Below are 232,590 nucleotides of genomic sequence, written 5' to 3'. Positions count from 1 at the left end.
GAATTCAAAGATAACTGCTCTGTCAAACTCACAGATTCAGATTTATGAACTGCTTGGAAGGAGAAAGGGAAGGTGGCCAGATGCAGGAGATGCTGCCACAACCAAACAAAAATGTAAGATGTGCAGGGAAAGTACACTTTCACATGGCCCTAATGGGGATGAGTGTGTTCACTGCTTTATTAGCTACTGCAGTGTAGCAGGATCTAAGCTCCCAAGTCAGAAGCTACCAGTACTGTCAGTGAATCAGAGGACAATACCTCCAGTTTTCAGATCCCTGAATCCAAGGTTTCTGGCTAGTGGGGCTGACAATTAGATTCAATTGTATATTCACTGTGCTTGATAGAAATAGGAAGGGAAACAGATATGCCTTAAAGAAAAGAAAGAAAAAAAACCCCAAACACGGTATCAAATCCAATGCCACATGTGTGCATATACATACACTTAAAATGATATCAAATCCTTTGATGCATGCATGCATATACATTTAAAAAGACAAATTCAGTTTTATTTAAGCAATGGAATTACCTTCCCTAATCTTAAATAAGTACTGTCTCACTGCTTCCCATAAAAGGTAAGCCATTCCTTTAAAATGCAACGACAGGACATTCTGCAACAGCTACTGAAGTCAGTGATGGCCACAGCTTGATGCAGCTGATTCACCCTTACAACGTGAGTGAATAAATATGTTCCAGGGCCAAAGACCATTTCCAACCACGTGTGAAGACAAAAAGCTCCCTAAAGTCCGCAGCCACTGACAATGACCTACTTTGCTGCAAAGTAAATAAAAACTAATAAGAAAGGTAAAAGAAGAAGGTGGAATTACCATCGTGAAGGGCCCCATGAGCCACAAGCATGGCTGACTGGCACAGGACTGAAGTCCTAAGCCAAGGTTTCCAAACGGACTTATTTCTACATGAGCTCATGAAAGGGTTAAGGGAGTCATTTCCCAGGTACATACACAGTCCGGGTCTACTGCACTCAAGGCTTCTGCCATTAGGTGAAGAATGGGGTTGAATTCCAGTTCGTCGTCCTAATTCGCCGTGAGAAGGAAGTGTGTAGTAACTGCTCATGTTTGCCTTTTTATGATGCTAACTGCTTTGCAGCGATTACATGAATCTTGATGGTCAGAATAGCTGCTAGCCATGTGTGCAACACATGGCATCATAACAAATCTTAAATGATTGTGAATGTCATGGCAGCAGCATTAGCAACTGGAACTGAAAGAGTTTTTAAAATCTTGTTTGACTAACAAAGTCTACTTTTTGTGTTTGTGGTGGAGGTGGGGGAAGGGATCAGAGATGGTAGGAATTGAGGATGGCTTCAAACTTCAAAGATTAGGTAGACCTGAATCACCTCTTCTTACTTTTTGCTTAACCCTTGAAAAATAATTCCTATTACCAAAACATGTGGAATTGAGCTCTTATGACAATGTATGGGTGTCTTTTACATTTAATTACAATGTTTCTTCTTCCTACTTCCCTCTCCAAGAAAAACAGTAGTGGGAGTCAGTGGTTAAATTTCATTGTAAGCTCAGTGAGGCAAAGGAGAAAGTAGATAAATAATGTCTCCCTCCTTCCCTAGCAGGTTTCATTCATTTACAGAGCAGTAAGCCCCAATTTTAAATGTATAAATGCTGTCTGCTTTTATTCCAGATCTTCATTCTGAACCTAATCAACATATAACAATGTGACTTTTTGGGAGGAATTGCCAAAGATCTCCATTACGGATAGATTTTTTTTCGTTTAGCTCTGGACATCTGAATATCTAAGAGTTAGATGTCAGAGAGGGATATACAGTTTTGATGTTGAATTCAGTCTTAGCCTGTTTTAATTCTTTATTCTGAGAAACAAAATACACTAGCACTTCTTCAGTTCACTATCTTCATTCTATTGCCCGAAAGTCCTCTATACGTGGCTGAAATTCTAGTGGCACAGCCCTTATAGGACGCAGGGAAATGTGATCCTGCTTCTTCGTGGGCAGAATCCTTTCTGCACTTTTCTACATTTGGAAAAAAATAAAAATAAAAATAAAAAAACATCATTGTGGCATTTTGAATTTCCAAATGGCCAAAATATACCCAAAAGAGAAAAAGTCAGGTCATCCAAAACAGCACTAATAGTTCTGCATTGGTTAGTTTTTACTTTCTCTCTGTTTTTTCCCTGTGTGTTAAGAATGCTGCAACCAGTGACTAAGTCAATTGCAAAACTTCCAGTGACGCCAAAGGGTAGTACAATGGCTGTAAGATTTATGAGCCTTGAAGTTGTGCTACTGCAATTGAACTAAGAAACTTATTTTTATTGCTGCATACAATATTTGTCAATTAAAAAGTAGTCATAGCTGATTTAAGCAAGTTCTCAGAAAGTCATTCTTATAACAGATAAGTATCATTATCATATTTTATGCATAGTCGGTGGATTACTGGTTAAATTCCCCAACAACCCTATGACTCAGCTGCCGTGGGGGTTATATGCATACATGGGAACATGTGTGTGCAGAATTAAAAATAGAAGTTTGCCCTGGAATTCCTGCTCAACCCAGCTTCTGATCCCTTAGAGCTTCTTCCCTCTGCCCACATTTTCCCAGCTTTGTTGAAGCTTTTGTGATGGCTGTCAGTCTGGAGTTATGAGTTATCGAAGAACTTGTTTTCAAGTGTTTATATGAGTGCAAGTTATCCAACATGCAGGCAATGTGTAAAAATAAGATATAAAAATAAGATATATTTTTTTCAATTTAGAACACACGAATTCTTTTCTGCTCTAGTAGTTGAGGCTATTTTCTAATTCCTGTGGCTTACTAACACTGCCTATTTCCCACCATTTTTATGTTCTCAGCAGCAACACATGACCCCTCACAATGACAGGAATTGTCCACCAACTTGAAGATAAGTCCTTCGCAGACTGCCCCTAAAATATCAGCTGCTTGTTAAAAATACTTTGCATCTATGTTGTCTGTCTAGAGGTTCTCAGACTGGAGTTTTTACAAAACTGGAAAGTATTTCCAATTGACAGATAGGTGAAGACAGGTTGAGGGCCAGATCCACGAAAGGCTTAATTGCCCACAGTGGGACTTGTGTATAATGCAAATACCAAAGGCCAAGTGAGTGATCCGCAAATCCTGTCCCCCCTTCTCTGACTCCTTTGGCAGTTAAAGTCCATACACAACTATGCTTTTTTGTCAGTAAGTTCCTCAGGCACCTAAACTTCTACCTCTGTGCATGCCCAGGACTGGTTGAAACTCAGTGAACCTGCATAGCTCAACACCTATCTCAGTCCTAAACCCAGCCTGAATCCACAACTTGGCAATCCCTTGCCTATATTGCCTGCAGGAACCAACCTGGTAAGGACCCACTTCACACATCCCTGCAGGACCAGGCATTGCACAAACCACCACAGCAGAAGCAGACAGTTTAAATAAAAAAAAAATGTGTCTGGAAGAGCTGTGGCAAAAGAATCAAAGATCTAACAGGGCCAGAGAAGGGGATCAAGAATGAACATGAATTTGTTATCTAGCGGTTAGTATGGCAGAGTGAACATGAGGAAGGACAGGGCAACACCTGGGTTCTAGCACGTCCTCCAAGGACTGTAGCTAGCCAGACACTGGAGGGGGAAAAAAAAAAATACAAAAGTAGTAGAGTAGGGACAAAAGAACCCAAACACCCTCCCCTCCTCCTCCACATTACATGGCTTGTTTTTGCTCCCTGCCTTTATTTAATTGCCTTCTGAATTGCTGAACAGCCTCAGCAGGGACAGCACAGGCAGTCTGCCCCTCCAAACAGGCACCTGCGTGAGCTCAGGCGCTCCACGGAAGCGTAGGAGATACAAGTTCAAACTCCTCCAGAGAGAGGCAGGCATGGAAGTGGCTATGCCTCCAGCAAGTAGGCGGTTGTAAAGCAAGGGAATGGATGGCACTCTCCATTGCTACTCTACCCTCATTTTAAAGGAGAGGAGTGACCCTTGCTACATTTTGCTCTCAGAGCAGCCTAGTTGGTTAACTTCAGGAAAAGGGCCCAGGTTTTGAATCCTGAATTGAAGAGCAGTGTCTCCTTCAACCCAAAGTTAGACACCCACGCTCCTGAGACAGAAGTGACTCAAACCAGCCATTTCTGGTGTTTCCAGTTAGCTAGCTAAAGTAGCTACTTGCTCTGCAAACTAGAAGTCACTGTTGCAAATTGTGCGTGGCAACTCTCAGCTCAGTCTAAGGTGAGTCTGTGGCTTCCAGGCTGGGATCCAGCCCTGCAGAAGGGAGGTCAGCACCATAGCACCCAGCTCCTTTGGGTTTCTGTAAGAAACTTGTCCAAGGCTAGCCCTGTGAGCGAGGAGGCAGGAGCCACAATTTTTTTCTTTCTGATGCCTGAAACAATATCAGGCTTCTTTCACTTATTTCTAAAGTATTATTTTTGCAGGAAAGTGAGATATGTTTAGCTGCTACCCAAATAACTGTAAGAACAAAAACTGGGAATTAGCAAGAGTCCTTTTAGTTGACTATGCATTCTTTATTCTACTTACTTTAAAAGTATCCTTTTGATCATTTTGCATCTGTTGAAAAGGAAGCATTTAAAAACCGACTTCCTTATTCACTATTAGCACTTCAGTGACAAATTTGATCTTGCAAACATTCTCACGTAAGGGCTTATTGGCCAAGGGCTCCAGTGATGCTAAGGAGCTGTGTTCATGATGTTAGCAAGACAACTCCTTATAGCAAGAGACATGCCTTGTTATAAGCATTCACAACATAGAGGCTAAGACTTAAACTTTCCCCCACCGCAGCTGGAAAAATGCCTTGCAAGGTGATTTGAGGGGTCATTCTCCCTAGTAAAATATTCAGAGCCACATACTGAGGAGGTTTTCAAGCTTTTACAGAAGCTGGTGGTAGTGTTCTCAAAGCAAGAGGGATCTGGATCCTAGATAAAACAAGCATTTTGATCAGACATGTTAAAACATGAAAGTATTTTGTCTTTCAAAATACTTCTCTGAATTAGCAACAAAGTCATAGCACTTTGCTGTGATGATTTTTCACTATCAATGAAGAAGTATTTCTTACTCTTGATTGTAGTAGTCATCACCTCCGTAATTTGCAAGAGCCTTCTGAACAAATTGTTCCATCTCCACTGGATAAAAATGTGCTTTCTACCTCCAGATAGCCTATGCCCTCGCCCTGGATTTGTCTCACTAATTACATAAAGGTAAAAACAATTGTACCTTGTCTCTGGTAGGATTTTACATCAAGATAGCCATCTTCACGTAAGCACAGCTTACAGAAAAGGCTTAGCCAAAAGAAGTCAAACTCTGAACCCAAGAATTTATGATATTTAAAAGAAGGATTTCTTCTCTGCCTTACAACACAGGAAAATATTCCTGTTCGCTTCTGTTTTCTCTTTGGTTAGATCAGAAGAACAAGAAATAGGTATGAGAGGGTTTTTTTGTGTGCATTGTTTCTTTTTTAAATGTGTCTGATGGCTTTTGGTGATGCCAGCTCCCAAGGATTCCTTCCTCTAGATGTTTTATTATATTTGTCAATGGAAAAATATGTATTTTTTACTATGAATTCATAAGTTCATTTTGAAACCATGTCAAGAAATAATAATACCTCCTTCACAGAGTCTAGTTCCATCTGGTTCAGAACCAAAAAACCCTGCCACAGTCTGATCTGAAGTGTGATTGATTTGGTCACTTGCAATTTAGCTTCTTAACTTACGTCTTTAGTACATTAAGACTTCCTGGGGAGGGTGAGAAAAGTGTTTATACTCTTAGACTTTTAAAAGTGCATCCAAAAGCTCAAAGTATTTGGTGCCTGATTCATTATAAACACCTAGAGGATAGCTCCTGACCTATTTACAGAATCTCTCTTAACACCACATGATTTTATGCTTTTCCAGGCACTTTGAATTGCATGTTACTCATTTAAAAAAACCCAAAAAACTGCAAATGAAAGCAGTTGATAAAGAATTAATAGGCAGTGTGGTTAATTGCAGAAAGTAAGATCTTTCAGATCTTTACAGCTCTTCCATGACTCTGAACAGCTCTACAAAAAGGGAAAAACAATGTCTGTTGTAGTTATATTTGGGGAATAACATACAAGAACTTGAAAATGCTAATTAGAATTCAAGATACTGTAAGAAAGGGAAAGATCAATGAATAAATATCCTACTGCCCTTGGCCAAACAGGCTAAACAGGATACTTTTGACAAGGAAACAGAAGAAGCAAACCAGAACAGTTGGAAATATCAAGACAAGAGATTTGGCCCTAGGCTTGCTTGTGTAGTTTCCCAGAAGTAATTTTTTTTTTGGCAATTTTTGAAAGAGGAAATTTTTGGTAACCATACAGATAAAAAGTAGACTTTTATTTTTGTATTTTATTATTATTATATTACACTTTTAATTCTGTAGCTTTGTAAGGTTTAGAATCCTAATATGCACATCAACTAGAGGACCCTTTAACAGGGAAAGACATACATAAAAATTGGTTTGGGGTCTTCTAGAAAGGCTCGCCTGACTCGGGACTCTCAGATTTTTGTGTGCACTTCATTTCATACACTCCGAATAGTCCCACTGAAAATAAAGTCAAGCATCTGGCAAGTCCCTGCAGGGCTGGGGTCCGAAACTAGAGTTTAGCAAAGAAGTTCAGAATGCACAGAAGTCCACCTTTCTTACCAAGGCACTTAGCTGTATGTTTGCATTTATATGTATAGTTAAAATGCTATTCAGATCAACAAAGACTGCTGAACTGGAACCTTATCTTTAACAATTGTTTTAGATAATCACAACTGGTTAAAACACTTCTTTGTCTGCCTTTAGATGTTTTTTTGTCCATAACAGTGAAAACTTGGCTTATTCACTGGAAATACGATTTTTTTATAGCAGAGAATTATGAAGTTAAAAGGCCTTCTTCCCTATTAAAAGCTTTTAGACATTTAAAAATGGATGCATTCAGACTCCTACGCAGACACAAAAACAAAGGTGAAAGTTAAAAAAAAAAAAATCTTGCCAGATTATTTTAAATTCTACCTCCTGTTGCTAACTGCTTATTTCACTGGAAGTTTGGTACCTAACCAGCTTTAAGGATTTAAGCCAAAATGATTCTGGCTCCTTTGAAAACTCTGTTCCCTATTGCAGTTTTATAGGTGGGGAAATGGAGTCATGAGAAAATTAGTTCAAGTTAAAAAAGGAAAAAGGGACGGGGGGTTATTTGTGCCTCCTGCACAGGTCTTGTCCTCAGCAGAGAAAGATCTAAACAAAAAAATGGGAATGAGCAAGAGTTCTGTTTCTTTCTATCTACCTTTTCAGGAACTGTTGCATTAGTATTAACTTAGAGAAGTGGAGAGTGGACACTAAAGGAGCACAATTGTTTAAGAGCTCTTTCCTTCCCATAATACAGTAGCCATTTTTGCTACACTGGATTTCAAATATAAAATGCAGAACTTCTACATATTCTACATAAGGTTTCATCTCAGCCAAAAAAGAGGTTCAGCTCCTTCATTCCTGCAAATTTTTTTTTTTTTTTTTTAAATCTGGTATTCCATTTTTACCTAGATATTGCCAGGAAAAACAGAAAGAACAGATAAGATTTGAATTTTAAAGAGGGCAATGGAAAAAAACCCCCGAACCCTGAACCAACACAAAAGCCTTTCCAACCTTCTTACATACTTAGATAGTGCTCCTTCCTTTATTACGCCTTTATTCTTTTGCTACAAGCAGCAAGTGGCAAAGTCAGGAAAAAGGCCCAAGTCTCTTGAATTCCATCTGCCTACCTGAATCAGGACGCTAACATCGCACACACTGTGGGTGCTGCACAAAAGCTCCCAAACTGCCATGCAGAGCCCCTTCTCTTTTACATTGCTGAGAAACGGTAACATCCCAAGTTACAGGTGGTTCCCAACAACAAATTGCTTTTCATTATAGCAAGAAAAGAGTGAAGAGCCTATTTTGATGGAACTGTATATATCTATACATATCTTAATAGTGTTATGTAATCTGTCTAAAATGTTACTGTCTGCATGTGGGATGTAGTAAGAAGAGGGAAAGGAGTCTTTCTGTTTTGCAGCATAACTGGAAACTGTATTTCATAGCTGTCATATCACTGGAGTGAAAAATATGTCAAGCTCCTTCGATGACTCCTTTCATAACACCCAGCTATGACTTTAGACTGTAAGGGCTTCTTACACCCACACAAACTCAGTTTGCTTAGCTGAGTCACTTCTTGTATCATGTTTCTCCAGAACTATCCTGAAAGCAAAGCATGTCAGCAAACACCTCCTTTCCTTACAGCTACAGATTCGTAAGACAGCCTTTCCACAGAAGAAAAAGAAAAGCAAATGCATGTGGGCAGAGGAATTTTTCATGGGTATTTTATGGCTCTCATTTTCTTGTTATATTATTCTATAGCCATCAAATACATAAGATGCATCAAAAATACTGTGAAAAGTATTATAAAAGATTCGGTTGACAAATGATACTTCCTCATTTAGCATGAAAGATCATATTTTTCCAGCTGTCAAACTTCACCCTAATAAAACAAGGTTTTTTTTAATCACTTCTAAAAAATAGTCACATATGGATTGTATTATATATGTAGGCGTTTGGGGGCCAGAGACTATATTTTGTTCTATTTCTGCAGCACGTAGTACAGGGGAATTCTGGTGTGTGACCATGGCTCCTAGGTGCAGAGATCATCACAAGCCCACAACCTGAAGCTACATGCATTATATTCTAAACAAGAAAGCTTTTCAAACATACCAGGAGGCCATATTTTTCAGAGTAGGATCCTAGACTTTTAAAGTATTTAGATGCTTAAAGTTAGTGATTTTATCTTGAAACCTATTTTTCTTTTGATTGCCACTGTTTTATTTCTGAACATTTGCAAATAAAATGTATGTGTATTTCTAGATGAAATGACATTTTGAAATCGGGGGAAAAAAGGAAAAAAAAATCAAGATAGTTCATTTCCAAAGAAACCCAAAATAAGCATTTTCCCTTGTTTGATTTTCTCTCATTCAGCTGATGGAAATCTATACATTAAAAGGATGTTCTGTCAACCTGAATCTAAAATACTGTTTTTCAGTAAGTACGATATTCATCCAATGCTTTCATCTCAGTCTGTGGGATGAAGCCCCAGACACATGGATGTTAATTCCAAAATTCAAATAAGAGAAAGATTTCAATTCCTTAATGAAACTGAATTTTGCTAGAGTGAAGCACAAAGTGAAGCACAGACCACTCAATGCATCCTAAATATGATTTTCCTTATTCTCTAATTCATGGATTACATATTCCTCTCACCCCTCTGGAAAGCCAGGAAAATCAGATGTGCATACCACCAGCAGGCTGACAGTCCCCACAACAAGGAGATCCTCGTCTCTGAGAGTGTGTGTTGCAACATGCACTTCTCAAACAAGACCTCTGTGAAGCGCACGCATCTTTCATCACATCAGACCAACGACTGCACCGAACCACGTCAGACCAACCTGCCCCGCCACCGTGCACCTTCACATCCCTCCGCGGATGGCAGATGGCAAGCAGCGGGCAACAGGAATAGTCAAAACTTGCTTGTAACATGGTCACCAGCTCAAAGAGAAGAGTTAAGGTGGTGCTGGGGAGAAAGCTCGTTCCTTAACATTTTGCTCCCTGATTTTCAGAAGTTCTTCCACCACTGTAATCTCAAAAGGCAAAAAGCACAGCAAAGCATCACTGCCTCTGTATTAACAAGAAGTTGAGGCACATTGGCAGGTAGGTATATAGATGCATATATTCATCTATTCTGATTTTCTGCTTCAATACACATGAAGAGAGTGGTTTGACATTACTCTTTTTGAACATTACCAAAAGAAAGGAGTATCTGAAGTTGCTGCCTTATATAAAGCACTGAAACCACTGGTGATTTTGTGACCAATGGCTGAATGCACTCTTTTAGGGTTTTTTTCTGTAAATTAGTGCCAGATTCACAGCCCTGTCAACCAAGCTCCTTTCTCTTCTTCACAGAACAGTTCAAAATACCAAGTAAAGCAGTTCAGATGTGCCCAGTCTCCCCCAGACAGCTTGCCTTACATCTGACCTAGAGGAACATGTCTAGGAGTGAGAGACTTTTGATTTCCAGGTATATTAGGGCCATATTCTCAGCTGGCATAAATCAGTTACATCTCCCTGAAGTTATTATTAGCTATTGCAATTTACTCAAGAAAAGGATCTGGCCCCTATCAGCCTTTGGCTCCTCTGCAAAGGCTTTTAATAAGGCGCCAACTGTCCTGGCAGTGAGGATATATTGAGCAGTGCTCAAAGTTAGCAGTAGCAGACAGGAGCTCAGCCCAAAAACATTTTTTTCTCTGAGAGAATTAAGTACAGAACTTCTTTTAAGATTAAAACAATTCTTACTGTTCCACTAAAACAAAGAGCAACTCATACAGTGAATACCAGCGAGAAATGGGAGAGGAAATTTAAAAAACAAAAACAAAACAAAAACAAAAACAACACCCCCCCCCCCAAAACAATAGCGAGTGGGTAGTTGAATCCAGTCAGGTTCACAGTACATGCTGTTATGACCCTGTGACATCCAAACTCCTCAGCTCAAACCTATGCCACAAAAAAAGGCATGTTCCCCATAGGTTTCTGTTCATACTAAATAATCACACAAAATATCCCCGCAAGTATTCCAGCTCCAGTTAGCAGCACTGGTTAGAGCATCAACGAAGTTTCAAATGTGGATAAGGTTGGGGTGAGAGGAAGGGGAAGGTAATTTTCTTTTAAGCAGTGGGCCTGTTAAGCCAGGAAACAACAGAACCTTGTCTTTGGATGAGGTCTCACCCGTGCAGCTGGATCTTTGGAGTAAATTCTGGGAATGTTTCGTTAAAGAGTCCCGCAGTAAAAGGAATACAAACTTCCAAGCTGGAAATGATCTGGATACCTGATGTTAACAGAACAACGAGGAAAAAAGTCTTTCCCCCCACCTCCCCTCGACCACAAAGAAATAAAAATAGACATAAGTGTTTCTTCTTTTTTTGCAAAGTCTTTTTTTTTTTCAATTCTACCTTCATTCTGCCCAAGCAAGCAAACACAACTAGAATGATACACTTTTTTTGGTTTCCAGTTGGCTTATTTTTACGAATGAGCAAGCAAAATCTTGCAGGAATACTTTTACTTTGCAATGATCAGAAAATCCTGAAGATTTGTCTTTCTGGACCCAAGATGCTAGACTTGAAACACTGTGGATTAAACAGAGAGAAAGAAAACAGACGGGAAAATACGGTGGGGAGCATTGGATTGCATTCATCAACATTCATCAGCAAGAAATCAGGAAAGGTCTTGAGGAGGGAATACAGCTTCCACACCAGGAAATGCATCCTAAAGGATTTCTTGGTTTGCTTTAAGTTAAGCCGAGACCTACTCCAGATCCACCTTTCCAGCCAGACACTTGAGAGCAGTGAGGCACTGAGAAGCGGAGATAACTGCCCTCCAACAGATGCCCACAAGTACCATCATCTAGTAAGGCGAATGCCACAGCTGCATGTGAACTATATCCCAGAAAAATACAGCAAAGAGGCGGCTTGTCTGCAGACCAGGAGCAACGCATGGAAGTACATGCAGCACCAGTGCCAACATCGGGCACAGGTAGGAGCAGCAGCTCAGGGCAGTAGCAGAAAGAGCTTCCTCCCACACCAAACAGCTGCATTATGGCCCTGGGAAAGGGGCAGCTGGAGCAGCTCCCAGAGCCCCCCGGCCCTGCTTAAGGGCAGTTAATCAGAAAAAGAGAAAGACCAAGAGGGGAAGAGGGGAATAGTCCCTTTACCTATGCATGCAAGTACAACTACTGGCTTACCAAGAGAAAAAGAAAACAAGCATAAAGTCTGCTGACATACCAAGGGGTGAGACTTGTGACTTTCTGTCTGGATTCACAAAGGAAGGACCCTAGCTAATTAAAAACATCTATGAAGGCTAATAGAACTTTTTTTTGAGTAAAATAAAGAAAAATCCTGAAAATTCCCTAGGCCTCTCTTTTCATCCATCTCAATGTCACTTACTGTGATTCTTTGCCAGTAATCCTTCCCTCCTGACTGTAACCGAAGGTCAGTGGCCCCTGCACAACACATTTTCTCTCTCATGCTGCCACCTACCATTACACTGCAGTCGCTTGCCCTTTTGCTTCTGCAGCATTTGCGCACACTGTTGGCCAAGCAACTGAGGTGATTTTTTTTCCAAGTTATTACTAAGCACATATGCCTTTGTTTTCTGATTTAAGGCAATGGGCCTAATTTGCTAACATGCTGAGCACTCATCTCTGCAGCTGGTGCCATGCTCTGCCCTTAAAGAGCAAGCTGTTGCTAAATACTCTGAAAATTCAGAAGCTGGGCATCTTGCCTAAACACAGCATCCCGAAAGTAGCAGGTCCGCTGATTTTAGTTTGTCCTCCACATCTGCATAAACAAGGCCAATAAAAATCCCCCTATGCCAGGAGAGATCTGTAGCGTTCATAAGAGGCCCAAGGCATGCGATGACTACGAACTATGACGGCGAGGTCAGAGAGGTGCAGGGCTGTTGCGGTTCGCAGGCAGCAATTCGCAGCGCGTAGGGAGGAGGAAACAAAACGCTGCTGGCGATGCCACCTGCGCCGCCCGGCTCCGGCGGCCCGGCCCGGCCCGTCGGGGGGCGCTTGTGGCCCGCGGCCGGCGGCGCCCCGGGGTGCCCTCCGGGAGCGGCTTCTCCGTGCGGTTAGAGGGCCGAAAGGTCCCCCGGCATCTCGGGGCCGCTCCTGCTCCTAGTGCCTCCCCCCCTCCGCGGCGTTGCGACCCTCCGCGTTTCAAAGTCGCGGGGAGGCGAGAGTCGGTGCGGAGGCCCCCCGCCGCCCGCCCTCTCCTGCGAGGGCTCGGGCTCGGCCTCGGCCTCGGCCTCGGCCTCCTGGGGCCCCGGCGCACCGCGGGCTGCAGGCTCGGTGAACGCGGGCAGCCGCGCAGCGGCGCGGGGCTCCGCTCCCTTTTCCGCGGGCGGAAGGCTCAGTCCGCCAGCGCCCGCGGCCCCCGCCGGCTGCTGCCTCGCTCCGAACCGCCCCTCGGATCCCGTTGGGGCTGGCCCGCGCTCGGCGGCCGCGGAGCGGCGCGGAGGGCTGCCCCGCGGCATCGCGCCCGCAACCGCGCGGGCAGGCTGCACGCGCAGCTCTGCCGCCTCCGCTGGCCGTCGCGGGGCATGTGAGGGGCCTGCAGCCTGCGCGGAGACGCTGTGACGGGAGGGAAAGAACCAGCCGAGGTGGCCCGCCTCTTGCGGAGCTAAAAAAAATCTTTCATTGATAAAGAGCTATGAGCACGGACGCAGATCGGCAGCCACATGCTTTAATCCCCTCCCTCCCCTCCCCAGTTTTATTGACAAAACTGCCTAAGTGCGGGCATATCTGCAGAAAGCAAACCCCAGAAACTGCAAGTTACACCAGCGAGGCCCAGAAAGCTCGCTGCCTCCCTGCTGGCCAAAGCAAACCGGCTAAGGGGCTACCAGCGACTGCTCCGCTTGGGAAAGCTCTCGCCCGATGTGTGCTTGGGGCAGCGAAGCGCCTCTGCGCCCGGACGGCTTTCTGCGCAGCGAGCGGCCCAGTGCAGCATGAAGGGAAGGGGAACGGTGAGGGGGGGGAAAGGGAGAGGGAAAGATATTTAACTCTTCTTAAATGTCATACTTTAATGGGGATGGAAAATGTGAATTTTCTGTGCATTCCAGGAACAATTCCTGGGGGGAGGGGGGGTGACCTTTAGCACCGACTCTCTTAAGAGAGGAAAGTAGCCGAGTGTTTATCTGGATGACTGAAAGCTTTCCCTGGTGGAAGTTTATGGAAGTGTTAAAGGGGGCGGATAACATGGGCTTTGGAGGCGCTTGTCCAATGATCTGGAGGGGCTTGGAGTGCAGATCTCAGCTGGCAGACATTTAAATGGGAGACAGCTCGGCGCTGCTGCAATTTGTAGGCAGGATCCGAGACTCCCTCTCCATGGACTCCCGAGCAGCTGCGGGCTCCCACGCCACCCGCGCCGCCGAGTGACCCGCCGGGCAGAGCCCCGGGCCGCGCCGAGCAGCCGCCGCCGCCGCCGCCGCGCCGGGCCCCGCCGGGGAGCCGCCGCCGAGCAGGTGAGCCGGGCCGGGCCGGGCCGGGCCGGGCGCCGCGGGGCGGTGCGGTGCGGTGCGGTGCGGACCGCCGCAGCGGGCAGTCGCGGCGCGGGCGCGACCAGGGCCAGCAGCGACCGAGTTCGGCCAGTGTCTGTGGGAGGAAAAATGTTTAATCCCTTTCTCCCACCTTCGGGGAGGGGGGATGGGAGGAGTCTTTCATCGGAGCCGAGCGAAACTCGCGGGCGCCTCGGCGTAGCGGAGCATGACACCCGTCCCGCCTGTCAGATGGAGCGGGGCAGACACCACGGTATTTCCGCCGCGGTACTGGGGATTATGGCGCTATTACATCCCGCTCCCTGCACAAACACAGGGATTGCAAAAGCCCAGTTAGCGCTGCCTCATCTCCGCCTACAGCATCATTCCCGACAAACTGGATTCGGCGCCCACCCGACACACGCCAAAATCCCAGCTCGGCCTCTGCGCGCAGCGGGGCGCGGGCAGGTCCCCAGGTGCCAGCCGCGCCGCTGCCCGCCCCGGCCCGGCCCGGCCGAGCCCGCCTCGACGAGCCCGCTCAGGCCCGCCCCGCCTTTGCCGCTGCTGCTTCGCGGAGGGCACCGGCGGGCGGCCGAGCACCTGAGGGCCCCCGCGGGCGGGAGCCGCAGCGCACGGGAGAGTCGGGTGGCGCCGGCGGGGACGCGCGGAGCGGCGGGCCGGCCCCGGGTGCGCGCCCGCGGGCAGCGCCGCCGCCGCTGCCGCCGCGCGGCTCAGGCGCCGTCGGGGGAGGCGCGGCGGCTCTGTCGCCGCGCTCAGCTCCTCTCTGCCTCTCCCTCCGCCGCCTCCCCCTGTTCTGCCCTCCAACCTGACTGGGAGCCCTCAGGGGTTTTGCTGCCCCGACGGCTCCCTGCCGCTGCTCCCGTAGCGCGTCCTTTCCCCTGCTAAGGGGCCCCGGGAAGCAGCGCGCAGCGTGGGCGCTGCGGCGGCGCCCGGCCCGGCCGGGGCGGGAGCCCGCTGCGGACATGCCACGGCCAGCCGGGCCCAGCCGCGGGGCTCCGCGGAGCCCGTCCCGCAGCGTGCCCGTCCGCGGGCGCGGAGCCCCGCCGGCCCGGGCTCGCCTGCGCGGCGGGACGGGGCGGCCGCGGGGGAAGCCCGGCCCGGCAGCGCTGCTCTCGGCGGCGCGGCCCAGCGCTGGACTGTTCCCTCCGGGGAGGTTTGCTCCCTCGCCCCGGCCCTGGAGCGAGTCCCGGGGGCTCGGAAGTCACCTCCACGGAGCTGCCCTCCGTCGGGGAGCCCGCCGGCAGCAGCCCCCGGGGAGGGCACCCCGGCCGCTGTGGCCGGCCCGCCGCCAGGAGTGTCCGGGTCCGCGCCCGCGGGGGAGCCGGGACGAGCCGAGCTGGCGGCCTCGCTGCCCCGACGGCCCCGGTGATCCCCGCAGCGCTGCTGTGCACAGCGTACCGGGGCTGCGTTCAGTGACAGCCCCGTCTTACTGCGGCGGGGCCCTTCCGTCCCGACCCGTGCGACCCGACCTGTGTTTTGCCTCTTTGGCCGGTGTTTGAGGCCACCAAGTACATCTATTTTATTAGGTCTTCTGCAGATAATTTTTCATGTTTTCTGTGAAGCCCATGAGTCCATGGCTTATCATAATATTTTCCTAATAAATATGGTTTACAGATGAAATTTTAGGCCTACTGAAGTCTGTGAGAATTTTACTAAATATTCAACAGAACGAGGATTCCATCCAGCATTTTTAAACAAGTTGCTCTGTGCTAAAAATTTCAGTAATAATTTTATGACTCTGCCTTGGAACTCATAGGGAAATGCTGTTAATAAACTGACATTTGAAGATTCTTAATTTAGAGGAGAAAACATCTAAACTAAAAATTTACAACTTAATTGTATTAAGTAATAAAACAGAAAGGGATTATACTTCTATATGAACTGATGCTAGTATTAATACACAAAATTCCTCATCTGCCTTAGATGATTAGATCTCAGGCTCTAGATAATTGGTTATATAAATGTTGGGGCCCAATTCTGCTTCTGTTTGAAGTCAACAGTAAAATTGATGATGATGAAAAGTAGAACTCTAAACCCAGCAGTGAAGTTTAGAAAGAACAGATTTTTGAAATACTTTGTTACTCTTTAAAAAAAATAAATGTTAATGATACTGGATCTCTCAGTGGATTTGCAGGAAAATAAGTAGGAATTGAACTTGGCATTTTGTTTGTAGTCATCAGTCTGTTCAAAGGATGCTCGGATCAGCATTCTGATTTTGCCAATGCTTCTGCAACAGCCAGTATCATCCAATTTGCTCTTGAAAATTTTGCAGAAATTTTGAATATAATATTTTACAGCCTGATTCTGCACAGCTCCTACCCAAGCTCCCGTGTTATTACTTGTTCAGAGTTACGGGTGTGAAAAGGAGAACATTTACTTAAGGAGGGATTTCTTTTCGATAAAACTTTGGGTATGATAACACTGATTTTGTTACTTTATCTTGTACTGTTCCGTGTTCTAATTTTTTACAGTAATAAAAAATATGTTAAGGAACCCTTTCTCAGACACTAATTCATAGAAGGATGAATCATTTTGGTCCATAATGTAGCCAAACAGAGGTGTAGTCCTCTCTCATAAGCAAATACCCTGCTTTGGGACCTAGATGGTGCAGAATCTAGGCATAGCATTTTGGCTGCTTTCCCTACTGAGGCATACCACCTCCTTTTTCTTTGCAATTTGGCTTTTTAAAAAATAATATTAATTTTTTAATAAGTGTTTAATAAATTACTATCAAAGAAGGTTTCTACTTGAGCTCCTATTGGGGTCAGGAAGCTCACACAGTCTCTTATGTTGGTCTATGTTTAAACTATAATTTAGCCCCAAATGATTGGATTACTTTTATTCTTAGACATGCTTTTTGGAAGTGACCATAATAAACATTTTTGCTGAATTGCTAATTTTCATTTGAATCACAATCTCTTTTCTATGCATACAATATAGTCTCCACCTTTAAGGTTGTAAACCAACTCAGTGAAAAATTTTCTTTCCTCCCCCCATTTAGGATTATATTGAAACACATGCTTACATTTTCTTAAGGTTAAACACATGCTTAATAAAGATGCATGAATCTGGGAGACAGATCTTACAATGCTAAACATTACCATAAATTCCCATCCCAAAGTACACTTCATTTTCAGATGACTAGACCTTAAATGACTGTGTAACCATCTGCGCATTTATGAAACAAAAGGGTAGAGCAGCATAACCCGTTCTAGAAATAAAAGTGGTTCAGGAATATGTGCAAAACATCAACTGAATTATGGGACACTAAAAGTACCTGAAGTTTCCCAGCACTGCTTAGAAACTAGCATTTTATTTTCTGTTGCATGCAGTGACTTTTCTTTCTTAAGGCTCTGGCGCCATGTTGAGTAAATTAATATTGATATTAAAATACTGTCGAAATACAGTGTGGGTATACAGTCACCGGAGAAATGGGAACAGCTCTGGAAGGAGTCATTCTCATCTCTGCAGGAAATAAGCACTGTTTTATAACTGTTCTTTAAAAATATTTTTAAAGACAAAACATGGAAACATGTTTAAATAAAATTGAGATTGTAACAGAAACAGAAAAAAGACAGCAAATGTGAAGTCTGAACTCACACTTGAAATTATGCTGCATTGGTCTTCAATTAGAATTCTCAACATTTTTTTTCTTTCTATGTCAGAGCTGTAAGGTTATTAAAATTGCATGTTCTGTACAACATTTCATTTAGATATTAAAAGCAGTCCTTCCGCGCTGTCTGTTGGAGCCAGTAATAGTGTCATTCTTACACCCCTCTCTTCACGCCTGAAGCTTCTTCCAAACGTAGCACACACTGGTACATAAACCTAAATGAATAAAACTAATGCATATACTTATCATGCATATTATAAATTCTAGGTACACTAATGATCCATAGACAAACACTTAAAATACTATATCCACAAGCAAGTCCCTAAATATGATGGAGAGTTCCTGTAACACTTTTCCACCCTTATAGCTCCTTTCCCAGCCCCTTCAGTGAGAAGGGCTTTTTGAGCAGCATAAATACAACTTTTGTTTTGATTTGGTGACTGGAAAGACCCTAGTACCTGAGAGATTAGCATATGTCTTTTGCAGTAGTAATAGTCATCCCAGGCCTCTCCTGAGTCTCTACATTGCCCCTGCTGCATTGGCATTGGACTGCTTTTCTGCCCAGTTAGTGTTGCCTTAGGCAGAGCAGGTAAAATAGTACAGGAAAGTGCCCTTGGTTTCATATATGTTTGCTGTATAGTAACATAAGCAGGACTCATCAGTTCAGAAACAATTTTGCCCTTTAGTGGCAGAACTAGTCAAATAAGGGATACAACTACAGCACTCTAAGCAGGTAGAAGAGACCAACTTCCCCTTTTTTCTTCCCACTTCTTCTTTTTTTAATGTATATTCATCTTTGCTTGCAAAAAAACATAAAAGAGTAGAACTGCAAAGAGCCCTTTCCAGTCACTTCTTCCAAGCCCCCCCCCCCAAGGGGGATCCTAAGGGCCCCCCCCCCCCCAAGCCATCTTGCTGGCTGCCACATCCCTCGCTTTCTGAAACACCATGGAGAGTGTGGTGCTTCTGAAGGGTGTGACGAGTGATGACTTTCTTCCCAGTTTGTTGGTGTCTTGAGCTGACTGAACAGCCAAAAGATGTCAGAGCTTTGGGAACTACCAGAAATGGTGGAAAATAACTGGGCCACCAAGAACAAGGAAGGAGAAAAAGGCTGTTCCTACACCAGTAATTAGGTCTGGAGCAGGAGTGCAGTTTTGAAGAACCCGATTGTCTCCACTTACTGCACTTGAAGTGGTTTTGTGTGCACAAACTACGTTCTGGTATGATACAACCCTTCATGGCTTAATGTCATGTGTGAAACTCTGCTGTCCTCATATGGCCTCTCAATAATATGCTGTATATAATGACTAAAACTCAGAGATCTCAAAGTGTCTTAACACTGTTTGACTGCATCTGTGTAACTATCAAGGATTCAGAGTAATGGGTGAAAAGTTGTAATTTGAAATTAAAGACTCATCTCTTCTAGCTTATATCCAATATATGCTTTTATGTTAGTTGCCTGTCTTGTTACACATCTCTTACTTACCGTAGGCTTCATTACACTTAGACTCAGTGGATCAATACAGTGCAGTAAGAGAGAGCTTGGGATGCTGTAATTCAGACAACAGGTGGATACAGTATGCACATCATATGTTGTATGTATATTATGCAAGAAGCTGTACAAAACTTCTGAGTCTGACTTAGGAACACATAGCTGGAACAGATCTCCTGAGTCAAAGGGTTTAGTCTTCTGGTACTGCAGATAATCATTTCATAGAAATCCTTATATAAAATCTGTTCTTCCACCAGTGTAAATCAGGAGCAACATCCATAATGTCAGTAAGATATAAGAAGGGAATGGGATCTCTTAAACAGGGTAATATACATGGAGAAAAGAGCTGGAAATAGATGCATGCTACACAGAACTGAATTCTGTTTGGACTTGCTTTAACCTCTGACTTTGAATCACCATATATGAAAGTTTTAACTACCTGGTAATTCTGAAATAGCTTTCCAGCTGGTAAAGGTTGAATACTTACCTTGTATATGTGTATACACACATACACACACATTTCTTTTATAGAACTGAAGATTTACTACATACTTGACTTCTGATGATGTCTGAAATCCACAACTGTGCTTTATTTCCTCAACCTCCTCTATATAGGATGGTCCGCACACTGTATGCTGTTGGCGCTGTGTTTCTTCTGGTGGGATTTCTGTTACCGACCACAGAAGGGAGAAAGAGGAATCGTGGATCTCAAGGTGCTATCCCTCCTCCTGACAAAGATCAGCCCAATGATTCAGAGCAAACACAGGCACAGCAGCAGCCGGGCTCCAGGCATCGAGAGCGAGGGAAAGGCACTTCAATGCCTGCTGAAGAGGTGCTGGAGTCTAGTCAGGAGGCACTGCACATCACCGAGCGCAAATACCTAAAACGGGATTGGTGTAAAACTCAACCCCTCAAACAAACTATCCATGAAGAAGGCTGCAACAGTCGTACCATTATCAACAGGTTCTGCTATGGTCAATGCAATTCTTTCTACATCCCAAGGCACGTCCGTAAAGAAGAAGGCTCATTCCAATCTTGTTCCTTCTGCAAGCCCAAGAAATTTACCACCATGACTGTTACACTTAACTGCCCCGAGCTTCAGCCCCCTAGAAAGAAGAAAAGAATCACCCGGGTTAAGGAATGCCGATGTATATCTATTGACTTGGACTAATCTGAGGAAAATACTATACTCATTGCACTCTGACTGTATGCAATCATTGCCAGTGTGAGAGTGAGTGGCATAAAATAGCATACCTTCGGGGCTGGACACAACTGAGAAGAATCCAGTGAATTATCTGAAAAAAAAACCAAAGAAAAAACTAGACATAAAGGAAGGACATGCATGTGTGTGTTTGTGTGCAAGAAAGAGAAGGGATGTGTATAAGCAAATAGATGAATGTTCACTATGGTAAAATTCTTTTTAACAGGGGAATGAAATATTAAAATCTATTTACCCACAGGCTCAACATCACAATAATTAGGTTTCCTAGTGCACATCCACATTTTTGCCACTTACTGGGAAAGTGGACCTGTGGCTTTTGCTAATGTTCAACTGCCATGCTATTTGCTTTTACTGCATTAAGAGAAACATCACAGTGAGCGGACAATAAGTTTGAAAGCATGAATCTACTCTTAAATATAAAGTAGGCTAAAAGCTGTTAAGCCATAGCAAAACATCACAGAAAATAACAGCTGTGTCAGGAGTTTCTAACATGCTTCTTCAAAAAGTAACTGTACTCCAAAAGCCATGTTGGCAGAACAATGCGGGGAAGCAGGAGTGTGAAAAAATCAGTATAGATGGATAGAAAACAGAATTACAGCAAGTTACAAAGAAAAAGGTCAGAGTAAGTAGATGGGGGAATACAAATGGGAAGAAAAAGAAAGATACATAAATAGCAAGACACAGAAAGAGATATTGTCTTCTGTTTACATTTGGCTTTAATTTATAGACCTATTCATATATTACATAAATTAAAGAGAAACTATATACAAGACTATAAATATATTTCTGAATTCTAATGGCTAAGTTGATCAAAACCCATTCTTGTGCCACTAGATCCATTTGATGTCTTGTGTTTCAGCTATCAGTTATTCTTCATATTTACATATATATGCATATGCAGTATCTTTTATTCATTGGTATCTATACATACATACAGTGAGTATGCATACTCCATTGCGCATATCTGAACTCTCTCCTTCTCTTTTTCACACACATACACAAAAACATACATACCACAGCGCAGAAATCTTGCTAACCATCAAGCACAAAATGGCAGTAATTTAGCACATAGAGAGCAAAGCAAAAATTAAAACAAGCATCATGTGACTGCAAATGCAATAACCACACAAGAGACAAAAGGCACGACATTCATGACTAGTAAACAGCGCATTGTTATTGTTATTTTAGCTCTGCCACAGGCATGCAGTTTGTTGAAAAAGACATGCAGAGCTTTGCCAGCAATAATCCTCTTTTTATATCTTTTACCACAGACTTGCATTTAAACAGGATTTGGACTAAGTAAAGAGAATTTCCTGAAAATTAAGGGCTAACTGCCCCTCTCATTTGGGGGGGGGGGGCATGAAAGGGGACACACGACTTCCAACAGCTCCATGTGTCTCACCTGTGAGATTATCCTGCATTTTCTGTCCTTCAGGATTAGGTGTTGAAGCTAGAGCAGCGTGTGGCTTTCGACAAGAGCACAGAAGGGCCTGCAAAAAAAGTCGTTTTATCTAGGTGGCCCAGGGCCACCTTCGCCGGTGCTGCCGGCCGCCCTTCCCTTTCCCCTTCCCCTTCCCCTTCCCCTTCCCCTTCCCCTTCCCTTTCCCCTTCCCCTTCCCCTTCCCCTTCCCGGGGTTCAGCGGGAGCCAGCTGTTGCCTCGCTGGCTGTGTCTCGTGGGGTGCAAACCGCTCGTGCTCTCCGAGGCGCCGGCTTTCGAAGAAGCCGCCCGCGTCCCTGCCGAGACCCATGCCGAGGGGACGCTGAGAGGAAATTCTGTTCCGGCTTCGCCCGAGAAAAATGCATGTTCCTGTGGCGACTGCCCGGCTAGAGCTGGTACTGGGCCTTAGGGCAAGCCCTGCCGATGTGAGTGCAAGGAGAGCCAGGTCCACGTTAACTGTGCGATGGGGTTTCTGTGGTCCAGGCCCCAGGTTACCATTCAGCCACGATACTCCTTTGTATCTACTCTCAGTGCCGCTGCTCTTTCTCACACCAGGCGCCTCTCTCGGCCACAGACCGGTTATCTGGAAGGTATTTCTGTCCACCGAGCTGTGAGGAAGACATTTCTGCTCTTATTAACATGTCCAATGGCAAAAATACACAGTGGCATGTCACAGATGCATAAAATGTGCAGTCATTATATTAAAGCCGCAGCTGTTACACAATGTATTGTGCAATTATTAGCCGTATCCTACATCTCTGCAATTAATATATTTTTACTGTAAAATACACTGCTATGAGGTCTGCATCCGTAAGATTAAGAGATTGCAACTCATTGTTTCATGTTATTAAAATGCATTGCCTCTGGTATACTCTCATTCAGCAGGTTCGACACATTCATTCATGGATTTTAAAATCCAGTTTTAAAATCTGGAATTACAGGAGGTAGATTTCCACTGTGTGGAATGTGAATAGTTAAACAGAAAGATACGAATATTTAATGTTATTATTAATACAAATCCTTTTCAATGATAATTTACAGGGGTTGTTTTCCTTTAAATTACTTTTTTGAGTTGGTTTGGAGGTACAAGGGCTGATCTCAATTTTTGCTGAAAGCTGTATGCTAGCTAATGTTTCTGCAATAAATGGACAAACCTTAAGAATGAAATTTTATCTTCATTTGAAGCTGATAGCAAAACTCCTATTGTCTTTAACAGTGTTAGGATTTCATCCTAGGCTGCTCTGTCTCTAAACCCTTAGACATTAAGCAAAGCTTTAGATGTTACTATCATCTCCTTCATTTAACATTGGGTTAGCATTCTGAAGGAAAATTGATAAAAATTTTGCAAATCTTTATGTTCCAAAACAGCCAATGCATCAATCACAAAGGAACTCCCCGTGAGGCAGATCCCCCCCCAAAATATGTAAATTTTATACAAAGAACTTTTATGAATTGCTAGTTATTGCCTGAGAGTAAGAAAGTTCTGCTAACTTACAATTATACAAGATATTTAATATCAACCACAATATGTATTTAAATGTCTGTTTTATTCTGAAAACAATGGACTATATAACCTAAGGCTGCAGTATTTTCATGCTCAGTCTCACAAAGCAAAACTTGTTTTAAAATGAAGTTTTAATTATTTTGTAACTGAATAGAATTGGAGTTTTTTTTCTTCCCAGCATTTTGTACGTCATTTTAACTACTAGTAACAAAAAAATAAAAAATCTTCTCCAGCCCATGCCTATTGTTTTTTTTTTTTTATTTCTTCCTTAAGTTTCCAGATCTTTCTGGATCTGTTGTACTTTACTTGGACTTCTGTAGTTTCTTCTAATTATAAGAGGGCTTATGTTATGACAAAGAGACACAGAGACAAGCAGTGGCACCATCATTCACCACGGTTACTTCAATAAGGTTTTTAAATGAGATCTGTCACTTTCCCCTCACCCTTCCACAATTTATAGAAGAAAAATCTCAATCTTTACTTGCACTTTTCGCCTTGTAAACCATATAGTGACAGTTCAAAATATAAATCAAACTTGAATTGTTGTAGAGTTAAAGTTGGATTTAGTGAGCCTGCTTTACACCTTACCTCAGTTTTCTGTCCATTTATCAGTTTCATTCCCACTTTTAAAAAAGTGTAGGGAACACTTTTGCAACACAACACTTTTGAAGCTGTAAATAGGGAAAGAGAAGATGAAAAATAAAGAGTACATAAAAGTTTGTCATTACCTTTTAATTTCCCTGTCCCTGCTGACAGCACTTAAAGGTGGCTGGCATTGAGGAAAAACTGCAACCACAAAGGATGGATTACTTTGAACTTTCCACTCAGCAGATAGGAGGTGGGCAATAGCAGTATAAGTTATATCATTCCAATCTGCCACTCTGTCAGACGTGTGAGGGAGTCAAGCAATCAGTCCAGACCCCTGTGCTAACCTACTGTCTTCAGAAACGGTGCCCCTCTCTGCCCTTGCGAGGAAAGCTTCTCTGATAGGGACCACCATCACACTAACCTGGCTGAGAACAGTCTTTCATTTCACATAGGCCTCTGCGCAGAAATAAAATGCTAATGGTTTTCAGAGATATACCTTTCAGTTCAAAGGAATGACAATGGCATAGTTAGATACACAATCTTATGAGTGACCAACAAGGTAGCGTCTTCCTTTAGCACACACAGATAACCAAAGGAAAGATTCAGATGTCCAATTTCCAGCTCTGAAAAGCAGGGTGGTGACAAGATCCTGTGCATTTTTCTTCATACTAAGCCCATGTGAAACATGGAGCTGACCAGGCTATGTAGTACCATTTGTTTGTGGCTTTTTAGGTCTAGCTTTTTCTAAAGGCTGTTGTTTAAATCTCATTCACTTCTAGCTTTTCTGTGCTTCTAAAATTTTCTGAATCATTATTTCTAAAAGGCAACTGATTTGTTCTGATCTGAGACATGGGTACAATTGGACACAACACATGTCCATGAAAAGATCACAGAATCACAGAATGGTTGAGGTTGGAAGGGACCTCTGGAGATCATCTAGTCCAAACCCCCTGCTCAAGCAGGGTCACCTAGAGCACGTTGCACAGGATTGCATCCAGGCAGGTTTTGAATATCTCCAGAGAAGGAGACTCCACAACCTCTCTGGGCAACCTGTTCCAGTGCTCTGTCACCCTCACAGTGAAAAAGTATTTCCTCCTGTTCAGATGGAACTGTCTGTGTTTCAGTTTGTGCCCGTTGCCTCGCGTCCTGTTGCTGGGCACCACTAAAAAGAGTCTGGTCCCATCCTCTCGACACCCTCCCTTCAGATACTTGTACACATTGATAAGATCTCCTCTCAGCCTTCTCTTCTCCAGGCTAAACAGGCCCAGCTCTCTCAGCCTTTCCTCATAAGAGAGATACTCCAGTCCCCTAATCATCTTTGTAGCCCTTCGCTGGACTTGCTCCAGTAGTGCCACATCCCTCTTGTACTGGGGAGCCCAGAACTGGACGCAGTACTCCAGATGTGGCCTCAGCAGGGCTGAGTAGAGGAGGAGAATCACCTCCCTCGACCTGCTGGCAACACTCTTCCTGATGCACCCCAGGATGCCATTGGCCTTCTTGGCCACAAGGGCACATTGCTGCCTCATGCTTGACTTGGTGTCCACCAGCACTCCCAGGTCCTTTTCGGCAGAGCTGCTTTCCAGCAGGTCAACCGCCAACCTGTACTGGTGCAGGGGGTTATTCCTCCCCAGGTGCAGGACCCTGCACTTGCCTTTGTTGAACTTCATGAGGTTCCTCTCCACCCACCTCTCCAGCCTGTCCAGGTCTCTCTGAATGGCAGCACAGCCCTCCAGTGTATCCGCCACTCCTCCCAGTTTTGTATCATCAGCAAACTTGGAGGCTGAGGGTGCACTCTGTCCCTTCATCCAGGTCATTGATGAATATGTTGAACAGGGCTGGACCCAGGACTGACCCCTGGGGGACACCGCTAGCTACAGGCCTCCAACTAGACTCTGCGCCGCTGATCACAACCCTCTGAGCTCTGCCATTCAGCCAGTTCTCAATCCACCTCACTGTCCACTCATCTAACCCACACTTCCTGAGCTTGTCTATGAGGATGTTATGGGAGACAGTGTCAAAAGCCTTGCTGAAGTCAAGGGAGACAACATCCACTGCTCTCCCCTCATCTACCCAGCCAGTCATTCCATCACAGAAGGCTATCAGGTTGGTTAAGCATGATTTCCCCTTGGAGAAGCCATGCTGACTACTCCTGATCACTTTCTTGTCCTCCACATGCTTGGAGATGGCCTCCAGGATGAGCTGCTCCATCACCTTTCCAGGGATGCAGGTGAGGCTGACTGGCCTGTAGTTCCCTGGGTCCTCCTTCTTGCCCTTTTTGAAGACTGGGGTGACATTGGCTTTCTTCCAGTCCTCAGGCACCTCTCCTGTTCTCCATGACCTTTCAAAGATGATGGGGAGTGGCTTAGCAATGACATCCGCCAGCTCCCTCAGCACTCGTGGGTGCATCCCATCGGGGCCCATGGATTTGTGGGTGTCAAGTTTGCTTAAATGATCTCTAACCCGATTCTCCTCGACCAAGGGAAAGTCTTCCTTTCTCCAGACTTTCTCTCTTGCCTCCAGGGTCTGGGGTTCCTGAGGGCTGGCCTCAGCAGTAAAGACTGAAGCAAGGGCGGCATTCAGTAACTCTGCCTTGTCTGCATCCTTCGTCACCAGGGCACCCACCCCATTCAGCAAAGGGCCCACATTTTCCCTAGTCTTCCTCTTGCTACTGAGGTATTTGAAGAAGCCCTTCTTGTTGTCCTTGACATCTCTAGCCAGATTTAATTCCAAAAGGGCCTTAGCTTTCCTCGTCACATCCCTGCATACTCTGACAGCGTTCCTATATTCCTCCCAAGTGGTCTGTCCCCCTTTCCACTTTCTGTATGCTTCCTTCTTCTGGTTGAGTTTTGCCAGGAGCTCCTTGCTCATCCATGCAGGTCTCCTACCTCCTTTGCTTGACTTCCTACTCATAGGGATGCACCGCTCTTGAGCCTGGAGGAAGTGATGTTTGAATATTAACCAGCTCTCTTGAACGGCCCTTCCTTCTAGGGCCCTAACCCATGGGATTCCTCCAAGTAGGTCCCTGAAGAGGCCAAAGTTTGCTCTCCTATAGTCCAGATGTGCATATATATCTTTATTTGAAGATTTGAAACAAAGAGAAAAACAGAGAAAGACCTCTTGGACTTACCTTTCTAGTACCTTCTGGTACTATGGTGTTATTTATATGCTAATAAATTAAGACAGCCATTGTAATTTACTTTTGGCCTACATAGCAACTTTGAATTGAAAATGAATCCACTGTGAAGTCCCACATGCTTTGTAGATGGTGACACTAAACAGAAGAAGATGAGAGAGAGAGACAATCCACATGTCTTAAGTTTTCAGGGAAATAGAAATAAGACTATTTTTTTCCTTCCTCCTGTAAGGGAAGCTAGATTTCTGCTTGGGATTTCTATGAGTGTGTGCTCTGATATCCATGTGCTGTGCAGTTGATTTGCACACACTTAATAAGACTAAGGCTTCAAGAGCATGTCAGATTTGCTGAGCATGTGCAAGACAGCTGAGCAACACATGCACACAGCAGGTATGGCGTGTTCTGGATGGGTCAGTGGAACAGGCAGCATCGTGGCTCCACTCCAGCTGCCTGTCAGCAGCATTGCCTGTGTAGGCAAAAGGACATTGCATTTGCAAAAATGATGCAGTAATTTAACCTTGTAATTTACCTTCTCCTGTGCAGAAAAGGAAGCACTGGAGAGCAGTACCCTTGGGGACTGATGTTTCTTTGTGCTGTCCTGTATACAAGCTTTAACCTAGAGCTATTAGTTCCAAAAGATTTCCTGAAAAAGAACCATCAAGTCATTGCTAGAAGGATGAGTCTAGCATGTACGTTTGCTTAGTCAGTGTTCCACTTACACACAGTTTCTTCTCTTTTTAAAGACCATAGCTCTTATTCTGTCCAAATGATTCAAATGTGCTTCAGAAACCACTTCTTTAATTACTGAAATAGAACAGTCACTTAATAGCAGCAATACAATGTCCAAAATTATTTCTGAGTAATTCTGCTTACCTGAATAGTTGCGCTAATCAAAGGATTTTAAAGGGAAATGCAGGGAGTGTAAAAATTAACGTCTATTAGGATTTAGTCAAAACACTGGAGATATCACTGCTACAGATTTTTAATAACCATCAGATCTTGGCCTTAAGGTATCAAAAAGATTAACCATAACAAGATTCAGACACCTTGTTTTATTTTTTATTTATCAGCTGAGACGTAAACCAGAAATACACAGCAATATACACATATCACAACCAATCCCAGTAGTGCAGATTTTTGATGCTACCTTGTAATGCGGTTTCATAAAAACATTTGAAGCCTGTCTGCACTGGCTGCCTGGGAATGTAGCTGATGACTTGAAGGTGCCGCTTGACAATGTGTGGCTTCTGGCTGCCTGAATTCCTCCCTGAGCTTTTATGGGTGCAGGGGGAGGAGTATAGAAATTGTAACTGTCACTTGCTCATTCTCCTATTATTTTCTAAAAATACTGGAAATAAAATTCATAATCTGCTGCTTTTAAGTGGCTGCAGAGCAAGATGTGAGGATCAAATTATATATTGACATAAAAGAAGAGTTCTTGGGATCACATTAAAAAAATAAGCTTCTAAGTTGCAATAAGCAGTAACTTCTCCTTGCTGTGATACAGATGTAAGAAGACACACAGCTTGGGGATTAACCAAGTAGAGAAGTTTCACTGACTCCCAATAAAAGTTCTGCAAATAAAATTTGAAATGGCCATGTTTGTATTTCTTTTTTAAAGAATGCCTTATGGAAACAGCTATATTCCAATTCATATTACAAGAGATAAAAAGAACAAAGGTTAAACTAATATCTCCATCTCTAGAACAATTGAGATCTATATCTAATCCTTCTGCCTAGTAATATCAATATGGATTCCAGCAAGAAAGTAATTGGAAAGAATTGTTACAGCTCATCTGGGACACCAACACTAAAATTCATTAATCATAATTTTATAGTTATTGCATGGCATCACTACAGAGCACTGCTAAGATCGTTTGATTTCCTTAATGATGAATTTGCAAACTTTATTTTTTTATTTATTTTAAGTTAAACCTTACTGAACCCCTATGCTTTGTAATTAATTTGTTGAGGTACGAAGGCACAGTCTTTTTTATATTTAAATTACTGATATGTATTCTGAAGCTTAGCTTTGCTTAGTGTTTTCTTCCATCCAGGGAATAAGAAATTGTGTTATATAGATATAAAATACTTCTGATATTTATCTCTCTAAACAAAGGTATCAAAACCAACGAATGCATTAGGTATATTTTAGAAGCCTGAAAAATGTACATTTGCAAAGTTTTTACACAAAAGTATAGACCAGTGTGCCAAGTGTTTTAACAAAGCACTTTTATGAGTGATTATTATAACATAAAGTCAGCAATGAAAACAATCACAACACTTGGCATAAAGAATTTATTTTTCAAGGAGGAACACAACCTTGTGTGCATTCAGTAAAGTTTATTTCTAGACAATTACACTTAATGCCAAAGAGGAAGGCTAGCTGAACCTCTCTCCTCGGGATCTGAAGGACCTTGACTGTCCCTCAGGAAACAGACATTCATGAGGAATGTATATTTCCATTTTTGTTGCTAATTTGTTTCAACTCCAAATAGATGAAGATGTTAGCTTTTGGATGTTAGGTCTAGCAAATAAAAAGGGGAAAGAAAACTGTGTGTACAATCGAACGAACTTACTGAATGGATCTAAATCCTACGGTAGGTAATTTGATCTAATTTTTGCAGAAAGGCAAATGCCAGATGTTTGCTCCACTTTGATCTTAATAACACTTTAGGCTGCAGACAATAAGATTGGTTTAAAATTTATTGTCTCTTTGATTTCTCCATTCTAATGCTTTTTAAATTCTTTACACAAGACAGATCTATATATAGGCAACTGGGGTGGCATCAGAAGCGTTGTATACTTAAGACATTCATGAAAAACTCAGTGTGGAACACTGCCTTTTTATGCATCAAAACAAAGCCAGATTTTATGCAAGCAACATTCAATTTTCTTTTTATTATAATGTTTCTTTTTATTTTGCATATGAAATTCTGACTGTCGCATCTGTGGCACAGCTCCTTATACAGCTTTTATCTCTCAATAACCTTATTAAAAGTCAAGACTATATTAAATCAACATTAAGCAGCAGGAGTTGAAAGAAAAGTTAATCCATGTCCTTGCATTGGGAGTGTAATCTACATAGGTCTTTAATTTCACCATCAAGTTGCTTCTAGGATTCTTTGTGTAGTGAATATGTTTTAAAAGGAAAGCTGCCCCTGAAAGGACATCAGTAGAGGCCTCTGAGAAACTGTAACATCCAAGAGGTCTTGCCTTCAATTTGGACCTTCAGGTTCAAGGAGGCCATTGCTCTGTGAATGTGGGTTGAACTCAGCTTAAGGCTTATTATTAAGTGATCTCAGGTTTCTAGCATATATATCTCATATATTCACTATTACTGAGAAACGATGAAAGGCAAGTGAGACTGAGAACAAACGGAAGGGAAAGAACAGTGATTAAAAAAAAGCAAATAGAAAAAAATCCTGGTATGTAGCCTGAATGTCTTATCATAATTCCCTGGCACAGTTCAGAGCCATCTGTCCCTTAGATCCGTGTATGATGTCTCTAAACAATTGTTTTCACTTTGCTCAGCCCATTAGTCTGAAAGTTCAAAGAGTCAGAGTCCATTTTCCTCTGAAGGAAATTCTGAACTTTGCCAATGAAACTCTCATGGTTTAGCCAACCGATAGAATAGCTATCCTGGCAATATTTTTTAAACAGATGAGAGTGTGGAAGGGCTATCAGAAGACACCAACCTCCTTACTCCTCTACCACCAGGTTTACTTCCTGCAATAATGTTCTTTATAAAACAAAAGAAAACTTCTAGCATTCAGAACCAAATATTTCAGTTCCATTATCAAGAACAAAACATAATGCACAGGTACACAGCGATAAATATTCTTCTCTTCTTATCACATTACTGGGCAAATTGAGAAGACTTCTTGTTACCTCACCTCAAGAAAGAGGCTGGGTAAAGCAAAAATCTTTCCCAGTGAGAACTGCCTTAGGTCCAAATGCATCTTCACACCTCATCTTCATTTGCCACACCTCCAGACCTAGAACATCTAGTCAAATATCTTTATTTATTATAAATACATTGAAGTACTGTTTGCATAATTTCAAGGCATCTTTTGTCAATCTTCTCTTAGACACAAATATACTACCTGTACCATTAGAGAAGGGGTTATCTGAATAGACTGGACAACTAAGTCACAAAACATGGAGTTTTAAATTGCATATGATTTCAATTAAGAAGAGTGCAGAAGCACTGGTTTCCTAAAACTGACCTGATGTTATGAGACTCGGAAAATCTATTGCAACACTAGCTTTTGTACCTCATAATTGAAAGGTGTGCAAACGTTCCCCAATGAAATTTAATGGGAGCCATATAGGGAAAGATTTTAGTCTCAACATTTATCTTTACCAACACATGGAACCACCTTGATCTGTTTTACTCTTGGTGGAAAAAAAAAGGTAGTGTCTATTTCACAGGATAGGATAGGAAATAAGAGTCAGTGTGATGGATGGTGGGAAGAAATAGAGGGCAAGAGGGAAGAAATACGAGAGTTAGGTACTGATCTCAAAGACAAAGTCTAGTCTACTGTCAGAATGTGTATAAATAGCTTATTAAAAACAGGAGTGATGTATTGGCATTAGTGTGAAAGTAGAAGTACTCAGTTTGAGAAAACGTTATATTATGTTGCCAGAAACAAGCCATCCGTGTAGGGTACAGTTTAAATTTGTTAGACATGAACAGTCCACACCTATCTTCAAGTACAAATCAATTCCCGTGAAAATATTCGTTTGCCTTAAGATGTTTACCCAGGAGATCTTACTGCAGTAACCTCTGCCATCTCTAGCAAATCTGCCACATTCACTCACTGGGGGCATGTCTGTACTTCAGAGTGGCATATAAATCCCAAATAAGCTTTAATCTAGCACTAATTTAATTGTAAAAGCTTGAAATTAATTCTTTAACTAACCTCATTCAGTGAGTGAGATAAACCCTGCTTTCTGTCTCAGCATGGGGAAAAGAAGGGTTACAAGGCAAATTTTTTTCTTTAATGTTCTATGAAACACCATGGTCACATCATTGTTGAAACTACCAGCATTTAGGAATAACATTCTATTCTCCCCTCCGTTCTCTTCCCACTTAATCTGTCTGCCCCATCAGGCAGCTCAGCTTCCATCTTGGACTGATGATCATATTGGAAAATCAAAATCATTTGGTGAGGTGATTCTGAGGAGGGAATTTTCTTTTTCTCTTTTTTTTTTTATTCTGGGAAGAACACTCTACAAAGTCATTGCCTTGGTGCTCCTTCCATCTTGTCCTTGCTGACAAGAGAATGAGTTCAGGGAAGAGTGCAACATCAGAAATTTATCTGCAGTACATCCTGGAAATAAATTCAACATCTTGCTGCTGAAATCTGTCACTGTCAGTGCCAGTACAACCAACATTTCTTGGGAAACAATCTGGTTTATTATTCCACTTGCAGATTTCTTTGTGATGTTTAGGAGCTGCTTCATTCAATGTTGTAATGATTTAGGAACCTAAGTCTCTTCTCTGCTTACTTTCAGTAAAAGAAGGAATTCTTTAATCTGTTATTTCTTTTCCAAGTAAAGTTAGTATTGAGCACTATGTATTGGTTTTGGGCTTTTCAGATTTCTAACGTTAGTATTAATTCAATTTGCTACTCAACAACATATTGCATGACAGCTATGGAAATAGCTTCTCTACCCTGTGGATTGTGCCTCTGAGAATAAACAAAGCAGAGAACAGATTCAAGTGAAATGTTGTAAAGGAGCAATGGACTGTAGTCTTTCCTCAGGGCTCACTGTTTGTACAATGATGTGTGGTATCAGCAGTATATATGTGGTTTTCATGCAGGTCAAAATAGTCTGGAAAGTGGGGTGGCAGATATAATTTTTCTAGCTTCAGCCTTAGTCTGTTTGGCCTTGCATAAAAAGCTAACCTTATAGCACAGTCTTGGACAGGACTTGTTTTATGCATAAGGCGGAAGCTGCCAAGGCTTATATATAGGGCTGTGTTTGGAGAAGGACTTCCATAATGTAAGGCCTGGAGTGCTTATTACCCTCTGAGTTGAAATCGGATGTTAGTCCCTGAGGCACAGGTCAGCACGTCCGTCACGCATAGGCGAGACTGTCTGCTCCTCTCAGTTGGAGAGGGATGTTATTTTCTTAAGGAGCAGGATGTTATTCCTAGAGGTCTGCCCCTTGGTAGGGTCAAGAGTAATATTTTATGGTTAATGTTTATGATTAATTTTGGCTGTGGCCTTTCCTTTCAGAATTTCTATGGTGTCAGTTCAAGTTGGTAAGGGGGAAGCTTGACAAGGTTAAGGCGTGAACCATATACTCACTTTTCCTTCCAAAATAAATACTACAACAACAATCCACATGGGAACCAAGCAGCACATTCCTAAATCAAACCAGAAGATGCACACAGGGAAAACTAAAACAGTAGGATCCAAGAGGGTCTTTTTTTGCCTTTTTTTTTTTAAATCCAAAGGATACATTTTCAGAAGAATGCCTTGGGAATTAGCTCAATGCAATCCCAGGAGCAAAAAGGGCAGTTTGGCATCAGATTTCTTGTGCTCACATTGCTTAAAAATTAATATTGCCTTTGCCCTTTTTCTTTCAAAAAATGTCTGCTAAAGTAAGGTGAATGATTCTCAGCTGTTCAGTGCTGCTTAAAGGAAAAGACAAACTAGAATCGCTGTGTGATGCAAGTTTATTTTGAACCCACTTTAATCTTGCTTTTGGAAAAAATCCAAATTTTCTGTCTAGCTTTGAATAGGATCTTTAGATTCATATACAAGTTGTTCTGTTTTTAAGAATCTTAACTCTTCTCTCACTTTCTGAAGACTCTAATTTCCCTTCAGATTTTTCTTAATGTAATTGTTTCACAATAGACTCACAGATGGATTTGGTCTGATATTTTAGAAGATACTTAGGACCAGAAGAAATGGGAAATTTCTTTTAAAAGCTTAAGGTGAATTTTCTGCTGTCAGGACACAGTGTATGGTCCCAGAGCTTGCTTTCTGTGGCAGTATCATCAAATGGAGAGCAATGAGTAGAAAGAAGATGTATTCTTGTGATATTGTTATAGTTTCCAACAATATATTATTGTAAAAGCAATAAAGATGACAATTTCAGAAGCATGTGTATGAAGAAGTTTCAGAAACCCTTCCTGGATCTGCATCATCATTTTGGAGTTATGGAATGTATCATAAAGCAAACAAACAAAAAGACCATTATATGAGAGATTCTGATGATGACCTTAAATCAGGAAACAAGTGTTCACATGGCTGAACACATCCTTTCTCTCTCTCTCCCTCTCTCTAACTCTTGTCTCTTATTTTTCCACTAGGAACTAATTTCTGTAGTCAGAGAATACACCTCTCATTGTGCTTTCCTTTAAGATTCTAAGATCCTTATTAAATCTTTCAAATCAAAATTACTCAACTCCAGATCCTAAGAGGATTAATGCATTGGGAATTCATCCACCTCAAACATTTGGGGGACTGGGATAAATGTGCATGAAAGTAGCAAAGGTTTCTAAAACGGGGAGGTAAACAGAGGAAGACAGAAAAAATTACAAACAGGAAACAACGCAAAAAAAGAAAAGGAGAGAAAAGTCTCATAACACACTGAGATTGAAAAAATTATTCCCCCCTTACCCCTCACACTCTTTTGAAGAAGCTGCACAGGGTTTCCATGGTGGCCCAGCATGACTAAAGAAGTTTCACTCAGAAACAGTAAGTTGTAAAACTTAAATCGCCACTCACTCCTTTTGAACCTGCGATCTGTAGGCTGCAGAGCTTTAGTTTCTCTTGTCAGAGATGCACAGTAAGAACAAACTTGAAAATCCTAACTTTTCTTGAGTGTGTGGGAATTGTCTATATAAAAACAACTGACAGCACTACTTCCAGCAGTAGCCAATATCTAACACAACCTAAATGGAAACAAGAAACTTCTCAAGTCCATACACCTCTTCATCCACTGTCTTACAGAAAAGATGTGAACATTTATGAAAGTATCACAGATCATTTGCAAGATGCAAAAAGCTAGAGCAAATAAACAAAACCAAATGAAACAATCGTGGAGAAAGCAAAACCAAGACTTGCAAAATAGTTTGAACATTTTTTCACCCTCCTCAAAAATACAGCACGAAGTGAAAGGCAAGTATCCTATTCAGCTGTCTTTGTGGCTTGCACTTTTTGCATCTGGAATTCCTTGGTCTGTTGGCTCTCAGTATTGGCACTCTGGCGACCAGCACTTGCTTTGTTTGACCTAGTGTATTCATCAATATTTGCATTGTTAATTTCATTATTTTGCAAAGTACCTTGGGATGTGTCTCGGGAAAAAAAATGCACATAGAGCTCAGCAGTCTGCTTTGATGAAAGTTTTCTCAGAAGTAAACCTCAAATGCCACTGTCATTGGTTCACTTCCTTTTAAATTATTTTAATAACAACTACAATATTCCAGCTATTAATATAATATTTATTTTGTTCTAACTATCCTTTCTTGAAATAATGGGTGTATGGAATTTTTACTGTATATTCTAGATCCATGTGGGTTAATTTCTTTTGTCATATAAATAGTATAGCTTGTATTAGAGATGTGTATATATATATATATATACACACACACACACACATATTTATTTATTTATAACTATATACACATGCATATGTATAAACAAAATAAGTTACAAACAGTTGCATGGTTTTATCTACAGTTTTAACCCCCGTGGATAAATGGCTGTAATATTTACAAATCTGTAAACAATTGAATTGTATAAATCTCATCTGTCTATTAACTAGAAGCAGACAATTTGTATTACAGTATTTAACAGTAGTGGAACAGAAATTCAATCTGTATTTAAGAAATATTACTTTTCTGTAACTCTAGAGCTGAAATATACAAACAATTAAATAATGAAGATTTCTAGAGCATATAAAACAAGGTTTATATCAGATGTGAGCTTTGAACATTTGAAACAGTAGCCTTTATTTTAGAATTTCAGGGACAGCCCCTCTGTTTTGGACTTCTGTTCAACCTTGGTGCTATTATGTAGGTTTATTCTTGCAAATTCACTTTGTCTGATGTATTTGCTTCCCTGCGTACAGTGTATCACCTTCAGGATAACCGGCACAGCGCTATGGCAAATACTGCTCTTTGGCTAGACCCTGTGATGTGCCGAAAAAATCCTCGATTCCATGAGGCATAAGGACAGTTCAAGAATTTTAGGACTCCTGCATTACTTTTAGGCCGGAAGGCCAAATTTAGGTTCTGGATGAACATTAGATCAGTGTTCTGAACTACTGTTCATGTACATACACAGTCCTATTATTACTTGATTTCTTGGCAAAGCACTTATTAATATCAGTAGGATTCCAAGCAAAAAAAGCTTATCGCATCCATCTGCATAGTAGCACACCACTTCATTGTGTGAGAAAAACTAGGCAATAAATAGTTAGAGAATGAAAAAGAGAGCAAGTATCTCTCCAAATTGGATTACTCTGGCTTAGGTCATTTTAATTACATATGCAGTTAACAGTTCAGTGTCCATCTAGGCATTTCAAACATTCTCATTGTTGTGGAATTTAAGTATACATCATGTCTTCCCAATAGCTATCTATACCTTTCTCTTCTACAGAGAAGTGATTGTAAACAGTTCTTCACTTCTAGTTAATGTCTAAATCTCGGCTATTATTTCTATTTATCTTCTCCTATCCATTTACATAGCTGAAATCCTTGTTCAGGCTCTGGCAGCTCCAGTCTTGATTACTGCAGTATTCTCTCTGTAATGAGAAAGGCAGTTTTGCCCTGCTTAGAATGCTGCTGTAAAGATAATTTCCCCAGGCATTGTTTTGATCATGTCACTGTAGATTTGTTGAGTATCTCCACTGACACCCTCTTTTGAGTAGTTTGTCATGATTTTCAAGGTTCTACATAGCATCTCTTTGCCCTGCTAATCATTTCTTCTTCTCTATTGAAATGATCGTTCCAACCTCTGATCGGCTAAGGATAACAATTTTCAAACAAGCACCTAAATGCTGTTCTCAGAAACATCTACAAAAGAAACACATTCTTTCTATTTTAAATTTATGTGATGTCAACAAAAAACTTGATGCTATTCAGAATATAGCAGTCTTCAGACAGTTGCCTAGCATGCTGACCCAGACGCTTCCAGCTTCTGTACTCCAACGGTCAGCTGCTAGATGAAATTACTCTATTATTTTATACTAAACATGTAAATATTTTCTGTTCTGACTGTATAGAAACTGGCACAAAGATCCCTAATGGTCCACAGTAATGTTTCCCAGTCTCTCAGTCTAGGGTAATACAACTAACAGTAAAATATAGAAAAAATCATAATGTGATGTACAGATTTTTTTCTTTAGAAAATGAAGCTGAAATATTAGACAGGAAAGCTACATACTTTTGAGACACTGTTTTACCTATTCATTTCATATTATTTCATGGGTTATTAAAAGTCATTTAAGAGCTTTTCAATATCACATATTTGGAAATGGGATAGGTTGCCAAAAGTAGCATCAGAACTAAAGGAAATCTACATCCACAGTAGTGTGTGCAAACTGTTTCAGACACAAACAAAATCAACATTTATTAAAATACCTTTAACAAATTTACATCTGTAAGCCATATATTTTAATTTTTTGCCGGTCCCCAAAATAGAGTCTATTTCTTTAAGAAGCACACTGGAACTGGAATATTAGCTGTATCAGTAAAGCAGAGTAAGTAAAACACGTTACATAGATAGAATTATTTAAACAGAGAAACCTACAGAATCTAAACAATGTATTTTACATACAAAAATAAAATTGGTAAGATGAACAAAAATACCGAGGAGGAAAATATGGTCTTTTATTTACCAAGAATGGTTCCTTAAGAATTTAGTTTAAAAATAAATACTCCATTCCATTACAATATCTTTTTACAAAGTTAATCATATGCACATCTTGTTTTTTGAGAATATTAAACTTTCAGACACATAGTAGAAACATATATATATATATGTATTATTGTTACGATGTGAAGGGGAAAAAAACACCTGAATCTACTTAGCTTATTCTTTTTAGACATTTATAATGTATTTAGTCAAGAACTACCCAAAGGAGTTTGATTCCTGAAAATAAAATACTAAATCATACTAATATTCCATTATTTATGCCGTACATTTTGTGGTACGAAGAGTGCAAACTTGAGCCCCAATTCAAATGACAGCGTATATATTACTGATGAGTGTATGTGGTAACATTTAGGCAAAACTTTGATTTTATTAAAGCAAATCTGATACAGACAGGAGAGACCAAGCCCTGTTATGTCTGTGAAACTTGCTAGGTACACGCAGAATATTAATAGCACTTCTAGAGAATTTGCCATTTTGCTACATCTTCAAAGAGAAGTCAAACGGCCAAAGAGGCCCATATTTGATGTTTTTGAGTCATCAGACTCAAAAGGAGAGAAGAGAGGAAAGAGTACCAACAACAATAATGTTCAACAGTGCAACTATTCAGCTCAAATTGATTGGAAAGGAAAACAAAAAACATTTTCAAAATACCTAAATAAAAGTTGAAAATCATACTATAATCCTACTAAAAACATTTTCTAGTGGCCAACTCAGTCCTCCCAAAATAATCTTTCACGATTTTTCTTTCCTGTAACATTTGAACATGGCTAAGCTTTTTAGCTTTATACTTCAGAGGGTAATAGCTGAGTGTTATTGTATACAAAATGACAGGGTACGTTTTCAAAATCAAAATGTAGAAGTCTAAATCACCTTTTGAAAGCAAGCTGGGCATTTTGAAGCCTAAGTCCTACTGAAGAGTTCCAATGTGCCTAAATTACTTTTGAAAATTGGATGTAGCCTTCCTGTGTTGCCCCATATGATATTAAAATTTTACTAATTCTGCTCCCACATATATATATAGCTCTCTTGTAATTATTTTGGACGGAGCAGCTTTTGTTCTTGAAGATGATATACCTGAAAAATGGGGTGTCATTGTAATTAATATATATTTACAAAAGGCTATAAAAATAATTCTGTTTCTCGTGGGCAACTTACTGCCAGTCATTGTGAGAATTATTCTTTTTTTTCTGAATGCCTCATTGCCTCTATGCCAGATGGTACATTGGATAGTGAAAGTATAACAAATAAGAATTAGAAAAAAAGATATTTCATACTCTACCTGTTCTTTCAGTTGTCACTGTTGAGACCTGCACAACATCAGACCCCAAAACCTCCTGTCCCGTCCATCTCCTCCCCCCCAAAAAGCTGGAACCATTTTATTGCCAATGAAATAATATAAAGCTCATTGTTTAGCAATTCTTGGTGGAATCAACTGCTTCAAGGATTTCTTTTTCTTTTGAATTATGACTCTTTTTGGTGTTGAAAAATATGCCCAGCTGTTAGCCGGACAAATATATTCAACCTAGCAACAAAGAAATTTAATTTAAGTATTTATTCTTCAGGAATGTTTGGTATTCACACTTGAAAGAGGCATTTTATGGGGTACCAATTGGGCTGGGCAGTCACAGCTTTGCTGAGGGCTCCTACAATGAAACAGTATTTTTAGCAAGTCTCCATATATAGTCCTTATCCAACTCCATCTCACAGTTCCTGAGCGCTCTCTTCCTTTGCAACAGAAATCAGTGACATTTCAAAACCAGTGCAATACGACAAGAATTCATTTCGTTCCACATGTCTTCTCTGAACTTGACACCTGAAAAACTGTTAAATCTGCCTCTTGAGTCTCTCTCTTTTTCAAGCTACATGCAGATAAATCTTTGTTGTTCAGGCTACAGCAGCTAGCAGCAGGACCTGTTGTACCTGCACAGAGTTTGATTCTTTTACCTAACAGTCAAGCCTTTGTAGATGCTTGTCCAAGATAAGCTGGCTTGATTATCTGATATACTCTAATTGCTTATTTAAAACAAACAAAAAATCCTTCAACCCTTCAACAGGAAGTGAGGACTTCCTAAAATGAAAATCCACCAGAAGGAAATAGTGACCTTTATATCACTTTAAAGGCATTTTTTCCCAACTTTTTAGCTTTCAGGTATGTTACAGAGTCTCTTGGCCCCTGGATAAGTCATGGAAAACATGTATAAAACATAATGTCAAAAGACTTAGATACGAATCTCATATCACACATAGTTCTGATCTCAAAGAGAGCAAAAAAACCTAAATGCACAAGTTCTGTCTCTTAGAGAGATAGACTTTATGTCAAATTCTAAGGAACAGAAATGCATGGTAACGTATTGATTGTCTAATTCTTTGACACTGAGAGTTGTGGTCAGCTTAGGTGAATTAGTGAAGTTCAACTCAGGCTCAGTAAAGTCTGAGTAAGTCTTCATTGTGGCTTGGAAGCTAAATGATCTCTCCTCACCCAGTAATTGAGCTTTTTTTTGACCTTTAGCAACCAGTTCGTATTTGTCAAATATGTGAATGAGAGTGGAGAACTCTATGAATTGCCGAGAAAAAAAGGATGATAGGGGAGGAGCTCCCCATGCCAGTTTGTTGAATTTGCACATTATGGGGAATCTTTAAGGAAGGAGATTCATACCTGAACCCTCTAATTTCTTCACAAGCCATTCTAAAACAGACTGGACTGTAACATAAAGTGAATGACTGGAATGAAGGAAGGAATCAGAAAAAGTATTTTTTTCACAAGGAATGAAAAAAAAAGTTTTATTCCTTCAGCCTCCTGTCAGATATAAAAGAAATATAGAACTGTGATCCTGTTACATTTTGATTCATCATCAAATGGCATCTCTTCCCCTAAAATCTAGAAGGTAACCAGGTCCCAAAAACATATACTAATAAAGAAAAAAAAAAGTACAGGAAATGTAAGAGGAGGACTATGGCTTTTACCCAGTTTTTAGTGAATAACATCAATGCATTCATTAAATGACTTTACAACTGACTAAAAAATAAGCAGCATGTGCTATAAAATATATGCATTTATTTCCTGACTGTGGATGTTCCAGACAGTGCGAGATGACACTATCTTCTCCGATCTCTACACAGTTACTGCAGTTTCTACAACATGCTATCTGTGGATAGTTACTTATGATGAGTATTTGTCCAGGTACAATGGAATATATTTACAGCATGCCAAAGGAGAAGGTAAAAAACAGTACTACATGGTTGTTCTGTCTGGGAGAAGTCAGGGAGAAAATGTATCATTTGAATTTTTCTAATGAGTAATTCCCATTTCACAAAAAAGACTGACAAAAATCATCTTGTTGCAGATTCCAAAAAAGGTTTAAGTAACACTATCAACTGGTGAACAGACACTACAGTTCCTCTTTCTTGAACAAATCTTTTAAAGTCACTTGAGCTTAACCTGTAAGGATGCTGTATGTCAGAGTCAATATACTGCATGAATCTCAAACCGTGTCAGTACTCTTCAGGACTCTTTGTTTATCAAGTACATTAGAGTTTAATGGGTATCAGAACACTCCACTCTCCGTCTTCAGGATTATATTCTGCCCATCTAACTTGTAACTGCAGTGAAGACCCTAGCTATCAGTGATGACAGAATTTGGCCCCATCGTTTGGCCCTAAACTACAGCTACTAGTTTATGATTAGAGAAGGCTCAGAACTCAGATGATGTAGCAGCTAAATTACTTCTTACCTCAATGAAAATACTAGGGTTACTGGCAGAACACCACTGGGAAACTTGAAAAGCAACGGCCTGTCTGCATCTTGTTAATGAATCTTTCTTTTAACAGTTTTCATTGTAGTCAGCCTTTCAGTGATCACAGTACAGTAAAACAGTATGAAAATATAAAGGCTCTTGTTAAGATTAAATTATCATATAAACAATAAAAACAAAAAACACAGCCACAGAATGAAGTTGATATAATAATGTAGAATTTTTGAAATATATAAAGTCTAATTAAAAGGTACAGACAATTATTATACAAATTTCTGCTATTTTGAAAGATACTTTGTACTTTAATCTGGAGATATAACTATGAACTCTTCTCTTCCCCCTTTGACAACGTACAGTCCTGACTGTATTTTCCAAAGTCTCCATTCCAGGTGTCCCTGGAGCAATCGTTTCTCAGGGAATCCAAGAGCAGTGTGACACCACAGAAGCCGTGCTTTAAGGAATCGATGGCTAATGGCAAAGATTCCACACAAACAGCCTCCTCTTCCAGCCTCCAAAAACTCCCAGAGCTCCAATATCTATCTCACAGGGTGAAATTCATCCACCTTGAACAAAGCTTGCATAACTGGACTTTGCGCAGGGCACCAAGCAGAGCTTAGCAGTAGAAATAATTCCTTCTCAAAAATCACAAGAAGAGAGGGATGTTGCAAGGCAACCTATATCTAGACCTAAGGTGAGAATAGTAGTACTGACCTTTTGGAGTACAAAAGAAACCTGTTCCTTTCCCTATGCTGGCTTGTTTTCACATGGCGGGTAGTTTTTTAATACATTCCAAGAACACACACACTTTTGCAAGCAGGTCTAGGTAAACCTATGTGGTAAGAGTAAAAAGGACAGTATACAGGACCCCTGGAGCAGACAAGCATTTTTAAAACTAGTTAAAAATGTGTGAGACTATTTTTTATGAAAAACTAGTTTTAAAATGGTTCATTAGACACTCTAGCCACATCTTTTTATACCAAAAACATACAATTTTCTCCAGTGCTGTTTTTCCCCTCAAATATACTGAAAATGTTGTAGAGTGTATGTGTACCACATTTTCAATAAGTGAAAAAAACTAATAATCATTTTAGTAATGTTTCCAAGAAGCAGATTTTTGGAAAGTTAAAAAATTGCAAAAAAAAAAAAAAAAAGAGAGAGAGAGAAAAGAAATACTGGCCTTTCAAGCATTTTGAACAAAAAATTGCAAAAATAATTACATTTGAACAGCTCTATCAATTTTGCTTGCATGTTTTGAACTTCAGATCTCTGACATAATTGCATAAAATAGTTACAGTTCAAACCCTGCGTGTGGTGCAAAAGTCTGGTTATGACGTTTACAGGCCCTATCTAACAATCCACCAATAGGACAAACTGTTAGATAAATTTTGCCTTGCATTAGCCATAGCCACGGTAAATGCCCTGGCATATGCTCAAAATCTTCAACCAACGCTAGGAAACCAGAGTTTCTGTGTGGAATCACATTGTGCAATCTGACATGTTTTCTCAGAGCTAGCTTGGGGATCTCCAAAACAGTGTTGCAATCCTCAGCATATAAATTCACCATATTGTAGCACAAGATGCAATAGACAGATATTAATCAATTAATAATTTGAAATACAAATACTTTTTAACATTTCAGAATAATTTATTGCATTATGTTCTACACCACACTATTTGTGACACTTTAAATTTAGAATCACAACAAAGAGCTCATCTAGCCTGGATAAGAATTTTTCACTAAAGATGGGAAAGAAATTATTATTTTATCAAGGTTTTTTTTAGAGTTTTATAAAAACTGATCTAAAATGACATACTTTTAGAATTTTGTGTCTAGAGCGATCACATGAACTGGTAAGTCAGAGGATATAGAATGCCACTTAAGTACATCTGAACCGAGTCCCATAAGCTGTATTAGACCCAGAAAGCTGTTCCCTCCTGATTTGAAAGCATCAGAACTGGGGAATCCACAACTACCTTTGCTAATGTCTTCCAGTGGTTAACCAGCATCATTACTAATAGTTTGGAATTTATTTCTATTTTTAATTTGTCTGGTTTTAATTTTCAGACTTTTTTGTGTGGTATTTTTCCTTGCTGGCTCAAGGAGCCATTTAGTTCCTAATATTTTCTTTCTTGGAAGCAACTTATTCACTATGATCAAGTTACTTTTTGTCTTTCCTTTTTATTTTCTTTACATTTATATGCAAATAGGTAGGCTTATCTTCAAAAGAAGAATGCCAAAGAGAACTCTCCAGACTGCAAATCCTGAAATCCACTAACAGGGACTAATGAATTCCAAAGAACCAAAAAAAAAGGAACAAAAAAGTGAGATCCATAACAAAATTGAACAAGATCCAGACAAGGCCAAGAATGAATAAAAACTAGGGTGGATATGATTTTCTAAAATTATAAGCTTACACTGGTGCTTAAACACAAATTATGGAGTTGGACTTTCAAAAACATAGCAATGATGTAATGAGATGAATATTTCTAACTTGTTTGGGTATTTCTGCAATTCCTCACCCACACAAGATTAAGGCATTCATTTTTAAGATATTGACCTAAAGCAATGAAGAAATGGCATTACTAAGTAAGTAAATACACAGTCTTCCACTGTTCTCAGTAGTCTTCCACTAGGAAAGATGTTTAGAGGTAAGAAAAAAACTGCTATTGATTTACTGGCAAACAGAACAATAAGTATGCTGTGCATCAGACAACAAACCATTTTTTTCACGTTTCATGTAGGAATTGGCTAGACTGATCAGAGATATCCTGGCTGTTTAAACTTGGTTGGAAGAAATATCCTCAACAATTCAGAAAGGTTGAAATCCTATGTAAACTTTATCCTTCACAGAACTGCTTAAAATACTCCGTTATTTTTCTCTCTGCTTTCTGAACATTCCAGCCATTATACTTTAATTTTCCATATGTACAGAATCTGAAGATCATACAGTTTCTGTTTTGGTGCAAAAAGATTCTAATTTAAATAAATAAATACAATGTTATTCAACTGATAAATTTATAACTCTATAATAAATCACACAGTATAAAATGGTTCCATGGGTTAGTCAAAGCAAATCACCTGGATAGCTTTCATAGATTAATAAAAACATCATGAAAATATAATTCATACTGTTAAATATCGCCAAGGTGCTAAAAGATGCTTCATTTTAAAATCAGTAAGTGACAATATTGTAAATACATTAAAGAGTGCTTCACAGATTATTGAGACTTAGGTATCTATATTGATTTTTTCCTAATAATCCAATTCATAAATAAGCAATGTATAGCATTTTCTTGGGTAGTAAGTACTTCCTGCGTAATATACTTTTTTAACAATGCTTTGCTTTACAGACTCTGAAAAGCTTGACAATAATGACAGAGTTAAAAAAAAAAAAAAAAAGCTACATCTATTGTGTACTCACAGAAGTAACTTTTGTGTAGTGTGAAGGTAAATTAAATGAACTAGCCTGGAAAATGGTAACCAACCAGCTACGGTTGCTTGGCTTAATTTAGTCTACTGTTTACATTTATTTCCTTGACAGCAATGTAGACATGTGCCAAAGACTTGTCTTCCCTTTCACTTTGTTCTTTCTTTTCCCCTTCTCTCTCCCTTTTCCCTCCTCCCCAGATTAGAAACCTCAGGGTAAAGTCAGGCCCTATACCAAATCCAAGCTTAAAACAAATCTTAGTGGTACTGTATCCCAATATGAGTGCTTCCTTATGCCCACATGCTATATCTGGTGTCTAAATATTTCATAATTAAACAGCTGACATAATATCTGTTAATATCACTTCTCTAATAAGATAGTTTAATTAAGGTCAGCAGGTCTACCATTATTAACAGCCTCAGGACACTTGTGGGTACCACTAGGGGTATAAGTGTGATATTTAGCTGATTCAGTAGTCTTAAAGTCCTGAGTAAGAGCATGAATCAAACACCCTAGATGATTTTTTTTTTCTATTTCACTTAAAAATAGTACAGCTTATAGTGGAGGATTTAAGCCACGGGTGAAACTAATCAGAATCTCACTCTTGAGAAGAAAATCAGTTGAATTGGAGGTGAGGGAGAAACAATGTCTCTGGGCTACCTGAGTTTCTGAGACTGCTGAAAAATACACTAAGTTCTCAAAACTGAAAATTGATATTCTGGAGAAGAATTATAAGTCTGATCAATCCATGCTTTACATCAATAATTTTAATTTTAATCCCTTTTTGTGTACATTATTCAACATTTCTAAATGAAAAGTCAGTTGGAACTGAAAAATGAAACTTCATATTAAGAAAATTTGAAACAGGATATATCAAAATTTTAAAGCCTTTTTTACATAATATACTTTTAATGAGAATTTTCAAGACCAATCCTTTCTCACAAACAGTACTAGTCTTGTTGATTGATTTTTCAAGTAAGAACAGTTCACTGAAAAATTCCCAATCAACTCAAATGGCAATATACACTATCTTCATAGTAGGTAGAAAACCATATGAAAGCTCTGCTTAAAGACTCATCAGAACTGTCTTGCTTGCTGTTATTCTTTGGCTTGTATAAGCATTATTGCTCCTGTTGTTTATCACTAATAATATTGGAAATAAACGTACTTTACACATTTGGTGGAAGACAGAAAACTCAGATCTTTGGCATTTACTTTTCTTCAATGGGAATACCTAGCAAACTTTTTCCCCCACAAATGTCCTCACTAATCATGAAAAACAAAACTCAAACCATTAGTTTATCTTTGCTGGTCTACTATTGACTGCTTTCATATGAATTATACTTACAAATCTCAGGTGTTTCTGTAGCAGCTAGAAACTCCAAAACGTACAACAAACCATTAGTTTATCTTTGCTGGTCTACTATTGACTGCTTTCATATGAATTATACTTACAAATCTCAGGTGTTTCTGTAGCAGCTAGAAACTCCAAAATGTACAGGGCAAACTTGATTCCCTTATTTTTATTTATGCAGGAATGACAGACATAGTTATTTAAGAAACCTGCAGCATATAGAATCTTCACGTTACATTCATGAATGGGGTCTCCTAACTATGGTTTTCTTTAATAAGCATATGTTTCTAGTGCCAACTTTACCCTACATTTCATCACAGATTCTCTAATTTGCTATGTGGATAACCCATAATGTTTCTTTCATGTATATTCTTTTCATTTACTACAGCAAAGGATTAATGCCTTCTCCCTGTTATATTTTTGTACTTTTTTGCTTCACCTAACTTCTCTATTGTTCACAAAATTCCGACACCCTTATCATAAGAAAGGAAATTTCTTCCTTTTGAACAGGAATCAGAAGCATGTTTTCTCCAGTTTGTTTCTCCTATTTATAGGCCATTACTGTATTTGTATTTGAGTCACTTTTCTGTTTTACCTTAAACTAATTCCTGCTCTAAGACATCTCCTTGCATCTGAATCCTTAAAATGCAGTAAAAGTTTTCAAGTAACAGTGGATATTCTCTAGGTTTTTTCAGAATCTAAATGTTACTTTCCATGCAATGGTTATAATGTTCCAAGATGACAGCAAGATTATCTTATTTCTTCCTTGACACTTAATTCATACAAAACCAGGGAGACAAGAGTGGGCTGCAAAATATGTTCTAGAGTGAGATATTCATTGTTTAAAGAAATCTGCCAATAGAATTGAAAGCCCGAGATGTAATGGTGAATGTATGACTTTAGGGACATACATTATTGTATTTTAGTGCAGTGAAAAATGACTAATAAATATGTTATGGAGCTGATAGTTTCAATACACACTGAAATAAAAATATATATTTTTATCATTTTTCCTTTGGAGTTCAGAATGTAGGAAATGTTAGGTCAAAACCATAAAAATAATGAATCAGTTATGCCTTCAATCATACAACTATAGAATTTGAAGCTATTTCTTTCATGTGCAAAATATTGTTTCCATTTCAATGTATGACATAAGCTGAGGCTTCTATAAAAATACTTATAGTAAAATACAGAATAAATCTATTATTACATTTAATCAGTTTTATAAAGATGCATCCAATACTTAGACACTATAAAATTATTTAGCATCAATCTATTTTACCTCAGTTACTACTGAAGTAACAAAAAAAATATGGCGTAATAGTCTCTTGTGAGCTGAATGGCATATTTTCTATAATCTACACAAAGCCTCTGTAAAAAACCTACAGGTTGTTAGTCATTGCTTAACTCAGCATCCAAAATTCTGATATTAGCTCTTCCACATTAATGCATTATGCATATATTACTTCAAATAACCATTAAAAATAGATACTTTTTAAGCAATGTAAGGAAGAGTTACAGAAAATCATTCTAGAATTCGCATGTAAACAACTTCTAAGAGAACTCTCTCTACTGAATGTACAAACCCCTTTGAAGGAACTTAAAAATCATTAGTGGATTGTCTTGGAACAGATCAGCAAAGTAGAATTCAACATCTAACATAAGGTGCTCCCTCGGGAATGGGCATAGTAAAGCATCATGCAAGGTATTAAGTCACACTCTCATTATTTTCATGTATCTTCTTTCAGTTGGTGGTCACACTGGCTTCCTTCTGACGTAGTCTTTCTTTCTGTTGTTTAAGAAAAAAAGAGTTTTATTATCATTATTTTCTCTAATTTTCCATCTGCTCTCAAGTTGCCATAAGCATGTGGTCTAGAATACTGAGAAGTACAAAACTAGTCATACAGATTAGATTTTTCTTTAATTCAAGAAAATTAACTCCTGAAGCACTCAAGGAGGGCTCAGAACCAGTTTATTACTTATTACAGAGAAATGGAGTTTGCTTTAGTTACAGACTTACTTAATACTGTGCCTTTAAAAACACCCAGATGAATAACAAGCTCTGTGAAGACCAGCTAGATAAACCTGGATACATTTCAAATTCATGTGAAACTAGTACCCTCTCTTGTCCAGAGTGGCTATGTCCAGGTGACATAGAGGCTCTAACTTAGTATTGGCTAATTATGCTGTCTAATGCCCTCTTCTCAAGCAAGTGCTGTCATTTATATCTCTGTCACCTGTCCTGCAATTGATGTGCTCTTCTGGGAATGGAAATAATACACGGATTCCTTCATGTACATTTCCTTCCCTTAGTATCTTGTTCCTACAGTCTGAGATGCTGCTCTAACTTATGTATCTTGCCCACAGACAAAAAAAGGTTTTGATCTCCACCCAAAGGGAATGCAGTGTAAATTATTACTCCTCTTTTTGTGTCCTATTAAAAAAACCTGGGGAAGAGCAAGGAACAAAGGGGAATTTAATCCCTTCTGCCATTACTCAACAGAGCAAACAATTTTTGTTAGAGTACAAGAGTACAAATGTACAAGAGACTTGGACATTGGACAAATTTACAATGAGCCCCAATGGACTAAATAGCATGAAGGAAAATACAGGAGACTTTCATGGCGGAGGGGAAGAAACCAGAACGGCAGCTCTTGTCATATATTGTTATCTAAACTAGCAGAGCCATGCCTTCCCACAACCAAACTAAGTGTTGAACTTAATTGTTGAATTACTGTAGGCATAAGTTTAAAGATTTTTGCTTGGGAAGAATATTAATCTGCTACATTCAAACTGATGAAGCATACTGCACCACACTTCAACAAGAAAGAAAACACACCATAATTCTGAATGACCAGAATACTGTAACAAATAACATTCTGAATGTCATGCTGAGAAATACATCATACCAGGCTAGCTGTAGGATTGATTTTCTTTGTTTCAACTTTCTTTTCTGCAGTTAACTTGCTTACTGATTGCTGAGCCACTTTAATTCTGAAACAAAATACACACAGAAGACATTATCAGATTCAAAGAAATTAAAATTGTTCTACCTCTGATTAGTATACTCTTATACCTGCAAGAACCATTTCCACTGCCTTCTTCAGGCACCTTAGCTCAAGAAACTGCTAATTACTATTCAAAGGCACTTAATAATGTATTAAAAGTAGGTCAGAATATTTTTTTAACTAAGGTGAAAATCAAAAGCAAAAGGACAGTCTGTCTGTACTGCTCACTCAAAATCTCACCAGGCAAAAGATTTCTCTCATATTGTTCTCCTTGCAGGATCTGCATTTTATAGAATTTCTTTGAAATGAAATGAAAACAGCCGCAGTGTGAAAGCAAGAGGATACTCCTCTTAAAAATCAAAATCTTCCTGGCTAGATCTTTTCTATATACAGAATAGACTATTTTAGTATATTTTAAGTTGATTTGATTACACCATACTATCTTTCAGTATGTCTAATTAGTATTTTTCTGAACATTATATTAACCATGTGCCAGGCTACACATTACATATCCTCTGAAAACCTTGAAATGCCAGTTTTTCTTTAATGTTTTCTCCATTCCTTTAGATGGAATTGATTGACCAACCTAAGTGATACGGGGATTGGAGGAAAGGCAAAGTAGAAGAGGTTCTTGCCTAGGGACAGTTAAAATAGTCTTGCAAGCAGCTACAGACCATTCTACTAAAAGTACTATTGAGATAAGGGGAAAGAAGAAAATTGATCCGATTCCTCTATTCTTGCCTTTTACTCTTAGGGTCTTGCAGGCAGAACCCTTGTTTCATTTGGGATTTAACATGGAGAACCCAATCAGAAGTTCAATCAGAAGGAAAAGGAGAATAGAGTTTAACAGAAAGGGACTATCTTCTCTTACACACAGAAGAGAGGGCAGGAGAAATTATGTCCCAAACATACTGATAAAAAGGAAGGAAAATTCTTGGCACTCCTAAGATAGGATTTGTCCAGCTATCAGTGCCTTTAAAAGGTTGATGCTAAGGACACCTAGTTTATACTCCCATATGTGAAATGCAGAGGGAAAGAAGTTGCAAGTGAATTTCTATTTGCAAACAAGCAAAGAAAACTCAGCAATCCAATTTTCACTAATGCACACCAAATCAGTCTCTTCCTATAAACAATGCATTTCTTGGCACTTTTCAACTGACAAATTCTACTTTCTTCTCTAATTTAATTTTTTCCACTAGTAGAAATAATTGTGCTGTGGCTAGTCAAAAGGTATTTAAAATACCATGTGCAGTTCAAACCACTTTTGACACACTCAATTTTTGAGGAATTTTGGAAGAAAAGCAAAAAGGAATGTGGATTATAGCTGCAATTACTGATGTGTGCTTCCTTCCTTACTGTAACACCAGCAGCAAAACAGATTCTGGCCATCTTTTTAAAAATATAAAACAGTTTCATAGATTCATTATTGTGCTTATCAATGTTCAGCACTGGAACTTAACATTCCTTGTCCAATCTATGCATTTTTGAAGCTTCTATTAGTAGGTAGTTATTGGTGTTTGTGATTTCTTGCTTTTCAGTGCTTAAGAACAGAAGGAAATAGTAACATTACTTTTAAGAAATCTTATTTTCACCACTGTTTAGCTACAACATTGGTTCAAGCTATAAGTACACCCTCAAATACACAAATATGAAATTATTCTTCTGTACAGTTTTAAAAATATCTGTAGTCTATTTAATACTTAGTTAGTTTTCCCCATATCTACAGATTTTCTTCCCTATTTTGATCACAATTTCTTTTCAATCACATTCTCTTTAGCCCTAGGACTGTTTTCCAAATAGTTTTCAAACATTCAGAGTCCACATTTTCATCTGAAGGGAGTATTCTAGGGATTATAAACTTTTACACTTAAAAAGAACATTATGCACTTTACTGATTGAGGCCTAGCTTTGATCTGTGTATTTTATTCCATAGTTGCACAATTTCCAGGAAACCTATTAGCATTTTTAAATAAAATGCATAGTTTGTAATATAAAAAAACATGATTTGAATCATGTGATATTTGGCTCATAAAAATGACAGACTAATTATATATTGAGCTTTGGTCTCCTAGGGAAAAAAATCACTTTGCTAACATGTGACTGATAAGATTAGCAGGCATTCTCAGAAACATAAGCACATAATTGAAGATGAACGTAACTCTTTGGGATTTTTTAAAGTCAGCTGGCTCTAGTTTTAAGAAAGTGGTTAGCTCAGTAATTACATCAGTGAAGTATCCTCACTGTAAAGGTACCTTATAAATAAAAATAGCTCCTTGTTAAACACGGAAAAGATCCTAGAACTGGCTATTGTGTTTTGAAGCATCATTCTTAAAACGAGAAAAATGAAATAATATGAAACTACCCAAATTGCAAATCATAAAACATTTTGGCTAAGGACAACAGAAGTCTAATCTTCATATTACTTTCCATTATTTCACTTTCATGAAAAACCCTCTAGATATGAAAATGTAATTTTAATTGTCCATGAAAAGTTATGATAGCCTTCCACCAAAACTTACAAACACACACAGTATTCTTTACCCTCATCTAAAACAGAATATGCACCCATTTGATAGAGTCTGTTACGGAAACAGACAAGCAAAATCAGCCAAGTCACACACTTTATGAATAAAAGAACAACTAACCAGTGACTAGACAAACTTAGTTAATTCAACTAAGGTATGCCTCTTTTCTGTTCATTGTCTTTTTTCTACCTCTTTTCCTGAGTACAAATAGAAGTGATGTTGCCATTTGGGCAAATCAAATACTATCATAACTTTGTCTGAAAAACTTTTCAGTAAAATACTAAAAATTAGAAGCAAGGCCTAGAGATGAATATAGTATAGAAAGAACAAGACTACAAAAAAAGCACATTTGAAATGACAGAACTAAACTCCGTATTATCTTCTGCCATTCTCTTAGACCCATGCATTGTTATTAACCAACCTGCAGATATAACACACAACATACTATTATTTTTAATTAACTTCAAATAAACTATTAAATGTGTTATAAAGGTCTTTAAGGTGTAGCTTATGAGAATTTATATAGACTTAAACTGTTGAACTTCTTCCTACAAAAGCATAAACCTCCTTGGCTATTGTTAATTGTTCAGCAATTACTTGTTCAAAGTCTATTTATAGCAAAACAAAAGCTAAGTGACAGAATGTCAAAATGTAAATTAAACAAATGTATCATTCTTTTAAATTCCCCTTCTTCCTTGAGAGTAACTGCAGTTATATTAGACACTAATGAAGGTGGCCAATTTTAATATTGTATAATTTATAGAAACCAGGTGAAAAGGAAAAGAATTTGTGAGAATATGGGAAATGCACTAAAGTCTTGTGTTGAGTATAATGGCCAACCAAATAGCTTAAGAAGAATTCAAAAGCACTACTAAAACATTTACCTTACTAGACTAACTAGTGTTTATATAGGTGTTGAGTTTTGCAAAATAAGGGCTTAAAATGCCTACTCCATCTTGCTTGAGCTCATTTGTTAGATGAATATTAAATGAGACACCAACTGTAAGTTGGGAGAGGATGCAGAGTCTTACCTAGTAAAAGGGCTCCTTAGGGAGGCAGAGAAATCATTAAGATAGTACAATAACCAGCTGGTAAAATAACAGGGACTGATTAGGTCTTAGATTTAGAGAAATTCAATTAATATTCACATTTAGTGTGACAGAAGTATCCTCTTCAAGAGCCTGATCCTGGAATGAACAGTAGCAGAATCCAGCCCTGAGTTTCACAACTTGCAAGGCATTGGCTGAACAATATCAACCAAGCATCCACCAACCACACTATACCCATTTCTTCTGAGTTTTTGCTGTGGGAGCTAATTTGTACGGGAGTAGTTCACATGAACTGTTCATTTACAGTGGCATGACCACGAAGGGGAGTTTGGAGATACGCAAAGGAACCGACTCAAGGAAAAGATGGTTTTTTCTTCTTCTATCAGTGTACAATAGCATGGATGGACACACTAGCCTAGCCAACTTTTAGAGAATTCAGGGAAGAGAAATTGGGACTGAAGCTAATAGATGAGAAATCAAAGAGAAAGAAAGGGGAATAGAAAAGTCAACAGAAAGAGATGTAAAAGAGAAAGGCAAAAAGGGATAGAAATGAGCAATAAAACACAGAAAAGAAAAAAGTGGCAAGGAAATTAACAGAGCAGTAGAGAGGACAAAAAAGACCAATAAGGACAGTAGAACAGCTGATCACGACACAGAAGGAAAAGGTATGAAGGTGCCGATTTAGAAAACAATGACATGAGGCATTCTTCCCTCTTTCTCCAGCATTAGAAATATTTACAAAAGTTCAAGTAGTCTTTGTTCAGTATATCTTAATTATAACAAGACTATGGATCCTTCTTAGGCTGATAGGATACATCAATAATAAAGATAAAAATTTTATCTTCCATAAATAGCTTGGAGACTGTGTAAGTCAAGGGACAGAACAGTCTAAGCATGAATAATTACAACATTGAAAAAAAAAAAAACTTTCTTCACAGAGAAAACAGGAATGGCTAGACTTTACAGAAAACAGCTGAAGATTTACTTCTGTTGGGGTCATCTCAGTGGAGGCCTCTGCCATGCTTTTTTAAATGCATGGTTTAAAATCTTTTCAGTAGAGGAGGCAATGAAATCATAGATACTTCTCACACGCTGTGTTTTGGGCAGCATTAATCAGTGAATGACACAGCTCGTGTCTACTTTCCATTCCAAGACACTAAGGATTAATATTTTTTGGTACTTCAGTGTGTTTACGAGTTAAAAAAAGCGAAGTTAAGGAATGCAGGTTGGTTAAGCCATGAAATCTAACCAGCTGCAACATGGACGTGTTCAAAAGAAACATTACTCTCATTCAGCAGTGAGCAGAAGAGGTCAATATACCCTAACGAATATAGGAGATGTGGCGCCAACTGTAACACCAAGTATTATTGTACATTGACACACAATATGGAAAACAAAATTGAATGAAGTGATCAAAACAATGAATTTTTAAACAGGAGAATCATTACTTCAATACTATACATGGATCTCTACTGTAATCAGTGGGATTATCATTTGCTTTTGCTTGCCTCTCAGGGGCAGGTGTTGACTTCCTCTGTAAATCAGATACAAGTCAGGCCTCTAACATCAGATCATAGTAATGAAAATATAGTCAATTATTTTTATTTTGTAACTGAGGAAACAGAAACTAAACCTACATATAAGCTTGTACTTTTTAAAAAGTTTCCTTAACAAGCTCAGGAAAATACTTTTCCCCCTTACAGGAAAAGATATTGTCAAACCAGGAACTAAACTGAGAAACTTTTGATCATTTTCACTCATGCTTCCCCTTCAAGTCAGACAGAAGAAGGTGTGAGCTGGCGCAGTCTGCGCTCTAAAGCCCTCAGCCAGGATACAGAGAATCCCTTCTAGACAAGTCAAGTGCTACTCATGGATGTTCTGGCTCTACTGATGTGCAGAGACGTGTGCACAGAGACAAAATTATCTGGTTTTCTCTCAACTCTTGATATTCTGGAATACTCTCTTTGATTCTATAGCTCCTTCAATGTAGCTCGTGGGCTATGTGGATAGCAAATAGCTTGGGATGGCCTTTCTGTGGCACTTGAGCTTTCCACGGCTCAGACAAAGTTCAAACCTTTTCCCATGAAACTGTGCTGGCATAGGAATAATGGTGCAATCCAAATCTTCACATGTGGGTGGAAATGATCAAGTCAACATCAACTGTTGAACCTAGAGCCAAGCTGCATACCCATCTTGGACCCATAACACAGTAGAACACTGTCTCCCTTTGAGAGATTAAAAAATGTCCCCATAGCTCAAATTCCTTTGATGTGTTTCATGCCTGACAGCTCTCAGTCACATGATAATTTCTGTATGCAGCCCATAAACTAATCCTGAACTTTCTGAAAGCATTGTGAGCCTGTAAAATGGCTCCCAGTAATAGACGGCTAGACCCCAATCTCAAAATTTTAGAAGAAATGCCTATATATTAACTGGTATGACACTGACCACATACATTTTACTGTATTTGTCACTGAATAAACCAGTTCAAATACAGTAAAATGCATGTGGTCAGTGCAATTTGTTTCCAAATCTCAAGTTGCTAATAGACTTGTTTTTATTTTTTCAAGATCTACTGACAGTGTGCTGATTATCTGAACAAAATAGATGACAAATTTTAGCTCTGTAGATAGGAGAATAAAATCTAATTTTATGCCTTTATGAAAGCTGGCTCATAAGAACAACCAACAGAAAGAAAAAAGGCTAAACCAGATAATATGAAAAATATACTACAGCTCATCTGAGGCTGGCCAGTAGCAAACATCTAGGAAGCATATAGTGATAGACCCCAGAATACTTTCTCAGCCAGAAATTCTCTTCATATTTAACAGCACTTCATGGATTTTTCTTACACAAATTTGTACTGTCTCCTTTTTGAAGCAATGTAAACTTTTAGCGTCTATGACATCTTGCAGCAAAGTATTCAACAGATTAAGTACACCTATTGTAAAGCAGCACCATCATATTTGTACCAGCAGCTGCTAGTTTCATTTGATGCTCTTCAATTATTGCATTAGATGTGTATTAGATGTACATTAGATATGTAATGACTATTTCTGATTCACCATTCATGCTTGTACAGATCTCTATGCTTTACCTTTATGCATTCAAGCTTGTACAGACCCTTTTCAGTAGGCTCTTCTCCAGGCTGAAGAATTCCATTTTATTTAAACTGTTCCCTAAGCAGAAACTGTTCTGAACCTTATTATTCTTCTTATCTCTTCTAGATCTACTATGTCCTTCCGGAGAGGAAGAGAACAGAACTATATACGGATTCACTGCAGTTTCATATAATGATTCAGTGATGTTTTTTGTTTTGTTCTCTAGTCCTTTCTTAATAACACCTAACGAGATGCACATTTTTTCTTCCAAGAGCAAGAGCTTTCACACAGCAGCTTGACAGATCTATTGTATGCTCTTTGGAAACTAGCCAACTCTCTTTTGCCACACAGTCTTGTAATTTGTAATTGCCTCAGTTTGCCCTATACCTAGAATGTTACCTCAAAAACATGTAAAGATTCTGCCTTTTTTTCTCTGCCAGCATTACTAAACAATCTGGTAAAACTCTTCACTAATTCATGTATCAGCTACTTCAACACTACTTTTCTGGTATAGACAAAGGCTACATTGGCCACCCAAAATCTACTCAAAATGCCACTGGAGGAATGCAGAACTCATCCTTTCAATCATATCACCACCTTCTTTTCTCCTTCTCTTCCCTCACCCTATCACAATTTACCTAAATTCAGCCCAAAAGCTTTTAAAAATCAGTGAACTATTGGCCTCCAGCCTGGTAATGATGCCAGCCTTTAGGGCTCATTTATCAAATGTTCTCACAAATGTATTGCCTTTTTCCCATGCTGCAACTATGCAAGGAACTCCCAGCACAAATCTGTGGTCACCTAATGGTCGTATTTCAAATCTTTCCTTAAAACTTCACTTACGGTATGATGTTAATTTGCCAGTTGTTAGACCAATAGTTTATTATCACATTAATTAAACAGTATTTGTCAAAATTCATCTTTTTTGATTTATATCATTTATGTGGATTGTATGATAACTGGATGACACCCTTTTTTGGAGTGTTTGACTAATGCTCAGTACAATGCCTTCTACCATAATATAAATAGATCAAAATGGCTGCAAATCTGGACTTTCACCCTGTTTTTTGTTCATTGTCTTAGATAACACATACATGATACACAGTAGATGCAAATTTAGAGGCCAGAGGGAAGAAAACCTGGCAAAAGAGAAGAAAAGCTGAGAAAGGATATGGCTACCCTCATACTGAGAGGAGACTGCTTAGCATTTTTCCCTTTGAAAGGAAAATATAGAGAGGTGGTGCCATGGATTCCCACACTGCTTAACGATATTTAGTTTAACCATCACTTCAAAGTGAGAAGGCCAGATTCCAAAACTATTGTGAAATACATGTGGCAGGAATGATATCATACTACAATGGTCACATAATGCATTAGATTAATCAAATGTCTACTATCTAAGCAGCACCAACAAAAATTATGAATGAATTATTTGTATGGTTTAAAGGCTCCAGAGAAGATTTTAACCATCTGTGGGATACTATAGGAGGTTACACTGAAACCACAGTGTAACCATATATGTCACACATATTACCAAAACCAATAAATTTAATTGCTTTCCCATCAAAAGCACATTAATATATGCATAATATGCAGACCTGTAAGTATAACCATTAGTACCAACCTCACTTTTGGTCATACTGCCACACAGTTTATTGCCAGCATTTTTAATCAGATTCTAGCTGCTGTCTTCAGATATGTGGTAAAACTTAATTGCTTGGTGTTCACTCTGGTGCCTTAGGACTTTTGGTATTTTTCTATTTTTTTATTTCTTTTTCTAAAGAATAACAGAATAGTTCAATTTTTTAGGTCTTGCACAAATTCCAAATTGAGTAATTAACTTCTATTCAAAAAGTTACTGAAGTTTCACCTGGATTAAGTATTTTCTTATTCCAAATACCTGTATACTATATCTGCACGCTTTTCAGTAACTTCCCCATTCCATTTCATGAAGTTATGTGGGTGTGGAGAGAACCACAACAGGTACCATGGTTAGATAGAAAGGATATGAGTTTAAAATGTTGTAAGTGTTCTTGGCACTACAAAACTGAAACCACCACTTTATGTTTCACCATTTCTGCAAAATACAGTTGAAGACATTTAATTTTGAAATCAAACTATAAAATAAATCTGGTTTTATAAAACTGATATATCTTCTTGAACCAAAGATTACTTCTCTACCCTGCTTACTGTAATATTGAAAATGAAAATATAATTTATTACTTCCTCTCTGGTAAGTGTTTCTGTCAGTTTTCATTCATTTATTATGTGCAAGAGAGCATTGCATATTAGTTTAATTGTATTTTATTTAAAAAATCCAACTTTAAAATCTGAAATATTGTATTTATCAGCACTGCTAAGAGGTTTTGCTATTTACAGGGTATTTCTTATGATATGTGGTATTACAAACAAGACCTCCTCAAACTTACTCTCTTCACTTGCACAAATAGAGAGCAACCAATACAACTTATTCTGTATTTAGTAAATTAACACCAAAAACGGAAGAGTTAAGTACAAAGCTAAAGCCAACACCAACTTACTCTTAAAAACAAAAACTAACTGGGGACTTCTCTGTGCCTTTTTTATTTTTAGGATAATTTTAGGATATTTAGGATATCTTCCTGTTTGCCACTAGCTACTTACACTGCTACATTCAGAGTTTCTGCTTTCAAAGCTTTTCTTGCCTTTGTGGCAAAGAAGCCAGCATAAAGTTTTTTTTGCAACAAGATTAAGATGAGACCATCAACATATTTTTTTTTGCCAGAGACGGAATTCAAGAACAAAAAAGGCATTAAAAAAAAGAACATGCATTGTCCTATGCTGAGTATGAAGTGTATAATTCTGTTGATTAAATAATGATTATGTCTTCTCCAACCGTTGAGACAAACAGGTTCTCTTTTTCTCTTCTGATTTCTGTTTCTTAGCTATAAAATTTTTATCTATGTTCAACCTAAAAGAGATGGCTTAATCCAGTACATTGACTATTGTAGCAATCTTATCTTTGCAGTGTAAGCAAAGTGGGAGAAATTAACAGAAATGCTTCCTTTCATATGTAATTATTTCAAAATTAAAGGGTAAGCCTCTTAGCATGTAAAGATAATCTTTGTCAGATTGCTTTTGTGACACATACAATCACAGTTTGTGATGAAAATACTCACTGCAAACTATTGGTATTTTTCCAACATTTATACTTTTTTCCTATATTCAGACTTTGCTAGGGTAACCTTTATAATTACACTTTAACATATTTGAATATATGCTTTAATAGACATATAGATAACCATTCATATATATTTAATACATATAATTTTTTGTTAATATACATTTAAATTGATTCTGAAATCATAGGCATACCCACTCAAAAAAGTAATAGCCCCCAAAAAGGAAATGAGAGTGGAATTATATGCAATATACCAGGGGATATGTGCCTTGTTACCAGAAAAATCTATCTTTGTTTTAGTCTTCAATTCGGTTCGCATCTCAAAATTTTATAAACAGAAGAAAGCAAAAAAACCAGTTGATGCACCTGGACACACAGATGTACAAATTAAAAAGCTGCCAAAACCAAAAATGGATCTTTAGGCAGAACAAAATCTCACATGCCTCCAACATGTGTTGAGTATTATGGTGCATTTACACAGAACTTGGGAGAAATGAAGAGGTGATCTTCAAAGCAAATTTTATGGTATTGTAGTTACATTCTGATACGGAAGGAAATACTGCATCTGAAGGAAAACTATCATCATATTTCTATCAGGAATATGGTTTTGAAAATTGTCTTCATTTTACCTCTATTTAGATATAAATTTATTTATCTCTATTTTATATCTATTTTATATCTATTTTATTTATATCTATTTTATATCTATTTATTATATCTATCTAGGTTTGTTATCTGCCTGTAACTCTGTCTTGCATTCCTAAATGATGCGCAAATTTTGTCCAGGAAAGAGACAATGATTCTACTATATTTTGCAGGCAGCTAATTTATTTTCATGGTAGGTTAAGTATAGGGCAGCCCAATTAAAGTGTTTCCTTTACTTTAAGAAAAAGTCTCATAGAAATCTAATTAGATTTCTACAGTTTTGTTACATTTAGAAGCCAAGTAGTTTTTAGACAAAACAAGCTCTTGCAGCTGAGGTTGTCATTTAGTTAGAGGTGGTACTGGCCTCCTTCTTCCTGAAATTCAGAGATTTTATGCCATCCAAAGTAGTTTTTTGTATAACATTTTAATTTCAGAATCTTAGATCTTTTTTGGCTAGTCTTGCCACTACTGATTTTAAGCTAATATATTTTTAATGATACATTTGGCCTGGCACATCAATGGTAAATCTGTATATTATAATTACATATTGAACTTTCTGAGCCATTTTCGATGAGAGACAAAATATAATCCAGTATTAACACTTTCATGTAAACCTAAACAATAAAATCCATATTTAGATATGTGCATGACTAGCCTAATTGAGAGACATTTTGTGCTAAGTTCCTGCAGCCCCTCCTGAACTTTGAAGGGCAGACCGATTTGGACGCCAAGTTTGAAAATATTGGCCCACACTGCCAATTCTTCCTCTTTAAAAGTTCCTTCAAAACAAAAGAAACGGTTGATGATAAACATAATTTTTTTTAATTACAGTCTCTAAAAATGCAAAACAAATAGTGCATCCAATTAATTAGCTTTACCCAGCTATGGAAGACAGCTGTCCATTCCTGTCATACTAAGGTTTTTAGTTACCAACGAGCACAATGACTCTCAGCTTTCTTTCAAGCTTTCTTGGACAGCAGTTAGTCAACTGCTAGTCTCAGACTTTGTAAAACAGAACCCTTAAAGAGTCATGACTTTACAAGACGTTTTCAGATGATGAAAATAGCTTTTCCATCATTTTAATTTAGTTGTTTCATGAAGTTCGTCTTTTCAGCAGCACATTTTAGAACATTTTAGGATGATGAAAACAGTTCTTCTGTCATTCTAATTTAGTTATTACACAAGGCTCCTCATTTCAGCAGCTCATTGTCTTGATGAATCACCCAGATTTCAAATGTAAAGGACAATGAATTGTCCTTTCAAGATTAATGACACTGAAAATAATTTGAAGTGAACTTTGAAAAACAGTCTATATAATCCAGAAAATGTCAGCATCTTGAAGAAACATAATAACTGGTGTTCTGCATTCTACTGGTATTGCTTGACATTTATGAATATAGGATTAAATAAAGGAACTGATCAAATATTTGCACTATATTTTTATTTTTATATTCTAGCTATAGATTTATTAAACCATGAGAAATTCTCACCTCACTCTTCTGTGCAGCAAAGCACAGAAAACAGCAGTTTTTTTCAAGATTTCTTGAATTTATTAACAAAACTTCTCAAAGTTTCTTGATATGAGTCTCAATGCAGTGCTAAAACCTTTACATGGCAGTTAAAATCAGTTTCTTTGAAGGGTCATTGTATGCCATCAGCAAGGCAGTAATTACATAAATTAAAAAGGAATGGATATATGGTCCTGCTTTTCGATTGAATATTAATTTGTAGTCCTCATAACTGTATGGAATGAAAATGGTAAATTATGAATCAGCAAAAAATATTTTCCTGAGCTGATTCTTGAGCATGATTATATCAGTCTGCTCAGTGACTATTTATTTTACAGTTTTTAATCCATAGTATGTTGAACAATGCAGTAGGAAAATAAAAGATTCTCTGTAAATGTTCACAGTTGTCAGCTTCTAAAATCAACCCAATCATAATATACATGACACAAAAAGCTATGACTATTAACTGTTTAAAACCTGTAATATCCATAAAACAATGTTCATAAGGCTGACAGTTTCAAAATTTATACTTTCTACATCTTGTCCTCTAAAAGTATGCTTTTACACCAATCTAAAATTCCTTTTGAGAGCGAAAAGGAGAATGTAAGTGTGAGTGAGTTTACTACTTCTGCTGATACCTTTCAAGAAGTTTTTTGCTAAACCCGTGTCAATTTGGAATATGCACCTGGATTTATATTTCACACTGAAAGTGATTAATCCATTTTTTTCCACAGCATGACTACATTACCACCCATTTTGTCTTTTCAAATGGAGTGAGATATGGTAAGCATGCTGTGCTTGTAATGGAATTGTTTTCTCTTTGTAAAAGATTTTTAGCTTCTTTAAAAAAAAAATCAAGCAAATAATTGAAGGTTTTATATTTTATTTTTTGCTCAAACTAATAAAATCACGGGAGTGTGGTGAGATCTAGCGGCATGTAGTTTGATGTCCTCAGCAGGATATCAAAAGTCAGAAGCAGTGCTGTAAATTCAATGTGGGGCTTCGACACTGTGCTAAGTGTGGCCTGAATCTCTGGGGCTTCCCTTTGATGCAAGTGCAGTATATTAACTGGAAAAGCATTCACTTTTATTTGTCTGTACTGTCTGCGACAGCAATATCGCCTCATTTAGGCTAGTTCAACATGAAAATGCACAGAGAAGCAATCTGTTACAAATTAGCACAGCTCTCCTTTCATTTTACTAGCTAGTAATTGGAAGGGGTTACAAAAGTGTAATTTATCAGATAATATGTGTTTATCTTTTTGTGGGGACAGCATGCCTTTGGTGAATTTTCCTACGCACCCTGAGGGAATAATCTTTCCTTGATGTCCATTAGATCTGAAAGAAAACAATGACACCTGTGAAATATAGGAGTATAATTTGTTGGGTTTGAGAAGGAACAGTTTCCCAGACATCTAAAATGGTATTAATGACTTTATTAGAACCTTACCTTTCCTTGGAAATGCTTTTGCTCTCTCGTTTCCAAATGGTCTTGAAGTCACTGCAGAACTCGTACCACACCATGAAAACATAGTTTGGTGTGATCTGCTTCTCACCAGGCTTTGGCTTTATCCCAAAGTATCCCACTGTTTCTTCAAAGCTACGGGAGGGAAAAAAACTGTCAAGACATAAGCCCACTGGGGAAACAGTTCCCCTGCGGGCTGGTTCCTGACTCAGTAGTCAAGACTGGTAGTTACCATAACTTCCCCTTAGCCTTGAAAATCATAGCAGCAATTTATGCTGAGTGTAACTAACCTTCCAACACCTAGCTCATTCCCAGGAGGAAAACTGTTGGTTATAGATGCATGAGACATCATAGGCATATGTCACACAGGCAAACTGTGGGCATTCAATTTTAATGAGAAAAACTTAATTTATTGCATTTCAAGAAACACTATATTATATCTATTTCTTTAATTTTATTCTGCAACACACTGTAAAGATCTTATTTTGCCGCTTATCTTTATTGAAGGACTACAGAAGAATCATATGCTAAGTCAGGAAAAAACCACCAGGCTTGGTTAAAGACACCTTTTAGGTAGTTAGAAAGAATTCTGTGTAACAGTGAAAAAACCACAGGCAGTGCCCAGTGCCCATAGCCAGTTTGTGAAGTTTTTACTTAAAATAAATCATGTCCTCCCAGGTGTGTCAATAAGCAGAAAATAGTAATTAATCTTATGAAAATACCTTGCCAGTTTGTAAAGCTTTCATTCTATACTGTAGCTACAGAATGGTTATACAGCTGAATATTTTCAAAATAGTCTTTTATTATAGAAGATACTTTTGATAGCATTTTTACTGATTGTGCACTTTTAACCTTTATGATATTGCTTTGTAGAGATAAACTGGAATGATTCACATGACCACAGGTATGTGAAAACTGATCTAAAAAATAAAAAGTTCACTTTCATAAAGGCTGAATCACTTTTCTCTGCAAAGTAGATGCATTGATTTTGTAAGATTTGGTGATACTTATTAAAAATAATCCAATAACTTAAAAGGAAAGGTAACAGCATACTTCAAAATAATTTTTTTTCTTGAAATATCCACTTTATCTAGGAAAAAAGAAAATTACATTCTTCTTTATAGCTGTCAATAGGTCCTAAATCAGAACACAGGAAGCATAAGTCTTGAAAATAAAATAAAAGGTGTTTTAAAGAACTGTACGCAGTCTCCAAATTATGCAACAGATATTGCCTGAGCAACAGATTCAGCTTGAGCAAGTACTTTTTTCTTTACTGGTATATGCATTTGCATAGTACACATTTTTTGTTTTCATAAGGAAATGCCTAGGCTGGGGAGAAGGATTTTTGCCCTAAACTGAGATTCAAGGTTTTTGTTAGGCTTGAAGAATATAAAGTAGCCAACCAAAACCAAGGGATTTATCCTGGCAAGATAACAGCATATATACAAAGTAAAGCAACTCGTGGTTTAGCTGGACTAGCCAGTATGCTCCATTTTTTTTGTGATACTTTAAAGTTGGATAGAGCTTCTAGGACATCCTGGAGAACATCACGTATTGCTGACATTTAAAATAATTTAAGGTAACCTATTAATACAATAAAGTTATTAAAATCTTCATATATCATAATCTTTTACATTTATTGCATATTGTTTGCATAAGACTTTTTTAATTAAAAAAATCAAGAAAACTGTTCCAGATGCTTCGAGGTAGTTATTGTTGGAAGCATGTAACTATATTTCAGGTTAATTGGTGATTCATGGTAAAGGAACAAGTAAATAGGCACAAGTAAATAGGAATAAGCCCATAACATTCAGAGCTGAAGGGTTTTAACTCTGTCCTGTAGTGACACCACAAGGAGAAAATAAATAAATAAATAAAAAGCTAATGCGACTTTAAATATCAGTATAATGCATTCTGGGATTTCAAACACTTAAAATATTAGAATGTCTAAAATTACTGAAACACCATTGTATGGTTAAAACAGTTTATCACTACTGGGCAGAGTTAAGGTGACTTTCAGTCCCACTACATTCATATGGGCCAAATTTCCCTCAGCTGTTCATACCCTTGACTAGGATAGCTGAGCCGGAAATATTAGGACGAGAAATTCTCTTCTCAGGTTTGCTTCATAAAGCAGCAGCCCTGCTAAAGTCATGCACTCTTCTTCCTTTCTCAGCCCTTCTCCACCCCAAATCTCAGAAAGCATAGCTGAGACAGTTGTCTCAGCATGACTTTCAAAAGCAACAGATCTTTTTAGCAGTAATTTAAAATACTGAACATTTAGTTAGCAACTGAAAAACCCAAAGACTGTATCAGATAACTAATTCCTTAAGTCAACTGCAAATCATGTTCAGTGTGCCTGCATACCCTGGTGAGTCTACTCTGCTTCAGAAAGGCTGCAAAGCAGGCAGAACGTGAAAGTGAATGTGCCAGAGAAAGTAGGTTTGTAGGTAGTTAGGTAGAAAGCCAGCCAGTCAGCCAATCTGGACAGATGAAATTAAGACGGAAGGCCCCAACTGACCTGTTAGTCAGTAGTTCAGCCAATTTAGGCACCAGCTGCAGCAGACGGAAACAGTCCACCTGAGACTTGGACTGCATTTGGGAAGTTCCTATCTTTTTTTGACCACGGAAGAAGGCATAGGTGTCTCAGTTAGGTGTATTGACTCTGGGCCAAATCTCACAAGTCAGATAAAAATCTAAATTACTACAGATAAGCCTTTAGTGACAGTGAAGAAAAAATATTAATAAGCTTTTAAAAAGAATTTAATCTACGACCATATACACTATGATGCATTAATCACAATTCCACATTTATTGCATGGCATCACAACAGAGTTGAGATAAACAGAAAACTACTTTTCCTAATTTTGAGATGACAAAACAATGTTATCTATTATTCTTTTTATAGGTGCTGTTCAAAAAATGCAAGAAAAGTTCTGTTTTGCAAACTTTTAAAAAAAACTTTTAAAATATGCTACATTTCATATAAATAGAGCAAAAATCCTTGAAAGAACAAGAAAATATAAATGAAAGAAAATACTGTAGTTTTTATTTTTCACACACAAACAAAACTTTTGTCATAGCTTTACAATAAAGCAACTAAAAGCTGTGACAATTAAAATTACCTCAACCAAATTATAGCAGTTCCATAGCCAACATAAGTAAGGTTAAAGGCAGATCCTTTAACCTCACAAAAATATAACTTGGTGAACAATATTTATTAGAAATAGTAACTTACGTCATTTATAGTCTGTCTAGAAACCATCAGTTTATCTCACTTCTTCCCCTAGTGTGCCTTCTCTGGCATAAGTAAGGCATAGATGTTCAGACAATTACAGATTAGAATTTCACTGGTTTCTTAGTGAACATTCAATAGCCTAAATAGTGAAAAGGTGCAGTGACAGTGGAATATATTTTTACTACACTAAGTAGTTAATCAGTTATTGCAATATTCTTTAAGACTAGTATCCAATTCAATGTTGACAGTAATTAAACCTCAAACACAGCAGATCATCTAAAAATTCCATTAAACTTTTTCCTGGAAGACTACATAAGAAATTTTCAGGAAGCGTGATATTTCTCCTTTGAAGTACAGATGCTTTTTCCTGTTTAATGTAATTCCTAACATCAATAACATCTTTTACCAAAATAAACTGTTAGAAAACACTAGCAAAAAGCTTACCATTTTTGTGCATTTTCCAAACTGCTCTCTTCTTTTTTATGTTCTTCTTTAGCTGCCAATGAAAAACATTCCCAAGATATGAATTATTGCCTTAATGTTTTAGACATCATGTAGATTACACATTTATTGCATTCAAAATTTGATAGGTTGTGTACTAAATATAATAAAGTGGTAAACATTTCATTATTTTCAATTATTCTTTAATTCCTGTATATAGTACCTAAATGAATGTAGTGTACCAATGAAGTGTAGCAGATTTGAAAAGTCATTTTAAACCCATTACTACAATATGCAGTAGAAGACATTAATCAGAATAAAAAGCAAATAATCAAACTTGAATTTCTGATTTAAAAACAGAACACTAACTTGTGTATGTTTCTTTATTGTTGCAGACCAAAACTTACAAATTTAAACCTGTTTTTGCAATGCAAATAATTGGAAATTGCTGAACAGGTATCAAATATAGTTAACACCATATAGCCATAGCATTTTGTTCAGGAAGTTGGAAAGTGAAAACACATGTACCAAGTTTTAAATGTATGGTATGTACAAGATTTTTTGAAAAAGAAGCCAAGTGTTTGAAATATGGTCAGTGAATCTGAGCACCTCTGTTATTGAATACTCACATGAACTATTTAAAAGGATTTGATTTTCAAAGGATGGGTATTCTGCACTTCTGAAAATGTTTCCTGAGTTGGATACTCAAGCACTATAGCTTTCAAAAGCATTAGTCACTTCTCAAAATGTTGACCAATTCGTCTTAATTCCAAATAAAAATTCCATTAAAAAACTGCAGCAGAATACCACATATGTAAAAAAAAAAAACACACAAAAAAACCCCCCTAAAGTGGAAAAGTTATTCCTATTCCACAATGGAACAGTTTTGTGAGTGCAAATATTAATATAGACAGAATTCAGAATCTGTGATGATACAAAGATAAGGAACTGTATCTTTATGCTGCCCAGTCTACAGGAGTGCTTACACTGGTTGAAATACAGTTATAGTTATAAACTTGAGTTCACAGACAAGGCCACTGAGAAATCAATACCTGCACAGAGGTTTGTACTAAGGTAGTTAAAATCACTTAAAAACTGGCTTACTTCAGAACATTGTTGTATGCTAACAAAACATAAATTACTTTCAACTCATACTTTTACTTATATTGGGCAAATGCGTTGGAGACGCTTGCTCAGATTATTTCCGTATGGAAAAGCAAGGAGCAATGTTGTGAGCCCTGGGCAAGGAAAACAATGAATTCTATACCATTGAATTCTCAACATCAAATCTTGGTGGCAAGACAGCTACAGCTGAAGTAGGGCAGGTTTGATTTATTGTTTTTGTTTCAGGCTCCTGAGAAATTCAGCTGGCTAAAATTAATCTGTTGTACTTAATTCACACTATGGTAATGATTTCCACAGCTCTTACATGTTTATATCATTAGAAGTTGAAAATGTCACTCAGAATTCTGATAGTTCATCATGATACAGAATTAACTACATATGGAAAAGCAAAGAGGGTTAAAAGCTGAACTAGATATAAAATTTTACAGTTTATGATTACATTAATAATCACTTTCTAGTTTTTAAGGAGATCAAAAACTGTTACAACAGAAATAGAAGTCCTTGATATAACTGCACCTAAACAAGAACAAGTAACTAATATAGTCAACATAGTTAAAGCTTTATAGTCAGGTGATAAGACCTGACTTACTGTTTTTTAATCTTGTAAGAACAGAATAAGGGAAGGCAGAGGAAAGGAATTTTAATTTGTTTTAGAAAGTGGAAAAAAACGTACAACTGTTAGGAAGGAACATGCAAAGTTTACATTAATAGAACAGTGTGTATGTGAATAGAACAACTCCATGCAACAAATTCTAGCTAAATAGGAGTTACAAATACTACATAACACATGTAACAAGAAACCAGAGCAATTTGCTAATATTCTATATAATTTCTAAGTAATCTTCTACTGAGTATTAATAATATTTCACTTATTTGTAATATCCTGCTCTTCCTTCCCCGCTCCACCCCCTGCAATAACTAACACTATCAATACTATCAGTAAAGGTTTCCATGAAACACTTTTTACTCCATAATATTTTTTCTGTAACACATTTATACTGTTTCTTCAAATGTTCTGTGATTTTAAAGACTTATTTACTAGAAATGGTTGGAAAGAGTGGCAGTTTATCAATTTTCAACTAAATCTGTCGCTTAGAATATAAAGGAGAAAAAGATTGTATTTTCCTCAACAGATTCCTCAATGAAGCCCCACATTCAACATATCAAGCCTCATCTTAATTGAGGAAATTACTGAGGGCAATTAAAATGAATTGCATAAATCAAGTAATATCTTTCTTTTTATTTCTCTGCCAACACCCCATTTGGTCTCATAGGATTCCTTTTTTGTTAAGGTGGGATCCTAAAATTCTCTCCTCCTTAGACCACATACTTGACTGCAGTTTCCTCAGTTTCCTTAACTTAAGAATGTGGTAACAGTCATATCAGATCTGTGCAGGGATCCACCTAGCCCAATATCCTGCCTATGGCAAAGGCTAAAGCAGGTGCTCAAGAAGAATAAAAGAACAGGGCAAGCATATTATCATTTCCCTCAATGTTCTCTCTGTCTCCATGGTTTTGCAGTTCAGAGACTTCCTGCACTGGACACCGGATGCCATTTCCATGTAATTCTCAATGGATTCTCTTCCATGAACTTGTCCAGTTTCTGCTCAAACTTTTATAAATCTTTTAGCTTCCATAAATTGCCCTGGCAAGTGTTCTAGAGCTTAACTACATGTAGCATGAAGAACAATCTCATTTTGTTTGTTTTGTAATAATCTCCTGATACTTTCATTCACTATTTCTTGTACTGAAAAAAAGAATGATTGAAGTGAATAAGGAAATACAGTGACTCTTGACATTAGTTTTTTGATTGTTGTAGTAGTAGGATAGTTTTGAAGTGAATTCCCTCACAGAATCACAGAATCGCTGAGGTTGGAAGGGACCTCTGGAGATCATCTAGTCCAACCCCCCTGCTCAAGCAGGGTCACCTAGAGCACACTGTTGCCATTTATTGAGCTTTGGTTTAGCTTGGTTTGCAAAGAAGTTTTGGTGCTTGCAAACTAATTTCCATTGAGAGGAAACTAAACAGGAAGCTCCAGACCAAGCCCTCTACAATCCTTAATAGGGACAAAAGGGTCAAAACAACGCTTGATCCTTCAGACAGCTTTGAACCACACATGAGGTGGAGACATTCACTTCAGAAGACAAGACTAGAGTAAATCTAACCTAAAGTAAAATCCCTAAACCACATACATTAAATATAGCGGTGTCAGCCTCTGCTGCTTCAATCTCCTGATCCACTTCTAGTGCACCAAATTATTCTATAATGTAGTCATAGATGGTCTACATTACATGGATACAGATTATGTAGAGGTCCTTCAAAATGACTTCCCATAAGGCTGCATTTTGTAAGGAGACATCCTTCTGTCTCTGAATCACTAGGCTTGACTACCACTGAAAATGACAGGGAATTGTCAAATGCAAAACTTACTGTCTGGTTTCATGTCCAAATGCAGTTTCTTAATATGCTCTACTGTTTGGATTTGATTAAGTCCATATCCTGAATAGAGTCTCAGATCCAGTCCTATGACAGGCAGACAATGTTAACCAATATATCTTCTTTGAATATAGGAATGAAAGCCAGGATCAGTCAAGAACTTCTGTGTCTATTTAGAGACAGAAGTTTTGAAAGGAAAACAAATATCTACAAAATACAAAGTTCCAACCCAGTGTAAGAATGGTCTTTTATAATACGAACCGTTACAGACAGATAGATCTTGAAGGCCAATCACTGGGAAATATGACACATCCTGGTTCCTGAATCTAGCTCAAAGAATAAAAGAGTAAATGGAGTATTATCCTATGAATTTACCTTATGATCATGAAATAGTTCTGGGGCTGTCCTTTCACTAAAATGTGAAAGTAGGCATTTGAAGAGCCATGATCCTGCAAGAGTTCTAAGAGTGAAAAGTACTAGAATGAAATGGTAAAAACCTTTATTACTTTACAAAATGTATTTTACTAGCAGAGGATGAAACAGGATACAAAACACTATCCTGAGAAAATACCAGAAAATATACATATTTGCAATGGGTCTTATGTACATATAGCAGCTCCCAATTACAACAGAGCCAAGATCTCTTCATGCAACAGGCTACTATGAAATGTTTCCCCAAAGAATGAAGGAAAAAAAAGACTGAATCTTGGTAGAGACTGCAAGTTGGAGAAGGCCAGAAATCGACAGAGGCAAGCAGAACGATGAGATAACTTGATCTAAGAGGACAAGGAAAGAAAAATGGGGACATGCAACTGCACAAAAATCTTACATCTACCTCTCAAATAAAAAATTTTAACATTTACTAATGTCAATTCTCTCTGACATTAAACATATGAATTCATTTAAGAAGGATGGTTCACATAAGTCTAATGATCTAGTTGTGCCCACTACAGCTTTCACATTTTTCAGAATCTCATTATTTTCAACATTGAAAGATCTGATTTAAAACTTTGCTTTATAAACATTCTGGAGGAATGAGCATCTTCACATTTATGAGAATTCTCAGAGAACTAGCTGTTAAGGTGAGAAATTAGAACTATTAATTTTACATTTCAAGGCTGAGTTCATGTGGTTCAAAAAAGGTATACTTTATGAACATTTAGGGACTGGAAAACTATAGGTTTTTCTGAAGGGCGAAAAAAAAACCCAAACAAGGTATTTGCATTTTTTGCCCCAAGGAAGGAGATAGGTCTTTTCTGACTGACACCTTCCAACCAACTGCTGTTAAGATTAAAACAGAATCTCAGATAAGGCATTGGCAAAAAGCAAAACATATGCAAAAATGAAAACAACAAAAAAACCCTACTGAAATTCCTCTCTGAACTTTAGATTCTGGACAGAGGCTTTTAAGACAGTGGGAAGAGAATATTATGACATTTCCTAGACTCACAAGAACACACCTTCCTTATTAGTCAAGACTAAAACCTCTTTAGCAGACATGCCAAAAGAGTGTCAAAAGAAGAAGCCTACCTATGACCTGGAAAGCTAGAATGGTACTAGTCTCTTAATCAAGGGTTGAGAAAGAAGCGTATAACCCCAGAAATGTCCAGTTTGGTCAACTTTTTTCCTTTCCAAGTGCCAAATGTCACATTCTATGACATTACAGAATAAGGAGAATATACAGCAATGGCCTTTATTCTTCTTGGTCCTTCTAAAAGTATGAAGATCTATCAGCATTTGATAACTGAGATCCAAATTTTCTGAAATCCAAACTGCAATCCAAATTTTCCATTTCTGATATTCTTGGGTATCAGAAGCTGAAGTCAGAAGACCCTATGGTAAAAGTACATCGTATATATCTCCACCCCTGAATACAATAGTCATACAAAGGAAACTGTTCTTAATGACTCTGTTCAATCAGGAACTTAGCAAGGTGGAAGAAAAAGCTCAAAGAAGGCTTTCTAGGTGGGTAAACAGATTAGAGAGATCATCAAAACCAGTATAGACGTTGTTTCCTGTACAGATTTCTGCACATGCTTATACTCCTAGACACTACAGTAATACAAAGAATTCGGCCTCCCTTGATTTTGGCTTCAATAGGTCTGCTACCATATAAACCTTCTGAATAGACCTCATTTTTAAGAAATCTTTTGCTTAAGACATCCATTAGAAGTCTGGGGAAAAGGACACATTTTGCTCTCCTTTAAAAAGCACTGCCAGAAATCACAGTTTGTAGGTGTCACAAAGCACCCATTTAACCAACTATTCAGTATTCAGAGGAAGGCATCAAGTCAAGACATTTTCCTTCTTTATTCTCTGCGCATGGGAATATAAAGAAAATTACTGGACTACAAGTAATAGCATGTAAAAACAAAATTTACACAACAGAGCACTTGCTGGCATAGCGCACTTCTATGAGATGAAAAGAACTATCATGAACAATCTAATGAAAATGTGCACTCCTAAGTAATGCTATTTTAGAGCACATATCCACATAGAAAAATTATTGCAGATGATACGTATCTTAAGCTTTAGTTCAATCAGATCATTTGGATGGTTTTATTATTTTTATGCATAAATATCAAGTCTACAGTTATTTTTTGACTATAGCCAAGGTGTCCAGCCACTGGATTCATCATCAAAATGTTAAACAATCTCTAGTTTTCAATGTAGAATGAGATATTATTGGTTAGCTGATAATAGCAAAGTCAACTGCATGCGGCTATCATCTCAAGCAAAGTGTTCTTAAGTATCACCAATATTCATTTAATCTTTTTATTATTAGTGTTATCTTACCGTCTAGAAAAAAAAGGCCCTGCATACAAAAGCATTGAGAAAATACACTGCAAGTGTTATAAATGACCAATTTGGATGCTACTACAAACTAAAATATATTTCAGTATCTGGCACTTGCAAGAATCTACTTTCTTGAAACAGGAATTTTAAAGGAATGAAAATCAAATGAACAGAATGTTTTAAACAAATTAACAAATGTCACATGCAAATAAACAAGTGTTCATGAAAATACACATATGAATGCAAGAGTATAAAATCAGAGGAAGGAAATTTATCATCTCTATTTTCTTTTTTTTTAATTTTCAAAGTGGAAAATACTGTATTTTGAAAACACGGCTTGACAAGAATAAATAAGATACTGAGTATGAAAATTGAGTTTTTGAATTGTTAAAGACATGGAAATTCAGTTTCAAATGTGGTATCATAGACTATGAGGATAATGGAAAGTTTTACAGTTCATACAGATGGAATACAATTTCAGGGCTGTTCATTTTACTTCTGGAAAACACACCACATAATAAAGCATAAAACAACAGAAGGAACAAAAGTTCTCAGAAATGAGCTACTCACAGAAGAAAGGAATTTTGTAATTTCAGACATTTATACTGCAAAGTTTGAAAAGGCTTTCCAAATAACTTTAAGGGTTTTTAGCAAATTATGAAGTGTCAAAAATTTTGGAGCAGGTGCTGAAAATACTGTGTGTCCTGTTCTAGGAAGAAATATACTCAAGAAAAATCTGTATATCTTGAGCTGTATCTGTATATCTCTATATCATAAAGACTAATTTTTCTGCAATTTCCACATTATTCTATCATTTTTGAGTTAGTTCTACACAAAAGAAATCTCATTACTTAAGAATTAACTTCATATATAAACATAGCAAACGAGAGAATATAGTGTGATACATTTTCCTTTTTATTTTTGATGGTTTTCAATTTCAAATTTGAAAACTTTGTACTCAGTACGACTACAGATTATTTAACACGGCTATAGTCCATCACTCTTACATAGGAGCTTTTTGTCTGATAACAATGTTATATTTCAAAAATAATAAAAACAGACTCCTAGCAGCTAGCTTTTCTAATATGCATTATTTGATTAACTTTCTTTAGCTAGTCACTAACCATTTATTCGTAGGCTTTATGAACTCATGAAATTCAACAGACAACCTGGAAACTGCATGTAAATATTTCATTGTATGTTAACAGAGTTTTCTATTCTATCATACTAGAATGCAAAACCTCAAAACAAACACTCCTATCCCCATCCACCAGCAGATCTTCAATTGTGTGAGTTACACAAGTAGTTCCAGGAGCAATGGAGCCAATGAAACTTAGTCTACTATGGATCTGTATGATAGAGTTAGTTCGCACGTGGATTCATTAATAAGGGTTGAGTTCATGATACAGCCTTTCTGTCCTTGGAAGGCTAATAGGGTCACACTTCTCCATTTAGTCACATATTTTTATTGCAATTTTAGGAGCTTAATATCTTAGGACCTCTAACTCCACCACATTTAGTCAAAATTGGCCAGTGCATTAAAAAATTACTGGCAGGGGAACAAACAACAAGCAGTATGATCCCATAAGCTTTGTTTCCTTTACCTCTTCTCTAAATTAGAAAATGTCACATTTGTAACATAGGATTTGGCTATGCAATTTTTTTAGATGGTTTAAATACTAGTATAGACATCTTAAATCCTTTCAAAACAATCTTCAGAACACTTGCTTCCATGAGGTCTTAATCATGCTTCCCTGAACCAGTCCTTACAAGTTTATTTTCCTTTGCAGTGGTACAAAAATTGTTTTAAAACTAAGAAACCCACATCCAATGATGAAAATGTACAAATGTTTCCATCATACAAAGGGTCTCTGTGCAGTCTTGGAAAGTTAGCTTCAACCAAGTTTTCCAATAAGTAATCATGACTATTACTTACCAACCTGTACCTTAGGTACTGGGCAAGGACTAATTCACATTAAGCATGAAGAAAATTTTCAGCATTTTAAAATGTTTAGTATTTTTTATGTTACCAAGGCATAACGAAGTACAGACCTTTGTGTACATACACACACACACAAACACACACACACACTACATCAGAACACATTCAAGCAAGACAGTGTTTATTATCATAGGTAATAAAAACCTAGGAAATTATGTTTCTTTTAAAACTGATAATGTTGTCTATAAATTTGCCAGAAAAAGTGTTGAAGGTCAGTTTACCAGAACATTAGAACTAACTACGAAAAAGGAACTTTTTATACTATTTTCTCAACTCTCTCAACATGTGCCTGTTTCTTAATATGATGCTTTTACTGTATTCTGTAAGAGCAGATTTTTAAATTAAAATTATTTTTTCAGTTATCTTGTACAAAAAAAGTAATTGTTTCATTAAAATTAGAACTAACACTAGTCTTATTTTCCAGTATTCTGCATTTATTCATTATAATGCAAGAATCAGCAGTACATTTTTCAAATTATTCCAATTAAATTATTATAAATTGCATTCTATTAAGATGCAATTTAGCCAGAATTAATCTCTCATCCTCTCATACTTGTGGCTCCAGAGAATAAATCATTTTTAAAGCCTGTTAGTGCTTAAACACTATAGAAACATATTATAGTTCTAATTTCTTCTTAATAAACTCCTATAGTTTTGTGGTCTAATTCCAAATGTGTTTTTGCAGATTAATCTCTTTGAGATGACTAAATGTATCTAAACAGTTTACAGAACTGGAAAATTAGTTCTAATCCTTTCAAACAGAACAAGGTTAAATCCAATCTGCTCTGTATTTGGGAAAATTAACTATCCAGATTTACTATAACTACGATCTTCTGTTGTAAGCAGAAGTAAAAACATTAAGGATCAGCATATTTTTAAATCAAGGACAATACATTTGAATACATGATGAATGATTGTTATTACCAATGGGAAGAAGGTCTTCTCAAAAACACGAGATAGATGTAGATACCAAAACAATATGTTAATTGGATGGTAAGCCAACAGCAAATCTGGTGGGTAAAGCATAAGTTATTATACAAATAGAATGAAACTAATTTCAGAAAAGCTTGTGAAACTGGTGGCCTGAAAAGTTTTAGGAGAGAAAAGCCATAGCACTGCCTCCTCCTGTGGGATGATAACAATGATTTATGAAGCTGAAGTCATTTCTGCTGATTGAGCTCAGGAAAGGCTGGGTTCACACGATCAGCTAAAGTACGGCAAGGCGTGGTGCGCGGTGGCCCCACAGGTCTAAGCGCACTAGGACATGCTCTCCTAGGGATCCAGAGGAGGGGGGTGGGGGGCTTAAAAGCTGCTGCTTTGTTTTCCCTACCTTTTCGCCTCATTAGGACATGCTCCTTCTGCAAAGTAAGCCACTTCTGGTGGTCGGGAGCAAAGTCTCATTGTAAACGCACAGCAGGATAGTAGCAAAGCTGAGATTAATTCTCCATAGATTTATATAGACCTTTCTCTCTGTTGATTGCTTGTATGGTTTCAAAGGTGCGCATGTTGCCTTTTTTTATTGCAGGTTACCGACTTTATTCCAGCATATGGTGGTTGGCGCCATGACACAAAGTGAACATTTTATACCAGAATTAAAGTGGATATTTGACAGTTTCTGTCAGAAAGTTCAGAGCAAAGAATTTGTGAGACAAGATTTATTGCATATTTTATATGGGACACATCTGTTTCTTTGCTACATTTTTGTTTAAATAAAAGAAGCAATGAAGGTTCTTTAAGAAACAAAGACTGTCAATAAAAAGCATGAAGAGAAAACCTACATTATTGAGAAAAAGTTTAATCATTCTGACCTTCTAAAAACATGCTGCTTGGAAGTATGACAGTCACCTTCCCCCTTTTTGTTCTGCCAGATGGACACGGTGGAGGAGGGGAATCTCAAGCCCAAACTGATTATCAAATACATGGCTACCCACATTTAAAGGTAAAGCAAATCAAAATGAAAACAAAGTCAAAACTAATGGCTGGTATTAGACATTTACATTTAAAAGTAAGTGCAGGGAAATATTATGATAGGTTTTGGCTGTTATTCATTTTTATAACTGCTGTAACTGCACTTCAGTGAAGTGTGCCAAATGAACACTCCTCGTTTTGAAAATTTCTTATAGAACTACAGATCAGGTATACAGTAAACTTCTCCACATCGCTCTACTAGCATCTCTGATCCTGATACAGAAGGCTGGCCTCTACAGTTCAGCGTTTTAGTCTTCATCATGTCTGAAAAAAAACATCTAGCTACCTAAGATTTCATCAAGTAATTAACTTTGATTTGAAAAATAATACAATCATTAGTAATACAAAAATGTGTTTGCATTCATATCCACTATAGATGTGAGTATAGTTCAAATATATCGAAAAGTATGAAGGGGAAATCTATAGAATAAAATGTAAAATTCTGAAATATAGCTGAAATCTTTTTCTTCTCCACCCTATTAATAAGCTTATTGATATTACACAGATTTTTTTTTTTCTTTAATGAATACTGTATTCCTAGAAGGATCCTTTTTAAGAAAAAAGAATGGTGTGCCTTATACAAGAGAGAGAAATTATTCAAATGGTTTCAGTCAAACCTGGGTCAGGCCCTTTGTGCAAAATTAAAGGTACAGAAACACATTAAAAATGCTTACTGATTAACTGCACTGGTAACATTATAGATAATCAAAACAAATCGATTTTATAAAGCAGTTTTTCCTTTTAGCATGTATAAACTTTAATTTTTACGTGCTTCTGTTTGGCCAGTGAAGCTACCCTACTGTGTCTAGTCAGATTTGCTGGCCAGCTCTGCAGCAGAACTCTCAGTTGTCACATTCCATTCCAGAGATGGCCACGCTTGGAGGCCGGCATCTTCGGATTCTACCCAGCCTTTTCAATATGAAAGATTTTAAACACATGCTTTGTACAATTACTTATATCCCAAATTATGCTCTACAGTAGCTGCAAAGAAGTTCTTCTATTTATTTTTAGATTCTTTCAAATAGTTGATTTTGGACAAAGCTTAGATAGCTAAAAAATCCTGACCCTAATACAATGTTTAGGTTGATTTATATGCTCTGATAGAAATACAGTTTCAATTCCATTCATACATCTAAGAGAAAAAAAACTACTGACTTCTCCTCTGGTACACCGACCCACAGAAGCACTGTAAATGCTCAGGAAAAAACGTTCCTATAAGAATGGAAATCACACAAAACAAAGGTATTTAGCAGGATCCCAAAATCAGATAAATTACTTTTAAGTTTTAGTACCAGGCTGAAAACTCCTGGAATTAGGATACTCTTAGAATTTAAAGCCTCACAACAAAGCTATTTGTGGTGTTGAACATCAAGCATGAAAGGTCATGCCAGACGTGACTCAGAAGAAGCCTAGTCTCTGTGAAGGAAAAAATACAGAAATGCAAGAAAGTCCAGGGGAATGATATGATCATAATTTGATAAGCAGCAAGCCTTCAAGCCTGAGCAAAGTTGCCAGGACAAAGTCACTGAAATTGCATTTCAGTGCAATGTATTTTAAATATCTTGCCCTGGCATCTGAAGTATTTAGGCACAAAGATATCACAGCAGAGGATGCAGAGGTTGCAGGAGAAGCTAAAGTGACCTTCGGAAATCAGAGATGCTTCTTGGATTTAGAAGTCATCTGTCTTTTATGGCAACTGTAATCTTACCACACTGCATCTTCCACATCTTTTTACTCTGTCATTCTCCAATTGTGAGAGTTTAGTAGCAACCTGGTACTTTGTCTTTTAACTAGCTTCAAATGTCTTAGAATTACCCTAAGAACATTGTGATGGTTGTTTTTGTTCTCAGAATAAATGGTTCTACTAGACCCTACTCAACAAGTTTGGGTGTCAAATTTATTTGTCTTTTTGTCTTCGAAAGAAATTTCTTTTTGATGGCTACTTCATGTCTGGTGTACAGACTTTACCTATTATTATTGCTTAACAAAGAAAACCATAGCTTACACCATTATAGATCCTAATCCAGAGACCTGCATTTTCTTGCTCAAATTTTCAGCAACACATATTTGTATCAATTCCTTGTGAAAAACTTTAAAACAGGATATTCATTTGTCTACACAGGTAACAAACATGGTTGAGAAAAATTATCAACAAACCAAGTGGGAAACGCTACTGTGAAAGATATTTCCAAAGTTGATCCACAGCGTATGGTCTGAAATTACAGAGGTCGGGGACAAACATAACGAGAGAGTGACCAGTATGATAGGTGGTATGAAAGTCTTCTGAGAACAAGTGTGTTTAGGCCTTTCATTATTTAAATAGGCACATTAATCTCCTCTATCCTGTCCCTTATAATTCGTGACTCTGCTCTTTCCTTGCAGTAGTTTCTTCCATCCATGTAAGCAACTTGCTCATAGGAAATATAATCTAAAATAATTAATCAGCAAGTATCCTGATTTCTTGCCAAGGAAAGCTTTCAGAGGGATTTAAATTCTATTAGCACAATGACTTTCAATATTAACATAAATAGGGTATTATAAGCCCAGGATGTGCCATGGAAGAGATAGTAGAGCAAACCCAGATAAACTGCATGCTAACATGGAGTTGCAAGTCAGTGCAGAGAATAGTGAGACCCAGGAAGATAGTAAATAGATAAATTGGAGATTGTGCAAGAAATTCAATACAATACAGTAAAGAAGAAGAAAGCAGCTGGACTAGAAGAAGAAAGCAGCTGGACTAGAAGAAGAACCTAATAGGATACCTTTGGAAATGCAACACATGACCTAGGATTCCATTTGCTTATAGGCTTATGATATGAGTACTGGAAGAAATCCACAGTAATTGAATAGAAAATAAGGGTGTTGATAAGAATTTAAGAAGAAAATGTTAGATTCCAGACAAGCTAACAGTGGTCATAATAAACGTATCAGTAATTCTAGGTATACATTTTATAACTATCACATATGTCATCATTCTTGGTATTAAATCAAGGATAGTAATACTAACATTCATTTTATCGCTCAGTTGCCATTAATAGGAAATCCTCCTCTGTTATGTCATGCCAACGCTTTTACGTCAGCCACCATAATTCAGACAATCCAACTGAAAAAAAGCTGGAAGGAACTGTGGTCTCAGAAATTCTTTCCCTGTCTTCTAACAGAGGATGACTTATTGCACATTTAATTACAAGTGCTTCTAAATTACATTCGTATTCCACATTCTAATGGAATTTAACCCTCCAATTTTTATAGCAATTCATGATTATAGTGGAACTGATTAAAGCAATCAGATGCATGCCTGTCTCAAAAATAATCAATTGAAAAATTTCTGAAAAGTCATATTTTTAACTAACATCAATTTTCAGAACTTTGATGCTAGTAATTCTTCTGCTAGTATAGGAAGAAACATGTTCATTTCAGAGCAAACTCTTGTTCCTTGAATCAGCTCCCTGTGTCAATATTGCATTAGTTAGAGGCATATGGATGCAATCACATTCCAGGACACCTTATTTGGTGTCTTATGGACTGAGGCTATTGTCTAACTGTAAAATCTCAGAGTACCACAGCAATAAGGATCTGTGCTTTGCAGGCTCATGCCAATTTATGTAAATCACTCTTTCATCCGTTTAAATACACGGATCTTTGAATGATGAAAACAGTTATGACTGTCACAAACAGTTTGAAAGATTAAAGTAATTCTGCTGCTGGCATATAACACAGCGTTCCACATATAAACACAAACTTTGCAAGGTCTGTAATGTCATTGCTGGGAAGGATAAAATGTTTTAAGCAAACATTATCATTGCAAGGAAGTATGACATATTTTTCATGTTTGACACTGGACATAAATATCCTCCCACACTGTTTAATGTGAGAACTGCATATGTGTGGCAGAGATAATAAAACACCTCAATGAAAACAAATGAAGGGGAAAAAAGAGTTATGATATGTAGAACAGAAAATAAAGCTTTGAAGTTAAAAGTCTTCATATTTGCACAGTTTATTCACAAAATGGAGAATCAGTATTTGATATGCAGACTGAACAGTCACAGAGTCAGTAATAGCATCTGATATCTTGTAGAACTGGTTGCCTTCACAGAGAAATGTTTTCTGGTTGACAGAAGCAGCTTCATAATTGTAGGCAACACGGGAAAGCTTGTAAATAATGTTGCTCTTCTGCTGTTTTTTTTACGTACCACATTTAAAAAGGCAAATACGATTGAAATTCAGTGCTTTTTAAAAATTATTCTTGATTTTCTTGCTTTGCTTATTCAGTGGAACATAAGTACCATGATCCAATATACAGATTAAAGTAGACAAATACAATACTAGTTTAAAGATAACTATGTGAGTTAGTGTCATATGCAGTTTTAGAATATTTTTTCTAAGACTTCATGATATCTTTCTGTTAATATTAATTCTTCATTGGTAGAAGGGCTATATTTTTATTGGAAGAAGCAAGAATTTGAAATATTTTGCAGGGTTTTCTGATATTTTAGGTAAGTAAAGTACGGGCAAGCTATACTAAACTGCTATGAATAAGGACTTATAACATAATTCCTATATCTGTTTTTAAAACAATGGTATAGTGTCAGACTGTTAAAGAAAGTTAGTAGTGTAAATTTCTTCCTAATTTTTGACTGTATTAAAATTTATAAGGATACCTCCTATTAGTAGTAAGAGAGAAGCACAAAATTTTGTTATATTTTAAAAGTGGTACTGATAATGGTGTCTTTGAGTATTCTTGACTCTTGGCTTACTAATGAGTGATGTTAGCATCCTGCTTTATACTTCATATATTGTTTTGATTGCTGAAGCACTAGAGTTTTGAGTGAAAATACTTTTGCTTGCTTTAAAGTAAGAAATTCCTACACTCCTACACTCAAATCAAATAGATAAGTGGACTATAAACTAAGAAAGGAAGGATGCTTCCCCTAGGTCAATGCAAAGAGTATTATCAGATAAACAGAATAAATAACCACGTATGAGCATCTACAGCAAAAGAACCACATTCAAGACAAGGAATATTTATATACCCAAGAACAAGTAGAAAATAACCAACAAGAAACAGCTGAAATATACCACAGTAGAGTTAACAAAAAAGTTAGTGGGGTAAATTCCTTATATGAATGCTACTATGAAATGGCATATTCTGTATCGGTAAGCAAGTAAATGGAGGAAGTGAAGTTGGGTGAAAACAAATGCAAGCTGGTAACGAGTAACGTGATAATACAATTATCTGAGTAAGGATATTAGGAAAGAAAAACAAAAATAATCAACATATCTTCCTGGATACTTGCCTGAAATCAAGGTCTAAATGATTTTGGCTTTCAGTGATTTGTTTTGAAAAAAGTCAAATATACATCAACAGGTTTCAAGTTACTTAGAAGGAACTCTATGATCTAAAAAACAGAGATTCCAAATAAGGAATCATTATTTTGTCTTTTTACCACTGAACAAATGAGTAAGAAAATATAGAATCACAGTATCCAATGAGCATTTGTTACTTAAATTTAAATAGAAATTATTTTTCTGGAAGTAAAATTATCAAGGTGGAACTGATACAGAGGCATGAAGGCACAGAAACATGAATGAGAAAGGAAGTAACAGTTCTATATGAGGTTGTAGTGACCCAGATCAAACAATTCATGTGGAATTGCTTCACACATCTGAAAAGGCCAGAAGGTATCGATCTGCCTTTTGGGGCACCCAAGTATCCCACAGGATCAGACAACTCTTCCTGTTTTTCATGTCAGAGGATGTAGGACTTTGATCAGTACACTTGTGTATTGTTTTCCCATGATATTTCTTAATTTCTTGGCATATTCCCCCAAGAAGAACATAAAACAGAAAGTAGTTAACAAACAGGTGAAGGGGACTAACCTTAATAGTCCACAGGGAAAGAAAGACAATAAGAAATCAATTCTATCTCAACAATCCTCCACAGTGCATTCAAACAGGCAAATGAGGAAGCATGGAACAAAGCTCCTGTCCTGCACCGGAAGTACACTGAAAGGCGCAATAGATTGGATGTGTGCCCAGCCATTTACTGCAACCTGGCTAAAATTATAAAGAAGAAATCACTTAGCAGTAAAACCCAGACTTATTGACATTTCCCATGTGGTTGCTAACCTTGTCTGAGAAACAGACAGAGTGCTGCCGCCTAGTCTGGTCTGCTGTCCTGTTTTTCTAGTACAGCCTCATGACGACAGACTACGTGACTAGCAGAATACTGATCTCTTACGTAACCTAAGAGATACAGGAACTTGTAGCAAAGCAAAGAACTTAACCAAAGTTTCCCAAGTTCCAGGCTAGCATTCTAACTACAAGACAATTTCTTCCGTTATGGGATTAACCTCAGCAAATCTGCACTGTTTGATAAATCCCTCCCCATCCATCTTGCCCCTGTTACCTTGGGCACTTCAATGAATCATGTGCCTTTCCCAAATAGCTTTCCTTTCTACTAATAATGATTTTCAAAAACTGTTTTGTCCTGACATCAGACTACTTGCTTCCCAGACCCTGCTGTAAACTAAATTAATTCCTTTAATCGCAAAGTCTCATCAAGATGTTTTATTCATAGAGAATTGAAAAGAGGCAGTTATGCTCTTCCTCTGCTAACTGCAAAGAAGCCTAAAGACTTTTTGATTTACACATACCAGTATATCAGAGAAGAAATGGAGCCCAGAGTAGAGTTCTTGAATACTTTCTGACCTGGAACCAACAAAGGGGATTTTGGGACCAGTTTTTGCAAGATCCTGGATTTATCTGCATTATATATTCCCACATTTATGACAAAGGACAGAAAATACGAGATAATCAAGTGGGGAAATAAGAAATAAGTTCTATTAAGGCTAGTCGCCCTCTCCTGTCTGCCATCTACTTTCTTATTTCTATTATTCTTGGGAGAAGGCACCAAGACGCTAAAAAGGGTCACGAAAAACTAACACCAGTGGCTACCAGCCAGCATCCCTTGTAGTAAGCTTCACAGCTGCAGCAACAAAACACTCTCCTCCTTTTCAAAGTACAGTATTTTGCTACTAAATGTTTCTCATATTAGTCTAAATATTCTATTTTTTTTGTGATGGCCTTGTATCCAAAGAGTAGTTTTTTTCCAAGCAATTCTGAGCAAGAGTTTTATAAATTAAAGAGCATTCCAAACCAATCATTAATTTCATGATTTCAAAGTTCATTTTGCTTATCAAGACAATTTAAAAGGAAAACATAGTGAAAATATTTTTGAAAAAAAAAAACACCCACAGTAATTCCACTGGAAATACATTAAGTGTATGGTAATTCTTAGATCTCCATATTCTAGTAAAATTAGTATAATTTGTTGCATGTAATAAAATTAAATTTATTAATGATTATTTTTACTTTGTAATAATCCAAGCCCATTTCAAAAAACATGTCCATATGATATAGAGAAATGAAGCATTAACACAGTTTCCACATGAAGACTTTCATCGAGAAATCACAAAACACTTTACAAAGATTATCCTCCACTACAAAAAATAGCAAGGATCATTATTTAACATTCTATGTACCGGAAAACTGAAGCCTAAAGAGATTAACCAACTATTCTAGCATCAGATGTCAAGTAGCTAAACTGGGAATAGAAGCTAAGTGTTCTGGCACATAATTCCCTCTTCAAGGCACTAGGCTACATTACATCTAGTTATACAAAACAGTACTGACATCAGCAGAAGTACAGTTTATCCCCTCTAGCATTTTAGAATGTCAGTCTCCATAACACTCTCAGTGTTTTTTGTTACAACACAGCAAGTATTACATTTAATTGACATTAATTGTAATTAGGGAAATGTAAACAGTTCAGTTAAAGCAAATCAATGTTTTTTTTCCTTACATTTTCCACTTAGCATTGACTAGAAATGATGGGAAGTCGTATGTGTGAGAAAAACTTGAATATCTATGAGTTCCAGTCCTATTTTCAAGCCAGAAGTTCCAAAAAAGCATCTGAGCTTTGGATACTTGCTGTGAGCTGGCAGAAAATTTCTTCATACATTTGCTTAAACCAGCCACAACTCTTTTTTAAACAAACAAAACTAAAAGCAGATGCTTAATGGATGCTCAGCATTATCAGTTAACTCCTGATTTCAGAAAAGCAGCTGAGTTTCCAGACACTTATCTAAACTGAACCTCTGAACTTTTTGAAATTTGTCCAATACTTATTCTAATACCATAAATCAAGACCGTTTTCTGCATTATTTTGCACTTTGGTGCAGAATTTTATAGGACTTCCATTCTAATGCCACACAAAGTACTACCCACCAATTATAAAAACTCAAATCAGTTATGTAAGTGACTGGAGAAGAAACAGGCTCAATAATTATAGGGTCTGCAGGGCACCATACTTGCATAACCCAATGAAAACAAGAACAAACTGAGAGCAAAGGCAATAAAGATATCAATGGAAAACCTGGAAAGGCAGCATAGTGCAATTCTCCATTCTTACTGTTGTAGTCTGAAACTTTTGCGATTGATCTTTTGTCTTTTGTTGCCATTTGCCTACTTTTATCAATGTTTTCTTGTGTTACCTTGTACAGTTTCTTCCCTAAGAAAAGTACTCCACCACCCCAGCGAATCACAAGAACTAAGAGACTGATAGAGACTGGTGTATAGAAAAATATTGAAATATGTTTTTTAAATATATTTTAATTAACTTGAATAAAGGATGTTCTTTTAAATTAGGCGCACATGAAAAAAAATCATGTTCAAAATGAATCCCTACAACTTGGAAAAGGGTTACAATGAACAAGGGTTCCTGGTGTTGCCATTTCTTGCCCCCTCAGTGGCCTAACAGGATATTGACAGGCAGTTTGGAATCTTAACACTATACAGAAAAATTAATAAGGAACTTCAAAACAATTATCTTTGAGTCAGTCCTTAAAAATTCAAAAGAACAAGCCCTAGTATAAATATATGATATCAAACATGCATATAATAAAAAAAAGAGCAGCTCAAATCCTGTCCCTTTGTATCCTCTCTCAAATAGGTGGAGAGATAAAAGATAGAGAATCCCACACACCTGAGGGAACTGTATGTGACTGCTTGGGTTCTTCATGAAGCTTTTATAGACTACTATATATTTTGGAGAAAATAGGGTGTTTAAATCCAGGAATCCCAGATCAGTACCTTCAGGTCCAGACTACTGGGCTAGTTAATTAGTCCCATGTTCTCTCCTACCTTGCACAGTTATTTATGATACTATTTGAACTTCTGTTCCACGCTATTAGAGAATAGAAATATTTTGACATGTCTCAGAAAAAAATACTTTCCACCTAGCTCTAATGTTTGCATCCCAGCTATTTCTCTTTTAGCATTAAATACTGCATTGTTTTGATCTGCAAGTCACTACATTTTTTCAAAAAGATGCAGACCTGTTTTCATTTAGTTTGTTTTTGTTGTAAGTAATTCACAGACATACACAGATGATGAAAGACTTTTTTTTTTCTGGAGACAAACAGAAAAGTACCCACCCAGTCATAGTAGCACAGCAGTGAAAAGAAAGGAGGAAGCTAAACAGGAGGCAGAAATAGCAATAATGACAAAGGACAGTAGGAATTCAGCACTAGCTCCAGTAGGTTTCTCTGTCCAGGATTACAGATCTATAAAAAGCTACACTAGAAAAAATGAATTTCATTTCCAATCTTTGATGAAAAAACATCAACTGGGAAAGAGAATGGCTTAGTATTTGGTAACTAGATATGAGATCTTTTGCCTCATCACTGTTCAAATTAGACTGAATAGACTGATACATCACAGCAGTAATAAGAGGTTGTTTAATAAGAGGTCATTATTATTTCATGATTATTTATGTGTCTGCATGTTTAACATCATCACACATACACATCCAGATGGAGACTGCCCATCGATTCTCAAAGAAGTGGAAAGACATTGATTTGTACTACTGATCACAACTTGAATGAAATGGGCAGATAGAAATTACCAAAAAATCACAGGCATAGGCTAGAATAGCTGCGCAGAGGACAGTCCGGAGTTCTCACCCTATCTTAATGTAAAGGTAAAACTCATTAGATTCTAAGTAGAAGTGACCTAAGTTAAATTCTAATAAAACCTCATTTAGTCTATTAAAAATTGTTATTTGCTATAAAAAGTACCTGTAGAAAGAGTACAGTTTTCACCAATGGAAATACTAAGGACAATGCTTATCTATAGCAGGTACTGTTGCCTTTACTGTCACGTACTCAGAGCACATCTGAATGATATTATGGTTGAATGATATTATGGTTGAACATTTACTACCAGTCAGCTGTATTGACAAACACCATTGCTGCTAACAGTTGAGTATGTTGCCAGTAATACTGATAGACAAGAAAAGAAAGCAAAAGAAAAATCCACAGAAGCCCAGTCAAAGACAGAGATGATGGAACAATTAAAATCATTAATTTGCTATAGATCACCAGGCCCATGAGAGGAAGAAAAAAATCATCCAATATTAAAAAATGGGCAAACAAAGAATCAGAAAACTGCAGGAGTAGAGTATATAAAGTCAATAAATGCTTTTTTAAAGTACTAAAGCTGATTCTAAAAAAAATTAATTTTAAAGATCAGTTAATTTAAAACATAACTTAAAGAAATTAATAGCCAATTATTTAATGAATCAAGAGTAAACACCATATAGTTCAAAATAACTATCTATTACAACAATACATCAACGTGGAAAAATGCAAGACAAGCAGCCACATAAATACAGCAATGACAATGACATTGAGATACTCATTTGCTATCAGTTAGTTCTCTGCATACCCTTCACGAAACCACTTATATATGCCTTTGTTTCCTCAGGCGCTAGCTCAGCCTGTGGAATCATTTTTTGTAGGAACTAAGTACCATCAAGAACTTTATCACTTTATATTAGAAGTGCAGGCTGCATTCCTTTGACAACAAAAAAGTTCCTCAAATTCCAGCAAACTCCTTTCCATGGCATACATTTTTTTCACATGAAAATCTTAAGAAAGCCAAGAAATGACAGATATTATGGAATGACTTGACATCATGGTTCACTCTGATAAGTTCTCAGTTAGCTGTAAGGAATCTAGAGAAGTTCTAGATGCCAATATTGGCAGATCAATGAAAATGTGTCCAACAAATTATTTTAAAAAGCAGGATGACTGTGATGAAAACACAATGCCTCATTTATTGCTTTAAATACTACGGGTACCTATTGACAACTTAGCTCAGAAAAAGGTAGATGAAACAGAAATGTCATAAGATGAGAAGTCAAATTAGGAAAAATTAAAGTAAGTATGACCAGCTAGCTTAAAACATGAAATTAAAAAGCAAAGGAAAACACATGAAAAATATGAAAAAATGGACAAGGAAGTCATACATATGTTTTTACTCTTTTCAGAATACAAAAGACCTGAAACATTAGGAAGTGTCCAACAAATTTAGTAATTATGCAAAGAACTCACTGTCCCAGGACACCATGTGGGAATGTACCTTATCTTTTTAAAAATAAATATACCATTCACAGATATAAGGATAAAATTTTCTGTTACGTGGATAAAGATAAATTTAGTATCTCAGTTTCCACATGTATAGGTATAAACAGGTCAGCTGTAGCAAGGAATATAGTTTTCTACATGAAATGATGTTGCACAACTAATTGCAATCAAGGTCTTTCCTCTAATGCAGACCTCAATCTTTACTGAGATCAACTGGGCAATTTTATCAGGTTCCACTCATCAGAAAGTAGGGCACCTCAGCTTAGTGAGAGAAACCAGGTTGTGCTGGGCTGCCCTTACTGCTTGGAACTAAAATGATAAGCATTTGCTATTCCTCAAGAGATCCAGGGCATAATAAGAATTACAGAATCCGCGATATGAATGTGGAAGTCAACATTTGCTTAGGGTTTTGACAAGACTTGGTCAAAATTTAGTCGCGGTCCAGATCCGTAACTATCATTTCAGCAGCACATCTTTGATGCGTTTCTGGCCATTAGTGAGAAAGGAATACAAACTATTCAGTTCTGAGCTGTTCTAACAGGGTAATTCCTATAGTATTATGAATCAAATAATCTATACAAAATATAATTACATTGATCTGCTACAATACTGTGGCAAGCAAGATCAAGCAGCATGCTGGAGACCCTAAAAGTACTGCAGAAATATATATTGTAATATCTCAATCTTGCACTGTTGTTAAACTGTAAGTAAAAAATTCTGGTTAAGTTGGAAAGACTAATACAACTGTCTTGCTGCAACACAAAGATTCCCACTGCAATTTTTTGGTTTTACAAGTTCTGTGGTAAGAAATTTGCAGCTTTAATACTGTCCAAATAAATTTTCAATTAAAAGAAAAAATATATCAAACAAATATATCCTTTAATGTCCATGGCCTGGAGAAGGGTGAGAAAGAATATTGGCTTATTTAACTGTACAGTTTAACAAGGACTGCTATTTTTAAAACATCCTCTTTTAATTTAGTAAATTTTTTAAATACTATAACCTCATGAAATAAAGTTATTAAAAAGCCATTAGAGGGATCTTTATAAAAAGGATTAAGCTAAATCATAAACCATTACAACAATCTGAATGATCATTAATAGTAAGTACACATTCTCCCTTGATTCATATGTTCAGATAATTCATTTGACTTCTGAAACATCAAATTGTGAAACCATTTAAGATTCTGTGACAAATACTTGCTGTTTGGTAATATTTACTTCTTAATATAGTCATCATAAATACAGCACTAGCTCTGCCAACCAAATAGCCAGTACTCCTCCAATCTGTCAAAAAAAAGGCTCAGTTCTTTGTCTGTCTTGCACAGCCCCAGACACACTATTGCTGGTACAAGCAGGTGAGGTTTGGGAACACAGTCTGGGAAAACAGGGTATCAGGACCACACATTTCAGCAGCAGCGACTTGCATTTACATTGTCTTGAACTGATCATCAAATTGCACCCTCAAATCTGACCCCATAACTCCTGACTCTATCCTGGTAAATCATTTCCTTAAGCCTTTTTCTGCCTCAGACAGACAAAAATCTTTAAATCTGAGTTACTCAGCACATTAGTTATGAGTCAATGAGCACATTAGTGATACAATACGCCACTACTTTATGTATGGACTTTCTCTAGAAAGCTATTTTTCATTCTAGTCTTTTATAAGCTTGAAGATTTATATTCCATCTGATAAATTTGCTCTATGATGAAAACCTTCTTTATTTTACCTACAAATAATAATAAAAAAACAAAGCAGAAAATAATCAATAAGAAATGGGTGAGATCAAGGAAACAATTATCTATGACAAGTGACGTCTAAAATCTCTGTAACTGTTCTTAATGTATATTAAGTATATTAGGAACATAATCCATAACAGATAGTAGAAATTTTCAGAGGCAACAGGCATCTAAAGCAGCTTACATTATATATGGCACACCTTGTAAAAAACTACAGTACCAATAATTTCAAAAAAATATGGTTACCTTTCTGGAAGAATTCTTCTAATTTCTTCTTGAAGGGCTGGAGATGCTCTTCTGAAGACTCTCTGCAAACTAATTTCATCTGCTTTTCAGAGACTACAAAAAAAAAGTTGAGAGACATTTGTGGCAGAATTCATCTACCAGAAATAGATGTCAACACTGGAGAAGCCTACATTTAAATTACTCATCAAGACTTACTTTAGAGGCAATGGAAAGAAATATGCACTGAGGAATCCAGTAATTACACTAAAATAAAAATACCAGTACTAGTCTAGTATACCATATATAAATTTCTCTGTGTGGTATTTGGCTTAGACTTGTTTGTCTTGTCTTGATATTCCAGCTCAGAGCTGAGTCTTGCTTCTAACCCAGCCTGCCAAACACAAAAATCCCAGGTCAATTTAGATGGTATTTAGAGCTTAAAACTTTGGTTCTGTAGCGAGTGGAGGTTGCCTTGGTTTTAGAATGCTTTTTATCAGTGCCAAGCATCAGGTAGTCAACCATTTTTCCCAACACAGATGTGGGAATTTAGCTTGGTTTCAGTATTCAAATTATAGGGCATGAATGATATAAAATAGTAGAAGCCTGTAAGAAAGCTAATTTATAGCTAAATGTAATTTGTATTGTATCTGCCTCACATAGGCAAAATCTTTAAATCTGAGTAACTCAGTTAATATGAGCACATTATTGATACAAGATGCCATTACTTCATGTGTGGACTTTCTCTAGAAGGCTATCTTTCATTCTAGCATTTTTCATTCTGTACTTACATCTAACTGCAATTTGTTTACCATTTTATCACTCAGCTATTTGAAGACCTGATGCCATGCCAATTTCAAAAAACTCCAAATTATTCACCAAAGAATTTTAACATTCTCTAGAACTTCTCTAAGAAGAGTTACAGTTTGGCTGCATAAAACATATCTACACAACACTGAACTGCCACCATTTTATAATTCAACATTTTGGGCACAAATTAACACAACACTGTGAAAAGAGAAGTTGAGAATTTGTAATTAACCTGTTGTGTTAATGTAAGTTTGCAGTGCAGGGAGGTTGAAAACAGATGCATGCGTTTTATTTTATACCTACTATTAGTGTCTGTAATACTTTTGGATCGCCAGGACTAATTAAACAATGACAGCTTTCCAATTAATTGAGAATTTAATAAAGATCCAACATTGTCAGAAATACATTTTGACAGTTGTTACTACATAAAAATACTGAGAAGATACCTGTTCCCATCTAAGGGCATATTTTCAATTTAGCATCCTTCCACAGCTCGTATAGATAGACTATGATATTACTGAAGAGCTCAAGAGCTTAGGTAAAATGTCCTGGGCTACAGTCTAAGTTAAGCTCTGGTCTTGCAACTTGTAGTATAAAACAGACCTTTGGACCTGTGCAGAATGAAGTTAATGGGGATTTGTTTGGATGCCAGGTAGTAGTCAGACTTCAACTTAAAGACCTTAACTTAAAGTTCAGAAAGTCAGTCTCTCAGCTGCTCAGCTATATGTCTTTAAGAAAGAAATTAAGCAAAACGAATCAGAATTCAGGAAAGTTCATACGACTCTGTAAGATTATTTTCTTATGACATATACCTCTTACCATTAAAAACAAACTTTATGTGACTATTATCATACACTGAATGAAACCTATGTACACACAGCATTTAAATTCACAGAATTAGATGGAGATTTCTTCAGTTATTCAAGCAAATTGTAATACTTGGGAAGAAGACAGGGACATTACAGTTGTGTGAGAAAGAATCTAGCAAAATAACTGAAATAATATTTTTAAGTTTTCAACTGAAGATTTGAAAAAAGTAGTAGCTACAAGTTTGTGGCTAATTTTCTGTATGTTTCAAAAATATGCAGAAAATGCTACATAAAGTAATATTTAGAAATTATTTCAGATAAACATGAAATGAAAAAAGTGTGAAAGTATTAGTAAATGTATTTTGTTGAGCCATTTGATATATGATGACTATACAATGTACATGACTGTTACAAACACTGACTGTAAGGTGGTGATTATCTTATAATAATCTTATATAAGTAGTCCCATATATAATAATAATAATAACAATAATCTTAAAACAACAGTTATATCTGGACATATTCTAACATACTTCAAAAAGGTGTTAGAGTAGATCTTCCCAAACATACAGTGTTACTATTAGATTGTTTTGAGCATTTAGAGCATATTAGATGCTTTCTACAAGCATTAATAACACAAGATTATTAGAGAGGTTGCTCAGATATGTCACATAAAAATATTTAAATGATCAAGACTGGGATCTATTGTTTCTGAATTATAAAGAAAGCACATACAAAACCCCTTCAATAAAAAAATGTTTTCGAATGGAGAGGACTAATGTTAATTATAATCAGATGACAGAAATTAAGGGAAAACACTGGCAAGTAAAAGTACCAGTGTACAGAGAAAAAGTTGATTTGAGGAATGAATTCTGAAGAAGAGTCCTATCAACCTTAGCAAGAAGGTCAACATTTGGAGTGAAGGGAGTGGAAGAGGAAAGACACAGCAGAGAAGAGCAAATGAGCTAGATAACACACAAGTCATCATGGGTGCTGATTAAAACTCTAATGTTGAGATGAGATGAAAACTTTTTACTGATGTTAGTAAAGGTCATCTTGAAGCAACAAAACTGAAAGAGGTGAAAGAAGTCAAGTAAATCCTGGCAGACTCTACGGAATTACATCATTGGAAATCCATAAAAAGACCTCTCTCAAAGATACCTTTGGATGATACTCTCTCTAGTTGACTAGTTCATATGTAATTGGATACATGTAAGTACCTATCTATCTGAAACTAAAATCTATCACCCTCCTCTCTGAAGTTTTTGAGATAACTCAAATCAGACTGGAGTAGGGCCTGAGAAAATTCTATCTTTGAGCTAAGGGAATCAAGGACAATTGTGATGAGGTGTGAATCTACAAATCATGAGAGCATGAGCAGAAAAAGATAAAGCATAGTAATTTCATCAGGTGATGATCTGAATCCCATTTAATCTTAATTTAAAATTAAGAAAGAAATAAGTTTTGTAAGGGCATGCCAGTTTACATTAGAGTGTCAGAGGTGTTTTGAAAGTGAAGCCATTGATTGTTTAAAATATTTGCACTGTACTGCTTAATCCTTCTCTTGCCCTTTAATCAGTTATTTAATTGATTCTGAATTTAGGTTATACATCACTCAACAACTGTACCTTTGGTCTACCAAAACAAAGTATTCTTCTGGGCAAATGAAGGCCTATTAATGCTGGTTAAAGCCAACTGCATTGAAATAGCTAAATAAAGGGGTTGTGTTTTCTTCCTAAAGCTAGAAATAAGATGCATTACATAGGTATGAAGCCTCTTCTGACTGAAGCAGTCATGAACTTCAGCTGAAACTGTAGTCTCAGAAACTTTGTATTACTGCTGAAATCCCTCCATTCTCCTCACAGTCTTCCTTTCAGTAATGAACCATTCTGCGCAGAACAATGATTCCTTGTCCAATATCTATAATAAAATAATGGCTAGAAGCATCAATGAGATGTATCTTTTAGTCTGAGAAACCTTGGAACATTATCAAATTTGCCTAGGGATAGATAGAGCAAAGAATCGTGAAAATATGTTCAAAGGGATCATATGAATACAAATGAAAACACACTTGGAAGAAGAAGGAGGTTTTCATGATAGGGCTAAATCCAGGATTTTGATTAAAATGGCAGTGGTATTCTAATTATTAAAGTCAGCTGGTCTTTGCCATGCTGGGATTTGTAATATTAGTGAAAGTGCTACCATGTAACTCCATGAACTGCCTCAATTCTGCAGAACATGATGTAAAGGTTTCAGAGACACCAGCCTGTGCTCACAATGGGCGGAAGAGACTTACTGCCAACAATACTCCCATATGAGGGAATGATTCATCAGCTCCTTGCTGTTTTAATAAGGACAGCATCATCAGTAATAAAATGGTAAGTCAAATCCTCACACAAGTCTGTTTTCTCCTGCTCGAGATTGTAGCACCTTACTTTTTTGTAAGGGCAAGATTAGCTCCTCTCTTTCAGTAACTGTGTAGTGTTGTTATTTCTTTCTTATTTTTAAATTAAGACTAAATGGGAGTCAGATCATCACCTGATGAAATTATTATGCCTTATCTTTTTCTACTCATGCTCTCGTGATTTGTAGATCAAAAAACACCGCAGCTGGGCTCACAGAGAAATCCAGATATCCCAACTGCTCAAATTCAGAAGTGTCTGATAATAGAACCTTGACTGGTCACAAGCCCCAGCAGCAACATATCTTGAAGTGCCATTACCATCCTTACTTCTTCCAATTTCTTCTGTGCTTTCCAGTGCCAATAACAGTATATCCCAGGCTCCTCAAACTCACCAGTACATTGATTGGAATGTACTGTAAGCTACAGGGAGTTTAAATGCTAAGATAGGTAATTAACTTACTGACTTAATGATGATTTAAGAGCTCAACTATCCTAGTGCTACTTACAACAGAATTTTAATCTCAGAGACACCAGCTAAGGTATAGCAGTGACAGAATCATATAGTCAGAAGTCTTTGGCATGTATCTTTTCTGCCCATATATGACAATCAGTCAAATATCAGCTGAGATAAACATCCACCCTTCAGATCTTTGGTAGCTCTCTTAACTATCAAGAGAGACAGGATGAGATCTGCCTGAAGAAAACTACCCAATATTTCCCACCTCTGAGACTTCCCAAATTTTCTTCTGAGACATTGCATACTGACCACATAATACCAATTAGATCAGCATGTGTCTGATTCACTGTGACAATTTCTGTATTCCCTCATTTTTCATTTGTAATTTGATATTAGATACACACCTCTTTTCACTTCTTCTGTGTTTATCTTCCTAAAGCTTCTCTTCCTCTCCTTCATTCACTTATGGCTCTTCACCACCATGTATTTTGAAAGCATTTTTTCTCCTATAATGACCTAAGCCAGATATTTGTACTTCTTTGCCTTTGAATACAATCTTTTCCATGAATTAAACACTAATTAAAGAACTTGATTTTATATCACAGAATCACAGAATGGCTGAGATTGGAAGGGACCTCTGGAGATCATCTAGTCCAACCCCCCTGCTCAAGCAGGGTCACCTAGAGCACGTTGCACAGGATTGCATCCAGGTGGGTTTTGAATATCTCCAGAGAAGGAGACTCCACCACCTCTCTGGGCAACCTGTTCCAGTGCTCTGTCACCCTCACAGTGAAGAAGTTTTTCCTCATGTTCAGATGGAATTGTCTGTGTTTCAGTTTGTGCCCGTTGCCTCGCGTCCTGTTGCTGGGCACCACTGAAAAGAGTCTGGTCCCATCCTCTCGACACCCTCCCTTCAGATACTTGTACACATTGATAAGATCTCCTCTCAGCCTTCTCTTCTCCAGGCTAAACAGGCCCAGCTCTCTCAGCCTTTCCTCATAAGAGAGATGCTCCAGTCCCCTAATCATCTTCGTAGCCCTTCGCTGGACTTGCTCCAGTAGTGCCACATCCCTCTTGTACTGGGGAGCCCAGAACTGGACGCAGTACTCCAGATGTGGCCTCACCAGGGCTGAGTTCTGTGTCTAATATACAACCTTTTAGGTCTCATTTTATGTTAAATATTTAAGAAGCTTTGTATCTACTGAGGACTGGAAAAGATACACTGACTTAAGAACTTTAAGAGTCACTTTGATCTCTGATGGCTAATCTTCATTGAATTTCCTGTTATATAAGTCCCATAATAAATTTGTCTATGTTTACTCACTAGTGTACTTGAAATATATTAATACTTCAAATAGATTAATACTTAAAAAAGCAAATTGCCAAGTCAGGCCAAAAATTGTACAAAGCAATTAAAAATGAACTGTTCCATTAGTTGCTCTGATTTTCTACACTAAAGTGCTATAATGCCTGTATGGGAGAATTACATTCACTTTTTATGTATTGTTCTCTTTTTATATTGATTACAATAGAAATTGGTTTCTTTTTAGAAGAAAACTATTTTAGCAGATGTCTTTATTATAATGATTCTGAGGTAAGGATCATATTGTGTATTCCTTCTTTGAAATAAATTCTGAAAAGATGACTACGGGATCTTTCCGAAATTCTGAGGAATATGAAGGGAACAGATAGCAAAACATACCAAATGTACATTTCCACTCTCACTATCTCATTCCAAAATGATCTTTTAGAAGATAAACAACCTGTTTCTGCATGACTTAGTACAAACAGATGCAAGTTCTCCACTACTGTAATAAACTTTCAGTTCATTTTCTTGGTATGCATTGTATGTTCGTCACATTAATTGTAATATGCTACTTTGAAAATTGTTTATTCCTAAATGAACTATTGCAAAAAAAAAAAAAAAAAGAAAGAAAGAAAGTATGAGTGTGGAATAGTATTTGAAAGCCCTTAGAAATTGCTGGACGTACATCATGCTTCACACACTGCAAATCTTGGCCACAGAAATGGAAACCATTAGCAAAACATTAGAACAAAGCTGGAAACTACTGATTATCAGTTTGCCACTGTGTTCAGATTTAATGCAGTATTTGGCTGAAAACGTTCTTTAAAAATCCCCAATATAAGTGAAAATATTTACAAAACAGAATGTCTCTCACTTAACGCCTATTGGGCAATAGTCTTTTAAAACTCCACAGACACTTGCAAATCTATCAAAAGAATCACTGCCCATAAACAAACTTTCACGTAAAGAGCATTTCAGTGTCAATCAGACATGAGCTGGAATTTTTTAAGCATCATTTTAAAATAAACGCAAAACCAGAAATAGCTTAATGGTGGTAACAGTGAATTACTAACCATTTGCTCACTAGGACCCACCAGTAGCATTTACAGGAATCATCCTGACAATGAAACCAAGTATCAACATCATGAATTCCTATAAACCTGTCACTGCCACTATCCCTCATGAGTTACACAACAGTGAAAGCTGCTAACAACCACCACTCCTCCTCTCCATTCAGACCCTGGCAGGTTATACTGCCAGTCTTGCTATTTTATTTTTCTTGTTATAATGCAGGCTTATCTTTTGCAGGAGAGTTACCATTTTATTTATTTTTTTATTCCAAAAGGGATTTGAAACTATACCTCAAATGAGTTTAATGTAGCACTAAAAAACCCCTAAATTTCTATATGAGAGGAGCCACAACTGTTTACAGTGCGGAAGTCAGTTACACTATTGGGGGCTATATACAAAAATAAGGATCTAAGAAACTTCAGCAAAAGATGCGTAAACTTAAATTAACAAGTGCTACATAACTTCCTCATGATTTGTTTTGTTCTGCTTTCTTACTTTTTCTTACTGTGCCTTTTCTTACTTGCAAATAACTTTCCAAATATGCTAAAAAGAAAATTACAGGAGACGCATGTCAAAAGACATGCTTATCCATTGGACATTGTTGTAGCATTTGGTTATATTCTCCTGTTATTATGTATGACTTACATATGTATTTACAATGCACTATTACTGCAGGTATGCACATAAGAACATTAAACCTTGCTACAATGTGTTATAACTATGCTATTCACAACTCCTTTGCTTATTCATAATTCTGTAAATAAACTTCTTTTTAGGTTGAATATCAAATAAATGTGGAGAAGGAGGGAAGAGATGCATCCCTTCTGAGTAAAATCCAAGAATTTTGACAACTTCTAGCTTGAAGTAGTTATGCTGCTACTGTCCCAGGATAATTTCAGAGACAGCTTTTTTATTTGTTGTTTTTGCACTCACCCTGATAAGCAGTACACATAGCAATGATGGCAACATACAAAGACTTGAGAACTAACACCCCAGCTTGAACAGGGTGGTGTTAACCGCCTTAGCCACTACTGAAAATGGGAGTATTTTGTTTTTCCTAGCAACCTTAACTAATAGAGAAGCCCTTGCACCAAATACAGATGGGGGAATGCCATAAAGTGGGGGGAGATTTTTGAGAGAAAAGGATCTGAGAGAAATGTAGAAGAGGAACAAGTTGTGCTGGTTCTCTGTACTTCTCAAGGTTAAGTTTTAGAGTCTTAAATAAAGGTCAACAATTTACAGTGAAAAAAATGTTGACACATATAAAACTAAATTCACTATTCCAAACTATTAATGGTTTGCATAGCTATAGTTCCATGCAAAGTTATTTTCAGTTAATTTAGTAGAAGAAATGTGCTTCTACAAGTAATTATTTTCTTCACTCATAAGTAACTCTGTTTTCTTATAAAGCCGTTTCACAGGATAGGAGCCAATAAGGAAACGTGAAACAGACTGATCCTTGTCTGCTTGAATATGCCTCCTTCTTGTGACACACAGAAACAAATATCTTTTTAGGTGCTCAAGGCAATAATTCTCAGATATAAATGAGATGGAAATAGTTTTCAGTGGTAAATCCTAAGCTGTGCAAAGTGCAATAATTGAATTAGTAACATACAAAACACATTGTAAAGTTCACCTGTTCTAATGGAGTTTTAACAGAAGACCAGAGTAGGAGATCTTGACAGGTCTTCCAAGTTTTATTAGCTATTCTGACTTTGCTTTTCAGATTTGAGATCTGTGAGTTTTCTCTTGTTGCTGTTGTTGTTGTTTAACAACATTTCAGACTTTTACAGTGTGCGATGATATGCAGAGGAACTGTCAGGCCTATGTTAACTCCAAATAAACTAAAAACAAAAGGGGTTTTTTTGCTCCCCATTTTGACAACGCATATCAACATTTTATATGAACCATTTAAAATCCTTTCTGTTAAGATTGTTGCCTAAGAATTAATTTAACAAAACGAAAAAAGATTGCTAGTAAAACTAAATATTTTTCATGCCATAGCAACATATCTAAGACTCTGCTTAATGTATTCACTCTGAAATGGTAGTTTACATTTAGCTCACAATTCAGCACAAAAACAAAACAAAGGAAGAACCAGCACATATAAATGAATATAACAAATAACTCCCCATAATTTTCCAGTCACGTCTTTATAAGATTCCTTAAGTGATTCCAGCACACGTTATTAGGAGCAAGTTTAGTTCTGTCATCAAGAGCCAAACGTACAGAACTCCGCACATCATTAGGATTTGTTAGGAGTGTAGAAATGTGGGCTAGCAGAACCTGGTGAGAAAATTATACTTCTCTCTGACCAGTATAGAAAATGTGTATTCTGAAACTGAAGTGTATTTCTTGGCTTATTTACAGCAAGATGGGATTTTTAAGAAGCAATAATAATATTTTTAATCCAGATGAGCTAAGCTTTTTCCAGTGATAGAAAAAAATAAATATAAAGACCTCTCAGGCCCACAAACACATTATTGCTTAGAGGACCTAACACTGATCAGATAGAAGAGAATTACCAAGCAATGTCTGAAACAGTATGTTTATGAGCTAAAACTGTAGAGGCAGAAGTGATCTCAAGTTTCTCTCTGCAGTGCTGGATCTCTGATTTTCTGTGCAAGACAGATCATAAAGTTCTACTTAATTAATTCTTCTACTAAGCTTATAGCTTTGGTTCAGCTAGACCGTTCTTCTTGTTTTTAAAATGACGTAAATTTATAAACTATCTACAATATTCACAGGAACACTGTTCTAAGAGTTAATTGCAAATTTGCATCCTATTGTCTGAATTTACAGAAATTGAAAGTAGTTACATAAGTACTTTTGATTTTTTACCATTGACAGTATACATATAATCCACAGCCTCAATTCTGGCAGAGATCTGCCTTTTCTTTTACTGCATACTCCCTCAGAGAGGAAAAGCTGATAGACCAATAAATATGAAGTAACTGGTCCTCCCAGCTCTAGTATTATATACTGTCCAAACTACATAATCCATTATCCATCATAAATATTAATACAAATAATATTCCTCCTGCTCCCAGACGTACACTGCATAGTTACGCAGTTTAGTTATATGTATAGTTAGTTATATGTAGTAGAGTTAAGTAATTAATGCTTAACATATATACAAAAGGACAGACTGAAAGTTGCACGGAAAATCTTAAATATGGTATTTCCAAGATTCACTTTAGAATCTTAACATTTGCATAATGATTTTAATATGAATTTTCCAATTGAAAAATATAAAGTAAAAAATTAACAGCATGCTACTGGTTAACCGATAGAAAGCTTTCTCCCTGGCCTGTGTGCACACACGCAGACATCTGCTTCCATGGGATAAACTCCTTTAAAACATAATTTCTTTACTTTTCCACTATCTTTCCAAATCTTATTAAAAGCATCCTATACTATTCTGTATTATCACAAACAAGAAAATTCAATGGAATTTTTAGAAATGATCAGTTTAGGAGAATTTCCAGTTAATGTATTCACATATGAACATTACCAATGGAATAGTGTCAAAATGTTAGTTTTATTATACAACAGATTCTAGTGCACATACACAAAATGTGCTTTCTAATGCCTGTGTTGTATCTTTGCCAAATAAAAAACAAACTGAAATGCATCTCATCCTGTTGAGGCATGTGATTATTCAAAAAGAGGTCAGAAAGCTCTGAGGAGAAAAAGAAAGTCATTTTATTAACTATTGAAAACAAAATAATTGTTTCTGCACGAGGCTTGCTCCTCTGCTTTCTCCTCCACCTCTCTGCACTGCCTCAAAATAAAACATAAATGTTGGGGAGCAAAAAAATACAGTAATACTCACCAGGTACACATAACAGTGTACTCCATTTATGCTCATGTCTATAGAAATAACACATACAACTATTTGGCTCCTCATGTTCTACTACCAGGTTTAATTCCCATTTGCCCACACTTTCAAATTCTTAAGGTTAATTTTAAAATTCAAAACTATAATTGATATGAAGAAGATTAATGTGACTAATACCTGGAAACATGCAACTTATCTGTTCACACTCTGAAAATTTTTCCAGAACATGCAAGTGATTCAGAGGTCTAAATCACACTTTTAAAGTGGCTTAAATTATTTCAAATAAGCTAGAGTAAGGCTTCAATTTGTTGAAAATATTTTTGAAAAGTGCCTTTGATACTTTTTAAAATGTTGCCTCCTGAAGTGAATAAACAGTCGCCTTTTACTGAAACTACTGATCCAACAAATTGTTTAGAAAGAAAACGAACACTCAAAGTGATTTAATGTTTAGAATATTCACAATGTAATTTGGTAACCTTACTATCTCTAAAACAAACCAAACAACAGGCGAAACTTCCCAATATTGTAATGCTTGTCCTATTAATAATTATTTTATTATGATTATAACACTGTTCTTATAACTTTATTCTACAAAACAGAATTTATCTAAGGTCTACAATATTCTGTATGAACTAAATGTATATATATAATTCCATCTGAATGACTAGTAACATATTCAATTAATTTCTTCATTTCTGCTTACACAGAAGTCCATCAAAAGCTGGAAATTTCTTGATTCATTAATTGAAAATATTGATTAATTTCTACAACGAAGTTTGTTTACAGATCATTAGTGGACATTTTGTTGCAAAAATGTATAACAGTCTGAAGTCATGACTGGAATATATGCATATAAATGTTTAAATTCTTTTTTTGTGAATAATACTCATTAAACTTTTCTGTCTCTGTAGATTTTCCTATTGATGAATATATTCCCTTATAATTTTTGATAAAAACAAATATTGTGCAGAGTTTAAATCAAAAAATCAGGGGGTTTTAGTCAATGAATGAGCATGAACTGATTATTTTTTCTTTCTGAAATTTTCTCCTTGGCTCTATTTAGAGTAGTAGTGTCTGTAAGAATCAAGGATGAATGATCCTTTTCAACTTCTACCTTCCTTCTCTCATTTCTAAATTCTGTTCCATGTCCTAGTTTTGTAACACAAATACACTCTGCAATAAAATGTGTTACAGACCTCCCTAAGGAGGCACTGAATGAAAGTGATGTAGCTGCAACAGTATAGTACTATCTCCGGTCTAGTCAGTTCTGCTAAGAGCCAGCATTAATTAGCTATGACGCCTGCATGCATCTGGCAAAACCATGCTGGTCACATCCAGTGAACTGAATCTGCTTCTCTGAAATGATGCTGCAGAGGTTGTAAAGACACAGAACTGGTCTTCAGTCAAAAGACATATATTTTAAAAGTCTGATTCAGCTATAATGTAACACATAGAGGTAAAAAAGTGACTAATTCTATTATTAAAAAATTATTGTAAACATTTTCAAGGACAACTTTACTGCTAAAACAAATAGGGACAGAAAGTTGAAACATAGCATGAGACTAGTCTACAGAAAATGTCTGGTTATTTTGTTAAAGACAAATTTAAATTTGACCATCTTCTGAACAACTGAACTTCTAAAACAGTTTTGCAAAAATGGATTATTAACTGAGTGCTGAAATACTTCAAGATTTCTTCATTACCACCCTATCTGTCAGTCTCCCCAAGTTCAGAAAGGAATAGAGCAATCTCTTTCTGGTTCTTCCTTCTCTGTCTGTACAAGTAATAAACTCAGTAATAAATGTCGGCTGTAGGAACAGACAGGGATAGTGAAACTTAATACGAGAAAGCAAGTACAAAACTATGAGTTCTGGTATAGAACATGGCAGGCGGACAATTGAGAAGCAAATTCTGTCAGAAGAATCCTGTGCATCTTCTCACATAAAGTTTCGAAAACAAATGGCTGAGGAAGGCCATGTTGTCCTTGCATACTTGGCTATGAACTGATATTTAGTGACTCTAGACTGTATCTGATATTAGGATTAAAATATTGCGTATTGTCATGCTATTGGAGAATCAAAATAAAATGCAGTACTTTAAGAAGAGGCAGAGGAAGCTGTGCATATTCAGCCTGGAGAAAAGAAGTCTAAGGGTGGATTTAATCTATGCTTTCAACTACCTAATGAATAGCTATAGAGCAGATGGAGTCAGACTCTTTTTGGAAGTGGACAGCTAAAGGACAAGGAGCAATAGTCAGAAGTTGCAGCACAGGAAACTCTGATTAGGCATAAGGAAAAAACATTCATGGCAGTGATTCAGCACAGAAACAGGTGCCAGAAGAGGTTTTGGAATCTCCATCCTGAGATTCAAAACACAGCTAGACAAGGCCCTACACAACCTGATCTAGTTAGCCCTGCTCAAAGGCTTTGGACCAGATGACCTCTAGAGATGACCTCTAGAGGTACCTTCCAACCTACATTACTCTATGATTTTAAGATACTTGTAATGCTTCTGTATGAAAAACAATGTGAAACATTGTCATTTCCCCCTTTTTAGTGCATAATTTTACCTACTTACCTTTTAATCTTTTCTTTAAAGGATTATACAATGTTGCAACCTTGGGTTGTCATAAACTGATGTTTTGCACAGGTGAATTACTTAAAGGTGGGAAACTTATGGGTAAAATAATAACACTTCTGCAAGAGACAGATCTGTCAACAATTAGATTAAGAAAGCCCTGATCCCAAACCATGTATCTTGGAGTTACTGAAATCCAACTGATTATTAAAGGTAACTGATCTAAAAGATGCATTCTGTATTAAACATATTTTTAAAATTAAGATCCACTCTATCTTATCCTTAAGCTAGAAAAGTGAATAATAAGTCTCACTGACAGCTCTAAAATCTAATTTAAAATCCTGGTTATTTTAATGCACACAGGCTATTCTTTCACAACAGAACTATATCTGTATTGGATCAAGGATACTTTTGGGGGAGAATGGGGAGAATATTCACTGGACTATCCAGTCTCCTAAAAAATTTTTCACAGCACAGAATTTTGTAAGGATAACTCTATTCTCTATCATAGAAAGAGCTTTAATACTTTCTATTGTAAAACTTTAGCACATCATAATGCCATCAGAACTCTTTCTGCACCTCTGCATACCATGAAGAACCCTAATTAAGAGAAGGACAAAATATGCCACCCACATAACAGTCTATTACAGTATTCATTTTCTGTACCATCAGCTTTCTCCTGTACTCTTCACCATTTTGACTATGTGTACTGCAAGATCTTGGGAACAGAGATTTTCTATTACTTTATATTTGTGTATTGGATGGGGACAAAGGGTCCCTAGTCCATCCCCAGCCATTGTCATAATAAACATAAAAAAGGATTGTGTAGTTATGGAACGGTTGAATGGTGTTAAACTTTATGCAGTATTAAAATATAACATTTTAATATGACATATTTTTAAGGAAATAAGTGAAAATGTGGAAGTTTAATGACACAATATTATACAGCTAATATATCTTTAGGATATTACTGCTTTGTCTCTGTGTAGTAGAGTTCAGTCTTGGGTATTCTGAGACATACACACATATACTATGGACTGGATCATTCTGGAGCCCTGTTTATATCCATGAAGTCTTGTTTCTATTTTAGAGGAAATTATTTCTTTTCAATCATGAACATGTGTGCGTATACACATACATCCACATATGTACTCATACACACTCAATTAAGTTCATTGAGGTTTAAAACATATACACCTCACTGAAAAATTGTTAGTATGAAAATTGCAGTTAATATCTCTACTGCCAGCTGTGAAAGAAGGTGAAAGTAAAAATTATGTGGATTTTCAACAGGATCAGAATGTCAAAAGCTCGTAGGAAATTTAATTAATTATGAGTAACAAAGTTTGGGCTCTTGAAAGAATTCAGAATGGACCTAGCTTGGTTTCCATTTTCCATCATTCAATAAATATCTTTGCTTTTTCAGCTGTTATAGTCAAGAATACTAAAAAAGTTATAATGATTAGGAACATCACAGTAAATGATACAAGGAATAGACTACTGCTTTCTCTTGACTACTGTTCATGGAGTAACAACCTAACATTTTATGAACTGTATTGCAGGGAAAAGCAATGAGTATGACATAGAGGGAAACAATCTCCAGTGCAGCTAATTTTAAATAATTAAATTGTTCACCTTTAGCAGGAGATGAATAAGAAGTTCAGGGTAAAACATACACAAGTCTATCATGCTTTGGTAATGCAGCTTTCTTTTTAAAAATCTTCATATGATTACACATTTCAAATGTTACCTGCTTATTCTCTGAGAATACCAATCTAGAAGCACTGTTCAGAATAGATAGAAGAAAAATCTTATTTGGTCCTGGAGAAAGGAAAAAGTGGAAATCATTGCCTTAGAGAAGAAATAAGGAATGTGATGATCTTAAAATACTGATGCAAAGCAAAAACTTCCTGTTCTCAAAAAAAATGAAGATTAACTGGAAAGCTAATGCCTGTCAAATGAATAAATATATTTGCTTATGCTACCATGTAATAGTTGAAAATCTTGAAAACAAATGACTATACGGACCTGGAGTGAAATGTTGGGCTTCCAGAAAACATTTTTTTCCTATGACTTTAAAGTGGAAGCAGATTTTACCCTTCATAATTGCCATTTCACTACTTAATATTGTATCCTTTCATACTTCTGCCCCCTTAAAAGCCTACAGTAAATGCATATTTTTGTTTATCATCATTTTTAACCTAAAAACACTCATGACTGCAAAGAGTGTGTTGGAATGTGTGTTAAAAACCTGTTGGATTAAAGTTCCAAAAGTTTGTTTTAATTTTTGAGCCAAACTTCAGTTGACACTGCTCCTTTAAAGTCCAATCGGAAAGACCTTCAAATAGTAAACTGCATGGAACTCAATCTGTTTATCTGAAAAGGATGAAAGGGTTTGTGCTCCATCTAGATTTGAACTCTTGCTTCCACAGTGTCTAGGTATTTCAAACCAGAGGTTTACACCATTAAGACATGCCTCTCTGGAATGGTATCTCAATCTTTCCTATTTTAATATCTATGATAGAAAGATAAATGAATGCCTTGATAAACTAGTGAAAAAATATTTTAAAATACTAAATAACTACTCTTATGAAATGTTTGTATCAGAATTGCCATTTTAGGTGGAATCGGTCACATTTATCTTTTTTTTTTTTTTAATCATTCTGTACAATTCTCAGAAAAAAGATTTGGTAAAATAAGTCACTAACAGGAACATCAGTTTGTTCCCTAGCAGCACATAAGAAACCCCCTCCTTCATTTATTACCTATGTCTCATTCCACTTGAAGAGTAATCTGCTTACGACTACCTTAGCCAACCAAACTGTAAAATAAATCCAATGTACCCTATAACACAGGCAGCTCCAGTTAATATTGTTCAAATTATTTACATCTGAAGGGCCGCGCCTGTCTGGATAGTTGGGCCCGACGCTTCTCTGGACTTGGTTTCTGCTAGTCACATCTGTTTCAGCTTTAGACTTTCACTGGTATTCTGCCAGCAGCCACAACTTTTTAATGGCTGCAATAAACTACAGAGACTCATCAAATCTTTGTTGTACGTGTTAAAATTATATCCTCTTCAATTAAGATTTTTTTTTAAAAATAAACTACAGCATTATCTAAAGAGAAAAATTTGAAAGGCAATATTTGAAAGAGATACAACATCTTTATATGATTGTGTCATTGTTTAAATAGAAGAGTAATTACAGGAATGCTTGTTAGAATTCTGCTGTATATTTCTGAGTGATAAAATATCAACATCTGAAAACATTTCCACAACCTTTTTTGTTTCAAATCTTTGTTGTCATTAACTTTATATGTTAATTGGTTTTGCTGGGTTTCAAATACATCTGTATGAAGAAGTATTACAAAAACAGGCTCAACATAACATTTTTTCTACATTTTCTGTAAATATGTAAGAAAATATCATGTTGAAACTGAAATTAGTGATTACAAGACAGTTGCAGTTATTATTTACAGAGTTAGTTAAAGTGCATTAGCTTTTCCTACTTTCTCTCTCTCTCTCTCTCTTTGCAATGTAGAACAAAAATGATTCTAATGTCAAAGCCTCAATAGAGATCCTGCAAGACTAAGATGTATAACAGCAGGACTACACACTGAAAAAGTACAAGATCAAACACAGATCATGTTTCTGCACAAACTAGACTAAGAGAGGGCAGGCCAAGGGTTTTATAGGGCCAAGCGATGAGAGGAGATAGAGCCCTCACTTATGCCCGGGTCGAACAAACAACTGATACTTTCCTACCACTGTTAACCTTCGAAACATCCTAAAGATGGCACTGACCTAATTCAGCCATTTCTAACTGTAAGGATAAATTATTCTTTAACGCTTTTCATTGTCTTGCATCAAAAAATTAAAAACAATCTTCTTGTTCAACTCTGATTCTAAAAATACTCTTCCATGTTGATGCAGAGCTATATTATCTAAATGCAAATAGAGAAGTTTTTAATAGGCTTTTATGCAGATTCTCTCCCTGAACTCCGTTTTTTACATAACACTGCTTCAGTGTTACTCTTCCTTAACAAAAGTGACAAGCTTAAAATATTCAGTCAGCATTTGCTGAGTTTATTTTAAAAAGTCATATGAAGCACAAAATAAAAACGAAACTGGCTGGAACACTTAGACAGCAACCCTTCCTACTTTATTTCCACTCACTACCTTGATTGATAGATGAGTTGGGTTTCTGAGCCCCTCTTTATAATAAACATTTTAAAATGTTTATTTTATGTCCCAGGGTGAAAATATTTTGAACTGGAGCTTTCCATTTCCCTTTGCTGTGCCTTGGCAAGCTGTGTTTTATTTCTACATTAATAATATTCAAGCTCTCTTGTAACTGTTAAATTGTTGTTATACAAGCACTGAAGAAAGTATTTACGTTATGGAACTAACAGATACCTACAGGCAGATGCAGCGTTCTGGAGAAGCCAGAGGAAAATTCACACATAACTGACGAAAATTTCAGAGAGATTTATTTAGGGGCTGTTTGATTTTAAAAGTGAATTATAGAAAATTACTTTTCGGTATCTTTACTTTCATTTCTTATGTCTTGAGTTTAGGATCATTTCTTCTACTTTATGTGGGTAATTTGTGCCACAGTGTAAAAGCTCTAAATGAATCAGCACTATAAACCTAATTAGCAATAAGCAAACCTCATAAAGGTCACATTTTAAATAGCACTTAGTTGTTAGCAGAACAAATGTGAAAATTTCCAGTTACCTTCTAGATCTCTCTTCAGTTTCCTTAAGTCTTTTATTAGGTCTTCAAACTTAACTTGGGAGGCCTGGAAAAAATCCTGTGGTTCTGGTAAAGGAAAAATACTCTTGTCTGTTCCTGCTTCCTAAACAAACAAACAAACAAACAAATGGGCCACTATGAAAATTAAATACATTTGCAGTGAAATAAATTACTGTTTCTGAAACTTAACTATAAAATAGTATTATAAAACTGCAAAAACAATACATTTAAAACAGTTCTTGCTAAGACAGCATTATATATTATTTCAGATGAAATCCTGACCTTACTGAATCAATGAGAATGTTACTACTGACTGGAAAAGGACCAGGATTTCAACCTTCATTTTCAACCCTCCCACATCTGCAGGACAAAGATTATAGAGCCACATTCTCATTTTCTACAGAAAAATACAAATTACTTAACTCACAGATTTTTAATGTCAGATGGATTATGTGGCATCAACCTCCTTGTGCTCTATGCCTAAACTGCTTTGCAGCTCAGAACTGTGGTTGAAATAGAACGTGTCTTAGGGAAAAATATCCATTCTTAACGTTGAAAGTTCCTTGTAGAGCTTGTAATGCAAACCGTGCTTAATTTAAACTATGAAACTATACTGAGCACATAAAATTTCAGTTCATTTTATATCAACAGAGGTTTAGATAAGGGATTAAAAGTTTTTTAAAATCAGAAAACATGAATGACTATTTTAACAAGTGATTTGATGCCAAAAGTTTGTGGTTTCACTCTTTCCCAATTCATTAAATATACACAAACTTTATAAGTCTAAATTGAAAACAATATTTATATATTGCCTAGAGTGTATTATACAGATAAAAATATACAGTTGAGGGTTTATGAGGCTAAATAAATCACATGATTTAATGTCTATATGGAACTCCTAAGCATATACCTTATATTTAGAGCAATAATAAAAAAATTCAGAATTTAAAAAAAAATGAAAGCTTTGTCTCAAGAGAAATTCTAAAAATTCTAGCGCATAAATGGTATTAAAATGACATTGCACTTTACAAGTATATACTGGTGAGTTTAAGTACTATCTGTTTTTAGATTTCAGTCTTAAATAAAGGACAATTCATAGTTTGGAGAGCTAATTGTTTTGTGAACAGTGAAAGAAAAAATTACATTATTATAAAGACATAAACATTCAGGAAAAAAGTTAGTTAAGCAGATGAAATTGCCTCCATTTCCTCCCAAGAGAAGATAAACTGTTTTGTTCTACAAAATTCCCATAGTAAAATTACAGTCTAGCCGAAACTTGACAAAATATGAAATAATTAAATTGTTAGCTTCAACATCATTGAAAAAGAGGTAATAATACACACATGAATACCCTGAGAATTGAGAAACACACAGGGTACACAAAATTGCTTTTGTAAGCATCTTTTTACAAGAAAGTTATTTAGGGTAGAGTAATGATACCTTGTTTTCTTGCTACAGAAAACCACCAAAAAAACCTTTCTAGAGTACAGATCTACATAACTGGTAGTTTTCTATCTCTACAGCTCAGCCTGGGGAGCTGTTCCACAAGCTCCTGACATACAGACCCTCCAATGTTGGAGATGCCTTCAGTTACTTCAGTCTTACTTCTGGAAAAATATTTGTGACTACTAACTCTTCAATTCAACATCCATAAATAAGAATGAGCAAAATTAACAAATGAAAATTAATGAAAAAGATGTTTATATTCAACTAGAGATAGGACCATGAAAAATAATTCTGGTCTTAGAATTCAAAGGTTAGGTACAGGCATATTTTTAGTTCAAAAAAAAACCCCTTAAGATCAGTCAATAGCAACATTTTAATTTAAAATAAAAGAATTCAAATATTGCACTCCAAAGCTCTGGGCACTGCTCCATAAATGTAAATAATTCAAAGCAGCAGAACCTCTTACTGAATTTCCAATCTCTAACTTCACCACCATCAACTGACTCACCTATCTTAAAATACTAACCTGCCATTGTATTCTGTTATGAGAGAGAAATCACGCTTCTGACTTCGATTATTATCACATCAAAGTAAGAGTTACAAGGTTACAGTTATCTGAGTGTAGGGAGACAGGACTGGAATGAACCTCTCCAGCCCACAACAGTCACAGGCAATTGTCTGCAATGTTCAAAAGAATCCCAGAAGTTCCACAGTTAATGTAAGATTTTCCAAAACTCTATTATAAAACCTGTACCAAATTTCATACCTATGAAGGCCTGCAACTATTAAAAGCAGAAGAGATGGATATTATTTTCCTGTTACAGCTACTGTACTCAGATTTAAAAAAAAAGTAAATACAAACCCTTTTACAGTCTGTTAAAGAAATATACTTTTAAAGAGACTGATACAGCAAATGGATCTTTTACCTTATCACAATGGCGCAGGTAATATATGACAACATAATCCACAAGATTGATACCATTATCCTAGGAAAAAAAATAGATACATTACTGAAAAAGTTAAACTGGATACATAAAACTGTTAAAGTTGTGTGAAGTACATTGTTTCAAGTGAAAATTTACTGTATTAAAAGAAATATACTATTAATTTATATTGCTGAGAGAAACAGGACTCACAATATCTTTAGCCCTAACATTATTTACCCCAAAAATCCATCTTTTATAACAATCACAGGCTTGACTGCATCATCACAGACCTAGAGCTTCTTTTGGTACAGAAAACATGCAGTGAGAGAAGCTGCCATTCTTGCTTTTCTTTTTTAATAATACAAGGCATTTCTAAAAGATATTAACATTATAGTGAATTCAGAACTATTAAGGTGAACAGAACTTCTTGATTCCTCTAATCTCAATTCATCTGTAATGCAGATCTGAAAGGGGCATAGGTATTTCTCATATATTACCCCAAATACAAAACCAGACAGCATATAGCTAACAAGTGCATTTCATGCACTGTGACTTTAAGAATACAAATTTTAACATTCACTCTGTGGAATCACCATTTCCTCGGTCCTGCTTCCCCTACTATTACTGTATATAACAACATTTTATTTTCTTGTATGTCATTGGGTCAGCATAGGTCAGATGAACTAAAGGAAAAGGTAGAACTGTGACTTATACATTACAGGACATTATTCAACAGCATAAAAGAAACATAATATAGGGACTTATATCTGGAATGTCTTTGATTTTTTTGTATGTGTTTTTATATTGTATATTGACAGGTATCAGGATAAACATTTGTATGTGCACAATGTCTGATTTCCTATACAGAGCTGTCTCGCTTATATTTGAGCCTGCAGCATATTACATTTTATTAATATCATACAGGAGCAAAATTCTTAACTAAGCAAGTCATTGCTCTTATGCAGACAAAACCACTCTGCTTTCACAACAGTTTTCTTCCGAATACATTGTTGGCAGGTTGCATGACAGACAACCAACTGAGGTCACTTGACAATATTTGATTGCCCTTGTAAAGTAAAATATGCCTATTGTTCTATTTTATGTAAGTCAGACTATCAAACCTATCACTTCGGTTTAAATAGTATTTGCAGAAGACAAAATACAGAGATTTTGAAGTGAGCTACAATTTTTTTAAATGTCTATACCAAGTAATTTTCTGGGCCTCATGTGGCAACAAATGGCTTTTATGTGAAATAAAAGATATTCACAGCATTGACTCTTTACTTTTACCCCTTACCTGGAAATCATATTGCTTGCTGGCAATTCCCAGAAAGAGAATAACAGTACACAGGAAAGGTACCTTAGTGTTCAAAGATACAAGACCTTCTGTTCTTCCTGGCAAATACGGTCTAACAATTATCTCTGGGGTCTCCTGTCTGCCTATAGTAGCTGGCCCCTTAGAGCTTTTTATGCACGTTGGAGACTGGTGACGGGCTACTGTATTTACAGGGAAACTGTAAATACTGTAAATTTTTAGCTTGTTTTGTTTGAAAAAATCTTATGCAATTATACTGTGCTTTTTGTCAGCCCTTTCCTTAATTCATAACTTTGGAACCTGCTAGCTAAATTCAGCCAAATTGGAAAGTCCCAGAGATAATTAAATTCTTACAAGTTTATGTTGGAGAGAAGAGGGAGACTAAAATTAGTACTTCTACTGAGAAAAGTCAGGCGAAGCTCAGCTGTTTTACATTTTTCTTCATAGCAGGCAGCACTGGCTGACCAATGAGCACCTGACTACTGGGAAACACTGCCTGGTTCTAGGTTAGCTGCAGCAGGTACTGCACGTTGTCCAAGGAGTAGGGATGGAAGAAAGCGGTCATAGGGGGACACCTGAATTATTGCAGTGAAGAGGAAAGGAGTTTGGAGACAAAGGACACAAATGCAGTGGAAAAGCTTTCATACGTTCAATTGCTTGTGGAACAGTTTATTATATCTTCTTTTTACTCTGTGTTATCCTACATGAGGGTATTCACAAGAAAGACAAAAACCTCCCTAGACATACAGCTTATCTCACATTGCCTGCCTCCCAGACCGAGAGCATTCCCGTGTATATAACTGACAACAAAAGCTTACACTCTATTATATACAGCATTTCATATAGGAAAAGGGTAAGAGTGTGAGAGAACAATTTTTCTTTTCTCCCTTCAAATCTGTACTAGCACCAGCAGAAAACACCTCCTGCTATTTGCTACTTCCCATATCCATGTAGTGTCCTAGGTACGCTTTGGCAGACAAGGACACAGAGCAGTGTTTGAACCAACTGCATGATCTAGCATCTCCTTTTCCGCCTTGTTGAAATAAGGAACAGGGTAACCTCATCTCAAAAGGTGTTCAGTTTGTTTAAGTCTGATTTTAATCTTAGCACAATAATCAAAAACAAGCTAGAGGTTCTCAATTTTTGACAAAATAATTTACTGCCATCTGTGAGGACTTTCTTGTTTTGCAGTTCAGAATTCATGCTCTCTACCTACCTATCTGCCAATTCAAAAAAAAAAAAAAAAAGACTGGCAATACTTTGTTGGGTTTGACACATCTTTCTGATGAGAATTAAAATTCTTTATATTATGTATTTATATTCTTTGTGTATACTACTTTACTGTATAACCTACACTGAAGCTTTCCTTTTTCAATATTTTGTTTTTTAAACTTGACCTTTAAAGCATTTTCCCTTGCAACTACCTTATGTTAAGAGCAGTAAAAAAGAATGAGGACAACTGGAGAAGTCTTCAGCTGTCTGTGCTCTTGCTTCTCTCTACCTGTTGTAATTAAGTCCCCACTAGTAAAAGAAACACAGAAGTTTTCATGTAAGATAATTATCCAAGTGGCACTGGGCAGGAGATACAGGAGATTTACAGAAAGGTGGGTATGTTTAGAGGAGGTGAAAAGTGGGGAGAAAAAAAGCAACAAAATGGTATAAAGTGCCTTACTGTTTGAAGCAGGGAACTGTAAGAAATGAGAAAAGACTTTATTTTTGTCAGATGATGGAACAAAAAGAGATCGCTTGAGAAAAGTGATCTATAAGTAAAAATTAGTACTTACTCTGCTTTTGACATCCTTTAGTTTGGGGAGTATTTCCAAACCAAATCCATCAGCTTGACCTCGGGTCCTGTTTCCACCATTCATATAATTTCCAAAAGCCAGAATCAAACCTAAAATTTCTTTTACACTTGTCATGTTCAGCAAAGCCTGGAAAATGGATATGAGCTTATAACTTCAGATGGTACAAAAATATTCCTATTTTTCTTCACCATAATGAGAATGATAAAAACAGATTTCCCTAGTTTCCCTAAAGCTTTCTCTCATTTCTATTGTCCTTTTTACCCCTGCAATTTAGATCTGAAGCCTAGAGGCTGCAAAAATGGCAGGGTACAGTTTCTCATTTATCTCTTACTACTTCTACACCTTCTGTTCTAAGCTTAAAAGTAACAGAGATGTTTTGATTATTGCCTAGGGAAACTAATATTGGACTATGAGACTGAAGCCTCATTCCTTCTTTCAATAATAAACACTCTGTAGTCAAATGATTTCATCTATGGTGCCTGTAATCTATTCATTTCTCAATGCATACTGGAGAAGGGATTTGATCAAATATTATCCCATGCAATTAACTGCTTTTCAGCTTGTTTTTCCTTGTCTCACAAAACCATCAATGATAAATAAACTTTACTCACAAGCTTACAGTGGGGAATTACAAAAAATTCAATTTAGCTGTGAAAATCTGGAATGATGGAATCAGTATGGAATCAACAGTTTGTAAACACAGAATACCAAAATAGCAGTTTTAGAGCCTTTTTAAGACATTTAAGACGTTTTTAAGAATAATCAAGCTTACACCAAGATAGTAGTTGTGTTAGTTCTCATAGTTTAAAACCTTGTTTTCAAACTATCTAATCATTCTCTTTATGTTCAAAATGTCACATCTATCCTTTACAATGTCTTTCTTAAGTAGCCTTTGAAAAGCACATCAGTTGTGCAAGAATAGGTCTGTGCATCAGTTTGAAAGAGAGGTGGGAAATCAAATTTGGAGATTCTTATGATTTTAATTTTAGAGCAATTTTAGGCTTTAATAAAGTGTTTCATGCTTTAACTGGTGCAGGACTGGTACAGGATCAGACGCTTAAGAGAAAAATTTATTAGTTTGTATCTGCCTAAGATGCTATCTTTCACTCAATCTATACAAAGCAAATTGTATAGCATCATGTACTATGTAGATGACAAAAAGATTAATGCAGGAAGTTTTCCTAAAGGAGATTACTTAACATTCATAGTAACCTTTAAAATCTTAATGAAGAGGTGGTTTAACATGAGTTTGCATAATGTACAGTCAAAGGGATGATGAGCTATTTTTGCTGCCCCTGGGCCAGATTCAGAGAGTCATATTCAAACTGCTTCTCATTGTTGCTGGGGCTCTGGAAAATAACATTTCTCGGTCCATACCTGGTGCAGATATACCAGGGTTAAGAACTAAATTATTGTGCATCAAAAGACAACAGAAGAAATCTAGAAACTCAATGGAAAATTAATGAATTATTTAAATTCCATATGAAGGCATCTATCTTGTCAATCCCAGATTCTGAGGCTGTAGGCCTAATTCTCAATTGTAGTTAAAGCAACTTAACATTACACTGAAAATGAAGATGAATTTTGAAGTTAATATCAAGTGATTTTAGGACTGCTTATCATTTTCACAATACTAGCTTTTATTTATTGGAAGAATCAATCATCATGTGAGCTCCTCACAAATAAACTGAAAGTAATACCTCTTTCCCTATCTCACAGAAATTGATTCATTATTAATGTCTCCTTTGGAAAGTAAGAACTAAGTAACTATTCTTACTGTAAGAATATGGAAAGAAAATCAAAAGGGTAGAACATGGGTAGCATGTGGCAGCAAAGCAGTTCAAAACAGATTTTTTACATGGCAAAGCAAACATTTTAAAATGCTGTCCTGTCCAGGATGTTATAACTTCTAGTGACTATTTAATTTTTCTTTTATTTCTTACCTCATTTTACTTTTCATATTTTATTTGTTATAATTTCAAAATCTTGTCTTCAGTCATTCATAGTACAGAAATCTTAGATAAAGCTTTGTAAGTGGTATATCATCTGCTATATTGGGGTCATAGAAATGTATAGATACCAGAGGATAGTAAGGTAATGCATGTGATAAGCAGCTATTGCTGATGGCACCAATAGTGATATGCAAATAAAATAAGTTTGGAAGGCCTCATACTAAGCTAGTTCAATATTTAAGCCTATTTTATGGAGAATATCTATTAGTGCACTTAATGTGCAAATTAACCAAAATCGGCCATTCAAGTAAAAATTAATGTTCCTATGTAGAAGGTAGGGCATCCTACATTACTAATCTCCCCCCTTTCCTCTTCTTCCTGTTCTTATAAGCAATTAAGAAATTAATCTATTTTTATTTTCCTGCAAAGCCAATAATCAGGCTTAAAGTTCATCACTTACAGTAAAAAAAAAAGAAGCATAAAGAATCTAAAATATCTTTAATTTGTTATTTAGCTTCCATTAGGACTTACCTTGGAAACTCGAGTTATGATATCAACTTTCCGGTGCACTGATGTTATCCCTTCAGAGAAAACTGACTGGAAGATAATGCACTGGGCTCGTTCTGTGAAGTTGGGGATCTGAGATAACTCATATAAAAATCTGTGAAAAAAAGAGCATGAACGGGTCCTTATTTTTCGTATCTGTGGGGTACATAATGAATCAAAGCGGTAGTAGTAAAAATATACATAATGAAATCTTTCCTGTTTTGAATCAAAATTTAAATCAGCAAGACATTAATCCTATTAGTATCAGAGCTGCCTAGTAATAGAAAGGAATCATAAACCTAGATCATAGCCCTTCACACCATTAAGCTGGCTTGTGTGTGAGAATCTGGATGAATAAGATTTGTATATCAAGTAGATTAACTGGCCTGTTAAGGAATAAGCAGTGTCAAAGGATAATATTGTAAATACCTTTTACCCTAATGTTTCTCCAAATGCTGGACAAGCTTTATCTAGGTAAGTCACAGGCTAGCCTCCATGGCAGCAGCAAGGATAGAAGACTATTCAACAGCACAGGAAATAGTTACCAACAAGTCACAAAATGATTGATCTCTTAGATGTGTTTATTTTCCTGATTCACAACTTTGAAAGTCTGTGAAAAGATTTTTGACGTATCTACTTGGTACTGCAATCATGAATTTATAAAAATATTTTTAGCTTTAAGAATCTTTGCTGGAAATCACAAAAATTGAAAAAAAATTCCAGCTGGAAATTCAGGCTCAGAAGTGATCCTAGAAAGGGTTTCTCCCTTTATAGGAAAGGGCTGGAGAAACAGTATCTATTTACTTTTTTCATTAATGCTTTTTTGCTTCATTTTAAAATGTGCCCAGCAACGTGGCACTCAACGTATTTCTGCAAAGTTATTTTATAACATAAAAAGTCTGCCAAAAAAATTCTTCTGATGCTCAGCCTCAATTTTCTTTTACTAATTTGCACCACACTTTCAATTATAGAGCAGCATGTTTTACAGTAATGCACCTATCTACCTATTTAGCTTTAAGATATTTGCAGATTCAGTCACTAGTCAGCAAAGTTACTAACTCATTTTCTTAATCTGTCCTCACATGTCCATGTTCCTCATGAGTCCATTCCAGCTTTCTTCCTTGAACCATTCGGTAAAAAAAATAAATAGAAGTATATTCAACAACTCCAATTTGAATAGTGCAAAATGAAAGCAACCCAAAGGAATGAACTATTCCTCCCTTTTCTCCTTTTTTTCAATCTAAAATAAAAAAACTGCACTTAAAAATACAAGAAACTTTAAAATTTCTTATAATAGCAGGATTTGCATAACTTGCTTTCTGGGTTTTGAGTCTAAGATTTCAGTGGTACATGTTTTCATGACATCCAAAAACAGTCTTTTGTTCCAATATCACTTTAGAAACATTCTTTGAATTTGCTGTCTAGAGGTATCCTTAGATCCCATTAATGTGATGGCTTAAAGATCCTTCTATCTCTCTGAATTCTGGGAAATTTTCTGAGCCAGTTATTCCACTAGCTTGAATTTTTACTAATTTTTTTAATTATTTCAGCCAATAAATCTGATTTATCTGAATTATTTCTTCTTCACAGTAAATAACATCAGTACCTTTAAAACTCCTTTATATATTTCTCATGCTTGCAATGCTTTGCTGTACACACAGTTAGTCTCTAAAAGATGCGACAAAATCCACCTGTGGTTGGCATGAAATACTACATTCTAACTGGACTCTCATTTTTCCCTTCTTCTTCTGCCTTGCCTGGTGAGAAAATCTATTGTGAGAGAAGGACTGATGAGGCTAGGCTTGGCTTTTGTACTTAAGCAGTGGGAAAAAGAGAAATGCGAAGCTGTTATTAATAAAAATGCTTCCTTTTGAGAACATATGGTATTGCCAGGAAACAAGAGGATACTTTGCACTTTGTGTGAGTGAAAAAAAAGAAAGAAAAAAAACCAAACTGCCTCACAATAGCTCTAATGTACATGCATTTTAAAAGTTTAACTTTAAAAATCCAAATGATACATTTTCTTGCCTTCCCTTGAAAAGTGAACTATCATGTACACTTCTGGTCATCAGAATACAAGATAATTGTGCTGAGAGTTAAAAGAAATTCAGCAAAAAAGGAAAATATCTCCAGATTTTGGAGTTCAAAGTATCCAATGTAAATATTCAGAGAGAACATTTGTAACTGAAACCTGTCACAAAAAGCAATCTTAGTGACTACAAATGCAGTTTTTAAGCAGAAAGTCACAGCATCAATCTGTGGTTATCAAAGATAGACACATTCCAGTAAGAGGGTCGTAGAAAAAGTTTTTGGAGGGAAAAGAATATTTTGAGTTCAGGCATTTTTGCAGTCATTTACTGAGGAAAGTACAATTTTGACATAAAGTAATAATGAGAAGAATTTGACATAACATAACTTTTGGATGGGTTTCTCATTGCTACACTTTTCATGGCCTAAAGTAAACAGAGAATTTGCTGTTCATCTGTGTGAGGTCCCTTTTACTCCTCTCCTGCAGAAATTGTAAATAAAAAGTACATTTACTTGAGAACTCTTTTATCCTACCAGAATCTTGTAATAAAGGACTTCAGAGTATTTTCAAATCCAGCATATGTCCATGGTGTTTGCATAACAGTGAGAACATATTCAGGAGATAGGCAAAGAAGGCTGATTCTAAGAAGGTAAACAATTTACCAGTTCATGTTTATCCACATTCTATTCAAATTTAGAAAGCAAATGACATTACTTGGACAGAAAGTCATATTTTATTTGCAAATATCAATAGCTCTGCTTCCTGAATTCCAACTACATACAGAACAGAAAAGCGCAGTACCGTATTTTGCTACCATTTTCCTGACTGTATTTCTTTCATAGCAGCAAGAACTTCACAGACGTTATATTACAGCTAAAAGGCAATTCTTGGAAACTAGCTTAAGCATCCGCATTCTACTAGCAATGCCCCAAGTTGTGGCCAATTTTGCATATAAAGCTTTATCGTGTTAAAAAATATTAGTATGTTAACAACTATTATCATGAAGCATAATCAAAGGGGATATTGTCATGTTGCTGAGATGTATTTTCAGCTTATGCTAACAATAGCAAATATAATATGCCAGCCAAACAAATCAAAATCACTTGTGCAGGAGAGCCTTAACGATACCAGCAAAGCTTTCTTTTTGCTTGGAAATCCAAAACATTTAAAAACTGGTAAAGGTTTCCTTTAGACTTCAGTGAATTCAAGCTAACGGTTTTGTTATTATGAATGCCTATCATTAATACCACTTAACCACTTTACAAATGGTTTTATTTGTGCTTTTGTTCTGATTCGTATTAATGAAAATATACCAGGCTTATCCCCCAGAGCAATTAACTTTAATCACACATACAAATTTAACACTCTTCTGTTTTTAATCTTTTTTGGGTTAACAGGAATACTACAGTTTCAACAAATCTCCAGTACTGCATTTATTGAGGCTGACTCAGACAACACTACCAGCAGCACCTGACCTACTGAGTTTTCAGAAAGGACATGATTTTGAAGAACCAATGAAAATTATATAAGTGCATCATCTGTAAATTGTTTCACTTTGAAGCAACATCTTACAAAGCTGGTTTTCTTAATTAATGTATTTTAATAACAGGATAAACAAGGGATAATTAAGACTTACACAGAGAACATCTGATAAAGAGTATTTTTCTTTAATACTGCTATTTCACTCTGAATGACCAGGCATAATTGCTATATTTACAAGTTCTTCAATTTTAATTGCCGAACAATGATAGGACAAATCTGACTTTGTGTTTAATGAAGATCAACTTCTCTCCACTGTAATTTACAAAACTGGGACAACCTTTTATAACTCTACATGAGCTCTACACAATTCGCATTTTCCAGAATATAAAATATATTTACATTTATTTCACTCAGACACTCAGACATACAGCAAACAAGTTGCCAAAGATTCAAACTCTGGAAAACATCAACTAGTCACACAATGTATTCTTGTGCTCCAAGCCAAAGCAGTGAAAACATGGACATGGGATGCATGAACAAGCCAGTATGTACACTTTAGGGATATTCATGTTCTTAAGTCTTGCTCTTGGAGTGATAGCCTCATCTCCCAGCATTAACCTGTCCCCCAGTGTACCGCATGCAGCTGTCAGCAACAAGTATTTGGCTGCCTTGTGGGAAGAGAAAGAGAAAATAAAATTCTGCTCCTCACCACCAGCCTACAAATGGGGGAAAAAAAGGTATGAAAACATACTACTTCTAACATCAGGCAATCACATTCTACCTCTGCTGCTTCAATGCTTCCTCTTCCTATGCTTTCTTATGCTGATGATAGCAGAAGTGATAAACACAGATAACAACAAAAAAAAGCAAGGTGGCAGAGAGGCCTCAGGGCAGGAAATCACACTGCAATTAGGAGAGGATGGAAGTACAAAGGGAAAAGTAGCAAAGCAGAAGATAGATGCCGTGGGTAGGCGTAAGTAGAGAATCAAGCATATATATTACAATAAAATACAGTTTACCATTCTTTTCAGGGATTCTTGTGACCTTCATGTTGGTCTAAGGCTTATTACAACAGTAGGAGCAATACCTAAAAACATTTTTATCTTAACATGCATCACTGTCTACAACAGTCAAAGGAGAGAAATTCTGGAATGAGCCTGTAGGTCTCCAGGCAGCACTGCTAGAGTATATCACGTCTTGGTTACAGACTCACTAAAACCCTCTGTTTGTGTAGTTCTTCCATGTAACCAAAAATCAGTCTGGCCCTGGTTTATGACATACTAATTTAGCCTTCAGGCTCAAATGCAAGAATAAGGAAATGGGAACTGAAATTTTTTACTGATTCAAGGATATATATTTAATCAGTTCTGGTGGTCCAAGCTCATGTAGTATTATCTATAATGTATCAAAAATGCTATGTGATAAAGACAAGCTTTACATTACGCCTTGAAATACAGAAAAGAAGTTAAAAGTTAGCTAGCAAAAATTATGTATCACGATCCCTTTTAACCTATCAGCAAAGGAACAGACTACATAATGATAAAATATTACCAAAAAAACCCCCCAAAACTTACTGTTCTGGTTTATCCAGGAACTTCAGTTCCTCCTCTTTCGAAGTCTGATAATGTTGCTTGATTTTTTCCAGTTCATCCTTTTGTGCTCTCTGAGTGAATTAATATAAAGTAATAAATGACTAATCTATAACAAATTAATAAATCACTAATTTACCTGTTTGTCAGCAAATCACAACTATATTTTTATTTGGGGCACATTTAGACCACGCAAAGAAGCGTGGCATAAAGATCCATGAGCTAGCGTTCACCTAAGTTGGTAAATTCCTGCAGTGCATTGCAGTACCATTCAGATTTACTAGCCCTGGCCCCCAAATGAACCATCCTTGGAGAGCACAGCACCAAAGAAACATAGCTATAGGATGCTTTAGGACTCAGCTTAGGTCAGAGAGGCAGCTGAGATGTTTCTACAGCTAAGTGTTAATGTATCCTTAATGCTTTGCATGCAAGCAGATTCACACAGACTCACTTCATGAATTCTATATACAGGTGTACAACTGAAATGTTCTCACTCTACACAGCAATTTGGGTAGGGACTGCAGTGCACAATGCCTGAAGTAACTGCTTTAGCCACCTATATCTTGAATGAGAAAAATTCAGCTTGTTAGCCCACAATAGGCCTTAGAAAATTAGAAATAATGAATATCTGAAAAGAACACATGCTCATGACACAAATTAAGCGAAACTAAATTCTGCCTAAGCATTATAGGATATTTACAAAGGAATAAGAACCTCAGTAAGGTCAGTATTTTTCAGGCAGTTCAGGAGAGAACACTACTATATGTTACATCTTTTCCTACATTTTAACCTGATTCCAAATGCACTCTACCATTTTAAATTTCTGACTTTAAGAACTGAGACATAAGAGAAATATGCATCTCAATGGATATCTTTGGATGATACCCATTTTATTATTGTTAAGTTCCTTAAAGATTTTTTCTATAAAATGTCTCCAGTCTACAATAAAAACATAAAATAAAATTTTATTCATTGTTTGTCTGTAATTCCAAATTCTGTGCTGATTAACCACAGCTTTATCTCAACATACTTACATTTTCATATAGTGCTTCCAGTGTTTCCAGATCTACCACCGAGTCATCAACACACAGTATAGCTGTATAGGATACAATCATAAATTAGATGCCAGAAAACACATTTTGAGTTCAACTCTGTTTTCTATGAAACATATCAAAGAGATCTGAGATAGATGAAAGAAACAGTTATATCCAATTAACACTTTAACATTTTCAACATTTTATTTTTGTCCTGACTTGAAATTATAGCATTCACTTACTATACTTACTATATGTCAGGAGAATGCAGTTCTTTTACTCTCCAGTGTATTGGGCAGTCAAGGATATGACCTGCCAGGTGCTCAGCAGCCTGTGTAGCAGGCCAGCCAGAAGAACATGACAGCATTGGATATCAGATAGTGAATAGTCCAGATTTCAAGGCAGCTTAGAAGACTAGACACAGCAAAGAATTGAGAATTAGGCCATTTAGATTAGCCTATGTGCATGGGAGATGAGGTAGATAAGAAAACTGGAAGATCAGGTCATCTTGGGGCTGGCAATCTTGGGAAGTAGACAAGCAGACAAATTTGCAAGGAAAGTCAGATTATGTTACAGATTTTTAAAGGTATCTTCACAAAGCAGTTCAGGTTTGAATTAGCTTTATCCACTAGAAAACTACCCACGTGAAAATTTCCAGATAAAGACCTTTAAACCTCACATAGAGATACCTAAACTATACTATTCAATGATTATTCATGCCTCTTTACCACAAATGAAAAGTCTCAAAATGTTTCCTTCCTTAATTCCAAATTATATGGCACTGGGGATTATATGACACTATGTGTTTCCAACATTTGCAAATCCCACTACAATTTAGGAAATGTATTGAGACTGTTTTTGAAAACTAAATAGAATTGGTTCATGGTGCTCTCTAATGCTCTCTCACAGTTCTCCTAATGCTCTGAAATGCTAAATTCCAGTAAGATAAGAGGTGCATCGTGGCATAGATAACTTAGGATCTTTAATTTTTCTGAAATCAACATTTCATCATGATTCTTAACACTACTGGGCAGAATTTCCAAACTACCGACTTACATTTAAATGTTACCAGGAACATTAATGCCAGAAGGATCAAGATTAAAGCCTTTAGCAATTTTCCACTTAACCAGTAAATCACCTTTAGCTAGTACCTGATATCTTTTAATTTCAACTGTATTAGATTTCTTCACCTTTATGCATGGAGGCTTGACTACATGTGAATTTAGAAGATTTTAAAAGCTCTTGCTGTATTTGTAATCCATGTTTGAAAGGGGCAAGGCACACACATCTTTAAATAATTATTTAAAAGTAATAAGCTTTCACCCACTCTCCCACCTACCCCATGATTTTACATTGTGAAATTAACCAGCAGACTAGTAAATTTTCCCTGTGGCAGGCTAATTAATTTTATTAAAAGGTCCAGTGACATTTAGAATGCTTTAAAATTTTGCCTGTCAATTATGATTCCATCTGTCAACATTACACCTTGGTGAGAAGAAAAGGACTATATGGAGAGAGGCTGTATCAGTGGAAAAAAGCAATATCTGCATCTATTTTTGTCCCATTTTGAAGATTCAAAAAACCCCAAGACCTTAACCAAGTATAAAAACTGAACAACTGAGCTACTCACAATTCTCTGCTTAAAGAAAAATCATTAGGGACTGAATCTATTAGATCATCTGTTTGCCCTTGCAAGACTGTTGCATAAATTCCATTTTCTGCTGTACTACCCAATCAAATTTCAAAAGAACCTGAGAGACTGGAAAATCTCTTGGAAAAATGTTTTCACAGCCTAATAAATTTAATTACTAGGACTTTAAAATACATATATTTAGTTCAGTTTCAGTTCCATCCTGTTTTGGGATACTGTGAAATCTACTTGCAAAGAGAACTATCTGTCATTTTATTACTGTCATTTTATATTTCACAGCTGTACCTTACCACTTACTTCTACAACATGCACTTTTTTTAGTACAACTTGGTAGACTGACTTGCAAGGAATCAAACCAGAGTTATCTAGAAAGGCAACTTATACAAGATAACTTTAACTCATATGAGAAAGGCAAAAACATGTAACACGTAATAGTAGATCTTTTAAGTACAGAACTGTTATAATGATAGCTACTAGTTTAAAAAAGAGAACATACTAATATGAAAACCAATATATGTATGTCTGATATTTTCAGCCAGACAAAAGAAAGCCCCCAAAAACACAAAATGTTTCTTTTATGCTGAACTTTCTGATCAACTTTTCTGTACTTAACAACAGTTATAACAAGTTAACATGGAAGTGACATGATAAACTATTCACTAAAGCAAAAATGTTTGAGATTGAAATAATAAAATACAATTCAATATGTTAACATGTTTTTAACAGATTTAATGATAATCAGTGTTAAGAGACATTAATATGAATTATTTTATTTTTTGGGACAACTAAGTATTTTTAGAAAAGTACCAAGGAAATATTTTCTGACCTATTTGCTATAGGACCAGTCCAGCTATTATTGGCAATGCCCATGCAGACTGGCTGCCAGCTAAAAATCTACTCATATGACTCAATTCAATGACAATTTGACCTATTAGGATGTTAATATAGAAAGAGACAGACTTCCAAAAAGTCTGAGTACTGCCAAAATCCACAGCAGACTCCTGTGTTCCATCTCTATGTATTTTATTATCTTTATCTTTGCCCTTATATCTTTTTTCATTCAAACTGATCAAATTTAGCACCATAAATATTGCAGCATGACACAAATATGAAAAAGTGTAAAACTATGGGGGGGGAAAAAAAAAAGCTTTGATTTTGGAAAGTTGGAAGCTATCCCCAAACTCACAGGTGTCTTAGCATTCTTCATATTCTTCTTAAAATACAGCAGGTACAATACTTCCACAGTATGTTGTATAAATTAACTTGAGTTTGGGCAGCTGAAAAAAAGTCCATTATACTAGATGAAGGAAACTTTAGTTATTTTACTTTTTCTTTAGAACTACAAGGAACAAAGCCTTAATTTTTCTCTGAAAAGCAAAACTGATTTTCAAACATGTATTCTTAACACTACTAAAAATAATAACAAAAAACTTGATATATTTTTCAAAATGCTCTTCCTGATCCAGTGAATATAACTATGGTTCTTTACTGCATTAAATCCCATTATACCAAGACTCACATAAGTGTTAGCAGTATAGGTGAAGTATCATAAATCTACAAAAGAGGCTCTAAAACAATTCATAGCTATTGCAATATCAATCATCATTGGTGGTTTTTACTTTTATCTTGCTTTCTTGTTAGCTGTCTTCCTTACACTGTCAGCTCAGTTAGAATACTTCACCTACACCTCACAATATGCCGAAAGGAAGTAGACTCATGCTGTGAAAAGCTGGTAATTTTATTGGGTTCCTCTACCTTTAAAAAATCTGTTACTTGGCCAAGTCTGGTTTCTGAGATCCTTTTTTGCAGGGAAATTGAGGCAAACATTTTTATGTGGTCTATGGTGTCTGCTCACAACAAGAAGAATTTATATACACAAGGATCATTAGTGCAGGGTTGCACCCATTAGGATATAATAACCGTCAGTGAGGACAAAAAACAGATCAGCATCATGCGTTCAAACTAGCAGGCACACATAAAAATACTTGCCAACTGCATTTCACATACTAAGGGTATTGCCTCAAATATAAACTTTTACCAAAGGTTTTTAACAGACTTACTTTTTTAAAATGAATCTAACTGTAAAAAACAGATTCCCTACTGAACCGACTTTTTCACAAACTCTATTTCATCATTTCAGAAACATAAACCAAAGAAAAGCTGAGCATTTAAAGCATACTGTGTGCATTCTACATACAACTGTAGATCTTAAAGGTTTAATAGGGAAAAGATATTTCTTTCCTCCTAACTACCTTAAATACCAACAGTCTTAAGGCTGACTCTGATATACAGCCTCATTCACACTAAGCACATTTTGGTTAAATCAGGATTTAAGTCCTGCTGACAAAACCTACATATACTCAGCAGTTTCAAACCAGTTAATGTGACAATTAAGCTATGTAATATGAAGAAATTATTTTAACTGCTCCCTTATGATAAAACAGAAATATGTTATTTAAATAAAAAAGAGTTTTCCAAAGTTACATTTATTTGGCCTGGAAGTACTTGATGGTTTCACCTAGTATATTCTGCTGAGTAAGGTTTGATTTTCATGGGAAAACGAAGCCTCTCTTTGGGAAATTTAAATGAAATTGTAACTGATCTAGTCAACCACAAAGTTACTATGATTGTTAAAGACAAATCTGTGCTTGGCAAAACTGCCTAATATATCCAATCTGCTCTATTTTGCTTCACACAAATTGATCTGATGTTCTAAACTCATTTAAAGTTTTTTTTTTCCCAGCATTTAACTACCATGCAATTCAAAAACATTAAAATGTACAATGCAAAGAAGCACCATGGGCAGAATGTGGGTTTAGAAGACTAGGAGAGCTCAACTGCTGCAAGAAGGCATGAGCAAAAGATTCTGGCACTAATGTTAACCTACCCACATCAGACTAGATGCCCTAGGCAGATTCACAAAAACATATGTTGTAAATTATCCAGAACAAAGAAAATAACTTTTAACGGAAATTGTTTCCCAATTTCTGAGATGGGTATGTAGCTATCTCTGTACTTCATGCATAAGAATGTACACACATAATATTCTGTGTAGACAAAAAAGTCACACAACTTCAGAACAAATCTTCTTTTAATTCTTTATAATTTATACTGTCCTCCTGATAATATTTTGGCTGAAACCCCATAAAACTCATTTTATATAGTGCAAGCAAGAAATATTACAAAGCATTTTTCTTAATCTTGAAGTATTTCCAAAGTACAATAGAGAAAAGAACTGTGAAATTATTTGTGCTGCATAGCATAGTTAAAACACAGGTTGGGATTCAAACATTTTGGGCATGCTACAGTCTGCAGATTAGAGTTGCTCTGGAATAGTTTGTACTGTACATATAAAACGTAGTCCTTCAGCTCCTAAGAAATGTGCCGAGTTAACAATGATATTGTTCACTAAGGTTTAGATGTGATTTCAGGCATTTTGTGTGATTTCACACAGAATGCAGTTAACCCCCAAAATTTAAGGGGGTAGGGTACATATTCTGTATTATTTACCTTGGTCAGTGTCTTGATTGCCTTTTCCTACCAATTATAATATGAGAAAATGTAGAGAACACTAAAACACAAATAGCTAGCAGGATTAACTATCACCATCAGACTCTAGCTTTCAAAATATCCAGTTATATCCACCTTAATCCCAGTATTTTATTTTCCAATATACTTTAAAATACACAAAAATCAAAGTGGATGAGTAGGAACATAATGCATAATCAGAATGACTGATCATCTGTCCACGTGATTAAACTATCAGTGAGTTAATTTTAAAAGATGTTAATTTGCTGTTTGCATTCTTCCAATTATTTACTCTAGGATGTCAATAACTGAGGGTAAATCACAAATAAAGTTGTAGATAAGCAATCCATCACTGCTCAACTGGTTGACTGACACTGTACACACTGTATAATAATATTATAATTGTGTTCTTTCTAGTTGGTGCCCTCCTACAATACCATGCAAAAAGATATGATGTAGAGTGGCATGGTAGTTATTTGCACTGCCCATCGTAAGAATATCCTTATTGTGACACTAAAAAATAAGTTCCATATTTGAGGAGTGAGAAAAAAAACAATAATGAAGGCAAATCAGCAAAAGTAGTAGGTTTTGCAGCAAAATCCACTCTAATCCATCCCACCTAGATGTGATCAAATACATTTCTCTAACATTTTTGAAGCTCTGATAGCTTTGAACATTTCGAAGCCTAGATAGTTTACATTGTTCATGAACACAAGAGTACTTGAAATGCACAATAAATATAACATACATGCTATTACAGGTTAGCCACTGCTATTCTGATTTAGTAAGTGGGGTTTTAGATGTTATATTTAATTGCTTAAATCCAGGAAAGAAAGAGTTCTTTTAATACTAAAATAGCATTAGAACTAGTCTTAAGGGCAAGTGTCTGTGGTTACTTTGCCATATAGGATAAGTTCTGTTAGCTTTACAGTGCTACAGTATTAAACATTTGCCTTAGTAAATGTTCTAGCAGAGTCTACAGCTGTTTTTCAAGGAGTAATATGCAATAAAGTGTGCAATATGCTATAAAGCATGCATATGGTGTGATCTACCACATCTCATATATTTCATCACAAAGAACATATACTAATATGTGAGAACATCTAGTTAATGTATCCCAATGAAAATCAGGGGCATTAGTGAGCTATTTCCACGACTGTAAAGAAGCAGAACTTCTGGTGCCCCTCAATTTCAGTTGCAAAATGAAGGCACCATGGAGCTAGGTAGACATTTCGGACAATCATTCTTTTGGATGTAGGCATCTACATTATATCTACATCTCATTTACTGAAACTAAAACTTTTTTTGATCTGGGCTACTCCCCATTTTTGCCAGTTTACTCTTGAACAGAGAACCCAGTAGCTCATGGGAAGCTAGCAGATATGACCTAAGCTGCAGAAAAAAACACTCTTATTTGCTTTATAGTATACTGCTACTACTAGTTATTTATACTGGGACTGGCTTGATTGACTGGAATGTGGGCCTATAATAAGTTGGGACCAGTGCCCACAGAGGGTCTTTACATACATTTATAACCAGCATATCCAATTAGCAACAGAACTGAACCTCCTCACCATGGACTAAGCTGTAATATTTTAACAGCAAAGCCACACAAGTAGTCTTGAGTCACCAGTTTGCTTCTCAAGCTGTAATGCTTTAGCTGAACTACCATAGGAAAAGTAATACAGAAGCGTGCTGATATGAAAAGGAGGTTACCTCTGTAACTGTACAGAGCTAAAAGCATATTCCTTACCTAAAAGCTGATTTACACCATTCTTCATCTCTTTTGTATAAAGTTTTTTAAAAACCACAGAAAAGAAGCCTTGAAAATAATCTCAAATTTGTGCACAATTTTATTAGCACTATTTGATTTTTAAATATAAATACGGATTCTATGTGGCCCAGATAGACAGTTTCCCATCTGCTTCTTCTGCTTAGGAAATTAATATTATTATTAGTTGTCTAAGTAGAAACTATATTGCCCTATTCAGTAGCAGATTCCCCAATAAAATTTGTTAGTGTTCTTAGAAGAACATTACAGCACCTAGTTCTGCTACTCCCCTTGCACCTCCCAAATAACTGGGTATTAGGACAGGTGCAGCACAACAATTTTAATGTCCATCTGCATCACATAAGCACCAATGCTATCCAAAATTAATTATTCAAGTTTAGGCTGTTTTCTCCCTAGGTTGTACTCAGATACAGCAAGAATGCAAATTTATCTGCAAAGGCTGTCCTTTCTCTCAAAGAAACATCTGTGGGAGATTCCCTTCTCCAAGTGTGGCAGCTGGCTCATTATCAAATGCAAACTGAAACATCTGGGTGCCAGATATGGTCCCTTACATGTGTTGCCACTGCTGAGCTATCTAAAGAATACGCTGTTAAGCCAGTTACTTAAAATAATTTGAGAGGGCAATCCTACAGATGCAGAAATCTCACAGTATTTAAAGAAGTACGTAAGTTTTCATGTAATTACTCTTCTTTTATCTTCCCTGCAATTTTGCATGCATCAATATGCATAAAGCAGTTCTTCACAGAAGAAATTTGAGGATAGTTTTTTCTGTTTTTCTATAACTACCGCTTAAGGTAGAACAACCAACACATTATAAATAGATAGTAAATTCATTTGAATGTGTCTTTTCAACAAATATGGTCAGAACGACTTGAAATAAAATTAGATTTCTTTTTTTTTCATTTAGATTTTCTTTTGTTTCAAGCTTCTTCACTGTCAGTTGCAAAAGACAATTGACTTCTCTTCCCTGTATTTGATGCACTGAATTATGCAATGGAAGCTGGCATGAAAAAGGTATGGAATGTTTAATTTTCATGTTTCTTAGAGATATCTCTTTGTATCTCTGCTTCATAAAAAAAACTTTTGTATTCATCACCAAATGATCACATTCTTTCTTGGTGAGGTGTTGGCATGAGGTATCTAGCTTATTGTAATGATCTTTTTTCATCCAGTACATTTAATATAGCAGCTATTTTAGAATTTATCTCTTGATCAGCAGGAGTTAGAATTTAAATTGATTTAAATCAGTTAATTAAATAAAAAACTAGGGGATAAATAGTAACAACATAGACTAGAAGAGAGACAAGCATAACCATACTGCTATCTTCATTACAGCATGCATTTCTAAAGGCCACCTTCACAGTATAGACATTTTCCCTGAGTCTGGTGAACTGTGGTGTTTTTTTCCCCAGAGAGACTCTACAGATAGATCTTGATTAGAATCACTCATATTGCTTGGAAATTAAAAACTAAAAATAAAAAAATCGTTCCACTAACAGTATTCTCAAATCCCTTTTGTATCTCCTAGCTGTTTCCATAAGCAAGTGGCAGCATATCCTATTGCTGCCTTGAGCAAGACATGTGGTGACAGGCCAGTTATTTGCTAGCTCTCACAACAGAAAAGGCGATGAGGCGATAAACTTTCCTTCAGTGATGGCACTTATTTTGGTGTGTCTCTTCAACTAGCCTTTTAATTATTCTTAAACTTGTAGGACCAAATTAGTTATGTCTACAATTGCAATAGTCAAGTCCAGTAGAAATGGATTCATAGAGAGAAACAGCTGGTGCTGAGGTCCAGTGTATTTACTTTTAACTAGATCTATTCTGATCCTGTGGACTTTAAAGTCCAGTATAGGCTGGAGACTGCTGGTGTGCTCCTAGAGCACATCTGATTTAGTCTCATCCTGAAGGATGTTTGTGCACTCTGAGACTGCTCTGCAATGAAAACTAAAACATAGCAGAGGGACAACTGGTAGATTTGCTTCAGAAGTGCACTGCAGATCCAAACTAAAATGCTAGTATACACACACCCAAACATTTTTGAGACTTCTTCTTTTCCCTTAAAAACTTCTTTGAGACTTCTTCTCTTCTTTTTTGTGTTAATTGACCAGGGGGTTTCAAAAGCTATAGAAGTACAGCAAACAACTGACAGATGCAAAGAGATATAGTGCAGTCACATATGCTTTATTTTACTAGAAACAAGGCTATGAAGCCACAATAGTACTTTGCACCATGAATGTCCTATCTATAGGACATCATGGCATGAAAATAAGAAGTTATGAAAATGTCTCTGAAGGTATTTAAGAATACTACCCAGTTTTTATATTGTAGCTGCTACCCCTTTTCTGCCAGCAAATTTTTCAAACATTTAATAATGGCAGGTTTTTTCCATCTCATTCCGATACCTTTCACACAGTACTGGCAGGCACAAAATTATTCCTTCTTCTTCTTGTTTCCCTCCACCCCAAGAGCCATCTGTAAGCCCTTGTGCTTTTAAAGTCCTAGATGCTCAAAGACTCTTCTAAAATTAATAATCAATGCCAGCAGCATCTCAACACCCTATCCAGTATTTGCATGTGATGGAAGGAAAACAATAGCAAAAAGCAGACATCGACTTGAATTCTTCCAGCAGTTGTTTTAACTGCTGAATATTTTTCTTTTTAAATGTGAAAAAGAAATAAACAATATCCTTAAACAATATCTTTTTAAATCCAGAACATAAGCAGAATCTGAATTACCCAAGTGTTCTGAAAAGTCTGCATTTCTCTACTGTCATATTGGCAAACCCAGATAATTTCTACCAGTAATGGAATTTATACACTGAGTAGCCCGACGCTTTGAAAAATGCCATTATCTTTCTGATTGCCACATGGTAGCTGCATTCTCAGTTTTGGATGTGCTTTTTATACTGTTAATGAAGCAAAATTTAAACATTCAACAAATACAGACTGCATATTTGAAACCTAATAGATATAAGACCTCCATTGAATTTTTTTTCAGTGGGGGACTTGCTTAAGAAAAAGGAGGGAACCATAGCGGAGAAATATGAAACTGCTTTGAGAAAACCCTGGATTAGAAGTGACATGTGAAATAAAAGGTACAGAAAGAGGTGGACCTAAATTCACTTTAGCTTATTTAGGTGAAATGTCTATACTTACTTTATTGGAAGAGTAATTCTTCTGTCATCATAAAGAGAACCACACACAAAAGCCCATACTGTAGTTTAAGAAATTCTCTGATGGGTGCTATGAAAAAATATCCATGTTAATATGATACATTAAAAGTTCTGAAAGACTTACCTTGCTGAATATCCTTCATTTCCAGGTGCAAACTCGATATTAGAATTCCTACAGTTTGGGATCGTTTTCCATCCAACAATTTGATAATCTAGAAAGATAATGCAAAATGATCTGAGATCAAATAACCACTCCAGAGAGGTTTCACTAGTACAAAAGAAAAAAGCTAACTTGTGAGTTGAATTCAATGTCCCTCCAACCCTCAAATCTTGCTATTAATTAAATGTGATAGTAGGATCTCCATCTTCTCTTCCTCTTCTGCACCTTAACAAATGACTGATAAATAAAAGCTTGAATTCTCATCAGGTCTATTAAAGAAGATCACCTCTTATTTGTAGAGTGTTATTGACAAGTGAAAAAAGCTGCATCAAATCTTTATTCTGGAATGTATTTTTTTCCCCTCTCCTTTAGGAGATCAGAGTAAAACTATTTAAGGCATTCTGAGGATGTCATAAGTTCCTCAGTCTATCTGATAATTTATTTTTCAATGTGAACATATTTAAGTCCATCTTTTTGACAAAGAATCACTTCTCGACCAAGGAAAACTGGAGAAATGTCTTTTTATGCCCTGTCAACACTACTTCTGGAACACTAGTGGTTACTGAAAGGATTCCTTTCACTCTTGTCTAAATGTGCTCCCTCCACACCCCAGACATTTTACATGGATTTGAGGATGTCGTTCATGTTAGTATATCATCCTGATGCTTAGATTGCGATTTTTTTTGAGGGGGGAAGGGAAGGGAGAGGGAAGGGAGAGGGAAGGGAGAGGGAAGGGAGAGGGAAGGGAGAGGGAAGGGAGAGGGAAGGGAGAGGGAAGGGAGAGGGAAGGGAGAGGGAAGGGAGAGGGAAGGGAGAGGGAAGGGAGAGGGAAGGGAGAGGGAAGGGAGAGGGAAGGGAGAGGGAAGGGAGAGCTTGAGAAAGTTATTTTGGAGAAGTTATATAAAAAAAAAAGTTATATATGAAAAGAAGTTATACAAAAAGAATTCTTATTACCTATGTGGATCAGTCCATAAATAATGAAAGGTAAACCTTCAAGGTTTTGGAAATGTAAGTCAGATGTCAGAAGAGACAATCTGATATGTGAAGTTTGGATTCAAAACTGAACTTCCTACAATGCTTGGATTGTTTTTATTTGTGATTTTGATTTGTATCATAAGGAAGATATGACAGCAAAAAGTCACAAAATTCAACACAGATGTGAAGTTCTTCAAAATAAAAATGTTCACATCCAAGCAGCTGGCTTGCTAGTGTTGATGAACAAATACTACTGATAGTTCTAACTCAAATGTAAAATTAAAACTAATATCTAAGCTTTTACTGAATGTATATTCCCTAGTATCTGTATACTATTTTTTATATATACATATATACACACACGTATACATTTTTGTGTGTGTACACGCACACACACAAATTTAATTTTAATATTTGGGTAATACTAATATTTGGATATTTAATAATATCCAAAACTATAAAGAGTTGTTATCCCTGTAATATTCTTATAAATGCTTATATTAGAGATAGTTAACTGATAAAACTTATACTAATTCATACAAACATTTCTTACTGTACTACTGTATTTTATGGGGTTTAGGAACATTTAACAGTGCAAGTAATTAGTCATTCACCTATGTAAAAGTGGAGTTGTAGTTGAAAAATACAGGAAAAAGAGAAATGACAGTGACACTTTAACATGAAAAATGCAGAATTAATTATTGTTTATAAAGTGCTGAAATTGTACTGGACAATACACAAACAAATAAGAAAGTATGCTGCCTTCAACAAAAATCTTATAGATTCTTTATGACCCTGCTGTACAGACTCAAAATATAATGAACATATGTAAAGTAGATTTTGCATATTTTCTGCCAATATTGCAAATAAAATACATCATGAAAGTTTTTCCAGCCTATATCTATGGTATTTATATTGGATATTAGAAAAGGAATATAACATAATTTATTGAAGACATATTCTTTAGATGAGAAAGGATTCAGATTCTTAATTTCCTGAGTACACAAACACACAAGATGATTTGATAAAAGAATACTCTGTAAGCATCACATCACATTAACTGTGATTTTTCAGAGCAAATGCAAGTAACTGCACAGTTTATCATGGTCATTTCTGAAGCTATACATGAATTTGCTAAACTCGGCAGCACATTAACTTCTAACATGGATAATTACAGGCTTGAGTAGTATGCAATTTGTATAGCATTCACTGACCTCCAAGTTGACCCTGTTCAGGGGCAAATTCATAGGTTGTCATAAACTCCATTAGACATGCCTAGTCTGAGGTAAAACCTTTCCAGACTATAGTCCTTATAGATAATATGACATTTGAAATCACTGCATTAGAATTTTTTTTTAAGTACTAATATACATACTCTCCAGATATGATCAGTCTAGCTCACATTGTCAAGCAAGACTTTCTTCTTGAAAGATTGGTAAAATAAACTGAAAGAAGAGCTTGTACAATTTTAAAAGCTAAAATAGAGATTCATGTTTCAAAATGCCCAACCAACTGTATGTTCACAGCATTTTTAGACAAATATACACATGGTCACAATTACCAGACACCAAACTAGACTCACAGTACCTGAAATAGCTTCAGCCAGACCAAGTCTCTCACTGAAGGCTAATATTTTATTCAATAGACAGTGGGAAGGCAGCAATAAGACAACAGAATAGCTTAAACAGGGCATAAAACTATTCTAAAAACAGTTGCAATGCTGAAGAATTAGACAGGACTTTTGTCACAGATTTTAGAACTAACGTGTAACTTGAAAATTTCTGCAACACAAATGTATAATCAGTGGCAAAACACAGAACATTTTCATATATAAACATTTTGCCCCAAATTATGGTTATTCTGGAGAAGTAACCGACAGAGAATTAAATGTGTGTGTGAATTCTAAATAGAAAGCAGATACAAAAAAATTCAGCAGTTTTTCAGGTCATAAAAAGCATAAGGCAATAAAACGGAAGTTTGTAAAGACTGCATTGTACTATTCAGGCTATGTTTTAAAAGAAAAATCACCGATCACCTCTCAGCATATTGGGACTTGCTTGCAGCTGGCAGTGACAGGTAAGCAGCTAAAATCCAGCTGATGCCAGTTGATTCTGCTGCGTTTGCTGGCAGAGTTTGTCCAAGCACTGGACAAGACAGCCTGCTGCCTGCCACTGCTCCAGACTATGAACGAACGTATAGCTGTAATGGGTGCAGCACCTTCTAGCTCACTGACAGCACCGTGATTGCTGGTGTTTAATTCATTCTGTTGTCTGATCTATCACATAATTTGTCCTGTGTGGTGTTTCCTAATTATTTTTTAACATTATTAAGTTGGTTAATTTGTACACAGTTGATATGTACACAAGTTCTCCTTTTATATCTTTTAAAAATTTATCATCTAATTTAGAAGTGGAGACATATTGAAGCTTGAATGCATTCAGACAAATTATTCTGTCATCCCCATTAAAAGGTGTTTCTTTAATGTAGCCAGAAACATATTTCATCAAATATTATAGGACTAAATTCACTGTTTTTTATAACTGTAATGTCTACATTCTGTCTAGGACACTTAATGGTGCTGAAATCTGAACAGATTCGGTATAGTGATTAAAAGCTAAATCCTTCCTCCTGCTGGTGCATGCATTCTTTCCATAATCTTTAAATGTCTGAGAGAAACCATCAGCTAAAAAGCTGTCCTGCACATCACAGCACTTCCCTCCATTTCCAGTCACTAACTTTTATAGTGAAGTCAGCAACCTGGACCCATAAGCAGGCTGCTGAAACCCTATTCAAATAGAAGAAGAATATCCAACACAAGAGGCAAGTAAGTATGCCCTCAAGCCATTCTACATAAACCCCCAAGTGTTCCCAATGAGATTTTGGAAGCTTAAGACTAGACCTTCTCTCTTCTCTTTCTGCTCAAAGCAGAGTCAAGTTTAACCCTTTTGATTTATTTATTTAATATGGAAGAGCCACAGTTCTACATTTTATCCAGATTCTATGATATTTTAGGAGACGTGTAATTCTCATTGCAGTTCTATTGGATGAAAAAATCTATTTTTAGCCTTTTTTAAAAGGACAAGCAAATGACAATTTCTCAAGATAAAACAGGAGGTAAGAAATGAGCTAGTAACAAACTGATTTCAAAGTCTTCATTCCTATCAAAACTGTAAAAACAAAAGAGAGACACAAAACAAATATTTACCCTTTACAGATACTTTCCATACCCTACATGATTGTGGAACTTTGTGGTAAACAAGGAAATGCCATATTCACTCTTCTCAGCATGGCACAAAAAATAAAAAGAAAGTGAGAATGCCTCAGAAGAGCACGTACTAGCATTTTACTACTTTTACTCAAGTTTGAACACTGTTTATTATCTTATGTAGACAGCTGAAGACAGTCATTGTATTTCAACCCTGCAAAGCTTCCAGCTCTTTCTGCAATATCTGCCCTTCTTGCAGAAACACAAAATTCATTAATTGTAATTTCTCATTTAGTTAGAAGGACAAAAAACTTGCTGACAGACATATCCCTTTTAGTTAAAAAAAATGTTCTTCGCTCAAAATATTGACACCCTTCTTAAATGAGAACACATGTTAATAATTATGTGAAGTCTGTTAGAGATAATAGACAACAGAAAAGCCATTATCTTTAATGTCCTCCTGCGTCTTTGATATGATAATCATTGCACTAAAGAGCCAAAAATGATTGATGGACTTTCATTTAGAGCATACACCTGACACAAATTACTTGACATGTACCCATTTTCTTTGTAAGATGAAGACAGAGTGGCATCACAAACATCCAGCTATCCCGTTTCTTGAAATAGTATAGAAAATAGTTGATTTTGGGAGGATGGCTAACTTCCAAAAGTCCTCAAAAATATTGGGAAGACTAATACAACTTTGAAATATGTGTTGCTCTTGCAACATTTAGTGAATACATATAGAATAAAATTATAGCAAAGAATTTTTCTTTCTTAAATTACCTCATTTTCAGGCTTATATAGCATTATAGTGTAATGCATAATGAGCCATCTTGTACTTGGTACTAACCTTTTCCAAATAAAATAAGATGAGGAGAACAGACCTTGGTTCCACAGTTCTAACAGGAGAGGGAAAACTTATGGCTTGAGAACAATTACATTTACCTATTAGTTTAAAAAAACCTGACTGGATGTGTACGGACAGGAAACATGAACAGTTTGGAATGAGGGAAAGCTGGAATTCTCTGCATGTAAAACTTCAGCGTTTCATCTGACACGAAAAAGAGTCCATACAAGACCTTCAGAGTCCGGGAAAGATATTAGAAGCTTCAAAACCTATTCAAATTCATTGAAAGCTGAGTTTTTTCAAAAACAACAAAATGATTTTTCACCAAAATAGATACAAGCTTTTATATGCTTAATTGTTTTCAGTGCATAAACAGCTATGAACCTTAACGGTTGTGTACTGAATCTGTTTATACTTGAACATAAAAATTCATAGTTGAAGTCTATATATAGTTTTATATATATAACTTACAATATATCTTTTAAAATAAGCAGCATATTTCCAGACATAAATGCTTTAATGGGAGTGTTATAACTGAAATTTAAGCATGAGAAAATTTAGAAATGATGACTGAAAACAATCTAGACTAATAGTGACATTTTCAAAAGCATGTCAGTGCTCCTGCCAAAATTGATTTAAAAAATAAGAGTCATATTCGAAAGGCATTTGGAGTCTAAATGTCCACCAGAATCAATACCTGAATTGAAGTTATGTACCAAAATAACCTTGTACAGCTAGGGCTTTTTCTTCTTGATTTACATGAGCTATGACTTTTAAGTCATTTTGAAAGTGGGACCAACTAGATTTTCTTGAAAAATCTCACCTAAAGATTGCAGCACCTTATATGGCATCTATCCATTTAGCTCCAGCATATACTGTCAAGCCGCATGATAACAGTAACTTACATATTTAGATTAACCAAACTCAATTAACCAAAACCAGAGAGAAATTGCTTTGATTCATATTCAGGTATTAAACACTTCCGCTTCTTTATTTTTTTCCAAAAACTTTGACTTTTCTTGCTGCAAAGGCAGGCACTTCAGAATTAACTTAGGCAATAAATCCCACTCCTTCTATACATTATTCATACACCTAAGTTTCTGGGAAAGTCAGGATACAAGCAATTTCCTCCTTTCCATTTCATATATGTCACACCCAAAAAATCAACTGCATTGAATTATCTCATATAAACTTAAAATGCTTTTACATTTACTCTACAAATCCCTGCTCATGAGAAAATAATTGTATCTATTGATTTTTAAATATATTGCACAGTATTTTCCTCTAATATTGGGACATAACTAGAACATTCATCTAGACAGTAAGTTCTCTCCCGCCAAAAAGACAAACTCTACTCTCAAGACATAATACCTAAAGGATGAGAATATTTGTTTTGATTATTTTCTATATACTACTGCAGAACTCCACAGGACTGCATATGTACAGAGGAGATAAATGCACAAGCATACAGATTTCATGAAATATTTCAGAGGATGCATTGTGGAACAAAAAGGGGTTATTCCAAAGCCACTGAATTTTGCAAAGAAGAGCATGATCAGAGAAGCATGAGCAGCCAAAAACTTTGCAGAGCTTCTAAGCACTAAATAAGCATTACTATAACAAACTTCAAGTACATATAAAAGTACCATAAGGTACATCTGACCTTCATTTAAACTATATTGACATTTAAATTATATTATTTTTACATTTTACCACTATAGAATGTACTACATTTCTCTCAAATAATGCCTAAAAAAAGAATTAAAATCACCCTCTAGGCAGTCCGTTGAGAAGTTATATCTTCACTGTTGCATGAAGGTTCTTAACGTTCCTTCCTTCTTTTTCCCCCACATACTTGTTAGAATACCTTATTTTTTAATAATTGTATTTCAAATTCTAATAATTATATTCTGATGTCAGGATGATAGCTTCTAGAAACTACTGTAACTCAATTAATAAGCCATTTTCTGGCTCTTCTATCCATAGGAGAATGGATAGAAACTGTACTTCATGCCTTTTAATTGACTCACACAATCATGTTGATGGAAAGACACTAAAAATGTCATCCAAACCATTTCTGTACTTCAAGAGAGTATCAACTGTACCTGTGCCATTCTAAACAGATTTTCTTAAAGATCTCTTGAGGCAGAAATACATTTTCCCTAGCAGTAAGTGTTCTGTATTCTTTTGGTATCCTTACTCTCAGAAAGCTTTTCATATTTTTTTCTTTGGATCAGCTGCATACATTTGAGGACACTTACTGTGTCCCCTGCATCAACCTTGTCTTTTCCAGACTAAACAATCATAATCATTTTGTTTTTCTTCAGGGACTACTTTTAGACTTCTGATCATTCTCAGCTCTTGGCTCATTTTTCAGGAAGGGCTGCAATGCTTAAAACTAGATGTAGTTCTTAGATCTGGCTGAGTTTATTAACTTAAAAGAAATACTTATGTTCATATATCAGAGGTTTGTTTTCCTTTTTTTGTAGTACCATGATTCTGACAATTCATGCTCATCTTGTGATTCATTACAACCCCCAAATCCTTTTTGCTAAATCACTAGCTGGTCAATTGTTCCCCATCTTATTCTTAGGTAGCTGATTATCCTGAACTGTATGAGCTTGTGCACAGATCATCACTTCCTTTGATGTAGGTCAAGATTTTGATACCTTTGGCCAAAAATGGCTGTCAACTGTAAAGGATAAAAGCATGGGAGGTGGTGAATATATCTAATCTGTGTTGTTGTAAGGTGTCTGCTATAGGGAGTCATTGTTCCCCAAATGGGTAAGAATACAATAATAAAGTGAAATTTCCACAAGCTTAACATGATGTTTTGCACATAAACATTCCTTTTGCATACTAGGCATATGGATTATTATGACTGGTTTCACAGAAATAATTCTGAGAATAAATTGAATTATTGGGTTTTTATTTGAAACTGCAAGAGAAATGTAAATAGGTGGTAAAAGAAGTCAGTCACAATTTAACAGGGCACTGAATGTGAAAGTCTCCTTAGTTTTATAAAGAGGACCAAGTTAAATAAAAAACAATGTCCCTCTAATTTGAAAGACACAACCTCACTTCCAGTTGTATAAGGGCCTTGACTGTGAGGCACTAATTTAATTCTGATTCAAGTAGAAAAGTTTAAGCAATCATGTTATAACAAGAGATCCTGCACCACCTATTGGTCTTTCATTTCTCCGAATATCAAGCAGGCCCAACTAGTTTGTATAAGATAGAATGAAATAGGACAATGTTTGTGCAAGGGAAAAGGTCAATGCTAACAAAACATTTGTTAATGTATTTGCAAGATGTTTACACTGGAAAAGTAAAAATAGTGAATAGAAGCTAACAGTAAAGCCAGACGCATGAGAAGATTTTAAAGCCGTAGAAGGTTTTTGAGCTGTTCTATTAATTGGCACTGTTTGTGCAAAAATTAATATCAATTTGCACTGCATATATTAGGAACTAGCCCTATCTACTTGTTTAACTATGCAAAACCTACAATATTTCCCCATTTTCTACTTGCTGCTCATTATGTTAAGAGGTCATTAGTTAATTCGACAATTCTGAAGTAATGACATATTATTAAACAAAATCCTTTACCTATTTCAAAGATAAAATACTACTCCGGATTCTATAGCTGTACCTATATCTTGCTCTGGAAGACTTTTTTTATGAGACCATAAGAAGGAATTTATAAAGAAACACAAAATGAGTCAGCTAAAAATGATTCAGAATATGCCTTTATGTTTGCATGAAGGGTTTTTTTGCTAGACTACACAATTCTTGACACTCCTGATATGTGTAACATTCTTTAGACCAGACAAGCACAAGTTTCTGAACTGAAACAAAGAAAAAGATTGTTTCAAAAACCCCACCAGATAGATATCCTTGCTAGAAAGAAGGCAAGAGAAGTTGAGAGCTGGGAGAAAGCACGAAAAGGGAGAAGCGAAGCCAGAACTGATAGCTCTGTATTAATCTACAAGGAGCCTTCTGTTACCCTCAGCTACGAGACCCCACTGTAAGGAAGCGCAATGGCTCCCTGCTGCTGGACGGCTTGGAGCCCTCGGGTCCGACCCTCTGGGGCCGGCCTGCAGGCACCTGCCCTTGCAGCGAGACAGAAAAAACACACGACCCAACTGGCTGTAAAAACTTACGATTGCTACTATGAGTTGTTTTGCAAAGAAAGGTGGAAAGGTAGACTCTAAAATAAGAAAATGCTTCTAGATCCAATTAGATTTTATCTGAATTCTAAAAGCTAATTTATTTTCAATTTTTAAATGGACCAAATGACAAAAAGTTTAATTTTACTGACCATGCATTTTAGAAACTTTCACACTACGATTTCCATGTTTTGTAATACCATGATCATAATCCCACAGGTTTTACTGAACTGAAGGCACAGTAATTGATTTCCTAAATAGAACTCCCATATTTTCTATTAGGGGATTTATTTTTGTATTTTTGCACAATTTTTCAAGGAACTTCTTTCTTCTTAATTCCAATAATTTCAGTAAATATATGTCTAGCTTTAAAAGTAAGTTGATATTTAATAACTAATAAAGCATAATTCAAACACTGACATAAATTAAAAAAGATCTTTTTAAGAAAACACATTGGTTTCTCACAAGAAATAATACGTATTATTATACCATTATTTCCTATATTGTACAGAGTAAGTGCTATGCAGTTAGATTTTGGACACAGTTAAAAAGATCACAAAAAAGCCTGTGGTGTTGTAACAAATAAGTAATTTACAAAGAAGTAAGGAAAAAGAATAATACACATTTACCTTTCAGAATACAGGTCTAATTCTCTACCTCGTTTGCTGTCATACACCTAGAGAACTAGGTTCATTCACTTAGCTGCTAAGATTTTGAAATACAAAGGTTAAGTATTTGTGCATGTTACTTTTACATTAAAGTTGTATTAATTACATTCCTCTTTAGGAATCTGTATTTCCAATTAAATAATAGTTTCTGAAGAAGCAAAATTAGTGAAATGGAAAAATAAACTCCAGAAAGAGTGTAGCAGAAATATGAACTAACAGGATTTACATACACAGCTGAGTACTACATGCCATACGTTCTTAAAGCATGATATGATATGAAGATATTTTCCAAAGGGATGGGTGCATCCAACTGAAATCTAATATTTAAAGGCCCTTAACAGTTAAGACTTTAAGGTTCATGTACAGATACCACCCCCTGCCCCTCACATTTTTCTCTTTCTGTTTTATCACATTAGCTCAGATGTTATAAATTCTATAGCCTTGTTTACACTCCCCATTAAGTACTGTACTAAGGCACCATACTGGAAGTGTATGATCAAAGATATTTCAGGACATCTGATTTTGCTGAGTTTCTTTAAATGTACGAAAAAACCAGACAGCATACATCACATACAAAGTGCCCTCTTGTGGTTCCAAGCAGGTAAACCCAGACTTATGACAGTATGTATTTAAACAGGTTTATAATATACAACCATGTAGTTTTCTGAAAACAATGTCAGTCATTATTGAGACTAGGATTTTTCCTGCAGCACACACCATTTCTCCATCCTGTCTGTACACAGCAATTGATAAGAATAAGCTATCTCTGAAACAGAGCATACCTGAGGCAGACGACATCTGTGCTACAGTAATGCCATTGCTGCTGCATAAACTTCTGATAATCAAAGACGTGGTTGTCCTGTCCCTTCTTGACACAGCTGTTTAGTTATACTGGAAAACCATGTTTTGGCATTACTTGTTTAAAACATACAGCAGGGGCTTTACTATCTTGCTCTATACTGTATTTGTCCAGTAACTTAATCTTTATTGGAAGAGAGGTTTTCTAGAATAACATAATCATAGTCTTTAATTATAAATCATTCCAAGAGCAGACGTGGTCTGAAATGTTGTCACTTTTAGACACATATTACAACTTTCAGTCAGTTTGCCTACACAATGTCTTGTCTACCTCACTGGCATGTGGAACTTCTATTTTCAAAGGCAATAAATCTTCCAAGGTAAAAAAAAAAAATCCAGAATTCAATTCTCTAGGTAAGGTTGAATCAGCAGTTTCATCTGTTTTGCTTTAAAATGGGGTTTACCAACCCATCTATTATTTGTTAGTTTAACGATAAATAAATAAGTTTTCTTAAAGTGTAAACTAAGCAGTGACAAAATAAGCAAATACAAAGAAATAATACCTTTTTGGCCTTTGTTTTTTTTTCATAAGTCTCTGATAGTGGTTTTCTTTTTTCCTGAGCGGTATCTTTGGAGAACAAGTATTCAAACTCAGTTGTATCAAGTAAATCAGGTTCTTCTAGTGAATCCCACAATGTTGGCATAGCAGTTTTCCTATAAAGGGAAAGGTAGTAATAAAAGGATGGTTTAATAGAGTTTGGGATCATTTGTATAGGACTTGGTTCACTTCATTTTTTACAGATGTTTTATGCTTGTATTTCTCTTCGTTGCAGGTTTGAGAAACTATGGTAATTATGTGGCCAGTATTTTGTGAGACTAATCAGTATTCTGCTCCATTCAACCAACTGCAAATTTTAAATAGGGATTCTCTCTTCTTAGCATGCATAAAAATCACCATTTACACTTTGGAGCTTGTTAACACAATTCTCTTGTTTTATCTGGAGTTGGGAAAAATGACATGTAGTACTGCAAACTGTTTCAATTCTAAATGACTTTTGTTTCAAAATTACAATACTTGAGGAAAATATGTGGGACAAAATTATCTCCAAACTGCTCTTCTTGTTTCATGTTTATCAGTAGAAGGTGGGCCCACTTCTTCCAGCAGATGTCACTAAAAGGCAATGAAATGCTTTGCAATAAAAAAAAAAAAAAAAGTAGCAAAAACCCCTATAAACTGCAAATGGTTGATGTCATCAAATATACTCTTTCTAGATACAGTATGCAACAGAACGTAACACTTGGCCATGTAAGGGGAAAATGAACTATAAGTATTCAAATGATTTTTTTCTCATATTTAGGATTGTTGCTACTTAATCCTCAACTGCACATTTACTAGGGGTAAATGTTTAAGGAATGCTAATCCTCCCATGAGCATCCAGTGATGCAGCACATTCTTCTGTGTCAACAGCTCCACAGCTTCACTCTTCCTGACATTAGCTAGAGTGAAGAATGGTCTTAGATCCAAGCATTCTGGGTCCATAACAAAATCTTCCAAGCCTGGACAGCTGCTGCTCTAAGCAGCAGACCCTGGAAGAACTCTCCAGTTCTAGTACAGACCATAAATATACTGGATCATTAGACCTGGTGACCCGCAGTCTACTAGAAAGCTATGACCTGGACCCTATCTTGTACTAACCAAAAGCTTGATGAACTAGCAGTATTTCAGAACAAGTATTTTGATCTCAGTGAAGCAACAGGAAGAATTACAACAAGCTTTATTTATGAACCAATTATTTACTATTCACCTATTCACTATGAAACAATTTATCACTAGTAATTCTGGGAAAGCAAAACCGAACTGCTGAACTTCCCATTCCAAAATATTTCATCTCCTTTAATTCTGTATCAAAAAGATACAATTCACATTTCACTAACTGTTTGTTCCTGCCAAACATTTTACATAAAATAGTAACACGTTAAAGTGTTTGATTATATGAGAATAAAATTTGCAGAATTATGATTCTGTACCTGTCTCATCAAAATAAAGTCAGATGAAAAGTTGTAAACTAAAATAAAGCTATCTCATATTTAAATATATTTTAAAGAATGCAAATGTTTACTTTAACAGTGATTAAAAATAACCCTAAAGCTAATTTAAAATGAAAGGTTAGGAATCTGAAAAATAAATAATTTCTTAAAATGTTTAAAATAAACAGCAATGTATCATCTTTGTAACTGCACTTATGGTAAAATTGCTTTGCACACAGATAATAATGATATGAATTTTAAGACCCTAATAATCACCTCGTTTCATTACTTGCATAACACAGGACCTGAATTATATTTTGTGATTCCAGCAACTCCTTGTTAAACTAGAAATATTTTGTGTCACTTAAGAATCTCAAAAAATATATTTTTTCAGGCAACCCATTTAACAGAGCTCTTTGTTACATTAATAAACACTTAAAAGATCAGAGAGTTAGATGGAGCCTCTATCCAAAGAGCAGCTGAGCAGCACTGAAACCACATCCCACTGTGGCAGTAAGGTACGTATGCTGCCAACTGAATCAATATATAGCAGACACAGAGGATGTGGGAACATTTAAAAAACACAGCACAAGAACTGTTTATCTCTCTGTGCCTTTTTGCAAATGGTCCCTTATAAACAGAACCAGTAAAATAATGTATTTCATATTAAGTTTAAATTTACTAGAAAGGTATATATGATTAGACTGTTTAATAGCTCAGATAATGTTAAGGTAACAGCGATTTCATTTTATTTTGCAGTTATCTAGTTTTATCACAGCACTAAAATAGTAAGATTGTAAGATAAAATAATCGCTTTTTTTAAACTGCTATACTGTGTAGGGACCTAGATGTTTAGAGCATATGTCCCTAAGCTGTAAGTATTTATTCATATGCTTTACTTTTCCTGCTCCCACAGAATTATACACAGAGGTTAAGCCCCAGTGTAACTTTCTAGGGCTGGAATCATAGACAATGACACACTCGGTGCTCTGAAGACGGTATCATCTAAAGTGACTGGAAAGGAAAAGTAAATGAAACTCAAAGTTCTCATCTAATCAAATCCTACCATTTCAATTCTAATTCTAATTAAGATTTAAAAGAAAAAAAAAAAAGCATCTCCTGTATAACTTTTTCCTTTTTAATGCTAATTCTAGAACAATCAATATATTTGGTTGCCCTGCCACTGGAAGGGCAATAGCCGGAGTTGTCCAGGAAGTACTCTGACATTCTGGAAAGAAACTACAAAACTTCTTTCTGTGGCAAGGTACATAATTTTCATTTATATTTACCATTTTAAAACTATTTCCTATGATCTATTTTTAGGCTCCTGAAACTGATTCCACTTTTGTTTTCTTCTAATATTAAGTTCCATGCCTCTATACTGATTTTGTTATATGTTCCTGCGTTGCTTACTTTTCGTTATTAAGGTTTAAATAGTGTACATGCCCATATATCATGGTATATAAATAGCACCTCTAAATCCAAATACATTTATTTTACCTGCTGCCTTGTAATTGTATGCGGGTCCAATACAAAGGCTTCATGGGACGGCTAGGTTCAATGGCAGGTTTCCGAGGACCTTGGCTTGAAGATAAAGTGCTATTAATAAAGTGTCCAGGCCCAAGAGGTGGAGGGGGTGGAGGCAACCCAGATCCAGGCAGTGGAGGAGGAAGAGGAGGGCCCAGCCCTGGAAGTGGCGGTGGTGGCGGTGGTGGGGGCACTTGAAAATTCCTAGAGTCTTCAGAAAGTGGAGGTGGCAGTGGTGGCCCAGATCCGAAGTGGGATGTCAGTGAAGTCAGACCTGGTGGTAAAGGTGGTGGTGGAGGGACTAAACCTGGTAGTGAAGAATCTGGAAGGGGAGGAGGAAGTGGTGGTGGTGGCGGTGGCGAAGGAAGAGGCAGCATTTGTTTTGGTTGACAAGATAAGCCACTTTCTGAAAACTGTACATTGTAACATATTTCCTTATTTTCACTTTGGGCAGAAATACTATAAGTCAAAGAAGAAATATTAAGCTTTTTGGGTACTGTTTGGTTATTTTTCACAGCTTTGTTTTCTTCTTCGCTAGGCTTTATGAAAGTTTCTCTATCAGTCTGTATGTATACATTTCTGTATGTCTTTGGTGGGTTATCATCTTCAGTAGATACACCAATATCACTTGCTTCTTCATTTCTTCTGTTTAATTTATTTTCCAGTTCATTCTTCAGATGTGCAATGGTTTCCTCAAGCTGTGCAGTTGATACAGCATGTTCTCCACGAATATGGAATACTCTGAGTTCAAACTGAGACTGCAGAACAACAAAAAAACCCTCAGTATATTTTGCTAAAGTGATTATTCTGCAGTAATTAAGGATCTTCACATTTAGATCATGTTCTTATTTTAGGCAAACTATAATGACAGATAGACTTCACCTTCCCAGTTTTAAGTGGTTTTATTGCAAGCTATTGCATAATTAGGCAATTACTAACTTTTAATGAAATGTAAACAATGTATGTTTCAGTGAAACACATTTTATAAGTAAATAAATATCAATTCGCAAATTCTAACTTGTACCCTGTCTTGATGCAAACTTAATTTTTTAAATTGCTGAATGCAATAATTAACATTTTTTCATTAGGAAAAAAGTTACTTGTTTCCAGTGGTATCCTACTTAATGGCACATGACTTCATTGACTATCACATTTCATAAATAAGGCATATATAGTTAACATGCTGAGAAGTAAGAAATAGTTGAAACGAAACAGAAGCTGAAAGTCCTCCTAGATAAGATATGGGTAAGCAAATTAAAACAAACACTTTCTCATCAAGGAAGATATATTAGAAGTGTCCTCATCAAGTAAATTCATGGAGGTACACCCACAAATTCTCCTTCAATTTTACCATTACTATAAGATTAAAACTGCCTTTTAGTTTTACTGGGTATTTTTCAATCTACAACTCAGTAAAATGAATCTTAGACCCAGAAGAAAGGAATTAAGAGGATTTCAATGAGGTAAAAGCAAATACTTATATATATTCCTGAAAGAAATTTGTTAAGGAAGAAAAACAAACTCTTCTTACCATACATCATAAAATATGAAACATTCAACAAAAAAGGTCTTTTTGAAATAATCCAATACAATAATGCCATTCAAGATAGCACCTCTCTCCTATATCCCTCATTCCTTTTTTCAAAGCTTTGCAGCTGGTCACAAGACAACAAAGCATTGGGATGATCAACTATTGCTCGAGTTCCTACAGGTTATTTTCTAATATGCCATGATACTGCCAAGCAGCTGACTGGTGTTATTTTGCTTCTGTGCAAGCCAATGACTCCTGAAACAGCATTTTTCCATGGCTTTTTCAGGATCTTTGTAGAAAGGGAAGCCAACATTTCAACAGAAGCAGCTAATCAGCTGCACTTCATTTTTGTGTGATCTTAATGAATCCCTGCAGGCACAGCAATTTACATTAAAAAATTCCCACATAGCGCTGGTCAGAAGTGGCAACATAGCACTCCTACTTATCATACTGAGTTGAGTATTAGGTCAGATTTAACAGTTTACAGCTTTAGTTAATATGCATCCTAGTCATACATGTGTAGTTTAGTATAGTAAATACAATAATGTAATATCCTGTAATTTTATATCATGCAAAGAAGTTTTGAAAAGATATGCAAAAAATATACATTATTTCTTACAGGAATATAATCAGCTTGCATTCTAGTCAATCTGTTAAGATAAATTGCTTCAGATTGCTAAATTATCCCCATCTCCTGTGGTCAAAATTTATGCAGTCTTAGAGTTAACTGCATTTTTTCATTAAAAATAGAAGTTTCTCCTCCCTTGTGTCTACCAAAAGAATTATGCAGATAACAAAAAAATCATAGTGAAATGACAGTGGAAAAAAAAAGAAATCATTTGTAAAACAAACTCTCCCAAATGTATGAAGTTAACAATCTGAAAATGGATACAAAACGTTCCTTTTCTTAACCGGCACGCGTAACGGTGAAAAATCAAATTGAAAATCTTGCAAAGATAATCAAACAATGATTTGTATTGGAAATAACCCAGTTTCAATTAGTTTTATAGCAGAATTAGGTTTAATAGGTAAAACTGACAGATCATTTTTGACTGGGCTTTTTTTCTTCTTGTACTGTTACTCTACAAAGTTTATTGTGGCTCAGTTTAATTACTAGTTCAGTTCAACTATTATAAGATTTTCTGCTATTTGAATTGTTCCAGAGCAAACAGTTCTCTTTTTAAACTCAGCAAAGTGATCCATAAATGAAGTAATGAAGTAAGTTTGCCGTAGGGAATTTAGCTATTTTTTTTATCATAGTATTTTCCCCCTATTGTACATCAAAAACTCCCCAGTAGAACAATTAACTTTGAATGTTAAAGTTCTTCCCAGCTGTAAATCTTCAGTCACCTCAAAAACACACTGTTAAACATGCAGAGTATTTAACAAAACTCCTTATTGGATTTAACTAGGCATGAAAGGAACTGTGTTAGTATTATATACTTTTTCAATTATAGGTCTATGGTCTTTAATATACCATATATAGCTGTTGGTTTAAACTCAAAGAAAATTATCTTTTAGGTGATAGTTTTATCCCTTCTTTTGCATTTACTATCACACATTTTGAACACTACTTTCTGTGAATAAAAATAATAAAACTATTATTATAAAGAAAAAATAGAGCTAAAATTACTAAGGACAAAAAGAAAAATGAGGCTGAACAAAAATGATGCACTGGGAATCTGTATTGAACATCTCATCAATGGAAAAGATCAGTCTTATCTGACTGCAGTATAAAATAGCAATAAATAATAAAAAAAGTATTGGTTTTAATTATCTTACATTCCAAACCAAATCTTGTTCACTACAATATTTTCAAATTAAATATGTCAGTATTTGTAAGAGAACAAAAAAATCATTTTCAAATTCTTCTTCCTCTATTTATGAATAAGAATTTGTATTGGAATCAGTGATGATTTTCTGTAAAATAAAAATAAAACTTCCATTTCATGGACTATGAGACATACATTTGTTTTTAAATAACGTTATTAGAGCTCTGGACGTACTAGAGGACAGTAGCTACTCATGCTACAACCTCATGTATAGTCTGATCAATGTAATTATCAATGAATTAAAATCATATAACAACACTGAAAAACAGTTGTTTCAAAAAATTACTGAAAATTATTTTAGTTGGATTTCAAGCATCTACCAAATTAGCTAAGTCTATATTCTTCTATAGGAGCTTTTATATGACCGGTTTTCATAACAGTATATAGAATTTTTTTTCTCTAAACCTGGCAGGATATGAAAAAGTGACATTTGGGTGTCATCAACAGAAAGCTGTAACAAAATTTTCAGGTTTAGGGCACACTTTATCATTTTTGGATTTTACTATTTGGCAACTATCAATATACAAAACTTAATCTTCAACACAGTATATATGTATGTATATGTGTATATATGTATGTGTATATGTATATGTGTGTGTTGTTTTAATAAGGTCAGTTTCCTGGCAAATATTTCTACAAGATAATTAAATGCTCTGAACTTTTATGATGAATCAAAAATTCATGGAGATGAAACAGTCTCTAGTTGTTCCATGTAGGCTACATTTAAACATTCTCTTTCTCTCATGTACTGTGACAACTGTGTGTGAAGCCTACTAGATTTTCTTTATTTCATCACAAAGAATTATTTAGAGATCTTATCAACATGTAGTATTAAATGATAAATAAAAACACCGTCTACTAAACTTAGACACCTTTGACTCCTGAAATTAAGTTAATACTGAAAAAAAAAATCCAATTTTCATTTGTCTGTGGTTTAAAACTCTTTTTACACCATGCTGTGTAATAGACCAAAGTCTCAGAATTCAAGCTGCAGAATAATTACTGATAATCACTAGACCTCAATATACAAATCTGGAAGGAGTCTAGGGAAAACTCAAGCTACTGAGAAAGCTCTCCACTTAAAATCTGTAACTTTTTGTCAATACAACCAGCCATTGTGCAAGATGATTTCTTAACTTTACAAAAGGATTGTTTCATATCAATTTAGGATCCTTCTTCTGACGTCTGCATTGCATGTCAAATTTATAGTGAGCATTTTTATTATAAAGAAAAGACACTGAATCTTGCTACAACAGTTGGTGATACAATAAATATCCAGGAAAGACTTTTCTTTCTTACATTGCAGAAAAAAAAAGTCAGAAACAATGGTACTTTTAAAATCTCACAGAAACATTATACATTATTAAATAAATCTGACATGCTGAAACAGACTATAATAAAACTGTAATTCCATCTCACAATTTCAGTGGCAAAATTTCAATCAAAATTTACTTTTATGCCATATGCTGTCATAAGATGTGTGAAGTATTAAATATCTAACTTGAATACATAGACACTTTCTTCAATATGAATTACTGCTAGAAGCACTTGTGCACAACCTTTCAAGCTAAAATCCTGTTTACATTTAAACAGGAACCAAATTTCTTCTACTGAAGTATACATATGTCTACCTAAGCTTGCAGTTTTATTTACAGGTGTCTGTCAACAGTCCTTTAAAACATTTATGATGGCAAAAGAACATATCTGTGGCTGCTGGGAAGAACTGATTTTTCGATAAATTCATATTCTATAGGCATTACTGGTAGAAACAGTTTGAAATACTCACTAGCTTGTTATCAGTGACCTACTGTCATCTTGGCAATATACTGAGTCTGTTTACACGGCACTCCCGCAATAGATTCCTAGAGTCTTTGAGAACTGCTGTAAGATGAACAATGACCAATGACTACCGTAAGAATATAATAGTTTGGTCACAGCTATTTTAAGCAGAATGAAATGTAAGAATTTTTCTTCAGCAGGAGACAAGATGTGCGAGGAAGGGAAGGTACAGGAAGATAGCAGGAAACTGGAGCTTAAAAAGCCACCCTGTGCAGCATGAATGAATATAATTTATCCCTGAAGAAGGGTAAAGGATTTGGCAACCTATCAGAGTAGGTCTGTATAAAATGAAAGGAAGATGTTATGAAGAACAATGTGGGGGATGTTCAAGAGCATGTTTTTGATATAAAGGATAACAATTTTTTCAGCTGAAAAATGCATTTTCCACTTTGCCGACTTTTTTAGAAGCCTGTAGTTGTCTGCTTCTCAACACCATTCATCCGAGACAAAATTGGGATTGTTTATGTAGATCCAACATCCAACAAATTAGTGCAAGGAACACATTTTTGTACTCCCTTGACCATTTCACATATTTGTAGCATTAACTTACCTCTTTCAGGGAGTATATAAAATTAAGCCCTCAGGTCTTGGCAAGTTGATGATCACTGGCTTCTCACTGTGCCCATGACTCTTGCCAGCCAATAAGTGACATTATCTAGTTGTTTATTACCTATTCCTCCCTCCCCTGTACACACACACAAAATTGTTACTTACAGCTGCCTAAACTTTCATGACAGTAGAGATTTTTTTTCTACAGATTATCATTACCAGTACCAGATGAAAGAGGCAGGTACCTTCCAATAAAAGCATATTATTATTATTTCCTCTTCAAATTGCCAGCTTAAAAGAATATATAAGCATACAAATAAATTCATATAACCAAGTACTGGAAAAACCTTAATAAACTGAAATTAGATTTCAGTTATTAATTTGAAAGTACCTCCTGAGTATCTTAAACCTGATCCACACAGCAATATTTTACTGGAAAAAGTTGTCTTCCCTTGGTACAATCTTTCATGCATGTGCTGCCAATTTTTGGAGTTTTTGAGTCAATTTTGCATATTAAATATGCAAACAATGCCATGCTAGTATGCTGAAGAGCAGTGTTGGAATTTAGAATAAATTTAACACACAAAGAAGTGGTCTGAAAAAACATACTATAATTCAAAAGAAAAAAAAAAGAGAGAGAGAACTGCAGTGTACATAGCCACTGAAGGGAACGATCAGTAGTATGGCAGTTCTCCAGGAAAATGATCTGTGGAGCATGGCAGATCATACACTGATCATGAGTCAACAACTCCGTATTAGAATATATAAATAGAAATGTCATATGTAATAAAAACAGTTATTCGTGTGCTCTACTGGGTGCTGGTAAAAGCTTTGGTGTACTATGTTCAGTTTGAGAAGGATGCCGTCTCTATGTTTAAGATCACTGTTACTGAAATCTGGGGCAGCATACTCAGTATTCAATTTCTAGGTTCTATCTGTATTACCTTTGTTCTCCATCTCACCCTCATTGAATAACGGTCCCTCTTCTTTCCTTAGTTTATTTCTACGGCTGAAGAATCTTTGGCTGTATCTTTAAATTTGCTCTGCAAGACTCAGCTTGGCTGTTGACAATTGTCCTTTAAATGCTACACTTTTCTGATCTCTAAAACTAGCCTTCCTGGCTGATGTACTTCTTTTTCCATTCTTCCATAAGCTCTATGTTTCCACCTAGTATCCATTTTGAAGAGGTTGAATAAATATACTGTTAGGTCTAAAACCCTTCCTTGTAAGTTTTCTTTTGCCTCTCCTCCACTTTGCTTGAAATGCACGTTTCGGAGTTTTTGCACCTCAGATTCTGACCAAATAAGGACCATGCCTATTTCATATTCAAGCCTTGAATCACATCCGTACATCTGCATTTGCAAGTGAGTTTCTTTAATTTCTCAAGGTTTGTCTTTATCCGCCACTGGAATGGGACACCTTGATCACTCCACCTTGTAATGCCCTTGAGTAGAACCACTTCACCAAACAAATGGTCTCAGCTGACTCTCAGTTCCTTTAAACAGACATTTATATATAAGATTAGAAGTATGTATTAACCTCTTCCTAAAAATATACCACTGTCAATGGGTAAAAGAAAAGTAAAAATCAGCCCCAAAACTCTTGCTAAAGTACGTGCTATTGCAACAATACAAAGATGATTATACAAATACCCAAAATATTGATACACTGTAATTTGAAAAACAGGAAGAGTTTTTCTGCTGTCTTCTGACATTTTCCCTTTACACTCGGCTTTGTTTTATGAGTGACTTCCAGGAGTATCCTTTTTGCACCTGCTAAGTGACTTTACACAACAAAGAAAAAAAGGCAAGAAGAGATATTTTCTGAAATAATACAGAAAGCTCAGCCTTGGTCCTGTGAGATTCAGAGATCTGAAGCATATGGTCAAGATGAAGAAGAAAGGCCAAAACCAGAATCAGCATATTGTACTTCCTTTAGCATGACAGACCCAGATGGTAGAGTATGTAATTAATCACAAACAAAAAAAGACTAAATCCTCTCATTCAGAATGTATCCTGGGGGTTGTCTAAATTTCTTTGAAATGATAATGTGGATTAACATGGACAAATCTCTTAATACCAACGTGAAATAATTTTTCTCTGTGCTCTGATAGGTGGCAGAAAGATAAAAGTCTAATTTAGTATGGTCAATACAGTCAATTAAATGCAATGAAGTACATTAGTTGCATTACTGCCTTATACGATGTGACTTTATACAATCAGGTCAAAGAACAAGACTTTCTGATCATGATATGGAATTGCTCTGATGTTAAAATTTTAGAAGAATTCATATGCATCAATATGAGGAAATCATAAATCTCTACAACCATCCGCATTCAAAATTTAGTTACTGGCTTGTTATAATTCAAGACTCATTCACACTGCAAAATGTTTAAAAGAAACCCCGAAAAGTGTAACTGCAAGACATAAAAAGAACTTCTCTATAACACTACGTAGAACAAGCAATATGCAGATCTTATTTTTTGGAAATAGCAAGTTAATGCTTCACAGTTAATGCATAATATTTTTTCACTAATGTTTACAATGCAATTCTACTCTGAAAAGTAACTGTGTAAAAATAACACATTTTTAATGAACAAAGCTGTTCTTTGTATATCAGAGACAGACCTCATCTTAAACTGAGAAACATACACTTTTACTAGTTTTTCTCTAATTAGCCTGGAAAAACAACACAGTAGAGGGAAAGTGAGCTCAATTTTATTCCCTTCTCTGACTTTATAGAGATTGTTAAATCTAATTAGTTACTTGTGCAAAGCCAAAAAAAGCAAAAAAGGGAACAAAGATGACACAAAGTATCTGACAGTTTGGTTTCATGTACTACTTTATGAGTGGAAATGCCCTCAGAAAAGAACAGGTAAGAATTATTGAGTTGCTGCTCAAATATATTATTTCACAACCTAATTAAAAAAATAATATTTTGGTCAAAGTACTGTGCCTAGAAGAGTGAGGAACAAAACACTTTTTTCATACAGGCTCTGATTTTTTTTTTTTTTGTGTGCATTCTAAGTGATTTTGTCTTCATTTTTTGGAACAGCTCGCACTTTATTCTTGTATTGTGTTGACTTAGAACAAAAAAGTTCTCTTTTGTTAAATCTTTGTCCTTGAAAAAACATACATTTGTTTTAAATTTTAACAACAGAGATTTAGCAATGCAAGGATATTTCAGAGAAAAAAAATGAAACCTGTGCTAATTTGCATAAAAGTCAAAATTCCTCTCTAACAAATACCTCAACAAATATAATCAATTACATATGGTATATCGACATACTCAAAGGGTTCTTCTGACAGTTAATAGTAAAAAAGCTAAATGATTGACCATTCCCAGAACTCTAAATATTTGTTCAGGCTATGTATACAGAGTCCAATACCTATTGTTGTTCTTGTTGTTATTTAAAAACATAAAATGCATAGTTTTATAGATGAAATAAAGCAAAAATATTTGGAAGGAAATTTTCCCAAAGCAGGTATATAAAACCTGCTATATATATATATATGTATATGTCTATATGAATTTTGAATATTTTGTTATTTAACTACTACTAGCATTTGTGTGGTTGAGAAAAATATAGAGTTTTATATCAAGTAATTTTTCAATACAAAATTTTTAGCATAGCACACCATTGAAATATACCTATTTACATTACAACATGCAGAAAATTTATAAAAATAGCATATGCACAATTGTTCATATATAGCACTACAGATGGCCTAAAATCAACATTACATTTTAAGCACTAATTCACTTCAAATTTGTTAACTGAAATAGTTATTCTGAAAATATATACATGTTTTATATGCTATGAAATATAACCTCTGATTTAAGGGCACCTGAAACTATACAGAATGATTTATGATTCTTGGAACAATTACCATTTCTATAAGTGCACACTAGGAAGGATCTCAGTCTCAGGTTACTATCCTTAAATAAAACATACAAATATACACCAACAGTGTAAGTTATTCGATTATACATTTAAAAATAAGAAATTATTCTTTCAAAAATTAAGTTGCATGATTATACAGCACTGTAATTAAAACTGCATATTGGCATGCCAAGTATCATTAAACATCTAAAAAACATAGCAAATCTTCCAATTTTCATTTAATAGCTTAACTATTTGAGGTAATATATTGAGTATTCCAGATGTAAAATGTATTACTAAAACCCTCTATTTATGAGAAGTAAATCTAGATGATCAAATTGCATATTCTATATTAGGAATCTCAATAATTAAGAATCTGAGTACATCTATTATACATTTAGAATGGCTCAGAATGCATCTTCCATAACAACTTCCTTAAGCTCACATGTAAGAGGTATTTTAGAATGAAACAAAGCTTTTAACAACTCCACTCTAGATATGGTGAATACATTGTTTAAAAACAGCAATACATTTATTACATTTGGCTAGAAAATATTCATTAGCTAACATAGGACAGAAAGCTTGATGCAGTTAAACATCTGCAGCCTTAGTAAGACTTATATTTATACTATCTGAAGGTCTGAGTCTTTTATGTAAAAAAGGATTGTCAGTATAAGTGCAAAAGTGGTGTGAAATATATACCAAAAAGAACAAAATTATACCAACAAACTTGAATTTTGAATTTACTCATGAAATGCTCCTTCCAATGCCAATAATCCAGATGAATACAAAAAAAATTGTCTTTCTATACTGCTATTAAGGGAATGAGATGGTAAAGAAACCTTTTTTCCCTCTCTCACCTTTATCATTGCCCTGAAATAACTGGTATGATGCACTTTATTTCAACTTTTTTCTTACTGTTCTGTCTGAAAGAAACACAGTCTAATCAAGGTCAACTTCTGTTACACACAAGTTGTTGGGAAAGAAGGAAAAAATAAAAGGAAGAAAAAACACAGAAAAAGATAACTGAATGAATTTATGAGCAAATAACATACTCAATATAATTTTTTAAAGGTAACCTATGGAAAAATGCATTTTAAGAAATGAGCTATGTTTTAAATTCTGGCCCCTGTTTTTTTCTTTTTTTTTTTTTTTCTTTTTCTTGGATAGAGCTACTTCAAAACCAGCAAACTGCACTTCTGAGAATACAGAAAATCAAAGTGAAACGGAAGGGATTAATGTAATAATATCTATCCTCTGTACTCCAAAACCATTGAAATAAAGCTTGACCTTTCCATAGATTTTATTTAAATTCATATACTCTTAAGTTTTCACATGTGTTTATGCTTTACAATATTCTTCCCATTTATTATTCCAATGTCAGTCAAAACTATTTTTGGTATAGCCAGACCCAGAGGCCACTTTGGAATTAGTCTGCATTTATATATGCTCTGAATACTTCCATTCTATATACTCAGTTCTGCATCTAATGTTTAGATATATTTATTAACATCATCAGCTACCCTTCATCTTCCTCCCTCTGTATTACCCCTTTGCTTTGGTCTCTGAATTCAGTTCCTAGCAATTCCCAGTGTTGGTCTTCTCTTCCTCTTTCCTGTTTCATCTCCTACACATATTCCAAGGTATACCACAAGGGAAATATGTCATTGAAATAACTGTAGTCATTAAAGGCTTGTTACCATCCTTCACCTCTGCTATATTACTAAATGATTCTTCTCCTAAATTAAATCCCATTCTTTATCAATTTGATTCTTTATTCATGCTTTCTATCTTATCCTGCTCCTCTTCACTATTTTCTGGGAACTGGAATCAGTAATATCCAATCTACCATTCTTCCAATTGCAAAGACTGGGTGTCCATCTCCAAACACCGAGTGCCAGTCAATGGATTTGCAGGCTTTTGGCCAGCACATTTGAACATCCTGAGACTAGTGGCTCAATAACAACAGTAAATAGGGAATAGCTGTTTTTAAAAAATTATGTACTATAAGTTAAAAAAAATGACGGAAACTTATTAAATATGTTTGCTGATCATGGAATATAGAGGGAGCTGGAATAGAATCAATTCTTTTTTATTTTTTTACCACAGTGCTGTTTTCACTGATCATATAGGTATAAAGGTAACAAACGCACCTCCATTTTTGTTATTACAGAAAGAGTACAAACAGCCATTCAAAGCAGATCTATGAAACAAGAACTCGGTAGCCGTTTTCTGACCAGGACCGTATATTTCTAGGGACCAGTCTGTACAAGCTACAAACCACCTCTTGCATCAGAGACTGCTCACAGCCCCACATTTTTCTAAGCTTCATCATTTTCTCCTCCAGCTGTTTATGAACCTAGGATTTTCCCTTAGTGCTCTGTCATCTTTTCCAGTGATTTGCAGGTTGCCTTAAAGTTTGTTTGCCTCATCCTGATTGCCACGTGTCTGCTCTGCAAACGTCTCTGTAAAATTACATTCACCTAGTTTTTGTTTCCTGCACGTATACATATCCTTTCCTCAGTCCCTTCACTCTGTTACTAACGTCTGTTCATTTTAGATAACAAACATAGCCATCGCAGGACTATTCAAACTGTGTTTTGAAAATCTGGCTGTCTGCTACACTACAAGATTAACAACAATATTAAAGCTAATTCTAAAATGCAATAGTATATTACACAGACTCTCCCGCTGCAGCTGCCGTATTTTTCTGAATCGGGGGAGACTGCAGACTTTTTTGAGCATGGACCAATATTCAAGTTTTTAAATGGAATTACAAATTAACTCACTTGGAGAGTTTTGTTATAGCCTGCATAGCTCTTAACAGCTCATCACTTGTTCTTGCTTTTCTTCAGCTGTCCTATTTACTTGTAACTTTACTCAAATGAATCTTCTTACTAAGAGTAATTCCCTCCCTCTGTGTAACTTCCAAAGACCCAGATAGAACCCCTGATGACTCCTAAAACTTCTTGGTAATCTCTCAGGACCCAACTAAATATTATGAATTCCAATATAAGGAAAAATATCTCTAATAGTGTTCACTGTACTCCACAGTGTACTCCACGTTTAAGGATTCAATAACGCCAACTTCTGCACCTGGCCAGTGATTTATTCTGCTGCGGAATCTTTGTGCCCAGAGCGAAATCTCATTGGAATCTAAATCCTTTTTGAATCTGATATATAAGTTTAGTATCTGGGAAGCATCCAAAACTTTCAGAGCAGAGCAGTTGTTGGCTAAAAAAGGATCATAAAGAAACAAAAGACCATAAGTATGAAAATACAGGCTCAAGTTAATGTTAACTGGTTACAACCATACTTTGTAGTGACTTCTGTCCCCTAGAGAACAGAAATATATCATTAAGAACTATCAAGTGGTAAAGTAAAAAAATTTTCCACATATATTTTAAAAATCTAGGCTGATGGACATTAGCATGGCGATAGAGAAACAGAGCAGTGCCACCCTCTTTTAAATAACTCCTTTGGCAGTAATTCTTATCGGCCTCACACCGTCCAGAAGCATATAGCTGCCCTAAAAATTATGAAGCTGAACATGACTGAAAGGTATCATGCAGAAAACTATTAATGCCTTGGATCACAAACTTCTAGCCACAGACTACATCATTTCCTAAACAATGTCATCCTTTGAGATAAATTTTGGTATTTCTATAAAATTAGACTAAATATTATTTAATAAAGCAAACTGTCAACCAAATGTGTTTAATTGCATAAGTTTCAATTTTATTAATAAATAAATATTAACAGTGGATAATCTAGGGTTTATGTAGATTTTATATGTTTGGTAAGTAACTTATAAAATGCCTTCTAATATTAAAATGGAAGTTTTGGTACATTTGAATGAAGAAAAACATTTTTTCAAAAATAATAAAACCATAACTAAAGTTCAGTTGACAAAAAAAACCCCAAACAATATAACCCTGCACGTATCTCAGATAGCAGTAAGTGAAGAATATCACATGCACTGGAAGTCTGCAGGACAGGCATTGTATAGCAGTTGCAGGAAAACCTATAACATTGGGTATGTGTATCATATGTGTCATTCAGAAAGAGAGAGATCCAGAAAGCGACCATGTATTGATTCTTCCCATATGTAAGCTAGTTTTTCCCAAGAAAAATAAATCTCACATAGTTTGAAAAAAGGAATAGCCAGCTAAATGAGACTTAGCTGCAAATTTCCAGGAAAACTGATACATACATGGACAATTCTATTGACAAATTCTCTCCATATTTTCAAATCCTGTTAAACTTTCTAATTCTGCAAAATGGGATGAGGGAATTCATTATCCAATATATGACTAAATCTAAGTGATATGTTACATACAATTTCTCTGGGCCCAACCTAATTAAAGAATGGAACCAAACAAAATTCAATCTTTAGTTGAACTGGGACCACAAACAATTAATGTGCAGAATCCACATAACAAAAGCCTTTTTAAATTGTTAGTTACCCATTTTGTTTCCCACTTGCAGCTGTAATCTTGGTCTTAGGACAGCCTAGGTTACTTTGTCTGAATAAATAAAAAAATGCTAACATTTGTGTTTTGGGGTGCTGTTCAAAAGATCAGATTCAAGCAGAAAAGACTAAATTATTGCATATTATTTAGATATTTTCAAAAATGCAATATATAAAAATATAGACTAATACTTTAAATTCCTTTTTACCTAATCATTTAGGTGCTGTTTTGATGACGATTTACTTTCAGGAAATCATATTACTTCTCATTCTCCAGGGAAAGAATATGAATTGTTACTGTTACTGATTAACCTAATGTTCTGGTGTGTAAAATTTGAAAATTATGCAAAGATGGCTGAAAACAAGTTGAAGATGAAGTTTCAGTGACAAAAACTGCAGAGGCAGTGTGGATCGAATAAGAAAATGGACTGTAGTTGAGAGCAAGTTGTCTCTGATCTTGGAGAATGTTTTTGGACACCTAACAGCTTTTTTATTACTGGGGCTGATTAAAATGAAAAGCCTTACTACTAAAATGTTCTTTTTGATGAGTTTTTCTGCCATGAACTATAGACCTTGCAGTCCAGTGGGACACAAATCCTTTGATCCTGTGCAGTCACATAAATTCAAAGTCGTAAAACAACATTGAATTTGATTTTATTAGTGTGGCTGATGTTGCCAGAATTGTAATGCAACCTTGTTTTTCCCTCTTTTCTTCCTTTTCTTTTGGGGAGGGGGTAGAGAGGGAAGGAGAGTTTATTGTCAACATTACTTCACAGTATAAAGTACTAACTTCTTTGGCAATAGACTTCAAGATTAAGCCATTATAACAAAGCCTTGTAATTACATAGGAAAGTAATGGTATGTATCACCTTCTGCTAAGTTACAATGAATGGTTTAGTTGAAGCAAAAGTAAGTTGAAGCAAAAAGCAGAGGAAGTATAGAACATGGAAAACAGTAATCAAAGATAAAGTATATATCCATCAAAGGATAACACGTAACAATGAATACTATTTTGTGATAGGAGAAATACAGCCAAATAGTGCCATGACTTTATGAGAATATTATGAGTTTTAAAATTAAATATATCTACACTTTCAGAAATTGAAGCCTTTCATTCTTTAAGAGCATAACTTTGTTACAAGAATATCCTACGCTGAGGAGAAGACCATCCTCTCCATCAATATATAGAGTTCAAATGTGCAATGAGAACAATTAAAACATTTGTTATTTTGAGGCTTAGCAAGCCATTCACTTCTTTGTTGTGTGATAAAAAAGAGGTAAACAGACAATGTAGAGTTTTCAAACTACCCAAAACACAATAATTCAGTAACCGACCTAAAGGCAAGTACATAAACACATTGAAAAAACATTTACCAATACCCATCATCTTTGGTAATTTATCTTCCTCAGTCCTTTACTTGACTTTCCATAAAGATGGTTTTGTTCCCAGTTTGTCACATTCTGTCTTTTATTTTCTGGGTCTGTCTGATCCCAGATATCAACATAACAGTACAGTTTCAGTTTTACTTCATGGAACATAGCAGCCTACAGGACTAATTCTCTGATGCTTGCAATTACTGCATTCCTCACACGTGTTATAGAGAGGGTCCTCAACATGTCAAAACAAATAGATTGTTTTGGTGAAACAGTCCTTCCTTCAATATAAAATCTATTATATTACAAAACATATTACCTCATTTCTCTATAGCAAAGGAAAGGAAGGCAAAGGTTGATTTCCCATTCAGCTTTGGCATACTGAGGCATGGTAAGAAAATACAACAGTATTCATTATATTATACACTATCTATGGAATGACAAAAAACCCCTCATATTTTCTTCATAGCTCCATTACAGTAAAGATTTTTTACAGTGACAATATAATACTCTGCCCTAATTATTAAGGAAAAATACAAACTGCAGATATCTTTCACAAGGCAAAATATATGAAGAGATCCTACAAACACAGGTAAGTTATCTTTCAGGATTCCTATCTTGGTTTAACATTGGAAGCTTCCAATTCTGCAGTTACTAGCATAAACTTAAGTGGTAAAAACAGATCACAGTCTTTAAACATTCACCAATCATGTAACATTCAGGAAAAAACGCAGTGCTACATTTATAACTGCTCTGCTCTTTAACAGCATTGAGATGTTTATGTTAGAGTTTCATAGCAGGTAAAAATAGTAGAACACTTACCTCAGATATAGTTTATGAACTCTGCAGATTGGATAAGCAGAAGTATAACTTCAATTATGGAAATTACTCCATAATTGCGTAAGAGACATACATACTTTAAACAAAAGTTTACTACATGATAATTATGCAGCATGGAACTTGAAGAAAATACTACACACACAAAAATCTGTTAAAAAATTGTTACCTAAAAAACAAAAAACATAAAACCAACATTGGTCAATTATTCAAAAGAGAAGACTACAAGTGCGGTTGCCAGAGCAACCTCAATTTTCTTCCTCTCCATCATTGTTTTTATGTAGCCCAGCTACCCAGAAACACTTTTGTTTCCACAGAACCAGTGTCTCATTCAGTAAAAACAATGGGAGTTATTCTAGAAAATGATACAAATTGTATTATAAAAAAGAAGTAAGTTTTTAAGACTTCTGCTTTATATGTGCTGAAGTTGAAAGGTATAGAATGAACTAAGCCTGGAACCTCAGGAAGAGACAGAATAGTATTATAGTGAAAGCAGTATAATGCTGATCTGGAAAAGTAGATTCTATCCTTGCCCAAGTTGCAAAGCTCCTGCGTGATGTAACACAAGTCTTTTTAGTCAAAGTGTTTCTCACACTGTAATCAATTATGGTTATTTTCTAAGCACATATTTTGAGATTCTGGGATCCAATTTATAGTTGAACATAAGTTAAAATGAGCTGTGATATGAACATACAAGGTGCTACACAAAGCTAAGCATCCTGATAATTTCCAAGTATCTTGGACATCTCAATTAAGTGAATGTTTTAAATTTGTTATACCTTAGGTCCTTATGCATAAAACTGGAATAATAATAATACATGCCTATCTAAAAGCATAGTATATATCCAATTTAGATATGAAATACATAATACATAATTTCATAATACATAATTTCATATACATATAATACATAATTTCATAATACATATGAAACATCCTGACAAATAAAAATGAGTGCCATTAGAAAATTCATGAAGAAACTGTCTATCTTCAGATCACATTTTGATTAATAAATAAGGGAGGGTATTGCTCCCTGACCAACAAGAAGAAAACTAAATATTGAATAGAGTGCATTCATTCTAGGCACTGGGATACATGAGCTGGGGAAAATTACTCACTTATAAGTAAAGCCTGTATCATGATGCCCAGATTCTAGTCTCTGCAATCCATCTGCTACTCACAGTTTTCTTCTTTAACATCCAGACGACCTCTTTCCCCCTCCAGCTTGCCAGTCTCCAGTCCCAGTATCTCTATTCACCAACTTCTGCCTAATTTACCACCCCTCACATCTCAATCCATCATTCCAGCCTTTGTTTGCTCTGTTTAAAATTGCAGTGGTGTGTTCTTTCACAGCGTCTCATCATCAAAAAAGGGAGCCAGGAGACAGGCTCCCTGCTTTCAATTTCAAAGCATCCTTGACAGGGTGATCCTACTCTAACCAAGAGCAACCTGTGGCACCCATTAATCAGGGGAACTTGGTTTTGTCCCAGTATTATTCTATAGGAGCATATTCAGTGGCTTTGGGGGAATGGCATAAGAAAAATCTGATCAGCACCAGAAGATGCAATATGTGCAAACGAGCATAACGATCACCAGGTTTGCAAAGACAGAAGCTGCTAAAATCTAAGAAGTCTTTACTGAATATGAGAAAAAATTAGTTTTGTTTCAAAAACTTTTAACTGCCCACTTCAGAGAGATTTTCACTCTACCAGCAAAATGTACATCCCTGCAAAAGTTAAGTCCCTGTTCTGAAAAAAACAGAATATTAGAGCCTCTCAAAGGAAGGTTTGCCAGAATTTTTAGACTTAAAAAATTATGTATTTTCCCTGATTTCATTCAGAGAGATGGCTTACGACTATTAGATTCAAACAAACATCTGATAGAGTAAATTTCAAAAAGCAGCTAAGTTTGGCAAGGAGGTAATGGAGTATGTGTTTTTAAAATCTAAACAGTAAGATAATGCTACCAGGAACACTGATGCTACTTAACTTTTAGCAGTTTATATAATCGTATGATCACATTTCATTTCTTTTCTGGATAATAGAGTTTCCTATGTTACAGAGGTCTTGCAAATAAAGTGTCAGCATGTTCACAATATCTATTATACTTTATTCTCCTTACTGCATAATGTATTTACTCAAGGTGATTAACTTTCACAAATTACAATGAATGCAATTTTTTTTAAATGATTTTTTTTTTCTTAAAGAGTTTCATTTTAGCCCTAATTAACCAAAGTGTTTCATAATGTGGCTAAATTTGATCATTTGAGCAGTCTTGCTGAAGTTTTAAGGCTATAAACTATCTTGTTGGTTTCTATGCATATTTTATCTATACAGTACTATGTCCACTTTCATGTGCTGAAATAGAGTTAAGAGATTTTCACTGCATTCAGTATACAGAATATGTCCTGTGGTAACTTGTTTAGTACACAGGATAATCCTTGAATTAACATATGGAATTAACAGCATCCTACAGTTTACATGAAGTCTACACAATTCAAGTTCTTACAGTAAAATTGTATAGATGACAATTACAGAGCAGCAACCTAAGAGATGGCAAACAGCAGTGAAAAAAATGCAACAAAACAAAGAAAGAAAAAAGTAATCTTGGATATTCAAATTATCTGACATGAATACAATCACAATGTAAACATATTAATGGGAAACATAAGGATGAAAAGCACCCATTACATCAAGTATATGAAAAATACAAAGTTTATGGGCCTGGAGAAAAAGAGGCAGAAGAATTTTGCTTAAGCTAAGTATTGAACACAGAACTTCATAAAGAATTTGACTATAGGTTATGAATATGGGCCTTATAATCTGCATGTTTTTAAAATATAAATAGGCACTGATTGGAGAATATCTTTATTTTTTATTTAAGTACTTTCTCATGTTAAGTACCTTCTCATGTTGCTCCCACTATCTTGAAGCCTTACAAATACTGAAATTGATATCTTCAAAGCATTTCATAGGCCTTCACTTTCCTCTTTTTCATATATTTTTATGCTTTTCATGATCTTTATATTTTCACTGTCATGTACTGCAAACAGGTTCCACACTAAACATGGAATTCCTCCACGAGGGCAGGGTAGCCAAGGAGAATAGTACCCATAAAGATGCTCAGTGTGCGCACAGTGGTGAAACCACACACTCAGCAGCTAAGCACGAAAGACTGAAACATTTCAAGTTAGGCAAGAGTAGTATCAATGATTAACCACAAGCTGGGAGACCTTCATCAGTAACAACACATGGAAATGCTGAAAAGCCTGAAGAGCTCATTAGGAAAGACTGACTAATAAACCCTTGCTGACCTTGTCTGCTCCTTCGGGCTGCCACTCTGCCTCACCAGACAGAGGCATACATGATACAGATTTTCTTCTATTCACACAAAGCAGCTAGACACATTATGTATGCATTTAATCTTGTAAAGATTAAAAATGATGGTCTCCACACTGTAAAGCAATGTAAAATTTTATTACCAGAAGACAGCATATTATCCACTTATGGTATTTTCTTAAGTACTCTGGCATATCAGAACTTTCAACTCTATTTGTCGTTGGCCTCCATAGTTTGATAGCAGATTTTAAAACACAGTGACTTCTGACAAATTGTGAAATCCCTATCCTATGAAAGAATTCACATATGCACACACAAAACAGAAGAAAAAAATTTTTTTAATTCCTTTTTTCCAGAAAGGAATAAAAAACCCCATTCCTTCCTAGGAACATCCAGGTAAGAAAAGTCAGAAATTTTTCCATTGAATCTGGTCAAAAATTGCCAAGTATTTGTAGTAGATTATTTACAAAAAAGAAGATTTAGACAAATTTGAGCATTTTCAAATGTTTTGATCTGATATTAAAGCATCTAATTTCTGCTGTTCTTTCTAAAGCTAAAATGAAATTCAATAAAAATATTTTAAATGGTCAAAATAAAAGTGAAATCATTCACTTTTATAAGAGTTTTTTTAATAAGTATTCTGTCATATAACAACTTCCAACACTATTCATCATTGCCTCTCACAGTCTAATCATGAATTTAAAAATGTAGAAGGGAGAAGCAGCTTGTACATTTATATTACATTTGTTACATTTATATTACAGTTCGCCAGCAATGGAAGCATTCACATATGTAAGCACACTGACTTTAAGGGGAAATGAATGGGGACGTGGAAAGAGGAAGGGAAAGGGAAGGAACCATGAAGCATGTCAGACATAAAAACAGATTTGTAAAAAGAATGAAGAGGTCATCACATGGTAAAACCTTATTTCTTCATTCAGTAACCAGCAAAATGTTTTCATGGCACTGACATTTTGAATTTCATTTTGAAATTATCAGATAAGTTTGACTGATGTTATGACTTTCCATTTCATATTCCTGCCTCTCCCAGAGTTCTGAAACCTTTCTCTGTGAAACTTTGAGGCATTGGTCTTTCATCTCAATTTGTGATGTGAAATTGTTTTCAAAATTAAGCTAGCTCTTCTGCGACAAGGAAACTACTTTTTCCCAGTTCTACATTTCCTCTCCTGAATCTTTAATGCAAAGATTACTAAGGAGACTACAAAGGTCTCTATGAAAACCACGATACATTCTCCTCTAAATAAGGCCAGTCTGTTCTTTCATAATGGCTTGGCTGGTTACACACCAACCACATTATTATACATTATTTCTCAGATTTCAGTAATATGCTCATAACTGCACTAGATGCAAATAGAGGTATTTCCTTCTAAAATTTGCTGTATTAGAGAAAAAGATTCATGAGTTATAGAAGAGCTTAAGACTTTCATTCATCTTCCCAAAGCAGTATTAAGCTTCTCTGTAACTGAAAGAAGGGGATTTTTGGCACCTTTGAGCTAGAGGAGGGAAGAAGAAATTAGAGACAAAACTTAAAAAAAATTTTCACCCATTTTATCAATAAACTTATAGAAAAAAGTTAAAAATGCTACTGTGTCACTGTGCATTAATGTTTTGAAATAACTATTATGTGCTGCAATTAGAATATTATCTCTACATTATTTCCTTCCTTTCAGAATTCACCATTCCACTTACAGTATTTTGATTTACTGTTAAGCTGTTGTCATTTACTAAGTTGGTTATTAAATATTGTAGGCTTGCTTATGTAGAGAAAAAATACTATTAAGATGATGACCTCCACTATTTATCTATTGAGGAACTTAGATTTTACTTCCATAATGTGCAATGTAATTTCTGACTTAAAAGCAAGACTGTGTCAGCTCCACAAATACTTGTACAGGGTGTTAACACCACACATTCTCATAGTTCAAAAGGAAAAATGAATTTTACACATTCAAAGAGAAGCTGTGACATGGTTTGGGAACTTTTTCTGAAAGAAGACTTAGCTGACATCTAGCGGAACAAGCAGGAAATACATTTCAATAGTAGAGAACAGAAATGGTTTATTAGCATCTTTAAAAATATCATGAAATTTACTTACATAGTAGGTAAAACATTCAGGAAATACCTTGAACACTGAAACTGAGCTTAATTTAAATGTAAATCAGTAAAAACTAAATATTTCCATATCTTTTCCCTGGTTATATTCTGTGTTATTCCTTGCCATATGAAGTTTATAGGAAATGAACCTAGCAATAAAAAATCTTAAAGAATAAAAGTCCACTAGGATTTTCCTTCACACAGTCAAGGAAAAATATAACTTCCAAAAGAAGCTGGAAAAGAAACTGGAAACTAAGATTAAGTTACAAATACTTCAGGACAGAAGGGTTTCATCTTTTTCTCCCTCCTTAAGAATTTGCTTTCTATTGCTAGAGCAAAGAGACCTCTCATTTATAAGCTACTACATCACAGGATAGATTCTGCACAACTTTTTCTTCGGACACAGCCCAGGACTAACTGTTCTAGATGCTCTACAATGCCTTGTTGCAGGCCTATAACCTTCCTTATTCTTTGCAGTCCCCTCCCAGGATGGTTAGGGTTTTGTTGTTTGTTTTTTTTCTCTTCAGAGGGCACTCGCATAACTTTCAGAGAACTTTTCCCCACCTCTACACACACCTTCCAGGGCTCCTTAAGGTTTCTCTAGACTTTTTAGGAATAGGAAAGAATAAGGATAAGGGTCTCACTCCTAATGTCTTATAGAGAAAGTATGATGAGCAACTTTCCTCATAAATACAAGATATGAGATTTGGGTCAGTTTGCTGGTTCCGATAAATTTCAGTCCGTAGGTTCCTTCAGTTTATAGTGCAAAATCACATCTAACTCATACATTTCCAACAGTTATCTACCAGCATATTTTTCTGTTATACCTTTAAAAAATAAAATGCAACAGGTTATTACATTAAACTATGACACAAGTTTTCTTCTCCGTATATTCCAATATAAAGTTTTATAATGGTATAGTAATAGTATGTAGTAATTCATACTTTTTATCTTAAAAAAGATAAAGATAAAAAGATATCTTTTATGTTAAAAAAGATAAAAAATATGTATCTTTCCATTCCTTCAAATAATGAAAAGCCACAAGAAAGAGAGCATACACACATCTTCCAGCCTTATTTAATGCATTTCACTTTTACCAGTGCGAAGGCTGGTCACATAAAGAACGAACAAAAACTGTGTCCTTTGCTGTTATATTTGAGTCTGAAACAATTATAGTCTGAAGCAATTTCAGGGAAAGGCAACAGCTATGAAATGAAACACAAAAACCAGGAAAAATTCTTTTGAAATTAAAGACAAAATAATAAAAACTAATAACAGAGATAAAGAAAAAAAATTGTTCTTTAAAATGTTTGAACATTAGGGAAAGAGGAGAAAGACCCTCTAGTAGTGGACATATTAAAATAAAGAGGAATTAAAAAAAAAAGATGAAAATGCCACACTGCCAATTAGAAAATTACTAAAACTTAGAAGCAGAACAACCTGCGATTTACTAAAGCAGCATGATCATGTAGCAGCATCTGACTAATTCAGATTTCACCCCACTACAAAAAATAACATGCTGCAATAAGATTTGACATTCTCTTCACAGAATGAATAACTTAGTACTGACCTTCTTTGAACACAGGACATATTAAAAATGCAGAAATTCAGTATTTTCAACATAAATGTTTTTTAGTAATAGTTTGGTGCTATTTAGAAAATTTCATATGGCATTCTACAGGTTCCAGAGAAGTAAACAGGTCTAAAAAAATGTACGTGCAACAAGGATGCATCTAAAAAGGCTCATATCTTAGTACAAGGAATTCACTGTCAAGGACATACAGAAAAAGAACTAGAACACTACTCAGATGGCATAGCATTCAGATAGTTCAATGAGTCGTGGAAGCATGTGATATTATGATTTATTCATTTATATATCATAACCTGGGTGCAAACACTGTTTCAGGAAGCCCTTAGAATACTAATTGTTGGCAAACAAAATGTGTGAGACTAACATTCTTTTAAAGAAAGACAGAATTGGGAATATCATATTATGAAAAACACGAAAATATCTCAATTATGTGAAAGCTGAAAGAAGCTGAGAAAATAATCCAGGGATTAAGTCATGGCAAACTTCATGTTTTCGTGAAGTACCTGGCTCCTCTGCCTCTACTGTTTCCAGGGCTGCTGGAGATGTGCCTTCAGTGATCATCATTTTCTCCCAAACACATTTTCTCTCTCACTGAGCCTATGTATTCTCCAAAATGCCCCTTCAAAGTGAAATACTACCACCTCCCTTTTCTATCAAGTGTTCTTGTGTTACACTATTCTTTGCAAGAGTTATTATTTATTATACATTATTATTATATGTTTATTTTAGTACTAGCTTGCCTTTCCCTGTGCTGAATTTTAAGAGATGCTTATTAGAAAAAAACATGCTTTCCTGCTTCAGAAGGTTGAGTTCCCTGCACACACCAGAGATCCCTTGCCTCTCCTTTCCAGTCTGCAAACTGCTGCCATCATCTCATCCCTGTCTTTTTGAAGAACTCACTGAGCTTACTTAATGTCATAGGTTTTATGCCTGTTATGTTCTAGTCTTTCTGCAGACACAAATACATAAACACTTCATGTAATACAAATATCGTACTTTACTAATCTCATGACTGCTGTATGTAATCTGCCTAATGAGTAGGTCACTGTATCAGTATATTGGATTACCAGACTCCCTGTATTAGTATAATGATCTTGATTAATGGGACACTGGTGAAAATAAAGGCTGGACTCACACAACAGATATAACAAAGCATTAGCTACATTAGTATGACAGATGAAAGAGGTATCATAAGAGATGAGTGAGTGATATAACCAGAGGACTGTTGGACAGCAATTCCACCATGGACTGAAAAGTACAGAACTGTGAGCCTCATCATGCCTCCCGACCCATTTGTTATCCTGCAACTATTTATTTCCCCTACTATTTCAGTCTAACAGAACAGAGAGAATAGTCGTGCCTTACTATGATGGCATGATTTTGATGTGATTTTAGGTTGATTGAACTGTTCTGTAAATTTTTGAGATGTTTTTATTGATGGCATTGCAGCTATTTAACAGATACCTTTGAAAAAAATTAACGTTAATTTTTGTCAGTAAGAAACACATCTCAATGCATTTAAGGGAATTCTGAAGAAAATTTAAAACAAATAATGTAGGGATAATCCTAGCACACATAATGAATGGTAACACTGACATTTCAACAGAACACTAGTTCTCTTGATAATGAGAAATTTTTAAACTCAAAAAACAAAAAGCCAAAACTGGCACAAGACACACATTTTTGTGTCATCATTATTATGTCAGAATTGTATACTTAGTCATCTAGCTTCCTTGAGATTTCACTTCTATTTAACATACCTAAAATCAGATCTAGGCTAGATGACTTTAAGCACTCTAAGCACAGGCCATGCTGTATAAACACGCAACAAAAAGACAGACTCTTTTTGAAAGATGTTCCAGTCCTAATAAGCAAGCTAGAGGCCCTCAGCTACAACAGACAGAGAAGCAAAAAAGACACAAAAGCAAAAGAAACCCTTGTGAACACAATATACAGTGGTCATAGTACATCAGCAACCTAACTACCTACCATAGAGATGACGTGACAGAATAGTAAGAATATTAAAGAAGGATCTGAATGGACTTTGGAATTTTTACATGGACTTCATTTCTAGCCTCAGGGCAGAAAGTTTCAAATTAAAAAAATGCAGCTTGCTTAAGAAAAACAGTAAGGGGAAAACAAAATCTGACATCAGAAGCTGATTAAAAACATTGAATAAGAGATTATAAATAGGAAGGGAGGCAACTGTGAAGAGTTTTGAAAGCATAGACAATTATTATCAAAAAATGTGTGAGTGAAAATCACACCCACATTGTAATTACAATACAGGAAAAGCATTAAACAAGCAATATCTGCTTGAAAAGCTTCTGAAAATTTGCTATTTTTCATGTCCTCAGTTGCATATTCTTTCTGTAGGTCTTTTTCCATTCTATTTTCCTTAATGTTCTTTATAAAGAAAATACAGAATGACTTTGTACCTCATGACTCATATAGTAAGGATTTAGCATATGGACCTTTACTGGAACTGACACACAAGCATATATCATAATTGTCAAGAAAAGAAAGATGTTGCTATTTTTTTGTTAAACTAGCACAACCTTCCTGTTCAACAAATTCACTTTGTGTTATGCTGGCATTTAAGTTCCTGCTCTTATGATCAGAACACTTACTTGTAACTTTTAACTTTGCTTAGTGGAATCAATTATGCTAGGGGAAAGTGAGTTCTAATATTACACTTCTATTTTTTCTGATTTTGACAGTTAGACAATTGGTCAAGTTTACGCTCAACAAAAACAAGCACTAATAAAGAGTGTGTAATATAAAATTACAAAGAGTCTCACAAATGCATTTATAATATTTATTCTTCTGGGTAAAATTACTTTTAATCTTACACTGTAGAAAACAGTGCTTCTACTGAAGTATGTTTCTCTGAGAAAGAGTGATGAGTTAAATGTCAATGCTTTAATAGAATAAGCAAATGTAAATGTACTAAACTGCGGGGCTGGAGGGAAAAATTTGTCCTCTGTGCTGCACAAGTAAAACAGTAATCAAAACTACAAAAGGGAAATATGAAAAATTTTCCATCATATGTGGGTGCATATGTGGATTTTAAATTAATTTTAACTAAGTTGGCAGTCAACTGAAAACATCTTTTAGAATGAAACAATAACATTCTTAACATTAGATAGAAAGCGTATGTTGCACTACTTAAACCTGAAGATTGCACAGAAGTCAGGGAAAGAAAAGAAAACAGAAAACATTACAAAAGTATACCTTCAATGTTTCAATTTCTTCTTTGTGTTCCCTCTTTAAATGCAAAATGGCAGCTTGGTACTCTGTAAAAATAAAAAAGTGCTTTCCATTAGCATCAGAAAACAACGTGACAGTTTTCAGCATAATACATTTCATGCTATGTTACCAAATCCATAATGCAGACATAGGCTCCCAAATAAAAGACCTGTTAAAATGGTGACAGGGAAAGAAAATGTAAACACAGTAATTAGCATTTATTTTCTCAAACCACATGACCAGACTTTCAATGGTTTTACTGACAGCAGAGGATAAAGCAAAGAGGTCTTCCATGCTGAGAGGGGAAAATGGGGGAAGGTACCTCAGACTGAAATAACAAAGAGGAAATTAAAGGTTTAGCTTTGCAGATAAAAGTAGAGCTGATAGCTATATTATGACATATGCATGCACATATACACACATATTCTAAAGAAAACATATATTAAATAAAATGGTTTAAACTGAACTTTAAATATACAATCACTATACATAGGCAAACTGGATAAAAGGACAATCACAAATACGAATGAAGACCTGGAAAAGTACTCAACAGCAAAAGATTTAAAGAATTCTTTCTCTTCATTTTATCAGATGAAGATTGATTATAGGGGTTAACTGCCTTCCAAGGGAAAATATACTAGATACTAAATGGCTCTAAAATTTAATGAGGAAAGGTATAACAAGATTCAAAGGTTGAAACTTAAAGCCAGAGAAATTTAAATCAGCAATGAAGCAAAGAGGATGTTGAACACTGATTATACAGTTTTAGTGATGGCTATAATGTTGAAGTGTAGATTTACCAAATGGACTTCTAAAAGCTGGGTCTCATGCTATGGTTTCCCTCAATCCATACTGTGGCTACATTTGATTAGGAAGAAAGAGAAGACCTTTCATTAAGGGTTGTGTCATGATTTAAGGAAAGCCAGTCTCCTGTGAGACATTGGCCCAGAAGCTATAGTCCTCATAAACAAGCAATTAGAGTTTGCCCTTAGACTGTTAAAGCCCTACACTTCTATCTGCCTCCAATTCAAAATTCATCCAGTGGCATATTTCCAGTTTCCTGGCCTGACTTTTGCTTCCTCAGCTAAAAAAGAATCAGAGCCTAATTCAAACAAGGACTGTAAATAGTTCAAAGAGTTTAAATTTTACTGACAACATTCTGTAACACTAAGAGGTTTGTATGGTGCCTGAAAAAGTAGAAGCAGTAAAACAGCATAAAGCATACACCAAAGAACCACATATTTTAGTACTTAGGTGTAGTGAGGCTTTTTTCTTTCCTTTTCTTTTTCTTGAGAGCATCTGGAGGAAAAACAAAGGAAAGATAGCCAGGTCATCATGCTGAAATGTGTGTGATGGAAATTTTTAATGCAAATGTATTTTTTCCAAATATTTCGAGAGTTACGTGAAGCTATACCTCAAGCAGCTGAATTGATGAATTGATATAAAAGATCAAAAGGAGAAGTGATTGATATTTTATAAGATGCCAAATAAAAAAATCTAGGTGATTCCAAATAATAATAGTATCTACCCAAATTTTGTCTTCCTGTATAGCATAGTTTTACTTAGTTCTTTCCACCATGAGGAAATAACCAGACTGCTGTCTGAATCACAGCTGGGTATGTTTACGCACTTTTAAGTTTTCTTCTGTTAATTCCTTTGACTGGTTGATATTCTCTCTGGACATGGGCTCTGTTTATCCATTCACCTAAACAGGACTTGACAAAACAGCTGCCTCAGGTTCCCAGAACAAGTTGTGACCCTTCTGGCATGCCAACTGCTAAAGCACTCACTCAGTTTGCAGGGCATGAACCTTACGAACATTCGGACTTAAAAGTTTAGCTTCTTAAGGTCATGTGATAGATGAAGCAAACAACAGGCTTAGAAAATGCTTCTAACGGAATCATTTAGCTTGGGTAACAGAAGTATACAGATATACAGATCTATCTTAACAAAAGATCTATTTTCTATCATCTTGGGTTACTCAATGCTTAACATTCTCTGGGATTCTGGCAAGAGAGTCATAGTTCACCTCTTCTGACAGAAACCTGCACTGGCACCGAAAGCAGCATTCTTCAACATGCCTACTCATTCCCAACCCTCTGTTGCCTCTTCTCTTATGTTGGCATAAGTGTTCATGCAGTCACAAAATGATGGCAGAACCCCCAAGGATTAAAGTTAACCCAGCATAAAAACAGTTAAAAAAGAATCTTGAAAGAATTAAGAATATTTTATTTTTCATTATAAACATATTTTGTAAGATACCATAATTTTAAGTTATTCTTTGTAGTGTCAGGCTTCCCAAAGGCATGTGTTTTTCATCACTTCTAGCTGGAAGCTCCAAAATAATTTCTAGAGATTGTTATGTTTAATCTTTGTTATAAAGTTTCTGAGTACAAGTTCTGTAATGATTTGCTTATTCCAAATAAAAATATGCTTAGAAAGTACTAAGTGGTAAGAATTAATAAACCTAATCCATTACTTAAAATAATGGCTACTGGATAGAAGCAAGCGTATCATACATGGACATATACCGTAGCACATGTTTAATGCACTGTCTACTATGCAACTGACATACTGCAGCCTAAGTTTCTTATGTTTCTTTCTACCATTATAGTTTCCTTCCATTAAACTAAAAAAGAAATATCTAAAAGATCCTTATATGTGATAGACAGATAAAGTAGTAAACTAGGTAGCTAGATTGCACAGCATGAAATTAATATAGTGAGCATATTTCTCATCAGTTATCTTAAATAGTCCAAAACTAATCTACTGGACAGGAGTTGACACCCAATAAAGTGCATTTTTCCTTCTCCTCAACTAAACATTCAACTCAGGGTGTAAGATAGTATAATGAAAAAGAAATCACACTACAATTCTAGTATTGTATGATACAGCATAGTGACTCGAGCCTACTTCTTGTATACTTTTTCTGAAGTCACCTTAATTTGGTACAGTTGTGCCTGGATAGTTAATGCCTCAAGAAAATATCCTGCACACAGGGACCTGAATCATTGAAACACTGAAGATTTGAACTAGAAAGAATAGTTGCATCCATACTGTTTCAAAAATCAATTTCTGATCATACTGGCAACAGAATAATAAAGTGTAATTATGCAGTGGTGTTGGGATGCTGCTTAGAATGGTAAAATGACAAGAGCTAAGTAAACAATAAGGGTGTATGTTAATGGAAGGAGGTGTGCAAAATGTCATTTGTTGCACCATGTACAAAATACATGCCAGGGTTTATCATAAGTTCCATTTAACTCATAAAACAGATTAATCTAGACACTAGAGACAACTCAGAAATACAATAAGCTCTAAATTATCCATGAGTGATTTGTCTAGGTTATAAATTAACTATGCCATAAATACGGAAACATAATCTGGCTCTGCATGTAGCCAGCATGATTCTAGCATAATCAACGTAACTCAGTCCAGCCTTATTAATTGAGGCACATGAACATAGCTAGATTGTTCTTGTGACCACCTGAGATAAGATGCTGCAACTGTACTGTAAGACCTCCCACCACACAGTGCTGCAATACCTTAAGGACTTTCAAGACTGACATGGAAATAAAGCTAATAAACCCTTATAGAATCGAGCTGATTTTGTGTCATCAGGTGACTCTACTGTATTCCATCCCAGGTTTGTGCGAGGTCAGGTTTTTTACATTTTTCTGTTGTTTTAAAGTCTTTCATTATGCTGGATAACAAGGGACTGATTGTATAAACATTCTGTTGTACCTGCCTGGTCTCCAAACAGTCCGCCAGGAAGAAAGTGGCTGTAGGGTATATATAAGTTAGCTATCCCTAGCGCAGATATTGTTCTGAAGGGCTTATGAAACAAGCAAATCAGACAGCATATGCCGTCCCTGAAAAGGGACCACAAGCAAATCAAGATATCCTTACTGAGAGAACAATGAAAAATAAGTTAGTCCTTTACATGAGACAAATAAGCAAAAAATAAACAATCTCACTGGACTGATAGATTCAGCTCCAACCAGTTCTGAATACTCTTCTGTTACTTTTCATTTGCTACTTCTAGCACACTTTTCCCTCTATTTTGAGAGGACACCATTCATGGAAAAATACAATAAATGATGGAATCTTTTGCCTGTTTGGGCATACTCTTTACTAATGCAACTTGATACTTCCTTCAATCAATAATTATAAACCACTGTTGATAAAGCAAACTTTCATACAACTAGGTACTTCTTCTAAGATACTGTGATAAAGACAAAGGTACATCTTCCTTATATAAATACAAATATTTGTTACATCTGCCGGTAGTTAGAAATGTATTTTAAAAACTCAGGTTTGAGAAAAAATGCTCATTTTAAAATAACATGAATGTTGACAAAGGATACGGGAAGCTGGATACAAGCTTCAGTGAAAACTAAAGACATACAATAATTTTAACTTAGTTGACAGAGCATGACATTTAGTGTCAGGTTTCCATTTTACATGCTGCTGCTGGAAAAATAAATAAGTCAGTAACTATAAAAACAGAAATCTCCCTTATTGTGGAACCTAAATTTCCATTCACTCCCATATTTTGCGATAGCAGTAGCCAAAGACAGATATCTGAAGCTAAAGCAGACTTGCTTATCAGATTTACCATATAGACCAAAACTCTATTTTGAGCTCATTATCATGAGAATGACAATGATGAGAAAATGACCCCTCCCACGCCATTACTGCTTTTCTGTACACTCATCCTTCGCATTCATACTTTTTGCATCTAGGACGTGCCAGACATATTTTGCATCCAATACACACAACAAAATTACATAGTGAAGATCCTCTCTTTACAAGCAGGACAAAGAGATGCCTACAGCCTAGATAAAATCAGTTTTCCAAAGTCCAAACTCTATCCAGATCACTTTCAGGGGAATAGTGATTACCCAGGGAAGCTGACTGAGCCTCAGTTTCTGCCTGTTGCCTCTTCTCTGTTGAGTGGGCACCACAGAAAAGACTCTGGGTTCATCTTCTTTACACCTTCCCATCAGCTATTTATAAACACTGGTAAGATCCCCCAGGCCCAAGCTCTCTCAGCCTTTCCTCATATGAGAGATGCTCCAGTCCCTTTATTATATTATCGCCCTTCACTGGACTTGCTCCAGCAGGTCCATGTCTTTCTTCTACTGGGGAGCCCAGACCTGGATGCAGCACTCTAGATGTGGCCTCACCAGGGCTCAGTAGTGAGGGAGGATTACCTCCCTCAACCTGCTGGCAATGCTCTTCCTAATGCAGCCCAAGATATCGCTGGCCTTCTTTGCCACAGGAGTGCGTTGCTGGCCCATGTACAACTTGTTGTCTACCAGGACTTTCAGGTCCTTCTCTGCAAAGCTGCTCTCCAGCTGGTCAGCCCCCAGCCTGTGCTGCTGTATGGCGTTATTCCTCCCCATGTGCAGGACTTTGCACTCCCTTTTGCTGAACTTCATGAGGTTCCTCTCTGCCCCTTTCTCCAGCTGATGGAAGTCCCTCTGTATAGCAGCACAGTCATCTGGTCTATCAGCCACTCCTCCCAGTTTTGTATTGTCTGCAAACTTGCTGAGGGTGCATTTGGTCCCATGATCCAGGTCATTAATGAAGATGTTGGCCCCAGTATTGACCCGTGGGGGACAACACTAGTGACTGGCCTCCAGCTGGACTTCATGCCACTGATCACAACCCTCTGAACCTGGCAGTTCAGCCAGTTTTCAATCCACCTGATCCAGATCCCTGGAAGCTCCCACTGAGGAGCTCAAGAAAACTGTTAAAAATCAATCTCCTTTATGCACTTGCTTGTTGATTGTTGGAAGAAATCAGATTGGTTTCTCAAGTATGACTTTAGCAAATCTCAGTTATCACTTCTGTAACAGGTTGCATCCACATGCCCACTAATTCAATTTCCTGTTAGAGCTTCCAATAATTTCCCTTGAACAGACTTTAAGCTTATTGTTTTTAACCACCTTAGACAAAGACAGGGATACATTTGCCACCCTCTAGCACCAAAGCTGTCCTTGGGGTTGTTTGCCACAGTTAGAAGTTCAGCAGTTGCTCTTACAAGTTCATTTAGAACTCTTGCGTGATTACTGGTTGGTCATGGTGAGTGTTACTCTTCATTTTTTTCCATTTGTTCCATAATTTCCTCTATTGACACTTCATTTTGAGACAGATCCTCTGGTAAGTTCCTCATAATGGCATAAGAACCTGTCCAAGATATTTCCATAATAAATACAGATGTCACAAATACTTTTTTTTTTTTCCTGCTAAGGTTTTATCTTTTCTGAGTGTTCCTTTTATGCCTTTATTGACTTTATAGGCCCTCTGGTAGGCTTGCTGTTCCCAATATGTTTGACAAAGGATTTATTTTAAGTGTTTCTATTTTTCAAAGAAACAATTTTTACAAGGTGTGTCTCACACTCCATTTTGTTGAGCTATATTGCATTTTTACAGTTGACCTGTCAGAGTTCATTAAACTTTCTGATATTCCAAACATATCACCATTAATATGCCAATCCTAGTCTGAAACATATAGTCTTATTTATTATTTTCTTTTACTGTGTAGGCTAGGAATTTTAATTCACAAGGATTCTTGTTGCCTACTGCTACTGTTACTTTGCTAATTTGATTCAGCTCTAAGCTTTCTATAACATGTAGCCTTATTCCTCCAGCACACTCTCTTAGCACCTTGAGTAGGCTCCCTGCCTGCTCTTGTCTTTCCTATATATGTTGTGACCACGATCTCTTTTCAAATATTACATTAAACCTCTACACAATTTAACATGACTTCATATGATCAAAGTCTTTGAAAACGGATGTTTATGATCAGTATTGGCAGGGACGACATGTCTATAAATCACAGCTGCTTGCAGAAGCATGCACATCTCTCTGCCTTATAATATTTCTGTGTTGGGTGTCCTATTTTGATATTTGCTACATAAAGTGTTTTTTGTTTTTTCTGTTTTCTGTCTACACGATACAATGCTATCTGATAACTTGGTCTAGGAGTAAAAGTAGTAGGTGTGATAAAGCTCTACACTTCCAGAAGCCTACTTTAGGAACATATAAAGATATTAAAGCATATATCATGCTTTTCAGTTTTACTTGCATTAGGAAAAAAAATTTGAAAAAAAAATCTTACATTTTCCAAACAACTATGCCCCCCTGCCAAATTTTATAAAATTGGTAAGAAAAATTCTGTAGCACTCGATGTATCTTCACACAGACTGGAAAAAAATATTCTAGGCTAATAATCACTAACTTAAGTTATATAGATTGGTATTTTATAATCATATATTGAGATTTAAGTTAACAGATGAATAGGTATCCAAAGATATTAATACTCTAACAGTTCTAATGTCCAAACTTATTAATGAACTCCCCCTGTTTACAAGCTCCAGAAGAAATAAAAGCATAAAACATTTGTATAAGAGAAAGTAAAACAGAAGGCATGGAAAGTATTAACTCTAGATGTGACCTTCACTGCCGTGCCATAGGTACAGAGATGCTTACTAATCCATGAGAATATGAGTGAGAAAAAAATACCTCACTAAAATATAGGACTGTCTTATGTTTCAATCTATAGCTTTTTAAAATCTAGCACCATGCGCATATTTCAATATTCATTGTACATTAAATGGTATATCTTGTATTGTCAAAGCATTGAAACAAAATCATAATTGTCTTTTCTTTAGATTATGTTTGCATTCTGTTTGGTTGAAATATTATTCTCTACAATACATAAATACAATTATGATTAAAATGAGAAAGTAGGGAATCATTTGCATCATGAGTAAATAATATCATGAAACCTTGTGACAAGAAAATAGACCTCGGATTTCAAGAAAAATTGAGAGATCAGTGAAATGTAAAATTAGCCATTTCCACTGGGTTGCAGTTTTGCTCTCAATTAATTACGTTTTTGTCTTCCCCTTGGCTGAAGACAACAAATAATTCACCCATTCCCGGATCCTAGATATACTATTGTTGTGTTCTGGATGTGAACTTCGTATCTCATTAGTTTTTCATCTAGTCTTTTGTATAGTTTTTGTGATTTTTTCTAAATGATTAGCTTGTTATATTTTATTTTATAGTAACATATACATTTGAAATTTCCTTGCTCACTTGCTTTTTTTCAAGCTCTTTGGAAAAATCCCCTAGAATTTCTGGAGTGACCAACGAGGCTAACCTCATGACAGGAAATCCTATTTTGCCATGCACAGATAAAATCTATATTAGAATGAGTCGTGTTTTTATTGCTGGTCATACTATCTTTGGTTCTGTCTACATACAACTGCAGGAAAATTCTGGTGTAGTTAGTATTTTATCTGTTTTTAAAGAAAAGTTTTAGCATTGAACATTACAAAGACAGAAGCAGTACAAACCTGATAACATTTTTCTTTAGCCAACTTCCAGATTTTGTGTCAGTCTGCTTCGTGTTGGCAATACGGATCATATAAAGATAATGGTGACTAAAAACATATCAGTATACAGGGAAAGAAATCTGGATGAAAAAGCAAGAATTTTTTAATAATATTTTGTTTATAATAAGGTACTGTAACATTTGAAATGCTCCAGTCAAAACATGGAATTAACATCTGAAAGAAAATAGCAGATTGCAAAAAGGAAATGTGATTATGTTTTAACTATATACCCACTACAAGGAGGAAGCAATTCTGCATCCTGTAATCACATCAAACATAACATCAAACAAGTGAGAATTATTGTGGAAGCGCAACTGAAAAGCCAAAGAAACAAAACCAGGCAATTAAAAATGGGTGGATAATTAAGATGGATATAGGTAAATGAAGGGTTTAAAATGCTCTAAAAAGGTAAAAATGGAAATATTAGTTACAGAATCACAGACATCAAGTGTGTGAAAACAACAGAGAATCATGTATTGTGAAATGGGACAAATGCCCAGAACCATTTACGCATCACATCTGCTAGAGCAAACAAGGTACAAATACACTAAAGAACATGAGAGGTGTACAGGTGTGACAGCAGAAGGTTTCATTCATGCTCTTTTGAACAGCAAAACCATAAGTACCTGTAACCCAAAAAGCTGACAGATAACAAAACTTACATATGGAGAAAAGGGTAAAGCAATTGAGAAAGCTTGCTTATTCTGATGCACGTTATACAAAAAGCACATACATTTTAATAATGTGACTACAGGTTTTAAACTTTAACACAGAATGACCTAAAACAAAGGAAGATATATTCAATATACTGGGCTAATTTTTTACAGCACCATGTTTTCTAAAATGTTGGCCCTTAATGCTAATCTTGCAAGAAGAATGTATAACACAGGACTGCCCCAAATTTCTTCTTAAATAATCATAAAAAATAAATATCTACAATAACAGCATCTTTTAGGACCACTAGGCCCTTGGTATCTGAATACAAATGAGTCCCTCAGCATTTACAGCCCCAACGGTTCAGCTTTAGCATTTTCCTGACATTCCAGGATAATCACAGTCTCCAGGCCATACACCTTAAGCTCATGTAGGCCATGTTTGGGTCTATGGTTTCTCCAGGGAGAGTTAAGCAAGCATATTGAGGTAATAAGGATACTGAACCAGGGGTTTCCGTTTGAGGTGGCGCCTTTAAAAGACACAGAATCCCAAAATGATAGAATCCCTAATATTTTTAGTTATAAACAAGAAAACCTTCAAAATCTGAACTATTTATGTATATAATCAGTAAATAATGTTTTCTGCGTTCAGGAAGTGGCATAGACCAGAATTCCTTTACCTCAGAATCCCAATCTCAACTTCTGTTTGATGAAAAGGAAACAGAAAGGTGATATATGATACATGATCATGTGAGGAAGATTTGCTCAAAAATACCATAAGAATATGCTATTCTACAACATGAATCAGCGTATTTTGGTTTATAAGCGAAATTTCCCAAAGAGTAAGTTATTCCTTTTCAATTCTTCTAATGTAATTAAAGATGTATGAAAATAAAACTAAACTAAAAATAAATTATGCAGCTCCAAACTACCTTTCAAATATCTGTAAACTATGCTGGCTTATGTTTACAGCTTTAAGCTTTGTTAATGCTTTTTAGGGTAGAGTTGTAAGATTTTCTGTTTCTGTTTCATGAGCAACTCTAAGGTGTTGCCTAATTATTTGTTCCGCTGAAAAGGGGGGGGGGGGAATATGAGATTTTTATGGGATGGACAAACCAAATACCTTGCTCAACTGTCCAGTCTGCAGGCAGGCAGCAAACCACCTGACTGGCCTGTAACTATAAAAATCTAAGTGAATCTAGGACCTCCACAGCACTCTGAAGAATCCTCTACGGTAGGGCCTACTTCAAGTAAGGAAACTGGGAAATGCTGGGAATTGTATTGTTAAGGAGAGATGAACCTGGCAGTCCAGACAGTTCAGAAGCCCACCTACTGCCACTTTGTGTAGACTACATAACTTAGCTCAGCGACAGAATGTGCAGGGAAATTCTAACAATTTGTAAAAATTCCAACATAAGCTGCTTTTGTCAATGCAAAACTGTCTGAATACTTTTCTATTTCCAAAGAAGTACCAACACATCTGTAATGAACATGAGTGGACTCTCATTATGAATTTTCATAGGGAACAGGACAGGGCTTCAAAGGCCTTTGAATTTATTTCTTCAAATATGATGTCCACTTGCATCATTGTCTACATGGGGTTGCATGGTAGGACTCATTCTTCAGTGTTATAATGCATCAAAAGGTTATGCTGGTTTTAAGATTTCTTTATTAGTCTTCTAAAATAATCAGACTGAAAATTCACCAACAACATCCAGTATTCCTAACTCAACCAGGATCAAAACTAGGATCAAAAAAAGAAAACTAATCCTAATCCTCAGAAAGTTTGTACTCAACAGATTGCTATACTGTAATTGTTTGAAAAACTTGAGATCAGGCAACTGCTTAATGAATAAACAAGATAATAATGACCATCAACACACAGTATGACAACAGTTTCTTAACTTACATAAGAAGTCAAAGACAAGTCTGGCTGGAGATATTGAGGCAAGATGTTATACTAAAAGAAGGACTCATGAAGAACTTCTTGTTCTTCAGAGAAGGTGTTATAACCACTAGGAAGCTGGAATTCCTTCATTTGAGGAGGGGACTATTTGCCTCTGGCATTGTCTTTAGGAAACTTTTGTTCAAATGTTTATTTTAGTACAAAAGGCAAACAGAAATTTCAGAGTACTTTATGTACCATACAGATTATACAAACTCAACGTCCAAAAACCAGTGTATTCAACAGAAGTACACAGGGTAATCTCCTTCACGACACAAGAATGAAACTAGTTAATCTTCACTTAAAATAAGACAAAATACCCTGCTATCTCAGCTAACACAGAAGGACTCTCCAGAAAATATCTCCTTCCCTCATTTCCACATATGTGTTCTCATTCAATCTGAAGCATGCCTTATTCAGTTATTTCAGTTACTACCACAGACAGTTGCAAAAGTGATAGGTCATTGCAGGAAAAGAGGAATTTATCAGAAATTCATCTTTTACAATAAAATGAGTTCTGACTCAGTTTTCATCAGTTATCATACACTCAGTAATACTGTCCAAGGGAGTAAGAGTTTCTTAAAAAGAGTTTTCAAGTCATGAGAGTTTGTACAAAATAAATTCCCTAAGCTTCATTCCAACAGACAGCCTGGGCTCTGTGTGTCCTGTTGTCAGTGGGATACATAAGCAAGCAAGAAAACACAGAAAGATAAATGACAAGATGCAGCAGGGGCTGCATCTGAAATAAACTTCCATAAATCAGGTTAATATTGTTCTTTCTCTTCTTATATCACAATTAAATCTCCTTTTCTTTCAAAAGGCTTCCCTTCCCTAAATATGCACTATTTATTCAAATCAGTAAAAGTTTGTTGCTATAATATTTCTTAGCACTTCTTGAGTCACCTCACCTTGGTTTTTGGCTAAAATTCAGCTGTTACCTCAGTTTGATATCAGATATGTTTCAAAATGGAAGACTATAGTCCATGACTTCAGAAAGAACTTTTCCGGCCCAACCTATGGTCTTTGTATCAGAAAGTTTTAGAATGAGCACTGCCAGATTATTACAATTCCATTTATTAGGCAGATTAGTTTATCTCAAAGTGGGTTATATTTACCTGAATTTTGCTCACAGACAAAAGAAATGAAAAAAAATTAACAGAAAAAGAAATTAATATGTCCATTCTCTATTGTGATGCTCTTCCAATCATTCTTCATATTTTAACTTTGCAAAATTTGACATGCAGCATTGCAGAGTGGATCTGAAAGTCAGAGAAATCACTCTAAGTTCCACTCATTTTAGTCAGATAGCTGCAACTGAGATTGAAGTCATTTAAGGCAGAATTCTGAAAACAGAGCCTCATCTATTTTGCAGATCACAGAATCACAGAATGGTTGAGGTTGGAAGGGACCTCTGGAGATCATCTAGTCCAACCCCCCTGCTCAAGCAGGGTCACCTAGAGCACGTTGCACAGGATCGCGTCCAGGCAGGTTTTGAATATCTCCAGAGAAGGAGACTCCACCACCTCTCTGGGCAACCTGTTCCAGTGCTCTGTCACCCTCACAGTGAAGAAGTTTTTCCTCATGTTCAGACGAAACTGTCTGTGTTTCAGTTTGTGCCCGTTGCCTCGTGTCCTGTCACTGGGCACCACTGAAAAGAGTCTGGCTCCATCCTCTCGACACCCTCCCTTCAGATACTTGTACACATTGATAAGATCTCCTCTCAGCCTTCTCTTCTCCAGGCTAAACAGGCCCAGCTCTCTCAGCCTTTCCTCATAAGAGAGATGTTCCAGTCCCCTAATCATCTTTGTAGCCCTTCGCTGGACTTGCTCCAGTAGTGCCACATCCCTCTTGTACTGGGGAGCCCAGAACTGGACACAGTACTCCAGATATGGCCTCACCAGGGCTGAGTAGAGGGGGAGAATCACCTCCCTCGACCTGCTGGCAACACTCTTCCTCATGCACCCCAGGAGACCATTGGCCTTCTTGGCCACAAGGGCACATTGCTGCCTCATGCTTAACTTGGTGTCCACCAGCACTCCCAGGTCCTTCTCGGCAGAGCTGCTTTCCAGCAGGTCAACCGCCAACCTGTACTGGTGCAGGGGGTTATTCCTCCCTAGGTGCAGGACCCTGCACTTGCCTTTGTTGAACTTCAGGAGGTTCCTCTCCACCCACCTCTCCAGCCTGTCCAGGTCTCTGGCAGCACAGCCCTCCGGTGTATCGGCCACTCCTCCCAGTTTTGTATCATCAGCAAACTTGGAGGCTGAGAGTGCACTCTGTTGAACAGGGCTGGACCCAGGACTGACCCCTGGGGGACACCGCTAGCTACAGGCCTCCAACTAGACTCTGTGCCACTGATCACAACCTTCTGAGCTCTGCCATTCAGCCAGTTCTCAATCCACCTCACTGTCCACTCATCCAGCCCACACTTCCTGAGCTTGTCTATGAGGATGCTATGGGAGACAGTGTCAAAAGCCTTGCTGAAGTCTAGGTAGACAACATCCACTGCTCTCCCCTCATCTACCCAGCCAGTCATTCCATCACAGAAGGCTATCAGGTTGGTTAAGCGTGATTTCCCCTTGGTGAAGCCATGCTGACTACTCCTGATCACTTTCTTGTTCTCCACATGCTTGGAGATGGCCTCCAGGATGAGCTGCTCCATCACCTTTCCAGGGATGCAGGTGAGGCTGACTGGCCTGTAGTTCCCTGGGTCCTCCTTCTTGCCCTTTTTGAAGATTGGGGTGACATTGGCTTTCTTCCAGTCCTCAGGCACCTCTCCTGTTCTCCATGACCTTTCAAAGATGATGGGGAGTGGCTTAGCAATGACATCCGCCAGCTCCCTCAGCACTCGTGGGTGCATCGCATCAGGGCCCATGGATTTGTGGGTGTCAAGTTTGCCTAAGTGATCTCTAACCTGATCCTCCTTGACCAAGGGAAAGTCTTCCTTTCTCCAGACTTTCTCTCTTGCCTCCAGGGTCTGGGGTTCCTGAGGGCTGGCCTCAGCAGTAAAGACTGAAGCAAAGAAGGCATTCAGTAACTCTGCCTTGTCTGCATCCTTCGTCACCAGGGCACCCACCCCATTCAGCAAAGGGCCCACATTTTCCCTAGTCTTCCTCTTGCTACTGAGGTATTTGAAGAAGCCCTTCTTGTTGTCCTTGACATCTCTAGCCAGATTTAATTCCAAATGGGTCTTAGCCTTCCTCGTCGCATCCCTGCATACTCTGACAGCGTTCCTATATTCCTCCCAAGTGGCCTGTCCCCCTTTCCACTTTCTGTATACTTCCTTCTTCTGGTTGAGTTTTGCCAGGAGCTCCTTGCTCATCCGTGCAGGTCTCCTACCTCCTTTGCTTGACTTCCTATTCATAGGGATGCACCGCTCTTGAGCTTAGAAGAAGTGATGTTTGAATATTAACCAGCTCTCTTGGATCCCCCTTCCTTCTAGGGCCCTAACCCATGGGATTCCTCCAAGTAGGTCCCTGAAGAGGCCAAAGTTTGCTCTCCTGAAGTCTAGGGTTGCGATCCTACTTAGTGCCCTGCCTCCTCCTCGCAGGATCCTGAACTCCACCATCTCATGGTCACTGCAGCCAAGGCTGCCCCCAACCTTCACATCTTCCACCAGTCCTTCTTTGTTTGTTAGTACGAGGTCCAGCAGCACACCTCTCCTTGTTGGCTCCTCCACCACCTGTGTCAAAAAGTTATCATCAGTGCTCTGCAGGAACCTCCGGGACTGTGCCTAGCTGTGTTGTCTTTCCAGCAGATAGCAGGGTGGTTGAAGTCTCCCATGAGAACCAGGGCCTGGGATCGTGAGGCTACTTCCAGCTGTCTGTAGAAGGCCTCATCGACTTCCTCTTCCTGATCAGGTGGCCTGTAGTAAACACCCACAACAGTGTCACCCATGCTAGCCTGCCCTTTAATCCTTACCCATAAGCTCTCGACTCGCTCTTCATCCACCCCTAGGCACAGCTTGATACAGTCCAGTTCCTCTCTCACATAAAGAGCAACTCCACCACCTCGCTTGCCTGGCCTGTCTTTCCTAAAAAGCACGTAGCCATCCATGACAGCACTCCAGTCACGCGAGCTATCCCACCATGTCTCTGTAATGGCAATGAGATCATGGCCCTGCGACCGCACACAGATCTCTAGTTCTTCCTGTTTGTTCCCCATGCTGCGTGCATTGGTGTACGGGCATTTCAGAGAGGTGATCGAGCATGCAGGTTTCCCAGGAGGGGTACAAGAGGATCCTCCATAGCCACATCCCATGCGCACTTCCCTGGCTGCATTCACCAGCTGGAGGCGTCCTGACTTGAGCTGTCTTTTGCCAGCTACCCTGGCACTATAACTCTCTCCTTCCCCCACCTTTCCTAGTTTAAAGCCCTCCTTACCAGGTTGGCCAACCTGTTGGCAAAGACACGTGTGCCCAGCTTAGTGAAGTGGATCCCATCTCTCCCCAGCAGTTGTCGATCTTCACACAGGGTCCCATGGTTGTAGAAACCAAACCCCTGTTGCCAACACCAGCGGCGCAGCCAGTCATTAACTTGGATGCAATAGTCTATTAAATTTTTAGTTGTGAACACTGATAGTTACTGTATACTTCACCTTTACCACTTTTATTCTATCAAGGAAAGATACAGACTGCCTTTACAATAACAAAAGAAACCAAAGACTAGACGCAGACGGACAACATTACACTTTTCCACCCACCTGGTGGTCCCTCCTTGTAAAGTTTTAGGTGAGCTAGAGACAAAAGCATAAGTAAGACTGTACTTAAGTTTCACACAGGGTATTTATATTTTTATACTCATTAATTTTATTAGATCTAGTTCTTTAATGGATTTTTATATAAAATAGATATAATCCTAGCAGACTCACTGCTTTTTATTCATTTCAACAAACATACATGTCAGTCAGTACTTTAAACACCAATTTGTCTTGCAAAAAATTATCAACTGATTTTTTGTGAACAGCTTAATTTCTTAACTGGTATTAGATATTAGCATTGCCACTAAAATCAAATAGCAAGTATTAAAAAAGAAATTGGTACCATGTAAAAAATATGCCATGGACATAAGTCAGTTGACCACAGGCCACATGTAGTAACACTTACTGTGAAAACAAGCATGCAAACATCTCTATAAAACTTTCAGCTCAAGACACTTCATTCATGCAGAATTTTATATTGCACTCTGTAGAATGACTCAATCATTTATTTTATTGATTTCCCAAGATTTTCAATTGGGAATGACAAACACCACGTTCACGGTGCTCACTCATTATTGTCTGGTCAAGATGCTTAGTAAGACAAGGAGAGCAGTTCATATCATAAAGTTCATAGCATTTTTTCACAGATTTATCCTACCCAACCTGATTAGAACGCATAGGTTTGAAGTGGGGATGTTTTCAGGAATTCTTCATTTTGCCTTTTAAGTTGTTTCTAAAACACTGTTCTCCTGAACTTTTTCCAAAGATGCCATTGTGCATGTAACATGCAACTCCAAAAGAAAAAATTGTCCTTAGTCAATGTATTTCATATGTCACTGGATGGCAGAAATAAAGCATACATGACATTACTAATGATAACTAAAGTATGAGGCACGCTTCACTGCTTCTCAAATAAAATTCACTAACATGCATGTTTTTCCCTAATTCACACAAAACCAAACATGAAATAAAAACTAGCTGTTTTGGACAGCCTATGTAATTCATGCAAATACCAAACACATGCTCAGATGTGTAATCGCAAAGAGCTGAATACAGAGCAACAACAACTATTACAAACTTATGCAATACATGTTCATTTAAAGCTTTGTCATGATATAGAACAAGCTCATCATACGATAACATTTCTACAGGAAAAGGTTCAAGCATTCACTGGTAAAGCTGGTGACCTGAAAATTTAACCCACAACTTCGGTAATTTTCTGATATGGTGCCTTCAAAGGAAGGGTACTGGATTCAGTAGGTCACAGTGGTCTTAGCCTCTATTGCTAATTTAAATGGAAATACTTCATTCTCAAAAACTGTTGCAAAAAGCAAATATACACACTAAAATAAGTGGTATTATTCTATTCATGTTCACAGCTGTGCTGATTATGTGTTTTTCAGAAGACCCTCTAGTCCACGAGGAGGAGAGCTTTAGCTCTTGATTGAGGAAAACACGATAGCCTAACTTCCTGGTAAAATATTTCTTTCTGCAAGTCCTTAAAAACCCTGAAAAGTTTCAAACAAACTTAGATGAAGAATATTCCAAAATTACTTTTTCTTTTTTATATATATATATAAAATAAAACATCTTACCTACTTCCTCCCAGCAAAGCAATCTTATATAAAACCTTACAAGAAAACCTCTCCCAGAGAAATCTCTGTAACTCACCTTTCAAACAGATTAGCTTGTTCCTCAAAACTTTACATAGCAATTAGGAGCCTTCTCTGCCCCGATGTGAAAACTTGAAGTAGAAAATAGACGCCTTAAATATATATATATATAAAAAATATAATATATAAAAATTATATATAAATATTATGTATAATGATCTATATAGCTGCTTCTCAGTCAATGCATTCCTTTTTGTGAAAACTCTTACTTATTAAAACTCAGTAAATGGAAATACACAAAATAATGTTGATATAAACAATATAAAACTAATTAGAGAACAAAAAGTTGCAGTAAAAAATGAAAACTAGAGTGCAATTTACCTCTCTTGAGATGTAGCACATCCTGTAGCATAAAGTATCCATTAACTTTTAATTGAGCTGATTCATTAAGTTTTCGAGTGGTTAGGATTTCTTATCTTTTTTCCCCCCTTGATAAATCTTGGTCCCATTATTTTTAATATTCCCCTTTATTACAGCATTCTTTCTTCTAGTATTTTCTCATGCTACTTTCTCCTTTCACCACAAGGTGGCAGCAGGGCATCCACTTACCACAGCAGCAAAATTTTTTTTTACAGATGCATTGATACCACCTTGCAGCCTCATTCAGGCTACCACCCTGAAGAGCAGGAAATGTTCAGGCTTTTCTTTCTTTCGTTCTGTCTTGAACTGGTGTCTAACACAATAATTTTCACACAAAGGGAGTATCATTGGGAGAACTATGGAAACTTACTTGAAATGTTAAATGAATGCAACATTTTAAACCGATAAATTGCGATTTACATATTTTTAAAAGATTATTGGTCAGTGGAAGCCCAAAGCTTAGGTATACTAAAAGTTGACAGAAAAATTTCCTTAAACTTTCTTAAAACCAACTTGAACATTTGCATTTAAGCATCCTACTAGAATTAGCAAACTAAAATTGATTTGAGCTTAAAGAAATCCTTAGAACTACATACTTTTAGGGGTAAGGGATTGGCTAATGGTCATTTATCGAATATAGCTTTGACACATTATTATATAATCCACTCCAATCTGTCTTCCTTTCCTTACTTCCCATTTAACTTTGACTCTTTTACAACCCTGTAATTCAGTTCATAGAAGGAAGTCAATCCCCCAGATTAGGAAATGAGCAGACATCTTTCACCTCCACTAATTGTTTTTTTAGACTATTCAGGGAAAGGAAAAACCCTCCAGCTTAAAACTTCCAACAGAATGGTTGTCAACACCTCAAAGATTCTGGTAGAGTGAAAATATGGAAGATGTGGAGAAAGGAGACAGATGGAGAGAAAGAGTTGAAGGATAAACAGTCCTAAAGAAGCAAACCGTCAAGTATCTAAATATTGCCTGAGTATCAAGATAATCCCCATACTGTTAGAGAAAATGTAACTGTTAAGTTGCCACAGAAAACTCGGCAACCTCACAGAAGTTACTGAATTCCCTGAGAATAAGGGAATGTTATCCACAGAATTGCAGGCTTCCCAAAGGAAAAACAAGCAAACTCTTGATTCTCTGTTGCGAAGAGAATGATTTCTACTCTTCCTGACTGCAAAACAACATAATGCGCTATTCAGAAGTAGTCACCTGAGTAACTATCTGCTTGATCATTCCTCTCCTGTCATAGGTGACTTACAGCTGCAGCTCATTTACTCGATGGCAGAAACTGACCTTTACATTTGTCATTTTCATCCTCCCAGGAAGGCAGCACTAGATGTACTGCTGCTGGGCACTTTCAACATGATTTCTTTTTCAATAAATGTCCTACATACTCCATATTTACAAAAAAAAGATCTATTACCACTAATGCCATATGGTAAACAAATTACACCCAACCAGCAAACAGTAGGAACAAATTTATCAAAGAATTTCTTCGATGAGTTACAAATTCTCTTCATCCACCTCATCCAGTGCAAGATTAAAATACAAAGTACTTAGTCTAGATTCTAGATATGTAACGCTTTCTGAATTACTATAGTGTACAGTGAGTATAGGTTGAGAATGCGTGTATACTATTTATGCAGTATGTGTGTATATCTATACACACATGGGCAGACAGATGTAGGTACACTATACATCCACACCCATATGTGCAACTGCATCCCCCCGAAATACTCTCAGCTGCCTAAAAGCTAAGAATTGTTGACAGACTTTAAAACATTGATATATACAAAATGATGACATGTACAATAAATAAGGGATTCGGAGTTTTTTGGAGTGTTGGGGTTTTTTTTATTATTACAAATGAGAACACGTGCCTGTGCCATAGCAGAGGGGACTGACTTGGCAGGGATACCAGATTTGACTAAAAAGAACCCCCAAAAGCAGATCTAAATCCAAGTTCAAATTTTCACAAAGCTTGAGGGTGTTCAGATTCAGGATTTCATTTAGACTCATATTTAAGTTACTCATGTTCAAATGCTGGGCCAAACAGAACTTGTTAACAGCTAATGGGAACAGTGAGACTGGAGAATGTGACCTGATACAGGAAAGTGAATGCAGCTTAGCTCAGAGGCATTTCTTTAATACAAAGGGCCTCATATATTTTGAACTAGAACCACGGAAACAAAAGACAATGTAATTCTTCTTGTGCTACACACAATTGCTCTTTCATTGCGTTTCAATTACGTAACAATAACCATCTAGTAAAATCCTGTGACCATTTTGGGCTTTGCAACATCACATTGGTAAAAACATGAAAATTAGCAGTGCATACATTTCAAAATAAAAACTACAGGACAGTAAAGGAAATACAAAACTTACAGAACTTGCCTTAACTTTGTGTAGACAACAGATTAACCTCTTTACCAGGAAAAATCTTGTTTAAAATCAAGTTTCTACTTTGAGTGGAACCTAAGCTGTTCTATATGTGAATTCTTAAGCAAACTGGTATCTATGGCTAGACAGACATATGTATTCAGATATGGTTTTGTATACTGTAAAAAATGTGCTTGTTAGGCATCTGCAGTAACAGACGTATCTAGATGTAAAATCCATAGGTCTCCTTAAGTGATTGCATTTCAATAAACAGTACCCATTACAGAAATAAAACAGGGATTTTACTGAAAAAGTGAAGCATACCTCTTCTCCCCCTTCATCCTGTAATTACATAATTCCCAGTGGATAGACAAGCATGAACATTTTACCACATGCCATTAGGCAGAGTTTCCATATTCTAAATGTTATTTTTGGTTGATTTAAGCATTGGAAGTAGGTATTTTTTCCCCGTTCTGCCTCTCTATCTAATGACAGTATCCCATACACAAAGAGGGGATTGTAAAATATCTTGAATCTGGCTTAAAAAATTGGTCAGCATTTTTATCCCAGTTTTACAGATGGGTAAACTGAAGCTTGGAAAGCTCATGTAACTTTCCTGAAGGCATTCCAGAAGACAGCATCATGGCTGGGAATGAAACCCAAGCATCTTAACAACAAATCTTCAGCATTTAATAGATGCCTATCTTTTTATTCCTGTCTCAGGAGGCACAGTATGAAGAACAGAATCAGCTGAGATGAGGAGAGGAAAGACAGGGAGGCTGCTGTTGCCCATTCACAAGCCCTAACAGGAAGAGATAAGGATTCCTCTTTACTGCCTTAAGCCCTCCTATATCACTTACAGTGCTCAACAGAACTGCAGTTTGAAAAGCAAATACCTCTCAAGCTGAGAGACATCCCCATATAACACAAGATTCTTCATATAATACAGTCAAATCCTATATTCTATATGAAAGTTACATGGGACATTTTTTTTTTATATATTTTAATAGCAAATCTTACCAAGCAGGGATACCAGGCATTTTGAAAAGCAGCTGCTGCCACGGAGATCCCTAGCGAACTGGTTGTTTGAATATTACTGTAACACTTGGCAGTAATCAACATATTCACAGAACTTCTATTTGCTGAAGCAGTTAAAGACACACTATTTTGTTATGTCAGTATGAAAGCATGTATATATCTCCTCATCAACTGTGTCATCACACAGCTTTTAAGTAAGAATCATCCAAATCAGACATCCTTCCTGGAGTCTACCTCACTACAGTTTCTAGATAGTACCACAATTCAAGCAAATAATAATGATAATATAGAGATTGAAAAAGGAGAATAAATAGGCAGTAGGGGTCTAGAGTGTCAAAGGTACAACCTCCCTCTTAAGGAGCATAAATCCAGGTTTAGAAGACACTGACATTATCAGAGCTGCTGTTCAGCTTATGTCTGACCCCAGCACTCTTTGGTAACTAAATTTCAGGCTGGTCTTCCTTAAATGACAAATGTAACATATACGATGTAGATACCTGTACCTACTCATCACTCAGAAAAAAAGTACAAAAAGGAATGAACGGAATTTGCAAGAACTTCCTTCAGGATACTAACAACATCAAGCATTATGTCTGTTTCGGCGACAAGCAGAAATTGTTCAAGGCCACAAAGGAAGCCTGTGTTAAACGAAGGATAAGAAATCATGTTCTTATCTCTTTGTTCAGACCATTAAGCCTCTCTTTCTCTCAAATAAGCAGGTTATTCTCTGCATTTATATCATGACCATAAAGTAATTTTCTTTCTGGGAACCCAGAGCACAGGGGAGTAAAGCTTCAATATATGTACACTTGGCAGTAAATCTCTGACATTATTTTTTATTTCTTTTGATATTTATTTAGACCCTTTTTCTTTAATCTTTTAACTCTTTCTCAGTTACCTCCTGATTTCCTTCTTTACACTAAAATCAAGGCTGTGCTTACAGCATCACAGACTGCTGTCATACAAATTGGGGCACCATAGAGACAGCATGATTTCACTGCAGATTTAAGTATGATGAAAAGACAGACTGTGAGAGAAGAGGGTTGTGAGTTTTTTTGTTAAATACAAACATTTGAATGAACATGAAAAATGTTGTGAAAAAGAACACTAAGTGGATTAACGTTTCAACTAGATTTTCTTTCAAGGTTTTCTCCAATAGGAATGACAAATACTTTTTTGTTATCATTTTAATTTTGCTTAAGCAACAGACAAAACTCTCTCAGTTTTACATAAGAGAACTAATTTGATCCTAATGCTAAATATGCATTTTTAATAAGGATCATAGGTACTGCAGTTTTTTCTTTTCTGTATCTCCTTAATGTGGAGACTATTCTTCAAACATAAGTAGTTTTGTGAGCAGCAGAACTCCTGCCTAAACTCCCCTTCTGGTATCTGACAGGCTGCAGGTTCTGATCTAGCCACATGCGGCAGTTGAGGCATTCAGGATATGTTGATTATATGCTAATTTCACACATGAGCTCACCGATGAATTTGTCTCTGCTACCTGGCCAGGTATATTCACCACATGTAATAGCTGAGACAGCGACCCTTCCACCAAATCTGATGCTTAAAAAATGGGAGAAATCTCCCTAAGAATTGGGGGGGGGGGGGGCAGGGAGAAAAAGAAAAAGAAGAAACTTTTAAAGAAAATGGAGGAACAGAATTTTAGGACCACAGAACTATGCACAGAAATGTCTTTGATTACATAGGACAGATTTCCATGGAATAAATACATAGCTATAAATTAAAATACCCTTTTTCTAGTCTTCCAGGATATAAATGATGTAATGTATTACAGACTTGCTGGACTTCAACTATTTTAGACTTACATACTTCAAAGAAGCTCCAGTTTTTCTAGAGAACCATGTAAACAATTTGTGTTAAATACAGAGACAGAGTTGACAGTGCAGTCACTTTCAGTATGGAAACAGAGGAATTAAGGGATTGAGAAAATGTAAGATATTCCAAAATCTCATGGTATCATCCTTTTAATTCAAAACTTACAACTCAAGATTTGGGGATATTTACTAGCAATTTTTAAATGTTGGGGGTGACAATACTTTGACTACACAAGATGTTATCAAAGGCATGGAATAAATCTGTTGCAGAGTTATATTTGATCACTAACTTCATTCAGTTCTAATGATCTTAACAGTCCTAACCAGTATGACACACGTGTTCCTTGTTATGTCTGCTTGCTTTTCAGTTGGTTTCCCACACATCAAGCCAGACTGTGGGCCTCAGGAGGGAGTTACTTGCTCCTCCAAGATGCTATGAGTCACTGCAATGTCTGCTGCGTAGGACAAATTAAGCTTGAATTTCTTGCTTCCATGAGGCAGAAAGAACAATGAGGAAAAACATGGCAAGCAGGTGAGAAAAGATCAAAAAGCCAGTAATCCTCTCACTCAATATTTGTGCCTTCTTGTCATAGCTGTCCTATTGCATGGGGATGAAGGAAGTAAATCAAAGTCTTAGAACTGTAAGAAAGAACACAGTATTCTGACTTTTAAATTTTCAGTGTTAAATACTTATTACATTATACCTGAAATACTAATTCCTCACGATGAATGAAAAAAAGCTATGCTACCTCATAAAAAATACATACACATTCTTGTCCTATGTTAGAATTACAAAGGATATGTCCACTGATTTCTCTTGGAAATGAGATCACTGTGTAAATACATCAGTGTAGTTATGACAGATGTATTTTGTTTAACTCTAAAATAAAGCTGTGCTAAATGAATAATTATCTAATAATCTAGCTTATTATCATTATTTGTATATAAACTCCTATTGCTTTGGTGGATGAAACTCCTAACTACAGAAATTAAATTGCTAATTTAAAAACTTGTTGACTGAAAGTTAAAATAAGGCATTTTAGCACTGCTTTATGTTACAGACAATCACCTATTCAGGAAAATCATTCAGGAAAATCATGGGCAGGAGACTGAAATCACAAAGATCCCTCCCACGGACAATTTTAAAACTCGATTCTGAAATCAAGAACTTTTCATTTGATCTTAGCTGTTGGGACAGGCCACTGTGGTGGAAAATGGGATTTCAGGCGATAGTTTGAGACCTCTCCAAGTTTAAAGATCAGCATTAGCCTGCTTTCAATTATAAGAAATCATTTTTTAAGAAATCCACTTTTTGGACAAGAAGTTCCTAAGGTACTGGAGTCTGGGAGGGAAATATGGGCAAGGAGGGTCATGAGGGGAAATGTCGGTATACACATGCACTTTGCAGGTACCAGTTACTGTCATAGAGAAGATACGGAGTTTAGAAGTAATGTTGTATTGCCACTTTCATAAATATTCAAAAAAATCTAGCAATCAGACCACTCTTGAATACAGGCTCTGGTTTTTGAATGATATTTGCACTATTCATATGAACAGTACCATCTTTCACTTGCAGGAGACTGTAAATATTCATTCTTGTGCACAGTGCTTTAAGATAGCCATCCTAGCTCTTGGAAAAGCAGGTATAACTGCCCATCATATGGCCACTTACTACTGCTTGCAGTGTCCTTGCCACCATCACTGCTTTCTGGGCATTCATGGATATTAACAGAGCCAAAGGAAACACAAACCTGCTAACCGCTGAGGTACATGTATACCCTTAACATATATACATACACATATAAACATATACATATGTACATGCATACCCTTAACGGATACTGCAAACACAGTGTTAGCCTGTTTCCTTTAAAAGTACCACTGTGTCTCATCCTAGCTGAATCACCAGCTTTTTTTTCATTCAGATCCCTCTCTCTACCAGACACCAGGTGACTAATGGACTGCGAAATCTGTACTGTGTAAAAATTTGACTTAGCAAACTAACCATCAGCATGTTGATGGCACTGTCACCCAAAATATCTCAGTAACAAACAGTCTTCCTATTCAAATTTCTGGAAAGCATGACCTAATTTCTCTACAAGTAGTAGAATCTGGAGCTTTTGTTAATTCAGTTTCTTTTCCTTTTTTTGATTTTTTTGATTGTAGTCAAAAAAGGAGAAAAATATTTATCTGGGGAAAATAAAATACTGCAAGCATATAGCCTATAATAAAAGTAACAGAAAGAGACTGTAGAAATCCATGTTAACAGCTGAATACCTGTATTGACACAAATATTGTCCTGGCCATCTAGTAATAGCCTCTCACACCTCAGATTGGAAGCACTGTAAATCAGCCAATTCTGTTTATATTAGATAAATGTTTTTCTTGTCAAACCTGGAGGAAAATAAGTTTTCTGAATCTTCAAACAACTTCTATACTTCCAGTATCATGCCTACTTTATAAAAAAGAAAATGAAGGCAGAGAGAGCTGACGAAAGGGGGAGAAAAAAGTAATGCACTGAACAATATAAATGGATAACCACTACAATTGGAAAAATAACCATACACCACCAGCATGCACAACTTCTCACAGCAAGGTAGTACAAAAACTTTTTTTTAATCCTACATAATCCTTTATAGGTGGTATTTTCTAAAGTCGCCAGGAGCATGAAGAACAGATGGCCCATTGCCTTTCATTTCACTTTCACTTTTTCAGACAGATGTATGAGTAAGAAGGACATCCTGCTTTATATTTAAGAATAGAAATTTGAAACAGTTATGGTAGCTACAATAATCTCTTTTTCCCTTTTAAATATGTTACAGAAGTATTTATCTAAATAACAAAGCAAAACTTAGGAAGAAATATTTTTCTCTGAACAGCTTATCTGATAATTATTTAGTCTTGGGCTTCAGACATACCCTCTCATGTATTTGTTGTAAAATAAGATACATGGCTAGCTATATAAGTGATCTGGATGGATATGAGTATTCCTATGTTTATACCCAAGTTGTAAAATTGGTATTAATTACTTTCACTCTGGATTTAGCAGCGTGACACTGCCTAAGCAAAATGAAGCACATGGGACTAGACTCTAACAGAATCACTCTGCCCCCCAATTCTAAGCCAATAAAAAAGGAGTGAAGTTTTCCATTAGTTCTGTGTTCTGTCATTTGAATAGAATCCCACTGGAGAAGGGTAACCCAATATATCAAAACCCACTTCTTTTCTCATGGAATTTATATATGTAAGCATTTAGATTTCAGCACCAATTTAACCATTTATATTTAGAAAACTACATGCTTATCAGGTCACAGCAAACAAGATATCCCAAAAATAAAAGGTCTGTTTTTCCAGATAAGACCATACAGTGACTTAACACTATGTTTCTATACTAAGCAATATAAAAAAAAAATCTCAGAGACTGATCCCTGCAAATGTTCACTTCTCTGTTTTACCTGCTTCTGTGTACTTTAATCCTACTTTTCCTTCTTCATGCTGTGCTTTTGGTGGTGGCCACACAGTCTGGAGTCTCCCTGGAGTCTTGTCGTCTTGCTCTGAGGGACTCAGGTCAGGCTGTTAAAATTACGCAAGAAAAAATTAAAGTCTGCAATATCAATCCCTTCTAAAATAGCAACTGCCATGCTCAACTCAGCAAGTGCGGTGCATTCTAGAATAGTTATTTCTCATTCTACTGATTCAAATAACATTCAGTTAGTCAGGAGGGATACAGAGAAATTAGTGTAAAAAATTTTTTTTGAAAAGGCAAATATCATAATGCATGTCACATACAATGTTCTGTTGAAATTGTTCACATCAGTATGGAAAGCAGTCTATCCTTTTGTGAACCAAAGAGGCCAGGAAAACTAAGCTTTTTTCATGCATCTTTTTTCACAGTGAGAAGAGCTACTTGTGCTCCTCTTACCGGTAAACATTAGAGCGATTTACCTAAGACGTCACTTGACAATACAATTCTCTGAAAGCAGAGCTGGCTTAAGAATTTCCTGCCCTGACCCCCAGTAGCATGCTCAGGCCACATGCCACTTTATACTGCCACAACGAAGCGCTGATGCAACTGCTAATGGGACTGTGCTGTCAACTAGCATGGTGAAGTAACCCTTAAAATGGCAAAAACACTAAACAAGCATTCCTTTAGCAGTTTATTTATTTATTTATTTAACATCTAGAACACTTCCATAATCTGATTTACAACATGCCACTACCAACAACTGCATGGACACAACTGAAGCACCTGCAAAAGGCTGCTACGAAAGTGTTCGTAAATGGACCATAGGGCAAGGAAAAAGGAAAGGCAAGTTCTTTTTATACTGGCTTTGTCCCTGTAAAATGTAGATTTGAACTAGACCCTTGTGCAACAGTATGATGTACATTAAAAAAAATTTAAAAGCAGACATTTAAAAAAGCCACTTATACTGACTCCTGTGCTTCCTCCTTCAGCCTGTGTCATGAATCTGACCAGCTTCCCAGTTAGGTTCTCCGTGAGCTACACAAACACTTAAGCCAGCAGAGCACAGGGAATGGCATGAGCAAGAACAAGCAACCCAGCACTGGGAAAGGCAGAGACCAGATCTAATTGTTGTACATGCCACAGCCAGTGAGTACCTATTTTCTCCTCCCCATAGGTAGTTTACTTTAAACTGGTATTATCAGTCTACTCAGGTGTCAGTCAAGGTTTTAAAAAAGTTTTTAATTCATATTTTAAAAAAAGTTTGAAAGAGAGTACATACAAATTAACACAGAAAATTAACTTATGTATCTTCAGGTTTAGGGTCCGATCCTGTAACGTTTAATCATTCAGGTAATTCCCCCTTCAGCCAACAAGAACAATCTTATGAATTAATTATATCTGCCAAAGACATAACTGTAAGAAATTGGGATTGGGGGAGCAGGAAGGGTTACTCATTTAATTAAAGAGTTCAGATTGCACTCAAATTTCATTTCTTGCTATGGTTTTATAAAATCTTCTCATAGATTTTTTTTCTTTTCTCAAAAGTATACATATCCAAATCACCATATGCATAAGACTATTAACCTTGCTTATATTAAGCCAAAATTGAGTTGTCTGACTGGAATCACTGAACTATACTGGGATAAGGTTAAATACTTATCAGTACTTGTAAAGCCAGACATATGTATACAAATGAGGAAAAAATACTTTCTTGGACAAATTTTATTGAAAAAATCATTCCTTACTTGTTGTATCAGCTCTTATCATAGAACTATTCCTAAAGGTAAAATGAGATATCACTTTTAAAAGTAAAAAAACCATTGAAAGAAAGCAGTGAGACAGATAGAATATTAAATAATATTACAGTAAATATTTGCAGTACAAAACTAATTTTAAGCCATACTTAACATATGGACAGCTGTTTTGTAGCAATATTTTAAGGTCTGATACTTATTTTAAGTTCTTTTAATTCAAAAGCTATGATTACCACCCACTCTCACTGAATTCAGCTAGAACTGCTGATCAACAATCTGGAAAAATTAGTCCCAAAAATACTTAAGTTTGGAATCCAAAATTTGAGATTGCCAAAAATAGAGGACAATTTTGACATTTTGATTGTAAGTTCTCATCATTATTTTTAAACAAGAAAAAAAAATCATATTCATCTACTTCCAGATCTTAGGAAGAAAAAGTAATTCAACCTACAGATTTGTCTGATGGTCCATCCCCAGGTTTTGATTTTGACCTTTCAAATACAGCTTTCAAGGACTCTTTTTCATTTCTCATTTTGCGTTTTATGGCTTCCAGCTCCGAAGTATCTGCAGTTGTTTCTTTTTTGGGAGGCCGTGTGAATAAAGCTTTAAAGACATCCAGTGCAGATTCAGCAGGGCTTGATTTTATTTCCTCAGAGGGAAAACGTGGTTCTGTTTTGCCAGAGGCTTTGTTCTCTTGAGCTTCATCACTGTCCTCAGTCTCACCAGAACCCTCACCAGAATCTTCTGCTCTTTCTTCATTCTTGGAGACATCTATGTTTAACAAGTGAGAGAGTTGTTCCAGGAAAGTAGGACTTGATTTAAGTTCAGCTGATTTTTTTTTAGTGGTCAAACCTGATGTAATACTGGATTTCTTAACAGGCTGTCGTAATTTAAGCAGAGCTAAATCATCCTCCCTTGGTTTAATTTCTGTAACAGTCTCCCCATCCTCTGTGGTTAGTCCTTTTTTCCTCACACGTAGTCCACTAAAGAAAGCGGGCAGCTGAAAAGTCTTTTCAACCAGTGCTGTTTTTTGGAGAGAGGTATTAACAGCTGAAGGTCTTTGTTCTTCCTCTGGAAGTTCTTGAGGGCTTTTCCCTACAGCAAGCAAGTGACTTAAGCGCTCATCCATTAACATCTTGTCTTTTCCTTCAGAGTCATGATCCATAATACCACCCAGCCCTGCTGGAAGCTGCTTAGAAAGTGGTGGGCCTAACTCCGTTTCATCTCTGTTCACAGTGTCATCACTATCGTTGTACCCTTCTGATTCTGAGTCTTCCTTATTTTGATTGTTATTGTCCAAAGCCTCAGCAGACGAAGCAGCATTATTTAGCACAGATTTGACAGTTTTGTTTACATCGGTGTCTAGGTCTTTAATCTCACTGTCCGACTCTGTATCACTTGTTGTATGAACCAAAGTACCTTGTACAAGAATAGCATCCTTGTCATCGTTGTCAGATTCGGACAAAGAAGTCTGTACAAACCTTAAATGGTGACAAAGTAATTCATTCTGCTCAGCTAACTCCAGTTCCACGTCAGTCTGGCTGCAAGGCATTGGGTCAGCTTGCCCACTGGTACTACTCACTCTGTGCTGATCTTCTGAGTCGTCACCACTATCATTATCATTCCTCTCATGCTGGTTGTCAGCATGAGCATTTATATTGGTGTACAAAGGTTGAAATGCTTTAAGCACTGTTTCTTCTTTGGAAGTTTTTGATTCCAATTTAGTTGTAAATCCAAGAAGTGTTTTCACAGAAAATGTAGTGAAAAGATCAGGTCTGCTTTCTGCTGTATTCTCCAGTTCTGAAAGCTCACCACAATCAGGTGCTGCATTTTCTTCTTCCATGTCAAGTGAAATATAGAATAGTTTTACTCCTATTAGTGCTACTATCTGCTACACAAATGTTTATTATATGCATTCAGTCTATTAATTTACTACAGGAAATGCAACCAGCGAGCCCTCCTCCACATTGTGCAGGAAGCCAGGCTCCCCCAGATCACAGTACCCCTCCTTCCGGTTTTCAGTGCTGCAGTTATTAACCAGAAGTGTCTACCAAATCTCAAAATTCTACTTCAAGAGAAACAAAAAGACGCACCGTACACAAGTTCTCAGCAGCTTCGGTACTTGTTCCTTTGCACAAAGGGCTTTTTGTCACGGCAAATATGCCAGCACACTAATCTCAGTTGAAAATTCAACCAATGATTGCTGTTCCAATTCCTGCAATTCTACTGGCTACCCACAACTTCCTACTTGCTAAAAAGTGCAGAGCAACTATATAAACAAGTCTCCCGAAGAGAACAGTAGGCATTTATAGTTTGCTACTTCCTTATACCAGTATACGAGTTCTGAACGTTTGTCAGCAGAAAATTCCTGAAGGATTCTTTCACATAATCTTTCCACTTTCATAAAGATCTTCTTTTGTAAATCCATCATCAAAAAAAATTAAAATGAAAATCCAAACAAAGTAATATTTCTGAAGCTTCCACTGAAACTACGCAGAGCTCCTGCAGCGTTCTGAATTCTCGACTGGCCAAAGCAAACTAGACTGAATGCCCTTGAAGCTGAATAAAGAAAAACAAAATGAGGCTCTCTTCCGATTTGCTGCAGGTTTCATCTGGAATGCAGATTTCAGCCTCCAGGGCCATGCACAAAACCAACGAGACTGGTTTCATATTACTACTGTCCTAACTCTACACAGCTATTTCTGTGAACTATAAACAGGTACTTATCAAAGGCTTCCACCACACCCAGTGACTAGAAGCTGTTTGGGTGGGCAGGGTAAACAGCCAAAGCCCAGAAATAAGAAGTTAACTGTGTAGAGATCAGGCAGATTGTTCCTTCATACGCACTGTATCCCAAGCTTGCAGTATTTCAAAATGAAACTCTCTAATATCTCTACTGAGATATTTTTTGATAACTTTCATCTATATGTTACCTAGATAATGCTATATGTGCAAAATTGCTTTTAATTAATATCGTTGAAATTACTTGAAGGAAATCTTCAAGTCTGTATATCTCAACATGAACAGAAACTGTCAAAGGTAATATATATTTTTTTTCTTAACACACGTAAAAAGAAAGTGGAAAGTACTCTTAGGCATATTTGATATTCAGGCAGTCATTAACATTTAGGTCAGGTTCCAGTCAAAAGTCATCACTTTTTCTCCTTTTCTTATTTATGGAACTATAAAGATTGCAAATCTGCAAGAACTTGGAATCTTCTTATTCCTTTGCCATTAAGAAGTTTCTTTAGGCAGATTTCCACATTAGCGTCTTAGAAATTCAAATACATTCATTCTGTGGTTTGCACCCAAGATAGAGGCTCATTCAGTAGCTAGCCATTTAGCTGTGAAGAGTAATCATAAGCAATGTGCTGTAAGCTCACCTTCACAGGAAAATCAGCTGCAGATCACACCATTGTGTCAAATTACATGAAAAAAAAATACTGAAAAGCTGAATACAGCAGACAACAAGCAGCAAGAAAGTGTCCCAACATATTTAACTTCTGTTTAACTGCTTAAAAATGTAGACAGTATGAAAATAATTAGAGAAAATCATGTGTTTGGCTTTTAAATATACTGTAGAAGATTATAAAGTTTACAGCAAAAGTCATTGGTATCTACTGTAAGAAAAAAAGTTTCCCTAAAATCAAATTGTAAGACTAAGGGCTTAGATAAAACTTACACTTTTTCAATTATATAGTTGCATGCATATCTATGGACAAAGGGTATTGGAATCATTCACATCTTTACTTTTGATTTAAACATAAAAAATATATATTTAGCCTTACTATACATCTTTTCCAGTAGTAAGCTCTTGCAAGTAAGAACTTGCTTCTCCACTGTGCTTAAGAATCAGGTGCAAAGGAGGGAAAGGGATGGGCAGGGAGCTGGTCATGGCTCTCCTGGTTCTCTAAGCTTAATAGAGATTAACAGGAAGTTCCACATAAAGGAAGACTTAGACACAGAGTCTTTATCACCCCCTCTGTCAACCTACTTGTATAATCCAGTGTTAATAAGACAAATGGGAAAGAAGCTACTTCATCTCTGGTGAAGATTTCCCATAAGACAGGATTTCTCCAGTGCAAGTCTACAGCAATTCTAAATTTCAATTTATGACAAAATAACTGGGGCAAAGTGACCTTACTGAAACAGTTTTCTACTCCTTTCATTTAAATTTACGTCTATTTTTTTGTTCAACCACAGGATTAAGATAGTTTTGAATGCATTATTTTATGCTTGGTTTTGCATACAGCAACAGTTACTATTGTCTTGATAGTTTCTATGGTTATGTCTTGCATCATTATTTATTTGAGGTATGGTCAACTCATGATGGATAAACAGTAAATTATATTTTTCAAAAATGAATTGTTTGGTTGATCACTAATCAAAAATATGGTTATATGAACAATTTTATATGGTACCTTTTATACCAAAACATACTTATTCAGATTATGCCAAAATACTCTGTTTATATTAATGACAACCCACCCTTATGACAGGATAAAACATTTATGTAATAATCTAGGGCCACTGAGATGTAACAGTCCTATGAATAGTGTATGCTTCCAGGTTACTGAAGATAGCTGCTATCTAACTGTTCTAGATTTTAATGGTACACATGAAAAGTTTAGTTTTAAAGTGGGCTTAAAAGTAGGAAAGTCATACTTTATGTCTAAACAACTTCCCAAGAAAATTTACAAGAGAGTGACCAAATTAATACTGAAAAGGATGGCACTTTGAGGCAGGCTCAGGCCAAAGGTATGCAATTTATTCGGAAGCTAGAAAATCCAGAGTTGAGCAATGAATAATGAAAACTCCAAAAGCAGAAATACCTTATAAAGTCAGAGGTAAGCCTACAGAAAATGATACTTCTTTATTTGTGCCTCCTCTCCTGATAATGAATTTTAGGAAGTGAAAAGAAGCCTTCAAACTTTTTGAGCCTCAGGATGATGAAAGGAATTCATCTTTGTATCTACCACTGCAGAAATTATGAAGCACTGGAAGCCTGACAGTATTTCAAAAATACCACACAATCTGTAATCCCCCAACCGCAAATAAAGAGTCTGCAATCACTTGTTTCTCAAAGTCTGACAGTCACTCCACTTCTATGAAGGGACTGGATAGCTGATGAAGAAATACACATTGGTACTTGTCCAATGGCGTGTTTCTGAGTAAACACATATATAGATATCTGCCCTTAATATTTTTGCAAAAAAAATGAGATCATCACTTTGTGGTATGGAAATGGGATTGACCCAGTTTGTTGACATAAGTGTTTTAACACTGGATGAATCTATCTGATAAGGAGTTTACTGATATTGCATCTGAAGGATGAAACAACTTCAAATTCTCTAGAAAAATCAGCTATGATAATGTTAACGAGTCTATTCATTTAATAAAACTGAAAACTCTCTGATGCCTCAGAAAAGCCCCTAAACCTTTTACAGCAATTTTCAGGGCAGTCAAGCACTAATTAAACAAAAGGACAATCATTCCTTAGAGTTAAAAGCACATTTAATAATCCACACCCTGTATGACCTACATTTCATCACAGACAGAAGTCACACCTACAACTCACTCCAGTGTTATTCTTGAGGTGCCCAAGAGCTCCCCTGAAGTATGTTTTAAAACTTTCTTTGAAGAAAACATACGATAAGGCAGAAATAAAAAATAATTTTCCTCTCACTACTGTATGGTAAGGTTCAAAGCTTCCCGACAGTGTATCTATTCAGATTGCCTTTCCAGAACACTCCAACAGCAAACCAGAAAAACATGAACTAAGTATGAACACATGCCACAAAACAGTCAAATGGCTAAACTGCATCAAAAACAAACATTTTAATGTATTTTTCAACATAAGGTGTTTGAAACAAAACAAGTTGCATAATTTCTTAAAAATAATCATAAAATCAAAAGATGCACTGCTTGTTTCAGTCTTAAGGAGAGAGGAGTGAGGCAGCAGGCTCTGCGGCTCTGGCCACGGCTCTGGCAGTTTAAATTGCTCTGAAGCTCAGTTGACACAGTCCTGCCCTCTGCACTGTCCCCAGCCAAACATCTATGCCTCCTCCCTTGCACTGGTAGCAGTGCCTGTGTGCCTGTGTTATGAGCTGGCTGAAGGAGTTAATCTAGCTGAAATTAACCGTGTAAAAAGAAGTGATTTGCTTTCCTGTGTGATCAGAGGAGCATTAGTGCAAGACGGAGGATGAGAATGCTGAAACAGGCGGAGGGCAGCGACCTGGGTGAACTTATGCTGCCTATGGAGACAGGAGAGAAATATTTACAGAGTATTTACCTCTGTATTCCACCTCTGATGGTACTGGACAGTTCTGGTGACATCGTTGCTACTTTGCCCTTGCATTTCAGGCTCTATAGTTACATCCCCATCAGGCCTATCATTTCTCATTCAGTAAAATGAGACTCACTCCCACCTTAAATCAATCTGGAATAACAGCCCCACTTTCTGTGTTAAACACTGAAAAAGAATTTGCATGTGGCCTTCACATTTGGAAATTCCTGTAAATATCCACAAAATTAATTTAATAACCTTCTTCAAAAAAGTCTCCTCAAATTTGTTGTCTGCTATAACACCAATGAAAAGCTTTGTATTAGTCAGGCCACTGCTGCTCAAGACAACTGCTACTGTGCTGACTGATATGATCTCAACAGTCTCTTACTTTCCCTTGTATCTCTACATCTGTTTATCTCATTTTATACTTAGTATTTTAACTCCTTAAATTCTCTAAAATAGGAGAGGCAGAGGCGATGGGAGGAAAACTATAAGCCCTGGATTCTTGTAATTGTTTTCTCCTTTGTTAACTCACTATATATCATTATGTGAGCAATTTTCCCTGAAGTTTTGGGATCTCCAGTATAATCACTTTAAATGCAAGTAACTAAGGTTATACTTTCCAACAGTCACATAGATATGATGGTTCTTATAAAAATTCAGCATTAAATGATGTTAACAGAATGAGCAGACATCAGACGCATTTGGTGTGAGGGGCTTTGTACATATAATTCTTTCTTTGCTTACATGCTGTGGGCCACACCCTGAGGGCCCCGTTTTATAGAAATAGAGACTCTGGTTCTGAATCTCTTAGAAACAGCTGAATAAATATTTTTCTTCATTAACTGCATGAGACTAACATCATTCCCTCTTTCATAACATGGCTAATTGGAGTTCCAGAAAGAAAAAAAAACCTGCTTAATAATACAGGAATAAAAATAGGGAAAAAATGTTTACTAATTTAGACATCTCTTATTTTATTCAAATTACTGTGGGTAATGGGTTTTAATTTGAAACTCCTCCTGCTGTTTACAAGGACTTTGTAAATAAGGAGAATGTATCCTCATGGACTGGATTCTTCCTGTTGTAGCAGTTATCACTACTACTACCTGTAGTAGTGATAACAATGATGTCACAGTTTTTTTCAGTCCAGTTATTTTTTCATCTCAAAACCTTATTGTAAGGATAAACCTGTACCTTCACAGTATTACAACAACATTCTAATGAATTATTTTAGGAAATAAGGAAAAGGAGGTTAGGACAAGAGACCAAATTTATAACAAGCTCAACAGTAAAGCAACAGTAAGTTTAAGCATCATTTAAAGCATTTTAAATGTTCTTGTAAGTCAATTCTGGTATTTCTACCAATAGATGTCACTGTTACACAAATTTGTGCCACTGCTTCTTGTCTGCACAAACTGTACAGTAGTCTTTAAAGCATTCTTTCAAATTTTCCATCTTGTCCATGTTTTTTTCCTCTTCCAATATATTCCTTTCCCTCCTTCCTCAAATTTGAAAACTACTGCCAAAATGTATCAACTTGCAGGCAAGTGATTGTTTATCCCTGAGCGCATGAATATTTCCAGCTAGTCCAGGCTGGGCCATGCTGAGCAAGTCTCTCTCTCATATTGTCATTAACCCAGGTTAGTATCAGAAGCTTCAGTGTCTCAAATCCCAGGAAGTTTAGCAACTTTTCTGTCAAACTCATGGCCAGCCTGACTCTGAGCCCAGATCCAGCTGCTAAAAAACACTGAGAAACAACAGGATGGTTCTTAGCAGTCTTGGCCTCTATATGCATGCACACATGCACACACACACACACACACACGCACGCACACACACACATTGCTTGCTGACTAGCATCATCCTGGTATCATATTACTCTATCCTTATCCTTGCCATCTCCTACTTACTATTGCCTCCACTCCATTTCCAGAAAAAAACAACAATCTTAGTTTAAACAGAACACCCATCATAATTTAACTAATGACCTGTCATGTATTTTGACCTATTTATGTAGTTTAATATTTTTCTGTATGTATTGCTCTTGGGCTTAGTTGTATATAAGCATATGGACTCATAAACCATCTGGAAAACCATATCGCATTGAAAACTTAATAGTTCATCGGATAATCTGGAATATGGTTTTAGACATACTAGAAACATAAATGCACATAATACATGCGTGTTGAAATCTAATACAGCATGAATAGAATCCTACTCACATTCAGTTCCAGACTCAAATTGAATACATTTCTGTTGATTTTCTCTTTCTCACTTGAATCAGCAAATGGGTTTGACTGCCCCAATCTGCAATCCAAAACCCAGGTATCTTCATCTCTGTTTGCCACATCCAAATTAGTCAGCTGTTCATCCTTTAAAGCAATCTCTGCTGGAATGCCTAAATAAAATAAAACAAAATAAATAAAGTAATTGTCTACATCTGCAGATAATCTCTGCATACAGAAAGCTGTATATATTTTTGAAATTCTGCTGCACACTACCAACACATATGCCTTTTAGTTCAAAACAAAACAACATAATGTGGTACACTTTCGGGTTTCACTCAAGAACATGTATTTGTACTTAAATTTCCTGGGATGGATCTAGCAGAAAAGTGGGCTGCTTATCTTTCCCCCATGCACACACACACTGTATGGAAAATGCTTGAGTTTTCACCTCCTCTGCCAAGGTACTCTTACTTGCCCTCCTGAATGAGTTTATTACACACACATATCAGAGATGATTGTGAAGTATAAAATTAAGCTAAGGAAGTTCAACTGACTGTGATTAGACAACCTTTTTGACATTGGCTAAATGTAGCTCTCGTGGGTATTACACCAATCTACATTAGTCCCTTACAACAAATGCATGAAAAGCAGAGCCTCTCAATCAGAAGTGGTACTTACTCTACCGTATTCCAGTAACCTTAAAACAAAATCTCAGCTTAGTTTTACAATGGTTTAGTTACAAATATGCAGGTGTGAATTTACTGGGGAGGTAAGCAAGCTAAAACTGACAGCCAACAATAGACACTTCTATGTCATATGCTACAGTTAACTGCACTCTCCCTCCCATTCACACTGCAGTTTTATTAGGCCTCCAATAAATGTGAGGTGGTGAGGAAGCAACCAAACCTCAGGATTTAAAAAAAAATACATATATTTTCATAAATTGTATGTAGAAATTGCTATTGGATTCAGTGTGATCTACTCAGAAACAAACATAAGAATTCTGATTGCATAGACATGGAATGCGAAGAATAATAATTTATTATAATGCTCGAAGAAACCTTCACTAATGTCCAAGATGAGTATGTGTACCCCAAATTAGTTTATTAAAATGGTTTATATAGTAGATCCTTCAAATTTCATCCCACTTACAAAGTACAACATTCAGGCATTTCCATAGACCAGTCATTCACAGAATCACAGAACCATTGAGGTTTGGAAGGGACCTCTAGAGATCATCTAGTCCAACAATGCCCCCACCCCCCAAGCACGTTGCCCAGGACCCTGTCCAGTTGGCTTTTGAGTATCTCCAAGGAAGGAGACTCCACAGCCTCTCTGGGCAACCTGCTCCAGTGCTCTGTTACCCTCACAGGAAAGAAATTTTTCCTCACATTCAAATGGAACTTCCTGTGTTTCAGTTTGTGCCTGCTGCCTCTTGTCCTATTGCTGGGCACCTCTGAAAAGAGTCTGGCCCCATCCTCTCTACACTCTCCCTTCAGATACTTGTACACATTGATAAGCTCCTCCCTCAGCCTTCTCTTCTCCAGGCTGAACAGTCCCAGCTCTCTCAGCCTTTCCTCATAAGAGAGATGCTCCAGTCCCCTAATCATCTTAGTAGCCCTCTGCTGGACTCGCTCCAGTAGCTCCATGTCTCTCTTGTATTGGGGAGCCCAGAACTGGACACAGTATGCCAGATGCAGCCTCACCAGGACTGAGTAGAGGGGGAGAATCACCTCCCTCAACCAGCTGGCAACACTCTTCCTGATGCACCCCAGGATACCATTGGCCTTCTTGGCCAAGGGGGAAAACTGCTGACTCATGGTCAACTTGTTGTTCACCAGGACCCCAAGTCCTTCTCCACAGAGCCGCTTTTCAGCCCCCAGCCTGTACTGGTGCATGGGCTTATTCTTCCCTAGGTGCAGGACTCTGCACTTCCCTTTGAACTTCAGGAGGTTCCTCTCCACCCATCTCTCCAGCCTGTCCAGGTCCCTCTGAATGGCAGCACAGCCCTCTGGCGTATCAGCCACTCCTCCCAGTTTTGTATCATCAGCAAACTTGCTGAGGGTGCAGTCTGTCCCTTCATCCAGGTCACTGATGAATATGTTGAACGGGATTGGACCCCTGGGGGACACCGCTAGCTACAGGCTTCCAACTAGACTTTGCGCCACTGATCACAGCCCTCTGAGCTCTGCCATTCAGCCAGTTCTCAGTCCACCTCACTATCTGCTCATCTAGCCCTTATTCCAAGCTGGGGAAACACCAGCACATTACAGATGAGGAATTTCTATGTTTAAACTACTGTTCAAACTCATCCCTCCACACCTGTGGAGCCAGCAAAAGCGGGATGTTGTAGAGGATCTCAATTTTGATGAGTAATTCCTGAGGGCTACAGAAGCAGTAATGCTAGGGTTGCCTGCTGCTGCAATAGAGACAGGCAAAGCGCAGCAGCTGCACTTGAGAAGTTCCTCTACTTCCCAATCAGGTCACAGCCCTGCGAAAGGCAGCAGAGCAACTCATACTGGCTCTCTCCATAATCCCTGCATGGTGGCTGCTACTTTTCTTAACTAAAGTTGCTACTGCTGTTGAGACTAGGAGATTGTTACAGCAACCAGCTTCAGTGCCAAGCTGCTGTTTACAGACATAGATAGAAGGCTACTTTCTAAATTGGTATACGTGTCTTGTTTTCCATGTGGAAGAGAGTTGTCTATTTTTTGTTAGCTATCTGAAAGTGTAGTTTGAAAATCTACCACGTCCCTGTCAGTTTAAAATCAAAACAACTGCTCTGTCCTGCAGTTGTTTTAATTTAAAGCTGATAGAGACACCATACTTTCCACATGGTGTATTCTAAAGGAAACGAGGCCACCCTTATTGTGAAAGTTGGGTTTAGAAATGAAGGCTTTATTTTCATCGTAAAAAGGTATATCTTTATGTTAAACTGTAATAGAGCCACGGAACAAGTAAAATTTAGTTATGTGTAGCTAACAGTGGTCTACCCTAGTCACTCTTACTTTTGAAATAAAAAAAAAGAAGGCCTTGCATCCATTAGGCTATTATACTGAAACAGCTATTTCCAGTTAGCTAAGGTGTGTTTTTAAACAATCTTCCCATCTCAGTATGCCCCTCAAGGCAACATAAACTAAATTTGCTTTCTTTTTGACCCTTTATGTTTTTAGTCTTAAAAACTGCTGAAACCTTCTAAATGGGAAGAAAATGTAAATCAATACAGTGGTACATATAGATGCATACCTGAATCTTCAGATCGCCTGAAACAATTAAGTCAAGATGTCGAAGTTAAAACCATTTAACAGGAAATATGAAAAGCCAATAATGTTTATCAACATTAATAATTATCTCATTATCATTTCTTATAGGAAAAATATCTGATTGATATGTCCAAACTGCAATCCACAACCTCTTTCTCAAGGTACAGTAATTATACTGTCCCTTAAAAAATTTCAGTTTCTATGTGTGTTGTATGTATATGCCTGTATACATTTGGATGAACAGCTGACTGAATACTCAAAATGTAACAGTGGCAAAACATTAATTTAATGTAAAAAAAGTCATAAAAAGGATACAGTGATTGCATAGTTATTTCTCATTCTCATAAATATTGCAAATTTATTTGTAGTCTCAAAAATGGAAAGTAGTCTACAGGTACATCTCCAAATATAAGATGAATATAATTCATACCTTCCATAAGCAGTAGAAGCAGACTTTACTAGAAATCTTTCTACAGCCATAAGCCACAGAAAGAACATCCCTTTTCAGGGTCTTCCACTCTACGTCAAAACAAAACAAACCCCCCCCCCCCAAAAAAAAAACAAAAAACAGACTTCTATCTAGCTACAAAGTCAATATAGAAGACAAATATAAAGAAAAGAGAAAAGCTATCTTTCTGTACTGAGATCTGGTATCTACAAGCCTCTTTATGGTACCTTCTGCAAATCAAGAAAGAGATAATTCTAACAAGCTTGATTAAGGTTAGTTCATGATACATCTGTTTCAAGTTATGTGGTTCTTATTTGCCACTGATTATTCCCATTCCACCTTGCAGTATAGCTCCAGTATAGCTCTCCTTGGTCTTCTTGTGCCAAGAGAACTACTTGTGAGGCTGCACTGTGCCCAGACAGCTCAAACAGTCGAAACTAAAAATTGTCCTTCCTTCCTCCTCCTGGGGGATACAACTGAGACTGAACTTTCAGGTTCTGTGGAAATGCTGGTTTATGCAGCCTTTCACCTGTACTTCTCCTCTGTCTTTCCAACTAGACACTCATTCCTTAGTTCACTTAGTTCATATTCAGTTTTGACTATTCATATTCACTACCTGCTGAGTAGAAGCAGGCAAACTGTAAATTACTTTAACACATTTGTAAGTATTTGGCATATTGTATTAATAAAAATTTATAAACACCTTTTAAAGATTTGAAGGTGAAGTTGCACATTATGGTTTTAAGAGATCTCATTGTTACTGCCAAGAAAGACTGTTTCCTTCTTCCCCCTTCATTACATACTCCTATGCCCCGGGTCACAAGCTCTCTGCATCTTACCTCACCAGTTCTGGCTCTCATCTGACTCTCTGCTAAGCTGATTCGACTCACTCACCAAACAGATTATCTTGGCAAAAAACTCCATGTTAGCAAGTCGAACTAGTTCAGCAAAGGGTCCACTGAGTGGGAACACCCATCCAAAGGATGAAACAGGGAGGGAGGAGCAGGAAAAAAAAAATGCAGAAGTGGGACCTGCAATTTTTAGACTGGCTCAGCTTTAAGTGTATTACATCATCCAGGTAACGTTGCTGGAAACTCAGCTACCCTTCTCCTCTTGAAAACAGTGTCTCTACTTTAAGAAAACTAGAAAGATAATGAGTAAGTCATCAGTGCTTTCTCAGAGCTAACAAGGATAAATAAACTGATGCTGATGATACAAAACTGGGAGGAGTGGCTGATAGATGAGAGGGCTGTGCTGCCATTTAGAGGGACCTGGACAGGCTGGAGAGATGGGTGGAGAGGAACCTCCTGAAGTTCAAAGGGAAGTGCAGAGTCCTGCACCTAGGGAAGAATAAGCCCATGCACCAGTACAGGCTGGGGGCTGAAAAGCGGCTCTGTGGAGAAGGACTTGGGGTCCTGGTGAACAACAAGTTGACCATGTGCCAGTAGTGTTCCCCCTTGGCCAAGAAGGCCAATGGTATCCTGGGGTGCATCAGGAAGAGTGTTGCCAGCTGGTTGAGGGAGGTGATTCTCCCCCTCTACTCAGTCCTGGTGAGGCTGCATCTGGCATACTGTGTCCAGTTCTGGGCTCCCCAATACAAGAGAGACATGGAGCTACTGGAGCGAGTCCAGCAGAGGGCTACTAAGATGATTAGGGGACTGGAGCATCTCTCTTATGAGGAAAGGCTGAGAGAGCTGGGACTGTTCAGCCTGGAGAAGAGAAGGCTGAGGGAGGAGCTTATCAATGTGTACAAGTATCTGAAGGGAGAGTGTAGAGAGGATGGGGCCAGACTCTTTTCAGAGGTGCCCAGCAATAGGACAAGAGGCAGCAGGCACAAACTGAAACACAGGAAGTTCCATTTGAATGTGAGGAAAAATTTCTTTCCTGTGAGGGTAACAGAGCACTGGAGCAGGTTGCCCAGAGAGGCTGTGGAGTCTCCTTCCTTGGAGATACTCAAAAGCCAACTGGACAGGGTCCTGGGCAACGTGCTTTAGGTGACCCTGCTTGAGCACGGGGCGGGGGGTGTTGGACTAGGTGATCTCTAGAGGTCACTTCCAACATCAGCCCTTCCATGATTCTGTGAAACTGTCATTTGTAGAAGCAATAGAAGCTATTCCTGAAGATGCATAATGTTTGTTACTGAAACTCTTTTCAAACTTCCTAGCATTACATTGAGATTATCTATGTTTAGTCACTGCCAGTTTTTGCTTGAATGGGTTGAATAAGTGCATAAACCAAAGCATTTGATCTTATTATGAAATAAAATCCTATAGCAAATATTTTCTGTGCAGTCTTATAGCACATAATAACCATTAAGAAAACTTTGACATGAAAATAGTCTTTGTTGAGGAGTCATATATTTTGGGTTCCACCCATTATACTCTACTGAAATGCATTCCTGTGCAATGCTTTATAAACTACATTTCTCAGATGACAAAGTAGTAAGAAGGACATACTGAAGGTTGAGGGGTACCTAGGTGATTTTTCACAAAGAACTGAGAAGATAACTTAGAAACTATTTCCACTTTAATAGCTTATTGAGAGGAACATCTGAACAAAGATGTTCCTCTGTACCTCCCAAGTATCTCAAGGAAGAGAATGGGGGAAATTCTGTAGAAACATGGACTCATAGTAGGAATTATCACTGAAAGTACATTTACATTGAGAAGCTTTATGTGTTTCATGCATTTTACCTCAACACCGAAATGGTTAATGGATTGACTGTTTACACCAGCACAGAGTTCCCAGCAGTTCATCCAAACTAGTCTTTGAATGTAGGCTCAGTAATCAAATACTCAAGTCTCAGTTACATGGTAAATTTGGGGAAGGGGAGGGATGAGGACAAGAAAGATGATTAACTCAGATTACTTTATAGCAGCAGATTGTTTTACCATATTTTACTGTAGCTCATATTAGGTAAGTTAGACTATGAGAAATAATTAATATATTCACTGTTGGAAAACTTGTAAATAGTTCCATTTAAACAAATGCAGTCTAAAACTACAATGGCACAGAAAGATGAACCCTGGTTAATCTAAAACTCAGAAAATCCACTCTGTAATAACCAAGCAAGGCTAAAGCTATGAGGTCTATATTTGATAATAGTAGTGCTTCATACAGGAAAGGAAACCAATAACCAGTGATTTGGTTCCATTACTCACAATGTTGAATGGTAAAGAGATTCACCTCCTTACACTAGCTTTCAGCTGAATATCAGATGCCAGCTGAGTTTTTACCTCATCTTTATTCTTCCATTCAGTTAGCTATGGCCACTCTACTTTACATAATGATAATTTATGTGGAAAATAAAAGGAAAGTTCCATATGACTGGACAGCAAAATAAATAAATAAATAAATAAATAAATAAAAATCTTTGGTATCTACACATAATTTTTAAGGTAATTGGACACTACTTGCATTATGCTAGCAAACTTATCATGTCAGCTTTTAGTTTTTCACCTGATTTCCATCAAATATCAATATTACAGTTTTTGTGGATATCTACTGACTTTACATAGCAAAAATTTGGGATCTTGTGGTATAACTTATAAAAACATACAAGCTTCCTATAAAAATGTAGCATTAAAACAAAATTAAAATGAAAATATACATAGTCAAAATAAGAATTGTTACCCTTTTTATTTCAATGCTCTTTAGGAATACATGTCTTCTTAATTTCTTAATTTTTGTTTCACACTGTTACCTATTAACCAGCCCTCACCCCACTCAGCATTACCTCCAGTACATCAAATCTTGACTCCACTTTCATTTTGCAGTCAGTTTGAATCGATTATTTTTATGTGTGTCCCCTCTGTTCTGAGATGTCCGTTCTAGGCTAGCTACTGATAATAAAAGCATTCTTCTGTGCTGGTGAATTTTATCCATAATGTGAGTATTCCAACAACTTTTATAGGTTCTTCACTGATTTATATATGATACAGAGTTGTAGGAAGAGGCCACATTCAAAAGTCCTTTCCAAAGCACCTTGTATTCCCCATACTTAAAAGCTTACACTCCTCACTCATTCTTTGTGACACAGCTAATAACAGTGAGTCTTTCCAAATGCTTTCTAAGCTTTTAGGAAAATGAGTACCTTCCTCAGCTTCAGAGATTCAGTATTTGTCCAAATTTAATATTACGTACAGTCATATTCACTTACTTTTTTTTTCCAGTTGGCAGACTGCTCTCAAGTCTATTATAAAGTCTCTATTTTCCATCCTCTATTCCAATTATTATTCAGTGTTCTGTTATCTGTGGGTTTACTCTGTTAACTGATGAACCCATTCTTACCTCTTCACACAGCTAGCATAAAAACAATTCTGTGCTAAGGGATCCAATCCGCCTTTGCAGATACTGGAATATGAAACAATCATTCATATCTTTATTCCAGCCACCTATGGTGGACTTTAACCATCTCTTTATTGTATTCTATCAACTATTCTATTTTAACCAAGTTCTTAAGTAGCTGGCCATATTTTTCCCTTAAATTCACCACTCTGTCAGTTGTGACAGACAGATTTTACTGCTTTTTACACTTTCCCAAGAAACAACTTTTTTTTTTTTTTAATTGGCAACACACTATAATCCACCAAGAGGAGATTTTGATTGTTCCTATAATTGCCGTGACTGTGGCTGAGTCAGGTTTATATGCTAAATAAATTTGTAATGAATATTTTAAAATGTCTGAGTATACGTTTAGAAAATGTCATACATATTTTATACATCTACATGCAGACACATGTATATATGCATGCACACATAGGTTATATTTTAGGAGTTTTGAAATGCATATACTTACATTTTAGACACCTTAGCTGATTTGACAACTTGGGGGGGGGGGGGAGGTCCTAATTAAAAAAAACCAAACAAGTTCAAAGAGAGTGCAGTTGCTGCTTAAATTGTCTTAAAGGTTGTATAGTTTATCCCAATGAGATAATGCCTCTTACAAGCACTGCATGTAGAAATAAGATTGCCCCAGTACGGGTATCTGCTGCCACCTATTGTTCCCAAGGGGATGGAAGACACAGCTTGCTCACAGTTAAGATATCTGACATTTCTCTGCTGCTACAGCAGTCTCAGTAAATCAGACCCTAATATGTACACTAACTCCAACAGTTTTCAATTGAACTAAATCCAGGAAATCATAATGGACAGAAACGTGTACAAGAACCGGAAGCAACAATTAAAAGAATGGCCTGTATAGATAACCAGGGGAACTACTGACAGCAACAAAAATAATAAAGACTGAGGAATGTGTTGCTACATCAAGATCACAGATGACTCATCAGTGCAAGACTCTTCACTGATAATAGGGGGAGGATGGCAACACATTGCATCTGCTGTTCCTCCTCCTGCTGGGATAACACTGCATTGCATGTGCCATTCCTTTTTCTGTTATCCAACAGGAAGACACACTATAGCCCTAAAGATACCAAAAATCAGGAAACAAAGACAATGGCCAGCAACCTTGCTTAAGATTCCTGGCAGACAAAGTACACAAAATTTTGTGGCAGAAGTATCATGCCATAATAATTGTTGATTCTTAGGGGTATAAAAGACTTACTCAAAAATGTTTATTGTCACCAACCTAGAACCCAAGAGATGTAGTGAGGATTTGACATCTGGTATCTCTTGTCCTCCATATCCTGCATTAGTGATGCTGGCCAGACTGCTTGGACACACACCTACTTTGGTGCTAGTGAGAGCAACAGTATACTGTGAATGGGCAAATCAACTTATTTAGAAATCTTCGAGATCACCTTCTTCTGTAAGGTCTCACAGAAAGTTTTGTTACGCTAATTTCCTACATCCAACTGGAAGAATGTCTGAGATAGTGGCATTAACTACTAATTGGATAGCTAATATTATTAAAAGTGCAGTTATTCAATTCAACTGTGCATTATGTTTAATAAGCCCTCCATATCTATACTGGTTTCAGACCAAAATTAGTATCTTTTCAAGATCCTACACTATGTCACAGAATCACAGAATGGTTGAGGTTGGAAGGGACCTCTGGAGATCGTCTCAGTCCAACCCCCCTGCTCAAGCAGGGTCACCTAGAGCACGTTGCACAGGATCGCGTCCAGGCAGCTTTTGAATATCTCCAGAGAAGGAGACTCCACAACCTCTCTGGACAACCTGCTCCAGTGCTCTGTCACCCTCACAGGAAAGAAATTTTTCCTCACATCCAAATGGAACTTCCTGTGTTTCAGTTTGTGCCTGCTGCCTCTTGTCCTACTGCTGGGCACCTCTGAAAAGAGTCTGGCTCCATCCTCTCTACACCCTCCCTTCAGATACTTATACACATTGATAAGATCCCCTCTCAGCCTTCTCTTCTCCAGGCTGAACAGGCCCAGCTCTCTCAGCCTTTCCTCATAAGAGAGATGTTCCAGTCCCCTAATCATCTTTGTGGCCCTTCGCTGGACTCTCTCCAGTAGTGCCACATCCCTCTTGTATTGGGGAGCCCAGAACTGGACGCAGTACTCTAGATGTGGCCTCAGCAGGGCTGAGTAGAGGGGGAGAATCACCTCCCTCGACCTGCTGGCAACACTCTTCCTCATGCACCCCAGGAGACCATTGGCCTTCTTGGCCACAAGGGCACATTGCTGCCTCATGCTTGACTTGGTGTCCACCAGCACTCCCAGGTCCTTCTCGGCAGAGCTGCTTTCCAGCAGGTCAACCCCCAACCTGTACTGATGCATGGGGTTATTCCTCCCCAGGTGCAGGACCCTGCACTTGCCTTTGCTGAACTTCATGAGGTTCCTCTCCGCCCACCTCTCCAGCCTGTCCAAGTCTCTCTGAATGGCAGCACAGCCCTCTGGTGTCTCAGCCACTCCTCCCAGTTTTGTATCATCAGCAAACTTGGAGGCTGAGGGTGCACTCTGTCCCTTCATCCAGGTCATTGATGAATATGTTGAACAAGACTGGACCCAGAACTGACCCCTGGGGGACACTGCTAGCTACAGGCCTCCAACTAGACTCTGCGCTGCTGATCACAACCCTCTGAGCTCTGCCATTCAGCCAGTTCTCAATCCACCTCACTGTCCACTCATCCAGCCCACACTTCCTGAGCTTGTCTATGAGGATGTTATGGGAGACAGTGTCAAAAGCCTTGCTGAAGTCAAGGGAGACAACATCCACTGCTCTCCCCTCATCTACCCAGCCAGACATTCCATCATAGAAGGCTATCAGATTGGTTAAGCGTGATTTCCCCTTGGTGAAGCCATGCTGACTACTCCTGATCACTTTCTTGTCCTCCACATGCTTGGAGATGGCCTCCAGGATGAGCTGCTCCATCACCTTTCCAGGGATGCAGGTGAGGCTGACTGGCCTGTAGTTCCCTGGGTCCTCCTTCTTGCCCTTTTTGAAGATTGGGGTGACATTGGCTTTCTTCCAGTCCTCAGGCACCTCTCCTGTTCTCCATGACCTTTCAAAGATGATGGGGAGTGGCTTAGCAATGACATCCGCCAGCTCCCTCAGCACTCGTGGGTGCATCGCATCAGGGCCCATGGATTTGTGGGTGTCAAGTTTGCCTAAGTGATCTCTAACCTGATCCTCCTCGACCAAGGGAAAGTCTTCCTTTCTCCAGACTTTCTCTCTTGCCTCCAGGGTCTGGGGTTCCTGAGGGCTGGCCTCAGCAGTAAAGACTGAAGCAAAGAAGGCATTCAGTAACTCTGCCTTGTCTGCATCCTTCGTCACCAGGGCACCCACCCCATTCAGCAAAGGGCCCACATTTTCCCTAGTCTTCTTCTTGCTACTGAGGTATTTGAAGAAGCCCTTCTTGTTGTCCTTGACATCTCTAGCCAGATTTAATTCCAAATGGGTCTTAGCCTTCCTCGTCGCATCCCTGCATACTCTGACAGCGTTCCTATATTCCTCCCAAGTGGCCTGTCCCCCTTTCCACTTTCTGTATACTTCCTTCTTCTGGTTGAGTTTTGCCAGGAGCTCCTTGCTCATCCGTGCAGGTCTCCTACCTCCTTTGCTTGACTTCCTACTCATAGGGATGCACCGCTCTTGAGCTTGGAGGAAGTGAAGCTTGAATATTAACCAGCTCTCTCGGACCCCCCCCTTCCTTCTAGGGCCCTAACCCATGGGATTCCTCCAAGTAGGTCCCTGAAGAGGCCAAAGTTTGCTCTCCTGAAGTCCAGGGTTGTGATCCTACTTATTGCCCTGCTTCCTCCTTGCAGGATCCTGAACTCCACCATCTCATGGTCACTCATGTCATGGAGATACACCAGCTAAAATTGACACTAGTTGGGTATTTCCACACTGTTACTGTCAGTCTGTCCTCTGTGAGGTAATTGCAGACCTGTATATTTTAGAATGAGCTTGATTACTGCCTGGTTTTCTCTGTTATCTTTCCTTACTTCTAGTCCAGCTCTTCTCTTTCATTTAAAAAAGACTGCAGCTTCTTGTACACTGCCTACGGCTGTGGTGGTGGGAAGAAATAGTGCAGGCTGGAGCATGCACCCTGCAGATGAAATGTTTTGCAAACAATGCAAAGAGTAACACTGAAACTCTAGCTGATCTCTACAGGACATGTGAAATGATTTTTCTTTTTGAAGTACTATTACTTAATGACATTTTAATGGACAGGTAAAAATATATTCCTGATTTAAAAAAAAAAAAAAAAAAAACTTCCAGGCAAATTTAATAGCTTCCTTCAAAGAATGACAGTGTTAGAACTTTTAAACATGGATAAAATAATTTTTTCCAGCCTGTCTCTCACAAGTAGATAAATTATTTCAACTGACATTTTAAAAACCTCAGTTTAAGATAAACACACAAACTGTAAATTTTATCAGAAATTATTAAAGTTTGATGAAATCATAAGAAGTGAAAGCATGACAGGCTACAGTAACAGCTCCAGTTGTAGTCTAGAACAATACTTAATAGGTAACATACTTAATAGTGACATCTTACATTCCTTCATTCCAATGTGTAAGCTGTCCTACCTGTATAACAGACACTCCCAAAATCAGTCTTGCAGCAATGTTACCTGTTAAGTTACAGATATAATCCTCAGTATATCCTGTCATGAGCAATGATTAATACACAATAGTCTAGAAGAGAGGAAAAGGTATTTAATCCAACATATTACAGACTGATGTTTTCCTGGAAACTAATAAGAGATACTGTCCAGTGAAGAAAGACAGAGGACTGATTATATTCATAATGAAATGCTTCGGTTCAGTACTAAGTAGTTAAATACAAAGTAAACTTTGATATAAGAACTGCTAAAATCAAAGAGAAACATTGGTGAATAACTTTCTGCAGGATTTAAGCAATTTACATTTTTTTGTATTTTTTTTTAAAAGCTCTATCTTTATATATCCTAATCCTATAACTTGCCATGTACATCTGCGCCAGACTGTTATAGGCTGAGGGATTTGACCTGCACAGTCATTTAAAATTTTGTGCTTAGCAGTGTGTTTAATGCTAAACAAACAAAATAACATGGTACATGAGAACTGACAATATCAAAAAAGAAAGAGACAACGCATTTCATACAACAAAACCCAGGTCAAGGTTCAGTCATGGACTGAAAGAGCCAGAGAAGCACAATTTAATTTTTATTGGTGAAGGGGCTAAATTATTGTCCGAAGGCAGAAATGAGTCTCCAAACTAAAACTGAACAGAAGAACAAGGAAGTAAAGAAGAATCTGAAACTTGTCAGAATATTTGAGGTATAAGGAGTGAAGGATGCAAGAGGCATATATGAGTGAACAGAAGGCAGAAGGAAATGGAGCAGTGAGAGTATTTGGGCCACTTAAGACGTAAAACTTAGAGACAAAGGAGAGGAAGTAATAAAAGTAGGAACTGGCTGAAAGTTGCCCATGATCAAGAAACAGACTGTGAAAGGATTCCAGTTAAGAAGATTATGTGTACTCTAACTTCTCAGTACTGCTCAAAGATCTTCTTGGCAAAGTATATTATCAAAAAGGTTGAGCAGCTGTACTTTTCTGGGAGGGCAGGTTCCTTAGGGTATAAGGAATAAACAAATAATAATAATAATAAACCTGATAGTAAGAACTTGAAAAGTCAACATGTTTAACTCTTTGAGTACTGAATGTGTGCAAGTGGAAAGACAATGTGCCTGTCATATACCACTCAGTAAAAGCTAAAACATAATAAGTTACTAAGCTACAGAAAACTGTGTTCAAAACTATTAAAAATGCATCTCTGCAACTGTAGGATCACACAGTTCAGAATCATTAAGGAATTTGTCCTGGATAGAACCAAGAAAGTTTCCATCCTCTTCTGCAAAAGCCAGCACACTGACATTTACATCTAATTATAAAATAAGCAGACAAGCCAGTCTCTGACACATAAAGTTATTTAATAATTCAGCTCACAAGAAACTACAGTTATGCAGTACCTACTTTTCATGCTTAACCAACACTGAAGCAAGAATTGATCAGCTCTCTGCAATGGTCACACACTCAGTGACTGGGAATGATGGTCGTAGCTAATAGAAACATTATTTTTACAGAAACATTCTTTTCAGTCTGTCATCAGTGCACTCACTGTCACTACTGACCTGAGTAATGAGAAATACAAGATGCTCTGCATCATACAAACTTTCAAAAAATTCAGCTGATCTTTTTTTAAGGCAGATGTCTTCAAATGGCTTTCGCACCATGGGCCTGTGGAAACTGAAAAATCATGCTATGCTCTTAACTAGATCTTACCATCGGAATGTTTGAAACATTACCCTCTAAACTTATGGCACAGACTTATACTGACCTTTGCAGTCTTCGGAAAATTGGATGACCAAGAACAAGGGAATAGATCACCAATCTTGCAAATCTTCTGAACATACATTCAAGCCCCCTCAACTATCAAGACATTCTGGATAGGATATAATTTTTGGATACGCTCGCAGTCAACACTCAATTAAACATGATTGAATTATCTTGACTGTAGCCCACAATGACTCACAGAAGGGCTTCACATGATCCAGCATGACAGGAAAGCAGTACAGCCATATTCATGCAGCATTGCACCAGGCATTTTTCTCAGTTCCAGTAAGTGCCTGCATGAGAATCTCAGCACTCTTCAGTCAACTGCCACTGACATTACTTTTCATTCTTTTTTCCACTAAACTTAAAGTCTAATATTGAATGGCCTATTTTATATATGTTCCATTTATCATCCTTGTTTCTATGGTACCCAAGGCACTCCAAAGCCCCCTCAGCCCAGCTACTCATGAGTTGACTGTATTAAACACAGGACAATGAATCAGTTAAAATATAATAATCCATAGGGTATCTTCTCTCTGAATTCACTTCTAGAACATCCATCCATTTCTTCTATTCCTTTTTTTTTTAAATTTCTGACTTATCCATTCCACTGACTACTGTGCATTCTTTTCCATTTTTCATGGCTGCTGAATACTCACAGCTTTCATAGATTTCACAAGAAGATGGAGGTGAACAGTACTTCTGAAAAAAAATTAGGCCATCTATTTAGATACCTTCCCTTGTGAAAACGTGGGGGTGTGGAAGTGATAACGGATTGCTTAAAATATTTTAGTTTTCTTTGAATAAATTAAGCTTTAAACCATTTCCTTTATATTTAAGCTTTTCCTGGCATCTTGATTTTTCTTGTAAATATGCAGTGAGATGTACTCTATGTGAATAACATCTGTGAACTCAAGATTCATTTATACTGGCATTCATGAATCCTGGCTTCTCTTCAACTATTAAAAATTGTTGCCAGTTGAAAATTCTGCACTCAGACAAGAAGCTGTAGCTCTATCATAGTCACTCTATTGTCAACATTTTGGTACATATGACTGACTCAAATTCACTTCTCAGATGAATTGAACACTAACTGACTTATGAAGTTAAAACTGAAGTGTCAAGATACAGTAATTACAGATATTCACCCAAAGCAATCATATATTTTATTACAACCATTCAAGAGCTTTCATAGACCCCTAGCTCAACACATGCCTTGGCAGTCCCATACGTCACAACTTCCTGCGCATATATAACCTGAGCAATGGAAAAAGATGTAAGTTACATATTCAGAAAATACCATTAATCATATTTGCCTCCTGCAAGCTAAATAATATTTTTCACAGAAGTCAGAAAGTGGGTGTAACATGATATGCCATATCATAGTTTATTAGCTGAAACAAAAATTGAGAAAATAATGTAAAACAAGGTTATTTCTGACCAAAACACAGTGTAGGAAACTCAGTGGTTCCTCCCTTTGTTTACTTCTGCCTGACCTAGGAGCTGCCACTTCGCGAAACTCCCAGCTGCAAACAGGCTTGTATTGTTTCTCAGACCTTTTCTACGCAGCACACAAGTCCATTGCAGTCAAACCATTACCAGCTAGTCAGGCATTAAAGAGACAGATCATCGCATCATTAGAGGGAGGAAAAACTTTAGAAATAAAATTATAAACTACTTCTGATTTATGGCAGAACATCTGTTTATATACCTTCTCAGCTTATAGGTGCACTAGACAAATCCTTATATCTGCTCCTTATATACATTTTAGCTGGTAAGAAAGCTACACATTAGAATAAATGTTGCTTCTCAGGAAGGGATAGTTTTTGGTTTTACATATGTCTGATATTAGAACAGTCCAACATAAAACAAATTAAAGGGAGTAAAATATCCAGCAGTGTGAGCTACACTACCTCAGCTTTTCCCTTTCCTTTCTCCCCTCAGATCAGTCATAAAACCATAAAATGAAATTACTACATGTAATTAAATATTTCCCCCAAATCGTCTGTACAGCAATATTTATTTTATTTACTTTATCCCTAACAGCATTCTGGGAACTGGCAGCCTTTCTGAGAGATAGAATTCTTTTCCGATTAAGGATGCACTGCAAAGCATTTCTAAAGCATGCTAGATTGGCACAAAAAACAATAGATAACAACAGCTAAATCAGTGTTATTAACTTTGAATACAGCTTTTTTTAATATCAGGAAAAGAAAAAGAACATAAGAATGGCCATACTAAGTTAATTCAAGGTCTGACTAGCTCAATGGCTACTTCTAAAGAGTCCTAAACCTAAGGGAGTGTATAAGAACATGGCAAGCATATACACTATTCCCTCTTGCACTCTCCTGTCCTCCCACCATGTACAACTCAGAAACCTGTTTCTGTGCAAGTTGTTCAGCAACTCTCAGTAGATTTCTTATATTTCCAGTCAGTCTCCCTTGAACTCATCTAAAATTTTAGTATTTGCAGTATCCTCTGGCAGAGAGTCCCACAGCTCAGCTACATATTGCATGAAGGAGTACCTCCTTCACCTACAAATATCCTTTGGTGCGCTTCAGTTGTACTAGAAGATATAGTAAATAATCCATCCCTATTCAATATCTCAAGACACTCATGATTTTATAACCTCTATCAGACATCCTGTCAGTTATCTTTTTTTTCAGGCTGAAGAGATTACTTGGTTATTCCTTATATGAAAAGTTTTCTGTACTTATAATTATCCTGTTGCCCTTCCTTGAAAATGTTCCAGTTTTACTCTAACCTTTTTGAGATGAAGAAACCAAAACTGCAAGTTATTTGAAGACTGCAAGCACTTGGCCTTCTAAAATGGCATAATGTTTTTTGTTATTTTTTTTCCTAAAAATTCCTATTATTCAATTTGCTTTTTTGAGACCTACTGATTTTTCAGCTGACCTTTACATGGAACTATCAGTCATGACTCAAAGATATCATTCCTGAAAGATAATGGTCAGTTTAGAGTTTTTGTTTCATATAGGAAGTCAGGATTGGGTTTTTTGTGCATAGCTTTATATTTATTTACTTGAATTTCATCTGCCTTTTTACTGCCACTCAGTCCTGAAAGATCTTTCTGCAGTTCTTCATGGCATTTCTTCCCAGGAAGACATGATACGTTATGCATTGGCTAGATCAGTATTCCTGCCCCTCAGACTGTAGAGTCAGGTCAGATCAGGATGCACGCCCTCAGGCACAAGCAACATCGATTTGATAGTTAGTGATGGTAGCTGAGGACATTGACTAGGACTGGAGGAACTGCTGCATAGCAGAAGAGAGGACTGAAGAGAGAACAATACAATGGAGAAGCCATCAAAGGTGCTGGAAACCATAAAGGAACATTGACTGGAGTCGCTACTCTAGAATAGCCTCATTTTATCACTAGACATTTCCTTTGTATTACAGTAAGATTCAATAAAGGGTTGGCTAACTATAGCAATCTGTTAATCTGTCTTAATAGTACTGATCAGAAACAAATAAAAAAACGGGCAGAACTTTACATAGTTACCTCCTAAATTTCTTTTGAACGCAGTTTGTACTTATTGATATTTTAACAAGTTGCTGCCAATGTGAAAAGCAGCATTTCACAGTCTCAGCTCTGACGCATCTACACACTAAAACCAGTTACGTTTGATAACTTAGGGTTTTCTTTTTTTTAAGTGCTTTTTTTGCAAAGCCTTTTTTTCAGGTTTAATGTATGGCTGATTACAAAACATCTGCAAGACACTACATGCCTGTTCAGTAATACTAGTAGTCAAAATTACTGCATAAACCATCAGAAAAAACTATAAATATCTTAGCTTTATCAAGCCTTTCCCAAATCCAAAAGGTTCTATTACAAAACAGAAGAAAACATTCTTCATATGTAACTAGCCCCCTTTTTTGGCCACAGTCAAGCCTGACAGACCAAAACGAAGCTTTAGATATCTATGCAACTAACAAGTAGTCTGCTTAATTCACTTTAAAATACTTCTGTCATTCAATTCGTTTTTGCAGCTGTTCCATGCAGCTATATTACATTACTGAGAAAAGAAATATGCTGTATTCTTTTGAAAATTCAAGGTCTAATTAAAAGGTTGTTCATTAACCAAACGGATTTTGTCCCATGAAATTCTTCACTGGCATGCTAATGGACCAGACATAAACATCGCTAACTGCTGCAGTCCAGCAACCTCAAGGCTGCCAGTATTACGTTTTCTTTAAAAAATAAAATTACAACTTAGCAATTGTTGGCCATTCAGCATATAATTTTGTTTTGGAAAACATCTCTATTAAAACAGATCTTAAGCACATAGTCACTCTCACACTTGCTTCAAACCACATATGCATTCAGTACTGTCCTTGAAAAGGGTGTTTTTCTATTTCAAGACACAGTGACTAACATATGCCAAGCTAATGGACAACACTGTATGACAGAATGACACCAAAATGCTGTTGGTCATATTTCTGATTCATATAAAAGGCATACTTCCTATTTTAAAACTCTTTCATCTTCAACATGTAGATGCCAAAGGAACCAAATAAGAGACCTAAGAACAGTTTTGTTGTAATAGTGAACCTGTTATGCAAATTTTGCATATTGGCCAAAGATCTCTAAATTTGTCCTCCTGAGTCCTATATTTGTATCACCAAGAAGTACAATTAGTTTCACTTCATCAAATTTCCTACTAAGATAAAACAAAGGGATATTATTTCAGTGGACTGAGGTCCATAAAATCTTTTTCCAGAAAATCCCAACACACTCTGTTAAGTTTTACAGTTACAAGTTGGCTAAAGTAAACATCGTACTACCCTGACACAGAGCAGGTACTAGTAAATTTTTTTCATTTAATTTTATTTCAGCATTCAAAACTGTTATTAACAATTAGGTTTTCTATGATAGTTAAGGTTTTATTTAAGAAATTATATTGATTTATTTGAAATCAACATATATTCATCCAAAAATAATGACAAAATTACACTTAACTAGAAATGTAATATGCCAATACAGGTAGTTCTCAGAAGAAGGCATGCAGAATAAGTTCAATTTTTAGAACAATGAATAAAGACAGACTATGAAGAACCAAAACATATGATAAGATTCTAGATTGAAATTCAGAAGTGTTTTATAAGAAAGATTTTTTTTCCTCCTGAAGGAATAACTCCAATTTTGATGAATTTGGCTGGATAAATATTAATAATGTTTCTGCAATAAAAATAAGCCAACATATAATTTATAACACAATTTAGTGGGATTTAATTGCCTAAATGTAAGTATTGTATGTCATTTCACATGCTTAAATTAATTCACCCCACTCCACAAAGGTCGCACAGGGTCAGATTTGCCAGCCTGTGCAGGTGCCTCAGACACCCTAGGGCATCTAAAATTGTGCTAGATACCTACTTAAGGCTCCTGACTTGGTCCCTACTGTGACTTCATAAATAAGGCAGATGATGACTACTATACACAGTCTATTGCAAAAGTGCTCAGAAGTTTACCAAATACAAAGACACTCTTGATAATACTCTTTTATAAAACTGAAATCTGAGAACATGTATTTCCCAATAGTATTCTTCCCAATAGTTTCTCCTGCCGCTTTTGCTCCTTCCAAAGATGGATGGACAACTTCCAAAGATGATGTTGTGTAAGGAGGTAACATCTCAGTAATTCAGAATTCCCTCCCATCATTTGTAAAATGGTTTTACAGGTAGTTGCCCAGAGTGTCGAAACAGGTGACAAGAGATCACTTCTTGTGACCATTAGCTTGCAGGAGAAACACGTAAAGTAGGAGTTTTTTCCTTTTAAAAGGTACTGATAGGAAAGCATAACACACATGAAGGAGAGAAGTGGTAGGAATAAATCAGAAGAGATGAAGGGGCTGTAGGAGTGTAGTAAGGATGATTGCCGAGTAAGAAAGAGAGGAAATATGCTGTACATCTGGTTCATGAACACATCACCAACAGGATGGGTGGAAAAGTTACCATAGCTATTCAAAGCCATGACTGTTTAAATATTAAGTATCACTAAATGCTGTTTTTAGCAGTGGAGTGAAAGCAGACCTGAATTCCAAGAAACATTTCATTTGCTTTGCTGGAACACCCAGCTGTCAGCCAAATTTGCACATTTAACATCAATTTCAATGAGAGTTACGCATAAGAGAATTCAGTCCTCTGATGACAGAACTGCAACTTCTTTTACAAAGTTAATTGTTTTTATGCTCTGTCTCACTCACCAACCACATTATTAATGCCTCAAGCCCAGGCTATGTCACATCCTTGTTTATAGCCTGAAAACCCCTTTGAGCCTACAGTCACACCCAACCCACAAGAAGAAAGCTTATGCTCCTTCCTCTATGCAGAAAGGCTGGAATGACTAAGTCGCAGAGAAACTTGGGGTGAGAGAAGCTACCTAACAGCAGTCCTGCCATGAAGACTTTGATAAAGGTATGAGGTCTGTGCAGACATATCTTAGCAACAGAACTACACACTAATTTTTCAAGTTCAGGCTATTCTTTGAACTGCATGCGTACCCACGCAGTGAGTCTCATAGACCGAACTGGAAAAAGAGTAGGTCAGGAGGTTCTTGGCGAGGACCAACCATGCAATGAAAACACACCCTCCATGACTGATCTCATATGAACCATCTACACTACTCTAACTGAAATAAAATTAAGCAGAGGAAGAAAAACATAGGACTTGAAAGTAAATGAGTGGTCAGAAACACCACGGAAGAAGGCCAAAAGAACTATTTAATTTAAAAAACAGACATCTATATGTTCTAGATTAAATTCATTTCCTTTTGGAGCTATTACAGAAGAAAGTAATCTCACGGGATTTAACTATCACAAACATAGCTCTTTAACCAAAGAGATATTTCTTGCTAAGTCTTATGTCATACTGGAAATCTGAACCAGTGTGAAACTATGCTCCATTTTCTGGTAACCTTCGAATGAAACCTTTTAGAAACCTTTAATCCTGAAGTTCTTACTGGCCACCAAAAGCTGAGGAGAATGGAAACAAATCTTTTGCTTAGATTGTGAGGTGAAATAGTTCAAATGTTATCCAACCACCTTGTTGAAAAGGACTGGACAAATGTTCAATGTTTGAAGAGATGAAAATACGGTTCTTTGAGCTAATTAGGACTGGCCTCTTGTTAATCCATAGGGTGGAGAAAAAGCCTTCAGGATGGATTAAGACTATCAAACTAAGCAACAAAAATAGGAAGGATTTTTTCTACAGTTTGGAAAATGGAAGAAAAATATTGAAATGGAACACTGCCTCTTGGATTACAAATTAGTTAACAAGATTAGAAGGCTGAAGGCTGAAAAGCACAAGATTTTTAAAACAAATAAAGTAGTGCATGCTAACATGTTTCTGCCCAGCTTTGGATGACAAACAGCTTTTGTGCTTGCATAATTAAGTATAACTTGCATAATTAAGTATAAAAGAAGAGTACAAATGAATCACAAGAAAGGAAAGAGCAAACTGTTCTTGGGAATTCATATGGTTGTATTTGCAAATTCATAATATCTAAAACTACAGTTTCTCTGTGCATCAGATTTAAAGAATAATCTGTTATAATAAAGTAGCACAAAATTTTAAAAAGGTCAATATGCCAGGAAAGAAGCATATGAGGGAAAAGCAGTGTTAAAAAA

General features: G+C 36.5%; 2 protein-coding genes across 2 annotated transcripts; one reads left to right on the top strand and one right to left on the bottom strand.

Moving 5' to 3' along the window:
- Positions 1–19,838: 19,838 nt before the first annotated feature.
- Positions 19,839–20,603, top strand: GREM1 (gremlin 1, DAN family BMP antagonist). Its single transcript, XM_013941001.2, has one exon. It carries the CDS (start codon positions 19,839–19,841, stop codon positions 20,391–20,393), a length of 555 nt encoding a protein of 184 aa, XP_013796455.1. The 3' UTR covers positions 20,394–20,603.
- Positions 20,604–48,067: 27,464 nt separating this feature from the next.
- Positions 48,068–215,123, bottom strand: FMN1 (formin 1). Its single transcript, XM_067295679.1, has 20 exons — positions 215,044–215,123; positions 213,735–213,751; positions 210,483–210,658; positions 202,423–203,862; positions 200,207–200,324; positions 173,733–173,794; positions 147,112–147,896; positions 144,147–144,297; positions 132,886–132,973; positions 122,616–122,677; positions 121,567–121,655; positions 116,467–116,596; positions 113,963–114,109; positions 110,864–110,923; positions 108,474–108,594; positions 90,488–90,580; positions 66,686–66,737; positions 62,989–63,138; positions 49,453–49,537; positions 48,068–48,332 (listed from the first exon to the last, which is right to left on the bottom strand). Exons 1-20 carry the CDS (start codon positions 215,121–215,123, stop codon positions 48,288–48,290), a joined length of 3,951 nt encoding a protein of 1,316 aa, XP_067151780.1. The 3' UTR covers positions 48,068–48,287.
- Between the last annotated feature and the right edge of the window lie 17,467 nt (positions 215,124–232,590).

Source organism: Apteryx mantelli, chromosome 4 (genome assembly GCF_036417845.1).
Source record: "Apteryx mantelli isolate bAptMan1 chromosome 4, bAptMan1.hap1, whole genome shotgun sequence".
NCBI lineage: Eukaryota > Metazoa > Chordata > Aves > Apterygiformes > Apterygidae > Apteryx > Apteryx mantelli.
Note: the sequence above shows the minus strand (reverse complement) of the source record. Positions and strands in the feature narration are given on the sequence as shown.

Coding starts and splice junctions, on each gene's coding strand:
- GREM1 (XM_013941001.2), top strand. CDS start 19,839: ATGGTCCGCACACTGTATGCTGTTGGCGCTGTGTTTCTTCTGGTGGGA.
- FMN1 (XM_067295679.1), bottom strand. CDS start 215,123: ATGGAGTTTTTTGCCAAGATAATCTGTTTGGTGAGTGAGTCGAATCAG. Junction 116,597..121,566: donor TTCCTGGATAAACCAGAACA/GTAAGTTTTGGG, acceptor TTTTTTTCACAG/ATTTTTATATGAGTTATCTC. Junction 114,110..116,466: donor TCATAACTCGAGTTTCCAAG/GTAAGTCCTAAT, acceptor TCCATTTTCCAG/GCTTTGCTGAACATGACAAG.